The sequence below is a fragment of the Natrix helvetica genome, assembly GCF_964273705.1.
Source record: "Natrix helvetica genome assembly, chromosome: 1".
In the NCBI taxonomy this organism is placed as follows: Eukaryota; Metazoa; Chordata; class Lepidosauria; order Squamata; family Natricidae; genus Natrix; species Natrix helvetica.
The window spans coordinates 180230485-180497984 of NC_138548.1; the positions used below are offsets into that span (position 1 = coordinate 180230485).

Below are 267500 nucleotides of genomic sequence, written 5' to 3' on the forward strand. Positions count from 1 at the left end.
ATATTATAGTCAGAAGACATTATATAACAATAAAGCGAAGACAGACATTATTTTTGAATTTTCCTAACTTTTTCCATAATCCATCAAAAGTTAGCAGTCTAAGCATTGTCTCTCCTGACAAGATGTTCTTGTTTCATCCTTTGTCCAAGTTTAGATTTCAATGTCTTGAATATTATTTTGATAGCACGTGAGATACCTACAATTATTTAACAATTAGAGCACTGTCCTTTTCATACTAGAATTATGTAAATTCAATTTCTCCAGATCCTTGAACATGGGGGTTGGAAGAATCCAATTCAAGAAGATGGTTATCATCTATCTCACACATCACAGTTTGTGATTACAATATTTGAAGTGACATATTTTCCTATATGCTTCTACAAATATCTAATACCAATGTCAGAGGTGGTGGGGAAAATGTACTTTCAGACTTTCAAGATGCTTCTTGGATGAAAAAAGGATGTCTTCAAGGAAAAACAAAGGAAGTCCAGTTGTCTCTTGAAAAGCACCTTTGGTCATTCAGCTATAACCTGGATGACTAAGAATCTCCATAGACATTCTTATCTGACCATTTCCTAGGAAGCATCTCTTTGTCCCATCTCCCAAGGTCTTTCTCACCTACTGCCCCATACATCCCTACGACCAATCCGCTCACACAGAGAGGGACTTCTCCGGGTGCCGTCCGCTAAACAGTGTCGGGGGGCGACACCCAGGAGCAGGGCCTTCTCTGTGATGGGCCCAGCCCTGTGGAATGACCTCCCCCTTGATATCAGGATTATTTATTTATTTATGTATTTATGTATTTATTTATTATTTATTTATTTATTTATTTATTTATTTATTTATTTATTTATTTATTTATTTATTTATTTATTTATTTATTTATTTATTTATTTATTTATTTGCACTTCTAGACCGCCCCCTCTCCCAAAAGGGACTCGGGGCGGTGTACAGTCCACACAGCAAATACATCAACCACAGTAAAATTCATTAAATAGATAAACAGATGAATAAATAGATAAATATGGAGGAGGTTAAAAGAATTAAAAGAACTGTACAGCAAGAATATAAATATGGCTTTAAAACCCCTAAAATCAATTAAATTTAAAACAATACCCTTAAAATACCAGTTAAAAATATATTTCCAGGAGGTAACAGTTATAACAGTTATAATTATGCCAGGCCAGCTAATCGGAACAGGTGAGTCTTCAATTTTTGTCGGAAGGAGCGGAAGTCCGTGGTGGTTCTAATATCGGGGGGGAGGTCATTCCAGAGGGTTGGGCCCATCACAGAGAAGGCCCTACTCCTTGGTGCCGCCCGCTGGCATTGCCTAGTGGACGGCACCTGGAGAAGCCCCTCCCTGTGAGAGCGAATTGGCCGCAGGGATGTATGTGGGAGGATGCGATCCCGCAAGTAACTAGGTCCTGTGCCATGGAGCGCTTTAAAGATGGTGATCAGAACCTTGAAACGCACCCGAAAAACCACAGGCAGCCAGTGCAGCTCGTGCAGGAGTGGTGTTACGTGGGAGTATCTGGTACTCCCCATGACAACCCGCGCGGCCGCGTTCTGGACTAGCTGCAGTCTCCGGGCGCGTCCCAAGGAAAGCCCCATGTAGAGTGCATTACAGTAGTCTAGGCGAGACATCACCAGCGCATGAGTGACCGTGCGTAGGGCATCCCGGTCCAGTAGGGGGCGCAATTGGTGCACCAGGCGAACCTGGTGGAACGCCCCCCTTGCCACGGCTGCCACATGGTCATCCATTGACAGCCGGGCATCTAGGAGGACGCCCAAATTGCGCGCCCGTTCCACAGGGGGCAATTGCTCGTCCCCTATGGCCAGCGATGGAGTCAGCTGGCTGAACCGAGGTGCCGGTAGCCACAGCCACTCAGTCTTGGAAGGGTTGAGCTTGACTTCCGATCTCCGCTCCTTCCATGTAAAGCTCAAGACCCACCTCTTTCAACTGTCTGGCCTGGCTCAACCACAGTTTATCCTTTTCCTCCTGACAGTCCTTTTTAAAATTGTATTATTATTATTATTTTGGGGTATTTTAATGACTAATTTAATTTTTATTATTATTAATGTAATGTATTTTTAATTATTACCTCCTCCATGCATGTATGTATATGTATGTATATGTGTGTATTTTTATATTTATATGTATGTATGTATGTTTTATTGTACGCCGCCCCGAGTCCCTTGCGGAGAGGGTGCGGCTAACAAATTAAATTTCTATTCTATTCTATTCTGTTACAGTGATGTCCCCCATTCTGGAATGGCCTAATCAGATTGGCATACCTGGAACAACCTTTATGCTCTATTTCGCACTAGATCAAAATTAGTCTTCTCAGCTATTTAATGTATTCATATTACCATAGTCACGTATTTTTGTCTCTGAATTTATTATTGCTAAATTTTATGATTGGTGTGTTCTGTTGATACAAAAAATCTATCTATGGGGTTGCTAAGAGCTAACACCATCTTGCCAGCACATAATTTCAGTCGGTTGATCCATCCATCAATTAATCAATTTGTTGGTATCCATTTATAAGAACTGTTTTAATGTTTGTTTTTTAAAAAGATAACTTCAGCACTTTCAAGCTGCTATACGAAAACACTAATTTGAAGGGCAGCATACTGTATATATATTAAAAATGAATGAATGAGGGAATGAGAGTTATTTGGTGAAATAAAAAATCTTACCAAAGTAAAATGTCCATTTTAAATGTATAATGTCCCTTCAGCATCAAGGTTTCATTAGCCTCAGGTCACCTGAAATTTGTCTAGTTAAGGTATTGGGAAAGCAAATAGCCAATTAGCTGAATGGATTTTACTGTTCATAAGATTTTCTGTTTATTAAACATCCGAGAGAAGCAGGTTAATTTCTAAATCTACTCCCTAATATTTTCCCTGCCTTATTTCTTTTTTTATTATTATGATTATTTTGTTACTTTCCAGCCTATATAATATATTTATAAGAGAGAATGACCAAAAAGAAAGAAAGAAAGAAAGAATTGTAAATATATAACACTAATGTGGTAGAATAATGATAAGAAAATAAAAGTATGTTTTCATTTTATGGAAGCATATTCTGAGTGGCTTGGGTCCTAGCTTAGAATCCATCACAAAGTCCAAGATTTTAAAAACAATATATTTCCTAATTGTGAGAATAATATCCATAATGTTTACAGGCCATGGATTTCTGGAACACAGCTTGATTTTTCTGCATACATGAAATGTAATCTGGCAACACAACCAAATTTCTTTTCTGCCAATTGTCAATTACACTCAATCAGTGGCAAACAGCCCTTCGACTTGTGGTATGAAACTGAAGTGTGCAGTGGTTGTCTCTGCTTCACAGTTGCATTGTGTGGCTTGCTGTAATTATTTCCATTCCACAAAAAGAATTGAGATTGAGAAGCAGTAACTGCCCTGTGGCAGGTAGTAACTCCTAGCTGTTTATTGCTGGTTTCAATATTATATCATACAGGATTTCTATAATTTTTTTAAAGTTTATGGTGACATTTGTGAAAAATAGAAAAGAGAATGCTTAGATCCAATGAAATATGTGGCTTAGTACACATAGGGCATTTTCTCAACTATATATGGGTGATTTAAAAATGACTATTTTTAATCAAGTTAATTGACCTTCAGAAAATCTACAAACCAAACCATTTTATCACCGAGAAATTGTGGCAAATTGTGCAAAGCCACTTGGTTTTACTGTGCTTGAAATATTAAAAGTATGGAAAACACATTCAGTAAAGGCATCCACAAAATGATGAAAGCAGTGATCCATCATCACAGTGCAAGCATCCCCTTTTGGTATGAATTGATTGACACAATGTTGCTTTCATCATTACCTTCACCACCACCACCGTTACCCTGATACCATCACTCATATTCTGAGACCAAATCTGAATGGGTTTCTTCTCTGTGCCATAACCAGAACAAATTCCCCATCTCTAGGGTTACCCTATTTTCACATCAAAATAAACATCATGGCCACCCAGGAGCTAACAGCATTTTCAGTCTGCAGTCTTCATCTGTTACAACATGTTCACTCTCAAATCTATCAAGGAAACCTAGCATACCATTTTCTTCTTGAAATATAATTCAAACTGGCTTCAAAAGCACCTACTGTTATCTTAGTGTTACAGTTTTGTTTCTTCCATCCACTCCTGTGAAAGTAAAAAATGCTTTGCCAGCCTTCACTGGTGCTGGTGGTGAGAATCTAGGCATCTCTTATAAGAACTCAAACACTGGGTGTGAGATGGCATTTCACAAAAAGGACTCTTGCCTAACTGATATGGATTTGCAGTAAGCGGTTAGCACCTGGAATCATACAGGAATGAGGACCTCAAGGGTACCTTGGCTTATTGTAGAAGAGGATTTCATTTGGGGGAGGGAGAGTTTAGGCAGCCTTTTTGACATCAACTTCCTTGAGCAATCAAAAATATGAAAAAGAGTATAAAGTTTGGACTTTGCTCATGCCATGGGCCATACTGAATAGATACTGGTGGGCCACCTTCATGGCGTTCATGAAAGGTGAGTTCATCCTGTTCAGTGGAGATGAGAGGAAGCATCATTTCAGAGATCCTAGGGAAAGGATAGACTGGCCGTTGGCTATTAAGAAACACTTCCCTGCATAGATGCTTTTGCATTACGGAGACATCTTTACAATCTGGAGGTTTTGTCAAAAGGATGAAATGTGACATCATAATGCAAACTCAAGTCTATGCATTTTATCCCTGCAACATCACAATGCATGCACAAAGGGGGGGGGTTGCTTAGAAATGTTTCTTCCCATTTTGGGGTATCAATAGTGATTTCCTATACTGTGAGTTATGTATATGAACATAAACAAGAATGATGTCTACAGAGATTATTTCTATGCAGTTCTTCTTCAGGACTATTTTTCACCCTCTGTGTAATATTTTGACCTTTGAAACAGAAAAGGTTTTCTTTGCCACAAAATTTGGGAATACACAGCATTGATTTACCAACACAAATGACCACTCCATAAATACATTTTTAGTGGTACCGTACCTTTGAATTGGAAACCAGCACATTACACTGAAGCACAAAATGGTCACAGTTCTAAATGAGGATGGATAGTGGAAGTTCAGTCTCTCTTTACAGACGTAGGCAAATCAGAATACAACAGGCAAGGGTTTCATTGGATATAACACAAAACGCACCTAGTGAAACCATTAATGTGTAACTATAATAGAAGAGGGATACAAAAACAATGTTTTGAAAAAACAGAAGTAATATCCATGAATATAATTTCCTTTTCTTGGACTTTGCAGAAGTAAGAGAGTGAGAATACAGTACTGACATGTTGGAGAAGACTCCTGAGAATACCCCAGGAATACCACCAAGAAAATAAACAAACAACTTATCAAGCACATCAACCCAGGTTTCTCACTTGAGGCTCAAATCAACCTACTTTCAACATGTAAGCAAAGACCAAGTTCTCAAAAAAAAAAAAGGCTGAAAAGTGTGGAAGGAAGTAGAAGAAGAGGATAACTAGCAGCAAGGTGGGTGGACTCAATGACAGTGGTGATAATGAATGCACAAATGGAACACCTGAATGACAAAGTTAGGGAGCGATCACCATAGAGAAAATCTATCTATGTGTTAGCTAGAAGTCAAAAATGACATCACATGAGAGCAAATAATCAATCATTACTGTAATAATTTCCTTACTGAGAGTACTTTCTTCTGCTTTCCCAGGTCCTTCCTTGTTTCCCATTATCTTTTCCCAGCTTATCATTTATTTAGCGTATAGCATATCATACATGGACTAGCAATATAAATAAACATTTCAACTAGATTGGCAAAACCCAATAAAATATAAATGTTAAAAGATCTATGTTTAAATATCAATCTCTAGGCCATTTGAAACTCAGCATCATTTATATATATATTTTTAAAAATCAGATACTGTACTGTTATATGCCTTCATTTTACAGCCATTCATGATATAATCTAGTTTGATGTAGGACCCTGCAGTCACACAGAGGGGAAGATACTATGCCTTATTTATGCAGAGAGTCCCAGCAGATGCTGTGTGAGGTGCAAATCCGATTCAGGATTGTCCATTGCTGACATGGTAAGTTCAAAGCCTGGCATCTTTTTTGTGGGATCATTTTGTGGGGTCATTTATGTCTTCTTATAATTGGGCATTATGGGAAGATACATGGCAATGAAAATCAGCTTATTGTGATTCCTTGGCTTTCTAAATATTCTGATACTAAGCCGACAAGTTTACTTTCCTTGGGGAAGTATTTTTCGTAATGGGCAGTCCAGTTTGAATGCATACAGCTGAGTCAGTACTTAGTTTCCCTTGGGAAGATTTATTGGCTAAGGGCTTTTAGCATGCCACCCCACCATTTTATACAATACACATATCCATATTTGGAGCTATTTTGCCATTAAAATTAATCAATATCTACTTCAATTAATATTTAAGTACACATTACAGCAGGCATAAGAATCAGTCTATTCTTATTTGTTTATTACTGAGATTAAAAAGCAAGGAAAGCATGATTGAGGCGCTTACACTTCTTAACATTGTCTTTATCCTTAATCACGATTCATGTTGCTTCATTGGTCTTGAAAGCAATTATTCCTACTTAATTTTGGCTTGACCATACCAGCATGTGTGTAAGGGAGTGCAGGAACACCTAGAAAGAATAATTCACATATTTTATTAAAGTTGCTGGATATTTTGCATCAATCTTGTCTTCCTAGATCAGGGGTGTCCAAACTTGGGAATTTTAAGACTTGTGGACTTCAACTCCCAGAATTCCCCAGCCAGCCATGCTGAAGTCCACAAGTCTTAAAGTTCTCAAGTTTGGACACCCCTGTCCTAGATACAGGAAGTATTAGATTATTTTTCATCACATAGGTTAACATAAACTTGGTTTGTCTGGAAATAGTGGTTTTTTTTTACTGCTGTTGTATGCTTTGCATTATAAGGGGAAATTAGAAGATAATTTTGTATGGTTTTTTTTTTTTCCTACTCAAGGATCCAGTCAATTTACAACATTTGGCAAGTGTATATTAGATTTCCTAAAGTGATTATTCCAGAATGTTTCGATTCATTCTTCTTCGTATTTGCAAAAGTGGTACAAAACTAATAACGAATTAAAGGTTTGAGAATGGGGGGGGGGGAGACAGTATGTTCACAACCATAATTGAGGGGGAAAACACTTCTATGTTTATTTTTTCCACTCACGTTCAATTTAAAATTGAAATACATATGTCTGCGAGATTCAAATATGTTTGAAAAGAGACAACAGCAGCAGGTAAGTATAGTGAAAAAGCAGCATTAATAAAAATATTTCTGCCATAATAGCCTACCAAATGATCTTTTTCGAAAATGTGTAAGAAGGGCCCGTATGTTTTTTTAGAGTGCTTACCTAAATAATCTCCCTCCTCCCAAACTTTCTGAATTGATAAAATACATAGCAAGTGCTATTCAGTTGATTGTTTAGATTGTTTTGAATATTATAAACAGCACATTTCAGTGGATTATCTGTTCTTCAAAGAGACTTTACAACAGTGTTTCTCAACCTTGGCGACTTTAAGTCCTGTGGATTTCAACTCCCAGAATTCCCCAGCCAGCTGTGCTGGGGAAGGTTGAGAAACACAGCTTTACAACTTTCTGTTACTAGACAATTCAGCAAGGCTATACCACCAGACAATTTTACATGCTTATTGTGAAGCATGCTTGATAATTGTTCTGATATTGTGTACTATTTATTGAAAAGCTAAAAGATCTATTTGAAGTTCCATGCAATGGTGGCAGGAAGCAAAATAATGTGTTTAAGAAATACTTTCTAATACCCATGAAAGAAATAACCATGACTGGAATTTGTTCTTCCCAAATGAAATTCAGCTTTCAGAAGATGCCATCTTGGAACCAAGACAGTGTCAATGTAAGATGGAGTTCTGTGGAGAAATCGGATGCTACTGTTACTCTCTCTGAGGGCTTGCTGCAAAGGTGCCTATTTTATTCTAATGCTGTTTGTAAGGGGGAAACCCCAAATATCTTAGGCTTAATAACAGTGCTAGACAAGATATGCTAGCTCATAAACTGTTAACTTTCAGGAAAAAGTGGCTATGGATTTCTTCCATTGTCAGCAACAAGAGAGAATTAAGTCTGCCAACTCCTAAATTTGCATATTTTTTTCACCCATATTATAGAGCAGGGGTGGGGAATTATGGCCCTTTTATGACTTGTGGACTTCAACTCCCAGAATTCTTGGGCCAGCATGGCAGCCTCTGCTCCCAGAGACTCGTGGACCCGGAGACTTGTGGACTGCTGTGGACAGCCATAATTCCCCACATCTGTTCCCAGAGACTTGTGGACTTCAATTACTAGAATTTTGGCTAGCTCAGGAATTCTGGGAGTTGAAGTCCACAAGTCATAAAAGGGCCAGAGTTCCCCACCCATTATAGAAGAACAAAAGAATCTGGAATCCAAGTATCTAAGGCATTTTCCTGCCATATTATTTCCCTGCTTTTCATCATCTTAGCATCTGTAACAACGGTGTTGATGGTGAGGTACCTACGGAGACTTAAGCTTCTGAAAGTGAGTTTCCTTTTATATTCATGGATTCATAAGGAGGAGATGCATAAGATCCCCAGGAGCCATTTCCTGAGGTCACTGAAATTTAGTAGCAAAAGAAGATAAAAAAGGAGCTCGATTTGCTTGATATATAGGTCTGTTTGTTTGTTGTACTGTTTTTCTTTTGTTCCCATTTGAGGAGATGCAATCATTAAAGATGTTAATTGTAACTTCTGTTGCATGTGTTTATTTTTATAAAATGTAAGTTTGAATTTAACATTGGCCTTTGAGCCAAGTTTTGTTTCAATAATATTGAAAAGGTGGAGATTGTAAGTAGTTGAACAAGGCAAAAATTGCAGATAACTCTTGGACAAATTAGTTATACTGAAACTATTTTCTTTTATTTTCCCTTTTTGGGGGGATATCTTTTTGCTTCCAGAAACCAGCCATATTTCCAAATTCATCTCTTTATATATATATAAACTTTTTGAGAGCCAGTTTGGTAGAAAAGGCATCATGCTAGAAACTGTAAGACTATGAATTCTATTCCACCTTAGACACAAAGCCAGCTGGGTGCCCTTGAGCCAATCACTTTCCCTAGCTCTAGAAAGGAGACAATGGCAAACCATTTGGGGGGGGGGATTGCCAAGAAAACTGGAAGGATATGTCCAGGCAATCTCTGATAATTTGATACAATTGGGAGAAAACACTTCTAACCTTCAGTACCTGCAATTCTTATGGGGGGAAAAAACCACAGTTAAGATTATTGTATCTTGTACAATATTTGTAAAATAAAATTGGATTTTTTTTCATTCTTTAGATTTTGTATCAATTCAGGAAGATGGGAAGGAAAACTGATGTACCCCCAAAAATGATTTCACAAATTAAGTCATTTACTGAATGTGTTTAATTTTAACAACCAAAAAATTCTAACAGACTAACAATGCACATAAGTTAAAATTTAATTATCACTTAGTGATAACAAAGATCAAGTTGATTTACATGGAAAAAGAACATTTACAATATGGTAATCCTCATTCACATTGTTGATACCGCAATAACACCATTTTTTTTTAGTTTTCTTTTACTTCACAAAAAGGCGGAAAATTGTGCTTTGTTAAGAGGCACTACAAGAAAAAATTCTTTTTCCAAATAGATATAATATGATGAATATTGAATAAATAGACATATATGCATTGTAATTCGCTAAAGTTCTGGCAAGACCACAGGCGAAAATGCCCACAGATTCACTTAAAAGAATCACTGCAAAATTGACAGTGAAATTTAAAATAAAAAGGCAAGATTCAGCATTGAAAAAAATACCTACTAAATTTTTGGTTGAAGTGTTGTAGTTTTTTTAAAAAAAACACCAATGCTGATGCCATCAAAGAGATGAATAACCTTATGAGAGATTGACCAATATTACATATAAGTACTGATTTCAGCAAAAGTGTTTCAGAGAAGAAACTGAAAAGATAATTTGAAGGAAAACATAAACCAGCGCCTTCTGAAATGTTGATTAAAGCTGCAGCATACTACAGAAATAAAGTATGAAGAGTTAGCAAGCCAACATTTTTTAAGGATATAGAAAATGGGCACAGCTACAGATTTGTTGATGTCAAATACTGATTTTGGAGAAGCCCCTTTAAAAACTTTTAGAGGTTACTGAGCAGCTAAAATTAGCTTGTATTGCAACATGTCATCTCCCTGTTACATTGTTAATGCTTTGAGTAATATCTATACAGAGGTTTGTTTTAATGACTGCCTTTTATACCTTTCAAATATATAAATAGTATTAACAGTTATATATTACAATGCCTGTGCAAGAATATAAAATAGCTTTCCAAGTGATATTTGCATGAGGTCTTTGTTAAAAGTTACAAAGCACATGTCAAGAACGAAGTTAGAAGTCTGCAAAGCAACCTAGACCCATTAGAAAGTCATACTACCCTTTCAAAACTATAATGTGGACAAGGAACTGAAGACTGCTTGTATCAGAACCATGGCTTCAAAAATTGGTTGGAAACTATAGTAGATTGCAGCTTTAATGCTTATACTATTGAAGAGTCAGTCAGCATTAGTTCTGCTTTATGTAATGGAATTGCTATGCTAGGTCACTGGGAAAAGGTTTCAGTTAGAGTCAAGGAAATGACTAAACAAAAATTGCTTGGCTTTTTCTTACTGCCTAGAAGTGCAGCAAGTTTAGAACATTTGTTCCCACAAACTTTGCCACACACTACATGAAACGCATACCTTGGGAGACTGCTGGCTGAAAGTTTTGTCTTACTGAGATAATGAGCCTTATGCACAAAGCTCCAAATGTAGTACAGCAATAATAAAACAAAAACAAAGGAGGTATGAAAGGAAATTCAGCGCTGGAGAACTAACAGACTCTGACTGACTAATATGTCAAACATGCCCAAAATAACGGTGATTCGCTTTTTTAAAAAAATCATTCGTAAAATCTTTGTTGAAAAGCAACATCAACATATATAAACAACAATTTTCCTAACATCAATATCAGACAAAAACTAAAGGAGCAAGGGAGGAACTGCAGCTGCACAAGTCTCACTGAAATTAATAAAAAGTGGTGCAACAACAATGTAGATGATTTGCACATTTGAAAAACAATACCACTATAAACTGTGGCTCAATATAAAAATCCACACAATAAATCTTGTAAAGCAACTGCTCATGAAGACTTCATTAAGAGATAAGTCTACTGTGCATCGAACTTTCACTGATAAGTCCATGAAAATCCATCTGTTTGCTACAGAAATAATATAGAACAAAACATGCTCTGTGAATTTAAATGTGCATTGTGTACTAAAGTTTGTTTAGAAGTTACTTGGCTTAAAATTATTTTTAAGGTGCCCTGATTTTGTCCCTCATCTTCTCACTCCCTGTTTTATTATTTCTGGCAGTGTTGATTTAGGATTTTTTAAAATGCATACCTCAAAAAATTACCCCTCAAGCTGCCAAAGTGGAAGCCATACTAATAATTTAAAAAATCAGGGATAAACATAGAAAATAAATAGATATTCAAAACAGTAACCACACCCTGAGAGCAGGCAGCAATTTATCTAAAAGCCAAAGCGACTCATTGTGAAGTGGTTTATATAAACAAGACTCATCTTTTAACGAGCTGATTTCACAGTCTATACTTTCTGATTGTAAAGTTTCGTTACATCACATGCAGATTTCATATATGTATATATGTGTGTATGTGTGTATGTATGTACGTATGTATGTATGTAAGTGGATTATATATATATAATCCACTTACATATGGTGCATATTATATACACACCACACATCTGCACACTGTTATTGTTTCCTTCATAAGTTGTTTCTTCCTGTAACTTGCTTACTAGAGGATCCTTTCGTAAGTGCAAGATTAATAATGATGTAATCCTATGTGAATTACAATTAACTGTCTCAATAAAACATAAAAAAGTGTAACACTCAAGTGCCTGTTACAAGGGAATGTCTGATTGAGTTATGCAAAATAATTGTTCAATTTGCACATATTCTTTGCACACTGGAAAATTCCAAAACACTTTTTTTTCTGAAAGAAGCAAAAAAAAATTGGAACCATGTATTGCTTTGCCTGTGATATTTTCACATTATCTCTGCTCAGTCTCTAAAGTAGTTGCTTTGTTTTTTTCTGAATTCTCTTCTTCAGTTTCCACTTTGTACATTTCCTCAGAACCCTCCTCACTGTCATTCTCCTCTGACTCAGTCAGCAGCTCTTCATCTTTATACTCTGCCACATCCACCACTGTACCCAAGTGCTCTTTTAGTTTCCCATGATGCTTTACATGGTAACGCTGGTTCTGGAAGAATTTGATGATGGTATGCTTGGGCAGATCCAACTGGGCAGATAAAGTGTGGATGGCCTCCTGGTCTGGATATAGGCCAACGTCATGGATGAAACTCTGAAGGATACCCAAAGCCTCTAATGAAATCTTAGTACGGGATCTTGGCTTTTTTGTAGATGCATCTTCTGCAGATGGGGGTGGAGCCTCTTCTCTTGGTGGGGAGTTTTCCTTTGCTGGTTGAGATTGCTGTCTATGAAGCACCTGCAAAACAAATAGATTTATATATTTAATAAAAAAATATGTTCACATAAATCTAGCTCATTGTTAATCAAATTGGTATCTTCGTATTTATCCCTGGTAGTCAAATATTTATATAGGGCAATATGAGCAGAGAATTGAAAGAATTTTGTTAGGCTGATGAAATGAAGACTTACTACTTCTGATTTACAGATCAAATATATTCACTAAAACACATGGGATAAGAAAAATGAAACCTTGAGTCAGAAGCAAAAGCATATTCAAAAAATAAGAAATTATCCCAGCTCTGCTGGGTCAGAGGAGGCCATAATGTTTTTGAAAATTAAATCTAAAGCTAGATTTTGGTTCTAGAGAAGAAGGATCTTTGGCATTGAGCTTAAAATCCGAGGATAGTTTTGTTGTTGTATCATTTATACCACTAATGGTACAAGAACCACAATATAATTTTTGTTTTCATTTTTTTCCTTTTAACACTCAAACGTTTAGTTTAGGTGTATGTATGTATATGAATAAATGTACAAAAGAGCTGTGCTGAATCACAGAAAATGTCCATCTGTTCCAGAATACTATTCGTGCAACAGTTCCAATTTACAGAAAGCCCTCAAGCAAGATATAAGCAACCAGTATCCAGAGACAAACTGCCTCTCTCTGATCCTGGTGGTAATCAGGTTGACATGTTAGCTCTGAACATTCTAACTGCCGCATTCTATGATTTCTTTTTAATTCAATTGTTTCCCAAGTATATGGTGAAATTGTTCAATTGTACAGGATTTTTCATTACTTTTCACATTTTTCTTCTGCAGCACTTAAATTCACAAAGCAAATTATGGCAATATTTGCAATGATCACCAGTGCAGAAACAGGGAAAAATATGTTTTATAGAGCTTATGACCCATTATGTCAAGTAATACAACAGTAATAAGAATGGAATAAAATGTCACAACTGGAAATAAATGTCCCAGAAGTTTTGCACCATCACTTTTCACCAATGGGTGGTCCAGTGATGTATTAAGACAGAAAGAAAGGGAGTCAGGAAAGAAGGTAGACAGGCAGGCCGGAAGGCAGATTTCAATTCTAAAACTTAGTTGTTGCTACAAGGTAGGTCATACTCTCTTCAACTTTAAGGGCAACATAGTTAAGTATATTACAATTATTTTATTCAAAAATGGAATTGACGTCATGTGCTAAAATTAAGAGAACTTCCTGGGATGGCCTGACATTTATAATCTTTCTGAAGGCCTCAATGGGGTGTACTTATTTTTCACATGACTGCACTTACTTAAGATGTCTCACCATTTCCATTCAACTATATTTAAAGACCAAGTTAAGTGAAAATACTTCAACTGCAAGTAAAGCATGACTATCTATTTCGGTATTTTTCTCTATATTTGACCGGTAGAAACCCAAACCAAAGTTATACACATCTGCAGATGACAGTTCAGCCTATCGTGGTTATTGATGATAAAATAAATAGAATAAAATAGAATTTTTTATTGGCCAAGTGTGATTGGACACACAAGGAATTTGTCTTTGGTGCATATGCTCTCAGTGTACATAAAAAGACAAGATACATTCATCAAGAATCATAAGGTATAACACTTAATGATAGTCATAGGGTACAAATAAGCAATCAGGAAACAAAAAATATAAATCGTAAGGATACAAGCAACAAAGTTACAGCTAAAGAAACATCAGAACTGATTATCAATTGTTTCCTATGGCTATTTCAGGAATGAAAATTGATAAGCCTCCCAGCCAATGTATTTGATGACTTATACTGAAGCTTTATATTCTAAACAGTAGCACTAATAATTTGACATAAAATTATTTATCTAAGCATGTTGGGTTTCTCCCACCCCCATTTCTAGACTGTTAATTTCAAGCCCCCCCCCTCTCCCTGTTAAAAGAGAAGAAATATATATTAATATAATGCTGTGGAATAAAAGATGAGGGTTCAACTACCCATTTTGCTTCACAGACTGAAAAATGTCTGCTTTCCTCTTTTGGTATCAGTTACATATTTTTTGGTGGCTTGTATTAAATCAGAGTTACCAATTATTCTGAACTTCAGCATTGTTATCAAGGAAAGTAAGTCAAATTTCTTACAGCATGTATAAACAAGAAGCAAAAGTGACAGTTGTATCTGAGCTGAATCTTGCATCCACTACAAGTTGTCATTGATTGAGTATAAACAGCAAAGCCTGAAAGGACTGTATAAAAGCGGACTGTAACTTAAATACAATGTATTGTTTATAAATAGGTCAACTCTCTTCATTTATTTTTAAGTAATTTAGGATTATAATTCAAACATGGCTTTGATTTTAAGCTTTCTACTTTCACTCCTCCCTCTACCCCTTCATTAAGCACATGAGTTTTCTCTGCAATTGTGACCATCTGGAAATGACTTCCTATTTTTTCCTCAAATCATTTCCCATCTCCTTGCAAATCTGAACTGAAACATGTTTTCTACCCTAGCCACAGGTCTCAAATGTTTCTGTTTCCCTAATGCATTTCCACTTTAATGTTAAGGGAATACTGCAACCATACGTGTACATAAACAACAAGCACAAAACTGTTTTGTTTATTAAAAATTGACTTTTCTTAGGTTTTAATTTTCAGTTTTTAAGGTATTAACTTATTCAGATAGAAAATGTACCGATACCTAATATGATGAAAGCTGACTTTAAAAAGATAAGTGACTCCTATTAAATCATACAACACTGCAATATGTTTAGAAGGCCACAATGAAATCCAGCTGGGAACCATGTGTAAAAAATAACAGTACACGCCTGCAGGGAAGGAAGTATGATATGGAATGATTACATTTAGGAAAATATATAATGTTGTATATCATTATGGGAATGATCTGTATTAGTTGTAATAAACTAAGGCAGTGGTTTCAAACTATATTCCTGGAAAATCTGTAGTTCCTGGTAAAGATCTTTCAACTTCCTCAGTGAGAAGGTTGGCAAATAGCTGGAGTCATTGCCATTTATTTATCCACCATAACTGATTTTCTCTGCTATTGATAGCTAATAAAAAATATTTACTACAGAGTTGATATTTGCACAGCATAGCCTCTGCTTCCACTCTTAAAAAGCTATCTGTTGTGTGAAAAAGAAACAAATAGAATCTTCTCAATCACATTATTTTCTAATTAGTAAAATCTTTCTTACAATAAAATCTGTTCATATCTACCCAAAATTTTACCAACTCTAGGCTCAAGGCTAATTTTTAAAAAGATTAGCTTTGTTACATTTATGAACTTTCCTAGATGACTGGAGAAAGGAGTCACATTTTTACATTGTTTACATCACCAAATACCTCCATTCTTTGCTTTACCACATGGTTGCTTATTTCCTTTAAAAAAATAGTATTGTTTTGTACAAATGTTAAGTTCTCATATATCTTTATAAATACAAAAACTTATTAGCTGTGTTCATATTAATGCCTGTAATTTCTGTAACTATTATTTGTAATTATGACATGAAAGCTACTTGACTTAATCACAACTTTCATATTTCCATTTGTTGATGTATATTATGCTTCTTAAATGATTGTATAGACTATGAATCATTTATGAAGTAAGTCCCACTCTCATGGGATATAGTGAAGTCAGTCACTATTTAGCCAGACTTCTTAATAGATTAGATGGGAGAAAAGGAAACATACAGAAAGGAGTGCAGTAATGTTATTTTTAAAAATACTTGAAAAACCATCCTCCACTGCCTTACCTCCTTCTTTTCATAAAAGATTATGATTAATATATCATTATTTATATATTAATAAATACCCATATTTATTAATATATAGAACTATAATATTACACCCGAGAGCCAGTTTGGGGTAGTGGCTAAAGCATCAATCCAGAAACCAAGAGACTGAACAATGGCGGATTAGGGCTCACTGGTGCCCTAAGCACTGACAAATCTTGGTGCCCTCCTCCTTTGTACATACTGTTCAAATCTTCATTGGTTTTTTTTTTCTTTCTCAACTTTGTGGTGCCTCCTTTTGGCCTGGTGTCATAAGCATGCGCTTAGTCTGCTTAATGGTTAATACCACTGACCATGAGTTCTGTTCATCTCCTGAGTTACAAAGCCAGATAGGTGACCTTAGGCCAGTCACTTTTTCTGTCTTAGGAAGAAGGAAATGGCAAGTTACTTCTGAAAAACCTTGCCAAGAAAACTGCAGGGTCTTCAAGAATCAGATATGTTTGAACAGAAGGGGAAAAAATACACCCAGTTAAGACACATTAATATTCCAAGAAAAATCTCCCTTTCTCTCTCTCTCTCTCTCTCTCTCTCTCTCTCTCTCTCTCTCTCTCTCTCTCTCTCTCTCTCCCTCCCTCCCTCCCTCCCTCCCTCTCTCTCTCTCTCTCTCTCTCTCTCTCACACACACACACACTTTTCATTTCCAAAGTGGTTTCTTTTGCATTAGGAATGGATACTACTTTATTTGAAATACTGTGTTCAGTGGCCTTCAAAGGCATCAAGATGAACCACTTGGCCTTTTAAGTTTCATTATCTTTTAACAAACTGTCATAACCAGGTTAGCTTTTTTAAAACTGGGTTGCCTGAAATTTTTAGTTTTGCTTCTTACATGTCATGTCAGCATATTGCCACCAAATTTTGAAAGTAGAGAAAATTATTAACTTTTTCAATAAGCACAGTCCTCAATTACAAAAAAAGGTTGAAAGTAGCTTGAACGTTTTTTGAATGACTTCTACTTAAGGTTTCTTTTCTTAAGACTTTCAGGGTGAATAAGGTGGTGACTGGAATGAAAATGAAATGAAGGTCTATTTTCTGTGGCTGCTCCAGCTGCAGAAAGATCTTCATAGGAGGAACAGCATTCTTTCAGAAACATATGGCTTACTGGTTAAAGTTATTATTTTCCTATATCTAGTAATGAAGCTGTTGACTTAATTTTTTTGTTAAAAGCTTTTGCACTCTTAAAAACTCTGAGTGAAAATAAGTCATGATGGTATACAATAAAGCTATAGTGACTGAGGAAAACCTTTTGTGGAAGTAGATTTTACAAAAAAAAGGGAAACAGTATGTACATACAAGTGCACACACAGATACAACCATGTATCCAGTTCTTCCTATATTTCATAGTGGGCATGCTCTAGGTTGCTTGTTTTATCTCATTGTATTGCTTTAACATTTGATTGCTAAATCAGATTGAGATGTGTTATGAAAAAAGTATATGAATGTTTTAAATAGAAAAATAAATAAGAGAAGATCTTTTAAATGCTGCCATTTCCAACTTTCCCTTAGTGCTAGGGAAAGCTTTGCAGATTACAGATATTCTCAAAACAAAAATTTGCAAGCGCTATAAACATATCTTAGGAGAATTAGGAGAACAGTTTATCTGTAGCCAGCAATTTATAGAATGAAGATAATAATAACAATAATGTTTTGCTAGATATTCTACAACTTTTAATGCAATTGTAACTTGGCTCTATGGGCAATCAGATCAAAATTTGATTTATTAGATGGAGAGTCCTGCCAAGGCTCTAGAAATTGCTAGAAAGCTCTATTCCTGAATATTCCTAGAACATTGCACAGCATGATCACTTGCACCTGTGCTTGTTTTTCCTTTCAAGAAATGGCTAAAGTTGATTTTGCCCTTTGTCCTTTGACTTAATAATCAGGAACTTCATAAGGATATCAAGATTATTTTCTTGAAGTTGGAAGCAATGGTTTTACACAGTAATGCAATGAAACAAGATTAAATACAATGATTTAATTCTATCACTTTTTTGAACGACACAGTAACCTATGGTTACAGTCTCAGGAAAATTCAAATCATTATTAAACAACAACAGCAACTAAAACCTATCTATGAAGTGATGACAAATTACAGATAACAGATGTTAGATTACATTTTGACTTCAGGCAGGTTTAATATAACTTGGCTTCCTTTTACAATTGCTAGCAGCATGTACTGTTATGGGCAAGGGAGTTAAAGTACTCAATAAATGAAGACCGTGTCAAAAGAGATCAATATGAGCGTGTAAAATGGTAGGAAGTCTGATAGATAGATATAACTTTCCTTTAATATTGTAACTAAAATGCTACTGGCATTTTTCATGTATTGCCTTTTAAAAGATGGTTTAATAATTGCTTCAGAAAACAAACACTGGTATCATAGAAAATTGAACAACTAAGGTGTGACATACAATAAATTTAATTTCATCAATGAAGGATTTCTGTGTTGGGATTATTTATTTAAAATGCCCCTCCTCTTAAAATGTTGCTTTCTTTGAACAATATTTTTTTTAAAATCAACACTTTTCCTAGGTAATTTTATATACTAGAATGTTCAAGGGATTAAATTAATTTTCTGCAAATGTTACGTACTTGAATCACAACAAATAAAATCATTGTTCAATATCAAAAGGGAATCATAGCTTAGTGTAGGAGTATATACTTTGTATTCAGTTGATTTCAGATTTAATCTTAGCATTTGTTCTTAAACAATAAAATTGAAGATTAAGGAAAATGCTTTGCAGGAAACATAGTACTGGCCACAGTAGCATCCTTGGATCTTGATAGTTTCATTAAATGATGAAAGTTGTTTCAGATTGCAAGATCTACTCCTTTTGTACAAGTGTCTAATGTTGCAATGCACAAACAAAAGCAGCAGGGCTTATGATACCATATTTTTGCTCTCACCATTCTACAACCCTCCCTCAATCCTTCCTGAAGATGCTGATGAGTGTTCATAATTTTCTGGGTAAGTCATATCACTTGTAAGATAACATGTCAAAGGTAGAAATTACATGTACATTCGGACACCTAATCAAAGCCTGATTTTGGAGCAGTAAACAACCCTAAATTAATCAGGCCAACAATCTTAATTGGTAAAATAAATTAAAAAATAGATTGTTAAGTATCTAGGACCCTAACCCTAACTCTTGGAAGATTGCTCAGTTCATTTGCACATATCTCAAAATAAGACATGGATTTAATTTAATGCCCATCATCTATCCATGCTTACCATTTCAAAATCAAATCTTGAGAATCACCCACTTTTATTTTCCTTCTCTCCTTTTTGATTTGTTTAACCTTGTGATCTATTGAAGAGTTGTCAAGAAGAAGCAAAATGAACATTGTTACCTTTCATTGACCTAAAATGGGTTTTGGATTTTTTCTAATATCAAAATAGCTACCTTTTTCCTGGCACCTTTTATTTGCAAAAATAAAGCCTTTTAATCCTGAAGATAAAAAGATACCTTACCTTTGCTTTGGAAAATAAAGTCCAATTAAAACTTATTTTTATTTGAAAATGTTATATAGCATATATTATTGGTCCTGAACTTCAGGTGTAGTAAATATGGGTCTAATTCAATTCAAATGTAATTATCCAGGCTGCAATCCATACTTTAATGGGCTGAGAAACAAACTTCCCTGAATATTGGGCCATGGAAATTATTAACTTTTCTTTTTCACTGAGCAAAACTTGAAAGGCATAAGCAATTATGCCTATTGGGTCCAATTATCCTCCAACAGTTGACTCTTGATTTGCTCCTATTTCAGGTACCCTCTGTTGCTCTTGACACTTGCTACTTCCTTCCCCATGTCTGTTTCTTAATCTCTTGGAGACATTTAAGTATCCACATCATAATTAAAAAGGTAACATCATCTCAATGGAGAGGAGTTATTCATGCAATACTTACCTATATTATTAGAAAATATTGTTGGATAACATGTATTGATTCTTATATATAGGTGAACTTTAACTAAAACAATAATTACTAGTTTGTACAACTGATGAATGGAAATGTAGAAAAAAGCACCAATTAATTTTCCTTGATCCCACTGCACATGATAACCCAATTATATTAAGAGAAATCCATAATTAGTGTTTATTTAACTATATTGCTGTTCACACATTTTAATAATATGTCTATATATAAAACTTTGCAGAAAATACTGTTTAAAAGTTTTAAACATATTTCAGATACATTTTAATGCTTTAGTCTTCCTTCCAAAGTAAAATTCATATAATTCCAGTTGAATCATGCCCCTTCTGTTGGTTGGGCTTATCCATCAGGAAAAAATATTTTAGACTTGTACAAAAGCTGTGTTGTACCTAATATTAAAAGAAACATAAGGATGCAAAATAGTTGAGAGTCAACAATAATCATCAATGTTAAATCAAATGGCTGACCAGTCAAAAGTTCACTGAAATATAACCATTTTAAAGGTCTTGAAGGATACACGTATCTCCAGCATATTGCACCATGGGAGCTGTTACTCAGAAAAGCTTTTTAACCCATATCCCTCTTGAAATGTTCACACTGGACAGGCAGACTTATGCTTGGTAACCTGCTGTCTTATATATGCCAAGGCTGAGCCTTATACATAATAAACATCATTTCGAACTGGACCCAGAACCAATATATACAGTGACCTTAATATATGTCTAATTCTACAAGAATGGATGATTGCCCCAGCCCATAATCTGGCTGTTGTATTTTGCACCTGCTGCAGCTTCTCAAACTTTGTTTTACTTACAGCAACTAGACAAGTAAAATTAAATGATGAATAAATTATTGAAATAAAGTTATACACAGCATTTATATTTCCTATCAATGCTATAGGTTACATTCAGATTACTGATACTGTTTTTTTAAAAAATATAAATGCTATAATATTGTAAATTTGTTGGGATTTAAAGGTCTTGCCTTTGGATGATTAACTAATTTTCTCAATTTGCATCCTCTGTCCTATAAAATGTACTTCCCTGTTTTAAAACTTGACTTTCCTTTTACTGTTTCAAGAATTTCTAGTTGATAATATTTTATATATATTATCATTGTTCTAAGCATCCAACATATTGTAGACTTAACTCTGAAAAAGGTTTCATCCCATGTCTTTTTATAGTTTTGTTGTTCCTATTCTGCAACCTTCTTTAAAATACAAATCATACTGGATGCTTTTAGATTATTTTGGAATTAGTAGCAAAAGAAATTATCCCACTTTTTCCATAAGGAACTCTGCTAGGGACTATTATACAGCTAGAAATTGTTTTGCATGGATCCTCTGATTCTAAGAGAAGACTGTTTATATTTGCTCATTTTGGATTTTCTTTATAAATTAGTTTACTATCTTCTATTAAAATATGAATTTGTCTGATTAGCTCTAGCCACACTTATTTAAGTCTAATGTGTATCTTAAGAGAGCATCTTCTGAAATACAGAGGGAAGGATCATAGCATTTTGCCCTCTTGCTAAAAGTCAATTTGTCACACGGATATCAATACAACCCTGGCAGTACAGTACTAGGACTATTGGAATTTGATTCCTTTGGTAGAAATATAACATTTGATTATTTATTTATTCATTAATTTTTGTATTTATTTATTTTTTTTTGTATTATTTATTTATTTATTTATTTATTTATTTGATTCATTCCCAATTTGCCAAATTAGCCTTGCAAAAGCTAGAATTGTTTCTATAACAAAATAGTGCATAATTTCACACTCCCTCTAAAATGATAACTCCTTTATTACTTTTCAAAAATATTTAATTACTTCCATAGTATATGTACAATGCCAAAAGGAATTTGCATCAACTGTATAGAAGCTTTTGGACCAGAGAAGTAGGTCATCAAAAGGTTTTGAACTAAAAGCTGTTACATTCTACTGATATTGTATTGATTATCATAAATTTTTAGGTTTTTGTTGTGGACTCTTTTATATCTATATATTTATGGTTTATGCAGCTCATGTAAAAGTTTTACCGTTATAAAAATAAGCCAAGTTCCTATGCGCCCTACAGATTCTGCTTCTCCTATACACTTTCTTATTCAAGCCGGTCACATTATGCAGGTCACATTAAATTGCTAAAACAGCATTTAATTTCACCATTTTGCCATATATTAGCACAACACATAGTCCTCAGCCTTTTTGGATCATGAGCTAATTTGGAAACTGGAGAAACAGTTACAATATGTCTTCTTTTCAGGAGCTGCCTACTGTAGTTAGTTAGAACAAATAATTTGCTACAGAAATTGAGAAAGAGGTTGAACTTGGAACTCAGATATCAAATCACATACTTAATTTCCATAGCAGAAAAAAGTTAACATAGTTAACAAGAAAAACTGGTGTGGATCAGAGAAAAAGTATTTATTTATTTAATTTAGAAAATTTATTTGCTATATATCTCGTATCCAATGACTCTGGGTGGCTTACAGCATAAATCGCTTAAAACTAAGTCTGAAGTAAAGAAAAGCAAATACTCCCTAAAACGTGAAAAAATATTAACAACTATCAGCCAAATAAGAAGGCAAGTATTTTCAAAGAAAGAATTTAAATCTTAATTCTAAACATCTCTATAGTGACCAAAATAAGTTTCAGCCAGGCACAAATTGGGACCGATCCACAAATATCTTTACATAGCTTCATGAACATGGATTTTTTTTTCAAAAACCTTATGTTTTTAAATTTTTACTCATTTTCTAATTCCACTTCAACCTTCTCTGTCAAGGGATAGGTCTATGATGAAATGGAAAAGGAAATCACTGATGATATGAACTCTATTTTGTAATTCACAGTTTTTCCATACTAGGAAAGACTTACGCATACACTGTTGTTGTTCAGGAATGTATGCCAATTATTGCATTTTTGTGTTCAGCTGTAACTTGTATAGCTGACAGTGCCAACATACATAGTCCCTTTATTATACACTGAATTCTTGCTCATTTTTTTCTGCAGTTTGTCAAAAAAAAACAACAACCAAGAACTAGAGAAAAATATTAAGAGTTTATTTATTTAAATGTATATGTAGCATAGTGATGCTTGCTCAACTGAAAATAAGGCTTCACCAAATAGGGAGATTAATTCTTTGAATTTGTACATTATTCCTGGTGAACTGCTAGAGGGAACAAAGTATCAGCTCATATATATTTTCTTATGGGGTTCTGCAGGCTTCAGTTCTCTCATTCTGACTCTTCAACATCTATCTGAAATTGCTAAAAGAAACACTACTGATACCCATCAGCATGCCTCCTTCCCAGAGAAATTGTGGAACGTGTGGAGACCTTGTCCATAAACCATTTGGCTCCCTGTTTATTCCACTTTAGATAATAATAGGTTAATGATTTAGGAGATCTGTTGGATTCATGGTTATTGCAGGATTCACAGATGAAGACTGTGGCTAATGGATCCTTTACACAACTTCCATTGGTTCCTCAGCTGGCCTTGTCAGCAATAACTCAAGTCCTCATCATTACTATTCTAAACTATTTCAATGGCCATTACATGAGGCTGATTTTTGAAGATTATTCAGAAAATGCAGTTAGTTCTTCTTCTTCTTCAATTGTTGACATTATTGAAAACTGTGGCTTAGTTTGTTTCAACTCTTTTCTTTTATTATATTAGTACTAAAATAGATTTGGCTTCTGCTATGCTTCTTGTCCGCAAGTAACTTTGATTTTTTTTATTCTCACTTTTTTAGTAACCTTACTCAATAATTTTTTTCCCCAAAGGATGCAAAAATATGTGGTTGCTTGCATTTCCTCTACCCTACTTAAAGACAAGGAAGGCCTGAAGTCAGTCAAACCCACCACAAATTAAGTTATTGCTTCTGAAAGGCACCACAATGCCAGTTATTAATAATTGGAGAGAAATATATTTTGATTTTCTGCCCCAAGCAAAAAGAAATAAAATTTTGGACTACTATATAATTTATATAAAATATGAAGGTAACATACAGTCCTTGACTTATTATCAAAATTAGAACCAGAATTTCTGTCATTAGTTGGTCTGGTTGTAAAGGAAGTCATCATGAGACTAGATTTATGACCATTTTTACCATGATTGTTAAGCAAATCACTATTGTTAAGAGAATCACATGGTTGTTAAGTGAATCCAGCTTCCCCAATTGATTTGGCTTGCCAGAAGAAAGATGGGAAGGTTGTCAATCATATATATGACTGCAAGATGTTGTAACCATCATAAATGCAAGCTGGTTCCCAAACACTCAAATTGTGATCACATTATTGCGGGGCTGGTATGATACTCATAACTTGAGAATGGATCATATGCCAGTTTTTTCAAAACTGTCATAACACCAAACCATCATTAAATGAATGGTTAAACTAAAGGGCAACCTGCAATGCTCTTGGTACCTAGATTTGGCAATTCTATTCCCACTTAATTTTTTTGGTGATAAACATTCTCAAATCACCATTCCTTCTGCCAGAAAATACTTCCTTTGCACTATATATAAGGGTTTGTACTGTACTCTTACATCCAGTTTTCACATTTCAGCAATAATATCCTGAGTATTAAATGCCTTATTAGTTGTCCTTCATTTCAGGTAAGGGAAAATAGTTTCCTAAAGGAAATCTCTAAGGTCAACTAGCAATTAACTGCAGAGTCCTGATTGAATATACTATTGACAGCTCTCATATTAGGCAGTTTCCTGTTTATTAAGCTTTATAGGTTACCAGGTGCCAAGACATTAAAATGTCAATAATTTATTAATGCCAGATTATCCCTGTTCCCCCTCTTTCTCTCAACAAATGCTCATATACAGTATTAAGACACAATGAAATTACAGAAATCCACATGCTTATCTAAAATGCACACACCAATAAATATATCTGGGACTATCCTTTGAAATCTGTCTTTACCATCTACAATCTATGTACTAATTTTATATATTGATAACGCTCCACCTCACTTAAAGGAACAATAGGTGAACCCTTACTACAATCTAAGCATGGGCTCTTCAGAACACACATGCACTCTAGAGTTTATGTAAATTCAGGAACTATCTAATACAAAAAGAATAGTTTCTAACATTTTAGAAGTGAATCTTTAAATATGATTCAAAAGCTGTGGCTTAAAAGCAGCAGAGTCAACAAGATCTTGCTGGTTTCATCAGAATGATGAAAGAAGGATTGCAGGATCCCTCTGCAAGCTGTGTGCTGTTTGGGTGCATGGAATACTACAATGCAAATACAGGAGAAAAGTAAGCGTGCATCATGATATCACAGTTCTGTTTTTTTTCAGTTTTTCCCCCTCATTCCCACAGATGTGAAAAAGTAACCCATGGGAAGAAGGCTACAATTTAATTGTACATGGGATCCTGAAAGACAACACACTGATTTTAGTGTGTGTTATTTTAGTGATGTTTCCATCTTCTAAGAATCTTTAAATAATTCAGGATTTTTTAAAAAGACTGACACAATGCAATTGCATTGTTCTCCTTTAAAGTGAGCTATATTACATGCCACAGCTGCCACCTTTTTGTCTCTCTAAATTTAGAGGTGCTTAGATGAAAACACACCCATATTAGCTCTCACTGTCTGGGAATTAGCTCTTTTAATTTGATAAAGAGTTATCTATATCAAACATAAACATTTACTAAGAAAAAGCTGATTTTACTCCAGGGTATTAATTTTTCATTTCTCCCACCAACATTAAGCAGACACTAAGTTAGATTTAATTAACAATTTACAAGAGAGAATTATTTAAGGGGATGTTCACATATTTGGCATTGATGTCTCAAAAAATATAAAAAGAAAAGTATTTATGAATTTAATAGAAAAAGCATTTTAATTAAATGCTGTCAAAGACAATTGCATTAATGATTGTGCACCAAGGAATGCAAGGCTAGCCAAGTATATTTAGCAAACAGGAACTAGGCTTTGGAGGGCCATTATTTATGCTTCCGCAGCAGCAGCGAGTCTAGGTCACAGTGCCAAGTGAAATCAGTTATGTTATCAGAACTGGTTATATTTATTGATGATTATTACAAATTTTAAATCCCAGAAGGCAAATATTTGTTACTTTCAAAGTGACAGAAAATTACTTCCTGCTAGTATAAAGGAAAATACAAGAGAAAATAAAAAATAAATATTAATAAATATTTATCACTTATCTGTTGGAGGCTTTTCATGAACATATTTTAAAGAACAAATGGAAATATTACCATATCTCTTCTTAAGTGTTTTAATCAATTAAAGGCATTTATTGTTCAATAAACAGTTGTCATAAATAAGCAAATAATTATTCTGGTAAACTTTCCTTAATTATTACTGGGCGTTCAAGGGTAATCAAGTAGCATTTTAAAATCTGCACACCGCTGTAAGCTCATGCATTTCCTGAACAATTATGGAAGAGCACATGTTCTAAATTTCAGTTACTACCATTATGCATGCGATAGTAATAGAATGGGAGGGAATCCACAGTGTCCTCCACATACAAACACAAATAAAAGAAATATAACTTGATATTCTTATATAATCACATGCACACACACACCCTCAATAGTCTATCAACAGTTTGAAGTGAAACAAGATGACACAGTGAGTATGAATATTTCTAATATATCCAAGTAAAAGGTCTGTTCCTAGGCGCAGCTTCTAAACTGGGATGGAACTCAACTGAAGCAGGTAACTGTTATCCAATACATTTACAAAAGTAGTCATTACCTAAAATAACTAATACTTTTCTGCTGACAGAATAGTTGTAATTCTACAGTAAACAAAAGTAGTAGTTTCTCCATCTCAAATTATATACCCTATTTTTATGGCTTTCCACATTTATAATGAATGACTTGTACTGCCTTATATGAAATTCCACAAAATCATAGGTAACTAAAATATATGGGGAAAGCAATTTTGTTCTATGCAGTCTGCAACTTAGCTCTTGCTCATTTTATCAGTAACAGTTGAAAAAAAGCACAAAAGTCAATTATTTGTTCAGCTTCTTACAGCACTATAGCTATTAGAAAATGTAGCAATGAAAGCAAATACAATTATTTTACCTATTACAAGATTTTATATGGAAAATAGTGTATATGTCAATGTGTAAATTAGGCATTTTATAGAATGCCTATGAAATCTATAGAATGCCAAAAATGAGACATCAAACTATAAAATACTTAATATTTCACTCAATTTGTAGGCATTTTATGCAATGCCAAAAGACAAACCGGCAAAACATACAATACTCCTGCTAAAATGCCATGCTATCCTTCCTTGTTGTAACAAGTAGATTAATATTGGTCTTTTTTCTCTTGTTTTTTTTCCAATAAGAAAGTCCTGTACTTAATCAATCAAAGTTCAAAGTTTATCATTGAACAATGTATCCTCTACTCTGTGCACATTTAATTTTTTTTGTTCCATTCAATTAGATCCAAGATTCCCTGGAAAAGTTCTTGCAATTTTCTTTGCAAGGTTTTTTCCACCCCAGAAGTGGTTTGCCCTTGCCCACTTCCTAGAGTTGTGAGAGAGTGACTGACCCAAGGTCCCCCAGATCACTTTGAGCCTAAAATGGGACTAGAATTCCCAGTTTCCAGGATAATGCCTTAACCACTACCGTAACCTGACTTTCATGTTTAATATACTACCTGCATAAAAAGCCTAAGTAAGTAGAAGCAACTCTCTCATAGCCCATTTCAGACATGACTGTAGTATGCAATCTCTATCTGTGAGGAAATAGAAAAGGAATAAGTGCTCAAGACTATGCTTTTGAAAAACATAGTGATTGACAACTGAAAGGTTAGACTGCAATCTTGGGGGGCAAAAATCAAGATTAATTCTAAATTCAAAGCAGAATGCTATCCTATTGAAAAACATCTTGCGGAATATTTTTTCCAAGAGGTCCAAAGAGAAAATACAGAAATTTTAAAATTTTGTTTCGCAAAGTAAAATACCCTCTTTCTCCAAAAACTTTTATTGTACACATCAATTAAGAAGCAACTCCAATTAGTTTGGAGTTTTTTCCATTGACATATTGGAGAGAAAAATAGTGTTAATCAATAAAAATATAGCTGTTGAAAAGATCTAGCATTTTAAAATCATGTTTTATTAAAAGGAAATCTGGAAAAAATGTACTTTTCCTGTTTTATACTTTTAAAAGAAAGCAATAAACTTCCACTAGAAATTATAAATAACTATTCCAATATGTTATTGAATTATTAAGGCACTCAAACCATGCTAATTAAGAAAAATTAAGAAGTCTGATTTTATGTAAAATGTACACTTACAAAAACACCATTAACTACTAAGATAGTAAAATAATTATCATCTTATCGCAAAAACCTTTGCCACTTCGTGCTTTACACTGTGTCTGATTTTCCCCATCTACCTTGGGACATTGGGAAAATGTATGATTAATCTGTACTAGAGCTACATAATTCAGCTTCTGTTTTTTCATTCTGCTATGACTTCTACTTCATTTTTATTTGGACATGTTGATTCTTTACAACTTTTGCCTCTAGTAGTTTTCTAGAAACGAATGACTATGGATGTTGAGAAATTGAAACCAAATAAGTTACAGTTTTATGTTACATCTAGAAACAGATTTCCAGGATATGTTCATTCATATTTTTTCCATTTTGTATCAATCCAGTTTATTTAAAATTTGCGTGAATACATTATTTCAAACTTATTGTATTGTAAAATATTGATGTCTAAATATATTTTTCTTAAACTATATCTTACTATATTTTATAGTGAAAATTAAATTGTGATTTTATCCATACCTCAATTCATAATGCTCAGAGCTGTATTTCTAAAATGTACAAAAGGAAAACTGTATGTATACATTCTTTGAATGTACTTTCCTTGAATGCTCTTTGGTGTGAAAGGTGACATTTGTAAACCCTCTGACATATATTCAATCCACTAGGAAGAGGAAATTCTAGTAGAGCATGTCAGGTAACTTGGGGAACCTTAAGAGAAAATGCATTTTTTTCTATGCTACTTCCTCTGCCTTTAATTCGTAGCATGTATCACTTCACTAAGTGAATAAAAGAACAGCATGAGAGACAATCTTATGGCTATGTTGTTTCATTTGCATTGGTTAATAGTATCTGGTATAAACTTTAATATGATAGATTCTGCACTCAATATCTCTAATTGGAGAAAAATCATATTATTAAAATTTATCCTAAAACTTTCAGTTTTATTTAAAAATATCATAAAACTCTCGCAGAAACTGTATGTGAACTCTGTGAGATAACACAGAAAATATGCTACAATTTCAAAAATGACAAAATATTTCTTGCCTGGAAATATTTTATTTTTTCTGGCTATAATGAAATAATAAAAATATTAAAGATAATTAAGGATGTCTCCCTTCCATCTGGGTTATACTACAATTGTATCAATATTCTTAATAAAAATTTGCAACAACTGATATCCATATTAAGCAGAAACAGTTATGTTTCCTTTCAAGAATAAACTTCTGGCTTTCTACTGCAATTGTAATAACTATCAAAACAAACTCTACTGAGTGTGTTAAAGCCAAATATAGCCTTGGTGCTTGTGATTTGCAGCTTATTGTTTTTGTCAATATATGTACAAAGCTAGTAGGAACAAATATACTAAGCTTCTCTTCACTGTCTAAAATGAAACTAATACTTACTAAACATACTGTGGTCAAACATTCATTAAATGTGAACCATATAGGCACATATTTCTCTATAGTGAAGCAACAAATTGCAAAAGCTGGCAATTCAATTGTAGCAAAAAAACAATCACTTTGTTTGAGAGTTATATTTGACTTTATGCATTTCCTATATTAAAATTACTATAAACTTCTGAGGCCTAATAAACTCTCTCTCAAAATATTTAAACTAGGCCAGCCCATTAAAGACAAAAATACACTACATTATAATCAATATTTGACACAGTGGGGGAAGGTACATTAACAGTATTTGAGAAGGCATCTAATTTTTTTAAGGTAGGGATCAAATTAGCATGCAACTTATAACAGGATACTCCCAAAGACAGAGGATATTTGTATCTCCCTAACTCTCAAGAATGAGTCATACACACTGGAAAATATTAGACAATATTAAGCTAAATGTATAACTGTGGACTCTGCCTTTAATTAGCAATTTATTCTGTTGCCTAGTTCCCTCCCTCAGGTTTTAACTATGTAATAGTTTCCTGCACAGTATATTCTAAAACTGTTTTATAAATTGTAAGGCAAAGAGAGCATGCTGGGATTTCTGTAATGCTTTGGTTCTAAAGGGCAAATTTGGGTAGGTTTGAAAATAGTAAATCATGAATTTAAATATTGTATTTAAAGACACTGTGTGACTGATCATTGAATGATATACTGGAAGCTCAGGCATTTACATAATGTATCAATTCATTTGGAAAAAAGAAGAAGAAATGAATGCATTTTTGGCTTCATTTTAGATGATTTACTCCGGATCATACAGACTCATCTGTATATATCAGATAATTGTCAAAAGTCTTTTATCTAAAAATCTGTTTGCAAACTGATACATATTATACATGCTGATATGGTAAGATCTTTCAGCTGTTTTCACATCCCTTCTCATAGACTTGCTTAAAATATTTTGCACCCATGCCTAAACCTATCCAACATAAACCATATATTTCTAGGAGATTAAAAAATGTAAGACAAATTCTTTAATCTTTAGAATATCACCTAAACTGTTCAAAGAGGTAAAAGACATTGGAATCACCACACTTATCCTCACAATGCTCCTGGGATGAAAGTTGTTAAACCTTTATTATTTTTCTTTTTTGTTAAATTCATATGCCACTTTTCATTCAAAGTCCCCTCCTATTTATCCTCACAATAACAATCCTGTGACATAGATGGGATTGAGAGAGAATTATTGGTCAAGAGTCACACAGTGAACTTCTGTGCTTGAGATTAGACTAGAACCTTTCTTTGACCTCTCTTGAATGGAAGAAAGAGGCAAGCAGAACTAATCACATCATTCTTCATCACACACCTATTAAACAAAATGCAGATAAGAAGGAATGAGCACCATATAAACAAGACCGATGAAGAAACAATCCTCCACTCAAAAAGCAATAAAAAAAGAAAATATACCCCAATCAAGGCTAGTAGGCAAGCTACCACATATAAACAGCCAGCAACTGTACTTCCCTGTGGGCTGCTGATATTGCTGATGTTATCTAGCTTGATAATGAATTTCTCCGAAAACCAATAGTTTCAATTATAATTTATCCTTTTTGTCATAGAAATATCCTTTGTAATTGCCTTCCTCTTTAGGAATAATCTCTTTTTTATTTCTCTTCAGCAATTGATCATTCTTATTCTTGAATCCAAGAAAGCAAATAATTGTGTTTTTTTTAATTCAGGAAAACAAATATTAACAATTTTCATTTTTTTGTGATCAGCTGGTGTACTGACATTAAGCAACATAAACATTAAATATTGTATTAACCAATTTTTAACTTTTCAGTTGTGTGATTATCATGCTAAGTCTTCACTTTTGACTAAGTAGTTTCATCTGGATATCTCCAAATTATTATTGGTATTCTGATTCCAGCTTATCGTTTACCAGTCTTACATTTTCTATATAAGTTCAAAAGCTATGATGACAACATGCATCCTTTCTTTTTCTCTTCCTCTATTCTATAAACCATAGTGTTTTTCATATTTAGTTCTTTTAGAAACAGTGACACTCTTCTTTGCCTTTTTTTGCCTGGACAGGAAGTCTCTCTGTATATTCATCTTGCATCTTCTTTGTTATCCAAAGTTTTAATCTTTTGACTTTCTTGAGTAAAAAGCTTGCCTCAAAGCTTGCCTCAAAGCCACTCAGGTCTTTTCCTCTTTGAAAATTTGGGATTATTTTTTCCATGTCAATTTTTACAATGCCTCATGTTATGTTTCATATAAGTATACTGAATCTGTTCCTTCTGACTATATATCCTTGAAAGAGAAGTTCAGACTTCCTTGCAGATTTTGTCTGGCCACATCATCATTTCCAGATGTATTCATGAAAGTTGAAAAATCTGTCCCAGTAACTAGTGGGGCACTTTCTGACCTATGAGTCTCCTTATTTGGCACTTGTGTAAAAGCTTCAGCCTTGTCCAGACAGTTTTAGCAATAATAATAGCTTTTAAGGTTATATACCATTTCATAGTGCTTTACAGCACTCTCTGGGAGGTTCACAATGTAAGCATTTGCATATTGCCCCTCTACAATCTGGCTCCTCATTTTAGTGACCTTAGAAATGTGGAAGGCTGAGTCAACTTTGAGCTCAGTCAGGATCAAACTCCAGGCTGTGGGCAGTGTTTGCTTACAATACTGCAGTTTAACCACTGCACCACCAGGATTATTATGGTGTAACATTTTGATTTGATTTGGAGTTCCCTTTCATACAAGAATTGGCTTCTTTCATACCTGCAGAGTTCTCCTGCCTTTCAATACACTAGAGATAAATTCTAGCTTTAGTCTTCCCGTTCTGACTTATCAGAATAGGTGAGTTTATTCCAACTCTTGCTGTGTAACTGCTACTGGATATCTCCCAAATCAATCATTTTGTGGGGCTAATTCAATGGTTGGATTGAATTGTATCTTGAAACAAGTTGGTAACCAATGTCTGTCTTACAGGGGACATACAATGTGATATTGACAGTTTGGACCAATTTGAATCAATTTCAGTTTTAGAAAAAATTATCAAAAGTGATGCCAAACATAACACACTGCAGTACTCCAAACTAATAATAGCGAATACACGTGTCACTATGGCCAGATGGAACACTATGGTCTAAGGAACAACAGCAGAGGAACACCAATGAAGATAGCACTATTAGCCACTTCCTAAGGAAAAAGCAGCAAAATGAATCCCAAATTACTCAATTTCTCAGAAGGGAAGAGCTAGTTCACCCCAAATAGGTAGAACTGTAATTCCAGAATCTGACTTCTGGGAATTCAGGATTTTGCCTGACTTCTCAATTTATTAGCCCTCATCCAGTCCAGTATTGTCTTCAGACATAAATTCAGAAGATTATCAGTTATCCTTGTAATACATGAGATCAAACTACATGTCAAATTTATACTGGTAAGAAAAGTCCCAAATCTTAGATTATCTTTTCTCGTAGATGTTTCATGTATCATTTCATGTAGATATTAAATAATATTGAAGACATGAATAATATGAAGGAAGAAAATACACTGATGTTACTGATAAAATAGTTGTCTCACTTACAAACTCAGCCCTGAAACCAGACTTAAGTAAGTCTAGATAATCTGCTCTTTTGGAGGAATCCTGGAAATTAGTTCTGCATGACCAACTGAACTAATTTTGGTTGGCACTAGGCATACCCTATTAAGAGAAGTGCAGTGCTAATAGATATGCACACTGTTATGCATTCTCATACAAATACAATCATTGCTTCATTATTCGAAATGAGCATGTTTTTTTCTCTCTCTGCAATTATTTTACTGATTTTATTTATTTTTTATTAGCATCTTATTGCTGAGGGGTTTTGTACTATTATTATTCATCACGTAATGATTTTTAAAAGAACAAAATGCAAAAAGAATGCAAGAGATAGGGTTGCACAGGCCAGTGGACTAAAATAGAAATCAATAAGAACTTTGTTTCAGAAGAGACTACCAAACAAAATGTTGTGATGAAAGACAGAGAATAAGTATAATGAGGTTGTGAGATATACAGAAGATGTTGGTTTAGCACATATTTACTGACTCAGCATATCCACTCAAATTCATATTGTGTATTGTGCAAATAGATTCTACCACATTACACAGAGAAGCACGTACGGTATTAGCTAGCATCACTCAAGATTGTCAATATAGTTTTCCTGAGTCAAACAATATTGTATTGTATTTTGCAGGCAACCAATATAATTACATTATTTAAAGTATTTACATTCTTTAGCAAAAATCTACCATCCATTCAATATGTAACAAAAATTGTACAATACACTTTCATCATTAAATGAATTTGGTTATATTACATCATCCGAATGCTTTTGACATTCCCTGCATCTTAAGGTTTTATACTAATACCATTTTGAAAGGGAAGTAGCTATGATTCATGTTTAATGGTAACATCAGGAGGTTTTCCTTTCTATTCTGTATGTATATGCCCTAATATTTTTCATTAACTTTAAATATAAAATATTGGTAAGAATTCTTTCTGCAAAACTGGATGTCTCTATTTCCTCATTTAAAATAGTATTATACAAGGAAATAGAGACATCAATAGAAACTCCAGTTTTGCAGAAATATTTCTCACCTCCACTGCTTTATTTGGCCAATTTATGCATAGAATTAATTTTCTTTTCTTAAAATAAAAAGGTTTTTTAAAAGGTAGATAATGATAATGCATTTGAGAACAAGATTTTTTCTTCTTTGTGTTATTAATTTTGCAATAAATTCATATACAACAAAATTGTGGTAACTATTTTTATGATAGGAGGAGGCTGTATCCTTTTTTTTTATGCCAATGATCCCAAAGAGCATAGCAATAATTATTTGCGATTATTGGGGGGGGGGGGGGGGAGGCTAAAATGTTCAGCCACTTTTCCATATTTTTGCAAGGTTTGGGGAAGAATAAATAGCTTAGCAATGCTATTTTATTTTCTTTTAAATAGAAAATGACACTGCCATAATTTGCCATATGGCCACTGAATATTAGGTCTATAATTTGTAAATAAGGACCCACTAAATAGGACCGCATGTCACTTACAGCTTTTTCTTCCCTTCCTAGGACATTTGGGTCGATAGTGTAACAAAAAATGGAACCAAAGATTTCATGAGCTTTTCAAAATAGCCATTTCACTATAAAATGTATCTGGTTTAATCATACTCGACAGTCAAAGCCTTGATTCACCAAGTCCCGACAAAATTAAACTTTCCACTCAGTGGTAATTTTTTCCCTCTCAGCCTACATATTTATCTAAGTTATAGAGCCACTCATGTCATAAGCAAGTGACTCTGGGCAGAGCATTCCCTTCTCTCTTCCTTAATAGCTTTCGGGACAGTACAGTACGGTGTGTGTTGGTGTGAGCGTGTATGTGCATGCACACATGTGTGTACAGGCAGTCCTTGCTGACCATTTGTTCAGCAACCATTCGAAGTTGTGCTCATTGCAGTGTCCCCATGTCACATCTTCACAACGGGCATGCCAAGCCAAGAACATAACAGAACAATACAGTTAGAAGGGACCCTGGAGGTCTTCTAGTCCAACCCCCTGCTCAAGCAGAAGACCCTATACAAATGGTTGTCCAAATCTTTTCTTTAAAAGCTCCAGTTATGGAGCACCCACAACTTCTGTTCTAACTGTCAGGAAATTTCTCCTTAGTTCTAGGTTGGTGCTCTCCTTGATTAGTTTCTAATCATTCCTTCTTGTCCTGCCCTCAGAAGATTTAGAGAATAGGTTGATCCCCTCTTATTTGTGACAGCCCCTTAAATATTGGAACACTGCTATTATGTCACCCCTCGTTCGTCTTTTCATTAAAATGGACATACCCAATTCCTGCAACCATTCTTCAAATGCTTTAATGTCCAGTCCCCTAATCATCTTCTTGCTCTTCTCTGCACTCTTTCTAGAGTCTCAACATCTTTTTTATATCACAGTGAGCAAAACTGGATGCAATATCCCAAGTGTGGTCTTATCAAGGCATTGTAAAGGGGTACAAACACTTCACATGATTTTTATTCTATCCTACTGTCATTACATTGCATTGCAATCATTACAATGATCCCAGTCTCCTGCAGTCATATCATTGCTATCTGTGATCTTCCCAGCCAGAAGTTGCATGCCACGGTTATGTGATATTGTGCTTAATGACCCAAAGTAAGTCACTTAACAATCACAGCCAGAACCGCCATCATAAGACAGGCATAGTCATATGAGTTTTCATTTTATGATCACATCACTTAGCAATGGAGTGACAGTCCCAATTGCGGTTAGTTAGTGAGGACAGATTTTGATCCAATTTTTTAAGTTGGAAAAAAATAGCTGAAGACATGGAACATACCTAATGCTCCTGTCTCCATTCTTCCCCACAAAAACCACCTAGTGAAGTGGATTAGGCTCAGAAAGGTCCAAGGTCACTCAACTTCCTTTTTAAAGGGAGGCTGAGACTCAGAGTCTCCTTGTTTCTAGTTATTCATATCAGGATTTTAAAAAATGTGCTCCGAGGAACTCTAGGATTCATGAAAATGTGTTGGGGTTTTGTATAAAACAGAGGGTTTGAAAAAAACTGGTTCACTCAAACAAAGTCATTTTTCTGTCAATGGAGTTTTGCCTTTTAATCAGAGGGTCCAGGATTTTTTTAACTAACAAGGTTGCACAGTTTGAAAAACTTTGAAAACCACTTATTTCTTTGATAAAATCTAGAAGATAAAAAACAGTATTCATTTATTTCAACACCTTTATCTTTTTCATGCAAGTTGGAATAATTTATCACATTTATTTTACAACATACAAAATAAAACAATAAGGGGAATAATAATTATTTGGCTAACCCTGATATATTCAGATTAAATATTTTTAACAAAATTAGATTTGATTATTAATTTTGGTTAAGCTAATAAAATTTAATTATATTTAATATCTCTCCATGTAATGTACTAAATTAAATTTATCATTCACTGAGAATGCAATTGAAGAATAGAATTAGGATTTGGTTGCAAATGAGGCAATGATAAGATTATAATTTATCACTTGAAATGTTGCAAGATACTTGAAATCAAGCATTTTATTTTTATTATTTTAAGTGATCATTATGCAAATAGTTATTAATAGCCTTGTGGATCACCTCCAAATAAGATAATGGAAGGTGTAAGATCATGTTTGACGGGCATTATTTATGTTGCAGTGCAATTACAGTCTAGATATCATGGTTACATCTATATTTTAATTTATTGTTGCAGATAGAAGTGGGTTCCTACTGGTTCACACCGATTCAAGTGAACCGGTAGTGGATTTTGCGACTGGGTCGCCGAACTGGTAGAGATGGCTGGCCGGCCACGCCCCTGAACCGGTTCACCTGGGCGCCCATGCCATTGCTTTTTACTCCTTTTTAAATGTTTTGTGAATGCACAGAACAATTTTTTGGCAGTTGCGCACGTGCGCACGTGTGTGTAAGAGCAAAGCGAGCACACGTGCAAAACGGCCCGTACAGCATACCAGCAGTAATGCCAGCAGCAACCAACCCCTGTTGTAGATGATAGATAGATGATAGACAGACAGACAGACAGACAGACAGACAGACAGACAAATCACAGAAACATCCGTCTACAGTATATAGTCTTAAATATGTGTTGCTTAATGAATTCATTTAAGAATACTATTTACAAAATATTAGATTAGAAAAATATGGGAGACGTATTTTATTGAACAATATATAGATATCTATACAACCCTTTTAATACATATGCACCACTTACAATATTTAAAGTCAGTACATATTGATTGATGCAAGAGTACCATTATCGGGTGCGTTTCAAGGTCCTGATAACGATCTTTAAAGCGCTCCATGGCTCAGGACCTAGCTACTTGCGGGATCGTATCCTGCCCCATACATCCCTGCGACCCATTCGCTCGCACAGAGAGGGACTTCTCCAGGTGCCGTCCACCAGACAGTGCCGAGGGGCAGCGCCTAGGAGCAGAGCCTTCTCTGTGGTGGGCCCAGCCCTGTGGAATGACCTCCCTCCGGATATTAGGACTACCTCTGACCTCCGCTCCTTCCGTGTAAAGCTCAAGACACACCTATTCCAAGTAGCTGGCCTGGCTCAACCATAGTTTGATCATATCGCTCCTGACGGGTTTTTAATTTTGTAATTTTATTTAGGGGATTTTAAATTACGATTTTAATTGTTTTTATTCATCTGTCTACCTCCTCCATGTACACGTATACGTCTATATTTTTGTGTATGTATTGTCCATATTTGTATTCTATGTGTTTTTTACTGTACGCCGCCCCGAGTCCTTCGGGAGAGGGTGCGGCCAACAAATAAAATTTTATTTATTTATTTATTATTATTATTATAAATATATATATATATATATATATATATATATATATATATATATATATATACTATGACAAGGTAGTTGGAGAATGTCCAAAATTTTAAAAACTTACTCTAGATCCATGACGGCAAATCTATGGCACGTGTGTCATAGGGGGCATGCAGAGCCCTTTCTGCGGGCATGCAATCCATCATTCCAGCTCAGTTGCACCATACATGCACACGCGCACCCCCACCAGCCAGCTGGTTTTCGGGTCTCTGTTGCGCATGCATTGGGCATGTGGGAGACATGCACGCATGCACGGGGGAGCATGGGGGGTCACGGGGTCGAGCATGCATGTGCAGTGAGCAGGGCACAGGGGAAGGGGGTCACACGCACATTGCATTATGGGCGCACGCACGTGCTCTGTCACACATGCACGCTTTTGGCATTCAATGACAAAAAGGTTAGCCATCATTGTTCTAGATCCTTTTCTTCATATTTCATCAATCAATAAAAAGATATTTATTCAAAACTCTGTAACTGGCTAACAAATACAAGAATATCATTTTGCAAGAGCAATACATGAAACCAAGAGAAAATGCAGAAATGTTGTGCAGTTAAAGAGATTTCCAAGTGGACTAAATTATCCAGGTCATCTGCTAAACTGACTCTAGCTCTAAATATGGCTTCAGCTACAATTGGAGCCTATACACATTGAAGGTTGATAATTTTTTTCTAAACTAAAATTGTTATATAATTTTAATAACATGTGAAATTAAATCTAGGATAAGGAAACAGTTTCTCTGGTTTTAGAAATATTTATGATTTTATTATATTTTTATTGTTTTTATGGTTCTTTCTCAACACATTCTTTATTCTAATACTTAATTATTTCAGAACGTAATGTGGAATATGATGCACCAAATAGAAGGTTAGAATAAAAAGAAGGTAAAGTCAAGCTTAGATCCAGGCTCAGCTATGAAAATCTACTGAATAATTTCAGACCAATCACCTCCTTCAGTTCTATCTACATCATCAGATTAAACTACATTTGTTGGTGAAGGGGGAAACTGAAGAAAAGAATATTATGTTGACTTCTCTTGAGTTTCCAGGTGACAGATGGAATAGAAGTCAATTGACATACATAAAATAGAGCAAAACAAACATTTAAATTGGATAACCAAAGCACTGACCTGTACAGGCTCAGGAGTAAGTTGGACAACATGCTGCATACGTTCGCTGTGATGATGCCGAGATTCTTCTTCATAGATGAGATCCCTCTCATGTTGGGGAAGATTCAAGAATCGCCGAATGGTGCACAAATTTTCCCAAAGTGTTCGATTTTCAGGGCTTGGGTTTTCTTTCCAACGCAACAACTCACACAGCCAACCCTGCAAAAAAAGTAAATAAATACATATATCAGTACACATGCATTGTTAAGCAGTAATATAGTAGTTCAATAGTAGCCTTGACTGCTATTGAGAAACAGTTTTTTTTCCAGATTGTTTACTACAATGTACCGTATGTAGCTAATTTTAGTGTTCTGAGATGGGAGAAGGGGAAATTTAATCTCATATTTTTTACAGTAATTGTGAAGGAAAAGATATATGCTAACATAACAGAATTTGGAACCAAAGACCTTGAACAATGGGGTGGGGGGGGGGGGAAGAACAGTATATCTTACTGCTAATTACCAGGTATCCAATACCATAGATCCTCCTTATTGTTAGGGCTCTTTTATTTTTTATTTTTGTTTCTTCACATTCACAATAATGTAGCTTCCTTTAATATTACAGTACATTAATGGGCTATCAACCTATGCCCACCCTGGTACTAAGTGTGCGTGTGTGTGTGTGTGTGTGTGTGTATGTATGTATATATGTGTGTATATATGTGTGTGTGTGTGTATGTATGTGTGTGTATATATATGTGTGTGTGTATATATATATATATATATATATATATATATATATATATATATATATATATATATATATATATATATATATATATGCTGGTTTTGTTGTATTCGGGTCTTTTCTGCCATCTTACCTATATATATGGGAGGAAGGTCACTACTCCATACATACTCCATATGTATGTATGTATGTATGTATGTATGTATGTATTTATGTATGTCCTCCAGATCCATCCTTCCAGCCTCACTTACAAAATCTCTTGCTTTTAAATTCCCTCCCCATTCTGAAATACACAGTAAATTGGGAAGATGTACCTATTATCAGGCTTTGACTAATAGTTCTAATACATAATTGTCTTATCCAGACCTGCTGCAACCTGGAATAAAAATAGCTTAAATTAATTAAACAAATGCGACAACTTGGCAGGGCACAAGGGTGAGACACAGCATTCACCTAGTATTTTAGCATAGCATAAAACAAACAAACATGGAACCCATACAAGCTCTATATTCAAATATTTTAAAATATGATGTTGACTCATCATATCAGTCATAGGATCTGATCTAGAAAATAGGCTAATAAAGTAATAAAAAGAAGGAATATAAAGGTTGTTTATTTGATCATGGTTAAAATATGTATGTTGATATCTCTGATAACTCTTAATAGACTTTTTGCTGACCAGTACTGAACCAGGAGACATCAAGGATTTGTTTTTAGATAATATTTGAGATATGGAAAGAAAGAGATAATTAGTTGTATTTTAAGAGAATGTGATAAATTACTAAAATTGTTTATACTTATTGTGATAAAGAGAGAAATCACTTCTTCATATATTTCTTTTCTTTACTATATTTTTATATTTTTATTTCTTTTCTATTTTACTTCTATTTTTCCTGTACTTTCTATTTCTTCCTTTTATTCTTGTAGTTCTTAAAATTTGTATTAGTTTTTATATTTTTAATTATAATGTTAACAACTGCATAATATCATGTGATGATTTGCCTAACTCTCCACTGCATCTTCTGCCTTTACCTCCCTCTCCCAAAAAAGAAGAAAGAAAAGCAAGATTTGATTATCTCCGCTGCATCAGCCAAGACAGCCATACCAGCTGTTCTCATTGTACAGCCTCTTCCTCACGGCCTACATGTTAATAACCTGATCATTCCATTTTCTCCTTCAACTGCCGGCTGCAGCACAGTGAAGAGACAAAAAGCCAGGCCCATCTGCAGCAGCTGTAGGCACTGAACTGTGAAGCCACGGGGGATTTATAAACTAATCTGTAACACAACACTGCCTTGTTTTTACAAGTGAGAGGCCACAGTTGTGCAGACCTGATCTTTTCTTGCAATAAGCTAGGAGTGGTGGGAAATAAAAAGAGGATATCTAATCATTTACTTGGAATAAATATCTGCATTTACTATTCTGTATGGTACATGGCTAACCACAGAATCAGGTGATGGTTGACTCCCACATTCTCTTCTCCTCACTCAAAATCCCATGTCTCTTTAATAATAAAGCAACAAGCAAATAGACCTTTAACAGTCTCAGCTCTAAAGTGTTTTCTCAGGGGTCCTTCTATACAAAGGAATTTTTTTTTGAAATGTAAAATAGAACATGGAAGGGGGGAGTACTTCTTCCTGCATTCTTTTTACTTGAATACATTGAATACATACAAACTATTTGAACAAGTATGGCTTCAACACATTCCCTTGGAAAACTGAGGCCCCAGACTTGGTTTCCGTGTTTGTTCTCTTCTATATTCTGAGTGATCTTGAGATCTTCTGGCCTGGGGTTGCTGTTGCCTTTTCAGAATGTTTAGCTTGAAAAGAGAGATGTGACAGATGACATCTCTCCTCTTCCTTATGATCTTGGAATGTTTCATGCAACACTCAGCTGTATTTGATTGATAACTACTCCTATAATCTGCACTCATTACCAGCACTTAGCTTGACACTACAGGTCTCATTATGAATGGTGTGCTCTCTGTCATTATACTTTAGGCAGCATCATGTTCAATTTGCCTGGCACCTTGCAAGGTCCTGACCATGAAACTATTAAGGATGAACTAGACTGCCATGTGATCATGTGTGCAAGACATGAGCAAACCAAATTAATTTCTGGCACAGGAAGTTAGCAGGCAAAGGTCCCATCCTTAGGACACCAGAAAATGACTTGATTCCCCTGTGGAAATACGCTAATGGCATATTTAGCAAAGCTTCGTTTTGAAGGTGAAGCCCGTTCTTGTTATTTAGGGAAAGAGAAATCCAGTTTTCCCAGAAACTGTGTGCTTGACTGATCAGATTAAGGGATCTAGTCTTCTACAGCCTGGGCATGCATGTACACAAATCACAGCAGGACCCAAAAAATCAGTGATACTTCATAGCCTCAGACATATTGCACCATGTACACCCAGCTGCTACAATAATTAGTTTATGAATGTATCAGCTGGTTCTGCAATTTTTATAAATGATAACTAACCTACAGAGCAGAAAGATTTTCATAAGCCTAATATTAGCAAGAAATTGCTTAAACCCTCTTAACTCTAAATTGTTATTGTGCTAAATGTCCTCTTCATGCTTCCAATTTTATACCACTGTAGCACTCCCTCCCTAAATATTTATTTGGCATCAACAATGGCAATTCATTTATATCAACTTCTATTATCTACCTTCTTTTTCACAACCTATTAGGATATTTTTCTTCAACAGATCTATCTTTCACGTAAGCTCTTATTTATTCAAATAGTTTATCAACCACCCATTCAGGATCATATATTTATCAGCCAAAATTGTTTCAAGTGCCATGAGAGGCTACTATTGAAAACGTTATCTAATGGAACCACTAACCAAGACACACAATTCTGTACCAAGAAATTACTATCAGGAGGGAAGTTTAATGTGCACTGCAGAGCTTTTTATTATTATTGAAATAATCTTACTGTGCTATCTGAGAAAGTTTTTCAGTATGTTACAAAAAAAAGTGTAAATGTCAAATAAAACAGTGACAGATGATGACAGTATTCTCTATTGAATAGCACCGTTGCTTCGTGCATGTTCGATGAGAACTCATGAATTATTAATAAATAAACTCCTTTTTATGTTTAAAAAACCTCATGTAGTTGTGTGATTTATTCAGGGAGGTTATAGCAAAGAGAAACTGAAAATTCTAAAAGTGACTTCTGTGTTTAAAAAAGCTGATCCTAAATTTCGCATAGATAAAAGTATTGATATAAGACTGATACTAAAGACTACCTGGCGAATATCCATTCTTTTCCCCCCAGCTCATATTATTTGCATTGGGAATAAAAGTAGATTTAAAACAAGCTAGAAAGTGAAAAAGGTGGCCGAAAGAAAAAAAAGTTATTTAAAACCTGGTGCTAGTTCATTGTACCAGAATTTTTCAATAGTAAATAAAGAGAAGGGGTTACCCCATTCCTTTGCTAATGTAAACTACTCTGGTCCAGGTTCAATCCCAGATTTTTAATTTTAAAACAGTGCAGGAAATTGACGATTAGAAATCTCTCTTTTATAATCAAAATAAGATTGCAGTGTAGGCATTCCCTTCCACATATCCCTGTACACCAGGGGTGTCCAAACCTGGGAACTTTAAGACTTGTGGACTTCAACTCCCAGAATTTCCCAACCAGGATGGCTGGCTGGGGAATTCTGGGAGTTGGAGTCCACAAGTCTTAAAGTTCCCAAGTTTGGACACCCCTGCTGTACACTATCTCTTCAAGAATCCACCAGTATGTTTAAGGTAAAATCAGAATGCTTTCTAAAAACATTATACCACGAGTGAAGATGTTATTGGCATTTTTTTTTTGTGCCTCACTTTATCCATTTGCCACTGTTGGGAAAGCCTACCATCTGATTAAAAACAACCAAAAGCCTAACTGTATGTAGCAATGAATCTCACCAAGCTCAGTAGAATTTCCTCATACACAATTGTGTCTACAATGGCATATTGCTTCAAATCAGCTCCAATACAAAAGATACTGCAATGGATGGGAAAAGGAGAATGTGTCTTCTAAATCAAAATTTTAAAACTGAAATCTAAGAACCATTTTTAAAATTTTCAAGTCTCTGATTAATTTTGGTCTCTTTTTTGTATATATTATTGTTAATAAGTTAAATACTGAAGCTTTATTTTAAATCAGTATTGTTTCATATATTCTGCTTGTATATTAGTAGTTGTAACAATAAACTGATTAAGATAGGATGGAAAATTCATGGGAAGAAAATGTTGTCCATGCAATCAGAAAATATGTTAGGTTGGGTATACTAGTCCTAATATCAATCAAATTCAATCAGTTTCAATCTAATGCATTGTATATACTGCATTAAAGTACTGAGTTAATAATGCTGATGCCAGATTATCTGTTAAAATAAAATTTAAGCAAATGGCAAAATCTGTTTCTGTAACTTATGGAAACATTTCAATTTAAGAAGTACAGAAAATACATAAATAAAAGTCATGTTGCCTCTACAGTTATGAGTTTGAAAAAAAACTCAGCTTGTAATTTTTTGTACACAATTTTGTCAATATCCACAGAGAATCTCATTGTTTCTTATATTTAAAAACTTGGGCAATTAAGCTTTCCTGTCATATTTTATAAGAACTGTGACTCCTAATCAAATGTATCTGACAGTAAAATATAGCACTCATTTGTTAATCTTCCAATTTTCCTGTTTAATAAGCACAAGTACTCGAAGCATGGTGGATTGGGAACCCTGGAGGTAAAGAAAGGCAGATGAGAAAAGAAATAAACATTATATATCATATTTTTAACTATAACCTTTGTAATATTTAGGTCAGGAAAAACTAAAATCAAAATATTTAAGTTGTTACTGAAAGGGCTCATATGTTTAGAAGCTTTGTAAGATGCCCCATGTGAAGAGAATACAGCACTGAAATATAACCTTATTCATTCTGGTAGAAATACGGTCTAACTGGACACTCATTTTCTGAGTGTAAGAAATGATATGGTACATCATGTATAATTTGTATGTTCACACAGATTTATAGAATCCAAAGATAAGTCAAAGGATATGCTTACACAGGCTTTATCTAGTTTACAATTCCATTATAAATTTATGGAAGATTTCCTATTGTAATTGTGATAATTACATGGTGCAAAATAGACCTAGGTTTTCTACTTCTTTTGTTGGTTCTTCTTGTGTGAATCATTAGGTGTTTTTCCTTAATCTTTTTTGGCTGTGCACTATACCATGCCTTACTCAAGGGGAAAAAAATCAATATTTTGTATGTACAACTGGAGAAACACAATAATATTACTGAGGGAGGGAACATATTTTAGGACCAGTGCATATGTTTTAATTTCTGAGAACAAACTGTGACCTCATACATAAAAGTGCTTTTAAGGGCAGTTCTCTAACATTAAGGTACGGCTAGTCACAAATATGCATTTGCCCAATAGGTTATTGATGAGATTGTTGTCTGTCACTCTTTTTAATTCCTTAGCGTACTTTCTATCACTGCAGTTTAACTTGGTCTCTTTTTTTCAAGGGGGGAGGGAATGCATACAATTTCATGTACTGCATTAACCAACTACCATTTTTATTTTCTAAGAATGTGCTACTCCATCCATGAGAACAAGTGGCATACAAAAAGTCAAAATACTGTATGACGTTACAAGCTGGTAATTTGTTTTAAGGATCTTCATTTCTATGAACATTAAGCAGGGCAGAAAGTTTTTATATTTGAAAAAACCGCAAGTAGTTGTGTGATTTATTCAGGGAGGTTATATCGAGGAGAAGCTGGAAATTCTAAAACTGATTTCTGTGTTTAAAATGCTGACACAATTTTGCATAAATAAAAGTATTGAGATGGAACTGATACTAAGGACTACCTGGCTAATATCCATCCTCAGCCCTCCCCCCCCCCAGCCCATATTATCTGCATTGGGAATAAAAGTAGATTTAAAACAAGCTAGAAAATTAAAAAGGTGGCTGAAAGAAAAAAAAAGTTCTTTAAAACCTGGTGCTAGTTCACTGTACCAGAATTTTTCAATAGTAAATAAAAGTAAGGAGTTCCTCCATTCCTTTGCTAATGTAAGACAAACTTCTATCCAGGTACAATCCCAGATTTTTAATTTTAAAACGGTGCAGGAAATTGACAATTAGAAATATCTCTTTTATAATGAAAATAACAGAGAATGCAGTACAAGCATTCTCTTCCACATATCCCTGGACACTATCTCTTCAAGAATTCATCAGTATGTTTAAGATAAAATTGGAATACTTTCTAAAAATATAATGCCAAGAGTGAAGGTGTTATGGGGTAAGTCTGGTGCATGCCAAGAAAAGTATCCACAGGCATATTATTCTTCAGTGGCATTATGTAAGACATAACAAAAATATAGAAAATCAGAGAAGCATAAGACGAAGCAAGTAGTGCTGAGGAATTGATATGTTGAATACCATTGCTATGTTGTATTTCAATAGGTAGGGAGCATAAATACTGTATTTGATACAGGTTTTTCACCTGTACTGTATTTTTTTATAAATGTATTTTTTCCAGAAATACCAGCTTTTGATAGGCGCAAAGGTTTTGCCACGTAAAGGGCTTAAAACAGTTTTTAATTAAGACATCTGCAACACTTGTTATATACCAATACCAGTAGAATCAGAAACTACAACTTCCTTGACAATACCAATATATTTATACACTCATAATGTAAATTACCATTTTTTTGAGAATGACTAATGCAAAAAGGAAGAAATTTAAACTTGGTATTGGAAAGCACACAGAGACTGGAATTCTCTAAGTTTTCCAAGATACTAAGAAGCTGAAAGTAGTTCATTTTAAACAGAAAGTAATAGTAATCCATAATGATGCACTGCTGGTCACTCGACACTACTGCATGGAAATATATACCTTGAATGTTTAATTTTAATTTGATATTAATAATTTTTGAAGAATTTGAATGTTTCTGCATTGAAAGGAACATTCCAGCAAATATGTGAGAAGGCAAATTAAGAGATTTTAGTGAGAATGATTCAAAATAACTCTACTCAAAATATATGTTAAAGGATATTTCCTCACCCACATCTTCAGTGCAGAAAAATGTCAGCATCTGTGAGAAAAATTATAATGTGTGATAGATGTCTTAAGAGACTGGGAATCTGCTATTAGTCAAATTAGCCACAGAAAATTATTTTCTAATTGTACTCAAAGCAAAGGCTTCTAAAAGAAATGTTCAGCTTGGAAATCTACAGTAGCATGAAATTAGCCAGGTAGAAGCATGAACTGGTAATTCACTCACAGAGCTCTTCTTTTTACAAATTCAGTGCATCTCTATTAAAATAAAGCTCTTGCTGATTAAAAAAAAACCTAGTGAAGAAAGTGGAATGGATAAAAGAGTGGCTACACTGTAATACTGAATTCTGACATGCATATTATTGGAATCTTGACAGGTATATCTAATCTCTATAGTTTACAGTGACTACTTTTGAATTGCAATATGCTGAACTTTAATATTTGTGGAAATTTACTTGTTAGTTCTGCTAAACTACTCCTTCAAGTCTTTACTTGAACCATTTGCTCTAATTAAAGATTTCTTTGACAAGAATTATCACATGATCATAGTAAAACTTAGTAAATTATTTTTTGTTCACACAAAACTTAGCAAAAAGACGAAAGAAAGAAAAAGTATAGTGTGTGCTTCCTTAAGAACATTTTGTGCCTTTTTTTTTAAATGGGAAGTGGAGAAAGAAGAGAAACAAAAAATAAAGCTAAAAGTAAAGAAACATTTTAAATAATCGTGTTTATAATATTGATGACATATATTATTATTTAAATTAACAAGTTTATCAATACACAAAGCATGTACTTCTAGTATATTTAAGCCGTAGTTTTCACTTTCCATAATATACAGATCTTCATTTTAAAGGGCAGGAAACTAACTTTCCATAATATACAGATCTTCATTTTAAAGGGCAGGAAACTAACTATAATTCTTCCTGGTATGCTCCAAAATAAACAGCACTTTATAGACACTGTATTTGTAGCAATGCCTTTGCTACAAATTGTGACTTCAAAGATGGTAAAGAAAATTCTATGTATTATTAAATTCCAAATGTGATCCCAAGTAAAACTGGTAGCCTATCTATGGAGTTGTACAGACCAGGATACATGTGGCACAGCATCAGTGAGTCCTATGTTTGGTGCTGAGAAGAAGCTCAAATGCACTGGCTCTCTTCACATCTTTTCGGATAGTCTTTCTTTTTCTCAGATATTATTTAGAATCCTGGCTCAAAGTTGTTATCAGAAATGTTGACCATATGGGAGAACAGAATGGAGTTTGTCTCTGTGTATCCTTTTTATGAGTAAATCATTGCAAAAAAAACTTTCAATTTGCCAGACCAGAATTTTCTCCTAAAAAATTACCTTTTCCCTTATAAGTGAATCACATGAATCAATAAAGGTGAATTCAATTGTTCTCCAGAAGCAAGCAGTTACTATGATTCATGTTATTTCACATAACTTGAAAGCTCCCTTAATCTTTTTAACTGTTCAGCATAATGTTTCCTTTATTCTAGTTATCCTCATTTCAGATTTAGAACTATCAAACCTTTTGTGATTGTTGTAACTAACTCCTCCTGAATATGCCTGTTAGGGTATAACATCTGCCTATTGTGCCTATTCTACAAATTGCAAATTTTGAGATCACCCTTCCGAAACAGCTATTTAATATCTCAAATTTAAGTGCGATCATTTATAGTTTTAATATAATTTAAAACATTCAGGGCCGCTTTTAATGTTTTGTTTCTTATCACTAACATCATTGCCAGAGAATATTATTTAGAATGAGTCTTTTCTTGGCTAGTATTGGATTATGGTAATCTGGATTACATTTGAATTTGAATCTAAAATCTCTGATTGTAGAGAAAGGTTTTTTACAATATATGAGTTTAAATTGGCACTAACAGTTTTCTAAAGTAGAAATAGAAATAACAATTTTCCAAATCACTAAATAAACCTGTCATTTTTATACCACATTCTGTGCAAAGATTTCTTTCATGAACAGTGGCCTATCAAAATGAGACTTCAAGCAGTCAGAAGCACTTTTCATGTAATGAATACCTGTGCTTTACTGTTCTGAATAAATTACTCAAGATACCAGTCTGAAGAGTATAGATAATCACTTGATATTGGTAATATCACTCTCCATTTGTGAGTTTCTCCAGAGGCCTAGAGCTGCAGTTGGAAGCAAAGTATTACGCTATGTAACTAAGTCATATATGATCTAGCAGTAGTATTATTCGAAGAGCTGGATCTCAATAATAATTTAATTAGAATACTTGTGGTAGCAAGATATTTTTAAACAGGTCTAAGTGGTGGTTACTAATTTTCCAGAGATTCATACAAAGTAGGTCTCTTTGAGGTGTTTTTTAGGTTTTAAACTCTAAATAAGTAAATGGATCTTGACACTTAGTCTATAAACATTAAACGCATCAACAGTTCTCAAATTTTGCCCTAGCTTCCCCACAACTCAATATTATAAAATAATGATACCATGGCAACCAAGAATAGTTTGAAAACATATTCATAAATGAGCTTGATATGCAAACAGAAACTCCAAGCTCATAATATTAGGTTTTGATGTGGTTATCGGAGCTGAATACATTTCCTATTCCTAACATCAAATGTTGCAGTTACTGCAATATATCAAAAGAGTTAAAAGTATAAAATATTAGGGTTACTTGAGAGAACTGTGAAATGAAAAGCACATACTCAGATATACTCATGCAAGAAGTGTTTGCAAGGCACAACCACAGCAAATTTTATTTTCACACATTTGATCAACCTTGCTGCTCATTTTTTAAATTCTCTCTATTGATTCTACATGCTGCAAAACTGTTTTCTTTTTCAGATCATGAACAATTAAAATATTCTAGTTAAAGAGAATAACTCATGGGTGATTCCTCTGGAATTTCAGTATTCAAACTGGCACTAATTGAAGTTGTTGAGATACTCAAATTATTTTCAGTGACTTAGAACATTTCTGTTTCAGGACTTTTCTGCATAAAATGACAGCAAGATTCCAGGCATTTTCCAGCCAAACCCGGTTATTCAGTTTGTGCTAAATATTCTTTATTAAAAACGATCTTGTCGTATATGTGTGTGTTTGTGTACGAAAAAAAATGCAAAAAGAAGAGGCCGAAAGGCACGTTTGCAAAATCAATTGTGCAGTTTTTATTTTACTGCACTTTTATCACATATGTCATTTATTACACAGTGGAAAACCGTTAAATGCACAGTAGTTGTGCCAAGTGGCATTATGCTTTTAACAGCTTTATTCGTTTAACAGTTCCAGCTCTCATTATATTTTGCCATGTGGTACGTGAGATTTTTATTCTTTTAACAGTGTATAAAAGGGGTCCATGGCATTTTCCTTTTATGTATTCCATATTGCACTCTTTTTTTTTCTTTTCTGTGAATATTAAGCCTTAGACAAAACTAAAAGCAAAGGGTATATTAGAAAACATGAACTGTTAGAAGAAAATGGACATGAGGACGATTTTGATTCATTTTATAATTAAACCAACATTATTGATGTGTAGGTCCACAATATTTCTGTTAAAATCAGTATGTGAGTATTTTCACTTTCTATGTTTTATTATTGCTCCATTTCATCTTTTTTACTGAAAGGAAAAAACACTGTAAACCAAGAAATAGTGATTATCACTCTTTAAGATCTCTATCAAACATACAAAAACACCATCATTCAGAAATCCTCATTTTATAGTTTTGGATTTATTTATGTTTTACTTTTTCGTATAAGATCTGTGTGTTTTAGCTATTCAGTCTATTTAAATCCATAGAAAGAAATTATTCTGGAACAAAAGCACAAATAAGAAAAGATTGTACAGGTATATTTTTATCTGTAGAAGGGATGTGTCAACCTCAAAGTTATTCCTGCTCTTAAAAGAGAATCCCCTACTCACCTGACTTTTGTTGGCAGCTACTTTGGCGAACAGAGCCTGAGACACCTTGGCCCTTTTCATCTCCTGTTGGATCTCGTCATAAATGGCAGCTGTGATGTTGATGTTGGCTCCGTCCACCTTAATGGGGAGGTCTGTTGTCGGTGTTGAGGTTTTGGCCTATCGAGAGACCATGAAAATAATAATTAAAATAGTGCTGCTTTCAGCCCAGCCATCTGTGCAGAAATTATCAAAGGATTTCAGTCAGCTGATGCCAAACTGCATTAGCTACAGAGGGACACTTCCTGTCCATTATTCTAATCAGGTTAATTGTGATTGGAAATAATTGCAGGGCATTCCTACAGGACATACAAAGCATGTGTATGCACTCTCTTTCACTCTCTTTTTCTACAAACATACACACAGTATTCTTCAATTGCTCTGACTTTCAACACACACAAAAATATATACTAGAAAATTTAAAGGTTATGAATCAGATGAAGTAATGTTTAAACAATTATTTTATTCAGCTAGTCCTCAACTACAATATATTACCTATATGAATATTTGAATTTTTGCTCCCTCCTCCTCCTTACCCCCCCCCAAAAAAAATCATACCTTAGAGGAAGAGCCAATTCTTCCAGAAAAAAATGAGTAAATGCATAGAGGTCTCTAAATAATAAATTATTACTCAATTTAATGTACTCCCACAAGTATCTTTCATTCTTTATTAAAATTATACGTATGTCATTTGAGTATGTATGGTTTCCCATCATTATGCTGGCCAGACAGTCACCTAATTTCACCTAGGAAATCAGTGGGTATGAAAAAAAGATTAATAACACTATGCTTGCCAGTGTGCTTGATATGCTGCCATTGACTTCATAAACCCACATTGCAGCTGGGTACATTCCATTACATTCCTTTTAAATAAATGATTTCCTATCAATTTCTATGACAATTGAAGGAAACTAATGAGGGAATATCTCCTTCACAGATAAATCTACTAAAAGAACTGAGATGGGATTTTGCTGCACAAAAATCTACAAATCTACTGCACCTTACAGTGGCTACTAATTTTACTAGTAAAAGTCAAATCAGTTATTGCAAGAACTAATAAATCATGCTGAACAATCATTTCAATCAAGGACAGTTTAAAGAAACATGCAAAAGTAAAGTAATGACCAAGGACTCTACTTAAACTAGACTAGTAGACTTCCAAGATCCCTTCTAACTCGGTTATTCTGTTAAGCAAAGTTTTAGAATATTAAAATACATATTAAAGCAAGAAATTAGAAAAGGGTGAAAAAGACTGAAAGAAGTAATAGCATTTCCTCCATGCTGATTCATTACAACAGCATACAGAGTAAGCATTTTACATTGGTTGAAAGTTTAACAGGGCTAAATATTTTATCATCTTTAACAAAAAAAGAGATATCTTAACAAGGTATTATTAAAAAGGAAGGTTTTGGTCTTATATTTGAGAACCAGGTTTAGGGCCAATTTGGCTTGTATTCGAAAAACCCAGATTTAAAAGTTGCTGTAATATAAATGTCTCAAGAATATATTCAGTATATTAAAAAAATATAGGATTAGAACCATTTTGGAATATGTTTACCTGTGTTCTCTGGTCAATTTGGAGAAGCTCTGAATTATTCCACCATGATTTGTGGCCCGAAGAAGCAGAATCTTCTTTATTATGGCACTAAAATTACAAAATTAAAGGGGCCTGGTTCTAATTTCACTAACTTGTTATCAGACAATATAAAAAATTTATTTTAGTCAAATTTGTGATTAGAAATTGCATTATTAAAAGGGCTTGAAAATTCACTTTTTCTAGTGTGTTAACAAGATTGTTTAAAAGTTGCTGCTTTGTATTTTTATAATTATTACTTTATTTCAATGAAGTTTTATTTTTTCAAATAGACAAAATGGAGCAAACACAAAAGAATGGAGTATATAAATATATTTTACTAAAACCAGCTTCATATCTGGGTTTTTTTCTAATATCCCTTGACTTTTACCAAAGAACAAATTAAGAAGCAGAAGCCCATATTTAAATATTGCTATATTCATCTCAAAACATTTGGACTCTTTTTTTTTTCTGATCAGTTTGGCATTGATTATCTACTACCAAATACACATTCCAAAACAGAACTTGATCATCTTGAAAGCCACAAACAGAAAATTACAATTTTTAAAAAGCAATGTAATAGGGAGGAGAAAACGAACATTTACTATATTTCTTGATACTCTGAGATTATCTACTATACTGCAAAATTGTATCACAGATTGGTATCTATGGAAACAGTATTTTTTATATAGGATTAACTTCGACATCAGGGGGAAAAATTGTCTTTCATTTCAAATATGTTTTCTCCTGTCTGCCTATCATGGCTATTTCTTAAAGCATTCTTCTAGCATTAAATTATTCTTCTCAGTACTATGATTTAGGCAAAAAAATAAATCATATATGCATTGTAAAATAAGTTAACATATAGGAATTTTTCCCTGCTTCAGCAGCAGAAGGTAGCTTATACCGTTGCAGATTTTGTTTTTTCTAAAAGAAATCTATTCCATTCTCTAGATAATTTACTCACTTCTCTATCTTGGATGTAATTCCCTGCCAGTGTTCAAATGAACTGGCATAAATGTTATAGTTATCTTCTTGGACTCTTACCAGGGTGACCAAATGAGTTTTCATTTACAGGCATCTTATGTTTTCCATAGGGAGGCCAACCAAATATCAAATATTACATGGCTCCCAGAGTTATTGTTAGCTGCCCAGAGGCACTTATAAATTCTTTCAATCAATCAACATTTGTTATGTTTCCAACACAAAGAAAAGCCCCTCTTAAGTTATATTTTACCTTTGCTGTTCATTTTGTCCCTCTTCTATTTTTAGTAATGTTATACTTTTTTCTGTTAAATATTGTAACTTTTAGCTATATCCTGCTCTAGAAATTATTAGCCTAAGGCTGAGACATAAAAAAGAGGAAGAAAAATCATCACCATCAAAATCTAAGCGTAAAGCCTTGTGATTATAATCAAATGTTCTTAAAGACAGAAAAGAAACAAAGAACCCTGATAACTGGAGAGTAAGTACATGGAGTGAAGCAAAACAGTCATAAATGCCAATTTTCACATATTGCATATATTCAGTTCCACCAAAGGAGTTAGATCTGTACACCCAGCTTGCCCATTTTGGTAACCTCTCAAATTCTAAGTAAACATAAAGTAATCTCTAGAAACATCACCAAAAATTAGTAGAACAATATCCTCAGTAAAATGAGAGTGAGAGTTTTTCCTGAACTCATTTTTCCTATTTATAATTCAATTTTTTATCTGACTCCTATTTCTTCTCCACTTTAAAAATGAGTAGAAAACTAAGTATTAGGTAAAACGTATCTCAATATATAATATGCTTCAGAAGTTTGTGCATTGTTTAGGTAAAAAAACACTTGAACAAACATGTAAAATGCATACAAAATGTGTATATTTAGAGAAATATGTAGAAATATTTGTACATATTTACTCTTTTAAATTTTAATCTTTTTACAATATTATAAATAAATTAAATGGTAGTACAACTATATAATGTATATAGTATATAAAATACAATATATTGTACTTTGAAAAAGGAGTTTATTTTATTTTTAAAAAACTATATAGAATGGGAAAAACACCAAAGAAAAAAGAAAAAAAATATTATAACACTATATAAAATTATACTAAGCCAAATAAGGGGAGATAAAGAAAAAGAAGAGAAGGAAAATCTTTAGAAAGCAACCCTTTTAAAAACAAATATACTAAACAAAACTAGAAACTAAAAAAATTGCATATGTAAATTATGTATTATCATACACACATACACTATTTTAAATAAGATAATAGAAGAAGAATGGCATGGAATGGCATGGCATGGAACAGATTAAAATAGAATAGAATAAATCCAGCTATAAAAATCACTTAGCTTGTTCCAACTTCAGCATTACGATCCATTTTTTAAAAAATTATGATTTTTTAAAAATTTGCTAAAAGTAAAATGTTATAGTTTGCTAATCCATACACAGATCCCCTATCCTTGAAGCATTTATTTATGTTCTGTCAGCCATTTCATACCAGCTGAGTGCTCCCTGTCTTCTCTAATACAATAAATATTGTGTCAAAAGTTTGATTCAGACATTAATTTTCAGTGGTTCCTTTCTCCAACAATAATTGTGGGAGGAAACACAACATTAACCATCCTACCATGCTCTCTGCTAGTAGAGATTCTGGTTCATCCTTTTGGCAACAACTATTAGCAGTTTAATATAACCACACTCAACAGGCATGTGTGCCTTGCTGGATCGGTTCACTTAAACTTTCATGACTCAAAACCATTTGGAAGGTTAAAGATCAGCACTTACATGTTGAATTGTATCCTGAAACCAACTACAGACCTCTAAAATATCTTTAATGAAATCCGTTAAACATGTCCAAGTACTTATTTTGAAAGGTTTTATTCTATTAGTTGCAATCAACCTAACAACCTCTTAATTTTATTTCAGCACTTCTAGATGCACCCTGGAGGTCAATTTGCCAACCAGAAGATGAGCTACTGAAGCAACTGAAAACAACCATAGGATAAAATTAAAGGTACAATCCCTAAGTAAAATTATGAAAAAGTTCAGGCACATGTTGAGAATGAAGTGCACAATTGGTCCTGAAAGGAAATATCATACCTAGCTCTGACCAGGGGTACACCATTGATTTGAGGAGATTCAGATCACAGCCAAGGTATATAACCTTCCCTGTAGATATTTGAATTCTTTCATGTATTTAATTGAATGTTCATTCTTTATATTTGCAGCATTAATTTAAAAAATAGTATATCAGTTTCATCCCAGAAGTGTTATTAAAAGACCACATAATTTAAAACCCTAAGAATTTAAGAATGTATTTTCTTTTCTAATTAATATCAGTCCAGGTAAAACCTAACCAGCCATCTTGTATGATGCCTGACTTTAGGTTTTCTGTATGAGGGGACAACACTGAAAGCAATTATAATAGGGTTGAACCTTACCTGGGGGGTTCTGGAGGAACTTGGACTGCTGGCAGCTGAAGACACCATGCTCACATTGGGGTTCATACTCCTCTCTCTCTCATCCTGATATATACGATCTCGCTCTGTCTCAGGTAGGTTGAGGAAATTCTGCATTGCCCTCAGATTTACCAGGAGGGATTGGGAAGCTGTTCTAGGGTCTTCTTCTTTACGCAGTATCTCTGATAGCAATCCCTGGTTCAAAAAATTAAAAAAAAGTCCAAGTCTTTTAAAAAAAATGTGTTAGTTATAATTGGCCAGGCTGCAGGCTTGAGACCTTTCATCAGATGTCAAAGCACATGGAATGTTTTCTAGAAACAAACCTTGTTTTCTAGGGACCATGACTGATTTAAGAGCAATTATATTCTACCTTTCACTTAAGAACAACCCAACTACAAATCTGCCAAAGAGGCAAGTGAGTAGTAAGACACCATTATAAAACTACAATTATAGACAGGTGCCTAAAAACTATTAGAGTTCTCACTTTTTCTGCTTGAGGTTGCAAACACTTGGCAGTTCTGTTCAACTTCAGGAATCTGCCAAGTTTGGTAAATTTAGTTCAGACATTTAAACAGCTCAGGAGACTTATGAAGAAAAATGTTTGGCAAGGTTTGGATGTTACAGTTCGTTCACTGCAAACTGTCAATTCTTTCTAATGGGGAAAATGCTGCAAATATGAGAAATCCTTAAGATAATTCATCTTTAAAATTAATTAATTTGGAAATTGCTGCCTCGTTTAAAAAGTCGGGAGGTAGCAATGGTCAGATTCATCAAATACATCTAGATTGTTTGAGTCTTTTACATGAAAGAAGTCAGCAGTTCAATTCTACTACAGCTTATAAAGTCTTAGAAACCAAGTAAAGTCATAGAATATAAAAAGTTATGGAGCACTAGGACATAAAAATTACCGATTACTCTGACACTAAGACTTTAGTCTTTGAGTAACAGAATCTCTAATCATTTGCTGTACTTTTGTGCTCCTTTGTCCTAGAGAATTCTAACTAAAACTTCCTCTTTATAGCAGATTCATAACTAGAAAATAGCTCCTACTTGTGCTGCAAATAAATGGTACAACTGCCACCTAAATGTTACAGTACTTTGTCCATCCTCCTTCTCCTTCCTTCTATCTGCACTCTGCATAGAACTTCAACATATTGCCTACTCCTCCGAAATACCATTCTCGGAAGGGAAAATCATTTGCTGCATTGTTTCTAGGCAGGAAAGTTTATAGCAAATTAATGCGTCCCAATCTTATTTCAATATATAAAATTTCCCTGCATCAAGATATATTGGGGAAATGCTCACAATTACTTAAAATGAGAAATTCATACATACATGAAAAAGTGAAACTGATACTCTTTGAAGAAGCAGACCAGAATCATAAAGAGAAGACTACGTAAAAAAAATTGTTGGACCAATCACTCTCCCTCAGCCTAATCAACTTTCCAGGACTGTGGTTGAGAGGAAAAATAGGAGGGGACAGTATGTATGCCGCCTTGAGCTTCTGTATAAAAGGAGGATATGCTAAGATATATAGCAAATCAATGCAAAATATAAAATAATTATTCCAGGCACAGGTACTTATTATATGTTAAAAATATTTCCTCAAATCAGTTACATGCTTCTGCTTTTTTATTCATGAATAAAATGTACCTGACTGCTGATTAATGTTCTAAATCTGCATAAAATTAGATGCGTAAAAAAAGACAATATTTTAAAGTACAACCAAGCATAAGTATAGTATGCATATTGCCTTGGGGAAAAAGAAAGAACAAACCTGAAAAGGGGGCCAATCTGAGAGGTTCCTAAAAGGATAAGCCTTCAGAAAGCCTGAGAATCTTCTGGTAATAGGGAGCCTCTACATTGGTTGTCTTATGTGTAATAGCTACCCTCTTGTGGTCTTGTTTTATGTATTCTTATTGTTTTTAATGGGTTTGTAAAATGTTTCAATTCCTTGTCTACATGTATTGGGAGAATCCTGGAGTCGCTTCATGTGAGAAGGGTAGCTATATGAATTTGACAAAAATAAATAAATGAAATTGTTTATAACTCTGCTTTACAAAGGAACTGTAAGTCTAAGACCAATAAAATGAATAATTACATTTAATAACAGCTTTATGAAACAAAGGTCTGTCCTTTATAGTATAAGTATGGACACTGTAAGTATAAAGTACACAAATGCGGTGACTTGACAATATCGTTCTTTTGTAGTTTGGATTTTTTTAAAGTAAAAAATAATAGTCACTTAATTGACCATTACCTTAGACTTTTCACTTGGGCTGGAATTAGCACACTTCCTACTATGGGGGCCCTAGGCAAACATTTTAATCTCCTGCAAAACTATTGTTATGTGTTTCTGCTAAGAGGTAAAGACAGTAATCTGTGTATTGTAACATTGCCCATGGTATCACCTAAGGCAGGGGTGTAAAACCCGATTTCATTGAGGGCCGCATCAGGGTTCTGTTTGACCTCGGGGGCCGGAGTGGGCTTTGTTAGGGTAGGCATGGCCTGCTTGACGTCACTTATTTCGGGAGCGTCTATGGTAGCCTAAGCATTCTGCCAGGGAAAACGGGCTCCAGCGCTCCATTTTCAGCTGCAACGGCCTCCTGCCGCCCTCTGCCAATAAAAACAGAACTCAGGGGGGGGGCTGCATGTGGCTTCACTGAGCTCTGTTTTCACTGGCAGAGGGCAGCAGGAGGTCATTGCAGCCGAAAACAGAGTCTGGGAGGGCCACATGTGGCCCTCGCGAGTTACATTTTCGCTGCCAGAGGCACTGTGGGCCAGTTCCCACAGGGCAGATCTAAGCACCCCACGAGGCGGATCTGGCCAGGCGTTGAATTTGACATCCCTGACCTAAGGCATCTGGCATTCATAAATCCAAAGTTTACTTTACAATCTTCCTTCTGCAAGACCTAACTTGGAAAACATGTTAAAAACAGATAATTCAGATATACTTGGAAAGTATTATCATATCAGTTTTCTATGTTAAAAGACTCTCAAAAAGTGTGCTAATTTCTTACATATGATGAACAAGTTTTAAAAGTATTAATAATAAGAACCCAAAAACTTTACTGGTTGGGCTATGACTGGACCTACTCCAGGGCCTTATTTCTTACCAATCAGAAATGTTGGTAATGAACAAATAAAATAACATATAAAGATAAAGTAAATGTAAAGGTTCCCCCACACATGCATCCTAGTCATTTCCGGCTTTAGGGGCGGTGCTCATATCTGTTTCTAAGCTGAAGAGCCAGCACCATCCAAAGACGTCTCCAGGGTCATGTGGCCAGCATGTCTAAATGCCGAAGGCTCATGGAGCGCTGTTACCTTCCCATCAAAGTGATCCCTATTTTTCTACTTGCATTTTTACATGCTTTTGAATTGCTAGGTTGGCAGAAGCTGGGACAAGTAATGGGAGCTCACTCTGTTACGCGACACTAGGGATTTGCACTGCTGAACTTCCAACCTTCTGATCGTCAAGCTCAGCATCTTAGCCACTGAGCCACCGCATCCCTAACATATCAAGGTAGTAGCCCCTTAATACAGTAGTAACCCAGCAACTACCATTTCTCAAATATAAAAAGATCATTAATCAGATTTCTTTGATTCTTTCTTTCAGTTGTTGTGAGCTGAATGATAATGTACAATACAGAGTACAACTATTTCATTTCATTTTGGTCTACTATCCAGTAGTATGGAAGCCTACTGACTGGGTAATTTTTAATGTTTCCTTTCAGTAAATAAACATGTATAATAACAAACTAAAATCCTGTAGAGATCACTATGTTGACTGTATTTACCATTATCTTCTAGTCTTTGACTTATGATCAAAATTGAGACTGGAAATTCCATTGCTAAGTGATACAGTTGTAAAATACAACAGCATGTGACTGCACCATTTAGTGATGGCAATACCATCATTCCCCATTGCCCTATTAACCTAACTGACAATAACAATTCATTAAGCAAGTAACCTTTCCAAGCCAAGCTACCTGGTCTTGGTCTCTCCCAGTCCCAAGCCTTAGTAAGGTAAGAGACTGCTTCCAACTTCCCCTACTCACAGCACAAAGAGGATTTTGGCACTGAGGCTTAGAAGCTGCTTTTCACTTTTTTTTCCAGCACAAAGGGGCTTTTGGTATTGTGGCTCTGGGATGGCTTTTGTGGGGGGCGAATGGAGTGTGAAGCTCGGCCCCAGCTTAGCCCATGGAGGATCCATTTCCTTATGAAGTACAAGTGAAGCCACAATATTGAAATACCAGTGCAAAACTAATGAAGATGGTCATAATCTTATTGAAGCCAAATACTACTCTAAACCCATGGAAAACAGTTCAGTCTTATCAGTAGGGTTATGTAAAACCTCACTTTTGAAGCAATCTGAGCAGAATGGTTATATGCACATGCACTCCTCACTGTGTTAAGCTATCAAGGGAACAGTGCTTCAAATATCAGGTTCAAAGGTGTCCTGTGCAACTCTTTATATTTAAAGAATACAAAAAGTGAGGAAAAAAACTTGCAGCACACTACTGAAAATGGTAAAAAGTAGGTGGCAATGAAATGTGAAAAGTCTGTTCATGAGAAAATGCCTCAGGATGGAAATCTATTACAATGCAGTTCTGAATAGACTGCTCTGACAGACTGTGCTGATAATAAATGACAGAGCGATAACAAAGTCAATAAAACAAAGTATCATGAGAGCCCTCGTTTATATTCATATAGCTCTGAGTTGGTATACACAAAAATGAATCAACAATCAGCATTATGAAATAAAAATAAAAATAAAGTGATACTAAATAATCTGTTCATCTTTTTCTCACCTGCAACAAATTAGGCTTTCAATATGCAAAGCATCTTCTTCAAGAAAAACAAATGATCATGATTTCATTTAATTGTAATTTAATGAGGCATGATTTATTCTTAAAGTGATATATACCAGGTGCATGGCAAAGAAACCAGTCCAGCCAGACTAACTGTAGCATTACTGTTTTTAGGAAGTGCCTGAAGTTAGCTAAAGATTGTGTTCATTTCTGTGATATTCTGCCAAGGGTAGAAACAGAGAATGGAAACCCACATTTGCTTTAGAATCCCATAGGATATACACATATTTATCACATTTTTAAAAACCGGCTATCTATTATGATAATCTATGAATTTTGGAGCTCCAATTATGGATGCTGTAATCTATATCTAAAATTACAGTATCATAATTCATGGAAGTTAAGCATTCACAACTGGGCATTAGTGCATAGCCTGCAATTCTGGGTTAAAGAAGACCTATACCTATAAATGAATTTTTACTTATCAAATATTTGTCTTTGCTCACTGAGGAAAAAAATAATTTACATTTGTAAATTGGTTGTTTGAATAGGAATCATTTTCCAACTTCAACAACAGTATTTCAAAGAAGACTTTTACAAAATGATTATAAAAACAAACAGAAAAAGTACACTACTTAATACAGAATGTGACTGTAAATAAAGCAGTTAACATTAGGTATCTCATGAATCAATTTACCCTTGAGAGTTCTATTAACTACTGGGATTTTTTCTGAAATCATACCTCAGTTAAAAATAAGAGGCAATCTGTGCAAATTCTGTACTGACAAAGTACTGAAGTTTACAGGTGATACAACAGTCATTGGTCTCATTTGAGATGGTGAAGAGTCTGGATACAGAGGAGAAGTTGAACAACTGGCTCTGTGGTGCAGCCAGAACAATCTGAAACTGAACATGCTCAAAACTGTAGAGATGAAAGTGGATTTTAGAGGAGCCCTCTATTCTGCCACCTCTTACTATATTAGACAACACAGGAACAACAGTAGAGTCTTTCAAATTTTGGGATTCTACTGTATAATCCCCAGGATTTGAAATTGACTCCTAACATTAGAAAAGGCACAACAAAGAATGCTCTTCCTGTTTCAACTCAGCAAATTCAGACTGCCCAGGAGCTGTTGATACAGTTTTACAGAGGAATTTTTGAGTCTATCATTTGTACTTCTAGAACTGTCTGGTTTGGTACAGAAACCAAACAGGACAGGTACAGATTTCAACAGATTAGGACTGCAGAAAAAACTATTGCAACCAGCCTGCTTTCATTAAGAACCATGGATCAGAAAGAGGGCTGAGAAAATATCTACAGATCCCTCACATCCTGGACATAAATTGTTTCAACTCCTCCCTTTGGCATGCAGTTACAGGGCATTGCATGCCAAAACAACTAAACACAGAGACAGTTTTTTTCCCTTGTGCCATCACTCTGCTGAACACCTAATTCCCACAGTACTGTCTTATGTCTAAGTATAGTTACCCATGTAGTATGGCTGTATTATTATTATCTTTCTTATCTGTTCCACTATCTTCTCTCACTGGTATCATTATTATGATTATTATTACTTTGTTATTACAGTTATTATTATTTTGTCATTTGGCATTTACAATGAGAGTTTATGCACGGGAGACAAATTCCTTGTGTGTCTAATCACACTTGGCCAAATAAAGTAATTCTATTCTATTCTATTCTATCCCATTCCATTCCATTCTGTTTCTTTTTTTAAAAAAAATCTGCAGCCTGGAATTCCTAATGAGTACATTTTATAGATGAGTTATTATTTGTTATTGATAACAAATACACTAGATTCTTATTTATGATTTAGTACAAAAACACTCAAAATGTTACAGTAATAAATTTTGGCAGTCAATAGAACAAAGAGTGACAATTGTTTTGGTTTATTTCACTACGTGCATACAATATCTAAAGGGTCACAGTCATATGTATAAAGCCAATACATCAGCTTCTGCAACTGAGTGCTCTCCAGAGATTTCAGGACAACATGCTAGATGGGATTTTTTAAGAGATATATTTCCAATAAATCTGAAGGGCAATGACTTTGGAATTTTACAAACAGGCAATATTTTTTTTTATAATTATTCTTAGCATGCAAGGTCACTCTTTAAACATATCAGGACTATGCAATATAATGTGTCCCATTATACAAATATAGAATGTACCTTGAGAGGCCTTCCTTCCTAATTAATGCAAAACTTACAAGAAGGAAATACTTTTTACTGAAATCATTATAATTTATAATAAAACACAAATTATCTTTTAAATTCCAGTATATTAGGAGTTAAAACTAAAAAACCAAAAAGACTACCTTGGTTATTTTAGTTTTCTATGCTTCTTAGCTCCCAGCAAACATTGTGATATTTTATAGGGATTTAAACTATTTCAACATGTTGAATACAATAAAGATGTTATTATATTATGCAGTGTTATTTTTCACAACAGAAACAGTAAGGCTGCAATTCTGTATACATCTCCCTGGGAGAACATTCCAATAAAGTAAGCGGAGATTACTGCATAAGCATGCATAAAACTACAGTATTAATAATGGTTTCTGATCTTCTATAAACAGATTTGTAACTTTTATGAAATTATTCTGGGTGCACTTGTATGCCTATAGTTTAGATAATTATGTTTCATAACATGCCATTTCAATGTGGTATTATTTTAAATTTTAATTATCGTATATTGGTATGAGATAGAACCTAAAAACTAATTTAACTAATGCTTAACGTATGTATCTCTCATGAGATACCTACTTAGGCTTGGAATGACAGTATTCAAGCTGATTTAAATAAAATGTATATAATGTGTAATGATAGAAATTCAATTTTTAATATTAAAATGAAATGTTTTAGTCCTCAAAGAAAATGCTGCTATTACATTAGCTTAATAAACTGTCTTTATTAGGCTGTTAATTTTTAGAAAAGAAAATAATTGCTTGTATGACAGAGGGGAATTGTGAAGAAAATGCAAGATTAAACCACAACTCCAATCACTACATTATATTTAATTCATCTCTGGTGGGTTTTCTGAAGAACACCAGAAAAGAACATACAAACTCTATCTAGAAATCATGCTAAGCTTTTGTTAATCTTAATCAATCTAGCCATGTTTTATTGTTTTGGAATGTATTCTACAGTTTATTGTGATGGAAACAAATCTAGATTTCCTTAGGCTTATTTGTTTATTTGCTGATTTAAATAATTTATAAGCTGCCTTATAAATTGCAAATTGTGCTTTGGGCAGTGTACATACAGTAGACATTCAATTATATTTAACTCAATGCCAACAGATGACCCTAGAGGCTTCACCACTACAAATACTAACTGGAACCAGTTTAGAGCAAGGAAGTACGCCACTACAATACTGTGTTTCTGTCACTAGAAGGATACCATGGTTGATGGAATTAAAGACTGCTGAGAGACCAAGGGGGCCAAAATGGAAGCAGTCGCCCATCCAGAGCCCATCCAAAAGTGTAACCAATGCTGTTTCATTCCTATATCCCAGTTTGAAACCAGCCTGAAATAAATTTAAGGAATCTATTTCCTGCAGAACCTTTTGAAGGTGCAATCTTCCCTCCTCCAACATAACCATGAAATCAAAGCACTTCTTCCTATTTTTTATAAACTGTTGTAAAAATCCTTAGTATTGCAAGAATATTGCCTTATGTGCCAATCTGATTTGAAAAACTGATAACTAGGAGTGGAAGCTATACTGGTTAATGGCTGCTTTTCTTGCAAATCCTGTTTAATATGTCAGTCATGCTATGAAAGCATCTACAACTTTCTTTTTCTCTCAATATTCCAAATGTGTTCAACATTCCAAAAAAAAGTCCCTGCACTTGTTTAGAATTTTAACTTCAATTATTTTCACCTGACGCTATTAATTTTCATCCTATATAATCTTCTGTCTTATTTAAAGGATTACCATAGTGGGGTGGGGGTGTAAGAAGTGAAAATGTAGGAGAAATGCCCCATTTTCCCCCCACTGATACTTTGTGATGGATAAAAGGCAGAGTGTACCGGCCTGTCCTGGGCTCCGGAGGCCCTCTGGAGGCTGGAAACAGGCCCATTTTTGGACTTCTGGTAGGCCTGTTTTTCACCCTCCCCAGGCTCTGGAACCTTCAGGAGGGTGGAAACTGCCTCCCCCAGGCTCCCCCAGGCTCCAGAGGCCCTTTGGAGACTGGAAACAGGCTCGTTTTTGGATTTCCGGGAGCCCCATTTTCTTGTCCTCCCAGAGCCTCCGTGCGGGCCCTGCACTTACCTGGCATGATAGACAGGCTGCGTGGAGACTCCTGGGAAGGTGGGGTAGGCAGGGCCAGCTGGTCCTTTCAATAACTTGTTCAGTGAACTGGATGCAAAATTAACATCCCGTTCGCCCGAACTGATGCAAACTGGCAGAATCCCACCCCTGGATATAAATCTAATGAATAAATATAAATATATACAGGTAACCCTCAACCTATGACCAAAATTGAGCCTGACATTTCTGTTGTTAAGTGAGACATTTGTTAAGTGAATTTTGCCCCATTTTAAGACCTTTCTTGCCACAGTTGGTAAGTGAATCACTGCAGTTGATAAGTTAGTAACTCAGTTATTAAGTCTATCTAGCTTTCCCATTGACTTTGCTTGTCAGAAGATTGCAAAAGGTGATCACTGGTTCATATTTATGACCTTGGGACACAGCAACTGTCATAAATATGAACCAGTTGCCAAGCATCTGAATTTTGATCACATGATCATGGGGATGCTGCAAAGGTTGTAACTCTGAAAAATGGTCCTAAGTCACATTTTTCAATGTCATTGTAATTTTGAACCATCACTAATTGAACTAATTACACTAATTGTAAGTCGAGGACTACCTGTATAATAGAAAAGCTAATTTAAAAAGAAAAGGCATACAGCCATGATGGCAAACCTATGGCACACATAGAAAGAAAGCTTCTAAAGCCTCAGGAGGGCAAAAAACAGGCCCAGCAAGCCAACTGCAAGTTCATCCCAAACTTCCAGATGTTAGGGTTCTAAATACCATGCAGAAATAAATCATTGTCCAAGGCAAAACATCCTTAATGGTGCAATTTATTCCGCAGGCATGTTAGCACGGCTATGGAAATTTCAACTCTGAATTACATCCTGTAAGTTCACCTAGTTGAAAGTTCATGATCTCTCCCCACACCCACAAATCCATCACATGTTCCAATCATCATCTTCCACGCTGGCATGTACACCCATCTTCTTCTGGCCAGGTGTCGAGGTGCTGAGACAAAAGATGACCTTGGCTTCTACAAATGAATGTCAACAATCCATTCTACAATCCTACTCCTTTCTATTCCCCCCTCCCAACTACTACACTATTGAAACAGCATAGAAAATTATAAGAAAGTGTGGCAGGCCAAAGATCCTAAAAAGAACATAACTACAGGCCTGACAGGCGGCCTCTCCTCAAAAGAAAAACGTTTCCTGCAAAGAGAATAACATAAAAGTTAACATAACAAAATTAACCACCATTTCTCCACCCAGGGGAACCCCTTGACTTCTCGGGAAACTTCCCATTGACTTGCTTTCCTAACTTCTCCACTTTTAGGTTCCCACTGTTCACCCAATTAGCTTCAGACCAAGGGTAACCCTTCCAATGCACTAAGTACTGTAAGCAACCCCTATTCAGCCTGAAATCTACAATTTTTTCCACCTCAGATTGTGTTTCCCCTTCCATCACTACAGGAGGAGATTGAGCTTGGGTGGATGCTCTTCTGTTAGACCCAATTACTGGTTTCAACAAGCTACAATGAAATTCTGGGTCAATTTCCCCTAGACTTCTGGGTAGACCGAGTTGAACTGTAACTGAGTTAACTATCTTCACTATTGGGAATGGACCTAGAAATTTTGGACCCAATTCCTTGCTAAGCATTTCTAATCTTATGTATTTGGTAGATACAAAAACATTATCCCCCACACAGTAGGGGTTTAGGAGTGAGCGACGTTGATCATCTTGCTTCTGGTAGGCTTCTGCCGCAACTGCTAGAGCCTTCTTCGTATTCTCCCATCCTTTGTTTAGCATGTCCATCCATTCACTCAAAGACATGAAAGAAGGAGGTTCTCTAGGCAACTCAGGCATGGCAACAACTTCCATGCCACTGGTAATCTGGAAACCCGCTAATCCTCTGCTGCTGTGGACCGCATCGTTGTACGCCACTACGGCGAAGGGTAGCAAGTCCGACCAGTTGTCGTGCTGATAGTCCACAAAACACCTGATATATTGTTCCACCACCGGATTGGCTCCCTCTGCTGCACCGTTCATGCTGGGACGAACCTCTGAGCTCAGTTCTTGTGTGAACCCAATGGATCTCAGGACCTCTCTCCAGAACTTGGCTGTGAACTGGACTCCGCGGTCTGAAATGATCCTCTTGGGTACTCCGTGCAGGCGATAAATGTGTTTCACAAACATTTTCGCTAATTCGTTTGCGGATGGCAATCCTGAGCAAGCAATGAAGTGTGCCTGCTTAGAAAACAAATCAATAACAGTCCAAATTACTTTATGCCCACTGCTGTCTGGGAGTTCCATGATGAAGTCCATTGCGACCTCTTCCCATGGCTGTTTCGGGCTCTCTGCTGCAGGTGCTGTAGGTTCTGGGCTCTTGGATCCAATCATCCACGGCTGGCCTTGTTCCTCCTCCGAGGCCTCCCCCTTGGTAGGACTCTTCGTCACCTGAAGTTGGGGGTCCTCTTCCAGAGGTCGGTTGGGCATTTCCCCCTCCGAGGCCTCCCCCTTAGTTGGACTCTTTGTCACCTTCAGTTGGGGATCCTCCTCTAGAGATTGTTTGCCCTTTTCCTCTTCCGAGGCCTCCCCCTTGGTAGGACACTTTGTCACTTTAAGTTGGAGATCCTCTTCCAGAGGCTGTTGGCCCAGTTGACTTTTCTGTGTGGGCATCTGGGGCCCTCTCTTAACCACCGTGCCAATTGGTACACACGTTTGTTCTTCGGCAATTCCCTCCTCCGAGGCCTCCCCCTTGGTAGGACTCTTTGTCACCATAAGTTGGGGATCCTCTTCCAGAGGTCGTTTAGGCTTTTCCCCCTCCGAGGCCTCCCCCTTAGTTGGACTCTTTGTCACCTTAAGTTGGGGATCCTCCTCCGGAGAATGTCTGCCCTTTTCCTCTTCCGAGGCCTCCCCCTTGGTAGGACACTTCCTCACCTTAAGTTGGGGATCCTCTTCCAGAGGTTGTTGGCCCAGATGACTCTTCTGTGGTGGCATCTGGGACCCTCTCTTTACCGCCGTGGTGGTTGGTGCACACGTTTGTGGCATTGGGGCTGGAGCCAAGCACTCTGACGCTCTGTGGCCAAGTTGACAACAATGGTGGCATTTAATTGGGCCCCACGAGGAATGGAACCTAGTTACATCTCTAAACTCAGGAACCGTTTCATCACACTGCCTTGCTCTCCAACTTGCAGCTGCCCCCTTGGTAAACCCTTCTTCCATGGTGGAGATTGCTTCTCTGTAGGAAGGTGGAGTAAGAACCTTTTGGGGCATTGCAGATGCACCTTGTCCTGCTTCCCATCTTGCAGGCCTGGCTTTGGTAATCCCTTCTTCCATGGAGATTTCTTCTCTGTAGGAAGGTCTGGTAAGAACCTTTTTGGGCCTTGCAGGGGAGACTGGAACCGGTGGGGAGGTCAATCCCTTGGTTGGCCACTGCCCAGCTTTCTGCCATGGTGCCATCTGCTGAGGGAGGGCAGGTGCCCACTGGCATCCCTCCCATCCATGACCTGGGGTTAAGACCCATCCCGGGGTTGCCTGCTTCACAGGTTGCAGCTCAACCAATGATGGCTGGCTAGGGGGTTTTACTGCCAAGGACCCTCCTGCTGGCTTGGAGGAGTTATGGGCCAAGTAGGTGCCCTTTGCTGGCTTGAATGAGTTATGGGCCAAGTAGGTGCCCTCTGCTGGCTTGGAGCATTTCCCCATGCTGATGGCAAAGGAGTTGGTAAGTAGCATCTCTTCCATCCAAGTCCTGGGAGGAAAGCCCAATTTACTGCCCAATTTCTTCATTTACTGGTTGCAGCCCCATTTGTGGTGGCTTGCAAGTGACAGATGCTGGAAAATCCCTTCTTCCTGCCTCCCTTGAAATTCCCATTTTGAAAGGGAATCTTTCTCCCATCTAGTTGCAGGGTGATAAGTCATTTCATTTATTGCCGTCTGGAAGAAGCCCAAACCTCTGTTCTAGGTTTTTTTTTTCCCAAGCCTTGTTTCCAAGCTGGGGGGAAGGAGGGGGAGCATGCACTCACATTTTGATGAAGAAATATTTCTGCGACCTTCCTTCGTCTTGTCGTGTCTCCTCCTGCATTCCTCCTGATGCAATTAAACTGGAAGCAGCATTCCATTGCCTTTGAAGTTCCGCACTCAGCTTCTTATCACCAAAAGCTTCTCATGTATTCTTCGCTGATATTTACGCTGTCCCGGTCAGCATTGGGAATGCCGAGACCCCATCACCAGATCTTCCATCACCAGCCCTTCCCCCTTGATAGGGGGAGGGAGCTAGTGAATTATTTTAAAGTAGAGAGTTGAAATAATGTTAGGGTTCTAAATACCATGCAGAAATAAATCATTGTCCAAGGCAAAACATCCTTAATGGTGCAATTTATTCCACAGGCATGTTAGCACGGCTATGGAAATTTCAACTCTGAATTACATCCTGTAAGTTCACCTAGTTGAAAGTTCATGATCTCTCCCCACACCCACAAATCCATCACATGTTCCAATCATCATCTTCCACGCTGGCATGTACACCCATCTTCTTCTGGCCAGGTGTCGAGGTGCTGAGACAAAAGATGACCTTGGCTTCTACAAAAGAATGTCAACAATCCATTCTACAATCCTACTCCTTTCTATTCCCCCCTCCCAACTACTACACTATTGAAACAGCATAGAAAATTATAAGAAAGTGTGGCAGGCCAAAGATCCTAAAAAGAACATAACTACAGGCCTGACACCAGAGGCTTTCCTGAAGCCTGGGGAGGACAAAAAATGAGAACAATGGGCCAACCGGAAGTTTGTTAATGATCCATTTCTGGCCTCAGGAGGCCTCGGGGGGCGGGGGGGGCGGGGGGGCATTTTCACCCTCCCCAGGCTTCAGGAAAGCCCCCAGAGCCTGGGGAGGGCAAAAAACTGGCCCAAAGAGCCAATGGGAAGTTCAGAAATGATGCGTTTCCGACTTTCGGAGGGCCTCCTAGTTAAACTAGGCTAGAAATTTTCTCTTTCTGCTCTTTTTACTTTTTCCCCTTCCCTTTTGTATATGAGGCAGAGGATACAAAATAGAGGATGAAAGCTTTCTTTAAAGACAGTACTTTATGGTTGAGTAATGAGTACGTGTATCATTACAGAAAGAAAAAAGAACACTTTTACCCATTTTGGGAAATACTTTCTGAAGTGGTGCCAGCAGATCATTGTCATTTTTCAAAACAAAACAGCAGGAAGAGATAGTGTGTCAAACAGTGGCATCCCAAACAGTGGGACATTGGTATAGAGTATGTCCTTATACTTGGATATTAATAGAATGTATCAACTATATTGTTCAAGCATAGCCAAGAGGTTCTTTGCAGTTGTATTCCAAGTTGGCTTTATTTTATAAAATCACAATGCTTATTATTTGTAATGTATTTTGGAAGAGGGAATACTGTTGGATTCTTTGAATGCTTTGGATCCTTTTCATCATTTATTATGAAAATTCAGATTTTTATTTAGACATTGTTCTTTCTCTCTCTCTTCCTCTTTTTCATAACTTGCTGGGATAATATTACCCAAGTTTTTGTAAATCTCTGAAATATAATTTCAGAAAGAGGTATTACTTAATCATTAGCCACAATAATTTTGAAAGGAACATTTTCTTTTAAAGGGATTCATTACAAAAGACAAAAGATGTTTCAAATAGCTGAGTAGGTCAGTCACTTATCAAGAAAAAGCATTCTTCAAATCAAACATTAAAGAACAATATGCTATATGTTGAAAAATATGTCTATACGGATTTAGAAACTAAAACATATAAGGACTAATTTAATGACAATATTATAAGATCTACAAATGTAACTGCTTATCTTTTGGGTCAACTTCAAATATATTATTGTCTACATTTTGTCAACATTTATTATATTTGCTTTATAGAGGGTGAAATAGAACAATATCTATATACACAAAGAGATGCATGATCCAAGCGGATGAAATACTTTTTCAAACTAAAATCAACATAAACAAGGCTATACTCATGTATTCTGCTGTTAATTTTTACTGACACTCACAAGGCCAGCTTGAAAATATAATCATGTTGATTAAAAGGGACATTTGTTTTACTAGATACAGTCATCTTATAATTCTAATTGGAGAAATGAAATATTGAAAATATGCTGCTAGTTTATTTAATTGCCATACAATATGAAATTTCCAATGTAACAGTGTCTCAAAAATTCATTGTGAATTGTAGTACAAGATGAAATCTCCACCTTTGCTTCATTACTTTACTCTTATAATGGTCTGAGCTTCAAGAAAGAAGTTATGGCGCACTATTTTGTAAAGCTGAATTTCACATTCAATTGTGCTCCATTAATGCCAAAAGTGATATATATACATATATCAGAACAGAACTATGCATTTCATCAAACCTAAACAAACTTCCCACGCCCTTTCCTTGGAAAAATGTTGAAAGAGAAATGAAATGAAAGTACATCAAACTGTTTTCACATAAACACTTAATCACTTCCTGTCTGACCACTCTGCTCCACACTGGTCTCCTTGTTTCCTTCTTATGTTCAGACAATACTTCCTGGCATCTACCATTACCAAACAAAAGGTACTGTAGAACTCTTCATCATTTCCCTTTACAAAAAAATTTTGAGGAAAGAAAAAAATGAAAAAAGGAAGGAGGAAAATGCAGGAAGACTACAAAAAGAAGACAGTGATATCTCCCCCCCCCCCCCCAGCCCTGGTAAGCTCCCTTGTTTATAGTCAGGGCAATGATGGAATAACAGCTTCTTCTGAAAAAATACATATTTCCATGCACATTTTAATTATTAAATTATTATGTACAATAATTACAGAAAATATTTAAAACATTCAATCATGACAAAATAATTCAACATGAAATAATAAGTTCCCAAGGCCAAATTAAGTTCCAAAATCAGTGAACTGAGAAACTCATGATACTAAAAGGAGAGGATTTCAGCCAATTTTTTTTTTCTAATTTTCAGGTTTTATGGAATTAATTCATCAATGAGTGTATGAGTATTATGGCACTTATATACCATCTGGAAATTAACAAATATGGTTCTCAGTTCAGTTCAGTTTACTTTATTGATTAGCCCTTGGGCCATATCAAAGTGCAGAGTTCCAGACACAAATTATTACTAAAATCTGATAAAAACAATTTAAAATGGAATTGCTTCTTCTTATTGTCTATGTGGCAAACAATGTTACTGGCTGCCCAAAATGCTCCATAATTAAAAGGGTACTGCTAAGGAAGTAATCACAAAGGATTTGTAGTTCTTGCAATATTGTTTTAAAAATCCAAAGTTAAATATGCTTCTGTGCATAGTCAGAACAGTAGAAGTAAATTGCAGGATGTAATTTTCCTGCTTGTTTGTTTGCTTCCATCTCAAATATACTCAAGCAGACCTCTTTTCATCAAGCAGAAAAAAGGAGATATTTTATCTTTAAAACCATTACAAAGTTAATAGATCAATAAATTTCAAATGAAAATGAGGTCACCAGTGTCTGATTCTCTAATTTTAATAAGAATTTAATAGATTAAGTTCAAAAAGGGATAATTGGGATAATTGTTTTTCTACCAGTTTCTAAAAGGAGACGAAAGAATGAAATTTAAACTATTTCTTCCATCTTTCCACAATCATTTGGATTCAGTTTCTATCGCATAAAAATACAAGTTTTATTTTAAAAATATAAGGACAGAAGGCACTATATCATAGTCTTCTGAAATGTTATACAATAGTTGGGTTTTTTGTTAATGCATTGTTTCAATTTTGCAAGGTGGAGTGAAGAAATGCAATTAAATTGCTGAGAAGTGTCTTATTCCTTTACTTTTCATTTGTTTCATTTCATTTAAAGTGAAAAACCCAATGAGAGAGATTGTCTTTTTGATGTGCTTTTTAAAGAGCCTTTTTTAACAGAATAATTGAATAAAATACTTCAGTTAAATAAAAAAAAATATGATACCTGCGTGCGATTGAAAGCCACTCTTGCAAAGACTGCCTGGGAGACACTGGCCCTTTTCAGCTCATCCCTGACTTGCTGGTAGATATCTGGAGATACTTCCACTGATGAATTTGTTGGTTCTGGTTTGACTGTTCTAGGGATAGGTGGATGATTTAGAAACTGTTGATTAATTGCCTGTGGATGCTGATGAGCCAGGAGCCGACTTACTGCAATCTGTTGATTTATCAAATGGGCCATTGCTATTTGCTGCCTTACAAGCTGCGGGCTGAGTTGAGGTGTAAGAAGACCAGGGCTCATGATTGGCTGTAACGTTGGCACTTGGTTTCTGATTGGAGTACTGTGGTGAATTTGACCATGAGGAGATTGTTCATTTGTTTTGCCCAAAGTTGCCAGCTGGTTGATATTCGGTAAGTGCATGGGACGTTGACCAAGAACACAATATTCTGAAAGGTTGTCTCTTTCAACTCGTTCCACTGTTAAAATAAATAATAAATATATACTTTCATTTCAATTTGAAATGATATCAAGGATTACAAGTAAACAGATATAGAGTTGCATTAAGCTGTTTTCACTTTAATGCCAGCTCTATATTGGCACAATATTCTACACTAAATTAAATTAATAATGTTCATCCTTTGTAAATCTGACTTGTAGTAAGGTTTACATGAATTTCAAGAACCCAAGTCCAATATTTTGGGTCAGCCTTCCAATCCAAGCAACAAATAATTCAAGAACCCAAGTCCTTTACATTGGGTCAGCCTTCCAAACCAAGCAACAAATAATTGTGCTAATATTTTATTGTTGCACTGGTAAACTCAAATATTAAGTCCCCAAATATTTACATTCAATTAGGATTTATTTCATTTATTCATTCATTCAGAAATATGTACATTTATATCCTGCCCTTTTTCCACAAGTTTCAAGTGAGATACATAACAATTCTACTTCCAATCTTGGGAGTCAGGTTAGATTGCGAAAAGTGATCAGCTCAAAGTCTTCTATTAGTGACAGTGGATTTGAAGTTGGGTTTACTCAGTTCTACCCTAATATTTTAACTACTGACACATTGCTTATAAATCTCTAAATTTTCTAAATGTCATTGCACAGAAACAATCAAAATATTATATTGTATAATTTGCATGGCCATTTGCATACGCAGGGACCTTTAGTTCTTCTATCCCATAAACTCATGTTGTGTGTTTATCTATGTATGTGTAACTATATGCAGGAAAAAAATACATGGCTGATACTGTCTTGCCTTCTTATTTGCTGTTGATAATATCATCATTTCTCATACCATGTCTTCGTAAACACTTGAAACACTTGAAATCACTTGTATTCTTTCTCCCATGACATATGTACAGCCAAATCACTGCTGTGTAAACACTACATCCCTTCAGCAGACCACAGGGTCAAATTCATACCCCCAAATGAGTTATGGGATATACACCCTTTTTTTTTTTTAGAACTTCAATTCACTACTTCAGTGTACATTCAACTACTGTTTTTAACTGTAAGCCACTGAGAACATTAAAGAGTCAGGCAGACTTAAAATCAAATAAAAAATAAACAAACAAATATTGTAAGAGATTCTCTTAAATAAGCCCTTGATAGCATATACCATTCCTAAGTGGTTATGTAAATCTTAAATGTAGATACCTAGCTTTGAAATATTTATCGTATCAATAAAATACTACATAATATTTTAAATATTTTGGCTTCTTTCAACAGCAAATTCAAGAAGCAAACATTTGCATCTATTTATAAATTTTAAGCCAATTAAACTTTTCATTTATTGTTTTGCTTTATTTTGTTTCATTTTCACTTTGCATACCCTGGTCAACTCAAAACAGGGTATAACAGGACAAAATCATAAACTATGGTTCTTCTTGCCTTCTCCCCCATAATTTTATTATTTCAAAATAATAATAAGTAGCTATTCGAGTCATAATGGAAAAACTGTACCTAAAGGTTTGAAAAATTCTAAATAAATGTGGAATTATTGTTGCCAAGCTTCTATACCAACTGAACTCCTGATACAGTCTATATAATCCTACAAAAATATTAATATTATCGTTACTAACTAATGCAGAATAGCAGTACCAGGAAAAACATATATACATTGCATACTGTATAGCTGTAGCTAGTTTTCATTACATTTGGGAAAAACAAAATTACAATACCCTTACAAGCCTCTAGAAGACAGTCGATAAAGATACACAGTATGTTATTTTATTTATTATTAAATTTATATGCCGCCCCTCTCACTGTCAAGCGACTCTCTAATTACCAGTCTTGACTTCCTAGAACTATTCTAGAGCATGGGAGGTGCTTTTCATGTGGGTAATTTATTTAAAAACTGTGATTATCTTAATTACTTATTTCTTTTCATCAAAACCCACTTAACCCAATTATGAGCAAAGAGGTAATTTCAGAAATCTTATTTCCAGTCAACACTTAACTTCTTGTTTACCCCAACCATCTATCAATGTTATTTACTGTCTGGTCTCTGACCAGGAAAACTATTTGCACATCTGTGATTTGTGTGCCCAAGAGGGCAGTTCCAATATAGTATTTGGCTTCCTAAAATGAATTCCTGCAAATCTGCTGAAAATCTATTTTCAAAATAGTACATATCAGTCAACTAATTCTCCAGTAAATCTTATTATCTAGAGCTCATATGAAGATCACTGTAGCTCCTATACAACTTCTGTCAACTTTTCACATTAATATATTAATTGTTTAGAAAGTAGTTGTAATTTTTAAGAACAAGTTCGGAATCAGATCAAAGCCCTACCTTATCCATAATTCTATATCAAAAATGGCCAAGCAGATATTTATAAAAAGCTTACAAACACAGTAGGAAAATAACAGCCACCCACTAATGGGAACTCAAGAATCAGTTTCCATGACAAATAGAGTTGCCTCATAAAACATTGATCACCAATAATTCAGGATTACAATTAGTTTTTAAGCCTATTAATATTGCCACGGAGAACAAATTTGGTATAGTGGTTAAGACACCAGGGTAGGATCTGGGAGACCATGAGTTCTAGTTCTACCTATCACTAAATTTGCATCTTCTGCAAACTTCCATGGAAGCAAACCCTATTGCATTGTCTTTTGAAAGAAATATTGGCAGAATTGATTTTTTCTTCTTTTTCCCATATCCCAAAGGAATGTATAGCATAAGCTGCATTTCACAACATCGAATTTAGCCTACTGTATAGAACTTTATAAACAGATCACAATTAGAACTATTACCTTAGGACTATCAGATCTTTGTTTCAAAAATCCAGACAACCAGTGACAATAAAAGCTCTTTGCTGCTATCTTGTGGTCATCTGGCTTTTTACAGCCCATACCACATAAGTCCTTATTATATGCAATGGGTCTCATTTACACAAACTTTCAAAGTTATAAAATACAGAAAAGAGAAAAGTGATGCTGTTTGAAATTTCGGAAGGATTTGCTTACAGACTTGGATTATGTGTGGATGATTACAATGAAATATGCTTTACATTAGCTATGCCCATAATAAAGATTTTATTTGATTTGAGATAGTGTCATCCTTCATTGAAAATATTTTCTATAAAATTAATACAAAAGCCCTTGTATTGTTATTTTGTTTTTTCTTCTTTTCTCTTTCATTCTTTTTTTTTACTTTGTTCTTTTTTACTAAAAGAAAGGCAGAACAAAGGATACATAAATGACAAAATATTTTAGGTACTATATATAATAAAACAATGATTGCTATGCAGCACCCAAGTTTACTTTCCATGAGAGGGGTGGCCATATAATTTATTTAATAAATAATAAAAAATAAATAAATTATAGAAGACGTCAATGTCAGGGGTGGGTTATAGCTGCTGCTATTGCCGGTCTGCTCAGGGATGTGCTGCGTATCTCAGTGAGATATTACATTTGATCAGCTACATATTAAAATAAAGCGATATTTTCTGTATCCATAAATGGTAGCAAAAAAAATTATGGCACACCTCATACAAGTAATTTACAGAGCACATATTGATGGGTCTGATTTCACCCCTCAAAGTGCAGATTCAATTGGTTTATGGTTGTCAGGTACAAACAACATGCAGAATTCAAGGTAACTACTTTATTATGCTCTGCCTATAACACAGGAATCACCCCAGTCTTGAAGCCTACTCTTAGGAACAATTAGAAAAAACTCCAAGGAAATTGGGAGGGGGAAGGTTGATCCTAGCCCTTTTGCAGTTGCGTGGTGACTCCAGGCTAATTCCAGCCCTCCTTCTTGGCAGGCTGGGTGTTTCCCAACAATGGTAAAATTGATCTGTTATGAATGAAAGCCTAGATAACTAAGATTTCATATTTATTTTTTTCTATATACACTCCTCTGCCTTGCAAATTTCACTGCTATTATTCTTACTATGTTTATAATTCATAATTATTGTAATCATAATTATGATTACAAAGTTCTATTAATTGCTAAGATAAATCTTCCTTATAAATGTACAATATAAAATTTCAAACACAAATTATGAAAAGGCAAAGGAAAATGAAATGATAGGAGGATTACAAGGAAGCAAGTAATCCCAAAAATGATACAGTCTATATTATTTTTTCTAGTATCAATTTTAATGGACTGCAATCAAATTTTAGAAGCTTATATGTCAATAGATGTAGATCTCACCAATACAAAATGCAAGCCTGAATGATATAAAGACAAAAGTTGATATGAGCTAAGCATAATAGTAATGTTGAATATGTAATGGATTCCACAACTATAACCTGAGCATGTTTATTTCAAGTTCTCTTTGCATATAACTTTTACATCTGTTGCTAATGATATCAAATATTGATTGTTCAGTTTCTCATATTTGTTTAAACATTAAATATATGTTCTGCAACCTAATGCTTTTTTTTCTTTCAGAAAGTTTTTAAATTTTTTGCTATGCATTAGTCATATTTACTTTGATCTTTCTGTATGTATAATTATTTTACTGTTTGTTTAGTTCAACAGAACAGGAGGGGAAAGGATTGACCAAAGAGATCTGTATGTGGCAACTTGTAACAAAATCTCATAGCTTATGTTTAGGAATTCATGGTTTTGATTAAGAAGGAACCAGTTAGTTCCCACTGCTTTATTAAAAGAGACATTAGTGGATAAATCAGAAACACATTTCACAGAGCAGATTATGTTCAACTGAAATGCCAATAAAATGATTTTGAAGCTCTTCGTTATTTTCCATTTGCAATATTAAATTAGAATAGCTTTTTTACAATTAGTTTAATGTAACAAAAAATAAGATATATGTATACAACAGTGGTTGCTTCAACTGGATTGACCTTGAATGATGGCTGATCTTGCTGACCAGATTCATAACTTGACTCTTATTTTTAAATCCACAGGAATACACTAAAATAGTTTCCGAAATTGAAACTTTCATCTTACATATAAAGTCAATTCTCATTTATAACTACTATAAATGAGACAATATGTAAACAAAATGTATAACAAAAGCTCCTGGAGATGATGATGATGATAAAGTTGGGTTCTGTTTATTTTTCAGTAAGTATACCTATAGTGATTTTTTCATTGCTGTTTTCCTCCCATTTGTTGTAGCTAAAGAATCAACACTATATGAACCATGTTAAAGCAGCTTGTGTTTATTTCACACAGACTGTAATCTTTCATTGCCCCACATGCATACATATACATGCACACACATTCCCAATGAGTTTTAAATTCAAAATCTAATTAGCAGCATCACATAGTTATCCAGAACACTCTTTGGGCTTAGATCCTTGACCTCCTAATTCAAATCAAGGTCTTATTCTGCTTTTCTATATTTAACAATTAACTGTACACCTATTTTAAAAAATGGTGAGGGGTGGGAGAAAAAGAAAAGCTTTAAAAATTGAATGAAGAACGGAAGTAGAAAACCATAATTTGATAGAAATACTTGGTGGTTGCAATGGCAATTCTAGGACTACAGGAAGAGCTTTTTAATGTTTGAAGGTGCTTTTACACCACAGCTGAACATAGTAAGAATGCTCTCCCTTTTTGTCTTACAAGTAACAACAATCCATAAACGGCCTTGAAGCTATTTAGCTCCTTTGATTGTATTTTCACTGTATAAAGCACTTTTGAAATATTCCTTTCTTTACCTTGAGATACAATACTTATACAAATTGTTGAAGATCATAGAGAAACTGCTTCAACCAAAGTAGATCTTTGTATCTGGGAAAATATTGATGACACTCTATATAAACTAGCCTTTGTAAGCACATCTTGATCATTTTAGAATAACAAATTTCAAGTATTCATGATCTGTTAAAAGGTTTGGCATTGAATGATAATTACAATCAATTTACCTTTAATTTTCTTGTACTTTTTATACCATCTTCCAAATTCCTGGCACTTAGTAGCTGACACATTTGCATAATACGTGCTATTTACAATGGATGATATCATACTCTGAAACAAGAAAAAAGAGAAATAAATAAATTCTAAATAGAAAATAATCAAATTTCTTCCAAAAGAAAGTAATATTGTTGAAAATATATCATTCATTCATTCTTAAGTGACAAAAACAAACATTAAAATGTATTCATATACAAAAACTATTGGATAGATCCTAAGACTACCTTCATTTTTCCTTTTATATAACTGAAGAAATTTACTTTCCCTATTAATTTTGTGGCAAATCCATGTGTCTACAGTTTATTCCAGTTGTCACTTTAATTTATATTGGGTATTATCTAAAGAATCCTTATGCTTCAAGTATGTAAAAGCTGTGTCACGTTGGGGAATACAAAGGGTGAGAAGAACTGTGATTTAGGAACCGGATCCTAAAGGTAAGATTAGATACTATAGCATGTATAATCCAAATAATAGTTTTCAGATGTTTCTATTCTGCTTCCAACTGCAACAGGGACCACACAGCCAGGAATCTGGGAATATCTGTGCTACTTGCAAGAATCTGGGAATATCTGTTCTACTTGCAAGAACAACAGCTAAGCAAATACATTAAATAGATAATATTTATAGAAACATGTCTTTAATCTTTTTGTGAAAATCCATATAGGAAACAAATTGCTATACTATTCTGAGCAGAAGAAACTAAAAATATTACTTGTCAAATTAAGCAGAGCTATCTGAAAACTTATATTTAAGGGTTGTACTTTTATTTTTAATCCCTGAAAATAGACATTAGTGGCCGAAACTTTTTATCATCTAGCACAGAGTTTGAATTAAATTGCACAGGATATGCTATGGTAAATATAACTCTTCTTTTTGCTGCTGCACTGCTCAGATTCAGTGTATTTTTTATTATCTAAATTATTCCTTATTCTTTATGGAGTCTAGTTTCAGAAGGTAATGTATGCATTTTGGAGTAGGAAAGAGCATGCACAAAAAGGTTAACAAAACAAGTAGTTTAAAAGATTTAGTATCATATAAATATGCTATGAAAGTTCTGAAATTGAAGAACTGCAAAAAGCATCTGAGGGATGGGAAATCCCCAACTGTTCTTGCTTCTTGGGCTTGTAGTCATTTTTATTCATTTTTAATTAAATTTCACAAATCAAGAGAAATAACAGTTTGGGGTTATTTTCATTTGATTATTTATGTAGTATACTCTATATTGTTTCCTAACCTGCATCTCAACTAAGCTTAAATAATACAAGAGCATGAAAAAAATCCCTGACTTCTGTTCTCATGTACCATGGTCCTGATTCAAGTATTCATTTGTAAAAATTAAAAAAGATATTGAGATTTCCAGCCACTTCTCACTTATTTACCCTTAAAACAAGTTGAAATGGCACTTTTTAAAAGTTTTTTAATAGAATAGAATAGAATAGAATAGAATAGAATAGAATAGAATAGAATAGAACAGAACAGAACAGAACAGAACAGAACAGAATAGAATTCTTTATTGGCCAAATATGATTGGACACACAAGAAATTTGTCTTCGGTGCATAAGCTCTCAGTGTACATAAAAATATACATTCATCAAGAATCATAAGATACAACACTTAGTGATAGTCAGAAGATACTAAATATGCAATCAAAATCATACTAGGAACGAAATATAACAATATAATCGTACAGATACAAGCAACAAGGTTATAGTCATAAGTAGAAAGAGATAGGTAATAGGAAGGATGAGAAGAATAATAGTAATACAGTCTTAGTAAATAGTTTGACTGTTGTGGGAATTAATAATTAAGTACAGTGATGGCATGAAGGGGGAAACTGTCCTTGTATCTAGTTGTTCTAGTTTGCAAATGGATTTTATCCAGACTTAAGTAGGAGATGACTAGGCTGAGCCAGAGAGAGAGGTCAAACACATCCTCAGTCTCAAGTCCCTTTGTTGCCCACAGGAAATCTAAGTCCAGTCCACCATTGACTCTTATAAACCGCCAAATTTGCTTTAACCATTAGTGGTTCAGATTCTTGTAGGGAGCTTAAGCTTGCAATAAACCTTTATATTCATTTGAACTGCCTGGATTTCTTGATTTCCTTGATGCTCAGCACAACTGTGAACACTATCCTTTCAAAGCTTTACAAAGAGTAAAGAAAAAAAATCTTTACTCCATCCTGCATTTTACCATCTTCCAAGGAGCATTTCTGCAGCCATAGAGTGTGATCACAATAATTTAGTTTACTGTTTCTTTAGCGCTCTACACTGAAATCTTGATGGTATTCAAGATTTCAAAAATACTGTAACATAATTGTTGCACATTTAGCCAGGGAATCAAACCTATCTAGAGTTAAAAGTGAGAAAGACTGAGTCTTTATGCATAGCAGAGGATATAAATGGAAAAATATTCAGTTTATAACTAATGTTTATAGCTGGTGGTAAAATGTCCTATATCATTTCTAAACTATGTCAAATTTAAGATTTCCCAGTAATAACATGAGGTAGGTTTTTCTAAAACTGTGACATGTTCACAAACTCATCCAAGCTCGTATAATAAATATAGACATGGGGGGTGGGGGGTGGAATTGTGCCTGCTGACCCCGTTATTTATGGTACACACATTAACAGGATTTGGAGAAAAAGAGAATGGAAGAGAAGAAGAGTGTGCAAAGCTGGAGAAAGAAAGCATAATTACATTCCTTGAAAGGACAGTATGCATTCGATAGAGCAATCAAAAGATGCCCCTTCTAAACTGCTATTAGAATCTGTCTAAAGATATACTATATTCTATATACCATTTTTTCCAGGCACTCATTTTGCACTTTAGCCCTCTTCCCATAAATAAAAGACAATATGGACCAACTGAGGATGTTCAAGGTTTTAAGGATTGCTATGTCTGTCTTAAGCTTCTGTCTTAAGGCTTAATGGACCCATTTCACCCCTTCAGTTCCTCCAAATCACAAATTAACATGAAAAGAAACCCCTTACATTCAAAATTGCAGCATGGGAGAGTGCTGACTCTTGCCACACAGTTTACAAGTTGCCAACTCCTAACTTGACCAAGAGCAAGGAACTTAAGTATTATCCAGGGATTGCTGAACTACAATTCCCAGCAGTCCTGGAGGCATGGTCAGAGATGAGAGTAATGATAGTTGTAGTTCAATAGTATCTAGACAAGCATTTTATCAGTTTCAGTTTCATAAATTTCACTTCTGAAAGTTTAAACAAGAATCCTGCTAATTTACCCATACATTAGACTGAAAATCTGCCTAACTGGAGTAAAGTGGAAAAGTGGACTTTCCTGTGACCAAAACAATTATTTTCATTATTTATTGGTAAGCTATAATGGCTATGATGTTTGACTACAAGGTTAGCACTGTCACTATAACCTCATTATATAATAAGGCCATGATTCCATCAGACTCTATCGTTATCTCACTGATTTCTACATTCAGTTGTTTCCTATCTATTCTCCACTGTCAAGGCTTAATCAGTTCAGAGTGAACTTGAAATACAACATAATAACAGTGACATAAATATTTGTTATCCTATCTTCCTCTTTTCCCAGACGTAGCAGGTAATAAATAGTTTTAATAGTAAAATGAATATAATAGAATAACCAATCTTTTCATTCCCATTTCCTTGAACTGTGACCAGGTAACTACAATCTGATTGACTTCCGAACCAGGCCAAAAAAAAATAGTTTGGTTAATGAAGCTTATAAGGTTTATAAGGCTTATAATGTTTGCTGATATTATTTTATATTATTTAATTAAACAGTAAAATTTGACTCACCTGCTTTCTATTTTTTATGAGTCATTACATGGAATTTAGCCATAGCAAACTAGAAAAAAGTTATCTAACCTTCATGTCTTAATGTTGTTAAATTAATGCTATTTAATCATTGCCCTGTTACTTTACCTATGAACACCTTCTTAAAAACTTTTTAAAAATGTTCAATATATATAAACAGGGGAGAATTTATGTTTACAAATCTCTCAAATGTTTATACATTTACAGCTAGAAAGATATAGAGTATATCAGAAACTGATCCATATATATTCTGATTATGTACCTATAGTAGCTGAAATTAAAACGTGCATGAAACGTGCTAGAAGTGGAATAAATGTTATGAATTATAAAACATACCTAAATAATTTTCAAACCAAGCAAATAAAAGTACAAATTTCTCCAAAATGTAGAAAAACTATTAAAGGTCACTTGACATAGGAAACAAATATATCTAGAAGATCATATCAGTAATTTATAGAGTGCTTAGTTTAAAATATATATTTCATAATATCATTCTTCTGAAAAACCATTTTCAGCTATTTTTCCTTTATCAACAACATGTAAAAGGCAAATAAACCAAGGTAAATCAGTGAAATTTTAAATTAAACCATGTGATTACACTTCCTTTATAATGGCACCCTGAATCAGTACCTGTAAAGAAAATGAAATTATACATTTGAACAAAAGGTAGAGAAAAAAGTCCCTGTGATACTGCTTTTTATTCCTCTACAGAGGAATATTTGATGCACTGCAAGCACACTAATAAACAGCAGGATTTAATCTGCAGTTTCTTTTCGAGGAGACAATTTTGTAATTTGCTGCTGTCAATAATATATTAATCACAAGGGGACTGTAATGATATTTCACATTTGGCACAATATATTCTTAAAACTGATTTGGGAAAAGGGATTTTGTTAAAAAAAAAGTCAAGTGATGATAGGCAACTTATCTAAAACATTCAAATTTTTGCATGATGTGAACTACAACAAAGAAATTGGAAGTAAGTTGATATATAATTACTAAACTAAACCAAACTAAAACAGAACAATCAGTACTACTCTTAAACAGCTATTATTCTACCTATGGTCGGTCGGTCTGTCTGTCTGTCTGTCTGTCTGTCTGTCTGTCTGTCTGTCTGTCTGTCTATCTATCTATCTATCTATCATCTATCTATCTATTTTTCTTTCTCAATACTTGTCATAGGACCTTTTTCAAAATATTAAGAATTAATATAACAATGCTAGAGTCCTGAATGTTTAGAATATTACTGATTGCATCATTTGCTGAAAAGATTATGTCCTGTCTTGCTTCTCTTCTTTTTCTTCTTCCCTGTCATAAAGGTATATCATAGCCTCACCTTTATTGACACATTGTGCCTTGTGTATGACAAATTGAGAGAAGACATGTATCATTTTTATTGGGAACATGTTGATCCTACTGTTTTGATACACAGTTTTATTTAATAAAAATAAACTTTTATTTAAAACAGGGATGGACATTTTCAGAGACTATCAGATAAATGTAGTCTTTGCTTAACAATTGTAACTGAGACTGGTAACTCTGTTGTTAAGCAACATGGTTGTAAAGTATGTTGTCATAGGACCATGCTGACTTCCGACTGCAGTTGCAACAATTTAAATTGTGCCTTCATTAAACAAATCCCCCACAATAGTTAGGCATGACATCACACAATTACCAATGATCTACTGCCAGCTTCCCCATTGATTTTACTTGTCAGAAATTGGCAATGAAGGTAGCAGATCACATGACCATGGGACATTGCAACTATCATAATTATGAACTATGATCATGTGTGGGTACACTGTAACAGCCAAAATGATAAGAATTAGTCATTGGTTTCCTTGTTCAGTACCATCATAACTTTGAATTATGACTAAATGAGTGGTTGTTATAGTTACTGGATTACCTGTAACTATAATTTCCTCATTCTAGCCTTGAGACTGTAGAGGCTCTTCAACATAATTGTGCATGATCACAGTTGAAAAAGAATGTACTAAGTTTTTAAAAAGAAAGTATGTGACTATCATATATTCAGTAAAAAGTCAGGTTTGTATTAAAATGCAATATTTATTTAAGAATACACATATGTCTAATATCTGAAAATCTTTAGGCTATCACGATAAATCAAAATATTGTAAAACCAATCTCAGAGTTCAGGATAATCAAATTATCAAATGATTTTGCATTATATCTATTCGTGTACCTCAAAATTTATGATAGAACAAACCAGAACAAAACAAATTATTTTAAAAGTTATTATTTTAAAAATAAATTAATAAATTATAATCCCTTAAGAATACTAAAATAAGTTCCATACATGGCAGAATGACATTTTTAATATTATGTAACAAAATCCCAACCATGCTATTTAGGATATGTTTATCAGAGACATCCTCTAGAAGTATAGCACATTGGTGTGCTTTGCACATAGAGACAAAACCCCAATGGGTATGTCTAAATGCCAATTTTGCCTCCTGGATTGCTATCGTCATCCTGCTGTGCAGTTCTCTTCTAGATCTTCATCTACTTTTCAGCTTGCCAGCACTACCTCTGGGGAAGTAGCTAAGCAGTAACTGATCCTTTCCCAAATTCTTCTTGTATTACAATGGTGGAATGGCAGCTTACATATCACAGCATTTTATTTCAGCAGGGCAGGGAAATCCCAGAACTAAGATGAGGAGAGCCTTCCCACTAATGAGGAACTGCACACCCAGCAGATACAGAGCAGACACAGAAAATCTACCTTTGCTGTCTTAACTTCTGAACTGAGCTAATGAATCCTTATGCTTTTTAATAAATGTGATAGTCAGCAAACCTGCTACCTTACTGATTTTTTTCTCATTTACTTGCTGATTTTTTCTCATTTACTTTACTACTGTTAACATAGATGTACAATGACTTTTCTTCCTCTCCCCTACATATAGATGCTAGGATTAAACAGTGAATCTTTTGTATTTAAAGCATGAATTTGATAATTGACCAAATTATAAATTTTCCTTGAAGGTCTGCCTCTTTTTTGTTAAGGGAAAAATATTAAATACTATATTAAAACCCTTTTTTAGCAACAGTTTGCCTAAAAGAACATTAAGTTCTGTAAAAAAAAAAGGATAATAAAAAATAGCTATTATCTAAGATTTTGTAAAAAAAAAAAGAGAGAGAACTGCATGCTTTATAACAAGTAAATGATTACACATATAGTTATAACTGATGATTATATAACTACAGTTATTAACTGATGAGTAACATTTTTAAAGGTATCTTTGACTGTATTAACAATTGACATAAAAAATCTAATGATTCAGAAAGTTTTGATTGAAAAATATATAGCAAAAGTGTTCATGCAATCAAATATGAATTTTTATTAGTTGATAAAGCAAATTACTAGGTTGGTTCAAAGGTTTCAGTAGAACAATATATTTTTCAAATATTTTGTTGCTGGAGCAGAGTTGTTTGATAATCTTAATGAAGATAGCAAGAATGTACAAATTTAATGTGGGAATTAAAAAGCAGTCTCCAGATAGATATGAAGTTTCACACCATTTAAAATTCCAATTTTAACTTTTAATACTTCAACTTATTTCACTTTGCCAAATATAAACTTTTCTTTTTGGCAAGTGAAACTATTTTAATTCAATTTTTTAGCACAGAATAAAAACAATAAAATTAAGCCCAGATAAATTTATATTGTTCAAACTTCCCATTACAACTTTAAGAAACTGTGTTTTGCTTTTTGTATATTTTAAAAATTAAGAACAAATGGTTAATTTTGAAAATGGATGCCCAAAGTGCAACTGCCCAAAAATACCCCACACAATTTGAAATAATTCAGAGAGAAGAACTGGAGTTCTTCTAAAACTTAATCACATCTTTGTGTAATTTTTTGTGTGTGATCACATCTAAAATATCATGTCATGTTTTGATTAATCACAGCCACTGTAATCACTATACAAGGATATTGCACATTTAGTCAAACTAAAGAAAAGACCAACTGAAAGTATTGGTAGGTTGTAGCATTCTTGTGAGGGAGCTAATGTTTATCAGTATTTTTTTGACCTAAGCAACTTCCATATGCAGGAATCAATTCCCAGAATTTTTAGAACTAACCAAACTAATGCAGAAATTCTTGGAGTTGAGGTCCACAGATCTAGAAACCAACCAAATTGAGACTATGGTTTAGAGCAAAAGCAAGTAAGAGGAGAAACTACATAAAAGTACATAAAACTAAGCAAAGTATGGAAAATGCAAACAAGAAAAGTTTCTTTTTCCCCCAATAAAATAAAACCAAGGGATGAAGAATAAAAATGTACTTTTATTCAATGCACACTTAAATTACAGAATTTTGCTATTTTATGGGGTGGTGATATATACCAATTTATACAACTTTAGGGAGAGACTAGATAAATTAATGAAAGACCTGTAATCAATGGCTGCCAGTCTTGATGACTCTACATTAGTTACTGATTATCAGTTGTTACAGTGTTTACAGTGTAAAATGGATATTCCTCTGCTGTCTATATTTATATGCTGCCCAAATATCCCCAACTGAATACTATGTTATATAGAATGCTGGAGTTAAAGAAGTTTTGGAGAGATTCTACTGTGTTTTTATATTATTATCTATTGCTACTGCCAACAATATAGGGATGGATAGCCTAAATCTGTCCTCATATGTCCTCAGAAACACAATGTATATTTTTTGTTTGTTTGTAATTTTTCATGGACCATAGACAAATTGATTAAATAAATATGCACTTGAACTGAATATGTTAAATAGAAAGAGAATGTGTCTCTAGGATATGATGTGCTGTTAATCCAATGAAAGGAAAAAGCCCTTGGAAACAGAAAAAAATAAGTAAACATTTTATTCTGAAATACTCCCAAGGTCCATTGTTTGAGAAGAACCAGCCTAAGCAATCCTAAATTGTTTAACAATAGGATTGTGCAAAGCATTTGAAAGAAATATTTGAAAGCATACATTAGTGTGAAAGAAGCATTTCTGTCAGAATTCTTACAGAAGTTGTGTCTTTTACACAAATCACACAACTCCTAGAAAAGAATTCCTTGTCATCTCATATGCTTGTGTATGCATGCTCATTTCACTTTATAATGGGTTCTTTGGAAATGTTGTTTGTGCACACACAGATAATTGAGAACAGCTTTTGAAGCATAAGCCTTGCAAATTTGAAGAGTTGTGTTTCATTCATACTAATATGCATTGTGAAGCATCTCCTTCAAATGCTTTGCATGGTCTTATTCAAGAACATCTCCAATGTATTTTTCCTTTTTGAGTTTCACCATTCTAAAGAAAACATCAAAAATGTAAGAATATTGCTCAAACATTATGCACAATATTCAATACGACAGACATAAGATAAGGTGGGGGCATGGTGGCTCAGCGGCTAAGATGCTGAGCTTGTCAATCAGAAAGGTCAACAGTTCGGCGATTTGAATCCCTACCGCTGTGTAACAGAGTGAATGCTAACTTACCTGAACGATCATTTTCTGTGCGCTGCGGGAGAGTTCAAGCATGGGTTAGCTTTAGTCTATCTTCAATTTCTTTGGCCATTCCTCCTCCTCCTTACTGAGGCCAGTTTTTCAACAAGGGCATGGTCCTGCTGATCACATGTTGCTATGACGTACTCCTGGTGCTCCTGAACACTGGACCTACGAAGACCCTAGGCGGGGTTGGACTCTCCCGCAGCGCACAGAGAATGACCGTTCAGGTAAGCCAACATTCATTCTCCTATGTACTGATTAGAGAGTCCAAGCATGCGACATACTCAAGCTAAATGTCACCAGGGTGGGAAGAAGGTTGGTCCACAGTATCCGAAACAGAATAAACCATTTGTAAGACCCATCTCCTGAAAGATGCTTTGGCCAAAGCAATGGTGTCCAATTTATAGTCCCTGATGAAAGGCGAAGGGGTTGACCAAGTCGCCGCCCTGCAAATTTCTTCAATCATCACTTGCATTACCCAAGCAACTGTGGTAGCAGCACTCTTAGTGGAATGTGCTGTGATGCGGCCTGGGACAGGCATGGCCTGATGTTCATAGGCCAATGCGATGCAAACCTTCAACCAACACCCTAAGGTCGAAGAAGTCACCTTCCTTCCCATTGAGGCCAGCTAAAATGACATGAAGAGCGACTCAGATCGTCGAAAGGAAACTGTTCTCTTTAGATATATGCGTAGTGCCCTTCTAATATCTAAGGCAGCGATGGCGAACCTTTTTTGGCTCGCATGCCATAAGTGGGGGGAGCGCGGGGGGGTCGTGTGCGGGCGTGCCGCACCCATAATGCAACGCGCCCCCCAGTGTGCATGCGCACACAACGCGCCCATTTTTGCATGCTTTTTTCGCCCTCCCCAGGCTCCAGAGGCTTTATAGGAGCCTGGGGAGGGTGAAAAGAGCCTCCCCCGGCCCCCGGAGGCCCTCCGGAGGCTTCAGGGAACGTCCGGAGGCTTCCCTGAAGCCTTCAGAACACTTAAAACCACCCTCCGAGCAACCCGGAAGTGACGGTCCCTGAACAGGCACGAGACGTGCGTCTCCATCGCCGGCGTCCTTGAACCGCTCCGCCCAGCCTCTGCGCGCTCGCCAGGGCCCGGCCTTCACATCGCTGCCGCCACGCCCGCCCTGACGGAGGGCGGGCGCGGCCTGACGGACTTCCCTGAGGCCTGACGGACTTCCCTTCGGCCGAGCCCGTCCTGGCGATGGCGGTGGCAGCGGCGGCAGCGATGTGAAGGCCGGGCCCTGGTGAGCGCGCAGAGGCTGGGCGGAGCGGTGCAAGGGATCGAGGTGGCTGCGCGGCCGTCAGGCCTCGGCCGCGCTGCCCTCGCCTCCTCCTCCTCCTCCTCCTCTAGCCACACCACGCCAGGCAGGCCGCACAGCCGCCTCGATCCCGGCTTCAGGCGGCACCGCGCCACGCTCAATAGTCGCAACTCAGCTGCCTGCCGCCTTTCCCCTCCTGTGTCTCCCAGCCGGGGCGGCCCGCCGCTGAGTTGCAACTATTGCCGCCGCTGCTGCCGCCGTTCACAGGACCCGCCTCTCACCCTCTTCCTCCAGTCGGCAGGCTCCGATTCGTTTGCTGCCTGCCGGGCCCTGGCGCTGCGTTCGAGCCGGAGGGGGAAAGGAGGAGAAGGAGAAGGAGGACAACAAAGCCCCCTTCGCTTTCCCCATCCCCCCCCTTTCGGCTTAATCCTTGCGACGCCCACGCAAAGCCCCGAGGGGACGGATTCCTGTGCGGGACGCATGGCAGGAAGGCCATAGAGTCCCCCCTCCCTCCGCTGTCCAGACGGTCCCTGAAGCCTTCGGAACGCTTAAAATGACGCTCCGAGCAACCCGGAAGTCACTTCCGGTTTGCTCGGAGGGTGGTTTTAAGCGTTCCGAAGGCTTCAGGGACGGTCCCTGAAGCCTCCGGGGGCGGTGGAGGCTCTTATCGCCCTTCCCAGGCTCCTATAAAGCCTCTGGAGCCTGGGGAAGGCGAAAAATAGCTTTTAAAAAGGTGAACTCAGCTGGCCATAGGTTCGCCATCACGGATCTAAGGTATGCCAACTCCTTTCCCTAGGATGTCTGGGTTCTGGGGAAAAGTTTGGTAATATTACTGCCTGAGCCCTATGAAAATAGGAGTTTACTTTAGGTATAAAAGAAGGGTCCAAATGCAGGATGACTCTGGGTGTATGATGAATAAGTCCTCCCTGATTGACAGCGCCATCAGCTATGAAATTCTTCTGCCAGAGGTAATGGTGATGAGAAAGGCAGTTTTAAAGGTCAAATGCTGATGATCTCAACAGTTCAAACGTTGCAGATGTAAAAGCCTGTAGCACAATTGAAAGCTCCCATGTTGGGTAGCGATGAACCACCAGAGGTCGAAGATTGGCATATCCTTTCAGGAAACTACACCCCCTGGGATGTTGACTACGTGCCTGGGAGGAGTTGCCTGATAAAATGGTGGACAATTTGCCTCCAGAGAGTGTTGGGGGACAGTCCTCTATCGAGACCCTCCTGCAGGAAGGTCAAGATCTAAGGAACAGATGCTGCAATGGATTCAACGTGGTTTGTCACATATCATCTAGAGAAGGAATCCCAAGTCATGTTGTAGATTCTAATGGTCCAAGGTCACCTGGATGCTTGGATGATTTGGATGACCTTGCAGGGAAATTGTCCCTCCTCAGGAGGTCCCTCTCAAGTGCCAGACAGCCAGCTGGAGCCACTGAAGGTCCAGGTGGAGAATGGCTCCCTGGCTGAGAGAGACCTTGTCCTGAGGGATTCTCCAGGGCCTGGTCACCAAGAGGCTGACAAGGTCGGCGTACGAGGATCTCCTAGGACGGGATGGCGAATGTATGGCATGTGTTCCACAGGTGGCACGCGGAGCCATTTGTCAGGGCACGCAAGGCGTTGCCCTGTCAGCTGGCCAGCATGCATGCACGCGCTGGCCAGCTGGATTCAGCCTTTTTTAAAGCCATTTGTTGCCCTCCTCAAGCTCCAGAGGCTTTATAGCGCAAAAAAAACGGCCCTATGGGCAAACAGGAACGGACTTCCGGTTTGCTCGTAGGGTCAGTTTAAGCCCTCCGGAGGCTTCAGTGACCTTCAGGAGGCTTCCCTGAAGCCTCCGGAGGACTAAAAACGACCCTATGAGCAAACTGGAAGTCACTTCTGGTTTGCTCGTAGGGTCGATTTAAGCCTTCCAGAGGCTTCAGGGACCTCCAGGAGGCCTCCCTGAAGCCTCCAGAGGGCTTAAACCAATCCTACGAGCAAACCGAAAGTGACTTCCAGTTTGCTCGGGGGTCATTTTTTGCCCTCTGGAGACTTCAAGAAGGCCTCCTGGAGGGCCTCCGGGGGTCGTGGGAGGCTGTTTTGGCCCTCCCCAGGCTCCTATTAAAGCCTCTGGAGCCTGGGGAGGGTGAAAAAAGCATGCAAAAAATGGGGGGAGCGCCTCTCATGCACGCAGGTGCACTGGGGGTCACGTGTTGCATTATGGGTGCAGCATGCCCGTGCACAACCCCCCTGCGCTCCCCCCTTATGGCACACGAGCCAAAAAAGGTTCACCATCACTGGTGACCAGCAGGACCTCTGCCACCTCCGTCAATATCTTCCTGATTCTTCGGGTATGAGAGGAAGAGGCAGGAACACATATGGTAGCCCCAGAGGCCAGAGGCAATGAAGAACATTGACCCCTTTTGCCCGAGGAGACTGGAAGCGGGAGAAAAACCTGGGAAGGTGGGTGTTCTTCTGACTGACGAAGAGATCGACTATTGGGTGACCGAACCTCAGCGACAATTGGCAAAAGAGGTTCAGGTGCAGGGCGCCACTCTGAGTTGTCTATGGTGGTCCTGCTCAGCCACTCCGCTCGTACAGTGTCCACTCCCAAGATGTGTTTTGCTCGCGGGGACTCGACATGATTATTCGACTATTGACCCAGGATTTCTGCCTCTGCCATGAGCAATCTAGACCGAATACCACCTTGGTGGTTGACGTGCACCTTGGTCTCTACATTATCCGTCAACAATACATGTTGACCCTGTATGTCCTTTTTGAAGTGATGGCGGCAAGTCTCACAGCTCTTAGTTCCAACCAGTTGATGTTGTGAGTTAGCTCTTCCTGGGATGACCTGCCCTGCGTACTTGAGACTGCAGGTGAGTGCCCCACCCGAACAAACTGGCATCTGATGTGATGACAAGGTGGTCGGGCTCCTTGAAGAGGCAACCCTTTGTCATGGCCAGAGACTGCCACCATCGGAGCACTCGCAGTAACTTTGGCAGAACTCAAACCAACACTGTGGTACTGCTTGCGCCGACCTTCTGGAATGGCAGAAGAAACCATTGGAGCTCCCTCACTTGCAGCATGCCCAAGGAACTACAGCAATGCACAATATCATTTTTTCCCAGCAATTGGGAGAGGAACACTACAGTAACAGTTCTTGAGTCCTGAACTTGTTGCACGAGTGACCTGAGGCTGCCCAGATGGACTTGAGAAGGCTAAGCTGCAAGCTAAGGTGTCAATCACCTTAGTGAAGGTGAAGGAGTCTGGTAGTTGGGGTCAGGTGGCTTTTCTCCAGGTTCACTGAAAACCTGTGGTGTTGCAGTGTTCGCATAGTGATCTGGAGGTCGTGTGGTGTTGCAGTGTTCGCATAGTGATCTGGAGGTCGTGAAGAGCCTGTGGTCTGGATGATGACTGGATGAGTATGTCGCCCAGGTAACACTGGAGCCTCACTGGTCTCAACCTAAGGTGAGCTGCTACTGCGGATAGAAGTTTGGTAAAGATCCTGGGAGCCGATAACAGGCCAAACAGCAGAGGCTTGTATTGGTAATAACTCCCTGCATAGTAGAACCTCAGGAACCTTCTGTAGGATGACCGAATTGGAACATGAAGCTATGCTTCTTTTAAGTCTATTGATGTTAAGAGGTCGCCCTCCCGGATGCAACCCAAGATAAATTGAAGGGATTGCATCTTGAAGCGTTTGTACATAAGATGGACATTGAGTTTCTTCAAGTCTAATATTGCTCTCCACCCCTCTGAATTCTTTGGTACTAGAAAAAGGATGGAATAGAACCCTTTCCTCTCCTGACCTATGGGAACTGGTTATATGGCCTTTATGTCCAGTAAATGCTGAATCTCAGTTTGTATGAGATCCCTTTTGGAGGGGCAGGTGGGAATGGAACAAAGGATAAAGTTTCGGGGGGGGGGAGATGAACTCCAAGGCAAGACCTAGTCTTACAGTGTTCAAGACCCACATGTCCGTGGTGATCAACTCCCATTGGTTGGCGAAGAGCTGTAACTGCCCTCCAATGAGAGGAAACTTTTGGTGGTCACTTGTTCTATGAAATGGTCTGTTTGTTGATCTTCCACGAAAGGGCCAGAGATTGGCCGTTGTTGCCTACCCTTGTCCCGAAATGGCTGCCTGTCCTAGGAATGCTCATTTCCCTGGGGGTAGGACCTTTGGAATGATGGAGCATTGAAATTGGGTTCAGGTGCTCGAAAGGACTGCCTACGGAAATAGGGAAAATTCCTGCAATCTGTTCTCCTATTCATATAGGGAAGAATCTTCCACTTGTCCTTGGTCTCCACAAGAATGGGATCTAATGATTCCCCAAATAGTTTGCCTCCCTTGAAGGGAGCGGAAACAAGCTTCAATTTAGATCCCATGTCTACGTGCTACGTGCTACAGGCAAACCAAAGGAGATGCCGTGAGGTTACGTTGGATGCTAGGGAGCTAGATGTTAATTTTGCTGCATTGAGGGTAGCATCTGCTATCAACTTATTAACGTCCTCGCACAACCTAGTGTCCTCTGAGGGCAACCTGGTCTGCAACTGCCACAGCCAGAGGAGGGAGGCCCTATTGAAGAAGGAGGTGGAGGTGGCTGCCTTGATGGCCCAGGCCACTGCCTGATGAGTATTGTGACAAGCCTCCTCCGCCTTCTTGCCCTCTGCCTTGAGACCTTCCAAGAGGTCCATGGGAAGAACAGAATTTGAAGTCAGTGATGTTACAGGCACATCTACCAAAGGCAGCTTCAAAAGCTCCTCTAGTCTGGGATTGACAGAATACAGCCTCTTGTCGCTGCCGATAGGGCTACCTAGGGATCCAAGCTGCACCCGTTGGAGCTGGAGAATTACATCTACAAATAATTTAGGAGAGGGAACTATCTCCTGCACTGGAGCAGGTTTATTAAAGAGACTCTCACTGGGATCCTGAGATCCAGCAACCCCCTCCTCCACCGGTGTCGGAGTGCCCATATGAGTGGAGGCCTTGGCCTTATGTAAAATAGACTTAAAGACTGTTGGCTTAAAAAGGCCAGTGAAGGTTGACTTGTCAGGGACAAGATCCTCTTCTTCCAATAGGTTCTGTTCACCCTGTTCCTTCTCGCCCCAAATGGATTCTTCATTGGCTAAGGAGGTCTCTGGAGATGGAGGCCTCAAACTGCAATCCCTGTCCCTGGATCCCTGCGCTAAAGGCCAGAAAGGAGCTGACCTGGCAGAGCAATGATCTTTTTGCCGAAATCCCTCAGTGATCCCCTGAGAAATAGCTCAGGCGATAACCTCGTGCATTTCCACTGATAAGTATGGACCCTGATCTTCCAGAAAGGAGCATGCAAAGGGGCCAGGTTCTCTACGAGGGAGGGAGGTGGTGACCCAGGAAAACCTGTGGAATTATCAGGGGATAGATCCTGAGATTCCTCCTCTGCAATAGACGGAGGGGGATCTAAATGGGAGGCGGCCTGCAAAACTATCTCAACAGGTGGGCTAACCCACTGGTTTCGCGCCCTGGTCTGCCTTTGGGCCTTTTTGAATTGTTTCTCTAAGGCCCTTTGGCATCTGTCAGCCCCCCTATCAGAACTCTTGGAACCTTTCCTAGATCAGTGGGATTTTTTCCTTTTTCCAGCCTGCTTAGCAGATGCACCTGCCCATGTGGGACAAGGTCTGATGTGCTCTACGTCCCCAGCCAGGCCACAATTCGCCATCTTGACTTGGGCCAGGATGATGATGGTACCTCAGACAAGTCAACAGTTAATGAGGCTTGAGACAATGGAGGTGCTCTGCTCAACAAAGGGGTCAATTGTAGCTGGAAAGTTTTAGGCGCGAGCCAATCTGGCTCCACTGTGCCCGGGCTGGATTCAGGCTACAGCTGCAATTGGAAATGGCATGAACCAGGCTGCGCCAAGGCAGATCAAATCCAAAATTGGCAGAGTATGACCCTTTGCGGCCAAAAACTCTGAGGTTGTCCTTCAGGAAAAAGTCTTGGGGTGGAGAATTTGCCAGCAACCTGGACAAGGCCAGCCCACCACCCGGCGGTAGTCTGCAAGGGAATCATGTGGCAAAAACACAAATGGCCAAAAGCACGTGAAGCGGAGTCTTTAAAATGGCCGCCGTATGCATCAGGAGAAAAAAACGGAGCCATTGGCCACTGAAGGAGCCGATGGAAGGGTCTCCTGTCAGGCAGCCACTAAGGAGCTCTGACAGAAAATGGAGGAGGGAGAAAATCCTTTCTCCCTGTGTCCACCAACAGCCACTGGACAGACACCCGATCAACAGCCTCGCCCAAGCCGCGTGCGGTGCAAAAGGCAGCTTACCCCTGACAGCCTGCTCCTGGAAGCAAAGTGATTCACAAAAACCAGAAAGAAACTAAACTAACTGGAAAAAAAAATACACACCTATAAAGCAAAAGAAAATAACTTAATACAGTAATCTAATCTAAAGGTTGGAGAGTCCAAGTCTATCTCTCCAAAGACCGCTGAAACTCCCCTATTGCCTCCTTACCAGGCCAGACTGAGCTGAAAAACTGGCCTCAGTAAGGAGCAGAAGCATGGCAAAAGAAATTGAACTCGGTTCTTGGGCAGATAGAGTAAAGTTAACCCATGCTTCGACTCTCCAAGCAGCACACAGAAGAATGAGCTCCCATTACTTGCCCCAGCTTCTGCCATCCTAGCAGTTCGAAAGCATGTAAAAATGCAAGTAGAAAAATAGGGACCGCCTTTGTGGGAAGGTAACAGCGTTCCATGTGCCTTCGGTGTTTAGTCATGCTAGTCACATGACCATGGAATTATCATCAGACAGGCTGGCTCTTTAGCTTAGAAATGGAGATGAACACTGCCCTGTAGAGTTGGGAACGACTAGCACGTATGTGCGAGGGGAACCTTTACCTTTACCTAAGATAAGGTATCACAAAATACCTTATTTGCTAATCATTAAAATGCTGACAAATGAACAGTTTTATTTTTATTTTAACATTGAAATAATAGCGTTTTATGTACCCGCTTGCTAAATCAAGACATATAAGCAAAAATATACCTGGAATTGAATTTTGATTTATAAATGTGTAACAGAACTAACCTGCACTTTTTGTTCATTTTTGAATGCTTGGAACATTCGGGTTTCTGTAACTTGGAATATACTAAATATTTATAGGTTTATCTAATAGAGGCATGTGCATCCAGACTGAGTATAAAGTGTAATAATATAGAGAAAGAAAGGCAAAATGCAGAACAGGCATCGCAAAAACAATTGTATCTCTCTCCAATTTTCAGCTTCTTATCTTGTCATTCATTTATAATACTTGTCAATGATCTTGGACTCACTGGAAAACTATAATTGCAGGGATTTTTTTCTGTAATTATTCTTTCATACTATATTGTATTTTATGGGCTGTAGTTCCTCTGCTACCAAAAGAGGCACTGACCTGGGAGAGAGGGCATTCTTTGGCTAATGTGCTCTGATTCATCTCTTTGAGCAATTCCTTTAAGGCATTGCGGACTGTGGCATGGTTCCACTGTTCTGCTGGCAAATCTTCTAGCTTTGAACAACTGCAAAGACAGAGAACATGAGACTAGACAGATGAGGAAAGTGTTGCATGCAAACATAGCTGTTCTTTACATGCAAAAGCTATGTCACTCTTTAAGAACAGGACATTCATATTTTATATGTCATTCTTTTATGCAGTTTAGAAATTTCTTACAGCTACAATCTAGAATCTATGAAGATTTGAACATAAATACAGTAACTAAATACACAACTGAGCAAATATTTATGTTGCCTATCACTGGCTGAATAAGTTCTTGACAATTGTACCGTAACAGATTCTAACATAAGGACAAAAGCCTTTGAGCCCAACATTTATTCCTGAATTTCTGGTTAAAATCTCAAAACCTTTAAAAACTATAATGTGAAAACGTTTAGTCAGGCTGTATAGAATTATTGTACCTGTGGAAAATTCTCTTTTAAAGGCAGACCACCTTAGCCTGTGTTCTAATGTCTAGTTAAAATATCACCCAGCAAGAGCTGCCAGTTGTAATTCCCTTCTTATAACGTGCTTCCCACTTCAAAATGAGCTCAGAAATTAATGAAGATAGCATGAGTTAATCTCAGTAGTAATGGTGTGATTGACAGAACAACTCAGGATTTAAAAAGGGCAGATGTTCAGTAGTGCCCACCTTTGTAATTGAATTTTCAGTGTCACAACATGGTAGACGTCTTGTAACATGTCAGCTACTGTTGCATCAGGTGCATCTGTCATATAAGTTAATGGAAGAGGATTCCATTTCCCAAGTTTGATTATTCCTGCAAACAAATAAAACATGAAATAATCATAAACACATATTTCTATCCATATATTTATGTCAAAATCTATATCTATGAAGTTCACCAATTATTTTATATTTATTGCAGTAGCAGAATGTTCTCATGAAAATGTATTGTAAGTATGGAGAGTCTAAAGTTTGGCAGCTTGTAAATCTAATTTTATAACCTTGAAAATATATAAATATAAACATATACTTAAGGTTTTGAATGAGAAAAAACCTAAAAAGTACTGGCTCTTCATGTTTAATATAATATATAACATTGATTGACAGTGGCTCTCTGAGCTATTTGAGAATAACAACAGAATCTAGTTTAATGGATGTTGTTATATGCTAGGCTTATACTAGCCCTATGGAATCCTTCAGATTCATACTCCAAAAAAGCATGCTACTGTTCTTAGGTACAAAAATAGTACCTGTTTGCAAGACAGGTGTAAAATTTGTGCTTCAATTCATTCTGGAGCATCTTTATGGAAACAAATCAAAAGTGCTGCATAGCCCTACGTAACATAATCCTTTAGAACAGGTTACTAAACATTTGCTGGACCAGAACTGTTATGGAAAGGCTGCTAAAGAGAAGTATTTATTGCTTGATACAGAATGCCTAAAACATATCACAAAGAGAACAGAAACGTTAAAAACATGCCATTGTTTCGGTATTAAGAATTCACAATCTGGTACTAAACATGCTGCAGTATAAATAGAGCCTATACTCTTATCATGCATTGTAACGTACAAAGCTCATTCGCTGTACCATATGTCTTCAGAGCTGGCTCTTTATGTTGTATTCCCCTTGCCAACAAAAAAGTTGCTTCTCTTAAAGGGGATAATTTCTAGAGGTTATGTAATTACAGATCATGAAAGCAACAGGCCTACTTTTGATACTTACTTGGGAGTAAAAATAACTGGAGATGTAATCTGTACTATATTTACTATATATTTATTATAATTGATTGAATATAAAAGTTAGAAATGGATATCACTGAACCTTCTCTCAAGTCAAACCTAGGTTATGCTCAAACAATACTCTAGACTAGAGTATAATATAGGCGTATAGTTTGGTGTGGTGTGTGAATTCAGTGTGATTAGTTTATGGTTTTGTCATTAGATCTACCCATAAAAGCAAGTGGGACCTTAAATAGTTCAGATGAATTTTTACAATATTGCCTCAAGATTTCAAAATGCTAGAATGTTTCATCAGGCAAGGTAGCTAGTTCAGGAGTCAAAAATATGGTTGATAATGGAGACATGTCAACTAAGTTACACTGAAAATGAATGAAAAATCTTGAGACAAATAAATAGGATCTTGTAAAGCACAGTTTTGCCATTTTTTTCAAGTGACAGAATGGGTTAAAAAAATTCCTGGGATCTCTGTTCAACAGGCAAAACTCTAGCATTAGAAAATTGGCTGCATACAAGTTAATCCCCCCCCCCTTTTTTTTCCCTTTGGTCTCCCCCCGTTTTGAAATACAGTTTGAAAAATCCTATTATAAGAAACAAATAGTATTAGACTACAATTGTGCTACTACCATGGTTGTCTCTACTTTCTTAAAAATGAAGAAATTGTCCTGGCAAACAGTCCAGAAACACAGGTGTTACCATAACGCTCAGTGCTTTTGCACATAAACACCTGCTGCAAGTCCTTTTTGTTACAGTGCTGCAGACATGCACTTTTTTTAAAGCGTTATTAGTTATGGATGAACACTTCTTAGCTCTCTTTGATATTCAGTTTTGTTTAGTTCCAATATCCTGCTATTTTTGAAAATAATTATACCTGGAGAAAGACACCATATTCTATCTTAAGAAAATTCACGCAGAGCATGTTCAAGGTAAAAATTGATGTGTGAAATATCAAGTCATTACTCCTCTTGTTTGCCTACTGTCCCCAAACCTAACAACTGACCTTCCTGGATATTGCTTGCAAAATTGTACTGTAGGTATGCTTCATGTAATACTTTGAAAATATGGCCGGGAATTCTTTCTTAAAGTAGAAAGAGGAAAATAAAAGTATTGATACTTCTTAGGGCACAGCCAGATACCCACATTGAAGTGCAAACTACTAATGCTTGATCTGCCAGAAAAATAAGATGACGCAGAATTTGATTCTCCAACAACCTCTCAATAAAGCAGTTGTCAAGTGGTGTTGTCCTTATAATGCAGGAGAAGTTAAGGAATGTAATGTGTACATGTTTCCTTTTATAATGGAAAAAAGGAAAAGCTAATACAAAGACAACGTCAGATCAAGGAAACCTGAGTTTGGGACAAAACTGTAACCACACAAAGCTTCTCAGACAAGACCCTCCTTAGAACTCACAAATTGGTTTCCTAATCTGGTCTACTACAAAGGTCTGACACCTTCTCATACAGCATCAACTGCCAACAAGAAAATCAAATCCAAATCACTCTTATTGACTTAGGGTGAGTTGGTACTGGGCACGTGTAAACAAGTTTAGTCATCTGTCAAGTTGTTAAAATAGGCTATTTCTGAACATGGGTTCAGTGTTCAAAAGAATGTTAAACTCATGTCCAAAAAATAGGTAGGAAGGTTCAAAGCAGCATAAAGGAACATAGAATCAATTGGAAAACTCCCCCTACAACTTTATCTTGTGCCTTTCCTCTGCCTCTGACCAGCCAGAAAGGTAGACATTGGGTTCTGTCAAGTTTTCTTGACAAGTTAATTGGAAATAGACACCATAGGCATTCATGAAGACAAAAGCTTCTGACAGATAGAATTTGTAGAAAATCTAATGAAGCCATTATGTATGAAAGAATTGTAGTGACTGCTACAACTACCTGTCTACAAACATTTCTGCCCATCCAGTATATTCAGGCAGTGAGTGTACTCCAGGTCCCCTCAATTAAACGTGGCCATCTTGTGGAACTGAGGAAGCATGTTTTCTCTGTGTCCAGCCCACTGAAATAGCATCCCCCCATAGATAGAGGTTGCAGAAGCCCCAGGTGGATTAAGAAGTTTGTGCAGTCCCTGTCATGTTTTCAGATACTTTTTTACAGATAATCCTTGACTTACATTTAACAACCACTCAAAATTACAACACACTTTTAAAAAGCTACTTACAAACAAGTCCTTGAAGTTATGACTGCCACCCCCCTCCCATAGTCATGTGATTGAATTTCAAGTGCTTAGCAACAGGCTCACATTTAGGACTATTTGCAACATCATGCAATCACATGACTATGATTTGCAATGTTTTTTGCCAGTTTTAGCAAAAAAAATGCTTATTCAGAAGAATGCATTTGCATAACAAACATGTGATTGTACATGTTTACAGTTGTAAAATCAAATTGATCACATAACACAGGGGTGTCAAACTCACAGCCCACAAACCGGATGCATCACGCGCTGGCCACGCCCACCCACAGTTTATCGAAGGGGGGGAAAGTTGTGATACATCACAGGAGTTTGACATCGCTGACATAACACCTCAACTTATAACCACAACAACTTACAATTAAAATTCCTATTTTCATTGCGGTCATAGCTCAAGGGCTATGTGTACTGTTGTCTTTTTTCCCAATTTGTAGGCTGAAGCAATAGAAAATCTACCTGTTAAGGAGAATCATTTTCAATTAAGCAGAGAACATGTGTAACTTGCACACAGCAAAACTATGTGCCATGGCTCACATTATTCCAAAATAATTCATTTTGATTTAATTTTCATGTTAAAATTTTTTGATATCAGATAGAAAGACAATTGAAACATCAAGTCCTAATGCAAATAGTCCTGAAGAAAAATGATTTTTTTTAATAATGTGCATAAACTATACTTATATTAGAGAAACGTGCATTAAAAATACAAAAGTTACTCCTACCTTTAAAAAAAAGAAATCTCTCAACTTGGGATAGGAATGGAATAAAGCAGACTTAATTAATAGAAAACTTAAAAACCAAGCAATTTCAGAGTTGATGTACCTAACAGATATTTCTGAAAAGTAAAATACTTGGTTTATCAATTTAAAAATCAAAGGAAACCATGGCTAATGGAAGAGAGGGTACATGAATGTATAAGCACAACAGATGACATTGACTGACACTGCATTTGAGCTACATCACAGAGAATTTATAAATCAAAAGTATACATGTATTATTCTAAAAACAAACAAAGAAGTCAGAGTCAAGCCACAGTACAGACAGAATATGGTGAAACAAATTGGCTCCAGATAGACAAAGGAATGAGACAAAGCTGTATGTTCTCCCTTTATCGATTCAACCTACATGCTGAAAATACATTAAGAGAAGCTGGATTAGAAGAAGATGAGTGTAGTTTTAAAACTGAAGGAAGAAACACCAATAACCTGTACTCTGCTTATGACGCTAATGCTGAAAATGCAAAGGTACTACAAGGCCTTCTAATAAAAGTCAAGAAGCATAGTGAAAAAGTAATATTAAAATTTAAAAAAATAAAACAAATGACAATAAGTACAACAACCATCCTTAAAATTGACATTTCCTTGATTAAGACATTGAAATGGTAGTCAGCTTCTGCCTTTTAGGATCAATAATTAACAGTAAAAGAATAAGCAGTCAAGAAATATCTTGTAAACTAGCAGTTGGCATGGAGGCCATAAAGAAAATTAGAAAAGTGGTTCTGACAGCTTGATGTGTTTATGTCACCATGAAAGACCGAAATTGGTGAATGTCGACACATACCAATTTCGGTCTTTCACGGTGACATATATTTAATGAGTCAGCGTAACGCTTTACTTTTGCTTTTCCATTCGCGGTCCTGGAAACTACTCGTTCTAACCACGCAGGATCGCAGGTTTCAAAAAAAAAAAGTCCGCGAATAGAAGACGCTTCAAAGGAAGCGAGGAGCCGAGGTATTAGGGTAAGGGGATTAGGGTAAGGGTGTCGAGAGGATAAGGGTGTTTTCGGACATACACCAAGCGACTATGTGAATGTCAACATTCACCGGTGAATGTCGACATTCACCAGATTTCGGACTTTCACAGTAACATTTATACCTACAAATATCAAAATTGTGCAAATCACGGTATTCCTCAATCTATGGAAATGAACATTGAATGTTATAGAAGCAGGTTAAGCTTAAACAGTAAAACATTTTCGAACTTTTGGTTTTGGAGAAGACTCCTGAGAATATTGTGGCCAGACAAGAAATCAAATAAATTGTTCATCAAATAAACCAACCCACTTGAGTCACAAATAATTAATCTCAAATAATATCACCTCAGACATATTATGCAAAGACCTAGTCTGGAAAGGTGGAAGGAAAGAAAGAGGACAATCAGTAACAAGATGGATAAACTCAGTTACAGTGCAGATGAGTGCACCATTGGAACACCTGAAAGATGAAGTTAGAGACCAATCATCATAGAAAAAGAAATATATCTACCTAGTCACTAGAAGTTAGCAATAATGTGATGGCATCAATCAATACAAACTTTTATTCAAAAACCTATAACTAAGAGCATGAAAATTTGCTCAGGTGCAGAATTAATTTTGTTCCATGCATGATTTTCTTGTCTAGTTTTCTTTCTACTTTCAGAAAATATTGCATGGACAGAAATTTGATTCCTCCTGAAAAATGTGTCCAAAAAATAAACATTCTGACTGAAATAGCCTTAAGATTGAAATTCTAATTTTCAATCTTAGGCCTGAAAGAATATTCAAGAACAAATACATAGATTGATACTCAGCTGTGAAATGTTTGGTAATTCTACCATTTATCAATTAATAAAAATTATTTAGAGTGCATCACAAATCATTTCACATGAAAACATTTGCTTCAGCATTTGAAAACCTATAATGGGGCAGTTGAATAAGTTCTTGGCATTGTTCTATTATGTGTTTTATTACTACTTCATTGTTTATAATATTTTATATTATTTAAATCAGTGGTGGGGTCAAATTTTTTTTACTACTGGTTCACTCATGTGCGCACACGTGTGTGACACATCCGGCGAGTGGGCAGAACCACCTACCACCGCCACTACTGGTTTGCTGATTTGGGCCGAACCAGCAGAAGCCCACCTCTGATTTAAATGTATTTTTATTTCTATAGGCAATTTATAGATTCAATACAACACAGGTAGTTTTATATCAATATATTTTAAGTAGACTCCACAATACATTATTTATCAGCTCTAGCAGTTTGCTAAATGGCTTCAACTTTGGCAAAATTAGGTCTTAATCAGAAACAAACACCTACTTATAGTTCCCACATTGTTGTGTTCTCTTAATAAGGACAGTATTGTAATAAAAACATGCAAAATTATTACTTTCACTGATGAAAATGGAAGCCAATAAACATTATCTTGAGAATCTATTTTCCTTACTGCTTTCTATAAACCATATACAAAAGAACTTATTTAAATATACCAAACAGATTGCCTTGTAATTTTATATACTGTACGATTTTTGCGTTTTGTTGCAAGAACATTTGTCTTATGTAATAGATGCTGTTTCACATTTGGGAAATATTATGCCAAAGCCTAAACTTAGATTAGATTAGTTTAATATAAGCATTAAAGAAATAGCAAAATTAATTAAAAACAACTCTATGTAGAAAACACAATTAAATAACATTTTCTGGTTGATTATTTTAGAAGGAGTTATTTAATTTCAAAGCTTTTTTTTAAAGGATACAATATTGGCCTCGATATAAAGGCAATGCAACTGATATTTCATATATTGAGACTTTTCTAGACTTTAAACAAAGTACCAAAAGAAACTTCTCTTTTCCTCTTTTTAATAATAAACAGGATGGCCTTCATATATTAGCTTTCCAACAGAGTGATATTTTTGGTAAAAACATGCTTTGAAATTAAATTATTATTTTATATAGCATGTCTCAAAAGAAAGCATTGCCAAAATCTAGATCTGAAACAGAAAGAGGCAGGTCTGGTAAATGAGTTTCAAGAAGAGTTCAAAGCTATAATAAGCCTCCAACTTCCCTGATTTGATTAATCACTATTTAATGAATGAAGGGCAAAGAAGTCTAATTTATTTTATGTTTTCATGTCTCCATGACATCGGCAGACTTGAAAATAATCCTTTTAATTTATGCCCATATATGAAACCAATGTAAGGAGTAGAGTTCGGCCCTAATTATGGAAAAAAATTGGACACACTAGACAAACCTTACTCTGCTAATATGAACTATTGTACTTAGCCTTAATGGAACTCACAACATGTTTAAATGTTTAAAGCTAGACTACAGAAAAGCTCTAGTTTGCTGTTTTTAATAGTATGCCTCAAATTGTATTGATATCAATTTTGGACACACTTGACTGGTCTGCCACGAGAACTTCCAGGCATTTCACAGATAGTATTATTCATGATTATACAGAATACGTTAAGTCTGGAAAATATCAACTCCAAATGTTTTAGAACTCAAAACTGCATTTTCAAGCATCTTGTTCTCAAACAGAACACCTGCGTTTTGAGAGTTTGTTCTGAAAGAAATTCCAGCAGCTGTATTTTAGGTGTTACATGCCATTCCAGATACCTGTTGTTATTGGCTAAAGCTGAGTAGAGGTTGGAGAATAGAGGAGTAGAGCTCATCAGCACCAGTAGAGCTGTTCTGGGCCTAACTACTTTTTGTGAAAGACAAAAAAGGGACTCCTGGAAGGAATCTGAAATTGGGTTGGACTTACAATCTTCTATTGGGTACGCTGCTTTGCAGGCGATAGGAATGGGTAGGGGGATTGTCTTGGCTTTGAAGACAATAACCAATTGCTGATGACTGAGACTATTTCTTTGCTCCTCCTCCCCCCACCTGTTTCCCTTATTAAGTAGATCTTTTGACTAAAAACCACAAGAATTCTGTTGCAATCTTTTCCAACTAGCACATTATTTTAAAAGGCAAAATTGAGCTACACCTCACTTCATCAGTTTCAACAGTTCATCAACTGACTGTATCTGATGAAATGAACTCATCATTTTGGCTCATACCTTTTAATAGAATGTACTAATAGGAAAAAGTTCTACGAGACTCCTGATTTCTTTTGCCATAGACTAACAGTTCTCCTATAATATCCTTTGGTTGTAAATTTGCAAGCAGCACTCTAATACTACTGATCCTTATAAACTTCTTCTAAGAATCTTTTTGACAAAATATTACAACATAACATTTTTTAATCAATGAATAATTATGCCTGGAGCTAGTGAACATATATTTTTATGCATAAAACATTTGAGGAAGGAAACATTACGAAGGAAGCAGACACTATATATGTTACATTAGCCACACTTTATTCTATCTCCACACCCTAACTCACTTGATAATGTCTATTAATATAAAACATATGACATAATGTCACCACTCTTTCTGTTTCTATTAGCCACAGTCAGTGAAATAAAGCAGGGATACATACTGATATCATATGATGCATTTTAGATTTATTAGATGCTACAAAAGTGTAGCATATGTGCCACTCTCATAACATCCGATTCCAGAAAAGCCGATTGTGCTCTCAAAAAGCAAACAAATACAGGAGAGATAAAACCTCAGATAGGAGATCCAAAACAAAAATGTGTTGGATATCATACTTGCATGGGTGAAGGAATAGAATGGAGTGGAGTGGAGTGGAGTGGAATGGAATGGAATGGAATAGAATAGAATAGAATAGAATAGAATAGAATAGAATAGAATAGAATAGAATAGAATAGAATAGAATAGAATAGAATAGAATAGAATAGAATAGAAATAGTTGGAAGGGACTTTGGAGGTCTTCTAGTCCAACTCCCTACTCAGGCAGGAACCCTATACCATTTCAGACAAATGGTTGTCCAATCTCTTCTTAAAAACATCCACTGTTGGAGCATTCACAACTTCTGAAGGTAAATTGTTCAACTGATTAACTGTTCTGTCAGGAAATTTCTTCTTAGTTCTAGGATGCTTCTCTCCTTGATTAATTTCCATCCATTGCTTCTTGTCCTACCCTCAGGTGCTTTGGAGATATTGATTGTTATCAAAACTATGATGCACAGTTTAATCTTCAAGTGAGCTGGGCAGCATATAAATTTAATGAATCAATTAATCTGTTGATAATCTCAGATTATGCAACATATTTACTTGAAAAGTGTTTTGCTTATAGAATAAGCAAAATTGCTATCCTATCTTAGAATAATGTGAAATGAAACACAAAAAAATTACTAACTATAGATTTATTTATATAGAAAAATCTTAGGGCAACAAGATAAGTGGCATATGAATTTAATAAATAAATAAATTTCTATTTAAAACCTATTATATATTTCCATCCTTCTAAAAGCCTCTGACAGCAATTACACATGCAAAACAAGGATAATGCAGTCAATCTTACCAAAGAGGAAACTGTTCTCCTTTTGGCCAGATTTGTTACCTTCTCTTTAGCACTAATCTCTTCAATCCTCCTCCAAAATGCAATTTATTTTAATAGAAACTACCTTCTGATTTATAAAAGAATTTTACTTAAACAATAAATAGATTATGTGCCATCAGGTCAATTTGTTTTACTTTATTATTAGCTATCATAAAAAACATTATTATAAAAAGTATCTGAAGTCTTATATGTCTAGAAAGATAACATTTCTACAGAATGTTAGTTATTTGTACTCTAAAAATAAAGCCAATCCTTTCTAACTTTGTGATGCTTTTCAATGCTTATTTCTAAAATATTATGTTCTCCATTTTAGGATTTGTAAAATACTAGACAATCCATGACCTGTTGGTCATTCTTTCAGAGATATTTTCTTACCAAATTCCTGAATGCATTCAACAATGACAGAGTTTTAATGTACCACCTTCACTGGAAAAGCTGGGATGCATTCATAGATACAGTATATCTGTCTTGAAAATAGTTCACGTTGAACCATATATCATAGTCAAACATCTATTTTGCAATGTTTTGTAGTATGCTATAAACAGAAAAGGCTACATGTGAGTTCTTGTGCAAGGAATTGAACTATACCATCAAGCGTGGACTGCTATTGATGTGTCAACCACTTAGCTTCCTGGCAGCAGCCTGCTACAAACTCCAGGAATTGCTCAGAGCCAGTGTTAGAGTTTACAAATTTCAGTCTTCCATAACCTCAGTCTCCTTGTCTTGGAAAGGAAGTTCTGGGTAGCTCCTGGGTATCTTGAGTTCATAGCTTCCATCACAGCTATGGGTTTTGCCACAAATAATTGCAGCCCCAACACACATGGAAAAACATCTTGTCTTTATTTCAGAACACATGAGATGTGACCTGACAATTGAGCACATTAAGAAAAATCCTTTGTCGAGACGACTTCCGGTCCCCGAAGGCGACGGACGTTCGCATCCGCTGCTCGTCTTCTCGGTGGGCTCCCCCTTAGGGGGAGCACAGGAAGCCTTGGAGGGGCTCCCTGTCGTAGGGCAGCTTGTTGGGACCGCCTGGATCGGCGGCGGCCGCAGGGGGTCTCCAGCTTCGCCCCAGGAGCCGGGGAGCATGGGGGGTGCGCAGCAGCGCGCCTTCGCTGAGCAGAGCCTGGAAGGAAACAACTAATCGGACGTTACAGCTGAAAAGCGGTGAGGTGGGAAGCTTCCCTCAATCTTCTTTTTAACTACTTAATTGATGAACAGCAGCCTTTCTTAAACTGTGGTTTCAATCTTTTGAAGTGTTAAGACTGGAGGGGGGGTTCCCCCCCCCTCGGAAAAGCGGCAATTGGAAAATCCCTCTCTCTTGGAAGAGAGAGAGAGAGCTAAAAGTTACTTTCTCTTCCTTTAAGCAATGGGAGGATGATTTCTTGCTACAATTGCAAAGGAGGATTGCTGAGTTGATTCTTTTAAACTATTTTATGGAAACTTTGGACGTTGCTTTCTGATCTCCTGTGAAGGCGGAGCCAAGATGGCCAACTTCCTCCTTCTTTTTGCACTTATGAATGAAGTTTCCCTTTTGAAAGAATTTCTGGCTTTGTACTATATCACACCCTAGAGATCTCCAGGAGCCTTTCCTTGCACGTATCTCCCTTGGATTTGGAACACTTGATTTATATCACCTGGCTTGGACCTGTATAGAGACCAACGCTCTCCTCTGGACTTGCTTGCCTTATGACTTCTCCCGGTTGTGTCTTTCCACAGAGGCCATTTCTTTGTGCAGACTTATAGCTATCTCTGAACTTAATATGGGTCCTAAAAAACTACTGCCTGGTAAGCCATCTTCGGCCCCAACATCTTCTACGTCCAGCCCGGTAATCCAAAAGACACCATTGGCTTCATTTTTACAACCTAAAGTGCCTGAAGAGAGTTCAAAGGAACTATCTGTTGATCAAATGTTTCAAACTATTATAAAGGGACAGGACAAACTGAAAAAACAACTGGCAGATTTAAGTGATCAGCTCAGAGAAACGCAACAACAAACAACACAAAATAAACAGAGAATAGGTGTGCTGGAGGAGGGCGCGACTGGGCTGAGGAAAGAGGTTAAGACAATCCAGAAGGGGAATGTAGAATTTGAAAATCATATGATAAAGGTGGAATTTGAGAGAATGTCTTTTTTTCTTAGATTTCAAAACTTGCCAGAAACAGAAAATGAAGATCTCAAGATCATGACCACAATCTTAGCAGAATATATTAAAAGAGATAAACAACAGCTATGGTGGGATATTGATCTGATTTATAGGATTAATTCAGCATACGCTGGAACACACACCGTGCCAAGGGAAATACATGTTAAATTTCTTAGAAAGACTACAAGAGATGAGGTCTTAGGAGCTCAAAGGGTGGGACCACTGAAATATAAAGACAAAGAAATAACCATTCTTAAACAGATTCCAAAGAAAGTAAGAGATAAGAGGAAGAAATACTCCTCTTTAGCAAAGAAATTATATAATAATGGAATCTGGTTCAGATGGTTATTGCCAGAAGGAATGCTGATTTTCTGGGTGGGTAGTAGAATTAGAATCAACACAGTTGTGTAGGCGGAGGCCTTCATTAAAAAACATAGTGCCCTCCTAGATGAAACAGGGGGCAGTACATAAGATATGAAGGAGGGAGGGGCCACGGCTCTGCCAGCAGACAGGGGGGAGGATGCAACACTCAGAAGACTCAGGTCACAAAAATGAGTTGAAACATTATTGCAATTGTTGTTATAATGTAATTCTTGGAAGTGATACAAAAGATGATTGAATATATTGATGATTGAATGTAAAAACAAAAAGCTGCCAATGTTTATTCAAATTTTGATTTTTTTTTCTTCTTTTTTGTAAAAGTTGTGCGATTTGGGGGGATTTCTACCTTCCGCATGATGTAGCTGTCAAAATTTTCCATACCTATTTACCCTTTTCCTTAAAACATTTGTAAAAATCAATAAAAATTTTACAATATAAAAAAGAAAAAGAAAAATCCTTTGTCATAGTTAAACATCTCTTCCTTGTTAAACTGCAAAATCATAGATCTGGCCCTTTGCTAGGGCAGCAGGCTTATTAGAATGGGAAGCTAGTATTGTAGTGCAGCAGGCAAGAAACTGAGAGACTATGCATTTTAGTCCCACCTTAGAAGAGAAGCCAGCTGAGTGACTTTGGACCAGTCACTCTCTATCAACTCTAGGAAGGAGGCAAATTAAAGCCATGTCTGAATTCTTGGCGAGAAAGCTGCATTGACTTGTTCATGCAGCCACCAGAATCAATATTGACTTGAGACACCTCCCATCCAAAAAAGTGTATGTGTGTATTCATAAATATTTATTTTCATTTTAATAGTTTATTGAAAATATGAGGGTACCAAAAATGATAATATGCCAAAAATGCATATTAACACTGGCACAAAGTATATAGCAGCAAACAACGATTCATCAAATGTTAATCAGATTGTTATACTATAAATACAGTTGTCTATAACCAGTATGAAATCAATCTGCAATAATAGAAATACTACTAAATAATAGAAATACATCTTTTTCAGTTAACCACAAATAGTTTTCTACTGATCAACGACCTACCATTTGATCAATTGATTAGTTTTGGCTTCACCGCATAACCCATCTCAGTTTTACTGCATAAATCTATAGCACACAAATTATTTTGCAATAACATGCAACACACAAAAACAAATATTGAAATATCTGCTTTGTTTTTATCTAAAAGCTTTAGACTGATTTTTAAAAATGGAATGCGTTGGATAGATCTGGAAGTGATAGGGAATTTATAACCATTCATTTCACTTGATAAAGAATTTTTAAAAAGGAAGGAAATATTTCCTAAGTTAAAAAAGAGCTTGGTACTGTAGTACAATATTGATATGACAAAGAATTCATTCTAAGGCTGATATTTTAAAATTTATTATACCTATCCAAGCCAAAAGTGAGCATTTCAAATCATAGTAGATAGAAAAATATTTGTTTCCATTTCTGCTTTCAATTTAAATGCATTCAAAGTTCCCTGATCTTGCTGAAGATGATCAGGACAGTTTAATTTCATTAAAATATTTTTAAATTTTGTTTTCCCTTTTTATCAGAAACTTTTACACCTTGTATACTCTGTTTCCCTGAAAATAAGACCTCCCTGGATAATAAGCCCAGTCGGGCTTTTGAGTGCATGTGCTAAAATAAGCCCTTCACAAAAAATAAGCACTTCCCGAAAATATTGTAACACAGCAGCAGCCATGAGGTGACAACACATGCTGCCTCCTGCACCTCAAAAATAATAAGATCTCCACGAAAATAAGGCCAAGTGCTTATTTCGGGGGCCATAAGAAAATAAGATCCTGTCTTATATTGCGGGAAACATGGTACTTTCAAGAAGATGAAGCTATAATATTCTCCATAAGAATGCTACATAGAATGATATATTTTTCCAAAGTACTTGTGAATCAAAAGCTCTCCAAATATCAACATCAAAACAATATATATATACACAAACACACACTAAAAAGATATATGCATAGAGAACAGAAGCATGTGTTCATCAATTCCAATGACAATTAGCTGCAGCAATTAATTCCCTGATATTTTTTTTATCTGAAAAGTGTATGGTTTTATCGAATAGTTTCAAATATAAAATCTGCAATGTTGACAACTTTCTCTTTGAGGTAAACAACAGGCATAGAAATCTCATATGTGGACCTAATCTAGAGCACAGGAAGATAGGGAGGGAGATAGGGGAGAAGGAGAAAGAGAGAGGATCACTTTTAGAATCCCATTTTCCTGCTCTTCCCTGAATTCTGATCCCATTCTCCCCAGATGTACAGTATCAACCCATTAATTAGAAGCTGTCCCAAGCAAATTTTGAAATATCTTCCACTGATGTCAATATGGATAGTTTAAGATTTCCGCAATACAGGGATGAATAATTTTGAAGGGGAATACTGTTAGAAAATGAAACGCTAATACTTTCTTAAAAAACCCTCCCCTTGCCCTACGATACGGCTTTAAAATAGTATTTATTGAATTGGATGACAATCAAAAAGCTATTTTAAAAGTTTCAGTGCCAGACAGAAGATATTTTTTAAGAAAGAGTGCTGCTGGGGAGAGAGTTTCATATAGGATCCCTTCAAAACTGCCATCCGTTATTATCAGTAGCATGTGGCAGAGTATGTGAGAAAGTACACTGAGAACTTCATGTCAAGTGGAATGAGTATTGCCCAATATTACTACAAAATCTCAAACAGGGGATTTCAAAGTCAATTCAGTTCTCCAGCCCAAAAGAAATTTACTAACGCATTGTTCTTATAAAATGCCACATTGCTAGACTACCTAGTGGTTTATACAATGTTGTGTTTGTGTCTATGTAAAAATAATAATAGAATAGTATTAATGCTCTAACAATGATAAAGAATAGAATTTCAAGTTTAATACCATTGTGCAACAAAAATAATTACATGCATTTTAAGTATGTAATACACTTGAAACATAAATATTTAAATATATATTTAAATCTAATCAGAAATATGTACAACAAAGAAATGTGTGGGGAGAAAAAACAGCTAGATAACGTCTAAGCATTAGTAACTTTACAGATCTTCCTTAGTAATTAAGCAGCATATGAAAAATTCTTAAAGATAGAATCCAGATTAGAACGTGGCAAATTTGATCTTATTTTTGAATGTTTTTCAGAAAAATTCTATAAGCACATAAAAGCTTAAAATACAGATTCTGGACTATAAGAAAAATAAAAATCTGTAAGCCAGACACACCTACTTAATGTACTAGCAAACTACTATTTCCTAAGGATGAAAAAGCTGGTATCTATCTGATTGAATCTGTCTTTCCTTGTTGGAGGGCCCATATGTTTTCCCAAATGAAATGCTCAGCTAGCGTGGGTCAGTGAAGGAAGCTACATGCTTTCATAAAAATATTCTTTCTTGGGATCACCTTCTTTCTAGAGATGCCAAGAATGATGCCTTGGTTGCTTAATTCAGGATGTTCCACATGTTAATTCACAAGATGAATTAACCAAGATGAATAGTGCTGTCAGACTGAAAACTGGTTCACCATGACAGAAATAGTGAGATACAATGACCTTTATATTCAAAAGAACAATATTCCTATAATACCATGACATGATTTTTTGAAAATTTTCTCCAGATTTATGCAATAATAAAGATATATTTGTTTCATGGTTTTATTTCTTATTACACACTTTCTGATTAAAATTCTTTCATAAATTCACTATTAAGTAAAACATATTTTCATGGCCTAGCTTACTAATAGTTCATTTTACTTTCACTTTCTTTTTTATACTAATGTTTACATAAAATACAATATACATTATCTTTTTTGTACATTATTAACAAAATGACAGATGATGCGCATACACAGTTTTCCTAAAGCTACATTTTATTAGTTACAGTTTCATTCTATTCTATCAAAAAATCATGCTTTTTAAAGCTCTTATATTTTATGGATGAGTGTCCACCATCAGTCACTATGTTGAAAAAGTTGCTAAATTATATTTCTGAATGTCGTGATACAAACCCCACTCTTTTCATATTTGTATCCCAATATCTGACTCAAGTATATAAGTCACAGGGTTTGTACCATGATACACAGATCATATTTTCCTCATTCCCCTCATCCTGCACACACCAGTGCTTTCGTATATAGGTTGTCTGAACTTTGATTATACATTTGCTTGCACATATATGGATGTGAGTTTACATTAACTAAGTAAAAAAAGATTTTAGGCTCAACTAAAAAGGTGCCCTAAGTAATAATGCTTGACACACTTTTTAAAAATGTATTGTTTTTAATAGCAAGTAAACTTAGGGTAAGGAAATTTTATCTCTTCTCTCATTGATCTTAAGCAATTTTGGGTACTACATGTATATATCATCTAACAACTACAAATGTCTGCATTTAGCTATTATTTTTACTGAGGTTAATTTATACAAAGTTACAGAGTAATTCAGTAATTCAGAGTAATTCATATTTATTCAAAGGAGTCCCTTTCTTTCAAATCAGTATTTAAAAGTGACTTTTAATCAATAATCAAACCAGCTAATTAAAATGAAAGGTAGTTAATCAATTATCATTTCTTTAACTGGCTGTTAATCGTTGCTGTATATTGAAGATTCATCTAATAATGCAAGAAAAATCTTCAAATTCAGTGAAGACTTTATGGTCTCTAGGGAAAAAATGCATATATTTTAAAGAAAAAATGAATTTAGATAACTCAGAAGGTTGTAAACATCCATGCTACAGTTTACATTATCAGCTTTGGAGAGCATATTACAAAGTCAGATTTAAAAATATTTTCTTTGAACAGTTCATCAGACCTGGTATGAAATCCTCTAAATAAAATGAGATAATTTAACTTGATTCTGATTCCATTTGTAACAATACAATTATGAAAGTTTGTGTGTTTACATGCTACTTGAAGAATAAATAAATACTGCTGCATCGTCTGTTTCATATTTATCATGAACACGTTAATATATTTACTAGCAAAATAAATGTGGGTATGATGTCTGATATTCTTTGATTAAATACTAATACACATACAAAATTAGTTATTCATGATGTGCACTTTGATTTTATGTATATGTTCAATATCCAAAAGTAACTTTTAGTATATTAATAAAGGGGCAAGCTTAGAAATAATTTGCATGGGAGTGAAGTTTGTACAGGATTCCTCAATGATTATCCCTAGGCCATTATAAGCATATATACTACCAACTACCCTATCTGCGTTAGTACATGTTTAGGTACTATTAAAGAACTATTTTATATAGCCAATTGTTTTATTTATTTATTTATTAAATTTGTTTGCCACCCATCTCACTACAATTGTTAAAGATGTCGATGTAATACCTTGTGCCTGAGCTGCAGAGCTGTGAGAATAACCGAGAGCCAGGAGCGCAGTCTCCACTAGCTGACTAAAAAGCACATCTTTACGAACCAGAACAAACTCTGCATGTTCTTCTCGATTATCATATTCAAGAGAAGTATCCAGTTGTTCCACGACACAAAAGACGGGGATCATCAAACCTGGAGAAAGAAAAGTATTGAATCCAAATTAGAAACCGTAAGAAATGTTTCTGAATCAGTACAATAATGTATCTTGTTGCAAGTGCTATTACCAAGTTCAGGTAGTCCTTGACTAACAACCACAATGGAGCCCTAAATTTTGGTGGTTAAGTGAGATTTGTTAAGTGAGTTTTGTTCCATGTTATGACCTTTCTTGCCACAGTTGTTAAATGAATCACTGCAATTGTCAAGTCAGTAACAAGATTGTTAAGTGAATCTGGCTTCCCCATTGACTTTGCTTGTCAGAAGGTTGCAAAAAGTTATCATGTAACCCCAGGAAACTGCAACCATAATAAATGAGTCAGTTGCTAAGCATCTGAATTTTGATCACATGCCCATGGGGATGCCAAAATGATCATAAGTGTGAAAAGCAGTCATAAGTCAGCTTTTTCAGTGCTGTTGTAACTTCAACAGTCACTAAACAAAGTGTAGTAAGTCGAGGACTACCTGCATATTTAAAATCAGAAATAGGACATATATTTGTTAAGCTTATATCCCATCTGTTCTTCATATGCTAAAAGTGGAGTACTTAGTGTCTCTCTTCTGGTTTACCCCCACAAGAATAAACCCTGTGAGGTAGGTTAGCTTGAGATTTCCTCAGTGAGTTAAACTTGAGTTCTTGGTTCTACTCTAATATCATATCACTATCTCACACTGATAATGAAGCAAATAGTATTTAGGAGTATATTGACTCAGAAGATGGAGATTCCATTTAGGTTAGAAATGAACTCTTCCTAAACTTTCTTGATTGGGAATCGCCCAGAGTTTGGTATAAGATGGGCAGTTATAGAAATGTTTTAAATAAATAAACTTTTTACATGCATCTAAAGTAGTAGCCATCTCACTGTTTATTTTTCTGTAATAAATTGAATAATATCACTTTAAAGGCAGGCAGAAATATTTTATACAAAAATATGAAACAAATAGAAATAACAAAAAACAGTAATGTAATCCCTAATTATAGTGACATCAAAGCTCAAACTCTTGTGCCTTTTTCTCCCACTTGTGCACTGCCAAACTTTTCTCTTTTGGGTAGGAGAGATTCCTTCCAGTTTTTATGGTAACAGGTTGGGTTGTTCACTTCTGATTGTCCTAGAACTAATTCTCACAAGTCTATTTCAAAAGAGTTCTGAATAATGAAGTAGGTTCAAATGAAAGCATGTGGTAAGTAAGAATTAATAAAAATGTAGATTATACAATATTATCTAAAGAAAATAATATCATTGTGAATAATTTAAGATGAATCAAACACATAATAATAAATCATATTATGAACAATCAACTTGCTAGGTCCATTTCATCATATTCAAGTATGTTATTTATTATGCATATTTAATTATGTAAAGTGCTTTCCAAGCTGGAAAAATTCATCTTCAAAACAATCAATTTAAATGCTTCTTGTTTTTCTGTTACCTGTACAGCAAACTGACACTTTAAAATGAAACATGGCTGACACTCACAACCCTACTGTCAGAAATTGTAGTTGTCTTTCTGATCAAGAGTTTTCCTTCTTAACTTGGGCAACCATTAATAAGTTGCTTAATTTCTAGAATATCTATGGCTTGCGGAAGTCATTTGGCACCTTCTTTTCATTATACATTGTTCCAGGTTTGATTTTTCTACATTGTATATTTGTGTTTATTGATCTGGAACCATGAAAAAGTGAAGAAAGAAGATGACTAGAAGTCCTCAATGGAAGAACTGAGAATGTAGGCTAACAGAAAACATGAAAGGGAGGAGTATACAAGACAGAAGAGGAAAATATGTTTTGAGAATGGGTTGTTTTGAGGAAATATTGTGGGTGCTTTCATAAAACGACCATTAGTAGGTACCTGCCTTTTCATAAAAAGGCTAATAAAATGCACAGTTAAAATAGAATCAAGAATATTTTTCATAGAGTGTTTCCCCTAAGTTAATAAAAATGTAAAAGTTATCAGAATTTGAGTCAAATGTTTTAGCATTACCACCTATGCCCATAACATGAAATTTTAATTCCATTCTCCAATTTGCATTCCAACAAATGCCTGCAATTAAAGCCACCAGTAATTTTTCCCAAAGGAGAGATTTAAATAATGAGTAAGTTACATTTTACAGTTTCACCAACAATTGCTCAAACCAGAAAGAGAATATTACTGAGATATAATACTTTAGGAAAATAATTGCTTTGGGTATGCTTGATAGTTCTGATCTATTATTTTTAACAAAAAGGTAGTTATATAAATTAGGTGTATATGAAAACTTGCTGAATTAACCAAATAATATGAACCCAACATTCAAAACTTCTCTCCCAACTGATATACTGAAATATTTGCAAGTAAAATTATAGTGTCTGTTTTATAGTGCCTCTCCTCATTCTATCGTCACCACCACCAGTACATTCATACCATACCAACTCATAACTAATTTTTTACCGGTAGTATTTACTCCTTTGGAAGATGTTCATCCCCTCATAAAACAGGAAGAGAGAAAGGAAGCAAGGAAGACATTTATCTAGGATATAGAGTATTCCCTATTATAAACATGTTTTATATAAATGCTTTATATAACAAATGCTTCAAATACTAAGAATACCCACATTTTATTAAGTGTAATGAGAGCCAGCAAAGTACTTAATAGATTAAAAAAGAGTAGCAAGTGTATGTCTAGCTTTCTCATAAAAACACATAGAATTTATCTGAAAACTAATTATAAGAATTTAATAGAAATATACAACAATATACTTTTAAAATGAAGCAATGCTGAAGTTCTGTATTTTTCTGAGGGACAGTGGATCTCAAAAATTATTAACCTTTCTTCTCTTTTTGAATCTCTGCATATATTTATTGGAAATATTTAAAAGTAGAACCACTCCTAGTAATTCAATCATCACATAACACTACATAGTAACTAATCTCCAATAAGTGAAAATTTCAAATATCCACAAATTGTAGTCTACAACCAAAGAAAAATCTTCTGAATTTCTTTAAATCACCAGACTTGAGATTGGCAGACTCATATTTATAACACTACAATTAAAGTATAAATGAAGTATAAAATATAATAATACGTATTTGAGTATTACACTAAATGTTTTTTATTTAGTTAACACAATTATATATTTCTTCCAATTATATTAAATCTCAGACTGGTTTAGAATCAGTTAAACCTGCATATATTGACGTTACAAATATCAATAATTAAAACAACCTCAAACATATTTTATTTATTTATACTTATGACAATCAATCTTTAATCAATGATAATCAAAATTAATTAGCAGAATAATTTTCAGAATATAACATTCATTCTTCTCCAAGTGATAAATTTAAAACATTAATAGGTATCAAATAAATGTACAAGTAGTCCTCAACTTACAACAATTCATTTAGAGACCGTTCAAGCTTACAGTATCACTGAACAAAGTGACTTATAACTGTTTTTCACATTTACAACCATTCTAGCATCCCGATGATCATGTGATCAAAATTCAGACATTTGGCAACTAACTCATATTTATGACAATTACAGTGTCCTGGGATCACTTGACCCCTTTTTGCAACCTTCTGACATGCAAAGTCAATGGGAAAGTCAGGTTCACTTAACAATCTTGTTACTCACTTAACTATGATGATTCACTTAACAACCATCTCACTTAGGCACAGAAAGTTTGAGCTCAATTGTGGTCTTAAATTGAGAATTATTGGTATTTGTTCATGTTTCTTGATATTTTCTGATTCAAAATCAATCTTTGAACTAAATCAAGTCATTTTAAATGGAGTCAGAAAATATCAAGAAAGTTGTACAAAGATCAACACTGATGCTAAAGAGAGAACAAAAGTTTTATTTGTTTTATTTTTATAGGCCTATGGGGACTTTGACTCAAACCAATTTCCCAGCATGCAGAGTATTCATTTTTGCCAGTGGAAATTTCCCTCTCCCCCCCCCCCCCCCCACACACAAAAAACTCTGGAATTCTAACACAGTCTCCATCTTCCTTCTGATTTTTGGAAAAGTATATGTTAAATGCTGTTTTATTTGAATTAGGAGACTAGCAAAATAGAAAGCAAAATGTAAACTTTTAGTGCCTATTTGTATTCCCAAATTTATTTTCAGATTAAGAAACCCGTTGCTATAAACAAATATCCTATAAACATGCTGTCATCCAGGAAAAAAGGTGAGCATGGAGTTATCAGGAACAGGTTGAGGAGTATTAGAAACAAGGATCAAATATCAGGAGAAAGGTGAATGGGGTCTTTTAGTATGGTTGGGATACGTTGCTTCAGTGTAATGATTAAGAAATGTCCTGCATATAAATACACATAGTTTTCTGAAGAGCACTCTATTTTCTGGCATGGTAGGGTTAACTTTATTTAGTTAATTAATTTATATCTGCACAAAACAACATGAAATCTTAAAGAAAAAGATTTCGTTTAATAGTTAATAAAATGTGTGCAGTTACTAATGAATATGAATAATACAAGACTATTATACTACAAAATATTTGCAATGCTAATATACATATTGCTGCATCACCTTGAGTAACCTGTTGAGATGAGAAACCATATAAATTGAATGAATGAATGAATGATTATTAGAAAATATTGCCTGTTCAAAACAGATAAATCACACATTTTCAACAATCCTTCCTTAATATCTGGAATAATATCAGTTTTCCAATTTCTCAATATTATTCCTTTAGCCACCATCACCCCATGCTTAATATAATTTAATAATTTGTATCATAATTTGAGAGATACAGTCAAATTCTAAAGCTCTGGTATATAATTCAACATTACAATGTATTTAACATTTAAAAAATAATCTATAAATTTGTTTGTAAACATTTATGTACTTTTGCAAAAAGATACTAAATGATCACATAATGTGGGTTAGTGAACATTTAAAAATCTGATGTTTATCCTTTCAAATGCTTTTTATGGAGAGTCCAATATACATAAAGTATATTATTTTTGATGAACAGTTATCTCAAATCTATAGACAGCATTTTAACATTTTAAAGATATGAAGCCATTTATGGGGATTTATTGGCAAATCCAAGTTTTACTCCATGCTTAAATGTCCATTTTAATTATTTCCTTGAGCTTTCGATAGAGACATGTTACAGGTTTTAATTTTGTCATGGATTCCAGGCAGCTCAGGTCCTTCAAGGCAGCCAAAGGGCCTGATCTGTTACAATATGCTTCAGTTGAAGATACCTTCAGCCTTGAATATTGGGGGGACTACATTTTGTCATGAAAAATTCTTAAAATACTGTAATAGTTGATTTAAAGTCATGATCCCAGCATCTATTTAAACCTTCGATAGGACTCTGCTGCTATGCAATTCTTTTGTATTTTGTCAGGGAAAACATGTGACTTCATATTCTGGCTGAGACTTCATTTTTATCTTTATACTAAGTTACTTGTGTCTCATTGATTTCTTGTCCCTGAAATAAATGCTGGAACAGATCAGTGGTGGGTTGCAGACAGTACGCCCCGGTACGGGTGTACCGGAGCCTGCCCGGAGCACCCGATACCATTCCAGTACGATGCTCTGGAGGGCCCACCCGAGCTCCTTACCGGTCTTTTAAGTCTTCGGTGCTTCCGTGCATGCGCACGATGCATACAGCGCCTGCGCGACGCTCTACTGAGCAGCTGGAGCATCACGGAGGCTCGCGGAGGGGCTAAGACACATGCGTGCGCTACACGTGTCCATGTGGACACCGCCGGGCCCCTTCCAACCATACCGGTTGGAATGGGATCCGGAACCCACCACTGGAGCACATGTTCTTTATTCTGAGTCTTGGAGCACAACTTCTTGTTATTAGCATCCAAAAGAAGTGATTTACCTGTTTGTCTTCAAGGACATAGACGTTTTGTGGCTGTTCATTCCTCTACATCAGCCATTTAATAGATCTACAAGATACATTCACAGGAGATTGGACACTCCTTTTCTAAGTTTTATTAGTGCTATGAAGAAATGATTTGGAATAGAAGACTGCAGCTTTCCCCATGACCACCCTAAGTACATCATTTTCTAGAAAATTTTCACTTGATTAAATATTGGCGCAAGGAGAACTTCCATTATGCCAAGACTAGATTTCTTTTTAAGTTTAATTGCCATAGTGGAAAGCAGATTTCCACAGGAACGTAAGGTTGGGGAAAAAAGAATTAAACCTGTCTTTCTCACATGGCAATTATTTTAACAAAAGCATCCCTTGGTATCATATGCAGAATGATTATTATGACAGAAAATATATGGGTTCAGACTAAGTATGATTAATTGTAGAAGAAAAAAAACAAATGAACTTACATTTCTAGGCTTATGTTCACATGACATTAGAAAGTGATATATACAAATTCCAATTTAAGAAGTATCTAGTAAGCTACTGGGAAAATACAGGGGGCAAATACAAGCCACAATGATACTTATGATATAACTGCACTCACATAAAAAGGGTATCCAGCTAATGATATGTACAGAAGAAAAAATTCACTGCCGCAAGATATGCTAGCTATTGGATATATGGAATATCAGAATTATGATTGACAGTATCTTTGATATTATCAAGACAGAAATGTCAAGAGTGATTATTGACATTTTGGAAATCAGTGAACTGACATGGGCTACAGTCATGTCAGGAGCACCAACATGGACTAAAATAGGCCACTTCATACCAAGGGAGCATTAGATTTTCTACTATGCAAGATATTCAATAATCTTCTAATAAAATCATACAAGTAATAATCATTATTAGCAAAAAGTTATAGAATTTATGTTTGAACACAATCTAAAAATAACACAGTGATCTCAACTCAAACACAAACCAGGCCAATAAATATTATTATGATATGCTTTAAGCCTAGATGCATAGGAAGTAGAAGCTTAATTGCGCCAGGGTTATTTTCAAGACCTTGCTGACATACCCTGCTCCCCTATGACATATTAATTATACAAAAATTGGTATGCTGGAGTTAGAAGTAAATAGCATTCATAGAAGTAGATAGAAAAGCAAATAGGAAAATTTGGCCTTTATGTACAAAATGAGACAGTATTCTGCTGCCAAGAAAATTAAATGTTTATAGCAAATACTTTCTTCCAACAACTAAAAGACTATTCTATACACAGACATTATCTGAGGAACTAAGCAAAATTAAACTATGCAAGAAATGGATGGAACACTTTTTCAGTCCCACCACTACCACTACCCCGCCGCCAAAGATCTGGTGCTGATTACAGCTCTGATCACAAACCCCTTGAAAATGTACAACTTAAGCTAAAAGAAAGAAACAAATACATAGTTTTTAAAATACAGTGCTTAACTCTTTTACAGAAATTCATGACATTGTTAAAAACAAAACAAACAAGATATCACAAAATTCAAAAAACCAAAGAAGGTGAAATGGCTGCCTGCTGACATGTTGGAGGCAGAAAACAAAAGGCAACCGAGACAGAGCAAATTCTTCCCAATGAAGAGCTAAATTCCAGAAAAGAGCAAGAAGAGTCAAAGAGTTAAAATAAACAATGCAAACAAGATTAACGTTGAAAGGGAAGAATGGGAGTTTTTTAAGGAAATTACAGAAATCAAGGAAAACTTTTATGCAGGGGTGGGAAAGATAAAAGTCAAGGTAGACAACAATCTACTGCAGAAAGAAGATATTCAGAAGAGAGAGAGGATGAATTGTATAAAAAGATCCTTGTCAGGCACAAGTATCCACAAACAGAAGTTTAATTCAAAGCACTTCAAGTTTATTACATGCTACCTATACACAAGAATCTGATCTACTGGGAGACGACTTCCGGTCCCCGAAGGCGACGGACCTGTGTGTCCACTGCTCGTCTCTTCGGTGGGCTCCTATTAGGAGCACAGGGGGCCTTGGAGGGGCTCCCTGCCATAGGGCGGCTCGTTGAAACCCCCTGGATTGGCGACAGCCGCGGGGGGGTCTCCAACCTCGCCCCAGGAGCCGGGGAGCATGGGGGGTGCATGGCAGCGTTTGCTGTCGCTGTGCGCCTTCGCCGTATGGAGCCTGGAAGGAAACAATTAACCAGATGCTACAGCTGAAGTGCGGTGAGGTGGGAAGTTTCCCTCAATTTCTTTTAAATCTATCTAATTGATGAACAGCAGCCTTCCTAAATTGTGGATTTAATCTTTTGAAGTGTTAAAATTGGAGGGGGGGATTTTCCACCCCACCTCGGAAAAGCGGCACTCAGAATATCTCTCTCTCTCGGAGGAGAGAGAGAGAGTTAAAAGTTAACTTTCACTTCCACTAAGCAATGGGAGAATGACTTTTGCAACAATTGCAAGAGATGACTGCTGAGTTGATTCTTTTAAACTACTTTTTGGAAACTTTGGATATGTTGCTTTCTGATCCCCTGTGAAGGCGGAGCCAAGATGGCCAACTTCCTCCTTCTTCTTTGCTTTTACGAATGAAGTTTCCCCTTTGAAAGGATTTCTGGCTTCATATTACCCTACACCCTAGAGATCTCCAGGAGCCTCTCTTTTTATGTGGTCCCCTTGGATTTGGAACATTTGATTCTTATTTTTTGGCTTGGAGCTGTATAGGAAGACTAGCTTTCACTTCTGGGCTTGTTTGCCTCACGATCTCTCCCAGCTGTGCATTCCACAGACGCCATTTCTTCTGTGTAAGACTTACAGCTATCTCTGAACTTAACCTGGGTCCTAAAAAGCCACCGCCTGGCAAGGCATCCTCGGCCCCGACATCTTCCACGTCTAGCCCGATTACTCAACAGACACAAATGGCTTCATTTCTACAACCTAAAACAACTGAAGAGAGTTCAAAGGATTTATCTGTTGCCCAAATGTTTCAAACTATTATGAAGGGACAAGACAAACTGAAAAAACAACTGGCAGACTTAAATGATCAACTCAGAGAAATGCAACAACAAACAACACAAAATAAACAGAGAATAGGTGTACTGGAGGAAGACACGACTGGGCTGAGGGAGGAGGTTAAGATTGTCCAGAAGGGGAATAGAGAATTTGAAAATCATATGATAAAAATGGAATTTGAAAGAATGTCTTTTTTTCTTAGATTTCAAAACCTACCAGAGACAGAAAATGAAGAGCTTAAGGAGATCATGACCACAATACTAGCAGAATATATTAAAAGAGATAAACAACAGCTATGGTGGGATATTGATTTGATTTATAGGATCAATTCAGCATACGCTAGAACACACAATGTTCCAAGGGAAATACATGTTAAATTTCTTAGAAAGACTACAAGAGAATGAGGTCTTGGGAGCTCAAAGGGTGGGACCATTAAAATATAAAGACAAAGAAATAACCATTCTTAAACAAATTCCGAAGAAAGTAAGAGATAAGAGGAAGAAATATTCCTCTTTATCAAAGAAATTATATAATAAAGGAATTTGGTTCAGATGGTTATTGCCAGAAGGAATTGTGATTTTCTGGGAGGGCACTAGAATTAGAATTAATACAGTTGTGGAGGCAGAGGCTTTCATTGAAAAATACAGTGCCTTTCTAGATGGAACAGGGGACAGTACACAAGACATGGGGGGGAGGGGCCATGACTCTGCCAGAAGACAGGGGGGAGGAAGCAATAGTGAAAAGACTCAGGTCACAAAAATGAGTTTGAAACATTATTGCAATTGTTGTTATAATGTAATTGTTGGAAGTGACATAAAAGATGATTGAACATATTGTTGATATAATGCAAAACAAAAAGCTGCCAATGTTTATTTTTTAATTTTTGATTCCTTTTTTTCTGTAAAAGTTGTGAGATTCGGGGGGATCTCTACCTTTCGCATGATGTAGCTGTCAAAATTTTCTTGTACCTATTTACCCTTTCCTATAAATATTTGTAAAAACCAATAAAATTCTTTTTTTAAAAAAAGAATCTGATCTACTAATATTCAAGGCAAATTGGCACTAGATAAAAGTCAATGGAATTAATGACTTAGGTCTTTTGTGAGAGCGTAGCAACTCCATACTGATTGTTTGACTCCACCCTCAGACTAGCCTGGTCACCTTCTACAATCCCAAAATCAAAGATCCAGACAAAAAATTTATCACTGAGTTAGGCACATTCTATAAAGTAAAGATAATTTTGCTGTGAAAGTATTGCTACCAATTAAACTGCAGGAGAAAACCAGCAGAAAATATTAGAATTGTTTAAAAGATAGCAAGATTATGCAATCACATTGCTAAGTGCAGGTTGAAAGCAGATATGAGATACAGCAATGGCCAAGGAATTTAAAAAGATCAATTTATATTCCAATACCAAAGAGGGAAGTGCTAAGGAATGTTAAAACTACTAAATTGCACTTATCTCAGTAAGATAATGTTCATGTTTTGTCATTCAGATTTCAAAAATACATAAGAGTCAGTAAGAACTGCCACATGTAAAATCTGAATTCAGAAGAAAGAAGATCCATTGCTAATATCCAAAGACTATTAGAGGAGGCAAGGGACTTCCAAACAGATACTTATATCTGCACTATTGCTTATGTTAACTTTATTTAAAGACCATCACAAACTCTGGATAGCCTTAAAAACAAGAGAATATCACACTACTTTATCTACCTATTGAATGATTTGCATAATAATCAGAAAGCAACAGTTTGAAAAGAATAGTATATAGGGTAACTTATTGGTTCAAATTGGGAAAGTATGCCAAAGTTACATATTGTCACCTAATTTATAAATTATTTATCTACATAATATTTATTAAGAAATGCTAATCTAGAATAAATAGGATTGAATTAAAATTGCTGGGAGAAGCATCAATATCTTCAGACACCCTGATGTCTGGGAGTGGAAGATTTAAGGAATCTTGCTACAAGGGGGGAAAAGATAAAACATGGCCTGCTTATTATTAAGAAAAACCCTACAATGAAATCAACAAGTCATGCCAACTAATATAAACAAATGGAAAAACAGCTGAAGTAGAAACACATTTTATCCTCCTAGGCTCAAAAACTTACAGGAAAGGTGACTATAACTATGAAATTTCCTACTTGGTATTTCCTACTTGGGAGAAGGATTATGACAGATCTGGCAAAATATTAAAGATCAGAGATGTCAACCAACATTTATTTATTTATTTATTTATTTAAAAATTTACATTTCTATGACCAAGCACTTGCCAATGACTCTGGGCAACATTGAAGTACTAAGAACAGGGAGAAAAAATAAAAAATAGAAATAAAGAGTGGTCATTTTAAAAAAATGTATTGTGTGTGAAGTCAAGATATTCCCAATTGTAAATGTATATCTTAAAACTGGACCATCAGGAAGGACCAATGAAGAAATATCAATCCCTTGGAATTCCAGTGTTTGTAATGGATTGAAAATACCTTGGACTACAATAATAAATCATTGAATATTAGATGAAGTTAAACCAGAGTTCTCAAGAAAGCAGTCATAATAAAGGTTCTATATTCTGAACACAAATCAACAGGAGGGAAAACTGATTCATACAAATTAAAAGCAATCAAAGCAGGCCAACAGAAGACAAAGTAATTAGATGCTATTGCTGATGACATTAGCATGGTCTTATAAGAACTCAAAGAATGAATTGCTAAAAAATAATCTTTGTTAAATGTCCATCAAATTACAAAGCATTGACAGTGAATGAAACAAAATTTGCATATACAGTATATAAAGAAATTGCATTTTAGAGGTTGTTTGAGGGGACCCTCGTCCCTAATTATTTCTGCACATTCCACCAAATCTGGTAGGGTAGACATGCTCCAGGTCTTGTTTCTGAAACAGTGCCATCTAGTCCAGAAAGCATGTCTTCTCTGATGTAGCACCTGCTGGCCTATGGGAAAACCTTGAAGAACTATTTCCCGAGACACTGAGGCTAGACTGTTCCATTGTAATTTTTAGGGACTTTATTGTCCCTAAATTTATTTTATTAGTTCTTGTTTAATGTTTTGGGATTGTGAACTGCCTAGAGTCACAAGATGGCTAGCTAAACTCAATAAATAAATATTTTATAAATATGTTTTAGGAGGCTGGAGTCAGAGTCTTTGTAATACCCAACAAATACCTCAGCTGCAATTTGGAAAATTATTTCTTCTAAATTTTAGAATTATGCTTAATATAAGTGTCATTGCATGGATAGCGGAAGTACACCCTTCACTAGGAACAACAAACCTTTCTGATTTATTAGGTATATTCGCATATCCTGGGAGTAAGCAGAAGACAATTTAAAATCTATTGGTAACTCTTTGCATATTCTGCCATATATACACAAATTTTAGATTCCTGGATATCCTATAAGGAGCAAATAAAATTGAAACTTTAAAAAAAAAACCTGACTATGTTATTCTAATTGTTTATCTCTTGACTTCAGTATTTCCCACCTGTAAACTAGGAATAAGTTGGTTCTTTTAACCAATTTTTGTACACCAATACTGGCTTTTTAGAGTATTCATTGCAATCATTATTTGACACACACATACACATCCATATATACATACAGTATATGTACATACATATAAAGGTAAAAATAACAGTTTCCCTGTCTAGTAGTGTCTTACTGTAGTGGGTGGTGCTCATCTTCATTTTTCAGCTGAGGAGCCAGTGTTGTCTGAAGACCCTTTCTATAGTCATGTGGCCAGCATGACTTTATGCTGAGGCACATGGAACGCTGTTACCTTCCCACCAAAATGGTATCTATTTATCTACTTGCTTTTCCATGCTTTCTAACTAGTAAGTGGGCGGGAGCAGTGGCAGGTAACAGCAGCTCACCTCGTTGGGGTATGTTTAACTGCTGAGCCTTTGCGCATATGTGCATGTGTGCATGTGTGTGTGTGTGTGTGTGTGTCAGAGGTGGGTTGCTACTGGTTCGACCTGGTTCGGCCAAACCGATAGTGGAATGTTGGCCTGGGTCACAGAACCAGCAGTGACCCAGGCTGGCCACGCCTCCGAACCAGGTCCCCGGTCATCGCGGCATGGCTTTTTGGCATTTTTTAATGTTCTACACATGTGCAGACCTATTTACAGGCAACTGTGCATGCGCGCAAAGCGCGCATTAGGTGCACACACCAAACTGGAAATAACGCTGGCAGCAACCCACCCCTGGTATGTATGTATGCAAATATATATACACATACAGTACACCATACAACACACACACACACGTACAGCATTCACTAGATAATTTACTTCATGCTTTCTTTCCACTTATTTAAAGCTGACACATTAATAGATTTTGAAGTCTACTATAAATAAATATACATTTCACATGTTCCAAATGTGGTGATCCCTTTACTATACTACCATTCATTTTCAAAATAAAATTCTGATTTCCATTAATTATAGCCATTCCTTGACCAAAATATCTAACAATTACAATGTCTTGTAATGCTGCCTATTTTTAACAATTGTGTTTTAAATAGACATTTTTTGTAAAATTATTTTGGCCATTAATCCTTAGTAGGAAAAACTACTATCTAAACAGATTATTTCTTATCTTTCAAAACCAAAAACCTTTTATTTTCTGTCACAAGAGACACTAAACAAGTAGTTTGCATGAAACAATTTTGAACTGCATAAGCACAACACTATACACATTGGAAGTAAATTCAGGGAACATGGAACAGAAGGAATACCAACAGTAATTGTACACTAGGTTTAGTTCCCTGAAAGTAGTTGTCCTTCTCTTAACCAAAATATTTTAATAGTAACAATGAAATTGATACCTAAAAATGTATTATTCCTTTTTATAGAGATAATATAAAAGCTATGTTAATATAACTTTTTAATTTAGTCAGCTGTTGCTGACTAATATACAAGCATATTTATGAAAGCATTAAACACAGGTATTTTGAGCTTGTGATCATTCCAGATTCTATTTGCCACTTAGGGTGCTATATTCATGTATATATCAAGAAGGAAGAAGGCAGGCTCTGGAATAATTGAGGTGGGTAATACTTTTTCAAAATACAAATCTGTGAAACAACCATTTTGAAGCATAAATGCTGTCTTGTTATTTGTTAGAATCCACATAGGGGAGAGGTGAGGATGAAGGGAGAAAGTATGAGCTGTGGAATTTTCGATAAATGGATCTCCATCCATAGTAAGCTTTTCATGCCCAACTGTGTCTGGCAGAAAGTTATGGCTTCATGATGAAATAAAATCTGAATTGAATATATGGGCAATGCTACTCATTATATACTCAAAAGTAAAGCCCACTAATTGCTATCAACTGTACTCAAGGGAAATTGCATATAAGAATATATGTTTGTATATACTAGTGTTCATTCCTCTCTCTCTCTCTCTCTCTCTCTCTCTCTCTCTCTCTCTCTCTCTCTCTCTCTCTCTCCCTCCCTCCCTCCCTCCCTCCCTCTTTCTCTTTCCAATAGTGTTCATTATTTGTGATATTCTCATCCATTATTCTATATGTTCCAATTGATAATTAATAATAATTCATTAGACTTGTATGAGACCAGACTTTTGTTTTCACCTACTCTTTCTGCTTGCTCTTTCTCCTTCCTCTCTCCCTCCCTTCCCTTTCTTTTCTTTCTTTCCTGTTACTTTAAGTCAGTGCTTCTCAAATAGTGGGGCGGGCCCCCCAGGGGGGGGCGCGAGGCTCCGTAAAGGGGGGCTCAGCTCAAATTATTTTATATATTTTTGTTTTGCAGGTTAAAGTTTTTTTTAATATTGTGTTCCTTTAAATCCTGTGCTCCTTTAAATCTTTTCTGCTACAGTTAATAAAGCTATTCTTTGTTGTAAATTGATCCACATTTCTTTCTTTTTTTATTCTCTTATACGTTAATAAGGATACAGTGTTATGCAGAGGTGTACTTATAACAATTTTATAGACAAATGATACTATTTACAGTTGCGCAGGGGGCGCGAAATGTTTTCTTCTTCCTAGGGGGGGCATGACAGAAAATAATTGAGAAGCACTGCTTTAAGTAAAGGTAAAGTTTCCCCCTGTCTAATTGTATCCAATTCTAGGGGGCAGTGCTCATCTCTGTTTCTTAGACAAGGGGCCCAGCATTGTCCAAAGAAATTTCTGTGGTCATGTGACCAGCATGACTATACACTGAGGCATATGGTACACTGTTACCTTCCTACCAAAGTTCAACCTATTTATCTACTCATACTTGCATGCTTTTGAACTGCTAGGTGGGCAGAAGTTGGGGCAAGAAATGGGAGCTTGCCCTGTCATGTGGTGTTCGTGCCTCGAACCCAGCTATAAACTTTCCAGCTGACAAGCTCAGCATCTTTAACCGCTGAGCCATCACATCCCCTCTTGTTATTTTACACATGAGCAAAATACTTCCACTCGTGCAGAAAGTACATTTTGAAGGATCCACTTGGTCACTGTGGATCTAACTGAGTCAGCCTGATAGTGAGATTCTATGTGGCTTCCTTTCAGCTTCTGGGTCCTCTTCCTTGGAGCAACTTGCTTGCATAGTGATGAGAGAGTCACCCAACTTGTGAGAGTCACCCAAATGACTTGTGATTGTCTTTCCATTCTGCATAGCTATTTTCCCAATGAAGGAGACTCTTACGTACACTGTCAAACTATTTGTCGTTTCATTATTTATTTATTTATTTATTTAATTTGTTTGCCAACCATTCTGCCGAGACCCAGATGGCTAAAGCCATTGTCAGTGTCTTTACGTTAGAACAGACACTGCAAATAACAAGGGTCGCCTGCACCTTCACAAGTACCCTTTTTGTCCTTCCACAACTGACACACTAGGGCTCATCCTCACATCCTTTAAGCATGAACCTTTTTTCAATCACATATTTTCATGACACTGTCCACTGCTGAGGGTGCACGAAGTCATAGTTTTTCCCATTTAAAATAGCATTTTCTCTCCTCTCCCGACACATTTTTTACCACACCTTATCAAGGAAGCAGTTTATGACCTGCCCAGCTTCTACTGGTCACCTAGGCTACCACCTCAATTTCAGAAGTTCTGAGTCATACATAGAAGAAAACACCTCCATTTCATTCTGCACAGGGACCTAAATGCAGCTGCTCTGGGCAGAAGCAATTCAGGCACCAGCAATAGCTGATGGGAACATATTTGTGTGACATTGTTGTATGTGGCTGTGCAGTAAAGCAGTAAGAGCTAAAAAGGCAGACAGCAAGTTCTGGATTAACGAAGTGGGGAGGGGGGCTGCTTCATGTACTGAATGACATTGCTATCATGTGAGAGCAAACTGGCTGCCACATTTGAGAACATAAGGAAAATCCTGGGAAAAACTTGTCATGTGTTTGTTTAAAATTACTTTATAGAACCTGAAGAATTTGCTAAATTTAAAGAACACTACCTACATAGTACATTTATTATAAATATTAGTATTCATATATTTTTCTATAATATTTATATGAAATGATTTGTTATTAAATCTCCTTAATGCTCAGGATTATAATTTTAAAATTAATTTGTTATTATGTAATTTGTATTTCTGGCAAATATTGGTAATAGTCATTATAAATAGAAAGAATGACATAGCAATGTACATCTTAATTACTCTATGACATTGTTATCAAAGTAAAAACTCCTTGCCTCTTAGTATAAATACCCAAATTCAAATTCTTATTAAAGACAGTTTGCTCCTGACATACATTTTAAATAAAGAGCAAACCTATTGCAACCCTGGGGCTGCATTTAGTCCTTGAAATTATTTTTGTAATCCCTGGAGCCCCATCCAACTGTGATTACAGAAAAGTGCTATTTTACATCAGGAAATCCATGAAAATTGTACCATAAGCCCTAACAGGGTTTTGAATAGCAAAGAAAAAAGGAAAATCTCCACTGTACAACACTGCTGACTTTATGACATCGGGGTTCATTCATGCAACTCTCAGGTTCCCACAGAAAGCAGCTTACTCCTGGCAGCCTACGTTATTCATTGCCATTTTTATTTCATTGTTAGTGATAGATATAGAGATGGGAGCAACCATCCACTACAGAATAGCTTTATTTACTTGGCTGTCATCAGCCTTCTGGTTGCCCATTACTACTTGTATCAATTAATTGATCTCCATTAGCCAGTAAAGCTGCTTTAAATAATAGCACATATAAAAATGAATGTCTTATATAGCCATAAGGAAGTGTTTTTGTTTAATTTGAGTTGAAACAAACTTTTAATGTTTCAGCCCGGGTAAACAGCTACAGATTTCCAGCTATAGGTGTCCTTCAAGAAAAGAGGACTTTTGCAAACAATCAATGCATACTTATTGCAAGAATAATCTATTCCTATCTAACAATCTGCTGTTTGTTTATGGGGAGGGAGTATAAAGGAAAAAAGGCAAAGGATATCAAGAGAAGATCTTGATTGATAATTAATTTGAACCATTCAAATTGTAATGAACAGTTCATTACAATTCTTATAAATACTTGAATAATTCACTATATTTACCCAAATGATCCACTTTTCTGCTTTTTTTTATAGAAACCAAAAGTAGCATCTGATTAAAACACAAGTCATGATCAAGAAATGCCACTGGAGCCAGAGGGAGAGGGGGAGAACATGCCATAGATATAAAGCCAAACAAAAACTTAATAATTAGTAACTTAATTCTGTCTAAACACCTAAGATTTGTTCCAGTTCCTTTCCTAATTCTGATTTAGTGCCACTACTTTCAAACTAAGAAATGCAACACATTAACATATGCCATTAAAGATAGTCCTCAACTTACAACAGGCTACTTAACAACTGTTCAAAGTTATGACAGACTTAAAAAAGTTAATCATCCTCAAAGTTATGACTGCAGTTTTTCCCACCTCACGCTCACAATTGTATTTGGGGCATTTGGCAACTGGCTCACATTTAGAACTGGTTTCAGCATCTTGAGGTGATGTTTTACAACGTTTTCTTGCTGTTTTCCAGCAAAAAAGAAATGCCCATTACATAAGCTGGATTTGGACTTGTGCCCACGTAATTCATTTAACAACTTCAGTGAGTTAATTACAATGTCATATAAACAATGCAAAATCAAGTCCGCATGACTCATTCACTGAGTCACATGGTGACTCAGTTTATGACTGCAACAACTTACAACCAAAATTTCAGGTTCAATTAAGGTGGTAAATCAAGGACTGCAGTACCTGTAGTCTAGTACTACCCCTATTAATATTGGTGTACCCAACCACCAGTCTGGCTGTGGTGGCGATTTCGGTAGTTTCGCCAGGAGGGGAATGGTTTCACACATGCAACCTAAACCCCATGCATGCGCAAATGAAGCTTCACACACTCGCCCACTGCTTCAGCAGCCCAATTTCCAACAGGCCATGTAACTGGCCACTGCATAGGGATTGGGGATCTTTGTATTAGTATGTCCCATATATTAATCACTTTTCCTTGCTATCTCAGTCGTTCTAGCTTGAGCTGTAACTTTACTATCTCTTCTTTTCTCACATTATTGTTCTAAACCAATGATTGTCTCCAGAGAATTCAGCTAGATTATATTTGAGGAAGGAAGGAAAAAAATAAACAATCCTGGTACTTAGAAATGAAGCCCTGGCTTGAAGATAAACTTCTTTCACTTCTTCAGCAACCATCAAGCACAATCATCTTCAGAGTTTGGTATACATTATATATTGATTATGTCTAAGAATACATAGTAAACATATACAATAATTGTATATAAAAATATTTTATCTTTTCAAAATGTAGCAGCTCAAATAATCAGATTTCTATCTGCTTGCCTAGGAAGCATGAAATCCTCTGCCTTTTTTAAAAAAAAGAAAAGTCAAAATGTTTCAGCATAAAAAGGTACCCATGGTACTTAATCTCCTTTAGTATTTGTAAACATGTTGCTTGTTAATTTTCATTTTAAAAAACCCTAAAGTAGTTCTACAAATTTCAAATTAACTGCAACTTTGATTACTATGCATTTTTTTGCCTTAGGATCTGAACCATCAATCTAGTACACCAATAGTTATATAATATAACTAGGCTAGTTGCATAGAACACCTTCGTTCAGTAATTTATATTTATTATTCTCCTTATATGACCTGACTTCAAAAGATTATAGATTATAAGAAAAGTTATATTCTGAAAATTAACTAAGTAAACCATAAGCTTTTACATGTCTTCTTAGAAGGAAGTCTATTACACTATTAACTTGTATTCAACAATCTTTTGGTTGATGTACTCTCTAGCCTCCTCAGACTTCTTCTCCATGGTTAGTGAATACTCTTCAGAAGACTAAAGGGCACAATGAGAGCAGAATGAAGAAAGAAAAAGTTAACTGTCATTACCAAAGCAGCAAATCTTCATATATCATTAAATTTAACCCATTCTGCAGATATGTCATGTAACATCAGATTTAACTAACATGCCAATGACTCTGTACACATAGATATTTCTTCCATATAAGTACATTTACTTCCTGTGATGTTTATCATATGTATCTGAGACAAAAAACATATCAATATTAAATAACATGCTATTCTCTCAGGGTATTTCTGGGGACTATGTGGTTTATCAATGTTGAAAACTAAGATGACAGGTCTTTGTTCATATACAGGTATTCCACTTCTTGTATATGTGGTTATTCATTTACATCTCTCTATCTTTCATGTTCATTACAACTTTGAAAGATTCTATTCACTGACCGCATGTGAGTAGATTCTAAAATCATTCATTGGGGAGATGCCATTATAGCCTTGTATTACAATGGACTTTTATAAAGAATAGAAAAGGCTTTTTAGAAAATGCACATATTATATAAGTTCATTCTCAAAAAAGTGTTCAGTACTGTATGACCAAAGTTTGGAAGGGACATTATTATTGCAATGCTATTATATGTAACATTATTGCATCAATATTTATTATTTACTTCATTACTTTATTGATTTTATTAATGCATATACTATTAACTTTTACTACCATTCTGTATTCTTTTCTTTCAACTGAAATCTCTTCCAGACAGATTGAGCTCTGTTTCAGCAGTAGCAACGGCATATTATTGGGAACATTTTGACGGTCTAACTCAAGTAATTGTTTTCAGACATAAACTTTTCAGTAGGGGGAGGTAAATTATACAATGTGGCTGCAAAAATTAATCCAAATAGCTGGAAAAGATCTATTTAGTGTATTAGTTTAGAATCTTATTATTCCTCTGTTCATGTAGCTGAAGGCATATTTCCTAACTTCCCTCTACATATGCACATAAAATTTCTGATTACTCCTAAGAGTTCCTCACATAGCACAGCCCAATTTTCAGGGGCTTTAGAAATCTACAGAGAGAAAAGTTGAGGTATGGACATCTACTTCATTCATATGAATATTTCAGTCATAAAAGAAAAGTTGAGAATCAAACCAGAAATACAGTTTAGGAACATAATGTAATTTTGTATCCATTTTTTATAAAACAGCTGTGAATGCTCCAATTGCAAAGAACAAAGAAAAAACCAAAACTATACAGACAATAGGAAGCGTCTCAGTTCAGCACAAACCTGAATATTTCATTCTACTTTAACATCTGAAAAACAGCAATTCCTAAAACCTTGTCCACATCTGTGAATGCAAGTAATATATTTTCTACTATAAATAAAAATTTAGTTAACAAGATGAGGTAAAGTAAACCTACTTCAGTTTCTCTGCATTTTCTCAAGGTCTAAAAATTGGTAATGTGACAGATCCATCTCATTTTTCTTAGTGATGTTTTTATTATTCTTTCACTCAATTAAAGCAGAAATGGATATTGCATCTTCTGACTGTATAATTGTTATTGTAATCTGTTTTCTATCACTGCTTGGGCAATTGGTCCAAAACAACATAAACTATCGACAGCCTCAAAATACAAGTCACTTTCTTTTACTACAATACTTAAGGAGACATGTATCATGGTACTCAGCTCATATGCAAGGATTACAGTAAAAAAAATTATTTGTAAATTGGGAAAATGCATTATGAAAGGCACTTTTTACTGCATAGTAATGCATAACCCAGAAATGAAAAATGTATTCCTTTAGCAAATACCATATAAAATATCAAATCTTAGAAATAAGCATATTAAGTTGTGACATAACATGAACATATTACCTACTGGTAGGTTATTTACAGAGCATAAAACCAGCAATTGTTTTTTTAAAAATCTAAATACAAAAACCTAATCCAAAATATTTATACTGACTAAATTTCTACCTAGGAGCTATTGTCAAATACAGCATCTAGGCAGTGAATGAATTTTAGGACCTAAATCTATATTTAGTCTAGTAAATACTAGGCCTACAGCTAGGATGTTATTTTGTTGTGTCATAGTAGTCAACTAATAATAAAACTCTCACTGTCTTCTAAATTGTAATATTAAATTCCAGAACATTTATTCAGAGCTAAATACGCATATGATTGCTACCTAAACTACATACCCTTTATATATAAATCTCAAGCTCAGCTTTGCTTCATATAATAAATAGCTAATAATGAAATGACTGAAAATAAGCTTCATTTATCAATGAATCTGTTTAGTTAAAATGAAGGGGAAATGCCATGGTACTCCCCCCCCCCCGATATTAGAATTACTATTACTACCGACCTCCGCTCCTTCCAACAGAAACTTAAGACCCACCTGTTCCAATTAGCTGGCCTGGCTGATTTATAGTCCCACCTTCAACCTCCTGGCAAACACCTTATTTTGGGGTAATTTTTAAGGGTAATTTTAATTTATATTTGAATTTTAATCTATTGTACAGTGTATAACCTACCTCCTCTGTCTATTTATGTATATCTACCTATATTTTTGTATTTACATTGTTTTAATATGTCTGTACACCGCCCCGAGTCCTGTTTAGGAAAGAGTGCGGTCTATAAATTAAAGTTTATTATTATTATTATTAGAAAGATTAAAATAGCTTAAGCTAGAATTAAAATATTTCATTTTGGCTTAACACAATGTATTTCCATTGATTCACTCATAGACATCAAAGGTACTGGCTTTGGCTATAATCCTAAACAATTTTATTTGGAATCACATTTCTTTTCATAGTAACACAAAATTGCATGAATTATATTCCATTATTAGTTTGCACAGATTGGTCAATTTGCACTTCCAGCTATATTATATGTTGTCCCTGCAAGCAGTTTAAACTGTACATGGATATAGTTTCATATGGATGAATACACAAATAGGATAGCAAAAAATATAAAACAATAATTCCAAAAGGAATAAGTGTAAGTAGCAAATAAAAAGTTGGAGAAAATGCCAGAAAATGTTATACTACTTTAAGTATGACAAAGTGGCTGACATTCTACTTTCCATGAACAATTAATGCAAAAGAAAGAATCATAAATTAAGACATGAGTCCCCAAGCATTTTAAGGAGCCAACCAATTTTTGAAACTATGTTCTGGATGCTCCCTCAAAATGGCTATAGGAGTTGGCTATTCATGAAATGGTAACACTGAGGACATCTTCTGTTTCAAAATAGTTATTTAGCAAACAGCTATCTGTCAATCCTTCCAACAAGATAAAAGCCTATTGTTTCTGTTTAGTTTGGATCTTTACAGGGCAGATGAGTATACTTTCAAAACACTTGGCTGTAGCTGATAGTTATTAGTTTTTTAAAAAATGCAGGTGATCTAGTAAGCTTGACAAGCACCATTTGTAGAAATACTGGCAATACTAAGATAAAAGGCACTTGGTTGTTATTTTAAAATTCTATATGTTTAACCTTTAAATTAATTAATCCTGTGCTCAGATACAAAAATTATCAGATGGAGATTATGGTCTTATTACCATTAGAAATCAGTATGGATATATTAGAACATGTTCTAATGAAAGGTCAAACTGTCACCTAAAAATCACATAAAAAAGCAAGCCATGGAACAGTAATCATTTCTGTTCACTAAATGATTGGAAACTATTTGTAAATCACTTTATATCTTCCCTTTGCACACTCTACTCCATAGATGGTGTAGTAAATTTGACGTTGTGGCAAAGGAAGAACAAGAACTCGACAAATTCCTATGGCATGAACAAAAGTCTTACACTAAACACGGTCCCTGTTGTTAGCAAATAAACTTGTATTCAAGAGTTTTAATTTCTAACAATACAACATGCTTTAATCTTTTAGCGCTAAAAATGTCCCATTTTTACTGAGGCATATAAGCAATCCTTCCTGATCACAAGCAGTACTGTATTTCTATATTAACTGCATTTTTTTTCAGTGACTTCTACATCATTCAACATGGCTACATTCATTTGTTTCATAATATATTCAATGTTTCCTATATAACTGGATTTATCAAAACTATCTGTATTCTACTTTTATCAAAAATAGTTTTAAAAATACATATACAAAGAAAACATAAAGCATTCTCGTGATTTACAGGCTAATTATCAAAGGGATGTAGTCATTTCATAATACATCGCTGGTGAAATAACTTACATGTTGAAATCTTTGTTTTTACAATGTACAGATTTTCACTGAAGTCTTTACATTATGGTGAGACAGTGTTTGTTAAATTTCTACTATTTGTTCTTCTGTTGATGAGCAGTTAAAGAACTTAAATTTTAAAAAAGGATTCCAGAATAGAACATATTTGTAAAATAATTTACAAAGTACAAAGAAATAGAATAGCATTTATTTATAGTGAAACATGGTTGTGTTATTTTCACAATAATCACATAAAACAGATACAAATTTGTCAAAAAACAAAGCATTAAGTGCAATATCAAATATTTAAATCCCATAAATTTAAGCCTACCCAATTTCTTTAAATTATACTAAATACATTCCCACTTTACATTTTTCAGGATTCATACTGGAGCTCATGCTTATCAGTCACATATATAAAACTGATAAAATAGCTTAAGCTAGATTTTTCATATGATAAGCATTGCAAAATGCTTGAATACACTGCTATCAAATACCCTAATGCTACATTTTCTGTTGTTGCAGGAAATATATACATATCATTAGATAATAATGACAAATACTTATGTAAATAACTTAGACTTGCAGAAATCAAGTTTGCAAAGTATTTGTATGTATATACTTATTAATTTTATTTTGTATTAGAAATTATAACATACCAAAAATATGCATAAATTTTATATGCATTTAATATAGAAAAAGGAGCAGAATTGAGTGTAAAATTTTCTTTCCAATTTAATTAGAGTTACTTTCAAATAATATATTATTTCTCCCTAACTTCAAATAATTATATTGTTTGAAAAATACATGTATTAGTAATACAGTGAAAAAGAAACACCTCCTTTCTTAATGAAAACATCATTAATAGTAATCTTTTAGGAGGATAGTACATGCACATCAGTGATCTAGTTTTATGTGTTTTAAATAACTGAAATGTATGTGTGTGTATGTGTGTGTATGTGTGTGTGCGTGCGTGCGTGTGTATATATCTGTGTATGTATATGTGTGTGTGTGCGTGCGTGCGTGTGTGCGTGCGTGCGTGCGTGCATATATATATATATATATATATATATATATATATATATATATATATATATATATATATATATATATATATATATATTTAACACTATGATGAATGCTTAACTTAAGTATGGTGGGAAAATTCAGCGGGGCAAAGATAATTAAATATATTTCTCTGAAATCATCAGCTTCTCAAATGTTTGTCAGTTGTGGCTTTGGGTCTTAAAACAGAGTTTCACTTATAGAATGTCTTCGTATGAAAGTGCATCTGTTTCTGTGGAGTTTATACAGTAGGAACCAATTAAAATAAGATTGATTCATCATTATCTCAGAAGGGAAAAAAAGTTACATTTTGAAACAGACACTATGGTTCAAAGTCAATATTCTCCAGAAAGATAATGCTTTCAATTCTTCTTTCACTCAAACATATATACAAGAGTCAGACCAGAAACCTAATAAGGATTTTCAAACAGCGCACTTAGTTTTAATAGCAGAAGATGTTGAGGTTTAATATATAGAAGAACTACAAAACAATTACCAGCCTTTCTCCCAACAAATAACTCTTATCAACTTTAAGTCAGCTAATGTTATTTTACATGTAATTAAGTGATGTTGGATGAACTACCTACTCACATATAAGAGTAAAATTTTCCAAGTCTTAATTTACAAGTATTCCCAACTGTAGCATGTCTTTTAAAAAATGCATTGCTAATTATAACTATTCATTATTTATTATTAAATAATAATTTACTCATATATTGATTATTATACCCTGCTTATTTATTAAAGTTATTATATTGCATATTTATTTACCTTGGTTATTTATTATACTACAATCAGGAAAAGATTTTTTTGTTTTCAAAAAATTCCATTTTTATTTTTAGCTTTGGAAATAATAAATTAATTCATTATTAACTCAGAATATTTATTTATTTATTTTATTATTTTTATCCCACCTTTATTATTTATATAAATAACTCAAGGCGGCAAACATACCAATACTCCCTCTTCCTTCTATTTTCGCCACAACAATCCTATCAGGTGAGTTGAACTGACAGAGAGTGACAGGCCTAAAGTCACCCAACCAGCCTTGATTTTGCTTTTAAAACAACACTTCCCTGTCTCTGAACTTCTTCACATAAATGAACAAGATTGACTAAATAATACAACTAATACAAGACTATTTTCCCTCCTCTTAACTTCCAGCTGATATTATTTCCATTTCAACTCAAGGAATTTGCACTACTGAAACATGTCTTATACTATTACTAATATATCCATATTTACTCAAGTTAAATATTACATTAGACATACATGTTATAGAGAAATGCATATACTACCTACATCTACATAACAGGTTTTCAGCAAATAAACTCTCATAGCCACCATTTTAAAAAGTAATTGTCTTAAATGTGTGCCTTTCTGCAAGACTGTAGGACAAAGTTTTCATCTGTAACAAGTCTAACTGCATGTATTTCACTAGGGAACAAATCAGTGCAACATCCTACACCAAGTATTTAAATGCAAGAAAAGGGACTGAACAGAAATAAATTAGTATGGTGAATCTTATTACTTTAATGGAACTTACTTCCAAGTACATACACCTAGAACATATTTTCCTTCTTCACACTGTTTAAAAGAACTCTATCAATTACGCTAATTTCCCAATGAAACAATTGTGAAAAAGAAAGGGGGAAAAAGAAAGAAAGAATAGTATCACAAGTTTAAATACTATGTATCTATAATGCCTAAGTATACTTTTTCCCAATGAAGTCATCATTTTTAAGCAATTACAATACTGACATTCTGTATAAAATCGCATTCTATTTAGAATGCATTCTCACATCTACTTTTAGAGGTAAGGCTGGATTCCTTGTTTTTTCCTTCACTACACTGACTTTGTTATTAGTTTATATAATGGCATCAGCCATTCTCTTCTTCATCCAGCAAATCTTTTTGTCTTTGAAGCAAATAAACAAATTGCATTACAACTCATGTTGATGGATGTTTGAAATCCATCAAAGTTATGACTTTATGTAAAGTATTTCAGAAGATGTGTTCCAAAATTATGTAAAACACCAATCCCAGGTTCTTTATTGGATTATACAGTATGGTCATTCAGAATATATAACTGTATTTTGAAACCAAAAGACCAAATTCTGAAACCAACAAAAGAGCTATATGAGAAGACCAAATATGTTGCGATAGTTGACTCTAAAAGCACATCTCAATGATCAATTAAATTATAAATTCTGATTTCTTAAAATATTCAATTTCTAATTTAGTAAACAGCTTATTATTCCCCAATTATTTTGAAGATTTTAATTTTGACTATTAACACTCTAAAATAAACAGGTTTTACAATATTCTAAACTGGTATTATGTTTAAAAAGCACTACCATTTCAAGTTTATGTAAACCACCTATATTCCAAAATCAAGCAATAATAAGAATCTGTTACAATGGCTAAAACTAGATTACTTTTCTATCACGTTATACAGCACTTGCTACACATATAAAACAATACCAACAGGAGAAAAACTGAAAGCTTCAGCACTACAGTGTTATTGCCACTCAGTTGCAAAAGCAACTTATTTGCAAGAAAAATATATTAACAATTGTCATCAATACTATTCCATTAACACATTAGAACATCTTCATTACTATAGATTCCATCTTAATCTTTCAGCGAAAAGTTAACTGTGATTTTCCCCTCATGACCCTTGCAACTGTAATAAAAGATAATAACAACCCCCCCCCCCATGCCAAGTTCTATTAGATACAGCATTAATCTTTGTAACATAAAGATTTTAACAATGACATGCTAGGTCTTAAAACAAAAACTGAAATCCTATTTGGCACTATGCAGCACTGAATTCATTATTAAGTAAACTGTATAAGCTTGAGGCCCTGATCTGAAGTTTAAGGCCACAACCTAATGAGCATTTACTTCAATGGGATATATTTTTCAAACGCACAGTATATCATATTAGACCTCTACCTATTTTATTAAAAATTAAAAACAGAGCTTTATATTTTCCTGTTAAGCCAGTTTGAGAAATATATACATACACTGAATAGAAATAGGCTGGTTTCCAGCCTAGATATCCTTAGAATACAACTACTAAAAATAATGGCATTTAAATTAGTCATGATAAACTCACTGATTTCACTGGACTGATTTAATAAGTATCAAATGTGACTGGATCTGACCTTCAATAATTTTATCATCTTTTTAAAAATACCATATTTGACTGAACATGTGAACTATATGATATACTAAACTTTGAGATATATTGAGAAACTACAGAACTGTTACTACTTTTCATTCAAACATTCACCCATTAGATATCTCTTTAAGCAAAACCTATACTTTCTGAATCAGTCTAAAAATATATACAAGACCTGCTAATATGTGCATTTCAGCCTTATAATATAACTCAAGAAATGAACTGAATGGATCAAGTATGAAAACAGATAGTATAACATGTCAACTTCAGTTTTACGCACTGTGTTTCTTAGTTCTGATGTTGACGTGTTATACTGTTTTTCTGTATTTAACATAGGGACAAAATAAAAGACTTAATTTTAAGGCGTCTTAGCAATTTTTACGGACCTCATTTCTAAATTAATGAGGTAAGATCACAGTCTTATTAAGGGTCCAAAACACTAATAAAGATAAATGTACATAAAAACTGACGAGTCATGAAGACATAATTTTATTCAGCATTTTTAGAAATCTGAGTTTCCTGGCCATTAATCGTCCTTTTCTTTTCTTCAAAATCCTTATGGAGCAAATTAGTAACTGAGAGAAGACGCCAATTCTAGTAAGTGAATGTTACCCAGCAGGGATATAAAGCTGTCAACACCCAGAGCTCTTGCTTGCTTTAACCTCTCTCCCAGGCGTCATATGTATTTTAAAGAGATATTTGCTTTTTTCTCCCACAGACTTACTATAAATCCTGCCAATCATGAACATATCACAGCATTTCTGTTTTATTGCATAGATGGTTAAAACAGAGCATCTAGGAATTGCAGGAAGAGCTAGAATACCAGAAGAAGGGGAAGGCAGAAAGAAAAGCAGCAGCTAATCTTGACTAGTTCTACTGAAATTAATATTGTAAAAAATAAGAAGTGCTAACTCAAAAACAATAAAAATTTGAAAAAGGATATGCCACAAGTTCATGTTCAGAGATATGCATCTTAACATAATTAATGTTATAATCTTAGGTCTGCACAAATAATAATTGGAGGGATAAAGAAAAGAGTGTGCTTTAAAATCATATGGGAAGTATCAATGGGCTTTTTTGTTTTCCCCAACAAAAATAAGATAATTACAGTCTGGTGATCCTTAAAAAAACTACAGTACTATTTTAAGAACTTGTAACTTTCCTAAATTATGTATTATATTTAAAACTAAGTAATTATACTTGGACAATCTCAAGAGATCTTTTTATTGTTTTATATACCAAATATTTCTTCAATGTAGCTAGATTCCTTAATTTACTCCTTTCTCTAAACTGCTTCCCCTTTCTGTTATAATTTACTATCTTCAAATCTATAAAATTCAGATTAAGCATGTTGTAATGCACATGGCAGCATATATACTTGTAGCAATTTATTTTTAAAAATGGATTTCTTCACAAATATTGGGTTGTATTGTAATTAAAAGGATAAATTTATTCTATAAAAATGCACTATTTAAAGAAAGGCAATCTTTTACAGTAATTTATGCTTAATTCTATAAAGAGATTTGTTGATCATTTTTACAAAGTAAACTTTTGAAGCACAATAACATGAAGATTTTATAAGACAGAAAGTTTTACAGCAACTAAAATAAAATTTACATCAATTTTATCTCACCCGTTTCCTAAGATGGTCTAATTTAACTATTTTAATATTTATTTGCCTTAGTATTCAGTATAATAGAACAAAGAATTTTTTTTGAAATTATTCTAAGTGCCTTCCATTCAATTGATAAGCAGGTGCCACAATTACAAGAACCTGCATGAAGCAGAACAATACTATAATATAGTTTATTAATTTAAAACAATTAGCATTGCATGAAAAGATAAGTTCTTAGAAGACGACCCTGAGATATGAAAAACTTCACCAAAAAATGAATAAAATTCTGTCTCTTGTCACACTATTTATTGAGACTTTTTGTGGCTTTCAAAGCCCTGTAGTAGTAAGGCGAGACTTGCAAACCGCTGCATATTTTTAAAAAAATTAAAAACCTCTCATTCCGCAATGTATTTAACAGATCAACAGAAAGCAACAATGCAAACTTACAAACATTTCCTTAAAATAAATGTTCTCATCTTGACAAACTCCTCCATGGCTCATTTTGAAACAGTTGCAAAAAGTGTACCAAGCAACAAATCAATAACTGTTATTACTTTCATAGTTTTCAATAACTTATTTTTCTTAGCTCTAGGATTACATTGATAAGAATACTAAAAACAACCCAATACATTCATCAAAGCTCTGAAACCATTGAATACTTTTTATCCAGTATAAAAAACCATTTAAATTACCTAAGAATATATAAATAACAAAAATGGAGGCCAAGGGAGACAGAATGAAAGACAGATAAGATACAATTTTTCAGTAATCTTTAGCAATTACTAATCTCTACTGAACAGGAAAAACTAAGAATGCACACAAAATGGTTGAACTGTTAAAAAGGGTGCAATGGTGCTATACGGTACTTTTCTTATCAAAGAACCCAATATTTGTAAAGACACCCTTTTTTAATAAACTGCTGCACAGTACAAATGCTCCCATGTGCATTACAACATGCTTTATATTTAAGAGAACTATGTGTTTGCCATTATTATCTCCTTCTACTTTAGAAACTTCACATGAAGATGACCTTGTTATAATGCCCACTTCAAAACCTAAAGCGATTGAAGTGAAAGATGAAGGAAATATGCCATTCAAAAATGAAATATTTAAAGTAACTGCATATTGTAAAGGTTTTCAAATATTAATTACTGAACCGGCATTATTTAAAAATGTTAAATTATATAGGACACATGAAGTATCTGTAATTATAATATCCAAATAACATAAGTGTTAAAATAGATATATAATTCTACACAGAAAAATAGTTTTTCAAAAGAAAGTAAAGAAATGATTTGGCTTATATATTTATTTGGCATTATATTTTACTTAGTAATATCAAACTATTATTTCTAAATGGATTAAAATTAAGATTTAGAAGGCCACCTGAACTCCTAAACTACATCTCACAAATCTCAACTGAATTAAACTAAGAACAGATAAAGAAATAATACACCAATGCCTCTGAGTTTTTGTGACAAGACAGACACAAGGTAAAGGGTTATGATATTTATCCTCATACCCTTAATTAGTAAAATCTGTACACTCTTTTATTAAATTAATCTAAGATACTAGCCTGGAATGGATTTTGAAATGACATTTTTCTATATTTTAAAGATTTTGAAATCCTTTTAAGATAGAATGAAATATGATGAAAATTGTGAATTGTATTAACAAAAATAGAGAATTTTTGGGACTAAATTAAGAGCCCCTTTTAATATAGTTTTTTTAATGCAAGCCATTTCAGACTAAATAAAAAACTACATATGGGCTAAATACTTTGACATTGGTCCAAATATAGATATATAACTATTTAGAAGATAATAACAAATATCCTTAAATGAAAGACATGCTACATTTTATGTATTCTGTTAAGACAAAATGTTTAACAACTTTAAGCATTGGGGAGGGGGAGGTACTCTCTACTGCATCATAAAGAAGTTAACTCCAGATATAAAATGGCAAAGTGCCCAAAATATGCCACGTTCTACATAAGCCACTTTATTTAACCATAATAAGCCTATTGGTTACTGATGAGAGACATCAGTTAAAGTGGGCATTAACTGTCTGCCATTGACTTTCTTTCCGTAATCTTACACCAAGACACTCAAGCTACGCCAACCTGAACCCTGAGACCTTGTGCTATTATAACTCAGCCGCCAGACTGTTATGCATACATTAGTTCTGCTAGGTTTGTTACCTCCCACTGATTTGGTGACAGAACCATTGAGCCTCCCTCTGGCTCCCATAGGGCTGCCATTCTGTTCAAGCCTGGCCACCTTCACCGGGGGAGGACCTTTGACATCAGGGCTGCCGCTCCCTCTCTCTGGGCTATCCCTTAGGCAGGGACTCTCACTTCTCCGATCCATATTACTTTGAGTTGGAGACAACGTTCCCACAGGCAGGTCACAATAAAATGAGCAAGGACCTAAAAAGAGAAAGAGGGAGAAAGAAACAAACAAGAAATACCATTTCAGAAGCATCCAGATCCACCGTGTCAATTAGTTACATCTACATTTAACTAGGAGAGTGATTCAAGCAGAAATAACGGCAGCTGCTCAGCACAGTTTTGCACCTGATTTCTTAATATCTTCCTATGCTGCTTGGGGTACCATCAGCTAACAAGGAGAACTTGGTAGTTCATTTAACTTTTGCTTTATAAACATTACTATTATCAGAACTATTTACTTGTTCCAGTTTCTCTTTTGGAGAAAGAATGCAAGTTATAAAAGCTGTGGACTCGGCAAACCAATGTGTTAATAAGAAAGCCTAAGCTTTAAAAGAGATAATGCATTTCAGATACAATAACTCATGAACCAATATAGTCATCCAGTTAAATAGCTAAATATGCATTTCAGTAGAATAGAATAGAATTCTTTATTGGCTAAATGTGATTGGACATACAAGGAATTTGTCTTCGGTGCATAAGCTCTGTTTTATAAGATTGAATAAGAGTGATCTTATAATGGATAAAGTATGAAGAAATAAGCAGAAAACATATAATACCAGCTAAAAGTACTTAAGAATGCTGCCCCACTTTCAAACTATTAAACAAGCCTTTAAAAACAGTACATATTTGCTATCTTTGTAAACACTTCTTAAGTAATAGGGTTGTTAGGCTAAACTTTGATCCGTCTGTTGATTTGCTTTTCGTTTTGCAAAGGAAAAATAGTTTCGCTCAGAAGGAAAAAAGGCATTTTTCCTCCTCGAGTATTTCCCTTTATATGCCTATAATCCCAGCGCCGATTTAGAATTTTGTGCTGAAATGCTATCTCAAGCAGATTGCGTTTTCAAGCTTCACTACACAACGTAGGGTGGGGGAGACAGCATAAGAGCGATTTAGAGTTACACAGAAACAAATAAAATGGAGTGTAACATATCACATTGAAACTTCAACCTGAAGCAACTCAAGTCAGTTATTACATTTCTATTAAGTCAATTATTTTGTTTTGAGCAGGCGTCTTCCACCATCTTTCGGGACTATCGCGGCAAGTTCGGCTAAGCTTTCCAGTAGTACTTACTGCTTATACTCTGTCCGTAACTTGGCTGACTTGGGCTCTGTCCATGGATCAAAAGTAGAGAATCCAGGATGGAAAGTTTTCTTGGCTCCTCTTGCTACGTTATTTTCTTCTTTGCCTTTTTCGCTTCTCCCCAGTACACCACCCCACCGACGCCTTAAGTTTTTTTTTGGGGGGGGGGTATTATTTTTTCCCTTTTTTTTCGTTCCCGAGTTAGGATGCTGGTCGTCTTGCGCCTTAAATGGCTTGATGCTTTGAGGAAAGAGCTCTTCCTAAAAGGGCATCCGAGGTGGCAACTGGAAAAGAGAGGTGAGACTTCTGGGATCGGGAGGGAAGGAGGCGGGGGGGCGGGGGCGGTTTCTCAGCCCTTCGGCAAAAAGGGGGGAAAGAAATAAGAGGGGGAGGGGGAAGCAAAGGGGTGGAGAGGCTGTTTCCGAAGGGGGACACTCTATCGGACTAGCGGCGGCACTGGCAGCGGCAGCAGAAGCCGGTGCTCTGATCTCCGGTAAGCCGCAAGCTGCGCCCGATGTGTCACTTTCAATCTCTCCCTTTTCCAGCCAGCATAAGCAGTCGCGGCGGCGGCGGCGGCGGCAGCAGCAACGCGAGGGATTCGCCAGAGAGGAGACAAATGATTATTAGTTGCGTTGAGTCATCAGGCAAAGTGAGTCCTTTCTGGGGTTGTCCTTCTTTGCTTTGGGAATTTTGGGGGTGGTGGTGATGCCTTTTTCCCCCTCCCTCTCTCCCTCCCTCCCTCTACCTCCTCCCGATTCTTGGAGTCCAAAATAACAACAGCCCCGCTTCCTCCCTTCTCTATCCCTCCTACTTTCTCTCCCCCCCCCCTGCTTCCTCCTTCCTCTCTTCCTAGTTCCCCAAAATAGTATCTGCGTTTATCTTACGAGATCACTCTGACAGGATAGAACCCTTCCCGAGGCGGCCGGCTAGGATTTTACAAATTACTGCTTGCTGGGGCCAGCACCGCCGTTTCCACGCAGGCGAGAAAGACCGGGGGTGGAGAGAAGGGGAGGGGGATAAAAAAAGAGGAACCCGCCTGTCAGTGAATTAAAGCCCAATAAATATATAATAAATTGAAACACGCGGTTCACGCAAGCACCCAGGCAAACCCAAAGGGAGCAGGCGGGGGAGCTGGGAGAAGCGAGGAGGCGGCATTGCGAAGGGGAAGGATTAGCGGGAGGGGGGCTGGTGAAATTGGGGGCGGGAGGTGGGGGGGGAAGGCAGCGAGCGAACCAGGCTACAGCTGTAAAAGTGAAGCCGAGCAGCCACGCGGGAGGGCACTCGGGACGCGAGGGCGGGAGGGCTGGAGCAGCGCCAGCCCAGTATCCATTCCAGGCGCTTCCTTCCCGTCAGTCTCTTCCTCCGAGCGGCCTGGCGGCGACGGAGCATCAAAACAAACGCACATGGCCCTCCCCCGCAGCGCAGGGAGGGGGCCGGTGCGCGAGTCCCGCGGGGAGAGCGGGTGAGGGGAGTCAGCCCTCCTTGACCGCATTTTATTTTTTTTATTTATTTATTTTCCCTTCCTTCCCGAGGCGAAGGGTCGCTGGGTGGCCAACCGCTCCTCTCTGGGCGGGGAACAGTCCGCGTGGGAGCAAAGTCGCTCGTCCTAAGTGCGCGCGCGCGAGCCCTTCGGGAGCCGCAGGGTCCGGGGGCAGAAGGGTGAGTGAGTGGTCCCAGTTCGTCCGGTCGCCGCCGTTCCCTTAAACGGCGTTCAAGGAGAGCTGCCGAGAGGGGGGGTAGAGCGGAGGACAAGCGGTAAGCGCCCCGAGAAGGGAGCCCAGGTGAAGACGACGCCTTTGCCGAAACAGGGACCGAAGGCGCTACCCGTTGGGGAGAGTTAACGGACGCTGAGCGCGAGGCCGAACACCCCCACCCCCAGCACGAGAGCGCGCTTTCTCCTCCCGGAATCCTGGGTAAGGGGGAGGGGAGGAAATAACCGACCCTGTCTGCCTCTCTCCCTCCGCCGCCCCCAGCCACGGAGACCCTGAAGCCTGCCCTCAGCGTCGGCGGCAACTCCGCGCTTAAGGTGGTGCAGCAGGAATCATTTTCCGTCCGTCTGGCGGAGACGACTCGGCGAACTCCCCTCTCCTCCTCCTCTCGCCTTCGCCTTCCTCGGCGCTGCCATTGGGGGAAGCCCCGCGCGCGCCCGGCCGTTCGTCAGCCCAACTGCCAGAGAAGGACCAGCATTCCTGCTGCCGCTCAGTGAAACTCTTGGCCCCCTTAAGAGTGCTTGATTTTACGGTGGCGCTAGAGGGTCAAAAAAAATCCCCTCAGCCTGAATGGGTTTCGGGGTTGTGCGGTTTTTTATAATCGCGGCGACGGCAGAACGTTTTTATAAAGATTTGGGAGGCTGTGGGTTCCTTCGCCCCTGTTTAGAAGAGTAGCAGGACGAGGGGAATTAGTTTGAATGGGGGCCGTTGTGGAGATGGAGGCAATTCAGATACTGTATACCCTCGCTAAAGAAGAACGAAGAAAAAGTATTGCCCTGTCAACGCCTGCCTGGAGTCAAACTTGACTTCTGAGGAATTCGTGGCCACGTTCACGAAGCTATCCTGGCAACAGTAAAAAAAAAAGTGGTTCGCGTTAACTTCTTCCAGGATTGATTTTTTTTAAGACTTCATAAACAGCTTCATTAAGAATGTGAAATTTAGGAAAACAGATGAAGAAAAAAAATCGGGGGAGAAGAAGAGACTTTAAAAACACCCCACAGTTTCCTCTTCTTTCATAAGAGTTATTCGCCGATGTAATAGATCGAGGTGAGCATTCAGCCCACGCAAAATTAGGTTGTCTTAACCCACGCAGATCTACCGCCTTTGGGGCTCCCGAGAGGGTATTGTTTATGTTTAACCTTCCTCTGGCGGACCCCAGATATTTCACCATCCGAGGGGTGAAAGAAATGCAAGGGCTTGGTGTCTCCCCACCCCACCCCCACCAAACACCCTCCCTTGTCAGATACACATTTCTGACGTCCTGAAGCGAAAGTCTTCCCGCAACTGTCATGCACTGGTGAGCAGAAGCGGCGAACCCCAGTAGCTGCCGCAAAATTACAGCGAAGCGCCTGTACGCCGAGGCTGCCGAAGCCGGGTAACCTTTACAATCGGGGCCGAAGAGGGGGAAAAAACAGAAAAAAAGCACCAAGTAAGCTTCATGCAGTCTCGCTGGAGACTTTATCCGGATGAAAAGCAAAAGAAGAGTCTCGGCTCTCTTCTTCGTCATCTCCCCCCCCCCCCACCCCCAAGCAAAACTACAGCTCCTTCTTAAGTAGTTTTGCGAGCCGCTGCGGTAGACGCTTCCAAGCCTTCGGAAGAGGCAGAAAGCGAGGTGGTGACTTTGGACTTTGGGCTCCGCCGAGAAATTGGACCCCGAAGGGGAAAGGCGCGGTGTTTGCGCTCTTCTTTCATCTCACGAGAATGGACTTAGGCTAGACTGCTGTAGCCCGCCTCTCCGTCACCTTTCTGTGGCCATCTGGGGATAGAGACCCCTCCACCCCTGCTAGGAAGCGCTGCTGGTTGGCAGCCCTGGAACTTCGGAGAACCCCTGGCTAGGGTAAGAGATTAATTCCAAGTCATTTCCATTTTAAATGGGAGTAGGGTGAGGGTTTCAACCATCCCTGGTAAAGTCAAGGTTCTTCCTCAGAGAATTTACACTCCCACCCACCCCCCTCGTCCCTGCACAAATGGTACTTGTAGGACATGTCAATCTTTTCCTGAAAATCTGTAGAGAACCTTTTTTTCTTTTTGACGTTTCAAAAACATTCTGTCAGGAGAAAGTAAAAGGAGATGCAGTACCTACACTTGTTTCTCGAGCTCTTGCCCATGATGAATGCTTACCAGACTCATTTGAAAGAATTATAGTCGTAGTATTGAAAGAATCACGAAAGAACCACTCTTCAAATTAGCAGAATTACATTGTGCTTGTTTCAGAAAAGGAGGTTGGGAAAAATTGGAAGCAAAATTGCAGAAGGGAAAAAATCCTAAACTAAACGTGAGGGGATGATTTGCTAGAGGCATTTTCTAGAAAAAATTTAGTCTATGGTCCTAGCAGTAGAATAATAATTTTCCGTTTATCTTTGTGTAACCAGATTGGTCCTCAAAATAGAGGAAGTATTGCTAGTTTCAGAAGTTGAGATTTCTGGTGGGAAAATAACATTTGTTTCAGGCAGATCTTTTCTGCTCCTGCCTGGTTTATCACTGCTGATTATGTGCATGGCTAGAGAGAGTTCATCCAACCTCATTAAATGAGCTATTTTATGATATCTGAGAAGTGAAGTTTTGAGTATGTATTTGGTCATTGATCACATTTAACATCACAGTTCTGGGTGAATAACCTGATTACTGGATTTCCAGGTTCAGTCTTGAATGCAATTGGATTGTTCACTTGTTCATATTTTATAAAGTATTAATATTTTATAAAAGATTTTAGAAAACTGTTGTAAATTATTTAGCCACTCTGAGGGTTACTTTGAATAATGTATTCAGTTAAATACTGATATACAGTTGTTGCAGTGCTGTTGTTTTAAGAGTAATTTACATACTTTCACCATTTGCTGATGAATTAATTTTCTTGTAGTGGATTTAAAGTTTTGTGAAATTTCCTGCATGGCTTCTGAAAATAAACATGGATTATGAAAAAGTTTAAACCATTATAATTTACAAATTCAGCAAGTTATAATTTAAGCTCCACAAACTTAACTATACCTTTCAATATCACTATTCAATTTTGTGGGGTTGTCTGTTTTTTTTAAATAGTAACTTCTAACAGGAAATTATGGTTCTAAACGTATTTAGATTAAGTGGGATAAATATGTATCCAATATACTTATAAATTTCTATAATAAAACATTTGTTTCAAATTAAATATGCTTTGCTTATTTTTTTCCCTCTTCTTAATATAAAATCTGTTTGTACATTTCAATAATCATAAGTTTTCAGCATTTAAAAGGAGCATTCTTTCATCTTAAGATAGTTAAAAAACAAAAAATAATATTCAGAACTAACATAAACTGGCATTTAGTTAAGGTTTTTTTGGTGGTAAAATTTTGGATCAAAATGTTTTGTGCATTGATCTAAATTAGGAGGCTTTTTGTTATTACTATTAGCATTACTAATATTAAATAGATAAACCCACAATATAATTTATTTTAATGCTACAGTTATATAGCTTCCATAATAATTTAGTTTTCCCTTTGAAGTATTATTTTAATTCTAATGATATTCTCACTTATATGTTTATTTCATATCAGAACTCTGCCAGAAAGTCCTTTCCCTACCTTATCCAGTTCCATCTAGGCCCAGGTGCCTATGCACAAGACACTGATCTCAGCAACCATTCATAATCCAAAAGTCAGGTTTAGGTTTGGGTGAGTCTTTTTTCTTTACAAATCACTTTCCAACCAGCCTCTACATGTAGAGAAATGTAATTTCTCCCAGGGGTCCCAAGAGCCTGTATGTGGATTTAGCTAGACTAATACTGCCTTCTTCAGGCATACCACAACATCCAAGCCATTCAGGAGTTAGAACATCGCATTGACCACAGCAGAATTTAACATTGTCACAATGCTGGAAGCTAGCAGCCTGCCTATTGACTGCAAAATTAGTCCAAGAATAATAAAACAGGCAGCCACAACAACTTCTAAGGTTTTGCTCCTTATTTTATTGGAGTGAAGCTTTGCTCATTCCGTTCCACTCCTACCAGTGTCCAGTTCTGCCTGGAAGAAAATGAGGATTTCATATTTGCTTGGGTGGGCCCAGGATTCAACAATACAATTTAGCACTTAAGCAAGGTCATGTGTCATCTTCAGACTAGGAGGCTCACAAGGAAATCCCATTAGTTTTGGAAGGACAAGGGTCTCAGCGAACATGTGAGCATGATCCCCTTCTTGAGTCCTGGTCTTTCAAAACAATTTATCAAATATTAATTAACTGACAATTATATAGTCCAGGGATGTTTTAAGGATAATAGGGGAAGGGGAAGACTTGTGAAACAGTATTGGGATAGGAGCCAATTCTAATACTTGCACCCCACAAATTTCAGGAGATTTGTGGTGACTTTGGTTCCAACCCTTAGTATGAAAAAGGGGACACTAGAGCATATAAGGGTGAGGTTATAATTTCATTAATGAAAATGAGTATGCTGCCAGTGTGTGGTAGGACAATTCAGACAGAATAGCATTTCTAAAATTGCTAGAAACAATAAACATCCACCCAGTTGCATACTTTGGGATAAACCATGATTTACTGAATGAACTATATTTGATTGTAAATACCCAACTGGCTAAAATGTAAATCATGATTTACAAACCACAGTGCCTAGCTTGACAAAACACATATAGCCAGCACAGAACAAAACACATGGTTTTGCATATTATAGGCCATAACCAGCCAAATAAGAGGAATACTTATAACATCTGGAGAAAAAGATAGACCATAGTGAGTAAGTACAGTTCCCTATTACCTGTACACAAGTCTGGATACTGTACCAGTAACAAATGTCTCTAATGTTTATCAGTCATCTATAGAGTTGCAGGCTGAACTATATTCAATGTGTAGCCGAGGTCAGGGAACAAATGACTCTTCAGAAAGTGGCTACTGAGAATGAAGTAAAAAAGCTCTTCCATGACCTGGTGTGATATAATCATGTCTGACTAACTGGAGCTGACTCTGAAACAGATCCCCATGGAATTTCTGTGTTATGTGTGTGTGTGTGTGTGTTCATGCACACATTCATGCATGTACATATATCCCTTGAAACAAAGTGATGTCTAATTGCACCTCCCAGCTAAGAAAAGAGCCAGAAAGTACCATCGTGAATGACATGTCCACCTATTGAGAAAGATTTAAAATGTAAAATGCAAGTCAGCTTTAAAAGCTTGGGGGGGGGGGGGCACAAGAGACAATTTCTTGTAAGAGTTTAAATAAGCCAAGAAGAAAATCAAGCACGCTAACTCTAAGTTGACAACTCCTGACTTGAATTGTGGTCAAGAAAAGTCTGACTTAGCCTGGAAAAGGCCAACTAGCTTTGTTGCTGTGGATTTCCCAGCTTCAGAGTGTATCGGGAACAGGGGTGGGCTGTGGTCGTCCTGCTCTTCTTTATGGCGCAAAAACAAGTTTCCTTCTCAATAAGGATTGAGATGTTAACCCAAGACAGCAGATCAGCTCCTACTGCCTCTACCCTCAAATCAAGAAGAATGTTTTACACCAGCACTGGGGCAGGGATTGAGCTCTTAAAGTTGGTCACTTGCATCTTAGGCCTTTTTACAGTGGCAAAAACGGGGAAAGCTGGCTGCTTGCCTTCCCTCTCTTCTATCTCTCTCTCTAAGCAGAGAGCATTTGGCACTGTGAGCCAGGAGGACTGTTCTTTCTCAGGCTCTGGACCGCCTTTTCCAGAGTAAAACAGTTTCTATCAATGCAGGCATGTTGGCTCTGATCTTGCCCTTAATAAATCCCATCGGAAATAATCAGGAGGGAAAGAAGGACTTAGGGGCTTCAGCCAGAAAGGGCTGCTTAGCATATCCCAGCCTTGAGGAATGCTTGTCCTTCAGGCAGCGCCACCCTGTGTTCAGTCTGTTCAGCTGAACTTTAGATACAGCAAAAGTGAAAGATGCCTGGTTGTGCTGTAGAAGGGCCATTCTGTAAGTCTATTATGGGTGGGCTGAGGTAAGGAGTTCCCTCCAGGAGTTTTCCTCTAATTTGTTTGCCTCTAGCACATGCAATGCTACTGCCATTCAAGTCAGATAAATTTAGCTCTCTAAAGCCAGCAAGGCACATGTGCCCAAATCCAAAGGGGAAACTAAGCCATAGGACTCAGGGGAAAAAAAATCAAAAGCTGTAGGAGGAGGTGGGAAAAGAGACAAAGAGAGGCCGGAGAAGCCCCTCAGACTGGGGAGCAGTGCCTTGCTAGTTGCCCAGCAAGTTTTCAATGGAGCTGTCCTACTGTTAAAATGAACCAGTTATCCCTTCATTCTCCTTATGCTGAGGTCAGAGTAGTGCTGTGGCATACGTTGGTGACAAAAGGGTTTAGTCCTGGTTTAGCAAAGTCAGCCAGAAGCTGCTGGACTCTGTGTTGATTCTGCATACTCAGTCTTGAAGTTTGCACAACAACTACCACTTTTATGTAGCATAAAAATCCTTGATATTGGAATGGGGTGAGAAGTGGCAGAAAATATTTGCTAAAAGTCTCCATGAGGCAGGTGCAAAAGGTGTCTCCATGCTGTCTTGCTGCTTTAGCTACCCACTCAATCTGAGATCAGCATATTCAGAAAGGTTGCACAAGAAAAATTGTATGGATCATCTTGAATTGACACTGGCCGCATTTACATGCAGTCCTAGACCTTGGAAGAAGCTGGATGGTCTTTCCCCGCCTCTGGCTAGTAGCTTCAACAGTGACCACAGTGTGACATTAGATTACAGAAGCCAATCACTGGTCACAGAAGCATCCAGGAAAGAAAAAAATCTGTTACCTAGTTTCCCTTCTGTAACCAGATTTAAATGTCAGTCCTTAGCAAAATGAAACCAGCTAATTTCAGGGATTGATGGATGTGTTGCTGATGGGACAAATTAGGTCTCTCCCTCACCTACACTCCATCTCTGTAAGGTAGCTAATCCAGTTTCCTGAAACATTTGGATTTCATTCCCAACACAGCAGGATTTACTATTGACTGGGTTCAAAAATATCTGCTTCTTTCTTAAAAGACTTGAGCTCTCCAGGAAATTTCTATGTATATTTAAGCTCTCAGCCTTAAATTTAGAAAGCAAATCCTGAGGATTTTTGTAGCCTCTCTTTCGGAATGCAGCCCAGAGGAACAGACCAGACTTCTTTCTTGCATAAAAAGGGAACAATTCTCCTTCACTTCTCCCACTCCTCTCACTTGCAGGTCTATTTTGAACTGATGGCTCAAACCTAAACCCCCTTTGCATTGGTTCCACTATCCACTACTTGATGGCAATATGAACAATTTCTGTGGAATAGCAAAATGGTAGCAATGCATACTGTAATGGTATGTTTTGAGCATGATTTGAACCCTTCAGCAGGAAAGACCCTTTACCTGCAAAGTGGAACAGCTCAGTTTCCATTGTGAACATCATATATTATATGAGCACTTCTATCTCTGGGAAAGTGCACAAAGTTCCTAGAAAGCCAAAACATAGTTGTGCTCCGCAGAAAATTTCTTGAAACACTTTCAACAGTGTTTCGTTACCAACATGTGTTGATGTTGTTTTAGAGATAGACAGGCATACTGCCTGCTTGGCATTTGAACCCCAAGGTTCCTCACCTTTCTTTTATGCATGCCAAACAAGTTCTAAAGCACTGAGTCGCTACCAGAATCTGAATCTGAATCCAAGATTTGCCAGAAAAGCGTTTTTAATAACCAGAGTCCTTTACAAGCAACTGGAACACAACAGGAAAAAAAGGGTACCACGGATGCAACCTGAATGTATATTCTCCCAGATCGTTAGATTCAGTGAGATTTACTCAAAAGTGTAGCGTGTACAGAATTACAATAGACCTTAGTAGGAATCCTTTTTCGGTAACAAATTTCGTTTATTTGGAAATAAGATTGAATGATTTAATAAAAGAAAAAAAGTTTTTTATGAGGGAAAGTGTGTCACAGAACTTAGTCTTAAAGTTTAGGACACAACTGTGGAGATATAATTCTTACTAGAAAGAACATCCACATTTTGGAAATTTCTCCCAAGCTCAAAAACTGGGGATGAGGCGGGTCATCTTTCAGCATTATCTCTGACAGTAAGGCGTTCTGACGTGATTTAAAGTATGTTTGATGAAGTGAAAGGCTCACCCGCGTATCCACGTTACTTGAGATCAATCTGATTGCCTAACTCCAGCAGAAGGTTACAAGAGAAAATCATCTGAGGGACGAAGGGGGCCGTAGGATGGGGATCGGGGGGGACTAGATCGAAAGGGAATAATTCCTTCAAGCGGAGATCCCTCGTCGGAAGGCTGAGGGTCTCCTTTCTGCGCAATTTGCCATGCCGCAATCGAGCGATTTAAGGCCAGGTTTGTGTCTACTGGATGAAAACCTCATGGAATTTAACAAATTTCACAGCCAGAGAAAGAGGCCTAGGACTCCGGCCTTATTGGACTTTCAGCAGAAGGGTCCGCTTTGGGCGATTTGAAGCAGAGAGAATTCGGCTGTTTTTAATGGGTACAAAAGGAAAATTTCGATTGAAATCCATAGGCTGAATTGAAGAAGTAGTTCGGGAAATAGTTCGCCGCTCGGGTTCTTTTATTGTCACCCAGTTCGTTTTCAATGAACCGTTCCCCGTCAAAAGAGGTTGCTCTTAGCAGCAGGAAGAATTTTAGCGTCAGTTCCGAGGAAAAGAAACCAAGAACTTTTTAAAGGAAACGCGAGCAAAGCTTAAAGCCCTCATCCAATTACCTCTGGATGCCGCCTTCTTCATGCAGAAGCCCCTTTGAGGGTGTTGACACCCGTGGCTAATTCACGAAGGTTTATTTGGGTGCAGAAGAAGGGCACCTCCTTGGGGCCCAGCTGTGGCCACGGAGAGCAGCCTCTTAGGACAAAGAGCGTGGGCGCTTCCGATTTCAGAAAAGTCCAGGCTCCTTCAGGGCGCCCCGAACTCCAGTTGGGAAGTTGGCTCCTCAAACTGCGCGGAATCCAACTACCCAGAGCCACGCGCGGGCTTTGTCTCGCTCGAGGAGGCTCCTTAAGGCCACAGTGACGAACGAACAAAGCCATCACGCCTCGGCTGGTGACAAACTACAGGACCCGCAGCGCCGGGACAGCCTCGGAATTGGCTTTGGTGCTTTCAAGGCACCGCCGTCTGGACGCGATTAGCACCTTGCACGGAAAGTGGGGGGTTGTTGGGTGCGGCTGGCTCGGGAAACCTCGTGGTCTCCTCCGCTCCTTCACACCAAAGGCAGATTTGCCTCCGTGTTTTATCCTCCGCTAATTCCCGGGGACGCGGGGGTGTAACTGAAGACGAACCACGTTGGGTTCCCCTTCTCGGTTTCCTCGGAAAACCGCATTGTAGCCAACCACATTTTGACCCACCGGTTTTACAAGGCGCACACTCACGCGCAAATGGGCTTCAGCCCAGAAAAGAGAACTCGCGAAAGGCCATTGCCTTCACTGCTTCCAAGAAAACGTCGGTCGTTAATGGCGTCGGTTAATACATTCGCCGCCGGGTGGGTCTGCTTGATTTTCCTCCTTGTGGTTCTTAAGAAATCTCACTCAGTTCCCACCAGAAAACCCGAAAGAAGCCTTCCGGGATCCTTGACCTGCCGCCTCTCAAGAGCAGCTTGCTCCCAGTCTCCCCGAGCGATCACAGGAATTCGTATGAATGTAGACCTGAGCCAGGCCAGCCAGGCTTCGAAAGAGACGGAAGTGGCTCCCCACTCTTACCAGCCTGATCTGTCGGCCGCGGGACTCCGCTGGAAATTTCCCCAGCAGCACTTTCGTAGCCAGGCATACGAAAGCCTGTACCCCCACCCCCCCTTCCGAGAGCGAGAGATACAGAAAGAGAGTGAGTTTACTGCACAAATGTAGGAAAACTTTCACCGGGACAGCGGGGGGGGGGGAGGGCACCATCCCTGCAGGCCAGGAAGATAGAGGAGGAAAAGGAGGGTGAAACTTGGAGACTACGGTACATGGGTCCTTTGCGAGCCTCTCCCCGTTTCACAGCCTCCCCCCCCCCCCCAACGCCTCTCTCCATTAAGGCCCGCATTAGAGGAACTCCTCTAATGAAGAGGAGTTCCTGAACCCACTTCCCCCGTGGAAGAGCAGCGGCCAAGCTCTGCTCCCAGTGCCGGCCCCGCCCCAGCCCGCCCCGCGGGCCATATTTCAAAGCCCCTTCCCCGTTGTCCGGGCTACACTGGGGCGGGAGCTTCTCGCTTCTCCACCGCTTTAGTGCAGACCGGGCACTCTGCCCCAAAGCGCTTCCAGTCGCACAAATCCCAAAGCGGGGGTGGGGGGGGGGACCCTCCCATCGAAGCCCTTCAGTCTCCGCCTGAACGCCTGCACTGGGTCGCTCACCGCTCCAGCAGGCCTCCCGGAGGTACCGCGACGCCCTCCTGCCGATCCGGGGCACCGTCCGCACTCGCCTACTACGGGTCCTTTCCCCGCGACAGCGACGCCCGTTACTTCGCGTCGCCGCTTCCCATCGCGCTCGCCCGAGCGGACGGCGGGACGGTGCGGGAGCGAGAGAGCGAGCTTCCTTCCCTCCGAGCTTGGCGAGCAAACCTCGCCTTCTCCGCTTCCCATGGCAATTATTCTGCCTTTTAATGCCACTCGGGGAGAGGGACCAACCCCCACCCCCATCTTTATTGCCGCTGATTGAAGAAAGCGCCCTGATCGACAGGTGAGAACCGTCGCTCGCCCGGGGAAGACGGCGCGCCTGAGAGACGGTCGCTCCCCCGCTCGCCCGCCCGCCCTTGCTTTGCTTAGGAGGCTCGAAGCTTTCGCGGACTTACGTCCCAAGGTCTCCTCCGATCTTTGTAGAATCCAGTCGTCCATTCAGTTATCTCTTCGGGAATTTTCAATTTGTCCTGGTAAAATCAAATATTTCCAAGGCAATGTGGTTTATCTGGGCGTTTCTCTGGAATGGAGGCTATATAGTTCCCATTGTAATGGATTTCCAGGTACCTCCAAGTCCTAGTAACAAGGATGGCCCCTTGCTGAAAGTTCAGGGCCAGAACAAGGTCACGGTGCTCTGCAGGAATCTTTCTTTTGCTGGTCTTTGAAAAGCTCTTAAAGAATGACCCGTTTCGGAAAGTCATCCCCTCGTTTTATTTGATTTGATGTTGCCATCTCTTTTATTTTCTTTGCGTTGCTATAGTGCCATTGTATTTTTAGTTCTTTTATTAACTATATTTTATATTGTATTTTTTCTATGGATGTCACCAGGTGTCATTTCCATCGCCATGGCATGGAAATGTGTTAAATAAATAACCGCTCTCTATGACTATTTTCTCCAATCTGCTGCCTTCCAGACGCAAGTCCAGATAAGTTCTATTTCAGGCTCACTGGCTGTGCATTATGGGAGTTGTGGTCCATCCTTTTTGGAACGCTCTGATTTGAGGGAGGCAATCAATAGTGTCATCTGGAGTACTATCCCTTACTCAAGCTCTTTGAAGAAAAAAAAAACCATGGAAATCAATGGTGCTTCCTGCTGAGTAGGGAGAGCATCCCAGGATTGCTGTCTTGCCTTTGTGGCTTGTGCTGCACATTCTTTGGGAATACACATCTCCACAGTGATAGCGTCTCTATGCTATGTGTCCAAATGTGATTCTGTGACACTTTAAAAAAAAAAAGCTCCTGATTCCACAGCACTGCATGAGCATCCAGCTGGGATCCCAATAACAATATTGCCCACTTTTCATTAGAAAGAAGCATGAGAAAGAAGTCAGCAGGTGCTTAATAATGGCTAAGTAAAGTGAGAGACAACCTGTATTTTCTCAGAAGGCTTAGGTAGCAGCCTTGTACAAACTCAGGGAAGGGAGGGGGTGGAACCATTAATAGCTCAACTCCATCCGATTATGCTGTTCAAAACTCTGTCTCGCTGAGACTAGCAGTGCACATCAACCAAGTTTGGTATACCGACTTGCTGTATAACTTTTGAAAGAATTAATCTAAAGCTACTCTCTTTGGAATTCAAAACAGTCTGAAATTCAATTCTCACCTATACCCTCATTGATTTGCTCTTTTTTTCTAAATAAGCTCCATTTCCTAAGGCTCAAATTCCTTTCTACAACTTGCTCTGTAGTGGGAGAAGGGATAAAATATTTGTAGGAATAATGTCTCCAATACAAACACATGGGGAAGTGCTTTGAGACTTTTGCAGGTTGTCTCACGATAAATAATTGATCTCTCTCAATTTCAGACTGCAAAAAGCTGGACCATAAGTTGGATCTCTTGGTTGCAATGGAAATAGTTTGTGCCTGTTTTCTTGTATATTGTCCCTTCATGTTTAATTCATTTGCTTCCACAAGCAAGGCTCACTTCTGATCAAGAGACCTCCCTATGGATACTCCCTGGAAAAAGTCCCAGCAAACCAAGTTACTGGAAGCAACAACCTGCAGTTGTGCCTGCACTTTTCCTAATATTCAGGCCTATTTATAACAATCCTTAAGAGTGGTGCAGTGGTTAAAATGTAGTACTGCAGACTAATTGTGCTGACTGACTGGCAGTTCGATGCTCACCGGCTCAAGGTTGACTCAGACTTCCATCCTTCCGAGGTCGGTAAAATGAGGACCCAAATTGTTGGGGGCAATATGCTGACTCTGTAAACTGCATAGAGAGTGCTATAAAGCACTGCGAAGCAGTATATAAGTCTAAGTGCTATTGCTTTAAGATAAGGTATTTCATTTTACCATAGGGCAGAGCAAGAAGGAAAAAAAACAAGGAGGCTAGGAGGGAGGTCTGGCTATTTTTATACAACACTCACTATTGTATAGTAGCACATCACATTTTATTCTCGTTCTACAATTCATCCCTGCACTTCTGGGAGCAATGAGAACCTACAACCTTGGGTTAATCCAGTAAACCATAGCCTGGCAAGACAGTAAGAATGGTGTGAGTATACCATTAAGATGCACTTGCGTTTGGCTCTCCTTTATCTACCTCAGCCATTTATAAACCATGGATTAGGTCTTAGTGGGGTATATGAAATTCCCTATCTATTGTATCTCAATTCAGCAAAATCTTGATCTAGCTAGGACTGAGGAGTCTGCTTAGCAGGTGAACTTGTAGGATTCTTCCAGCTAGCACTTACTTCTCCCACTGCTCTATCCCAACTTCTCTCTGCCAAAAGAACAACCTTGGGGGGAAAGCGAGGAGACTGAATGTGTACTTAGCTAGGGGGTTCGGGGTAGGGGTGGGGATACCAACCAGCTAGATCCCTGGAGCCAGCGCCTTTGGAAAGCCCTGCCGGAAAGGGGGAATGCGTGAGGGGAATTGCTGCCTGGAAGTCAGCCAAAGGAAGCTCCAAGTGGGGACAGTTAAGAAAGAGGACTTGGAACAGGTGATGATTTTTGGATGCTAGCTTGCTACTGAGAGGACCAGACATTGGAGAAGAAAGTGGAAAGATACGCCTTGTCAGATGAGGAAACATCATTTTATTGCTGAGGCAAGGTACACGCCTCTTGGCACATGCCCACATTTCTGGGAAATGCAACCGGCTGGCCAGCCTGCCTCTGAAAATACATTTATACTCTCTGCGGGCAAGACTCTTAAGCTCCCCCACTTGTATTATCGTTATTACAGATGCCCTACATTTCATGTAGTTTTATTTTCCACAAAATTAAGCTGCAATTTTATACTTGAAGTACCTATGAGAAAAAAAAACCTAAGTCCAGATGGGCACACTTCAGGGTGCATCCAATTTGACCTTTCCTGGTTTTGACATCCAGTAAATTGACCCTTCTGCAAATAAAACACTATAGGAGAAACTCTCGCTGGGACCCAGTACCTTCTTTAGTGATCAACACAATTAAAAAAAAAACAAAAACAAATGTTGCAACCTCAAAAATATTACATTTAGATAATTTAACCACAAAATTAACCTGCAGACATATTTTTTAACTTGAAAACTCTTATTCGGAAATAAGAATGGACGGCGTCATTTAAAAAATATCACAAAACGATCTTCTAAATCTCATACAGAGCAAGATTAGGACAAAACTCGGGAAATGCAGCAGAAAACTGCAAGAACAAACCTTCTACCAGATCTGGGAGACGAAAGAGTCTTAGGTTGGGGTGGGAATGCGGGACTAGATCGAGAGGGAATAATTCCTTCAAGCGGAGATCCCTCGTCGGAAGGCTGAGGGTCTCTTTTCTGCGCAATTTGCCATGCCGCAATCGAGCGATTTAAGGGCAGGCTTGTGTCTACTGGATGAAAACCTCATGGAATTTAACAAATTTCACAGCCAGAGAAAGAGGCCTAGGACTCCGGCCTTATTGGACTTTCAGCAGAAGGGTCCGCTTTGGGCGATTTGAAGCAGAGAGAATTCGGCTGTTTTTAATGGGTACAAAAGGAAAATTTCGATTGAAATCCATAGGCTGAATTGAAGAAGTAGTTCGGGAAATAGTTCGCCGCTCGGGTTCTTTTATTGTCACCCAGTTCGTTTTCAATGAACCGTTCCCCGTCAAAAGAGGTTGCTCTTAGCAGCAGGAAGAATTTTAGCGTCAGTTCCGAGGAAAAGAAACCAAGAACTTTTTAAAGGAAACGCGAGCAAAGCTTAAAGCCCTCATCCAATTACCTCTGGATGCCGCCTTCTTCATGCAGAAGCCCCTTTGAGGGTGTTGACACCCGTGGCTAATTCACGAAGGTTTATTTGGGTGCAGAAGAAGGGCACCTCCTTGGGGTCCAGCTGTGGCCACGGAGAGCAGCCTCTTAGGGCAAAGAGCGTGGGCGCTTCCGATTTCAGAAAAGTCCAGGCTCCTTCAGGGCGCCCCGAACTCCAGTTGGGAAGTTGGCTCCTCAAACTGCGCGGAATCCAACTACCCAGAGCCACGCGCGGGCTTTGTCTCGCTCGAGGAGGCTCCTTAAGGCCACAGTGACGAACGAACAAAGCCATCACGCCTCGGCTGGTGACAAACTACAGGACCCGCAGCGCCGGGACAGCCTCGGAATTGGCTTTGGTGCTTTCAAGGCACCGCCGTCTGGACGCGATTAGCACCTTGCACGGAAAGTGGGGGGTTGTTGGGTGCGGCTGGCTCGGGAAACCTCGTGGTCTCCTCCGCTCCTTCACACCAAAGGCAGATTTGCCTCCGTGTTTTATCCTCCGCTAATTCCCGGGGGCGCGGGGGTGTAACTGAAGACGAACCACGTTGGGTTCCCCTTCTCGGTTTCCTCGGAAAACCGCATTGTAGCCAACCACATTTTGACCCACCGGTTTTACAAGGCGCACACTCACGCGCAAATGGGCTTCAGCCCAGAAAAGAGAACTCGCGAAAGGCCATTGCCTTCACTCCTCGCCTAGGTCCTAGGACAACGAGAACTCCTGCAAATGTAACCCAAAGCCAGATACAGCTGGGCTTTGAAACGTAGAACCTGCTCCCCTCTTTTACCGGGACCCTGATTTATATCCCAGGGGATCCATTAGCTGGAGATTTCCCCAGCAGCGCTTTTTAAGGCCAAGCAAACGAATGCCGGCCACGGCCGCCCCCTCTCAATAGAGAGGGAGGGAGAGGGAGGGGGGGAGGGAGAGGGGGAGAGAGAGAGAGAGAGAGCGCTATAAAAATGTAGGAAAACTTTCACAGCCCCTCCCCCACCGCCCCCTCTCCACTAAGGCCCGCCGCTGAAGAGGAGTTCCTGAACCTACTTCCCCCGTGGAAGAGCAGCGGCCAAGCTCTGCTCCCAACTCCGGCCCCGCCCCAGCCCGCCCAGCGGGCCATATTTCAAAGCCCCTTCTCCATTGTCCGCGCTACACTGGGGCGGGAGCTTCTCGCTTCTCCACCGCTTTAGTGCAGACCGGGCACTCTGCCCCAAAGCGCTTCCTGTCGCGCGAATCCCAAAGCAGGGGGAGGGGGAGGCTCCGGTCGCAGCCCTCCAGCTCTACCTAAAATGCTGCACTGGGTCTCTCACCGCTCCAGCAGGCCTCTCGGGGGTACCACGACGCCCTCCTGCCGATCCGGGGCACCGTCCGCACTCGCCTACTACGGGTCCTTTCCCCGCGGCAGCGACGCCCGCTACTTCGCGTCGCCGCTTCCCATCGCGCTCGCCCGAGCGGCCGTCGGGACGGTGCGGGAGCGAGCGAGCGAGCTTCCTTCCCTCCGAGCTTGACGAGCAAACCTCGCCTTCTCCGCTTCCCATGGCAATTATTCTGCCTTTTAATGCCACTCGGGGAGAGGGACCAACCCCCACCCCCACCTTTATTGCCGCTGATTGAAGAAAGCCCCCTGATCGACAGGTGAGAACCGTCGCTCGCTCGGGGAAGACGGCGCACGTGAGAGACAGATCGCTCCCCCGTTCGCTCCAGCCAGCCAGTCCGCCCGTCCGCCCTTGCTTTGCTTAGGAGGCTCGAAGCTTTCGCGGACTTACGTCCCAAGTCTCCTCCAACCTTTGAAGGCTGGCTGGGCCGCCGAAGCCCCGTGACTACTGTTATCCACTCAGTGACCTCCAAAACGGAGGTTCGGAACTGGTCACCAGAAATGGGTAACCCTCTCAACCGAGCCACTGCTTTGGGGAAATCTGAAGGCGCCTAGGAGTAGGTCCCGTGGAGATGCAGTGGCCAAGCCACCAGCTTTCTCTCCCAGGATCCGTCCACTTTAGAAAAGCACAGGTGAGGGGGGAGGTGCCAGGGACTGATTGTGTGGAGGCTAATCAAAGGGAACCACCCAAGCCACTCAGCTCCCCTGCAGTCAGCAGAGAAGACTTGAGTAGAGGATCCTTTCCATCTCATAGTCCAAAGAAGAGCGTACTATTGTGGGGGAGAGCAGGAGGAAACACTTTGCCAGGATGCCACAGCCTTCCTCTGGATAACCTTTCTTGGCCCATAATAGCTAATCGGCCTGTCCCTGACCAGAAGTTGTTGAACATTTCATTAGGTTTGATGTTACATTGCTTTTCTAAGAGCTGATGCCCAGTGTTGTATATCATCAGAAATAAAATTTATTTTATATTTTAAAGCCTCCTAAATGCCGTCCAAAGAATCTCTGCTAATTCGGGCTGGATCGTATCTAGTGCATTTCACATCAAGGGGTAAATATCATAGGTTAGAAATCTTCCAGGCTTCAGCCACCATTGCTTGCTCAAATGCAAGTCCACACCAAGGAAATCAGAAAGTTTTCAGAGCAGAATCCTTGGTTTTGTCCCCATGTATGCTTTTAATGGCTCTTATCAAGGCTATAGCAAATATTAGTATTTTTATTTCCAGTGGTAGCTGACAGCTAGTCTAGGTAAGTTTTCAACTGTGGTGTATGTCGTTCCTTATATCTTTCAAGTTTTCACCAAACTTACTTGGTGTGAAGAAGGCACGGGCCTGGATCTGCAGGAATTACCTGTCCAATCAGAGACCTTTCTCTAGGATTAGAGGCGATTAGGCAGGTGAATTTGGGAATGGGTATCTGGGTGAGAGAAGCCTGATTCCTGGGTTGTGAAATTTGTGTTTTCTCCTCTGTCCTGCTTTGCACGTAGGACTTTTGGCACGTCTGAAAGGAGCCCTTGGTCAATGAGACTGCTACACCGTCCACTGTTACTAGCCAATTTGTCCAAGCTAAAATCTACAGACAGCAGAGGCTCACAAACCTCTCCTTTCCTTTATTGGTCCCCCCACAAGATTTTTCTCCCCCTCTTTCCCTCCCAATGTTGCGCCTGTGCTTTGTCACTGCAGTGGAAGATTTGATGTTTTCAACAATCTGCAAATACTCCATTTTGTGGCATGTGTGAGGATGTGTGGGTTTAATTGCAGAGGGCGCTTGTTTTTGCTTAAACTTGAAAACCTGGTAAACTTCAGTGGTGAAGAAAGAAATTATAAACCCCCCTCTCTCCGCAACACATTCATAAAAGTAGGACTACAACTTCTTAGAACAGATGGGGGCAGGCTCCAGCATCATCTTTGATCCGTCACTTTCTTTTTAAGGAAAACGAACTCTCCGCTGACTTCCTACCTGGTGATGGGGGGGGCGGTGTTTCTGGGCTTTGTGCTGTGCTGAAAAGGCAGACGTTTGAGAGATTCTCTCTTAAAGCTTAAGAGCCCACTCGAGCCACAATTCAGGCAAGGAAGTCCTTGGTGGTCTTCACTTATCATTCTCCTAACAATGCAAGACTCCTCTAGGATCAGAAGAGGGTTGTAACTCTAGATAATCACAGTTTTAAATGTCCCATTATACCATCCAGATGCACTGAAGAAGCCCAAAGACATAAGGAGGAAGGGGTTGTAGCCATCAGCTTTTGTTCCCTAGGAGCTGTTATTAGGGGATTCCAGATTCAAGGCTAATAGGCATTTATAGGCCAATTTTCTAGAAATTTGTGCATCTAAACTGGGACTGTAACTATGCCTGATGGCAATGAGTTACAGTTTCAGTCATCGCCATAATACAAAAGTGCTGCCTTTTCTTGATCTTGCTTTCCCCAGCACTTAGTTTTAGTAGGCAATCTCAAATGTTTACATTGTTAAGAGGAAAAAAACTTTTATATCCACATTTTTGTGCCATATATAATTGTATTTACTTTTATAATGCAGACTCCCGCATAATCTAAATGCACTGATATGGCAGCCTTTCCTATTAAGGAACTATTTTAGCCTTTACTCATTTTTAGTTGCATCTTTCCCAAGGCTACAATAACTTTTAGGTGTGATGACCACATCTTTTAGAAGGAAATTGGCCTGTTATATTTCAAACAGTCTTTTTAATTGCAATAATAGACTCTCTGCGCAGCAGTCACATACATTGACATTTTTATTAAGCTATTAATAAACGATTTCTACCTTCACTGGAGTATAGGTCCCAGGGAACTCAGTGAGTAAACATATCTAGAATTGTATTGATAGTCCTTCTGATTCACTCAGAAGCTCAAGGTATGTGTTTAATCCTTCCTGTATTGACAAAATATATGGTTGGCTCTTCCAGCAAATCCTTTGCAAGTTTTCTCAAAAGTAAATTATTTTTCAATTCAGCAGGTTTTCTGACAATGTGCATCAGATTAATGTGGACTCAGCAATCCTATTTAGATTCCAAAGTGTATCTCTGTGATTTTCATGATAACACCTCTGCTTATCTCCTTCCCCCAATTAAATGTGCATAGAATTGTCCTGATCGTACTTATTCTGAGTTATTATTATAATTCTGTTTGGCAAATCTATACTATTGCAGGATAAGCAAGTATGTTTAAAAGACCGATGGTTCTGATCACACATGTGAATTTCGTGTTTACATAAACAGGGATTAGATTAGGTTACACAAAATACTAATCCTGAACTAAACTCTTTAGTTGGAGCGTTTTTAACCAGGTTAAAAATTCAGGAATGGCATTTGTATAGCTACTTAAACTTTAGTTAATTTTTTTCATCAGTTTTTAATCTTTAACTGTGTTGGGAAAATTCATTTGACTCAGGTAAGTAAATGGTTTACAGTTTAGCTGAAATCCAGAAAACGGGCTAATCCAAGGATCGAATTAAGCATGGTGTCTGAATTCAGTTACAAACGTAGCCATCCCCATTATAGCATAGTTTGGGGAAATCCCACTTCTTGCGTGCAGAATTCTTCCTGTTCGAAGCCTTCATATAAAGGCTGTTCTGTGAGATGGGAGCCAGATTCCGACGTCGGTTCACAAATTCCGCTAACCCGTGGTTTGCACAATTCTGGTTTTTGAAATACGGTGCAATGGTGACACGCGCCCATCGTTTTTGTGTTCACTTCTTGAAGTTAAGCTCAAAGTAGACGTGCCAAATGACAGGTGGGGTCAATCTATGCGACGTTGCTGTTCGGGTTGTTAGGTTTTGCCCGGCAGATAAATCCAATTGACTTCGTGCTTCAAAATGTCTTGTCCCATCCTTGGCCGATGCCGAGATTGTCTGGAGTGTATTGCCGCTGTTTCCTCTGCTTTTTCCAGTCGTCGCCTTTTCTCACTTCCCCCGCCGCCGCCGCCCAGGAACAGCAGCGTTTTGACCCATACTCCGAAACAGGCTTTTTTGTTCCGAGCACGGACTGATGAAGCGACAGTGGTTTGAGAAGAGCTATCCTGGGCGCGGAAGGTTCGGACAGAGCACGCTTTGTACATCCCTTAAATTAGCGGAGAATTCCATTTCTAATCCCCCTATGGGTAACGTCGCAAAAACCTGATATTTGAAATCCTTTCCTGACAGCCCAACGCGTCTTTTTCAAACCAGTGTGATTTCTGCTGTAGGAGCATATATCTGAGAGCAATATCTATTATTTGATGGACTTAAGCAGCTTTCTCAAACTCATGTCACCTGGATGGAAAGATTTGCACAACCTATGCCCTGTTTACTGTAGCACAACGGAGCCGAGGCACCTACCATGTTAGAAGTCCTAGAGATAATAGCAAAGAGGATATGGGTTGCATTTTAAGACAGTAGTGGGTAGACAAGTTAGAAGCTCAACATTTCAGACCATTGAGAAATGGAAACAGAAAAGGCTGGAAAACCCTGTGTCTCCTTTTCTTTTCCAGGTGGACCTACAGAATCCTGAAAGTTGCTATCTAATTAGGAAAAGCTCTAAGAACCAGCGCATGCTGGGGTTTGAGGAGTCCTTAGCTAACTTTAAAATCCAAAATGTGGAATGGGTGCGGTGCTTTATGGAATATATAAGTCCACTAGCTGTTTATGTTAAGACTGATTGTTCCTTGTGACTACACAAATTTGAGTCCCTGAATTGTAGTAGACAATCTAATGGGGATTTCTGCACTGGCTATAGTCAAATAATATGTTTGAACTAATATAGATCTTGCTGAAACTTTTCTCTTGGATCCTTATTTCAGTGCAGAATTCCCCATTAGATTGCCTACTACAATTCAGGGACTCAAATTTGTGTAGTCACAAGGAACAATCAGATTTAACATAAACAGCTAAGGGACTTATTTACATACCACAAAACACCGCACCCATTCCACATTTTGAATTTTAACCTTACGGGCAGCTGAGGACTCCTCAAACCCTGACATGTTCCACCTTATGCTTTTGTGTATTTTATTTCAACATACTTTAAGATATATTATTTAAGCAATGTGAATTAGGGCCCAAAAGCATCTTCAAAATGTAACCCAAATAATTTGTTTAAAAACCAGCAGAGGTCTATGAGGCAATTTCATCTAATCTAATCCTGATATTATATTGGCAGGAAATCAGGATTACTCATTACCAGACTATTAAATGTACAAATATGGACCTAGAAATGCTAAAGTTCCTTCAGTTCTTTTGTAATTGTTTGCAGGAAACTTGATTGAATGAAAGTCATAATGCCTTATTTACATAATTTGAGAAACTAATTTATTTTTTAAAATGTCATTATTACTTGGTTAAACAGGATGATTATGATGTATTAATAGGAGAAAGCTAAGTCTAATGGCTGGGTTTCCTTCAGTCAGAAATGTAATTCTGTTAAATAAAGAAATAATGATAGCAAGATGTAAGCTTTTTATGCTTTCTATAAATTCCACCTGAGGTTACAATTTTAGTCATCAAACACATCAAGAAAGAATTATCTAATTACATTATCTGGTTTGATTAAAGCATATAGAGAATCCATAGCAAAATCACGTGAAAAAATGGATCAGTAGAATTAATTCAAGAAAGTATATTACACAAACTTTTTTTTTAAAAGATAGACATTTTATTAACAAAAATACATGCACAATCATGTGGTTCAGCACTTACTGAAAAAAATTACCAGTCTTCTGGGAGATAATAATGCCAGAACCCATCAATCCTGTGAGAATGAAATTTGGGGAAGTTGTGGCCTCTTCAGCATCATTAGGTTGCCACAGTCAGTCATGGTCACATGATTATCATTCTAATGCTCCCTGACATTTTTCCACAAGTCAATGGGGAAGCCAGCAGGAAGTATAAATTTAATCATGATTGCCATACTTCTTTCTAGCTTCCCAGAAGCAAAGTCTTTGCAGGAAGCATTGGCAATGGGGAAGAAAGTTTCTCAGGTAAGTTTCCCCCACCTATGCCACCTCCCCAGCCCTTCTATGCTCACGTCATGTTGGCTATTCACACACCTCTGCACACTCTTTCTGACCTGTGCTACACTCTCATGTGCCCTTCCTGATCCATACCATATCTCTCACAGATACCACACACCATTTGCAATCCATACAACACCCTATTCACTTTCCCCAAATCATATTGCACCTTCATATCCTCTCAACAAATCATCTGGCACCTCTTGCACTTGTCCATGCATCCTCATCAACCTGTGTGGCACCTCTTGTACACCCCATATACACTTCCCGACTCAGATATGGTACCTATAGAAGTGTCTGAAGAGTTCAATTATTCTAGTTTATAAAAGTAAAATCAAAAGGACCAAACAATTGATTGGCTATTCACAGTTACTTTGCTGAACCTGTGAAGTGGAATCATGGAGAAAATAAACAGTAGCTGTACAAGTATCAGGAAAGCTTTCATAAAACAAGAAGCTGGTGTTTTATTCTACAGCATTCACTTACAATACAGGTAGTCCTCAACTTACAACAGTTCACTTGCTGAACTGTTAACTGAAAAAAAAGCACACTGAAAAAAGTGACCGATGACCATTTTTCATACTTATGACCGTTGCAACATCTCATGGTCACATTATTTACCTTTGGATGCTTGACAGTTGAGTCACATTTATGACGATAACAGTATCTCAGGGTCATGTGATCCCCTTTTGCAGTCTTCCGACAAGCAAAGTCAATGGGGAAACCTGATTCACTTAACAACCATGTTACTAATTTAACAACTGCAGTTCGTGTGACAAGAAAAGTTGCAAAATGGGGTTAAACTAACTTAACACCTTTCTCATTCAGCAACATAAATTCTGGGCTCACTTTTGGTCGTACGTTGAGGACTACCTGTATGTACGTACTGTTAGTTTTCATTTAGCAAATGGAATTGGGATTAGCAACTCCGCTCCTTAGCACCATGGTGATTAAGCAAAGCATCACAATATTGCAATGGGCTTACAACCTCTCTGGTCATTAAGTGAATCACCAAAGTTGTTAAACAAAACATCACGTGGTTTGCAATTTTACTTCCATGTTCTCTATTAACTCACCTTGTCACAACTAGTTGTAAAGCACACAAATGGCAACCACATGACCGCAGGATGCTGCAATGGTGATAAATGTGAGGAATAGTCTCAAAGCTACTTCTTACACCATTGTAACCTTGTCATTGAATGAGTCCTTGTGGATCTTTCATTTCCCTTTAAATCAGTTATAGAGCAAGATGCATTTGTGCTAGTGCTGATCAGAAACACCACAGACTGTAACATTATGCAGATAAGACTAGGATTCTCCTAAGCTTTAACAGACAGTGTACATATTGAAAGAGGCATGACACAGACTTACATTCCAGGTTTGTTCTGCTTTTAATTTCTATTTCAGCAATGCATAGACTTTAAACTTGAATTTTAATGTCATGTCTTTTTCTCTATCTATTGAGATGCGAACATGCCTCTTCTGGTATACACAGAATCAAGCTCTGTGGTGAGTCCTTTCCCTCATCTTATGAGGGGATTGACCAAGATGAATGATTTCTGCAAAACAAAATTTAGAAAAGGAATCCAAGACAATTAAGATCAATGTCGGCATAAGATCAGGAAAGCATGCCATGCATAGTGTAGGTGTCAAAGACAGCAGCCATATTATTAAATATGGGGAAGGATACTTTGGTAACTATCCTATATAGAGCGTCTATAAGCAAGCAGTCAAAAAGTTAAGACAATTCTATTACAATACAGTACAGGTAGTCCTCAAATTATGACTGTAATGGAGCCTGCCCATTATGGTTGCAAGTTGTAACTGTCATGAAAGGAGTCAGTTATGATTTTTTTTTTGTGGTGGTCATTAAGGGGATACTGTTGGCATTTAAGTACAAATGCCAGGATTGTTAACCAAATCCATTATTCCTATAGCACAGTTTTGCTAAAAACTGGAAATGCCAGTTTTTGACAAAACCATTGTAAGACATGCTCACATGATTACCAGACACTGCAAACGATCATAAATTCCATTTTGCTGAGTGCTCGAAGTGTGTCATGTGACCACGGGAGGGGCAACTGTCCGAACTTTAAATCTAAGTCAAAAATCTTCTTTTTTTCAGGTAAGTCATAATTTCAAATGGTCATTAAGCAGCCATCATAAGGGTACTTGTACTCTGATTTGTCTGTATGTACTCATAGTTATACTTTGATTTCTCTTCCACAGACAGTGATAGACATTTAGAAAACTAGTGGGACCTGCACAAAGTTTATGTAGAGAAAACTGGGTTTCAAGCATTAATGGTACAGAGATTTGGGGGTGGGAGGGCAAAACTAAGGCTGGAGATTTCACAAAACAAGGTTACCAGAAGAATTACACTCCTTTTTCTGAGATCCCAATAACATTTCTATTAATAGAAACAGACTAATGAATGTTTCAGCGTTGAGAAAAGTTTTTTTCAAATACCACAGGACTGCTGCTAGATGTTATCAAGAATCATTGAAACAGGAGACACTATTCAAGTTTATCACCCAACAGAACATCTGTATTATATAAGCTTTGCCCCAGATAGAGAGCACAGGGTGCATTTAAGAAGCTAGATTTGTTAATAGGACTCTGGGTTCAACTTGGAAATCATCAGCCACTGTCATTTTTTTCAAAGTGCATTATAAATGTAAAACAAATTCTGATAAAGCATGTTCTCTGTACACTAACTTTTCCCTCACTGAAGAAAGCTTCGTTGCACTAAGATTTTTAATTCCTGCCCCAACAGTCCTAGATGGGAGAAATTATCTCTTTCTCTTGGTTAATCATAAATGCATCTGTTTTAGCAGAGAATTGAAAACATATTGATGTTGTTTAGTTGTCAAATATAGATCAGTCCAAGAAAGAATCTCTTGTCATATGTTCCCTGGCCATGGAATAGCATTCACAGGTGTTAAATTGTGACAAAATCTATTAAGAAGTATTCTTATGTTTTTCTTTTAATATTTTTATTATAATAGTGAAATAGAAGGAACAAAATCTGTATTAGTGACAAATAAAACAATGAGAACAACTACTAAGCACAAATAAAAACACTGGGATAATATGCTAGTGACACATTCTCTTCATGTCTTCCACTTGTTTCTCTCACTATTGACTACAATTTAGATTTTTATCTTTTACATTGAACATTGAAGATCATTTCTAGTATGTATTAAAACCCTTTCATCCATTATTTTTAATTGGTCTTATAACCTTTTCCCTAGAAACCATATTCCATATGTCTAATTTGCCCTGTTGTGTAATAGGTAGTAAATAAAAGGAGTTGTTCTTGCTTAAATTTGCTTGAACTTCTATTATATATTGTCAATTTTGTCATTGCATATTCTCCTTTTATATTTTCCCAATCTTGTATTGTCAACAAAATTATTCTTTTTCATTGTGTTGCACCAAATTTGTTCTTGCAGCAACATATATCTTATTGTGCTACTTTTCATTTATGTTTTCTGACATCATAAGTAATAAAAATATGTGTGGTTTCTATTCAAATCTTGCTTTTAGGATTTTCTGAGCATCTTTTATGTATTTCTTTCTGGTACTTTTGAGATTTTCTTTTACATAACCACCACACATGATACAAATATTTCTTCTTTGTTACAACATGGTCAGCATTTATTGTTATACGATTTGTCTATCATCATAATTATTGGTGTGGTTATATACCATCTGTAACACATTTTATATTACTCTTAAATTAGATTTCTCTTAAGAAAACCACAGTATTGTACTATGATTATCCTTTGAGGTTTTGCATCCACTTTATCATGCATTTTTTTTTATTTGTTCCATCTCTTTGCCATATTTCAATATCTTCTCACATTACTGAGCAGGTTGCAAAGATTCCTACAGTGACCAGAAATTCCAACAACTCTTCTCTTTGAGATTAGAGTTGACAATAAAGGGGATGAATGGTCATAATGCTTTTGTGCTTTGATGTTTTATTCCATTTGGTTTTAAATATTTTTTTTAAAAAGTCCGTACATTTTATTCTACTTTTATTTGTGCATTTCCATTCTTGTATTGCAATGGCCACTGAATAAAATTACAATTTTCTTTCTTTTTCAGGGCAAAAAGAAAAAAGGAATACTGTTTCCTGATTCCTACTTACATCTTTCTTCATTCCCTTCTCTCTATGTAACCACAGAATATTTGAAGTAGTGCCTGTAAATAAACCTTCCTCCTTCAGCTTGTCCTGAGAAACTTTTACTCCTGATATTCAATACTGTTTTAACAGTAAATAATTATGATTCTATGTACAGTTGTCTAATGCAATTATTATTTAAGTATATTTATACATACCGGTAGTACATTAATAGAACTATAGAACACTTTCCCCTCTTTGTTGTATTTTTCTCATTTTCTTTTAAAAGAAATTTCTATTGTTTTTGACAATGTATGTATTTTCATCTTTGCATGTTTTTTTCCCATTTCCTTTTGTCACTGTTTTAAAAACAATAAAAGTATAAGTAAATGAATAAAAACCACCTGAAATCCAACACTGCCCCATTTTTTGGTTTATACAGGAGGAATTGATCATAAGGAAGTCATAGATGCTATGTGATTGTTATAATACATTAAAACTGCAATAATTAGATCGTAAATTATTAAACAATAGGCATGGCTTGCCTATGGAGTGATAGCATAACTTATTTAACTGTGAGCAAAAAATGCATCCGTGCTGGAGCATACCACTATTGTTCAAGAAAAAGGTAACAAGATTAATGCAAAATCGATAGAAGAGTCTTTAAGTGTGCCTAGGAAAATGCTCGGCAGAATTTTGATCATAAGGGCCCAAGAGATGACTATGAGCAAAACTTGTAAAATGTAGTGTAATATTTTATCAGTGTGTACACATCATCAGGCAGAAGGTGTGCAGGCCAAAATGTTGCTTTTTATTAAATGTTAAGAAACATATGAATGTCAGAAAGTAAGTTTATTGCATATTTGTTGAACTAGAAAAACTAACGATAATGAATAAGTTTGAATTATAAAACATGTTGCATGAATACTGAAGTTAGTTGCTGAATGCCATAGGAGTAAGTTACGGTGAAAATAACACATACATGAGAATAAATGGACTACTTAGCACAGGGCTGTGAAACTCTAAGCCTGCTAGACAGATGCGTCACGCACTGGCCATACCCATGCCCAGTTTAGCGAAGGGGGAAAAAGTCATGATACATCACATGATGATGCCGTGATGACACAACTTTGACACCCCTGACTTAGCAAATGGTTCAACATTGAGCATGACACAGGTGTGTGATCTCCCTTTGGTTATTCACTGTATTTATGCATAAATGTAAAATAAATGCTAATGGTGACATCAGAGTTGTGTCGATTTGCCTTGTGAATGTATATATATATATATATATATATATATATATATATATATATATATATATATATATATATATATATATATATATATATATATATATATATATATATATATATATATATATATATATATATATATATATATATATATGCAGATGATGCCACGTTATTAGCTGATAAGCTAAAATATATGCATTGAACTTTAGGTTGTAATAAGTATAGATCTGCACATTACTGATCAAAACCCAGGTAGATTATGCTTGACAAGGTAAATGTATTGAATAATGACAAGTTATATATAAATGGCAAAAAACTTGAATAAGTAGATGAATTTGTGGACTTTGGGTTCAAAAGTAAATGACAGATGCCCTGACATGTCATCTGTTATGAATGTAGACTGTAGTCTGTAGATTCAATCACACAATCTCCACTCCCATAAGTAGGTGTCTTAGTCACTTTACACAGAGTCAGAGGATCCCATCCCATTCCTCTGTTAGAAATAAAACAAAAACAATGAATTTGGGGGCAGAACACCAGAGAAGTGACAGGATAGAGATTGAAAAGAATGTGAGATACTATGGAAAAGCTTGGGATGAAGAAGTTGGTTTATCTGAAAAGTCCAGATGTAAGAGGTAAGGAAAGAAAGCATTTAAAAGAGATTCTGCTTTAATTTACTCACTAAACTGAGACTGGGAATTTACAGTTGTAACGTCTTTTCTATCCAAGACAATAATTAAAGATATCTTTCTGAAAATTATGTGTTTTTTGCTTCTTAGAGGTTACAAAAAGTATGGCCTACTATCTCCTCCACAATCCAAAGAGCAATAACTTTAGTACAGCGCTCTCTCCACAATGGTTTTGGAGGGTTAATATTAAAAAGTCCCCTATGAGTTGAGACTGTACCCCTCTAGATAAGGGGCTCTTGAAACTACTTTCATGTCCATTGGTGCCTTCTATCTGGACTCAAAAGACCCATCTTATAGCACCTTACCTGGTAAAACACCTGGGAAATTCCAGTCTTTTTAATGTACAAATGTTATTATCAGATCAATATGATTCAGTTTCCTCAAATGTAACTAAATTTTGTTAATTAGACAGACTTTTATTATCCACGGATGAACCCACTCCTAATTGAAATATTTTATTTTGCTTTGCTTTTACTTTGCTTTCATTTTTATGAGTTTTTGTTCGTAATGCTGGTCAACAACCATAATAAAAATCTGCCACTACACCCAAAGGTGCAAGGAGATGGAGGAGGAGGAGAACAGGAGGAGGAGGAGATGTGATCATTTCTACCAGTAAAAATATCCTTTGTACAGATCTTGAATCTCTTATTTATTTTTGCATGGGTAATTACAAGGGGAAAGAGTGTGTATTTCATCATGTTGATATCATCATGATTAAGATGGAGAACTAAGTACTCTTACTTTGAAATTGGTAAAGTCCTGGGCAGAGAATGCTTGTTTCATTTGTAGCAGACCAGCTGTCTTGTGGCCTGCTCATAACATTTACTAAGTTTCATTTAAGCTGTTGTTTTCTGTTTGTATGAGCAGTTGTTATTGTTTAGCCACATATCTTTATACTGTTTAGCCAAGAAATAGTATTATGAAAATTATTTCAAGTTTCTTATTTACTTTTTAATTGTCAGAAAGGCAACACAGGGTATGAGAGCTCTGGCATACATATCAGGAATAGGGTGAGTATGCCAGGCAAAGCATCCCCCGGGAAGATAGGTGGCAGCAGCATACTAAGCTAGTATCCCAAAATCTAGAGGCAGATCCAGGGTGTAAAGATCCACAAGGATTCTGGGAGGGGAACTCAAGAGCTCATATATCTGCTACTTTACCTTTAGCTTTAACGTCTTGGCGCCATTTGGCAAATATGTCATAGAAACAGCTTGTCTAAAGCAAGAATTTATTGCATATAAGAATAATATAGAATAGTTGATAGCTTGCTGTAGTGTGAGGAGTGAAGAGGTTTATATCCTCAGAGGTTGAAACTTGAGGTTTTTTCCTTCTTCCCTTGTAAATTGAATTACCTAGAACAACAGTTGTTGGCCTTGAAATTGGACAGTTGTGGTATACTTACTTTAGGGCCCTTTCTAGTGTGGGTACTGCTAGCTCTTGCCTCATGAGCTACAATTCTTATACCAGGTAGAACATTTACTGAAATGTTGGTTGAAGAGTAGTTATGTGCCATATTTCCCTAAAAAAGCAAAATGGCTATGTATAACACCATCCTTCTGTGAACTTTACTTTATGAAAGTGAGAGCTGAGTATCTCATGAAAAATAAAAATAAGTGAAGGGCAGTGGGAATTGTCTATCAAATAGGTATGTGTTAGATATTAGCATATATCGCTGTAAGTCTCCACTCAGGTCCGCCGCTAGGGCGGGAACTAGGGGTCGTTCTGATTGGACGGGAGGTGTACCCGATCCCTATAAAAGGGGGACTCTCAGACCACACGTTAAGCTGGATCACTACTACTACTAATAAAGAGCTGTTAAGTCACTGCTTGTCCGGGGTCTGTTCTCTCGTTGCCCGAATCTAACACTGGCGACGAAGGTGGGATCGAGAGACAGATAGGACGAAGAAGCTACCTCCAGAATCCAAGGATTCGATCCAGCCTAGGAATTCGGCGGAAATTCCGGCAGCCATCTCAGCGCGGCAAATTCAAACGCAGACAAGATGGCGATGCACACTCCTCCAGCTCCATTCGACCCAATCGCCGATCATTGGGAATCCTACATGCTCAGGTTCGAGTGTTTTCTCGAGGCAAACGATTACACAGGAGTACCGGACTCTTGAAAGAAGAATATATTCCTGAGCTACTGCAGCCGAGAAGTTTTCGAAACGGCCAGAGATCTCTCTGAGCCAACACCCATACAGGCGATATCATGGCCGGCGCTACAACAGACATTGCAAACACATTACGCGCCAAAACCTTCCCGCCATGTTCGCCGCCAGGAATTCAACACGAGGAACCAGAAGGCGGGAGAATCAATCAACAAATATGTTGCAGCACTTCGGAAAGCGGCAACGCATTGCGAGTTCAGGGATCTGGACGAGCAAATCCTGGCGCGCCTCATATGCGGGTTAAGAGACATTTCTCTACAGAAACGGTTGTTGGCCAAACCCAACTTAAGCCTACAGATTGCACTCGATGAGGCGAGAGCTTCCGAATCAGCGGACAGATCCTCCGAGACCATACAATGCGGATACAGCGCGATCCAGACCGGAGCCAGACACGCCAGAGTTCATTATGAAGCCGCTGATCAAGAGGTCGAGGACAGTGAGTTCGAAGACAGCCATCGAATGCGGAGCAGTCACGCAAGACCGGTGGGAAAACCCGAATACCGTTTGCCACCATGTGCAAGTTGCGGAGGGAACCACCCCCGGTCTACCTGTCATTTCAGAAACGTTGTTTGCTCGCATTGCGACAAACTGGGGCACATCGCACGAGTGTGCCGGAGCGAAGTCCCTGCCTCACAATGGCAGCCTCCGATGTACCGTCGACAGAAGCCCAACCCAGGAGCTTGGCGGAAAAACAAAGGGCGCCCAGAGAGAGAACCGAGGGAGTTAGCCGAGAGAGAATACACACAAAGAGCTGAAAGGGCGTATTACCAGAGAGCCGAGAGAGAGTATTCCCAGGATACCGATGCCGAGAGAGAGTTGACCCAGATAGAACCAATGCGAACCTATCTCACAACGATAGGTCAGGTCCGCACCAAGCGGCCTACAAAAGCTGAAAATCACTGTCCTCCTGGAGGACTCCCCTTGTGAGCTTGAAGTTGACACGGGATCGTCCCTGACGATCATTTCATGGTCCGCCATGAAAAAAGCAATCCCTAGCCTTAAGAAGCGCCAACTGCGAACACCAGACATCCTGTTACGAGACTACCAGGGGAACAGGGTCCCCATCATGGGTCAAGGCACGTTTCGGGTGCAGTTCAAGGACATCGTAGCCCAGCTGCCTGTGACCGTCGCCAGCGCGCCATTACAGAGCCTCCTGGGATTGGATTGGTTTGATGCCCTGGGGCTAGAAGTCACCGGAATCAACGCCGTGGAGAACAGCAGCGCTGAACAGATTTTTAAGGAGTTCGAGGATGTGTTCAGCCCTGGTCTTGGTAAGTATGTGGGTAAACCAATATCATTCAATCTAGACCCAAACGTGGCGCCAATCCGACTCAAACCAAGAAGAGTGCCTTTCGCGCTCCGTCCCAAAATTGATAAGGAGATAGATAAGCTCGTAGAACAGGGGATCCTTGAACCGGTGGATCACGCGCGCTGGGAAACCCCCATCGTGACCCCAGTTAAACCAGATGGGTCAGTCCGCATCTGCGCGGATTATAAATGCACAATTAATGTCGCCCTACAACAAAGCGCGTATCCTGTGCTAGTAGTCCAACACCTATTGCACTCGTTGGGGCCAGGAAAAATATTTGCAAAATTAGATATGGCACAAGCATATCAGCAGCTGCCTGTGGATAGCGCCACGGCGGAGGCCCAAACTATAGTGACGCACAGGGGTGCTTTCAAATGCAACTGGTTGCAATTCGGTGTAAGCATCGCTCCCGGTCTGTTCCAGAGCGTCATGGAACGGCTTTTGCAGGGAATACCAGGAGTCGTCCCTTATTTTGACGACATCTTGGTGTCAGCTGCAAACGAGGAGCAACTATTAAAAAGAGTTAGAACTGTTCTGGCCAGAATCAGAGAGAAGGGTCTCCGCCTTAAAAAGGAAAAATGCCAAATTAACGTTCCTAGCGTAGAATTCCTGGGATATAGAATCGATAGATTGGGCATACACCCAACATCGAAGAAAATTAAGGCGATCCAGGACGCCCCCACACCATGAAATCAGACCGAGTTGCAGGCATTCCTCGGACTTCTCAACTTCTACAGCGTTTTTCTAAGTTCTGGAAGACAGAAAGCTACCGTTGCTGAGCCGCTACATCGACTCCTCGCCAAGAACGCGAAATGGACATGGGGACGCTCCGAGGCAGCAGCTTTCGCCGCAGTCAAGCGCCTGCTCACAACCGACTTGTTACTCGTCCAATACAGCCAAACTCTACCACTGGTGTTGACCTGCGATGCATCACCTTTCGGCGTCGGCGCGGTTCTCAGCCACAGAATGCCAAACGGAAATGAAGCACCCATAGCATTCTACTCAAGGACTTTATCATCGGCCGAAAGAAACTACAGCCAGATGGACAGGGAAGCGTTAGCCGCTGTAGCAGGAGTCAAACGTTTCCACGAGTATCTCTACGGCTGCGATTTCGAACTCATCACAGACCACAAACCACTGCTGGGTCTTTTGGCGGGAAACCGCCCCACACCGGTCTCACTCTCTCCGCGCATGACCAGGTGGACTGTTTTCCTGGCTGCGTACTCCTACAAACTGATACATCGACCGGGCTCCACACTAGGGCACGCAGACGCACTCAGCCGTTGCCCACTTCCAGAACTATTAACAGACCCCACGCCCGAGGTACCGGTTTTATTAATTGACTGTTTGGACTCAGGACCTGTTTCTTCTTTGGACGTTGCCAGATTTTCTGCTAAGGACAATGTAATCAGACAAGTACAAACTTGAGTATGGAGGGGGTGGCCCAAGGGAAATGTGGGACCCAAATTCAAACTGTTTTGGTCAAAACGCGATGAACTGTCGGTTTTACAAGGTTGTTTATTGTGGGGGGATCAAGTTGTTGTTCCATACGCGTTGCGGAGAAATGTTTTAGAAGCATTACATGTGGGGCATCCGGGGATCGTAAGGATGAAAGCGTTAGCTAGGAGTTACGTTTGGTGGCCAAACATGGACAAAGAGATAGAGGAATGGGTAGCCACTTGTGATCCGTGCCAAGAGTCTAGACCAGCACCCCCTGAAGCGCCCGCCACAGAATGGGACAAACCAAAAGCACCCTGGTCGCGAATACACATTGATTTCGCAGACCAGTCCAGGGGCAAACGTTTCTAATACTTGTGGATGCATACTCCAAATGGTTGGAAGTAGTCCTAATGACTTCAATCATGGCAGAGGCAGTCATTAAGGTACTACGGCGACTTTTCGCCACTCACGGCCTGCCCGACCTCCTGGTCTCCGATAATGGGCCCCAATTCACGGGCATGCAATTCGAAACGTACCTAGCAAGTCAGGGAATTCGGCATGCCCTTGTCGCGCCATTCCATCTGGCCTCAAACGGACAGGCAGAAAGAATGGTGCGAGCTGCAAAAGAGGCCCTCGCTAGGATGGGCCCAGGTGATTGGCAAACATGAATTGACCATTACCTACTAATCCAGCATATTACCCCTAGCGCCACGACGGGCAGGAGCCCCGCTGAACTCCTCATGGGCCGCCGTCTACGGTCTCACCTGGACCGACTTCACACAGATTACTCTGCCACATCGCCCCCAGACTCTACAAGCAAAATTCGGAATTTTAGAATAGGGGATTCAGTATATGCCCACAACTATGCAGGGGGAACACTGTGGATGCCGGCAAGGGTAATTGGTATCACGGGTCCACGATCATACTTGCTGGAACTAGAGGATGGTAGAAATTGGAAAAGGCACATAGACCAACTCCGGGGTCGCCTGACGCACTCCAACCTGCGATCCGCTAACGAGGACTATATCCCGTCGGAAAGTCAGCAACCCGAGAGCCCGAACACAGAGGACTACAGCACCATGGAGCCTAGAGTGGAACCGGAGATCAATGACGGATCGGAACAGCATCCGAGCGAGGAAAGCCTTCCACCCCCCGACTGCGAAACGGAACAAGCAGAACAAGCCAATCTCATGCCCACTCCAACTCAACCCGAACTACGATGATCCACCCGTGTAAGACAGAAACCGACATATTTAAAGGACTTTGTTACTAACCGGAACACTCCATCTAAGAAGGGAGGGGTGTTAGATATTAGCATATATCGCTATAAGTCTCCACTCAGGTCCGCCGCTAGGGCGGGAATTAGGGGTCATTCTGATTGGACGGGAGGTGTACCCGATCCCTATAAAAGGGGGACTCTCAGACCACACGTTAAGCTGGATCACTACTACTACTAATAAAGAGCTGTTAAGTCACTGCTTGTCCGGAGTCTGTTCTCTCGTTGCCCGAATCTAACAGTATGCATAGTGAAACAAGGTAACATCAGATTAAGAATGAATGGATGCTGAATGAATTTGGATTGAATGCAAACATGAGCTAATAGTATGAAAAAATAATATTGAGGTGGTTTGGCAGGGAGAATGAAAGAGGATCAGATTGAAAACAGTTATATGTAAGAAGAATGAATGATTGCAGGTGTACATTACACACTCTATCCCACTTTGTCTGCAAAAGGATTACTTTGCCATTTCTAAACTTAGATGCCCCCATAATGTTAATTTAACATAATTACAGGGGTCAACATGAATTGGTGTTCTGTTGCATGCTTATATTTGGAGATCTTTTTCTGTAGGAACCGTTTGCTCAAATCACTTCCACAGCATTCCCAGGACTCCTTGTAAACCTGAGTGTAGTTTAAATGAAACTTGTTCCTGCTCTTCTTGTCTTGAGTGCTTCCAATTGTTCTCTCCCCATTGCCTAATCAATGACCAGACTAGATCAGAAGATTGGGGGAAAAATGAAGAAAGACAGAATGTTAAGAGTAATCACTCCTTATGGGAATATGTCCTGTTCCAATTATCGAGAAACATTTAGAGATAGTGCTGGAAGGCTCTGTGTCTTTGACTAAAAAGTATTTAAAAGTTGCACAAAGAAAAATATAGGCCTCAAAAATGGCCTTTTTTGGATTTTATTGGGGAAGAACATAGTGAACACATGCAGTGGTGGGATTCAAATTTTTTTACTACTGGTTCTGTGGGCTTGGCATGGCTTGGTGGGTGTGGCTGAATACTGCAAAATCCCCATTTCCTTTCCACCCAACCCCAGGGCAAAGATACTGTAAAAATCCCCATTTCCTCCCCACCCCACTAACCTGCTTTCCAGTTCCCTTCTCCTGTGCAGGGCAACAGAAGAAGACTCAGTTAATCAACTGGGACTCGGGAGGTAGCAAATAGATGGGGGCAGAGCCAGCCAGAGGTGGTATTTGCAAATTCTCTGAACTACTCAAAATTTCCGCTACCAGTTCGCCAGAACCGGTCAGAACTGGCTGAATAGCACCTCTGAACACATGTGAATGGGAAACACACACATTTCTCTGATTTAAATAAATGAAATTGCTTGATATTTTTTCTTATGTTTTTTTGTTTTTTTAAAAACTTACTCCAATGGTTCAAACTCTTGATGAAGTTCACTCCTGTTTTTGCATTTAGTGCTGGGAAATTTTCTCCTACGCTGCAAAATGTTCTGTCCAGTTTTTGTTGTAGCATAATTTAAAGTAGGCTGGAAGCAAGGACGTTTGCTTGAACTCACCCTAACCCTAACCACAGTTCCTAATGGAGTTGCTAGATGTATTTTCTAATGTGGCATTCCTAGAATTCCTTCCCTCTTTTCAATCAGTGCTACAATATTTTGATTCCTGCTTTGCCTACTTGACAATGTTGGCCCCAGGAGTCTAATGTTCCACCTTCATCGTGTGATATTGCCTTGACCTTGTGCCCAACCCAGTTTTATGCCAGTTTCCCCCATTCTTAAAAACAACAATTTCTCCTCATTTACACTAACAAGAGATAAAAACAACAATAACAAATGCTAGACAGCTTCCAGTACTCTTTTAGGGAGGCAATCTGAAGTACATCTTGGGCATGAGAGAAGATATATTTAGATATATTTAGACCCCTTCTTTGGATCAGTAGATGATGGGTTATTCCACCATGATAGTGACCAATTTCTAATATGAAAATATTCACTCTCAGTCCAAGAGGGCAAAGGACCAGCTTAGAAAAGTGCATGAAAAGAAAGCAGAGAGCATACTTCAGAAATGCTATTTAAGAAAGGAGTTATTTTCAACATCACAGCAAGGGGGTGAGGGATGAATTAAAACACTAATGAGGAATAGATCTTTAACTTACATACTTTACACTTTTGCCTTTGTTTGCATTAAAATCCTCATTCTGCTTTCCATCTCTAAGCAAGACATCACTTTTATGGATATTTCTGAATGTAACAGGAAGTTAAAGTCTTCACAATTTATTTTCCAATTTTCCTTTTTCCACTCTCTCACCTCATACCTGCCCCCCCCCTCAACAGCTATCTGCCCAAATGTCCTATTTCCTGCCATCCATACCACAGGAATGGAAGTTGGGTTCAAGAACCCAGCCTTGTCATGCTCTAGCACATATAAATAAATTGTAATCCAGATGCAAGCATATAAAAACAGACCACAAACTTCCTCTTCTTTCTTCTCCCAACTCTTCCATCAGTTTGGCTGAACCACAGGAGTGAAAGTATCTTTAAAACTCTCTGTTGTAGCTTGATGTTATTTAGTAGCTGTTGTCTGCAGAAGCACAACTGCTCTATTTGATGGGGTAACTCGGGGTAATTGGAAGCTTATTGCAAGGGAGTTTTGGTAAGTACTTTGTACATCCGTTTTTGTCCCAATCCCTTCCTTTTTGGTGAGTACCACTCTTTTGATTAAGAGATTACATCACAAGAATTATTTACATACAGAGAAAAATGACATTTTTTCAGGCTTGACTAGAGATTAACATAGTTAGCCACAATTAATATAAATAGCATTTTTTCAGTCTGGTTGCCTGGGACTGCACATTCCAGAGAACAATAAACAGGTTAAGTTACTTAAAATGGCAGCCAAAATGTTTTTGGTTAGTTTGTGGTTCAACATGTCATGAAAATAATATTTATATGCTATTAAAATGCTTGTTGCCATGACCTTGAACTGAGTGAAATGGTGCATCAGAGGGCAACAATTTTGGAAGACATCTCAAATGAGCTAACTTAGTAAATGTATCCAGAATCTAGGACCTATGGCTTCAAATGAATTGAAATTTGGGGAAGTGTGGCTCCTTCTCTGCTACTACTGCTGCTATGCTGCAGGACTGCTGTGGGCTCATGTGATCTTCATTTTCAATGTCCCATGATAGTTTCCCAGCCAGTCCCCCAATCCCCCCCCCCAAATCAGGCAGTAGCCACTTACCTGCTTGAAGGAAAGGAAAGGGAATGGAAGGGGAGAGGAGGAGAGATTTCCAATGCTCCCTACCAGATTCACACAAGGAAACTCAATGGGGAAAGCCAGCAGGATGTTGGAAGTCACTCGTAAACCCATTATTTTTACATCTTTGGTTGTTCTGTTTTTCTCCTTAGGTAAAGAAATATTTCTAACAACAAAAACCCTATGCATAAATTGCCAGGTTGATTTTGTGGGCCTACTTTTATGAGTTGGTCTATATTGTGTCTGTGTAATACATCTTTACTGACAATGCATCTGAAGCATTCACACAGTAAAATTTCCATGAACTTCCAAACCTCATTCGCTCCCATAAACATATCAAGTAGTTGCTTCTGTTTGAAACAATGCTATTTTCAGAGCAATCACATTCAGAGGAGTCTAGAAAAATAGTAACCTTGGGGCAGAGAGTGCCATTGTTGTAGACTGCATGAATGAATATTATTATAATTATAATCTAGCAAAAGGAATGCAGAAATCCTCAAATAATAAGTTACCCACCAGCCCTTCTTCCCTTTCTTCTCCCTATATAAAACATCAATTGGTTTTATTATAGCCTTGGATGTTTTTTTAGTTAAGGGGAAAACGGAAGGAAAGGAAAGGAAGTCTGAGGTCTATTTTTGTTCATCTATTTTCAATTAAGAAAATTAAGTAACCCACACAATGTGGCAGCTACTCCTGTCTAACAGTTTCCTTATTTCTTGCAAAGACAGTTTACTTACTGCAGCCAAACTAGGCTTCCTGATCCATTTAAAAGAAATTAGAAACAACAGCTAATGAAGAAACTGAAGGCAAAGCAGGGGGAAATTAAGGCATGGAACATCATCAGGAAAATTCCAGGCCACAGGTTGCTTTCATTTATGGGAGAAAACAAATCTCAAAGAAATGTAACTTCAAGGGGAAATGGGCTAGCTACCCATAGGAAAGCCTGTTATTGGCTAGGGAGCCCAACAGAATTTCTGAGGTTGGTCACACATACACCTTGTCCATAGAAGGCAAACCATGGTGCTGCTGCAAACAGTTCCTCCAATCCTGCTGTGGGAGTTGGTCAGACCAGGCCTCTGAAGATGGCTGCTTCTGGCTTCCTCTTGCTGCTCATCTTCTCTCTCTCCTCTTCTCTTCCCTTATGTTTATGAAAAGGGCTTAGCAGATGAGAGGAAAAGAGAAGGAGCAGGACTCATGTTGGGCATCTCTTTCAGAGAAGATCTGTCTGCCTTAGCTTCCCCAGTCCATAATCTTTCAATGGGCGTTTTGGTTGAAATGCCTAAGAGTTGTAATCCCAACGCATTTGAAAGGTTCAAGGTTGGAGGAGTCTGTTATGACAGAGTTGCAGCCTAGAACTCTCTACTCTGAGTACCATAGGAAGATCCTTTGGAACCTCTAATAAACAGTTCAACAAAAATTTAGATTTGAAATTACCTCTGTGCATCATAATCAAATAATAGCAAATCCAAGGTCTTTTTCGCTCTTCTTTTGGTTGATCATGAACTAATCTATGTAGGTAATTTATGCACTCATTGTGTGTGGCAAAACAAGGCCCTGCTGGATGACAGTCTAGCTAACTTTCAGTTTTCAACTGCGAGCACCGAGATGGCCACCATCCATTTACAGCACACTGGCTCTGAATATGAACTGCCTCTTAGCAGTCATTCCAGGATCTGCCTACCAAGAACATGTTGAGCCCTTTTTAAAGCTAACCTCTTATCCCTGTATCAGTGAATTCTGTAATTTTGGACTGAAATATTTCCTGGGTTTACAGTACTAATATTTGGTGAATATCTTTATTTTAGCAATGGGAATGAAAAAGAAAGCCTTTTCTCCTCACTACTTTCATACCACTCAAGTGAATGATTGTCTGATACTCTAGTCTAAGGCTTTGTGTCTGAGTCTGGTACTAACCATGGCTAAGATACTTATGAATTAGACAACACAGTAAACTGTAATCAGATGTAACTCATCAATCAACCCTTCAAGCCAACGAGACTTTCTTCCTGCAGGCATCCCTCCTGAATTTATGGATGTCTGTGGATGTTTAATGTTATTTGAATGACTGGGAAATGGGGTCAATCAAAAGTGCTTACATAATGAATACTTACCTGTCTATAATTTTTAAAGCCTACAGAGAACACTACAGACCAGCCCAAGTCAGCTTCTGAGCTTCCATGATTGTGTGTGGATCTCCTTAATTCTAATCCTAGGACCATAACTGCACTAGCACACGCCTTTCTATTGTGAATTTCTACTATGTCTCCCTTCAGACATCAACTTTCTAGACCTGGGAAAAATGGCTTAAATACTTAATGCTTTCTAATAGGAAAGGCATTACATTTTGATAATTCTTAATATTTTTTAAAATATATTTTCCAAATGAACAGAATAAAATGGAAAATGCAAGGGAAAAAATAAAAGAAAAATGGAAAAGAAAGAAAAAAGAAAGAAAAAAGGTACAAAAAATGGCTTCCAAACTTTGCAGATTTCTTTCTTTCCCCCTCTTTTTTATATTAGTTTTCAATATAATCTTCCTTTTATTTAAAAAAATAAATAAAAATTACACACATAACGTGAGAGAGAATGTGAGAGAGAAAAAATGAAAAATACAAGCTAAAATTAAATAGAAAAGTAATACTAACCTGCATGCTAGGCATTTTAACAACGAAGAAGCAAAATTATAGTTTTGTTTCCTTGAGCTACAAAGAGTTAAAAATAAACAGCATTCTGGAGATGTAAAGAAGCAGGAAGTGAATGAAAATATGGGCAAGATCATAAATAAAAAGACTGTACTGACAACAAAGGTTGGAGTAATTAAATAATGGTTTTGGTTAATGTAGGGCTATAAAAGTGGGATACTGAGAAACATTGAGAGGAAGTATACAGATGCCTCCAAATTATGACTTTGGAGATAAGTTTATGAAAGTGCTCTGGTCTATAAGAAAAACCATTCAATCAGTCTTAGGCCAAATAAAGATTGATTGCTCCCCTGAGGATATTATTAGCAAGTATAAATTCACATGCTTTGGGTAAATTTTGCCAAGGTAGATGAAGTGGAAAACAGCAGAGAAGAGAAATGGGGGAAAAAATCAAAGAGATGATTGAATGTTCTTGAAAGAGCAATGCGTTAATAATACTACAGGTACAGACAGATGAAGAAACTGAGCATTCATCCTTTCGATCCCCAGGTGTTGAGCCAAACCTGATATTATATATGTGACTAACTACTTCCTGGCCTTAAATGCTGACCAGATGCCTGAAATGGACAATGTGCATTTACTGATACAATATGAGCTTGCCCAAAAGGGGCTGATTGTCTCAAAGAGGGCTGTATCCAGGCTGGCCTTCTCTGTGCCTTAACAACAGCCATGACAAGCCTGCACCTGTACGTAATTATTAAACTTTCCACTGTGTCCTTTCCTTTAGCTACTTTTTTGAATTAAAAAAAGGGGGGTTGGTTTTGCTTCTGGAAGATAGTCTTAAGTTTCTTGTTAAACTGTAGAGACTTTTTAAAATGCAGTTTTATTTAAAGGGGTGGACGGAGGGAGGGAGGGAGGGAAGGACTTTTTCTTAAATTCCCTAAGCAGCACAGTGGCAAAAACTGTGAATGGAGGCAGGAAGGAGAAAGCAGAGGAAAGGCAAACATCTTAAGCAGAACTTTGCATTTCAAAGACTGCCTCTGTTTACAGCTGACTGACAAAATGCCTCTCAGATGCCTTCAAAGAAGTAATTACATAGTCAATGGGTAGAAACACATTTCCCATAGTGTTATTATTCTGAGTTCATATAAAGCTTTCCTTCTCTGTCTGCAATTCTAATTTCCAGCCTGTTCATCTTCTGGCTTTGAGAGTAGGCTAATTTCTCATAATATCTGTCTTTTTTGCAGCATTCTGTACAATCCTTTCTAGCCTCTGTAAGTACAGCATAATGAATAATAAGAGGTGGATGAGTGGTGGATAAGACCATATCAGGTACAGTGATGATCCCCAGCTCTGGAAGTCAATGCCCACCTCCACTTACAACAATGCATCTGATAATTTGATCAGGGCCAAACAGTTCACCAGGCCTTTTTGAACCACTGTCTGAGGACCTACGGTTGACTGAGCACATGAGGGAGCATCTCAGTTGTAGCAAAATATGGTATTGTGGTTGCACACCTCTTCGTTTTTAGTGACTAGATTTAATCACTAAAATTTAATCACTGCAGAGCATGTTTTGTTTTCTATATTGGACAACACACATTGAATCTTTCTCTAAAAAGGCAATTCTAGAAAGAAGCCCAGAAATTATGTTGATAAAAAAAAACAAAGCCCAGTTTGCTAACTGAAATGGCAGGAAGTGAGGTGAAGCTGGATGTACAGTGGAATTCCTGATACCATTAGTAAACATTCACTAGAAGACTGTATATAAGGTGCCTGATACCCCTGCTGTTACCCCATTTAAAATCCAAACCTTTCACATAACCTGCTTTGGGGCAACTAAGTTGACTGGTTGCAGAAAGAAATCAGAACATTTCTTCTCCCTTTCTCAATTCAACTGCTTGAGTAACATGCAGCCACAACCGCAAAATAGTCAGAATGCTATCAATTCATCTTTACAGCTCACAGGCTATTGTAAATGCAACAAGGCATCTGGGAAGCCTCGGGAGGCTTTCAATGCTTTTGTTTACATTTTTTGCAGTCTGTCTTCCTTGATAATTGTATAGCTTTTCATCATAGAATAAACTCCAAACAAATATATAGAACTAAATGTACCAAAAACATTGGCAACTGAGCGTCCTTATGTGTAGTAGAAATAAGAAGATTTTGGTTTGATTTGATGACATTTTTTGCACTTTCTTATTGATCAGCAGAAAAGAAGGGACAATTGGCTCTTGGTGTTCTCTGCATGTTGAGGTTGGAAGAACTAAAGATGTTGATGGGTTTTTTTTAAAACTGGAGGATTGGAAGATGGAAATACTGGTAGTGTGGAACTGTTTTCAGTCTCATCCTTCTGACTTCAGCAAAATCTGAGATTCATTAATTGCTTTATAATATGTAAGATAACATATGTGCAATGTGAACCAGGAAATCCAGGAGATAAAATATTATCTGTGCCATAAACTTATAAAGGGGCTCAACATGTTCTATCTTTATAGTAAAATAATCTCCAGCCAGAAATTTCATTTTTTTTTCTTCTTATGGCACCACAATAGAAAGAATATGGGAAGTAGAAAAAAAATTGAAAATACTACAAGTATTTATTGGTTTTCTATCTATGCCTGATCCATTTACTGAAGGGTAAATTTTATCTCATCTGCAGTTATGTTGAAACTTCCATTTCTGTTATCTGTATGGGAGTTCATATGTTAATATTCCTGTTCAAGCCAGAGGTTATTTGCCTATCTGCATCACATAAGCAGATACCATCAATATTTGACTAATGTCCTTGGAAGAGCACATGCAAGGAGGACAAGCATTTAAACTGGACTGCTCATATGGACCAAAGGGCTAGGGAGAAGTTCAGCCAGAAGTTGTGTCCATATTTCTTTTTATATGGCCCTGATTCCAAAAGGCTATAGGATACTTGCATTTTTGAAAAATTAAGAACAGGATGCACTTCATGCATAGGTGAATGTGTTTGGCAACTTCTAGAAGAATCAGCCTGCCCACGCTGCAGTATTTTTGCTATAATATTGAGATGGTCAAAACTAGCAATATTGCAAGTGCCCCTGAAAAAAAAATCAATACTGCTTCATGAATGTACAAAATGCAGGCTAGCCTTTAAAGGCAAACCTCTTTTCCATAAATAATGAAAGCAGTTATATAGAGGCTATAACAATATCAACATTGTCGTGATTGGTAAAGGCGAGAAAATATATGCTTTAGGGCAGACATGATCAGATTCGTATCAGAATCAGTTTAGTTTCATTTGCTCATATAAAGAAAGAAGGTAGGGAGGGCGGGAGGTGCTTGTGCTCCTATTCAGTTTCTGTAAATAGAAAACATACCGTATTTCTGGTCCTTGCAGCCCTGCAGGTATTCCAAGCATTGTTTAGAAGAAAAGTGAAGCAAGTGCCGATCTTTTATACTCAAGCAGTGGGCATATAAGAATCTCTACAAGGGAGAGACAATTATTTTTTCACTTCGGCCAACAGAAGGGGGGAGCTATAGCTAAGTGCCAAACCTCTTGCTTTTGCATGCCAAAGGCCCCAGATTCAATATCTGATATCTCCAGATAAAGCAGGAAACACTGCACATTTAAAACCAGTTGGTAACACAGATCTAGATAAATCATTAGACTGACTCACGTTCATTGAAGTTGGGCAGGTAAAAACACAATAAATAATAGAATATTCTGCTCCTCCCTAATTTCCTATTCAGTTACTTTAAAAACCCAAACAAACTTATTTATTTTATTTTATTAGTAAATGTATTTGCCACCCATATAATTTCGCCTCTATTTGTGCAGGCATTTAAAAGATGCCTCATATTCTGCCCTGGGGCCAATTTAGGAAATAGCAGTTTCAAAGAAGGGGGGAAAACTTGTGCCAATTTCTTTTCTCCTTCTCCATCAGAGGGTTTGGATAGCCTTGCCAGCAACTAAGGGCAAAATATTTCTCCTAATAGCACACACAAATTATATAACTTTATTGCAGCCAGTAACTAGCACAGCAGTACACACAAAACAAGATCCTAGTATTCTTCCCACAGAAACCAGAATCCAGTATTTATATTCAGATTTGCTTACCTGGAAAGAAAAAAAGAATCCACATACTGAAAAATCTTCCAGCTTTGTGCTGTTGGTAATCAGCTTTGGATTTTAAGTTGTTCATATTTTTGAAGTTTGCAGGTTTTTAACATCCAGGGAGTACACCATGAGAATCTGCCTTTTACCCTTTTAATATAAAAACATAATTTTATTTATGCATAGGAATCCAACCAGATGTTCCTGGGTTTATAATGGACTTCCAATGTGCCTCTCAAGCATTTTTCTCCCAATTAGGCAACCGGTGTCAAACTCCCCTTCATATTGGACCCTGTACCTATGAGTCATACTGGTCAGTTACCAAGCAGCATCTGCTGGCACCAAGTTCTTATAGCCGTGGGACAATTCCTTCCAGTCTCAGGCTCCATGGATCAGTGTCAACAGCACTGTAACCAAAACAGAGTCTGTAAGCAACGGTGTGGACGGATCAGATGAGAAGAATCACCTGTTTTGCATTAGTAGCAGATAGGTTTAAGAAAACATTGTTAAACAAGTAAAAATATCCTCAAACTCAGACTCAGCTGTGAGGACTAAACAGATTCAGTGATCCTAAAGTGATGACTGTTAACAGAAGGTAAAACACAGAAAGGAAGCAGGGAGCAGCAGGAGGAATGAAATGAAGCAGCCCTGCAAAGAAACCCAGAACTATTCTCAGATTTTTACTTTGGCAATTTCTCAATTGATAGGCTTTTTAATGGTTTGTAGTGAAGCCGCAGCAGCAGCAAGAAAGAATGAGATTGGCAAACAGGAAGATGCTTCTGCAATAATTGAGGACATAAGATCAGGGCCTTTGCCAGTGTCCTCGAGGGTAGAAATGGAAGAAAATCTTCAGGTATGGAAATAAAAAAATGGAGATCCAGGCACCATGCCGCCGTTGCTACCTGAACTTCAATCACAGAGCCCTCTTTCCTGGCTATCAGGAGCTTCTGTGAAACAGCAAATGCCACTCTTTCAAGAAGCCGGTGCATCAGAGATTAACTTCAGGTTTCAATCACTTCTACAATTTGATTAAAGTAGAAGGAGCTACAGGCCCTCAGATTGAACTCAGTCAGTTTGTTCTGGCCTGGGTGAGGTCTTTCTGTCGTGTGTGTGTGTGTGTGTGTGTGTGTGTGTGTACGCACAAAACTTGCTGCAGCTTTTGGTCAAGAGAAGGAAGCTCCAGGAGCAGAGATGATATTCAGCCGGTTCTGACCAGGTTTGGCGAACCAGTAGCAAAAATTTTGAGTAGTTCGGAGAACCGGCAAATACCCCCTCTGACTGGCCCCACCCCCAATCTATTCACTGACTCCCAAGTCCCAGCTGATCAGCTGGGTCTTCTTTTGTTGCCCTGCACAGGAGAACAGAACTGGAAAGCAAGTTAGTGGGGTGGGGAGAGAATGGGGATTTTGCAGTATCCTTCCCCTGCCATGCCCACCAAGTCACACCACACTCACCAAGCCACGCCAAAGAACCAGTAGTAATTTTTTTTGAATCCCACCACTGTCCAGGAGGAATGGATTTGGTCAGTGCTTTGTTGTCTTCTCAGTGTGATGTTTCCCCCACCTTCACACCCAGAAAGTTTTGCTTATCTGCTACATTTTTGTGTGTCCTGCTGTGTTAAAGACTTAGGAGCAGAAGTAATGAAAGCCTAGACCCAGACCTCCCTTTTCCTGGCTGTGGATGCTGTCATAAGCAGAACTATTTCAGGGGAAAGATGACTGTACTCGAGGGACATTTATGAAAACAGCCTGAAAAATTCACATATTTTGGGATAAGAAGAAAGACAGCTGGGATTATTCTCAAGAAAAGGCAGCTTCTCACATCCTGATGCTGGACTTTGGCTCTCATTATTTTTACTCACCTCAGCCCTCAGCCATGCTGACTGGGGATGATGGAAGTGCAACTGTTTGCATGGCACCAGAGAGCAGAAGGCTACAGAGATGCTCATCAATTGCACTGGGGGAGGAAGTGTGTTGGAAACCCGTTCATTCTAAACCAAATTTTGTATTAGAAGCCCAAGAACTCTGCCACTGCAGGGTGTGGTATGAGTTTAAAGCACGTGGCTAGCAGCACTATTCAAAAGTGGCAATAACGGGATTTAAAATAGATTGGAAACCGGAAATTTTCTTATTAGGATTACTGCCTACAAAATACAAAAAAGAAATCCAGTACTTAATATTGCATATAATAGAAAGAAATGGAAAAACAAGCTAACCCCAAGTGAAGAGGAAATAATAAGAAAGGTGATGGACTGTGCTGAAATGGACAAATTAACTAAAGAAATCCAGGGAAAAGAAGAATCAGAATTCTATCAGATATGGGATAAATGGTATAGATGGATGGAGGAAAGAAATAGGAATCCTAGGCGATAAATAAACAGAATGTGGTAGCTCTCATAGATGGTTGTCGGTGTTAAAATGTTTATCCATTGAATAATATAAATACGAATGATTTTTGATAAAAGTACTTTCAAACAAATGTAGCTAAAAGAGAATGTGGGTATTGTCTTTGATTTAAAATGCACAATTTAATGTGAATGAAGTATAAAGAATGATTGTAGTAATGCACGGAGCTCAAATGTAACCAATTGACATGCTAGCTGGCAGTTGTATTGAAGAGTGTTTTGTGTGTGTGTTATTCGTCTAATTAAAACAATAAAAAAATAAAAAATAAAAAAATAAAAAAGGTATTTTCCAGGGGTTTATTTAGTTATGTATGTGCATTTGACAGTCCAAACGAGTAATTTTTATTGCATACAAATAGAGCAAGTGCATTATTTAAAAATATGGCCTCAAATCAGCATGGGCTGGGCTTTCTTTTCAAAACTGGGATTTGATCTTTAGCTGGGATAGACTCAAAACGTGACTTCAGCTGACAGAAATTTACACCAAAAAGTGATAAAGATATTAAAAACATATTTGGTTTCCATTGCATGTCAAGATGAGAATTCCTCTATCGCACATCTTTCATTTGGCCACTTTCCATAGCCTAGAAAGCTCTAGATGCATGGGACTAATATTTTCCCTGTCCCTGGTCAGCCTGCAAGTCCCTGGTCTGGGGAAAGCTGTACAAGGACACACGCACTGAAGTAGTCTAAGTAGTAATTTTCCTTGTATTTGAAGATTTTTTAAAAACATTACAAATCTAGAAGTGTGCCAGAAAATGGGGTAGCAGCTTCAGGATTCAGATGTCTGAAACAGTTGTATTAGAAATCCTACCAGAGCAGAAATTCCAGGACATAAGACAGCATCAGTAAAAGTGGGAGCTTTTGGAAGTCACAGGAATCTTGGATTGATTCCTATTGGAGACCTTGGGGATGTCCTTCTGGGCAGGTGTTCCTGCCCAATAATCCATATGAAATTTCTCAGCCAGGCTGCCTTTTGAGCCAAAGGCACCAAATGTTATTTCAAGCAGAACAAACATCTTATACATTTTATACAAAATTATTTCAATTGTACATGTGCAGTTACATTACATTAAGCTATACATTATGTTAGATTGGTTTGGTTTGGTTTGGTTTGGTTTATTTGGATTTATATGCCGCCCTTCTCCAAAAGGACTCAGGGCGGCGTACAACATTAAAAAACACACATCCCAAAAGTTAAAAAAGATTAAATCCATATCCCAAAAAACAAACCGAATTAAAAAAAAACAATACATTTAAAATAAGTTAAAATTAACAGGCCAGGCCGGCTTGCTGGAAAAGCCAACTTTTTAGGGCATGTCGGAAGGACCGGAGGTCGGGGATTATGCGAAGCTCTGGGGGCAGCTCATTTCAGAGGGAAGGCGCTCCCACAGAGAAGGCTCTCCCCCTGGGGGTCACCAGCCGACACTGCCTGGCCGACGGCACCCTGAGGAGGCCAACTCTGTGGGATCGTACTGGACGGTGAGAGGCTACTGGTGGCAGTAGGTGGTCTTGCAGGTACCCTGGGCCTAAGCCATGGAGTGCTTTAAAGGTCATAATTAATACCTTGAATCGCACCCGGAAAACAACCGGCAACCAGTGCAGGCCGCCTAAAAGGGGTGTAACATGGGAGCACCTAGGTACCCCCATGACAACCCGCACGGCCGCATTCTGGACCAGCTGAAGCCTCCGGGTGCTCTTCAAGGGCAGCCCCATGTAGAGAGCATTGCAGTAGTCCAGGCGAGAAAGGACGAGGGCATGAGTGACTGTGCAACTGACGGACCAGGCGCACCTGGTAAAAGGCCCCCCTGGTAAAAGGCCCCCCTGGTCATGGCCGTCAGGTGTTCTTCTAAACTAAGCCGCATATCCAGGAGGACTCCCAGATTGCGAGCCTTCTCTGAGGGGGCTAAAATTTCTCCCCCTATCGTCAAAGATAGAACAAGATGTACAAATCGGGATGACAGAAACCACAGCCACTCAGTCTTGGAGGGATTGAGCTTGAGCCTGTTCCTCCCCATCCAGATCCGCACAGCCTCCAGGCATCGGGACATAACGTCGAGGGCATCGTTTGGCTGGTTTGGGGTAGAGATGAAAAGTTGGGTATCATCAGCATATTGATGATACCGTACCCCAAAACCACGGATGATCTTGCCCAGCGGTTTCATGCATATGTTGAACAGGAGGGGTGAGAGAACCGAACCCTGGGGCACCCACAGGTGACGCGCCTGGGGGTCGATCTCTGCCCTCCAGTCAACACAAACTGCGACCGATCCGACAGGTAGGAAGAGGACCACCGTAAAATGGTGCCCCGCACTCCCAACCCCCCGAGTCGTCGCAGTAGGATACCATGGTCGATAGTATCGAAAGCCGCCGAGAGGTCTAATAGGACCAGGACAGAGGAACAGCCCCTGTCCCGGGCCCGCCAGAGATCATCGACCAATGCGACCAATGCCGTCTCCGTGCTGTACCCGGGCCTGAAACCCGACTGAAACGGATCCAGATAGACAGCTTCATCCAGGTACTGGGGAAGCTGACGTGCTACAAAGCGAAGGTTGGAGACCGGACAATAGTTGGCTAAAGAAGCTGGGTCCAGGGAAGGCTTCTTGAGGAGGGGCCTCACCACCGCCTCCTTCAAGACGGTGGGAAAGAACCCCTCTCTCAATGAAGCGTTGGTAATTGCCTGGAGCCAGCCTCGTGTCACCTCCCGGGAAGCCGAAACTAACCAAGAGGGACACGGGTCCAGCACACAAGTGGCAGCACTGAGTCTCCCCATAATCCTGTCCATGCCTTCGGGGGTCACAGGGTCAAACCCATCCCAGATTGTCTCCTCAAGATTCATCCCTGTCGGCTTGCCCGAATCTACCCAGTCAGAGTCCAAGCCTGTCCGGATCTGAGCGATTTTATCCTGCAGATACTGAACAAATTCTTCAGCCCTACCCTGCAAGGGGTCTTCCCCAGTTCCTTGGTTAAGTAAGGAGCGGGTCACCCTAAACAGGGCGGCTGGGCGGTTATCTGCGGACGCGATAAGAGCGGAAAAATATTGAGATAGAGATATAGAGAGCCAGTTTGGTGTGGTGGTGAAGGCATTAGGCTAGAAACTACAAGACCATGAGTGCTAGCCCTTCCTTGGAGATAAAACCATCTGGGTGACCCTGATCTCCTTCTCTTAGTCCTTAGAAGCCTGCATATGAATATAATTTAAAGCATATGAATATAATTTAAAGCATAATTATAAAAAAATCTCCCAGCATTAGTTGTACCCACTTCTACCTTCTTTTAGAGAGGATTGACGAACATTATATTTTGCTTCATTATATTTTGCAAATGCAGTTGCATTTGTAGGGATTTGATTGTAAGCTCACATTATCATTTTATAAGATAGACATGTGACATGTCCAGGGAAGTCATGAAATGGGATCCAAACATAATAAATGCATGGTGCTTCAAAAGTCCTTCCTGGCTGCACCAAGGGAGACAGGCGAGGCTCTGTTGTCATGAGTAGAAGAAACTAGGATACAGTATATTTTCATGGATGAAACACCTGCAAATTGTCCCCAATGTTTTCTTGCTGTCCTTGCCAACATTAAAAGTCCAGGGCTGGGGCAAGGAGGGGTTGTGGGAGTAAAGTCTTCCTGTCCGGGAAAGTGAAAAGGAAGTGAATTAGAAATGTGTTCTGGGAAGTCACAAAATGCAACGTATTTGCTGGAACTAACAGATCAGAGTAGAGACCCCACCATCAACCAGGACCATGAGCCTTTCCCTCTTCCAAATCTGGTCAAATCTGGAGGACTTATTTTCAGGATGGAGTAAAAGAAAGAAGTAAGCATATTCATCCTGAAATTGAAAGGACAAGACAAAAAGAGATTTGGAAAGATTATCCAATAGACTTGCTGGACCAATTTGTTGATGGCTTGCCAGTTCTTCCTTTCTTCATTCTCTCAGGGTTTCCTATGCATTTAATCACTAGACCAGAAGCAGATACTCAAAGGGTGATTTCCTACGTGCACAGACCAAGATGAACACCCTGCATTTTGATCCTATGTACAGCTTTCGTTAATTGCATTTGGCAGGTGTTTGGGTCATAGGTTCTTGTCTATTGAGGAAGGTTAAGGCAAACAAACATATCTTAATGATTCAGAGGGAAAACAGACTGGGAATGAGGTCAATTCCATTTCCTCCACCTTACTCACCCTCCCACTGAAGTCTACTTTTATTCTCTCTCTGGAGAGGGGGATCAATAAAAAGCTAGCCTATCCTTAAATCGATTGAACACTTTATTGCCTCTTTTAAACCTATTAAAGCATACACTCAATTCTTTAGCTTATAGTTACTACTTTATTTTGCCTTGTTTTACACAGGCCATGTGAGCCAAAGGTAATCCTTTGGGTTTTATTCTGCTTACTTTGTAAGCTGCAATGATGACCTCTAATGAACAAACACAAGGCTCCATCATGTAACAGAAAAGGAATGGCACCCACTGGTGTAACTCTTAAGAATTGCAGGATAAAATGAGAGTGAAATGACTTCCTTCTCTAGTATGACTAATTTTGAACAGGATTTTCGGGCTATGCTGCTGTTAGATTGGGTAATGGATAGGCACACACAGGCTTAATGGTAACAACAGCTCTTTATTAAGTACAACAAGTGATAAGGTTGAGTCTGACAGCAGCCCTTTTATAGGGAGCTGTCAGACCCTTCGACCAATAGGATTAAACCTTTGTTCCCACTAGAACAGAGGACCTTGATGGAAACCACTGTAGTTAGAGTAAGTATCTAACAGCTGCAGTGACAGTTTCTAGGATTTCCAAGTTGTTGGCCCAAAAGACTATATTAGGGCTACCAAATCTATGTGGCAACAATCCCGATGACCACTAGAACTTGGCAAGAATTAGAGTTCTGCATCTTTAGGCTACCATCTTGATTTTTGTACCATAATTTTGGTATTGCTGCACTGGTTTAATTTCCCTCCTCACTACTTCCAAATCCTGGGTTAAAAATAGAATTTGGAAAGAAGGTAGGGAAAGGGAAGATTATACTAGCTGAGATTTCTGGGAGCTGCAATTCAAACACATTTGGTTAGAAAGTCAAGTTCGAACTATAAAATAGTTCTCAGTTTTCTTTCATCTCCAGCTTAGACAACTAGAGCTCAACACTTTATTTCTGTTATTAAAATCAAATAAAGCCCAAATTAAATTGATGTTGTATTCCATGTATTGTAACTCTTGTCTTCCTTTTGAACTGAATATATCAGCATTTTGTAATAAAAGTTTTTTTAAAAAGTGCTATGTTACAATTTGATCTTTTTTTTGTATTTGCACTGGAGGGAGGTAAAAGTGGAAAATCTTGCACCACTAGGAATGAGAAAGGGGGGAAAAACCTTCAGTTTCCAAATTGCCATCAAAACTAATACTGAAATATGAACAATATATTTGTTTGACCAGCATGATTTCTCTACTCCCATCTGCATTGAATCCTTGGCATTACCCAAGTGTGAACTGAAAGACTACCATGTTTTCCCGAAAATAAGATACAGTCTTATTTTCTTTTGGCCCCCAAAATAAGTGCTTGGCCTTATTTTTGGGGAGATCTTATTATTTTTGAGGTGCAGGAGGTGGCGAGAATGGTCACCTCATGGCTGCTGCTGTGTTGCAATATTTTCGGGGGAGAGCTTATTTTAGCGCATTCGCTGAAAAGTCCAATTATCTAGGGAGCTTATTTTCTAGGGAGGTCTTATTTTCAGGGAAACAAGGTAACTAAGATGGGTATGTGTGTCTTTAGAAGGTAAAGCTGTGGGGAGCAGCCCAGATGCTGGTGAACTCCTTTGCTTTCCCTTTGCTCTCAGTGAAGTTCAATATTTAACTCTCAGCCCTTCCAACAGCAAATAAAATCATAATTGCTACTCATTTATTATCATTGTCAACACAGAATCAGACTGAAATTAAAGATGGCTGGCAGTGAACAAGCCCTTTGTTTAAACACTAGTAGCCTGGGAAAATTAGTAATTGTATGAAAGAATATTATGAAAAACTATATGAAAGGTAAATGATGCAGCAAAAGATTAAATCATTCGCGCTTTTAAAGTCTGTCAGAACAGGTGACTTCTTCCCACCATGCCAACCAACTGAACACTGCTTTTCCCTAAAGAGAGCAATACAATACAGTAGCAGCCTTTCTGAACTATAGCTTCCTTTATCCTGAGACAGCATGCCTTGCTGTTTGGGATATGAGTGTATATTCTAAAGCAGTGATGGCGAACCTATGGCACGCGTGCCACAGGTGGCATGTGAAGCTGTTTGTCAGGGCACGCGAGGCGCTGCTGTCAGGCCTCTAATTATATTCTTTTTAGGATCTTTGGCCTGCCACACTTTTTAATAATTCTCTATGTTGTTTCATTAGTGTAGTAGTTGGGAGGGGGGAATAGAAAGGAGTAGGATTGTAGAATGGATTGTTGACATTCTTTTGTAGAAGCCAAGGTCATCTTTTGTCTCAGCACCTCGACACCTGGCCGGAAGAAGATGGGTGTACATGCCAGCGTGGAAGATGATGATTGGAACATGTGATGGATTTGTGGGTGTGGGGAGAGATCATGAACTTTCAACTGGGGGAACTTACAGGATGTAAATTAGAGTTGAAATTTCCATAGCCGTACTAACATGCCTGCAGAATAAATTGCACCTTAAAGGATGTTTTGCCTTGGACAATGATTTATTTCTGCATGGTATTTAGAACCCTAACATTATTTCAACTCTCTACTTTAAAAATATTTCACTAGCTCCCTCCCCCTATCAAGGGGGAAGGGCTGGTGATGGAAGATCTGGTGATGAGGTCTCGGCATTCCCAATGCTGACCGGGACAGCGTAAATATCAGCGAAGAATAAATGAGAAGCTTTTGGTGATAAGAAGCTGAGTGCGGAACTTCAAAGGCAATGGAATGCTGCCACCAGTTTAGGAGGAATGCAGGAGGAGACGCGACAAGACGAAGGAAATCTCAGACGGACTTCTTCAGCAAAATTGTGAGTGCATGCTCCCCCTCCTTCCCCCCAGCTTGGAAACAAGGCTTGGGAAAAAAAACCTAGAACAGAGGTTTGGGTTCCTTCCAGACGGCAATAAATGAAATGGCATATCACCCTGCAACTAGATGGGAGAGAGATTCCCTTTCAAAATGGGAATTTCAAAGGAGGCAGGAAGAAGGAATTTTTCCAGCATCTGTCACTTGCAAGCCACCACAAATGGGGCTGCAACCAGTAAATGAAGCAAATTGGGCAGTAAATTGGGCTTTCCTCCCAGGACTTGGATGGAAGAGATGCTACTTACAAACTCCTTTGCCATCAGCATGGGGAAATGCTCCAAGCCAGCAGAGGGCACCTACTTGGCCCATAACTCATCCAAGCCAGCAAAGGGCACCTACTTGGCCCATAACTCCTCCAAGCCAGCAGGAGGGTCCTTGGCACGTAAAACCCCCTAGCCAGCCATCATTGGTTGAGCTGCAACCTGTGAAGCAGGCAACCCCGGGATGGGTCTTAACCCCAGGTCATGGATGGGAGGGATGCCAGTGGGCACCTGCCCTCCCTCAGCAGATGGCACCATGGCAGAAAGCTGGGCAGTGGCCAACCGAGGGATTGACCTCCCCACCGGTTCCAGTCTCCCCTGCAAGGCCCCAAAAGGTTCTTACCAGACCTTCCTACAGAGAAGAAATCTCCATGGAAGAAGGTATTATCAAAGGGAGGCCTGCGGGATGGATGGCGGGAAAATGTGCGCCTGCAAGGCCCCAAGTGGTTTTTACCCCACCTTCCTACAGAGTAGCAATCACCAACATGGAAGAAGGGATTACCAAAGCCAGGCCTGCAAGGGAAGCAGGACAAGGTGCATCTGCAATGCCCCAAAAGGTTCTTACTCCCCCTTCCTACAGAGAAGCAATCTCCACCATGGAAGAAGGGTTTACCAAGGGGGCAGCTGCAAGTTGGAGAGCAGGGCAGTGTGATGAAACGGTTCCTGAGTTTAGAGATGTAACTAGGTTCCATTCCTCGTGGGGCCCAATTAAATGCCACCATTGTTGTCAACTTGGCCACAGAGCGTCAGAGTGCTTGGCTCCAGCCCCAATGCCACAAACGTGCGCACCAACCACCACGGCGGTAAAGAGAGGGTCCCAGATGCCACCACAGAAGAGTCATCTGGGCCAACAACCTCTGGAAGAGGATCCCCAACTTAAGGTGAGGAAGTGTCCTACCAAGGGGGAGGCCTCGGAAGAGGAAAAGGGCAGACATTCTCCGGAGGAGGATCCCCAACTTAAGGTGACAAAGAGTCCAACTAAGGGGGAGGCCTCGGAGGGGGGAAAGCCTAAACGACCTCTGGAAGAGGATCCCCAACTTATGGTGACGAAGAGTCCTACCAAGGGGGAGGCCTCGGAGGAGGGAATTGCCGAAGAACAAATGTGTGTACCAGTCACCATGGTGGTAAAGAGAGGGCCCCAGATGCCAACACAGAAAAGTCATCTGGGCAAACGACCTTTGGAAGAGGATCCCCAGCTTAAGGTGACAAAGAGTCCTACCAAGGGGGAGGCCTCGGAGGAGGGAATTGCCGAAGAACAAACGTGTGTACCAATTGCCACAGTGGTTAAGAGAGGGCCCCAGATGCCCGCACAGAAAAGTCATCTGGGCCAACAGCCTCTGGAAGAGGATCTCCAACTTAAGGTGACGAAGTGTCCTACCAAGGGGGAGGCCTCGGAAGAGGAAAAGGGCAAACAATCTCCGGAGGAGGATCCCCAACTGAAGGTGACAAAGAGTCCAACTAAGGGGGAGGCCTCGGAGGGGGAAATGCCCAACCGACCTCTGGAAGAGGACCCCCAACTTCAGGTAACGAAGAGTCCTACCAAAGGGGAGGCCTCGGAGGAGGAACAAGGCCAGCCATGGATGATTGCATCCAAGAGCCCAGAACCTACAGCACCTGCAGCAGAGAGCCTGAAACGGCCATGGGAAGAGGTCGCAATGGACTTCATCATGGAACTCCCAGACAGCAGTGGGCATAAAGTAATTTGGACTGTTATTGATTTGTTTTCTAAGCAGGCACACTTCATTGCTTGCTCAGGATTGCCATCCACAAACGAATTAGCGAAAATGCTTGTGAAACACATTTATCGCCTGCATGGAGTACCCAAGAGGATCATTTCAGACCGCGGAGTCCAGTTCACAGCCAAGTTCTGGAGAGAGGTCCTGAGATCTATTGGGTCCACACAAGAACTGAGCTCAGAGGTTCATCCCAGCATGAACGGCGCAGCAGAGGGAGTCAATGCGGTGGTGGAACAATACATCAGGTGTTTTGTGGACTATCAGCATGACAACTGGTCGGACTTGCTACCTTTCGCCGAAGTGGCGTACAACGATGCGGTCCACAGCAGCAGAGGATTAGCGGGTTTCCAGATTACCAGTGGCATGGAAGTTGTTGCCATGCCTGAGTTGCCTAGAGAACCTCCTTCTTTCATGTCTTTGAGTGAATGGATGGACATGCTAAAGAAAGGATGGGAGAATACGAAGAAGGCTCTAGCAGTTGCGGCAGAAGCCTACCAGAAGCAAGATGATCAACATCGCTCGCTCCAAAACCCCTACCGTGTGGGGGACAATGTTTTTGTATCTACCAAATACATAAGATTAGAAATGCTTAGTAAGGAATTGGGTCCAAAATTTCTAGGTCCATTCCCGATAGTGAAGATAGTTAACCCAGTTACAGTTCAACTCAGTCTACCCAGAAGTCTAGGGGAAATTGACCCAGAATTTCATTGTAGCTTGTTGAAACCAGTAATTGGGTCTAACAGAAGAGCATCCACCCAAGCTCAATCTCCTCCTTTAGTGATGGAAGGGGAAACACAATCTGAGGTGGAAAAAATTGTAGATTTCAGGCTGAATAGGGGTTGCTTACAGTACTTAGTGCATTGGAAGGGTTACCCTTGGTCTGAAGCTAATTGGGTAAACAGTGGGAACCTAAAAGTGGAGAAGTTAGTAAAGCAATTCAATGGGAAGTTTCCCGAGAAGTCAAGGGGTTCCCCTGGGTGGAGAAGAGGTGGTTAATTTTGTTATGTTAACTTTTATGTTATTCTCTTTGCAAGAAACGTTTTTCTTTTGAGGAGAGGCCGCCTGTCAGGCCTGTAATTATATTCTTTTTAGGATCTTTGGCCTGCCACACTTTTTAATAATTCTCTATGTTGTTTCATTAGTGTAGTAGTTGGGAGGGGGGAATAGAAAGGAGTAGGATTGTAGAATGGATTGTTGACATTCTTTTGTAGAAGCCAAGGTCATCTTTTGTCTCAGCACCTCGACACCTGGCCGGAAGAAGATGGGTGTACATGCCAGCGTGGAAGATGATGATTGGAACATGTGATGGATTTGTGGGTGTGGGGAGAGATCATGAACTTTCAACTGGGGGAACTTACAGGATGTAAATTAGAGTTGAAATTTCCATAGCCGTACTAACATGCCTGCGGAATAAATTGCACCTTAAAAGATGTTTTGCCTTGGACAATGATTTATTTCTGCATGGTATTTAGAACCCTAACAGCTGCCCTGTTAGCTGGCCAGTGTGCGTATGCGCCCTAGCCAGCTGAGATCACCCTTTTTTAAAGCCATTTTTCGCCCTCCCCAGGCTCCAGAGGCTTTATAGGAGCCTGGGGAGGGCGAAAAGAGCCTCCCCCCCCCAGAGGCCCTCCGGAAGCTTCATGAGCTTCCATGAAGCCTCCGGAGCTCAAAAAACCAGCCCTATGGGCAAACCGGAGGTTCAGGAACAGACTTCCTGTTTGTTCGGAGGGTCGTTTTGACTGCTCCCGAGGCTTCAGGGAAGCCTCCTGAAGGTCCCTGAAGCCTTCGGAGCGCTCAAAACGACCCTCCGAGCAAACCGGAAGTGACTTTGCTTCATTTTGACTGCTTCGGAGGTTTCAGGGAAGCCTCCAGAGGGCTTCGGGGGGGGGAGGCTTTTTTTGCCCTCCCCATGCTCCTATAAAGCCTCTGGAGCCTGGGGAGGGTGAAAAAAGCATGCAAAAATGGGGGGGTCGCGCCTGTAGTGCGCACATGCGCACTGGGGGGTGTCACACATTGTATTATGGGTGCGGCACGCCTGCACACGACCCCCTGCGCTCCCTCCACTTATGGCACGCGAGCCAAAAAAGGTTTGCCATCGCTGTTCTAAAGTATCAACAGAAGTCCACAGTGGGGGAATCAGGCCAGTAGGATGGCATAATTCTCTCAAGATACATAAAGAGCTTTAGCAAAACAAAACAAAAAAGTTACAATGCCTTTAACTCTTAATGATGCTTATGAGGAAGTAAAACTACAATGAGATGACTTCTGAGCAAATGTTGGTAGGATTGGGTTGAATGTGCCTTATTGTCATTAGAAGATATAATCAGGAGTGAATTAAATGTTTTTCAGTGACATCAATGGGAGCTCAGCATTTATACTGCTATCTGTTAGCAGTAAATCTTAAACATAAATCTTGTTGTAATCTGAAACTGCAGTTCCTTACCTGGAAGTCCCTTTCAACTCTTGGGCACACAGATATAAAATGGTAAAGTTGTGCCACTTATTTGAAAGGGTGCTTCAGAACTAGTAGGGGCATACAGAAGGCACTGCTTTTCAACTTGCTGAAGCTGCTATATTTTTGTATAGATGTATGCAGCTGCTTTACAAATAGCACACGTTCTGAAGATGCGCAACACACCCCTATAAGCATACAGTATATAATTAGCTTTCTTTACTTGGATTTACAATGCCTGTGTTGTGTGTGATATGGAAACACAAAATAACCAACTATGACTATCTTAATATGTTGCCAAAATCCAAGCTAGGAAATTAGTCTATGTATCGTGCAAATCCAGAAAGTTAACAGAGAAAACTGCTATGACATTAATATGTAACTATATTGTTGGTTTGAGCTCCAAACTTGGCGATAAGGTTGCAAAGTTACGTCCCCATTCGAGGAGACATCTTCATTGCACGGAAGAATAGCTGCTTGTGTGTGTAAGCTTCTCTGCAGGCGAAGGTCTCCCAGCAACGAGTGGTGTTCAGTGTTGGACACCCAAAGTTGGTTGAAATGTCTTTGAATATTAGTAGCTCAGGTTGGTAGTTATGTTGTTGGTAGTTATAATGTTTGCAATCAAATCAGCAAGCTCGGAGCTTAAACCAACGACATAACTACCAACCCGAGCTACTAATATTCAAAGACATTTCAAATATATTTTATAATATATAATTTTACATAAATAATTATATATGTTTCAATAAAATTGCATTAGTAGCCATGGTTACCTTAATACAGGGGTGTCCATGTCAGGGGAAAAAACACCCTGGAGAAAAATGAGGTCTATGGACCGGGCTGATTCCCTTGAGCATATCATTTGAGATATTAAGAAAAATAAAATGAAAGTCTTTGAGAAGTATATTCTAATTAATAAACAAACTTTAATATGAAAATAATAAAAGTAAATAAAACAGAAAGTTAACTAATGGTTACATTTTGATAATAAAAGCTCCGGTTGCCAGCTCCCTGGCAATCGGACAAAGAACAAAGGAATGCTCTGGAATGTGTGAAGCATGCGCAATAAATCACTTTCAGATAACATTTATGACCTGTGCAATAAAGCTTTCTTAGTTTAACTCTTGAGTGTAAGTTTCAGTCAGTTCATGTCTAGCAAACTTTTTAACATCGTGACACCCCTTCTTTTGCTAGTCTGGGCTGACGTCATCAAATCATCAATTAAGGCACATCTTCTTTCGCAGATACTCGTGTTGATTTGCGGCGAGTGGTTTGTTCAGCATATCTGCAATCTGATCATGTGTAGAAACATATTGCAATTTAACAAAACCTTGCTTAACTAATTGTTTTGTGTTTTGATAACGAATATCAATGTGTCTGGACCTAGAACCTGTGAAATGTGACTCAGAAATATAAACAACAGATACATTATCTTCCATCACGGTGATTGGTCGAATCGGACGTGTCCAGATATCTGTGATCAAAGCATCAAACCACGTTAGAGAATTACAAGCATCTGAAACACAAGCATATTCAGCTTCAGTAGATGAACATGAAACAAAACTCTGTTTTCTCACTTGCCAATAAACAGGACATCCATTCAGGAACATCATGTAACCAGAAGTGCTTTTGCGTGACTTCTTGTCACTCGCCCAGTCGGAATCAGAAAAACAAATCAACTTTGGTTGATCAGTGTGTGTTGGTTCTAGCAATAACTTCATGTGTTTAGTGTGTTTCAGGTATTTCAACAACTTCTTAATGCATGACCAATGAAATTGTGTTGCCTTACCTACGTGTCGTGATAAAAGATTAACACTAAGTGCAATGTCAGGTCTGGTCCAACTACTGATGTATAATAGTGAACCAATGACTGAACGATAAAGTGTTTGGTCCTCGAACTCGGGACTTGGTTCATGTGTTAAGTTGTGAAAATCTGTTTGCATGGGTGTCTTTGTTGTGCTAGCATCTTTCATGTTGCAATGATGTAGAATGTGGTCAATTTTCTCTTCTTGTGAAAGACTAAACCCCTTCTGTGTCTTTTCAATTTGAACACCTAAATAAGTGCTAATGTGTCCTAAAGATTTCAGTGTGAAGTATCTCTGCAAACTTTTGGCAAAAATTTCACTCATTTTCTTATTTGGACCAATATAAACAATATCATCAACATAAACAAGAATTATCTCATATGCATTGTTAGATCTTTTTGTGAACACGCATTCATCAGTTTTGGACTTAATAAAGCCCATTGAATTTAGTTTGTCACTAAGACATAAATACCACATTAAACCTGACTGTTTCAGACCATAAAGACTTTTGTTCAGGAACCAGGTATCCCCTTCTTGCTTTCGGAATCCTGGAGGGCTTCTCACGTAGATCTCTTCATCTAGGTCTGCATGTAGATAAGCTGTGTCCACATCAAATTGGAAAACTTCTAAACCAAGAATAGTTGCAGTGGTTAAAGCAATTTTTACACTTTCAGTTCTGACTGTTGGTGAGTAAGTGTTTGTGTAGTCCTCAGGATAACGTTGAGCGAAACCCTGAGCTACAAGTCTGGCTTTGTATAAAGACTCACCATTCAATTTCTTCTTGATTCTGTAGACCCATCGAGTGCCAATGACTTTCTTGTTTGCTGGAGGTTTTGCAGGTGTGAATACATTAAGTTTCTTTAAACTGTCCATTTCATCCTGCATTGCATCATACCATTTGTCTTGCTCTGAATCAGGAAGCTGTTTGATTTGTGTGAATGTCTCTGGAGGAAGAGTAACGTTGCAAATCAAAGGTAATGGTGTTTTTGTCAGTTGCTATGAATAACGTTGTGGAGGGATTCCTTTTGTGGCCCTCTTGGAACGTCTAGGAGCAACAGACCAGTCTTCTTCTTCTTCATCATCATCATCCTCGTCCTCACGTTCGTCGCTAGCATCAGCATCCGCGGCTTGCGAAGACGGAACATCAGGTTGTGAAGAACTGGTAGAAGGAATATCTGCCTGCAAATTGTTATCAGGCTGCGTGGCATCTGGAACACCATCTCTAGGAAAATAAACTTCAGGATCATTGGAATGAATCCTGGACCAGTCAATATCTTCCTCAAAATTAGCAGATTGTGAAATGACAATCACATGTTTAGTATCAATGAATTTGTACCATTTTGAATTATCATCAATACCCATAAATCTCAGTCTCTTTGCTATTGTACCTCCCTTTCTTCTTTGACTTAAGGGAGTGTTCACCATAGCATATGAACCAAAAATGTGGAGGTTCTTGAGATCAGGCTTGTAGCCATACAGCATGTAGAAAGGAGTTTGATTGATTACACTGCTCCAAGTACGGTTGACAATGTAATTTGCATATTTGATTGCTTCACCCCAGTATGTGTTACTGAGATTGGCATCTTCTAGAAGACAACGCATCATGGTTTGTAGAACCCCTTGTCTTCTTTCTACGACTCCGTTATGAGCCGGTGTATATGGAGCAGATGTCTGATGAAGAATTCCATTCTTACGCATCCAGTCCTGGAAACGCTGAGACATGAATTCTGCACCACGGTCACTCTGGATTCTGGCGATGCGAACTTGGTATTGTGTAGAAACAAAAGCTGCAAAGTCTTTAAAGATCTGAAAGGTCTCAGATTTCTCTCTCATAGGATATACAAATCCATATCTAGAATGATTATCTACTATTGTTAAAAGATACTTTCTGCCACCAAGTGTTGGTGGGAAAGGACCCACTATGTCTGTGTGTACCAAATCAAAAATGCATGTTGACCGGCGTGTAGCGTGTTTTGGAATTGCAGCCGCCTTAGATTTAGCCTTTTTGCAAACCGCACAATCCAAAAACACCTTACACCCCTTTAGATCCAAACCTTTTGCGAACTCCGGCATCTTTCTAAGAACACGAAAACTGGCATGTCCCAATCTTCTGTGCCACTTGTGAATACACCTGGAATGCAAAGGTTTACCAGTTAGTGAATTCTCAACATTAACAGTTTCATGAGGACCCTCAGGCTTGCTCTGAGCAACCTGTTTTTGTTTTCTCTGTTTGTTGGCTTTAGGAGCCTTTGGCACAGTAACGTTTTCTCTCTCTGGGGCAACTCTCTCTGGGTCTGCGTTGTGCCTTTTTGGAGTTTGCATACTTGCCTGTGCTTGCCCTTTAGGCTTTGGCTTTAAGTAATAAACACCACCAATCAGCATGGTTTCAGCAACAATATCTCCATCTTTAACTAAGTAACTTGCTTTTTCGAGGTGGTGAACCTGGAACTTTAAATCTCTAGACAAGTGACTTTGACTAAGCAAATTACTGGTTGCTGAAGGTATGTAATAAACATCAGGGATGTGTGTATCGAGCTCTTCAATGTAAACAGTTCCTTTTCCCATAACCTTGCAAGTGTGGTTGGTGAAGGAATACAGTTCTCGATACTGGTTCGCCCATCTCTGTGAAAAGTTCCCTTCTGTGGGTAACGTGCCCAGCTGCTCCACTATCTAAAGTCCACAAAAGACATCTGTCGAACTTTGGATCAGGTTGTGGAACGTTGGTTATGGCCAGTGTTACAAGTGGAGCTTGTGGATCACGCCTTGGACCACGACGACCTTGTCTTCCGCCTCTACCTCTGCCTCTGGAGTCTGTTCCTCTGGGCTAGTACGTGGCGGGAGCTGGAACTCGTTGGGGACAATCCCGGGTGTCATGTCCCACACGGTTGCAGGTGTAGCATTTTGGCATCCTTGGAGCGTAGCCTCTTCCTCGGAAGGGACGTCTGGCTGGAGCCTTTGATGCTGGGGGCTGTTGCAGATGTGGTGTAGCTAACTTGATAGCTTCCTCTTCCACTAAAAGTCTGCAAACGTGGTTAACTGTGCGTTGAGCAATAGGCACGTAGTTAATCTTTGCAACAGCATCTTTCCATTCATAATTCAATGAGTTAATGATGATGCTAATTCAATTGAAACGGGCCTGTAGCAATCTTCCAAAATAGCCCAAATTTGTTGGGCAGTTGCATCAGGCGGAAAGATACCCTGGATCTCAATTTCCATTGACATGAGCAAAGTCGTGATTGCTCTGTTTTCCAGGTCTCTCATTGCAGGTTACCATGGCTGAGGAGGAGGATTAAAAATCATGGAGTATGTGCCTTCTCTTTGAAGCAAGAGCGCAATTTCACTGACCCAGGCTTTATAATTCTCTCCTGACTCCTTTAATTTGGACTCACCAGTCAGAGGAGTGACTGGAAGTACCTGCTGAGGAATGTGCATCGGAACAATTTGTTGCGCAGGTTGCAAAGCTGGTTGTTGAACCAGGGGATGCTGGAGTTGCACCATTGGCCTTTGCGTGGCAACATCAAATTGACTTCCTTGCATTCGCCTTTGGCTTTGCCTTTTTCCATCTAGGGAGGATTCAGCACCACCAGGGGGTGTTGAAGACTTAACCTTTGGAGGCAAAGCTTGGGCTTCTGTAATACTCATAGACAGATCTTTAAAACTCTGGTGCAGCTGCTTCATCTTTTGCTCTAATGATTTTTCTCCGCCAGCAGATGGCAGTGCAGCCTCACTTTTTGGCTGCCTCACCTTTCTATACGTGGGCGGAAGTTCAGTTGACTCAAAGGGACCACTTGACCTCGGTGACGTGTACATGTCTCTTTGTTCTGATTGACCTAAGAACTCCTCTTTGGGGTGTGTCTTAGGCTGTTGTTTTAAAGAAAAGATGGCGTCCTCAGACATTTTGGGAGTGGGGGAGCTCCTCCTACTTCGCTTTACTTCATTAAAGCACTCTCTCGCCTCCCTAGCATATTTTTCAAACAGCTCTAATTGATCAAGATAGCTTTGCATTTCTTGCTCATCATCTGGGGAGGATTCATAAAATTTGCTTTCTGCGTGGGAGTGTTTTTTTTCTGCCGGCAGTTGCCATTCATCAAGTGTTTGATAATCTCCGAGGGTCTGGGAATGGAGTGGCTTTGGCAAAGTGGGAAGTTTTGGCTTGGCCCCAAATAAATCATAATCTCCTGGAGGTGTTTTAGAAGGGGGGACCACTGACCTCTTTTCGTAGATCTCGCCTTCTGTAGCTCCTTCCCCCACATCTGGCTCGGCACTTTGTTGCTCCTGGAATACGTTCGAAGGTCCTTGTTTCTCTGTGTCTGAGGAAGCCTCCTTGTCAGAAGAAACGGAACCATCTGTGCTTGTTCCATTTTTCTTCTTCTGTTTCTTTTTCTCCGACATTGCTAATTAGCGTAGTCGGTTATCTTAAGATAGCACGAAGGGAAAATACAGCCAAAAGTTGTAGCCATCTCAGCTTGTATCATCGACCAACCTCTGCATACCAAGTTGTTAGGGGAAAAAACACCCTGGAGAAAAATGAGGTCTATGGACCGGGCTGATTCCCTTGAGCATATCATTTGAGATATTAAGAAAAATAAAATGAAAGTCTTTGAGAAGTATATTCTAATTAATAAACAAACTTTAATACGAAAATAATAAAAGTAAATAAAACAGAAAGTTAACTAATGGTTACATTTTGATAATAAAAGCTCCGGTTGCCAGCTCCCTGGCAATCGGACAAAGAACAAAGGAATGCTCTGGAATGTGTGAAGCATGCGCAATAAATCACTTTCAGATAACATTTATGACCTGCGCAATAAAGCTTTCTTAGTTTAACTCTTGAGTGTAAGTTTCAGTCAGTTCATGTCTAGCAAACTTTTTAACATCGTGACAGTCCAAACTTGGGAACTTTAAGACTTGTGGACTTCAACTCCCAGAATTCCCCAGCCAGGCTGGCTGGGGAATTCTGGGAGTTGAAGTCCACAAGTCTTAAAGTTCCCAAGTTTGGACACCCCTGCCTTAATAACATAAAAAGTGTACTGTGCCAACATAGCCAATCAGTATTAACTGAATTTGGAAAAAAATATACAAAGTGTAGCCTGTGGGAGAGGAATTGAAAGCAACGTTCAGCATTAAGTTGAAAAGTGGGTGTAAATCACCTCTGGACGAGATGGGCGCATATGAGTCAAACAAACAAACAAATAAATAACTTTGTCTTTCTCCTATTTTTTTCAATAGGAAGAGAAGCACATTTTATTAATGGTTTGTTTGTATCCCTGCCTTCTTATACTAGTCTATGACTGTCTATGACTGATTTGATTGATTCCATTTGAAGGTATTAAAAAGGCCCAGAAGTATGTGGGTGTCAGTTTGAACACAACATAAAAGAAAAAGAAAAAACGAAATGACGTCTCTTCTGTGTATCTTTCCCCTTATGACTGAAGTAATTTAAAGCAACTCAGATTATTAGCAGAAAGTAACGTAACAGGTGCTTAATGAGGTGAGGGCCTTCTCAGTGGCAACACCCACCTTTGGAACACATTCTCTAGAGAAGGTCATCTGAGATATTTCTTTTTTCATACTTTCACAACTTTAAAAAATCTGAATGACCAGAATTATTTTGATGATATTTTCATACTTTTTATTAGTTTTACTGTATTGTTTATCAGCTATAGAAACAAGAATTAGTTATTTAAGGTGTTGAATGAGTGAAACTGAAGGCTATTCTGACAATATATTAGAAGCAAAAAGCAGGAATAATGTGTGCCACATAGATGTAGTTGAATTAGGTCATTTTCATTTAAATTTTGCCCAAAATTTGATCAGATCTGAATCAGATCAGAACAACCACCAAATTGCAGCAAGGGATTACGAGTTTTCTATATCTCCTTGCTGCTGTCTAGCAGTGTTTCAGATCTGGTAGCCCTGGACTGCATCTTCAAGGGAACAGATTATATTTTCATACAAGTAGGCTTTGCAACAGAATCATTCAATTTGAAAAGCTCCTTTTCAGAATTCTAGGCAACCAGCCACACTCTCTAAATTCTTTCTTCTGTTCTGCCTTCTATTATTGTCTGTTTTTCACTACTAATAGTCACTCAACATTCCCTAGCTGCTCAGTATGTTTGGGTCTCATAGGCTTGGGTTATTTTGGAGCGGGTGATGAGGGAGTGATTCTTGGAGATGCTTTCCTCCTTCATTGTATTTTGCTTTTTTGAAATCCTCAGGATTCCTCTTGTCTGCCAATACCAATTACTTTGTGCATGAACAATGTCAATTTGGCCACATCAGGGTTTATTCTCAGAAAATGGAGATTTTTTTTGTTAGGATATAAGTGTATGAAAGTGTGTATGTGTATAAATACCCATGTTTAGGCCCTTATCTAACTGAAATCCAATGGAAAATCTTGAGTTTATACTTGGAGCCAAGTTCAGTGTCTAACTGGTTATTCTCCTTTGATATTGAGTTCTGACTTGAATAATTATAACTTTCTAAAATTTTACTTTAATTGTTTTAAGGAAAATAATTATCACAGATCAGCTAGAATACCAGTCTGGAGGTCTGGTACCAATCTATGTCCCTTTCAGACAGATATCTAAGATACAGACAAACTGAATTATTGTTTATTCAGATAAGTAAATGGCAAGAATAGAACAGAATAACAGGATTGGAAGGGACCTTGGAGGTCTTCTAGTTCAATCCCCTGCTTAGGCAGGAAACCTTACACCACTTCAAACAAATGGTTATCCAACATCTTCTTAAATCTTCCAGTGCTGGAACATTCACAACTTCTGGAGGCAAGTTTTTCTATCTGTCAAAGATACTGTATCTATTTTCTTCCATCGATCTCTATTACAGTTTAGGAAAACCACAAAGCCAGAAAGATATTCTGAGGTCTAAAGCTCCCTTCTTCCACTCCAGGTCTGGTCTTACAATTAATTTGAGGATGCAGTCAATTTAGTAGACAGCTCTTGTTTGAACTCTGGGAACAAAGCATATGAACACGTTCAGCTCCAACAAGCACAAACCACAGTTTTGCTGTGCTATGGGGTCACTGCAGTGCATATTCTTTTCCATTAGTGATGTCAGGAAAATTCTTTTATTTCTAAAGACGCAAGTCAGTTGCTAAATCCAAGCTCAACTTCATCCATCCAATGATTTAATCCAACCAGAATTGGCACACAAGTTTGAGATTTTAACGAATGCACCATGATAAAGTTTAGTAATTCTTTTTCAAAAATTCAAGAAGATATCAGGGCAAAGAGAAGCTCCTTATCTCAGTCTCTTTTTCTCCAATGGTCACTTCTGCAAAAATATTATTTTTTTTTGTTTTTGCAAGTACTAAAGCTTATCTGAAAAAGTAAAATGGTTTAACTATTAATACAATGTTTACATAGTTCCAGTCAAACATACATTATCATTCCACCAAATATATGAATAAGTTCTTCCACAATTAAGTTCTTGTTTTTCATAATGTCGCATTATCATTCTCCTCACTTAGTGCTATGGAATTTTCTGCTTTGTCTTGGCTTGCTCTTAAATAATAATAATTAAGATAACCAGGACTGGCATCTTTAGTCTTCAAACAATGTGCAAATCATATCATATTTACAATGTTTGCTAGTTTGGCCATTCTTCCTAGATTATGATACAATAGTATAACATTTAAAATATTGTGTAGTTGTAGTATTTTTTAAATTAAACTTCTGAATTCTTACCTGGAAAACTGCAGGGACTTCTCCAGGTAGTTGTCAAGAGCCAAACTGAATTGAAGGCACAAAAAAAGAAAGGAAAAAACCCTTTTGTGATTAAAGGGATTATCCTAAAGTGTGATCTTTTCCTGCATAAACATTTCAAAGGGCTTTATTCTGACCACTTCAGAATTAACTATGGCATAGGCGTTTCAGAGGTTCTCAAAGGGGCATCTCTTTTTTACATTGTTAAATTCAGTCATTACAAGGAACAGTCTATAGTGTGTGTGTGAGAGAGAGAGGGGGGGGAGGGAGGGAGATGGGGGAAAGGGTGTTAGCACAGTCGGTCTACATATTCTTGCAAACTTTAGCTTGAGCAATGGCAACCCTGAGTGGGAAAAAAGCAAGCAGATTGAAACCCAAAGTGTTTTAGACTACAAAATCAGATATACAACTAAGTGTAATCAGCTATGTCTGGCAGAAAAGAATGAACTGGACAGAAACATGAATTGTTAGCAGAAATTTATCCATACATTTCAAAGAATACCAGGTTAGTTGGCATTAAAGATACGGTAGATCTTGCTAGGAAGTATGACTACTATTCAGTCAGTGGGCACTGGACACTATATAGAAGTATGCCCTTTTTTTTAGTAAAATATATTTTTCCATGGAATTTCCCAGTCCACACTGCTAGAGTTTCCAGCACACAATTCTTGCTAGTTTCTGCTATTTGGATCAACAAATGATGGCTGATTCAACCAACAAAGCTGAAATCCAGATGTTGGATATTGTGGACTGGAATATCTATCCTCCCCTCACCTCTCCAGAGGTACTATTTCAATCCCAAAATGGACCATCCCAACACGATACTTCAAAGGCATAGTCAATCAAGAATAAAGGGCTTGGTTAGCTCTTATTCAAAACACCCTTCTGATTTGCCATGTGCCTTTGAGATGGAGAACTTTGTTTGTGTTTATTAGCTCCACCTGAAATCGAGATTCAGACTAATGTGAACGCCATTTTGTGGGCAACAATTTCTATAGGCTAACATCTGCATTCATCCCTTGTATTCATCTTCCAGCAAGCAGAATGGCTCACTGTGTAGTAATAGAAAATAGACAGAAGCTGGAAATAATGGGCACAGGCAATCAAACTATCGTTATAGGTACATTATGCACAAGGTGCTAAATTGGCAGGAATCCTTTATTGTTAACTTCTCTTTGGCATTATTAAATGAGCTCTGAAACCAGAGGAAATTTACAAGTGACAAAGGGTAATTATATACTTTAGAAGAAGATATTTTTCATTGTGAAGATAGAACTGCACCAAGATAACAGCCCATTCAAAAGACAGTCAAAGGAGAATCTGCATATTTCAGGAGAATCATGCTGTCATACTTGGTGAGCATTTTTGATACCACCCCCCACCTCCCCATAAAAAAGAAAAAGAATATTTCTATCTACTTTATGGGCAAATTTCTTGTGAAAGTATGTTGTGCAATGCTTTCCATAGGAAAAAGGCCATGAAGCAAACAAGATGTGCATTATCTAGATCAGATAGTTATATATTTTTATTTAATTTGCTTCAAGCTTTTCCACACTCCTATTCAAAGATACCCTCTGTCAATATAGCTCTCTTGCCACAACTGAGATCTAAAATATTAATACTAAAGAAAATTCTTAGTCAAGATTTAACAATCTTATGCTTGCCAAATATTTTGAATTTCCACATCAGTTTTTCCTTGACAGTAGTCACCCTTGCCGAGGCTGATAGGAATATAGCTCACTATCACTTCCGGTTCCGGCGGCTGACGGCGATGGGCAACTCGTTTGCTCGCTCCGGCTCCCCGGTGGGCTTCCGCACTCCTTGGGGGGCACAGGACGCCCCAAAGCGGCATCCTGCTGGAGGGGCGGCATCGCGGGGGATCCCTGCATCGGCGGCGGCCAGCGGGAGGTCCCCTGCGTGCTCAAGGCACCGGGGAGCAGTATCGGAGGGCGCGTAAAGCGTCTTCGCGTACAGGCTGCACGGAGAATGAAAAAGTAGAAGGAAGCAGTGGCGGTGTGGTGAGGCGCATACCCCCCTTCACTCCCTTTGTTGATTTGAAGAACTTTTCAGCAGCTTAAAACTTTCTCTTTCGGCTAACTTGGAGGCGCGGCTGGAGGGAGGGGGATTCCCCCCCCCCCTCGGACAGGCGGCTTGGAACAATTTTGCTCTCAGCCCCAGGGGAAGGAGGAGGGGGGAGAGCCAACCAATGATGCCACACCCTTGCTTAAAGTGACTTTCATTGAACTTAACTCCATAATTTACTGATGATCTGAGGACTTTGGGAACTTTGAAAACATTGTTATGCCTCTAAACCCGAAACTGGCAGGGCAAGATGGCACACTTCCGTTGTCTTCATGAACTGTGAAACCTGACTCCACCTTTAAAAATTCAGGCTTCCGGTCTTTGTCTCCGTGCTACCCAGATGAATCTCTTGTGGATTGCTACTTTTTGAACTCTCTGGGGTGAAAAACTTTACTCTATTGCCAGTCTGACTAGAGAAATTCTCTCCTGCTTGGATCCTCTGCCTCCTGGACTCATCTGGCTGCTCTGCCGCTCTATCTGTCCATTCTCTACACTGACTGAACTCTTTATTCTATAAACAATGTCTCCTAAAAGACCACTCCCTGGAAAGCCTGGCTTTGCTACCTCTGCCCCGACATCAGCAACTTCCAGTCCTGCTACACAATCAAAGATAACAGACCTGATGCAACCTAAAAGTACAGAGATGGATTTGCAACAAATGCTCCAGCAACTCTTACAGGGACAAGAGGAAATTAAGAAACAATTAAAGGAAATGAAAGAAGAAATTAAAGAGAACCAAGCCCAAATTCATAAGAACTCACAGAGACTGGACATTGTGGAGGGTGGGGTGGCGGAGATGAGGAGGGGTAGAGGCGGTGCAGAAGGGAAACAAAGAACTTGATACCCAACAAATGAAAACAGAATTTGAGAGAATGTCCTTTTATCTTAGATTTCAAAACGTGATGGAAGCAGATGACGAAAACATAAGGGACATCATGATAAACATCTTGGCTGAATATATCCACAAAGAAAAACAACAGATGGAATGGGAGATCTGGTTTATAGAGTGAATTCAGCCTATGCCAGAACACACAATGTACCCAGGGAGGTACATATTAAATTTCTTATAAAAAAGCACAAGAGAGGAGATTCTGGGTGTACAAAGGGGGCAAGCCCTGACATACCATGATAGGGAAATAAGTATCTTGAAACAGATCCCCAAGAAAATTAGAGAAAAAAGGAAAAATTATTCGCAATTAGCAAATAAATTATACCAGAAGGGGGTGTGGTTTAGAGGGTTGATGCCTGAAGGTATGTTGATATTCTGGGAGGATTAGAATATCCTCCCAGAATTAGAATTAACACACCCATAGAGGCACAGGCCTTTATGGAAAAAAACAAAATACACCTAGAAAAAACAGAAGATCCTACAACGGATATGCAGGACACGGGAGGGGCCGGAGCTCTGCCGGCGGGGGGAGAAGGGGCAATACCAAGAAAGCACAGATCACAAAAATGAATAAGAAAATCTCGTTGATATAAACTGACCGAAAGTAATAATGGAATTAACATATGGATTATATATTACTATGTATTAAATTGATTGAAAGTACCAATAGAATTAATATGCTGATTATATATGACTATGTATTAATGACTTATACTCAGATGTATACTATGAGTTTGGAGGGAGGGGGCGCCTACCACACTTTGCAACTGCCAAAATTTGTATACCTTTCCACTACCTTTTTCCTTGTAAATTTTAAAAAAAACCAATAAAACTTTGTTTTTTTAAAAAAGGAATATAGCTCACTACCAACATTGGAAATAATCTGTGCTCAGTTTAGTAAACAGATCACTATTTTTTGCCCAAGTGGATGAAATTACTTCTTCCAAGAATTCACCATGATTCCCTAAATAGTTAGTTTTGCACGTGTTCATAGGTTTGTACAAAGCATGAATACATGGATATTTAACTAGAGTATCTATCATAAACTATTCAAATAACTTTTATTTTATTATTTTATTGTATTAATTGATTAAATTTGTATGCTCCCAAGGTGTCTTATCTAACATCCTCATCTAAGCTCTTTACATAGGGCTTGCCTTATGACTAAACTGGCGCTCTATACCCATCTTTGAATTGGCAAAAACAATCCAATATGAGATTGTCTCTATTGCCTTACTGTAACTTTCAATCACTGACACTCAACTTGAGGCTGTCCTTAGACACTGCCAAAACAAGAGCAGGAACCTAATGTAACTGCAGTACATCCAAGGATGGCTTCAACCTGTCTTGGATATGAAAGGAATAGAATGGAGATGCGGCAAAAAAAATGAAATAGCCAGAGCATGTTTTTGTCATCGTTAATGCAGATAAGGAAAGATCTTAGAAGACTTCCATGGAAATAAGGGCCATTGACTTTTATCTGTGCAGGGAATTATAGGCTTAATGCCAGAATCAGGACTTTATGTTAAGTTGCTGTTCAAAAGATTCATTGCTCAAGCCTAGTATCTAGTCAACTAAAGTTCAATACTGAATTGGCACCAAATAAGGGTCAACAGAATTCAAGAGGGGTTGGGCATGGACTGTTGATGAGAACATGATTCTAAGCTGATGATGCACTTAACCCTGCCTTTCAGCTCTGCCTGTTCGTCTATACTTAGAGCTCAAAGCATCTGTGGAATAGTAACTCATCTCTCCTCTTAGAAAAGATAATTTCTATTTACTTCCCCTAGAAAATCGCTATATGACATCATGCTCTGCTAGTTACAACTGTAGGTATCAGTAAACACACTTTTCTATACAACTGTCAGGTGCAAAGAATCAGGACCTTTCATAAAATGGCAGCATAGAAGATTTATTCAAGCCTATACACAAGAATCTAGTCAATTAAAGTTTAACACTATATTGGGGCTAAATAAAGGTCAATGGAATTCAAAGGGACAGCTGGACTTTGATCTTTTGTGGCAATGCATGTATTCTAAACTGATAATGCATTTAACCCCTCCCCCCCCCCAGTTCTGCCTGCTTTTCTCTTACAGGAACAATATTTGTGAATTCTTGTCAGTCTTGTGAGGTAGTCCAGAGAGAAAGCGCACCCAGAACTATTGTAATTCTACTTTATTGTAAGGTTAAATTAAGAAAATTTTGCAAGTCTGAATGTACATTTCTTCTCTGTCGCCTTTACTCCCAAAACTAGGGAGAGTCCCTCCTAAGATATTTGCCACATCCACATTTCTGCTGTGGGTTCGGATATTTCTGGTCTGACCATTCCTCTGTCTGCATTTCTTTCCCTGTTTCCCAAGGCCATTCGTACCTACCGTTCTCTACCATTCAAAAAGGCAAAGAAGCTAATAGCAAATTGCAGCAGCCTAATATTGTAGATATTGAGTTCATTTTTCTAGGATTAAGACGGTCTAAGTTTTTTCCAACATGTTTTCTGTTTAGGAAAGACTTTTTTTCTAATTTCTTCCAGGAATTTGTTCAGGACCAGCCACTTTCTCCTACTAAAGATGGAAGGGCAGATACCATCTCTACCCCAGCAAAGTGCAAAATATCAGGACTGATCCAGCTGTTGAAACATCTAAAAAAGAAAAGAAAATCCTCATAGGAAGTCTCCGTCTTTATAGAAGACCTCCCTCCAATAATAATCTGCTGTTTTTTCAACCATCAAAATCGTCTTCCTAAGGCAGAGGTCTCTTTCTGCCTAATGCTAGAGATGAAATCAGCATGCATGCCTTACTGTATCTTGTTCTTTGACCACAGTGATATATTGCAGTACAATCAACTATATATTCTTCATTATACCAATTCTTCTCCAAAAATCTGAGATGTTGGCATGCATGTCATTTAATCAAAACCACTCCACATTTGTTACATTTTTCATCATCAAGATTATTGTTCTTTTAAAATATTGTCTATTGGTTGTGTTCATCTGATATTGTTAAACTGATGTTATTGTTTTTCATTAATACAAAAGATGGAGGGGATTTGGAAGGAAACAGTTGTCTTTATATGCTGCTTCTTACGATAAATAGTATTTATTGTTGAATGTCAAGAGACTCCAGGAGGCAATGGACCCCCATCGAGTTCACTGAGCCATTCTTCCCTTTACATTAGCTAGAGGGGCCATCTATGCACCTCACCCAAGAAGACGAAATTACTCAGGCTGAAACAGAACACCAATGTGCCCAAATTTGGCACATAAAATACTTTATGCAATTCAGAAATAATGTCTAACATTTAAGTAAAAACACTGTACATTTTGGCCTAGAACTCCATCCAGTATTACAGGAACTGATCATTCATTAATGCAATAAGATATCTCACTCTGCCTTCCAGTATGTTTGCACACTCATTAAGATTGCTCCTATTCAGAGCAAATCTGAGGATGCGGAAGAGATTGGAAAATGGAGACATATGTCGTATTGACGGATGAGGTCCTTTCAGTGGCTCAGTATGATTTGTTGGAAAATTATGATAACATAATCTCAACTCAGTCTATTGCATAATGGTAACTTCTGAACTAATTTTCCCTTGTAAAGTAAAACATATATCTCTCCTAACTTCTATCCAGAGAAAAAAAGGGGGACTATTTAAAATCAATATCCCAGAGAAGCAAGCAACATGTAAAAGTATGACACCTAGGCAATATTTCAGAATTTGAATTATTTCTTTTTAAAATATTTCAAATTTAATTTTCACTCTGATATCAAACAGGAAAAACAAGCTTAATTCTTTTTTGCTAGTTTTAAGACATTGATGTAAGTAAAGCTTACAGTTTTTTTATTTAAAAAATAGTTTTATTGAATTTCAAAGATTTAGAAAGCAAATCTGAATTAAGACAACTCACTTGGGGGGGGGGGACATTTCTGTCAATTATATTCAGAATTTTGGATGGATAAAGGGTTTAAGTAACCACCACTGGGTTCTCCAGGGACACTCTCCTGTGAACAGGTGACTGGCAATACTAATGAGAATCCTTACCTATTGGAAAAGAAAGCAAAAGCCGGCCAATCAAAATAGGGCAGGGTGTCCAAACTTGGGAACTTTAAGACTTGTGGACTTCAACTCCCTGAATTCCCCAGCCAGCATGGCTGGCTGGGGAATTCTGGGAGTTGAAGTCCACAAGTCTTAAAGTTCCCAAGTTTGGACACCCCTGAAATAGGGTAATCATATTGCCATGAAAAGAACACTGTCCTGAAATTAAGAAAACCCCCAGTCTAAAACAGAGCCAAATTGGTGCAGTGGTAAAGATGCTGACCTAGAAACTGTGAACAATGAAAGCTGGCTGGTCACTTTTTCTCTTGTCCAACCACTCTCACAGGGTTCTTGTTGTGGGGAAAATAGGAGGAGGAGGAAGTATTACAGTATGTATGTTTGTTGCCTTGGATTCTTTATATATAACTCAAGGCAAGATATATATATAATGTTCCCGTCTCCTATTTTCCCACGACAACAACCCTAAAGCAATGGTGAAATTCAATTTTTTTTACTACCGATTCTTTGGGCATGGCTTGGTGGGCATAGCAGGGGAAGGATATTGCAAAATCTCCATTCCCATTCCACTCCAGGGGGAAGGATATTGCAAAATCTCCATTCCCACCCCACTTTGGGGCCAGCCAGAGGTGGTATTTGCAGGTTCTCTGAACTACTCAAAATTTCCGCTACCAGTTCTCCAGAACCTGTCAGAATCTGCTGATTTTCACCCCTGATTGTACTTTATGCACAGTAGGGTTAAAAAAAACATTTAATACATTTGCAAGATGAACTACCTTTCAGTTGAAGGCTCTCTTAACATCGTTAAAAATCTGCGTTACGTTTTTCTGATAGAGTCTTGGTTAAAGTCTAGTGTTCCTGCTTCTATTTTTTTTTCTCAGTAGCAACAATGTCGAAATACATAGGGCTGAGAGAGAGAAATTGGCCCAGATATCACAGTGAGCTTCTATGACCAAGAGCAGACCAGTATTTTATTGAAACTGATTTTAAGAATTTTTTTTTAAAAAGAGCCACAGTATCAAAATGTTTTAAGAAAACAAATGTTGGTGTCCCAGCTCAGCCAACTAAATTGCTGTATCTGTTTGGGAATGACTAATCACTTAGATTACTCTGGAGAAGTAGAAGTGTCCTTAATACAGTATATATTTCTCCCTTAATGAGATGGCAGCACAGTACAGGTAGTCTTTGATTTATGAATGGTTGCTTAGCAACAAAGTTGCACCAACCCCAAAAAGCAGCTTACAACCCAAATTCAAAGTTCCGACACTCAGGAAACCCCCCCCCCCCTTTGCAGCTACATGACTGAACTTTCGGCACCTGGCAACACATATGACCTTTACAGCATCCCACCATCATATGACTGTGTTTTATAAGTTTTGCTGAAAACTGGCATTTTTGGTTTTTAACAAAACCATGCCCATAGCAAACCATTGGTTTGTTGGTTTGTTTAATGACCATCACAAAAAATATTATAAAATTGGGTCAATCACACAACTGACATTTTATGGCATTTACAACATATGACCATAATGGGCATTACAGTCATATGTCGAGGAAAAGCAGCAATTAAGGAGTGTTGAGACTTTTTTTTCCCCTCAAAGGAAAGCTGTACTTAAATACTATCTTTCTTATATCAACATATGGAAGTAATTATCAGTACTTCTTTCCAAACTCACCATTTCACAGTTTATTTTTTAAAACTTCCTTAAATATTAAGGGTTAGTTGATATCATCCACTTCCAATAAAGCTAAGTATGCATTTAAAAAGTAATTCCAGCTTCATCCTTAGCGTAGTTTCTCATTCCTTTTTTCCTGACATGTTCCTTCATTTTTTTCACAGACATGATAAATCTTAGAACTTAAAAATTTAGAAAAGTAAACACCTAATAAGATATCAAATTATTTTTGTTGTAATTTGTTTCCGTTGAACATCTTTGTATGTTTCAGATACATTCCCAAAGAGCCTTCCCCTTGACTTCCAATTCATCTTTAGGTGAAATGTTCTTTTGTGAATCGCAGGCAGCCTAAAGGATTACTCCTTTAGTTACTTCACTGGAATAGTCCAAATAAACAAGTGTTCTTCCTTGTAATCATAAAACAAAAAAACGATTCCGAGAACTGCCCATTGTGGACAATGAAAGGCAAAGACAGACCAGGTGGTAATGATACTTTTCCCTCTTATACTGAAGCACTGCAGGAAATTACTTCCCAAGACAACAAGAAGAAAGAAATAGAAAGGCAAGAGAAAGGACTACCTAAGAAAGTAATTCTATAGCAGGGTGGATAAAACCAGATTACTTGCTGGCACATTTTATAACACTAGCCCAGCGACGTGCAGTCAGGGGAGGCAGGGGAGGCAGAGCCTCACCGCTCTCATCATGAAAATAAAAAAAAAATACTCCAGGAAGCCGTGAAAGTGGCTGGGAGAGGTGCGCGGCTTGGTTTAGCCTCCCTGGACATTGCAGCAGCAGCCCCAAGTGCGCCGATCTCACAATTTTTTGCATCGGGCGAGCCCGGGATCCTTGCAAGGGGAATGGGACCACGTGTGCAGGAGGCTCCTCAGCGCCAGCCTCAGATCAGTGCAGCCGTGGTCCCCTTCATGTTGGCTCAGGAAGGAGGAGAATGGGACCACGTGTGCAGGGGAAGGGGACCACAGCTCACGCTGATCTTAGGATGGCGCTGAGGAGCCTCCTGCACACGTGGTCCCATTCCCCTTGCAAGGATCCCGGGCTCGCCCGATGCAAAAAATGCCTAGGTAACATCATCAGTGCTAGACGGGGGGGGGGGGAAGGAGGAGAAAGGAGAAGTTTATCTTCTCAGAAATGTCTTCTCAGTGGAGCTGTGGCAGCCTGCCTGTCCCTTTCTGACATTTCTGAGAAGAGAAACTTCTCCGGTCGGGCTGCGCCCATGCGATCGGAGTCACCATGCGGTTTGATGATCTTACCAGCCTCACCAGCCATAAACCTCACCGCACGTCACTGCACTAGCCTAAAAGTTGTTCACAGTTACTTTTTCCTCTTTGAACAATCCAGTATGTGGAACTATATAGATGAGCTGAACTGAACAATGCAGGCCATTTCTCTGATATTGTTTCCAATGAAATTACAACTGGAGCTATATATTTATTATCATACTAATTGACCATACTTCACAGTATGTTTTCACTGTTGCATAAAATTAATAGGAAGTCAGCCAGTTCCTCAAGCGTACCCCTGCTCATTTTTGTCATTCTGCCTGTTAACAAGAGAGATCCTTTGCAACCCAAAATCTTGTAAATTATGAATAGGCAACTTGCAAGGTCGAAGATGCTCATGGCTCCATACTTTTTCTGGTATAAATTATTGCTGAAAATTGATGGCATGATTTCTACTACTTTAAATTGGGAGTTTGAAATATATGCATCTAAAAAGTAAGGAAACTCTCAAAAACTCTCATCATGGTCATCCCTGTCTTTTTGCAGTGCCCACCTTCCAAAAATAACATGGCATTACAACCTTGGCATTACAAAGATGTCCATTGCTGCTTTAGATAAATAATCAACCAACAAGTCACCTAACTGACTAGGAAATGGAAAAGATCACATCTAGCACCATGCAACCAGAGAGCAGCTATTAATTCTCTTTGTCCCTGGAAAGATATCTTGGCAATATGATACAACTCTCCCCCACATGTGCACACACACAAACACACACATATATCAGAACTCTGAACTCCAAAAGTACATTGCAATTGTTAATATAATGAAATGGTTAGAAGTGATGTAAAGTAAATGATTGAAGATGTTAAAGAATTTGAAACCTAAACTGCTAATGTGTAAGTAATAATGATATTTTGATATGTATAAAATAAGAGAGAGATGTAAGATCCCGGGGAAGCACCACCTTCCGTATGATGTAGCTGTCAAAATTTTTCTCCATACTTATGCACCCTTTTCCCCAAAATATTTGTAAAAACCAATAAAATCTTTTTTTTAAAAAAAGACTCTGAACTCCACTTCTGTCTTTCTCTGTCATAAAGAAGTCAATAGATGGCTCCAACGTATCTTGCACTGGAAAGGATATGGATGAGAAAGAGGTCAACTTGACCCTTACAGTGTTCAGAGGAAGAGTAACCAATAATACAATAATACAATAGCAGAGTTGGAAGGGACCTTGGAGGTCTTCTAGTCCAACCCCCTGCCTAGGCAGGAAACCCTATACCATTTCAAACAAATGGCTATCCAACATCTTCTTAAAGACTTCCAGTGTTGGGGCATTCACAACTTTTAGGGGCATGTTGTTCCACTGATTAATATAGGTACCACCTATACTGTACCTTTGCATTTTGTTTTTCCTGCCTAAATGTAGAACCTTACTTTTTTCACCCTTGAATTTCATTTTGTTAGATAATGCCCAATGTTCAAGTTTGTCAAGATCCTTCTGTATCTTAAGCCTATCTTCTGGAGTGTTGGCTATTCCTGCCAGCTTGGTGTCATCTGCAAATTTGATGAGTTCCTCATTTATTCCCTCATCCAAATCATTGATGAAGATGTTGAAGAGTACTGGGCCTAAAACAGAGCCTTGGGGTACTCCACTGCATACTTCCCTCCATGTAGATGCAATTCCATTGAGGACTACACGTTGAGTGTGGTTCGTCAGCCAGTTACGAATCCACCTGGTGGTGATGCTGTCTAAACCACATTCTTCTACTTTATCTAGTAGTAGGTTATGGTCTACTTTATCAAATGCCTTACTGAAGTCCAAGTAAATTATATCGACAGCATTCCTCTGTTCCACTAATTTTGTCACTTTGTCAAAGAATGCAGTAAAGATTAGTCTGGCATGATCTGTTTTTGACAAACCTATGTTGGCTTTTGGATATTACTTTGTTTACTTCTAGGTGTTTGCTAATTTGTTGCTTGATTATCTTTTCCAGAATCTTCCCTGGTATTGAGATCAGGCTGATAGATCTGCAGTTTCCTGGATCTATTTTTTTCCTTTTTTGAAGATGGGAACCACATCAGCTCTTTTCAAGTCCTCTGGCAGTTGCCTGGTGCTCCAGGATCTCTGAAAGATATAGTTCGGTGGTTCTGAGATCTCATCTGACAGTTCCTTCAGAACCCTGGGGTGTAATCCTTCCAGTCCTGGTGATTTGAACTCATCTAGGGTAGACAAGTGTTCACCTACCATTTTCTTCCCTAACCACTGAGAAGCTACTTTGCCTTTCCCTGCAGAACATTTCTAACACTTCCAAAGACTAGGCCTGCAGAGCCAAAGAGCAGTAGAGAGGAAACCAAGAGCAAATTGGCTCCTTAACAAGAGTTGATGAAGGAGAAGCTGCCAGGGATCCAGTTCTTTTGCTCTCCCCTAATAAATCTTGGACTGCAAGACAATCAAACCGGTCAGTCCTAGAGGAGATCAACCCTGACTGCTCTTTAAGAGGCCAGATTCCGAAGATGAAACTTAAATACTTTGGCCACCTACCATATTTTCGGAGTATAAGACGCACCTTTTTTCCTCAAAAAAGAGGCTGAAAATCTGGGTGCGTCTTATATATCGAATACAGCATTTTTTTTGCGTCCTGAAGCCCCACCAACTTTGCAAAAAGGGCCGTGCATAGCCTTATGGAGGCTTTCAGAGAGCTCCTGGGGGCTGGGGAGGGGAGAAATGAGCAAAAATGGGCCATTTTTGCCCCCCCCCAGCACTCTATAAGCCTCCATAAGGCTATGCATGCATTTTTTTGGACAAAAAACGGGCCCATTTTTGCAAAAAATGGGCCGTTTTTTGCTCGTTTTTGCCCCCCCCAACCCCTCCAGAAGCACTCTGCAAGCCCCCCAAAGCTATTCATGCTTTTTATTTGAAAAAAGGGGGGGCATTTTCGCAAAAAAACGGGCTGTTCTGGGGAGGTTTGCAGAGTGCAAAAACTTTTTTTTCCATTCGGAAAGCTCTTTAGTTAGAGTGATTGATGAGAATCACTTTGATCAAGTGCTCTGCCAGCAAAAACAAAGTCTTAGGTGTTGCAGGTTGTCAGTGATTTCCTTCTCCAGCACATGGATAAATACACCTGAAAACATCTAGCTACCTACCTACCTACCTACTCTCTCTCTCTTCCTACCTACTATATTTCTCTCTCTCTCTCTATCCCTCTATCTGCCTGCCTACCTACCTACTCTCTCCCTACCTACCTACTGTATTTCTCTCTCTCTCTCTCTCCCTCTATCTACCTACCTATCTACTCTATCTCTCTCCCTACCTACTGTATTTCTCTCTCTCCCTCTCTCTCTCCCTCTATCTACCTAGCTATCTACTCTCAGTCTCTCCCTACCTACCTACTGCATTTCTTTCTCTCTATCCCTCTACCTACCTACCTACTCACTCTCTCTCTCTTTCTCTCTCTCTCTCTCCCTATCTACTGTATTTCTCTCTCTCTCTCTCTCCCTTTATCTACCTACCTACCTACCTACCTACCTACCTACCTACCTACCTACCTACTCTCTCTCCCTACCTACCTACTGTATTTCTCTCTCTTTCTCTCCCTTTCTATCCCTCTATCTACCTACCTACTTTTTTTTAATTTGCTTCTTCAAAACCTTGGTGCATCTTATACTCCGGTGCGTCTTATACTCTGAAAAATACGGTAATGAGAATGAAGGACTCACTGGAGAAGAGCCTAATGCTGGGAAACATTGAGGACAAAAGAAGAACGGGACAACAGAGAATGAGGTGGCTGGATGGAGTCACTGAAGCTTTCGTCATGAGCTTAAACGGACTCTAGAGGATGGTAGAGGACAGGAGACCTGGAGGAACATTGTCCATGGTGTTGCAATGGGTTGGACACAACTTCACACCTAACAACAACAATATATCTGGTGTGATTGACAGCAGCCTGAGAAGACTCATCCATTGCTGTAGCACTAAGGGCTACTACATTGAGTAGATATATTATGTTTGAAAGTGACCTGAGTTTATCTTTAAAGAGATTAGAATATTAAAACTAAAGCAATAAAACAACTCTTATACAATTCACATTTTTCTTCTCTTTCTCTTCCTCTTTCTTGATGTCTTAAGCAATGGCCAAAGACTTAGTGATGTTTTACAAGGTTACATTTCTCATTTTCTCCACCTATTTTAATGGAAAATGGTGTATATATCAATAACGGTAGTCTGCATATACCTCTCATTCATGGCTTAGATTCATGAGTCCCAATCTGTATGCCCCAATATCCCACAGCAAATTCACAGGGGTGCTTGAAATATTTTAAATTTTCAAGATAAATTCAGCGATACTTGACATCTGTCAAACCCTATGCAAACTACTAGTCTATTATCAGTATTTCTTTTGAAAATGTAAAATCTTACACTGTGGCCATGAGTTTGTTCTTTTGTTAAGTCCATAGTTCTAAAACTGCTCTATTTCTACTATTCTTGCTTGCTTGATGTGACTCACATTTGCATGTATTTAAATACATAAGCTATAATTTCAAGTACTAGGCAAATCAAATCAATTGCACAGCAGAATTTAATGGGTTGTTATATTTAACTTCAATTAACTTAAGTTTGATTATAGATTTAACATCATATTGTCCATAGAATGTTGGATTTGAGATATTTTACAGGCATTTTTCCTTTAGGATGCTTTAAATGAGAACTGCCACTTTTGATTCTCTGCGGAAGGTAATTCAAGACTCTTATATTGTTAAAAACTCTAGTTACATATACATTTACGGCAGTCCATGCAGTGCACCTTAAAGGCTGGTGGCTCTTCTCAGGCAGACTAACCCTGGATTATGTTATAAATAATAAATAAAATGTCTTGTATTCCTGAAAACTAGCTGAAAACTGCCCATGTTTGGTTCTTGAAGGAAGCAGAGTAAAGACTAATGCACAACTAATGCACAATATTGGACGACTTGCTCTATATAGACATGATGCTGAATAAGTTGTAAACTCTTAAAGTAACAAAGACAGGGGAATGAAGAAAAGCATATAAGATGGGACCACATATACCTCATGTGAAATCAGTTGTATCAAGATGGATTTAAACCCTGAATGTGTACACTTTTAAAAATCTTTCCATTCAGGATGTGATATGTGAATTATGAATTGGGGAAAAAGTTATTCAACATCAGGAAACCACAGACTACCACAGTGGTTAGCAGACAGGTGACCGCTTCACAGAGGTGGCTCTTGCGTTGGATCTTTGAAGGTCTGTTGCAGTTTCTCGTGGTGCCTTTTTGAGACTGCTTTGCACTCTGTTCCTCTGTCCACTTTCTTCATCTTCTTTCCTTTCCTTGCATTTTGTCCTAATGGTTTGTCTTCTTTTCACTCCCATACTCTTGTGGCGGATTCACATCAACTGGCTACTCCTTACTATTCCCCCTCCCAATTACTACACTAATGAAGCAGCATAGTAAAATAATAGAGCGTGTGGCAGGCCAAAGATCCTAAAAGGAATATAACTGCAGGCCTGACACGCTAATTCTTTTTCCACATATTGAACATAGTACTTTTCTTTCACAACCCTCTGATTCATGGTCCATCTCTTTTTCCTTTTTGCCTCTCCTTTCCATTTGGTTGTTAATGGGTTATGGTCCGCCCACATGTTCTGTGTTATATCTACTTCCTCTACATCCTTCTCCATTTCTGGGTCCATCCACACCATGTCAATCCTGGACCATGAATTATGGGGGTTTGAAAAGATTGTGTATTGACTCTTCTGTGGGTTGATTTCTCTCCAGACATCTTTTAGATTTAATTCTCGGGCCATTTCAAAGAATGCATTTGGTAGCGTTCTGCTTTCATAATTTTTTTTATTATCTGTTTTATAGTCTTTCTTTGGGTCTACCACCGCATTGAAATCCCATAATAAACATATGTTGTCCAGTTCCAGTTCTGCAATCCGCTTATGTAATTTACTGTAGTATTCTTTCTGGTTCGTGTTTGGTGCATATATGACTGCAATTAGTACTCTTTTTTATTTTATTGATACTTCAATTAGTAATGTTCTTCCCCCTTCATCTACGTATACCTGTTTAGGTTTTAGCCAATCCTTTACATATACTGCAATTCCATTTTTCTTTGTTTCGGCCAAGGCCAGATGTAATTTCCCTAACTTTGGAGATTCCAGGATACTACCATTTCCTTTTTTAATATGAACTTCCTGTAGGCATGTGATGTCCATGTTTTGTTTTTGGAGTTTATAAATTGCTTGTCTTCTTTTATAGGTGAATTTAGTCCATTTATATTGACCGACATTAATTTCACTTCTTCCTCCATCCTGTTACTTGTTTGTTGCCTTTGTTCCTCTACTTGGTTTTGTTTCCCTTTGGTTTATTGTCCTCACTCCTTCTCTTTCTTGAAATTCTGTATCAGTCTTCTCTCTCACTTCTTGGTCTAATCCTTTTTCCTCCGTCTGCTGCTCCTCTTGACTTTTGGTTTCCAACTCCTCTCTGCTATCTGATTCTCCCTCTATGTAATGTTCATAGAATTCCTGGGCTTTTTCCATGGTGTCAATCCTTATTTTCTTATCTTGCCAGGATGTTAACATGCCTTCCGGCATCAGTCAGCGGAACATTATTTTATATTTTATCAGTTGTGCGGAGAGAAATTGTTAGTTCCTTCTTTGCTCTCTGATTCTCTTTGGTATCTGTTTGAGGGTTATGACTTCTTTTCCTTTATAGACCAACAGTTCATCCCTCGTTCTTTTATAGATTTCATCTTTGACAGCTTTTTTTGCAAATCTTATATGTATTTCATGGGGCAACCTATGTTTTTGTGCATAATCAGTATGCATTCTGTAGATTTCATCAATATTATTCCTCAGTTCATCTTTGTCCATTTGCAATTGGTCAGCTAGAAGATCCCTCATGAGTTTTGGTAGGTCCTCATCTTTTGTCTCTACTATGTTCTGAAATCTTAAATAGAAAGAGAATCTTTCCAACTCTAAATGGACTATTGCCTCTCCAAGCTCTCTGTTGGCTGCTGTCAGTCATTCTTCTGTTGCTTCCAATTTCTTTTCAGTTTGTTCTGTCCTTGCTTCTACCAGTTTTATTTTCTGCTCATTTTTGGCTATTGTTTCCTCTATCTTCTCCATTCTAACATCCAACTTCTTTATATCATCTTTCACTTCCTCTAGTTCACCTTTCATTTCCTCGTGATTTTTGGTTATTGATTCTTGTGTTTTTATCATAAATACCTGAATCATGTTTAATGAAGCTTGTAGGATTTGTACGGTTGGTGCAGATCCTGGTTTTTGACTGCTCGACATGTCTGTTGTTAACTTCTGTCCTGCTGGAGAAGCAATCATTGGCATTTTCTTTACAGTTTTGGTAGCTGTGGATATGTTTGCCATCTTTAGCTTTTGGAAAAAATTATTCCACAATATCATACGTTTTCAATCTTTCATTTTGGGTAATGTAGTGAAGGTCACTGATTAAATCCAATCCTTAATATCAATTTTCTATAGACAATTATATAAACAGTTATATATGTAAATCACAATTATAAATTATATTTGTAGTTAATTATTATAGATTGTCCCAACTTAACCTAACTGTATTAAAGGAAGAGAGGGAGTGGAGGAGAGAGATAAATAAATATTTTAATATCTATAAGTAGTTAAATAGTCTATTACACTTTTTAACTATATAATAAATCTACTAAAATTAACAAATACATAAATCAGTATGTGCAATCAATTAATTAATTAAAGGTTACTATTAATCAACAGTTCCTACTTTAAGGCTAGATAAATTTTCTAATATGCAGTAATAAAGGAAGTGGCTATAAATTCTATCCTATTTTAAATATACTTGAATCTATATTAAATATATGTAGAGTTTATACTCTACATATATTTAATATAGATTCAAGTATATTTAAAATATAAAATATATAAAATATAAAAATATATAAAATGGATAGCTTATAAAATATTAAATTCTTTGATCTAAAGATCACCATGGTAGATATATAACAATATTTGAATACCATAAATAGTGTAAAGATATCTGAAGTGTACAAAGCTGGTTGTAATGAGTCCAATCCAAAATCCTCCGTTGGGAATACCACAGTTCTTATTCCTCAATCTCTCTACTTCCTTGCAACTTCTCTGTTCCCTGTTCTCTGTGCTCAAAATGACTGCTGCCCTTAAATTGCACAGTCACTGACCTCTCTCTTCATTTTCTTCCTCTTCTTTTTTTTTTAAACAAAATTTTTATTGGTTTTACAAAAAATAATCAGGAAAAGGGATGGTGGATAAAGTTACAAATTTTGACAGCTACATTATGCAGGAAATGGCCCTCCCCCCATTCTCATAACTTTCATTTATTATTACATTAAATTGTTACTACTTAATAGTATTTTGTCAGCATATAACCTTTTATCTTCAAATAATTTCAATCATTTTATATCAAACAGATTTTCTAGTTCATTTTTGTGATCTGAGTTTTCTCGATGTTGCCTCTTCTCCCCCCTCCAGCAGGGCTCCGGCACCTCCCGTGTCCTGTATGTCCATTGTAGTGTCATCAGATTTATCTAGAAGGACTTTGTTTTTTTCCATGAAGGCCTCAGCCTCCATGGTTGTGTTGATTCTAACTCTCGTGTCCTCCCAGAATATTAGCATACCTTCTGGCATAAGCCATCTGAACCACACCCCTTTCTGGTATAATTTCTTCACTAGAAGCGAATAATTTTTTCTTTTATCTCTAACTTTCTTTGGGATTTGTTTCAGAATGGCTATTTCTCTAGCCTTGTATTTTAATACTTGCCCCCTTTGTGCACTCAGAATCTCATCTCTTGTGGTCTTTCTGAGAAATTTAATGTGGACCTCCCTTGGAATGTTATGTGTTCTGGCATATGCTGAGTTTACTCTATAGACCAGGTCAATATCCCACCCCAGCTGTTGTCTGTCTTTTTTAATGTATTCAGCCAGTAGATAATATCCCTCAGGTCTTCGTCATCAGCCTCAATTACATTTTGAAATCTAAGGAAAAAAGACATCTTTCAAATTCCATTTTTATCTGATGGTTCTCAAGTTCTTGATTTCCTCTCTGAACCCCCTTCACCTCCCCCCTCATCTCAGCCATCCCCTCCTCCAAAAGTTCCAGTCTCTGTGAATTTTGGATCGTTCGGTTTTGGTTCTCTCTGAGCTGTTCGTTCATTTCTTTCAATTGATTTTTCAAGTCCTCCTGCCCCTTTAAGAGTTGTTGAAACATCAGCTGGAAGTCCACCTCCAAGGGCTTAGGCTGGAGCAAAGATGCTAGTGTCTGTTGTCCACTGGGGCTGGACATTGAAGATGCTGGGGCAGAACCAGCAAAACCCGGTTTTCCCGGTGGTGGTCTTTTGGGTGGCATTGTAGTAAGAAGAGCTCAGCAGTGACTGTGTCAATACAGGGAAGAAACAGTTGTAAAGGTGGATAGCCGAGAGAGATCGCGAGGCAGGCAGTCCAGACAAATAAAGACCTTTTCTAAATTCTAAGTCCAGGCAATAAAATCCATTGTTCCAAGTCCAGGATAAAGTGTAACGAGAGATATCTCTGAGTGTCACGGAGACAAAGACAAAGTGCCAGCAGTTTCTGTGGGTGGAGTCAAATTTCAGAGTACATGAAGACAACGGAAGTATGCCATCTTGCCTTGCCAGCTCCGGGATCAGAAGGCAACAAACGAAAAGTTTTCAAAGTTTTTTTTTAAAAAAAAAAACAGATCATCACCTCATTTTCACAATTGCAGTAAAATAAATCTGCTGTTTGCTATGAGCGTGACTTCAATCCAGAGCTCACCCCCTCCTCTCCTCTGGGGGCAGAGAGCAGTTTAGAGCCACTTATCCAAGGGGGGGGGGAACTCCCCCTCCCTCCAGTCACACTTCCCAGGAACAGGTTGAAAGTTTTTTCTAAAGAGCTGACAGTCTTTTTGTTTTTCCTTCAGTCACAAGAGGGAACGGGGGGGGGGAATTTCCATCTCACCGCATTGTAGCTGTATCCTTCAAATCGTCAGTCTCGCCCAGCTGCCTCAACGCGAAGACGCAGAGAAGCTCCTCCCCTTTTGCCTCCCGGTGCCTAGGGCGATGCAGGGAGCCCCCCCTGGCCACCACCGATACAGGGGGTCCCCCGCTAAGCCACCCCCTCGGCAGGAGCCTCTACAGGGCTTCCTGTGCCCCCCCGATCAAGGGGGAGCCCACCAAGATCGCGCGGGGCGAGCAAAGCATGCCCGTCGCGATCCGCAGCTGGAACCGGAAGCCGTTTTCTTCCTCTTCTGTCTCTCCTGTTGCACAGGGAATCTGTTTTTCCTTCTTTCTCAATCCGTTTACCACCCACACAAAGCTCTCAATTTATATCACCGGAGGTCCAGTCTCAGAAATCAGTAGAAATTCTGCACTCTGCAACCACAATCACTTTCACTCTCTACAGATTCTGGAATTCATCTTCTTCATCTTTCTGCTCCCCAACTCAGGCACTGCTTTTCCCTCTTTGGAGACTCACCTAATTGTTCTATCGTAAATTCCACCAACTTGGAAAAATGTCTCAGAGTTTCAGATTATTTAAAACTGTCCTTTGATACTTCTGCCGCTTCTCACTTTTTTGCTTCCTCCACCATTAATCAGGCTGTCACATCTCAGGACCAGGCCATAACAGCTGGTCTCTTCTGTGTCGGATTTCAGGGATCCAACCTTTGCAACGATGAGATTGTTTTTCTCCTCGTCACCTCTGGGTATTACCCTCACTATCACTGCCCTCTCCAAGGCTCGGCTTTGCTGCTGACAGCCTCCAGACATGAAAAATCAGACAGGGAGAGCAGAGACTCGCTCCCCTGCAACTGCTCCAATGTGACATCACCCAGGAAATCTTCTGATACTGTACGTAATGCTGTTAAGTACTTGGCTCTGTTCTTTCATAAATTCTGGTACAAAGACAGTAAGACCCTAAATTCTCAGCTTTTGTATTTAAAACAAAATTTGGGAATTTGGGCAGTCAAAAGCAATTTGATCCAGCCCTCTAACTGAGATATGATTTGGCTCTAGGCTCCAGGTATGGTCTTTATAATTTGGACTTTGATTTGGCTCTAGGTATCGTCTTTATAATTAAACTCAGGGTAGATACAGCCCCAGAGAGACACACTTGATCTGGGTACTTCTCTTCCTTCCCTATAACATGGCCCAGAATCATTTCCTTTGGAGGCCCATAATCCTTTGAAGGCCAGGTAGTTCTAAGGGGAGTTTCCTAGCAACAGAACGCCTGAGTAAACTTGCCTTGGCTAAGCCATGGCTCTTGGCTCTTGGCAAATTCAAAGATGACACAAGTTACATTCGTTGTAAGCAGGGAAAACCAGTGGTGGGTTCGGATCCCATTGCAACTGATACGGTTGCAACAGGGCCCGGCGTCCTCTACATGAACGCGTGCAGTGTGCACGCACACACGCGCAGCGTGCGCAGGCATCCTAGCATCCAGTGACGCTTCTGCAATGCTCCAGCTGTTCAGCAGAGCATCGTGCAGGCCCTGTATGTGCTGTGAAGATCTAGAAAACAGCCTCCTCTCCAGCCTCCTGTGCCCCGTTTGGGCCTCCAGAGGCCTCCCCTGGCTTGTTGCGGGCTGAAATGGAGCCTCTGGGGGAAATCTGCCCCTGAGAACCTCCATTTCAGTCATCCATCTGCAGGACGAATGTTGCAGAACTTCTGCAGTTGTTTGTAAGGGCGAACAATTGCCATGGTGCTGCAAGATTTGTAGTTTGGGGCCTTGTTCAGAAACACTAGCGGACGCTGATCGCATAACTTCAAACGTTCGCTAAGGGAACGGTCATAACCTGGGGATTACCAGTATTATGCAGGCAATGTGTATGTAATCAAACAGAACTGCCTGGGCATTTTTAGAAAGAGGCATAAAACACTATCAAATTCTACTTAATGAAATGAGATTATTGTCCTAGAAATGAATAAGTGGTATCCTGAGTTTATTATTTATATTTGCAACTTGGTTACAAATTGATTGAGTACTGTATTTGATTCTTCATCATTTGCAGCAATGCCATTTAATTTGGGAGGAAAATTTAGTAAGGTTATTCAAATCAGAAGCTCTTATAAAATGAAAATACCAGAATATTCCCAGCTTAATCATATTTTTGGGTCTACAAAACAGAATGAAACTTACGATACTCAGGGGAAGCTAAAGGCATCCACTTTGCCATTTAAATGCCAAAAGTGCTCAAAAGATTTTGCCCCTTTCACTCCATTTGCCAGACACATAATAAAAGTTTTTTTAAAAAAAAAACTTTGCATATTTGGATATTTGCAAATTTTGTTCTTAGGAAACCTTCTAAATATGACAAAATAAGAAGCAACAGGAGGAGAGAAGTTCAAGCTATGTGCTTATTTGTGAACTGTCCAAATCAGAAATTGGGAATACACTGAACTGATGTTAGGCTAAAAGCTAAAAGGTACCAGCTTAGGGGTGTCAAATTTTAAGAAGTGCCAACATTGAAAATACTTTAGAAAAACACAATTAAAATTGTTACTCTCTATGATCCAGTATACCTCCTTGAGGATTAAATATAATTTTTCAGTAGAAATAGAGTCAAAATACCCAAGAAAATAAGAATGGTTTAGGACTGACAATCATAAGTGTAAAGCTTTGGGGGGGGGGCGAACAAAAACCCCACCATGAGGTGCCTTTTTGAGATTTCTAACAAAATCAGGAAATAAACCAAACCAATACGTTGGCCTAGGTGCAGGCTGGGGGTGGGTCTCTTTTAGCTCAGCTCATGCCATGTAAGCTGAGATGGAAATTAGGGAAGACATGAGTATGCTTTTAGGGTGCTTTTTCTTCTTCCCTTTTTGCAACAAAGAAAAGAGTTGATAAATATTTTTATGACAGCCTGAAAACTCAAGGAAACCTATGATGCTTACTAGATAATAAGTTCCATTGTGTTTAGTGGTTCTCATACTTAAGTAAAAATATTTAGAACTTTTATTCCTATTCAGTCATATTGTTACCTTCCTTTCTCCTAAGTTCCCATTTGTGTATAAATGATGAGTGTCTAAAATGGATAGTTTCTGTTTCCACAAAGGTTTTGACTGAGTGAGGAATATGTCCTCTTTTGCTTGTAAACCTCTATGTTGGATGGTTGTTACGAAGCTCTCAATTGTTGATACCAACTTCTACATGTGGAAGCTGAGAAGAGCAGAAGGCACGAAGTTCCTAGAAATGTCATGTTCCACTCTGGAATTTCCGAACTTCACTATTGCAATATATGTCTAAAACTGCCTTTCTAGCTTAGGTTGTTTTAAAGATTTTAACTGCTTGAGTTTATTGCAAATTAAGCTGATATATATAATTTTCTGAGAGCTGTGGTGAGTGATAGAATTCCACCATCCCCTCCCCAACCTTTCTTCCCCCACCTAGATGGGATGAAAAGGGCAGGCCAAGCAGCTTTGTGCTTTTAATGATCCGGGCAGGCCATTCCATTCTGAGCACCAGTGCTACCCCCACCCCACCCCACCCACTTTCCCCCACATTTTCCCACTTCATCAGCTATTATTGCTCTATTAACTTATTACACAGGAAGTCAGGCATAGAGAGATGGTAGGTGGCAATGACTTTGCAAGTCACCCAGGAAGAAATCATACTGGAATTCATTATTTTTTGCAGGTTTGGTGATATTGAGCAATCTCTTCTCCCAAATGTTCTTTTAAAAAAATCCCAAAATGGTAAGAGTCTACTGATTGTAAAGACAGGTGTTGATTTCCACAGCACAAATAGTTTAATCCCTGCAAAACTGCTCAGATTAAAAGAAAAGCCCTTCCATTTCTGGATATATCAGTAAAAAGTGAAATATTACAGTATGTAATCCTCAGGCATTTAGCAAATTGCTTTCATTTATGAAGAACAGGAAAGGGGGGAAATCTTACTTGCCTATTATAGGAAAGTAAGTTTTATATGAAAAACTCAGTAATCATTTATGCTGGAGATTTCTGTAATGTTTGATAGAGAACAACGAAAGGGGAACCGTACCAAACATACTGTAATGACAATGGTAGAATAATTTGTAGGGATCACCTTCCACTTATAGATTAGGAGTTCAATGGAGGGAAGTTACTGCCAGCACAGAAAGCATTTCTGATAAGCAGTTGCTTAACTGAAGAGAAAAAAATGCATGGGATTTGCCTAGAATACCCAAATAGGGTTTGCTGTTGTTATCTTGGTAGTAAGTTTTCCTCAACCAGATGTTCTCCAGATGTTTTGGGACCATAAACCTCAAAAATTCTCAATCTATATATATATAATCACTGCTATAGGCGGTGGCTCAGTGGCTAAGACACTGAGTTGTCGATCAGAAAGGTCGGCAGTTCAGCGGTTCGAATCCCTAGCGTTGGGTAACAGAGTGAGCTCCCATTACTTGTCCCAGCTTCTGCCAACCTAGCAGTTTGAAAGCATGTAAAAAATGCAAGTAGAAAAGTAGGAACTACCTAGGTAACAGCGTTCCGTGCGCCTTCAGCATTCAGTCATGCCGGCCACATGACGATGGAGATGTCAGCACTGGCTCTTTGAAACAGAGATGAGCACCGCCCCCTAGAGTTAGGAATGACTAGCACATATATGTGAGAGGAACCTTTACCTTTATATTCATCCATGATTACTGAAAGTGTCTGATTCTATCTTTAGCTATGCCTACTGCTCTATCCCTTCCATGGGTTCTCTAACTAAAATTTGACACTGAACACCTTTTCATCTACATTCCTTAAGATGTTTTGCTTCTCATCCAAGAAGCTTCCTCAGTTCTGTTTCTCTGAGTAGCACAGAACTGAAGAAGCTTCTTGGATGAGAAGCAAAACGACTCCTAGCAAAACAAGAAAATCCAGTTGCCTTTTGAAAGAAAGCACCTCTGGAACAACCATGACTTGGATGACTGAGACTCTCCTTAGACATTAAGAGGCTGTTATTTTCTCAGTATAACAGAAAATTTATCTTCCAAAACCTGTCCTGGAATCCTACTTTGCTAAGGGGAAAATCTTTCTATTTTAAAAATATGGTGCTGAAGACATAATGTAGCTCAATGATGGAGGAACCCCAACATTTCTTGAAGTCTCAGTGAAATAAAAATGTAGTATCTAATCATACACTGGGGATTGTCAAATTGTAATGAGCCAGCACTCTATGTATCCTCAAATCCTCATAAGATGAGACTGTTGAAATTTGGACGCCAATGCACACTGGTTCAGTGTCATGCCCTCCCCTCAGCTGTCCTTGAAGGCAGATACAGGGAAATTCTCACCGAGAAAGCTGATGGCTCTGTGACTCTGGATACACAGACAACAGAACGGTTGCAGGAACTGGGTATGTCTAGTTTAATAGAAAGAAGGACTAGGAGAGACATGATAGCATTGTTCCAATATCTCAGGAGTTGCCACAAAGAAGAGGGAGTCAAACTATTCTCCAAGGCACCTGAGGGTAGGACAAGAAGCAATGGGTGGAAACTAATCAAAGAGAGAAGCAACTTAGAACTGAGGAGAAATTTCCTGACAGTTAGAACAATTAATCAGTGGAACAGCTTGCCTCCAGAGGTTGTAAATGCCCCAACACTGGAAGTCTTTAAGAAGATGTTGGATAGCCATTTGTCTGAAATGGTATAGGGTTTCCTGCCTTGGCAGCGGGTTGGACTAGAAGACCTCCAAGGTCCCTTCCAACTCTGCTATTGTATTATTGTATTAGAAGGTAAAGGAGGGAATTAGAGGGATAGCTATACTGGACTTAATTCTTACTAATAGAGACAAAAGGGTTGAAGGAATTTAAGCTATAGGAGGGAGTCAGGAAAGCTAAGGCCCAGAATGACCTAAAAGTAGCAACCAATGCCAAAATTAATTTTAAAAAAGTTTCTTTTTTAAAGAAAATGATAGATCCACTAATGGGAGAAAGCAGAACTGCTTAATACCTTCTTTGCATCTGCTTTCACGCAAAAGGAAGAAAGAGTGCAACCTATCAAAAGTGGCACCAAGGGAGCTAGAACAGGCATAGAAGTCAAAACAGGCAAGGAGTTAATAAGACAATACTTACCCACCCTAGATGAGTACAAATCACCTGGGCCAGAATTTTTAGAGTGTTGAAAGATGTAATTTCGGAAATAGTGAATGTAATCTTTCAAAGCTCATGTAGTACAGGGGGAAAAACCAAAGAAAATAGCTTATGTCGTTCCAATCTATAAAAGGATTTGGATTCAGGAAATTATAGGCCAATCAGTTTGACATCAATATCCTGGAAAAGATCATCAAGCAGAGGATTTGTGAGCACCTAGAAACAAATATGGTGATTATTAGAAGCCAGCATGGGTTTGTTAAAAAAAATAGATCATGCCAGACAATCTTTAATGCCTATTTTTGATATAGTAACTAAATTAGTGGATCAGCGAAATGCTGTGGACATGGTATATTTGGATTTCAGTATGGCATTTGACAAAGTAGATGACAACCTACTTTTTGGTAAGATGCAACGTGGAATAAATAGTACCACCACCAGAAGGATTCACAATTGGCTGATCAGCCACATTCAGAGGGTAGTCCTCAATGCAAACTACATCTACATGGAGGGAACCATGCAGTGGAGAACTTCAAGGTTTGCTCCTGGGCCCAGTACTCGTCAACATCTTTATAAATGATACAGATGAAATAGAATGGGAAATCATTAAATTTGAAGATGACACCAAGCTGGGAGCAGGGATTGCTACCATTTTGGAAGGCTCTAGATTCAGAAGGCTCTTGACATATTTGAGCACTGGGCCCTATTCAACAAAAATGCAGTTCAGTGGTGAAAAGTGATCCTGTACTTAGGCAGGAAAAACAAAATGTATAGAATAGGCAGTACCTAGCTCAACAATAGTAACCGTGAGAGGGCTGTAGGTGTCCTAATGAACCACCAGTTAAGTATGAGCCAGCAGTGTGTTGCAGCTGCCCCCAAAAACTAATGCAGTCATAGACTACATCAATAGAGAGATAGTATCAATATGAAATTCAGGTACCAATTATGTTCATAAATCAAAGACTACCTGTAACTGAGATATGAAACCCCACATATAGAAGTAGACCTCAAGTGTTGTGTGATCATGAGTTCTATGCACCAGAAGCAGGTTACCTGGACTGGAGTTCCTGGAATTGGCTTTTCAATCTAGGATGCTGACTGTGAAGAAAGCTATTTTCACCCCTTATGGTTTTACATAGCAACATAATTGAGAATCTGTGGTAGTCTTCATTTATGCTGACCTTGAAATACTGAGGACACACAAGGAATACCATGATTCAATGAATGCTCAATTTTCAACTGATTAGTCAGAAAGTATAAAGATTCCAATGTCTCACTCCGTTGCAGGTTCTGCAACAACAAAATTTTCTTCAATCCCATTCCACACCAAAATCAAACAGAAGAAATGGCTGACAACCCTACCCATTCATCATCTGTGTATTTCTTTGGTCCATTGTAAAAATATAAATTAAAAAAAAACTTCCTGTAAGAGGAAGCTGGCAGCAAAGGCATCATTCCTGCTGTGTTTAAAAACCTCTTGTGAAAAGAAAAATATGTCACACATGAGCATTCCTGGCAAGCAGAGTTTGTCAAAATGATAGAATGTAGTTCAGAATGTCACAAAGCAGTTCTGACCCTTACAGAATTGTGTACTGTTGTGACATAAGTTCAAAAGGGGATGGGGTTTGCATCATGCAAGCCTTGCTGCTTGCAGATGTCTGTGATGTTATTTATTTTTTTGAACCTGTCTTTTCCCCCTAGTATGTTTAACCATGGTTGCATGTTACTGCAGAGATACATTCCAAGTAGTGCTTCCAAACAACCTAAGGGAGGGAGGGCTCAGAGGAACGATTGCCCTGAGTCAGAAAGCAGAGCAAGGCAAACATTTTCACCAGAGGAGAAAAAGTTTGCAAGCTCAACAAAGCCTTGGCACTACAGAAGGGAAAAACCAGCTTTGCTCTGGCTCCACAGTAACCACAGCAAGAGACAGAAGAGTGCAGCTCATCTCTCAAGATCAGCAGATGTCATGCAGTCACCATAGCCTAGAGCTGCTTTTTAACTGTTGCAAAACTTTTCCATAGTGATGCCCTTACAGAATTTGCAATACCACCACTGTGCTGAATTTAACCGTAGTAATCCTGGGGAGTAATTGTTACCTTCTTGGTCTCTGACATAGGTCCATTTCGAATGAAGGTTCAGTCTATTGAGTTCAAGTGCTACTAACCAGTTCTTGATCTATTAGAAAGCTATGCCATGTTCAGATGGCTAGTTCCAGAAGGCTTGTTGATTTTCTGGGAGGGTGGTAGAGTGAGAATTAATACAGTGGTGGAGGCAGAAGCCTTCATGGAAAAACACAAGAACCTTCTAGATGAAACAAGAGACAGTGCACAAGATATGAAGGGGGGAGGAGCCATGGCTCAGCCAACAGACAGGGGAGAGGAGGCAGCAATGAGACTTAGGTCACAGAAATGAATTTAAAGTACATTGCAATTGTTAATATAATGAAATGGTTAGAAGTGATATAAAGTATGATTGAAGATGTTAAAGAATTTGAAGTAAACTTGGACTGCTAATGTGTAAGTAATAATGATATTTTGATATGTATAAAATAAGAGAGAGATGTAAGATCCCGGGGGAGCACCACCTTCCGTATGATGTAGCTGTCAAAATTTTTCTCCACACTTATGTACCCTTTTCCCCAAAATATTTGTAAAAACCAATAAAACTTAAAAAAAGAAAGAAAAAGAAAGCTATGCCAGCATGAAATGGGCTGTTTCCATTGCTGCCGCCTCGGTTGCTTCTGTCTTGCCTGTTCCAAGCAACTGAATGGAGTTATGCTGGATATGCAAGTGCTGAATAGCAGAGGTCATCAACTGGTGGTTCGTGGACCACTGGTGGTCCACAAGAAAATTTTGGTGGTCCTTAGAAAAATTGTTTGCATTTTTTTATATTGCACTAAATCAGAGGTCCTCAAACTACGGCCCCTGGGCCAGATGCAAACAATGGATGCTTGTGTTGCTGCAGAGAGTCTCCCCTTTCGGGGTCTTTTTGTGTGGGTTGGAGAGGGCAGAAATTCCAACTTGGGGTCTGCTTCAGCCTCCTGGTGTAGGGTTTTGGGTGAAGGCTGGATGGAAGCGCCGCTGGTAGCAAAGAGCCAGAGGGCCTTGTTCCAGTGGGACTGCATCATGGCCTGGAACTGGCTGACCAACTCTGCCCGCTGAGCCTCCAGGTGCCAGTACCTGCCCTTGCACTCCTGCAGGTCTTCCCTTTGCTTGGAAAACCTACGCTCGTAGTCCTCAGTAAGGTGCTTCTACTGAACCTCCTTCTCGGTCAGATCCAATTTCAACTGAGCCAGCTGTTTTGCCAACTCTTTCTCATGGTGGCTGCTTAGTTCCAACAACTGTTTCCTGTTGGGGCCCTAAGGAGCCCAGGTGGGCAGGCGAGGAGTGGCTGGGAGGGGAGGGGCAAGTAGAGGCTGGTGAGGCACCCCTTGACATGAGTGACATCAAGTTGGCCATGCCCACCCGGTCACCTGACCACCTAGCCAGTCATTAGGCAGATCATATTAGTGGTCCACGGGATTTAAAATTATGAATTTAGTGGTCCCTGAGGTTTGAAAGGTTGGTGACCCCTGCTGTATAGGATAGGCCAAGCGGTTGTTGCAACCTCTGGCTTTACTTCTCTCTCTCTCTCTCTTCAGCAGATTTACCAATCATGGCACTACAGCAGGAACAGGATGGCTGTCTCCAAAGAGCTTTGTGCACCATGCTGTCTTATCCTATACTGTCATTATTGTCATAATATATTTGCTAAGTGTTTGATAAGTATAACAAAAACAGGTGTGTGTGTGTGTGTGTGTGTGTGTCCCTTAGTTACTTAGAAGTTTTCTGGCTGTAGAAGAATCTTAATTTTATTAAACTTCAGAAACATTGCAATTAACTTTTTTTTAAAAAAAATGCTGTCTCTCTTCTATCTATCTATCTATCTATCTATCTATCTATCTATCTATCTATCTATCTATTTATCTATCTATCTATCATCTCAGGCTAATACATTATATAATTTCCTTATAAAAGCTCTGATATATTTTGTAAACAATGAATTGAAGCTAAATCATATGGAACCATATTGCCTGGTCTTGACTCTCTTTTAAAAGCTGACAGTTGGGAAATTTGTTAAGCCAACATTTATAGGCTTGGTAACCAGCATTCTCTCATGAACACATGCTCCTTTTTAAAAAAAAGATAGTCAAAGTTCAATACACTCAATGTCCTTCATAGATTGTAGGATTCCAGATTTTTCAGCTATAACTAAACAAAATATTAAAATCTTTTGCCACCTTTAATAACCCGATCCATCATTGTAATAATATCATTGATTAGGTATCATATCAAAGTTCCTTTAAATTTATTACATCCCCCAACATAAAAAAGACAAAAACTAACCAAGGTTTTTTAATCATATCTAACTATTCTTAAAATTTGAAACTATTAATTGGGCAACCTCAGTTAAATAAATCCCTTTGATTTGTTAGGAAATCCAGACATGCTGGGGTTCTGCATTAAATTAAAAACAAAAGGCAGTAAGGGACATATTTGACAAGTTCCATGTTGCAGCTTAATTACTGGTATAATAAGCCCTTTAATAATTACATAAGCAAAAGGTTTAAAATAATAAATTATAATCCAAGAAATAAATTCCATAAGCAGCATATGAACTGAACACTTAATTTGAACCATACTGACTGCTTTTTTTCACATTCAATGATACCCATACTGAAAATGCATGTGTATAAGTCTATCATTCAGGAGTCCAATTCTCCTGGGATTCTAAGCTTCTAAAATATGCTTTACAATATCTTCTAAAAACCAGGTACAATGTATATTTTCTTGTTTTTCAGCTAAGAGAAATGCTCTTAGAACAAGTGATGAGGGGATGATACTTAGACTTAGTTGGTAATTTTTAAAATCTGTTCAGAATGCATGGTTCCTCACACAGTCATCCAGATGTTTAGACTGGATTTGGTATTTTTATCCACCTATTGGGTCCTTCCGAAGGACCTGGGATAGGCAGATGTTCTTGTTTGATGGTGTTAAATATATTGCCATGTGATGGAAGCTGTTCCAAGTAAAGCTGCCTTTTTATTAACTGATGGTGATTTTGTTAATGCCATTGGTGTTCAAGTGGTGCTCCAATTGTTTTGGGATTGCACCCAAGGTGTCTATTACTATTGGTAGGAACTTTGCTTTCTTTCACCACAGTCATTCTATTTCTATTTGAAGGTCTTTGTAGTTTGTGATTTTCCCAGGTTTTTCTCTTCTCTTCTGCTGTCTCCAGATACTGCCACAGCCGCTATCCAGACTTTTTTTGTCTTTCTTATTGACAATTGAGGTGGTGTATCGATTGTCAGCCCAGATTTGCAATATGTATTCTATGAGAAAGAAGGAAGCTGTCATGGTGATGAGGTTCCAAGGGCCATTTTCTCAGTAGATATGTACAATCTTATGGCATCACCCAACTGTTTTTGAGGCCATATCAAAACCTGTTCTCATTTCGGTATTTTTCGCACAACAATGGTTGTGTAACGTTAGAAGTTGTGTAACTCACCAGAACAAAATGGCACTCAGTTCCAAATATGAAGGTAAGAGAGAGGGGGGGAGGGAGGGGGAGAGAGTGAGAGTGAGAGTGAGAGTGAGAGTGAGAGAGAGAGAGAGAGAGAGAGAGAGAGAGAGAGAGAGAGAGAGAGAACTGGCTCGCTCGATGGCAGGGTGGAAATACAGCAGTTAAGACCTTCATGAAGCAATGTAAAAAATGTAAAACAACAACAACAAGAATGTAGTATCCTTGTCAGACACAGTTGGGAACTCTGCTAAAGTACCCTTTGTCTAGGATTTATTGTGGACTAGTTTATTTTCATAAAATAGACCATTTCATCATATCAGAAGTCAGAATTAGATGGTGACTTCCAATCTGGAAGTGTCACCTACTCTACACACTTCAACAGATTACAATTCAGTACCTTTCCCAGGCTGACAGCAGCAAACTGTCAGTGGCTACTTACTAGAAATACAACTTTTTAGATCTCCTTTTTAGATTTGCTGTTGAAGCCATGAACCCATTCACTAGCTTCTTTTATTACACATTGGCCACAACAATGCAGTGGCACTAAGCATCCCAAACTACAGTATTCTTGGATTTTGGAGCTAATCCTGCCTGGAACAACACTCACAGCAAAATCATGCCACCCACTGACTGGACAAAAATACCCCATGACATGGCTGTGTTTGGATATCATTACTTAAAAGAATAAGTATTTGGTGAGCTACTTCTTTTAACCTGCTTTTTATCTTTGGGAAGGAAGGATACAGCTTTTACAGATTGTTGCAGTTTTAGCCTTATTTTGTATTGAAACTAGCTTATGGGTGCATTTTACAGGGGTTTCATTTCTTTAGTACAAGTGCATCCTCTTGTTCTTCCATCATTAATCTCAAAGCAGGTTGTCTAAAATCCTAAACACTCCCTCTGTGGGAACCCTAAAGTATGTTCCCACAGAGGGAGTGACCAAACTCTGTTTTGCTTAATTTCAGCCTTTAATGCCTTAACACCATTCTCCAGCATTTATTATTTTTGATCCCGGGTAACCCAATTGCTTTCCACCTAATGATTATCTACCTGTATGAAACACCAGATGTAAGTACTACTGAGCAACTAGACAGAGGATGAAAAGATGAAATGTCGTGGTTCTCCAGAACGCCACTGCACTGCATTTTGGAGGATTTTCTTCCATGCTTTTGGGTGGTGCTAGTAAACCAAAGCAAAACCAAGAGTAAATGCAATTTATTCTAAAAAGATGTAATTTGATTAGTACTAAAACCGATATGGGTGGTATACACATTCCATTCTTCTTTTTAAAGAAAATATTGTAATTAACATAATTCAAATAGAATTAGAATCTAAAATTTGCAAAAAACATGATGGCCACGAACCCCAGCTGATGGAAAATCTTATGCGTTTGTACAATTTCAAATATACATAGAAGGGTCTGTTTGTAATGCATATTTACAGATTATGTTCACAAATTTGTCTGCTGATTAACATGAATACAATGCGTGTGGGTGGCATTTGTCGATGATAATTGGTGAATGGAAGTGATAGTGAAACCTTCCCAAATGCCTCCTAGTGCTCTGACTGAGACTGGAGTTCTCATATGCATTTCTCAATCTCCATTTAGAAGAAATGACCAGTTTTATGGTGGCTGTTATGCGAATCACATAGTTATTAAGCCAATCCAGATTCCCCAATGGGAATTTTTTTGTTAGAAATCAACAAAAAAGGTCACAAATTGCAATCACATGTCAGCAGAATGCTGTGACCAGTTGTAAATGTGAGCCAGTTCCTAAGCATGATCAAATATCAATTGTGATCATATGACTGCAAGGGTGGTACATCAATCAAAAGTGTGAGTACAAGCCATGTCACTTTTTTTGAGGCAACTGTAACTTAGAGTATTATAGCAGTATTATAGTATATAGTATATATATATATAGCATATATAGTATTATATATATCAGTACTAGCTGGATACCCATGATTCACTATGAAACTATGTGATCGGGCTTGATAAATTGACATTTAAAGCTTGAAAATTATTGAGCAGTTAAGTTTGAGGATGCTGTACATTACCCTGTCGAGTTGAGTGTGCTCTACCTCAAAGTTGGCGCTCCAATCATGCTGTTACATGATCTACACCCTCCAAAACTGTGCAATGGCACCAGGCTTCAGGTGAAGACTCCATACAATCACGTTATCAAAGCCACAATTTTCACAGGCGTCAATCAGGGAGAAACCATTTCCATCTCCTGAATTCCTCTGATCCCATCAGACTACCACTTCGAGTTCAAACGTCTACAATTTCCTGTTAAGGTGTGCTATGCCATCACCATCAATAAGGCACAGGGACAGACTTTGAAAGTGGCCGGAGTGCATCTGAGGAGTGATTGTTTCTCCCATGGCTAGTTGTACTTGGCATGCTCCAGAGTCAGTTCACCTGACAGCCTGGTCGTCCTCCAGCCAAAGAGCAAAACCAGGAATGTTGTTTACAGGGATGTCCTGAGCAATTCATCTGAGGGAGGAAATGAAAGTCTATGCTATGCAAGTTATTAGCCTGGCTATGTAGACCAAAAAGCCAAGGGTGCTGGTGACATTTCCCCCTCTTTTCCCTTTAACTGGTCTTACAGTAGAAGGGACAGATTCATCTGAACTGAGGAGATCAGTGGAAGAAGGGAGTTGGGGCTGAGACACTATGCAGGAGAAATTCAGTTCACAATCTGTTGCCTCAGTGGTGGTCGGTGATTGAAACTCTTAAGGGAATATCTCTCCTGCCACCTTGAGTTTGGATGCAGTTCCATAGGTGGAAAGCGTAGACATTTTGGTGAGGTACCAAATATCTATATATATATTCGTAGATTTTCACAGGTACAGATATGCAGGTCTTGGCGTATTAGGGTCTTTTCCCGTGTAAGATTGAGAGTACCTTGGTGATGTTTCGACGAGGTCCCACTCGCCATCTTCAGGCTGGTGCCTTCGGCTTCGTGCTTGTGCGAGCAAAGCATGATCGGAGCTGCCATCTTTCTATAAATATTGGTGGACGGGTGTGGAGTGCTGGCTTTGTTTTGCTGTAAGCAGATTGGTTGGCTGTGTTGTAACATCTTGATTAGTTAATAGAGTTGATGTTTGCAGATTAGTCGGCTGTTTCGTAACATCCTGTGTGGCTGAGGTACTGGCTGTGTGCCTATTGTTCTTTTGTGTTGTAATGACCTGGGTAATGGGCTGTGTAATGACATCCTGAGCTCTATTGTAGTGATATCCTGAGTCCTAGGCTGCAATCTCCTGGGGGGTTGGCTGCGTTGTAACATCCTGAGCCTTTGTGTTGTAACCTCCTGAGTTCTGTGATGTAATGTCCTGAGCAGATGGCTATGGTGTAACATCCCGGGCTTTGGTTTGGCTCCGAGTTTGCGGTCTGGCCATGTGTTCATGATGTATGTCAGTTTGCTTTGTGTGGAGGTCAGAGGGGGGTGCAGCAGTTGGTGTTGCTGCTATGGTTTGGCTTCTGGATGGTGGTTGCATTTGGTCTATGGGATGGGTTTGGGTTTGAGTCTGGTGAGGGTGATTGGTGGTTACCATATATATATGCACACACACACACACAGAGCAGTATTCCAGTATTTGAGAGGTTGCCACAAAGAGGAGGGGATCAACTTATTTTCCAGGACAAGAAACAATGGATGGAAACTAATCAAGGAGGGAAGCAACATGGAATTAAGGAGAAACCTCCTAACAGTGCGGACAATTAAGCAGTGGGAAAAGCTTGCCTTCAGAAGTTGTGGGTACTTCATCACTGAAGGTTTTTAAGAAGAGACTGGACAGTCACTTTTCTGCAATGGTATAGGGTCTCCTGCTTGAGCAGGGAGTTGGACTATAAGACTTCGAAGGCCCCTTCCAGCTCTATTCTGATGGATGGATTGATTAAACCATTGTTAAACAGCCTTAAATCATGGACTACCTGTAAAAAATCATTGCACCAGTTTCCCTTTGTTGGATATCTCCATAGAATAAACATGGTTTTTCTATAACTCATAGAGAGGGAGGGAACATATAAGGTTTCCAAACTTGTTGAACATTAATGATATTTTTACTGAAAATTCAATTGGTTTCCCCTCATGGTACGGGAATAAAGATAGAAAATCTGCAACGCAAGTCCTACAATAATACTTTTTTTAAAAAAGAGTGAGACAAACTAGTCTCCTCCCTCAACCTTTTTTAAAAATCTGAGTCTTATTGTTGAGCATGATATACCTGAATCCATTTTACATTATAGATCCACCAACTCCAGACTTCAACAAATGAAATCTGATGTGATCATCAGCCATTGGATGTTGCCTGCATTTGCTATACATGGAGTGGATTAGATTTTCCTATAGAATCTCACACTTTGCAGAATTTTGCAAAGCTTCATAAGAACAAAATGGCTTATAAAACTATTTATTAAAGGAACATATTTGGGGAAAGCACATAAAGCACCTCATCGTAGTACTGAAACGTGGGGAAGGCCTTTGATTCAGAGGAGATATTCAGCCAGTTCTGACAGATTCTGGAGAACCAGTAGCGGAAATTTTGAGTAGTTCGGAGAACCGGCAAATAGGCTGGCCCCACCCCTGCTGCCTCCCGACCTCCCAACTGATCTTTTGTTGCCCTGAACAGGAGAACGTAGCTGGAAAGCAGGTTAGTGGAGCGGGAAGGGAATAGGGATTTTGCAGTAGTCTTCGCCTGTCATGCCCACAAAGCCATGCCCACAAAGCTACGGCCACAGAACCGGTAGTAAAAAAAATTTGAATCCCACCACTGCTTTGATTGTGCTGATTACATCAAGCTGTGGAAAGTGGTCAGAAAAATGGGAACCCTAGAACTTCTCATTATCTTCATGAGAAACTTCACGAGGCATTTAGGAGTCATGGTTCAGGCAGAACATGGTGAAACAGACTGGCTCCAGGTTGCCAAAGAAGTGGGATAAGTTTGTATATACTCTCTGTATTTATTCAGTCCATATGCTGAATTAATGGAAGCTGGATTAGAAGAAGATGAGTGTGGTTTTAAAACTAGAGGTACATACATCAGCAACTTGCACTAGGCTGATCTCAGAACCCTGATAGCTGAAATGCAAATGAGCTCAAGGCCAAATAATAAAAGTCAAGGAGCACAGTGAAATAAATGGGACTAAAATTAAATATAAAACAGACAACATTATTGACAACATTAGAATTGACAAGGAAGTTATCAAAATGGTGGATAGCTCCTACCTTTTAGGATTTAGGACAGTAAAGGCACGAACAGTCAGGAAATGTGCCATAGACTAGCACCTGTAGAGCAGCCACCGGGGCCTTGGAAAAGATTCAAATGCTGTTTTGTATCTACACTTACAAAGATCAGAATTGTGCAAGTCATGATATTCTTTGTGACTGTGGAAGCAAAAGTTGAACTCTGAAGAAGCAAGCTAGGAGGAGCTTTATGCTTTTGAACTTTGGTGTTTGTAGAAGATATTCTCAGTCTTGGATTATCATGAACAGCCAAGGAAAACAAACAATTTCAGTTGATTTGTTCAACGGGTCATTGAAGAAATCAACCTAAAATTCTCACTTGAGTCACAAATGAATAGGCTCAGATTATCCTACTTCAGAGACATAATAGGAAGACCCGCCTTTGTGGAGAAGGCTCTAATGCTGGGAAAGGTGGAAGGAAAGAGAAAAGGTTGACCGCAAGGTGAAATGGCAGTTACAGTAACCAGGGGTGCAGCTTTGGAAGAGCTAAGGGATCAGATTAGGGAAAGATTATCATGGAGAATATATATATATATGGGGTTGCTAAAAAATCAAGAATGATTGGTGGTACATAATCAATCAATTAATCAAATGAATATAGGGATTTGAGAGGAACTAAATTACAGACACACATGATAACACCACAAAACAGACATCTAACTGTGAACCATAGCAAAACCAACATGGATAGATCTAGTCATCTCTAGAATTTTGCAACAGGATATTCCAGATCTGAATCTGGGACTTTTTATTTATAAAATACATTCAACTGGTTCCCCCCCCCCCCAGTTTAGGGGCTAGAAGTAGAGACTGAGCAAAGGCACCCGAGTAGCTCTTACTGTCTTGAGATCAGTTCAACCTGGTTCTTCATTAGATTGTCCCTGTCTATCTCCTACTCTTATCTATTCCTTCTCGACTTCTAAGTGATCAATTAACGCAATTTGCACAAAGAAACTATAAAACCTCAGGGCTGCTCCTCATGTTGTGGGGGGGGGGGAATAGCCATAGAAAGCCTTTCGAGCACACCCCATTGCTTTCAGAAGAGAAGGAACTCCGTATCGTTTATTAACACCACAGGGTAGATAGCAGTCCAGGGTCTTCTCAAATTGCCTCAAGTGCCTCAGTAGATCAAATTTAAGTGGGCCAGTGCACAGCAGGGGGAAAATTGAATTTACTTTTAAGCATTAACTAAAGGATGTAGCCTCTCTTTTCACTGCCCCTTCTACCTTGCTAATGCTCGTGCAAAAGTCATGCTGTTAATGAAATAGCTGATTTAAACAAAGCCAATGTATTTTTAGCACAATAACAAAACCATCCATGATCTCTAATTAGGCAGACTGTGAGAAAGAAGATGCTAGTCTTGCATTAGCTGGGGCTTGACTCCAATTCTAATAGGCTCTTATTCTGCAGCAGAAAGCATTTCTTTTTGTACTTTTATCTCTTTGGTCTGGCTTAGAGCCTTAGGTAAATAACAGTCCAGGTCACAGAGGAGTAGTTCTGCTGGGGTGGTACACTGCAGTTAGGTAGTGCAGTGGGATAATGCATTGTAATGTCAATTACTGTGATTTGCTGCTCTGTGATTCACAGATATGATTGCATCTAATTTCAGGAATAAGTGGAGCCGTCTGCTCTTTTCTATTCATTCAGAATCCCTTCACTGGCATTCAAATGACTCCCGCCTTTGCCACCTTAAAGGGGGGGGGGATTCAAAGGACCCATTTGGTGGCATAGCAGGACTTTCTCCAGTGTACTTTCCTGCTATGAATTATCTTTTGGGGGGGAGGCGTTCTGGTGTAAACAGCAGCCCCTAATCGGTTAATATGAAATAAAATAGCTGAAATTCCCCCAATATTATTTTCAGCAAATTAGTCCATTCTACAGTGAGCCACTGACTCTAAATGGTCACACTTTCTAACAGCAAACTTCCTAACTCCCCCTGGAAACAGATCACAAGATTAGCTTAGCTATCCCCCAGAAGAGGCTACTTTCAGAGTAATACAGAAGAATACCTATGGTCTTTAACTGCTTTCAAACTTTGGCCAAAACTGAAATAAAGACATTTTAATTGAATTAGAATTTTGTAATATAAAGTCTGTCTATATTTTCTCTCTGTTTTTTACTTTCCACAAAGGATGGACGCAAGTCGTAAAAATAGTTGGATTTTATATTTCCAAAAGAGAAAAACTTATTTTTCATTGCTGTGGGTGGGTGGGTGCTAGGAATGCTGCACAAAATAGGGTTCTCCTTATTTTATCATCACAATTCTGTGGGACAAGTGGTATCAAAAGCAGTGGCTGATCCAGTATGGCCTCATTTGTGGAATAGGAAGTTAAACTGATTTCTCTCTGTCAATCCTGTATCTTAAGCATGACAACAATACAAATCTTTGAGGGAATGCCTGCTACAACCTATTTTCAGGGATGGATCTGACAAAACCCTGTGTTCATAATGTCCACTTTCTATCTACTGTAGACAGCAACAGATAATAGATAAAGTTTAAATAGCAGACCATATTTTTTGTTTGTCCATTTATATGATGAACAGGTTGCCTTTCTGCTTTAAACTACTGAAGATGGACATCTAACATTGTTATTAAGGCAACCAGAAAAAATGGAGGAAGCATTTCCATCAAAGAGATAACAGTTTGGTTTGTCTTCCTTCCTTCCTTCCTTCCTTCCTTCCTTCCTTCCTTCCTTCCTTCCTTTCTTTCTTTCTTTCTTCCTTTACTTACTTACTTACTTACTTTCAAAAGATGGGAAGAGATAATTCTATAATTGCAAATTATTCACCATTTGCCTACATTTGTCTTGTACTTACTTTTGATCACCTTTTTCATACAGGAAATTATGCTTTCCTCTGAAAAGTCGCAGCAACTATGGCAAAAGTTCAAAATAGCCAGAACGGTTCAAATGTTGCATTAGGACCATGGAGACCTAAGGTCCATCCTCAACAGTGGACATTCACCCATTGGATGAAGTTAAACCAAGCCTTCATTCTTAGCCCAATCTGCTTCACAGGCTGTTGTTGGGGAAAATAGGAAGAGGCCACCTTGTGCTGTAGAAGGAAGAAAAAAACAGAGTATGAATCCAAATAAACAAACAGGCACATAAATCTCATTATTTGTGGCCATTAAAAAAAGCCCAAAGAAAAAGGATTTTTATCAAACTAAGTCCAATGTCCTGAATCTTAATTTGTCAAACAAGTTTACTTTTGACACCACTTTCCTAACCTTATTCTGACTTAACTCCCCACAGCCCTTTTTCCCAAACACTTAAAATGTTGCCGCTGAACAGTTAGAAGGGATTTGCTGTGGAGAGCCAGACGGGTAGGGGTCAGGGATAAAGCATGAATTGCACCCAGCTCAAAAAGTTGTAAGGAAATAAGAGAAAGGAAATCATTTCAAGACGAGGCTTCCAATTGCTTCACCATCTGAATGCCTCTTTGTACTGAATAGCAATGAATCCAGCCATTTGTCTGGGTGTCTGTCCTGGCCTCCGTAGGCTTTGCAACATGGCAACAAAATCACGTGCATGAACTTGAAGTGAGCTGTCGTGAACATTTAATCTGAAGCTGGACATGCTTCCCTAGGAGGAAAGAGATGTGTTCTAGGTATGGCAATATGTACATGTGTGTACATGGCAGCCTGATACCAAGGGGGAAAGTCGGGAGTGACAGAGAGACTTCAGTTCTAAATCGATTTTCCAAAACACTTAAAGATTTAGAAGACAGATAACAATGATTGTTCGATACCATGCCTGCATTGCTCTGGGAGGAGCAGCTAACAGGGCAACTGAACTGAAATGAAAATTTTTCCAGTTCTTCACCCCAGCTCTTTATTTCTTTTAGCTTCCCAGACTCCCTCTGGTGTCCGTTTGGAAGCATGTCTGTCTTTCTGCCCCTGTAGGGAACGTCCGACATCCATGTGTACTGGCGGCAACATCTCTACATGAGTCAGACATTTGAATACATCATCCCTGAAGCAGATGTGTTGAAGTAGAGAGAGAGACAGAGACAGAGGAGGAGAGAATAACAGTAAGAGACAGCTATCACCAGATGAGAGACCATTCTGGGAGGAAGTTGGCAAATAACTCATTACTATTCATAGGAGATGCTGGGATCTATTTGAACGTTGGGCTTTTTATGGCAGTCTGAGGCCTGTTCCTTTCTGGCTATGCCTCAAGAATTTATAATTACTCTTCAGAGTCCTCATTCTTTGTTTGAAAGATTAGAGGCATCAATGAGTTGAATTCTCTGGGAAAGTCTGTATTGGGAAGCAAGTAGCCAGGTGTGGGCTTCAAAAATTTCAACAACAGGTTCTCTGCCCAGTTGCTGGGTGGGTGTGGCCATGGTGGGCTTGGCCTAGTTGGCCTCCTGCACTCCTGGGGCGTTTTCACCTTCCCCAGGCTTCTCCCGAACCCGGATGAACCAGTACCTGCCCACCCCTGCAAGTAGCCCATCTATGACTTTCTAGAAGTTACTGAGGGTATTCAGGAAAAAGTGGTGGGGAACATTTTCAGTGCTATAACATCATTCCTTGGCTTCTGCCTTCTGAGTGTAATAATAATGGTGGAATTAATTTGCCCCAAAGTAGAATCCACCAAATATTTTTATAAAAGCATGCAAAGGTTGGACCTGTCTTGAAAAAAGAGAGCAAAACTTTTTTAAAAAAATATACAGCATAACCTGGATATACACACACTTACTATCAATTCTATGAGGCCCTTCAATAGTGCACCTACAAGGTATCAGCTGAGAGCTTTGGTGATCTCAAATGTGCATGTATTCCAACAGAAAGCAAAGAGTTGGAAGGAGGTAATTTGTACAACTTCATGCTTAGTGTAGAAATCCATCTTAAAATATTCCCCAAAGATAGCATATCCAGCACAGAGGAGGTTACCCCTGGCCAGGATTGATCTGCTTCCACCATCAAGTTTTTTTTCCTCCTATTATTTTATCTGGTTTGCCATCCCTTTAATTTAAAATCAGCCTGAACTCTGATTGTTCACAAAAATGCTTTGAATAAGCAAACTAAGAGTTTCTTAATTCAATTCTTACTGCAGGTTATTAAACCAGAAATCAGTAATAGTGATTTGTTTCTCAGATATTAGATACTTAGGAATTTTTTGGTAATAAATGGTGGGCATTTTCTGAAACATGTAATCATGTATTTTTTCTCAATCATATTTTTGTCTCATTTTACTTGTGCTACCATGAACTAAATTACCAACAAAAACACATAAACACCTAGAAAACATACAGAAAATAACAGAAAATATCCTGAATATGCTCATAGTTATTTTTAATTTACATTTCCTTAAATTTTCTCTTGAGATAAAGTAGTAGTAAATAAGAGGGCAAAAAGGAGAACTCTTAAAGCAGTTTCAAATCAAACCAGCCACACATGGTAAAGTCTAGCATCTGGAGCTTCTAATAATGGGTTAAGCATAATCATTTCATAATGATTATATGCCAATCCTGATCCATTTATGCAAGTATGTAGCCTCTGCTCAGCTCGCCACCAGTATTGTTAATATGTCTTTAGGGAGGAGAAGGGAGTATGTAGGTTGGTGGGGAGGAGGTGAAAATAACTTCTGAACCAGGATTCTTTCTGACCAACAAATAAAGGCTAGGCTGGATATATTTTAAATCAATGAACTCTTATAATGTTGTTAAAAATGGTACTTTTTTGGAGCCGGAATAAAATTGTAAAAGGAGGAGAGGTAACCATTACCAGACAATGTAAGCAAAATGTTTGTGTTAATATCTCAAAACTGCCTTTCAGGCTTGTGCTCGCCTGTCTAGAAAGCCATTAACTCACTCTCACTTTCAGATGGCCTGATCTTTTGATGTGTGTAGATGTGTCTAATTGGCTATGGGGAGGAGGGGGGATAAAAGTCTCCGCTTGTCTTTCAACAGAGAAATGATGAAATATCCAGGCAGCGATAGTACCAAAGTACCAAAGATTTGCATTGCTGTTGCTGTTGTTGTTTAAATAGGTATTATTAAAACAATGCACTATAAAATTCAGAACTAGAATGATTTTTTCGTGATTAATCTGAATACGATGGATCTTCCAAGTACCAGAGTAAAATATTTCTTTAATCAAAAGCTGATAAGAAATACATTTTCAATGTCTTGCAATGAAATGCAAGTTTTTGTTTGTTTCTTAAAAATCTATTTGGACTGGGATTAAAACAGTGATAGTGGACCTTTTACTTACTATTTGAAGTAAGACCTATTTACATATTGCCAAAAAAAATGGATACATTCAAAGTTAACACTGAGAAGCAGATCTTTGCCAATCAGCAGGTGGCAGTACCTGCCTGATCTCCTTGGGTTCTGCAGCTGAAGCAAATTAGCTTGCTTAGTTAGACCTAGCAGAACTTGGACCTAATCCTTGACCTAAAATTTGGCTCCCCATGAAAGCCAGTTGAGACTGAGAAGTTGAAGAAACAATGTCAGAGAAAAACAATGGGGAACCACTCCCATGTAGCTGCCAAGAAAACCACATAGATGTTTCCGTAAAGTTTCACAAAATGGAGATAATTTGAATTGCATTTCATTGCAGTATAAACCATCTTAAGAAAACTATTATCTTAATAAGGCAGCTAAGAAATATCATTCTTATACAACCAATCTTTGGAGCAAAACCGAATCTTTTTCCCCCCACAATTTTCCAAACTATTTGGAGTTCTAAAATAATGACACGTTGGAATGCATTGTTCCCCTGCAGTGAAGAGAACTGAGCTTAGGGTCATCAGTTCGGATATTTTTTTCAAGTCAAAGACTGATCTATTAAGAGTTGGTCTCAGGAGCTGTATCTCAATGTGAGCTGAAGTCGGGGGGACGGGGACACATATTCAAAATAAAGAAAGGAAGCCCAAATAAACATCTCCAATATGATTGTGAGAGTAATCTCCCTTTCCAGTGGCCTTGGGAGACCAAAGATAAAGTAAATTTTGGCTATCAAACTGAGTTATCCTCTTGTCAGCTGAGAAGTCAATGGCTCTTAGCAAATTTGTAAAGAACAGCACTAGATAATTCCAAGCAGAATTATCTACATCTCTGAAATTCTTCCTCATTTGCAAACTGTGGAGCTCTAAAATTATCACTGTTTTGTATTTTGCCTTCAGTTCAGTATTATTTTTGAATCAAGTTTTTTTTTAGGTACAACCTCCATTTTACACTAAAAAGCACTAAAAAAGAACTACATCTATTTCTTGCACAGATTGCCTTGTCAAGTTGCTGAATCAGAGCTGAACAGCCCATTCGCTTAGGTTCCTGTTATTGCTGAAGGTAAGGGAAACAGGAAATATCCCCATTTGCCAATTGTGTTGCCACGATCATAACTTTGTTTCAAATATTCTTCCATTTGAAAGCATCAAGGAAAATCTCCAAGGCTAACCTTGCAGCACAGATTTTGCTATAAAGATAGCTCATGCTTTCTACTAGGAATAGATGATTATGCAACAGGTTTGTGAGCTCAGGTTTTACCCTATTTCATTCACTGTCTCCAGGAATATTTGTACTTCTTTCCCTGATGATACCTGGCCTCAGAAGCAGCCCCAGAAATCATAAGGATGTATCACTGCAAATAGACTGCCATGATAAATGCTGCTCTAGATGATGTTTCAAAATCCTCAAGCTGTTGGGCAAACCACTGGGAGACAGTCATTATCCTCTTCTGTGTGGCAAATTTCATTGGAAATAGTATATGTGTGTCAGCAAGTGTATAGGAGTACAGGTGTACATAGAAGGTTCTACAGCCCTCTATTCCAAGATCTACTGGTCCTGGCTGTGTGCCCTCAATATCAGGACTGGGCCCTGATTTCCTTGTAGATGCTTCCCTTGCCCTCTTGGCTTTTCTACTCTGTTACTTAGGCTCTTTCAAGTGTTGTGTTGTAAATGAATTCCTTTCTCCCTTCATTAAAGTTTTGGTTTCTTTGCAAGAAGTGTGAGAAAACATTTTCTTCACATAGACTTCTTGGGAATGTTGAACTGGTGGTTGAGGGAGGTGGGCTCCTTAATGTTACTGGAAGCTTATTTTCTGCCCTTGGCTGCCCAGGAAGAGATGTCAGACAACAATAAACAATGTGGATGGTGTGTAGAAGAAACAGGGCAAAGGGCGACTGAGGAAAAGGAGGATGTAAGGTGTAAGTTTTCATATCAATGACTCTCGCAGCAATGCCACTTCATTTCTTTTTTCTGATGAATGTCATTTTGTGCATTTTTCCCCTTTTCCTATGTTATTCATAATGACAGAGGGAGGGAGGGAGGGAGGGAGGGAAGTGATGGATGGATGGATATCAACGATAGATAGATAGATATCACAGACAGACAGACAGACAGACAGACAGACAGACAGACAGACAGACATGATTATGTATTATACTGACTAATACTTCACACTCTCCAGAGTTGTATTCAACACTGTAATCTTGTGACACCTAGAATTTTCACCAGGACTTTTTTCATGATAGGAACATCTACCTTTACAGTAATTTCTTCAAGGGAGAGAAATCAAGCTGGTAGGTATTGTGATCAGCCTAGAAAAAGAGTGAACGGCCTACTGACCCAACAGGTTTCTTCTACAATAGTCTATTTCCATGTACAATTTTGTCCATCTCACTAGTACAAAAACTCCTGGGAAAAAGGAAGGGAAGGCAGATGCTACAAGCATTTATGGATTCCTGATTATTTTCACATAAACCAGGTGTTCTGCAAATTGTAGTTCCAATCTCTTCTTTTGTCTGCTGACTGTCTACCACATAGGACAGTAGCAAATAACAAGCAATCAGGTAGTCTCTCTTGAATGCTAGGGTCAGCAAACACACCCAGCCCATAATCAGTTCAGCTCCTCAAAGAAAATACACATTAATTAGAAGGGTTTCAGAAAGTAAACCATGAGTGTTCCCAACATTATGTAAACATAAACTTAGTGGTTCCAGATGGTGTGGATGTGGGTTCAAAGCTTAAATTAGATGGAATTGTTAAGTTACTCCATCACTGCATAAGACGCATCACTTCAGCACATCTAACAGAGTTATTGCTCGTCGTCTTGCTTATACAATAGCTTTCCAAAAAAGGCAATGTTCAGGTTTACCAAAACTATGAAAATTCCATAACTGTATTCTTATAGTTGTTTGTATGGGAGTTCTGAGAACAGTGTTACCTCTCATTGTGCATCTGGGAGATGTATTTTGATAGAATGGACAATAAAGTAGGAACCCAGAAGATCCTGGCTATAGATACAGTGGCTTATTTGCGCACGACACTTTTCCATGTTTATCTTAATCTGCTTTACCAAGTTAACCCAATTTTCTGAGCTATAAATTACCCACACAGGTTGGATTTGCACAACAGGCTGAACTAAAATGAAGTTGATAGATTTATGGTCCAGTGTATCATGTAAAGGCAGTCAGTTACCAATAGTAATAGAGTTGTACTTGCAAATTCAATCTTTATTAAAACTTAAGTTTCTGCCTTCAATTATTTGTCACTTTGGGACAATTCACCCAACTCCAGATCCTGCCTACTGTATATATTAAGTGTTTTAAAGTTCTATTGTGCCTCAAACCACTGAACGAGAACAGAACTATTTTCAGTGGAAATGGCCATCTGTTATTATCTTAATGGAGTGCGCTGCAGTATTTTAAGATCATAATGCTCAAACTGACCAAATGTTTGCCCGACATGTTGAGTGATCTTTCAGTTTTGGAGTGGGGTTCTGGGGTGAGGATGGTAGTGGTTTACCTCCCAGAGGACACCTGCCACACTTCCTTAATACCCCTACTCAAAAGCATAAAGCAGTCAGGCATTTCAGCTGACCCCTTCTGGTGTGACTGGGTGTTTGTACTGGTGAGAGGCATCCTGACACACATTACATCAAGTAGCTGAATAGCATATCTCCCTCCCTCTAACCAACCTGTATAATAACTAAGAAAAGTTATTGCTGAAAGGCAAATGATACTAAAATTGGATGCTTTCGGTATCAATTCAGTGCCTGAGTATTAGCCCAACTCTTTCTCAACTAGCATTCTACAGCTTAAGCATCCCTCTTTCTTTCCAAGTGATCTTGGAACACAGGCATTTACATCTGATTTTAATGAAACTTGAAACGCTGTTGTTTTCAGTCTGTTAATGAAGAAGCTGAACCTTTCCAGGACTTGGTTACAATTAGTGTGTTTGTGTGTATGTGTATGAATGTGTTTGTACTGAAACAGTGCTCATTATCTTGAGCATTGCTAATCTAGTTACCAGCTGTAAAATTAATCCTTCACCGTTTGCACATCATTTTATGCCTGAATGTATAAACTTAGAAAAGAGGAACCTGCTGGAATCTGGTCCTTTTTTCACAAAAGGCTTCGCAGAGAAAGACACGGCCAAGGCAGCCGCTTATGTCGATCATTATGTTTACTGAAAAGCCACTTGAAAGCCTTGTTGGCTTCTTGATGTCTCAAGCGCACAAAGTGTAATCACATTTGGAGTATCAGTTTTAAAGCTTTTTTTTTTTAAAGCAGCAAGGTAAAGAGCTGAGCAAGAGGCATTAGCAAAAGGGCCTTCGTTCCCTCCTTTGGCATTTCAGCATTGATATTTGTGTAAATTTCCCTGAGGCATTCTGGCAAGCCCAGCTTTTCAGGATGGACAGGTCACTTCCATTGGCTGTGGCACTGGCTGGCCTGAAGCAATTTCATATACTGTTTGTTTATATCCTTACTGATTTTGTACATATACAGCTTACATATATACAAAATTAAACCTCTCCGTACATGCATCAGGAATTGGCTACTATTCTTTGTGAAATGTGTGTGCATGAGAGAATGGATATCTACCTTTCCCTCTCTATCCCACTTTCTCTGTCACACACACCCCTCTCTCTATGTATGTATGTATGTATGTATGTATGTATGTATGTATGTATGTGTGTTACAACCCCTGGTATGCCCAAATATGGGAGGGAGCTCACTACTCCCCCTTTCTGTCCTTCGGCTCATTACAGAGGACCATCCAGGCAGAAAACCATATTTTTATTTTTAATGTTGCCTTTTTATATTTGTGTTGCATTTGTCTCCCTTTATTTATTTATAGCACAAATACAACACACACACACACACACACACACACACACATATATATATTCGAATCCCAGTAAGGGTATGGCTAGCTGATGAGAGCTAAATAGCTCGAAATGGATCTATACTAGTCTCCCTTTATTTTATCAGCACAAATACAACACAAATATAAAAAGGCAACATTAAAAATAAAAATATGGGTTTCTGCCTGGATGGTTTTCTGTGATGAGCCGAAAGGACAGAAAGAGGGAGGAGTGAGCTCCCTCCCATATTAGGTCATACCAGGGGTTGTAACACAAACACATATATATATATATATATATACACACACACACACAGTATATATATTATATGGTCTTGTTGTATTCGGGTGTTAACCAGCATACCTACACCCGTGAAAATCTACGAAAACATACATACATACATACATCTGTGCAAAAGTTGTAGGCAGGTGTGAAAAAATGCTGTAAACAAAGAATGCTTTCAGAAATATAAATAATGATTGTTTATTTTTGTCAATTTTCAAAATGCAAAGTGAGCGAACAAAAGAAAAAGCTAAATCAATATTTGGGGTGACCACCCTTTGCCTTCAAAACAGCAGCAATTCTTCTAGGTACACTTACACACAGTTTTGAAGGAACTTGGCTGGTAGGTTGTTCCAAACATCTTGGAGAACTAACCACAGATCTTCTGTGGGTGTAGGCTTTCCCACATCCTTCTGTCTCTCTCATGTAATCCCAGACACACTCGATGATGTTGAGATCAGGGCTCTGTGGGGGCCATGCCATCACTTCCAGTACTTCTTGTTCTTCTTTACACTGAAGATAGTTCTTAATGACTTTGGCTGTATGCTCGGGGGTCGTTGTCCTGCTGCAGAATAAATTTGGGGCCAATCATACACCTCCCTGATGGTATTGCATGATGGATAAGTATGTTCCTGTATTTCTCAACATTGAGAACACCATTAATCCTGACCAAATCTCCAACTCCATTTGCAGAAAATGCAGCCCCAAAATGTTCAAGGAACCTCCACCATGCTTCACTGTTGCCTACAGACACTCATTATTGTACTGCTCTTCAATGAACAAACTGCCTTCTGCTACAGCCAAATATTTCAAATTTTGACTCATCAGTCCAGAGCACCTGCTGCCATTTTTCTGCACCCCAGTTCCTATGTTTTCGTGCATACTTTAGTCGCTTGGCTTTGTTCCCACGTCGGAGGTATGGCTTTTTGGCTACAACTCTTCCATGAAGACCACTTCTGGCCAAGCTTCTCCGGACAGTAGATGGGTGTACCTGGGTCCCACTGGTTTCTGCCAGTTCTGAGCTGATGGCACTGCTGGACATCTTTCGATTTCGAAGGGTAATAAGCTTGATATGTCTTTC

At 38.2% G+C, this 267500-nt stretch overlaps 1 protein-coding gene across 4 annotated transcripts; it reads right to left on the reverse strand.

Moving 5' to 3' along the window:
- Window positions 1–9485: 9485 nt before the first annotated feature.
- Window positions 9486–149234, reverse strand: SATB2 (SATB homeobox 2). Of its 4 annotated transcripts, XM_081934812.1 has the most exons (12): window positions 148854–148987; window positions 147533–147760; window positions 115923–116099; window positions 98546–98672; window positions 97795–97918; window positions 79765–79867; window positions 73408–73880; window positions 56341–56553; window positions 52894–52980; window positions 51300–51455; window positions 39604–39801; window positions 9486–12660 (listed from the first exon to the last, which is right to left on the reverse strand). In XM_081934812.1, exons 2-12 carry the CDS (start codon window positions 147699–147701, stop codon window positions 12205–12207), a joined length of 2283 nt encoding a protein of 760 aa, XP_081790938.1. In that variant the 5' UTR covers window positions 147702–147760; window positions 148854–148987; the 3' UTR covers window positions 9486–12204. The 4 variants fall into 4 exon arrangements, with proteins under 4 accessions (XP_081790938.1, XP_081790940.1, XP_081790939.1 ...); XM_081934814.1 differs by lacking the exon at window positions 56341–56553 and having other exon boundaries at window positions 148854–149234; XM_081934813.1 differs by lacking the exon at window positions 52894–52980 and having other exon boundaries at window positions 148854–149228.
- Window positions 149235–267500: the final 118266 nt, after the last annotated feature.

Bases quoted from the DNA above. Each gene is read 5' to 3' on its own strand.
- SATB2 (XM_081934812.1), bottom strand. From the start codon at position 147,701: ATGGATCGGAGAAGTGAGAGTCCCTGCCTAAGGGATAGCCCAGAGAGA. The intron at 73,881-79,764 runs GTAAATTGATTG...TTATTTTAACAG, and splicing joins AAAGTACAAGAAAATTAAAG to TGGAACGAGTTGAAAGAGAC. The intron at 39,802-51,299 runs GTGAGTAGGGGA...CTTTTTTTGCAG, and splicing joins TAGCTGCCAACAAAAGTCAG to GGTTGGCTGTGTGAGTTGTT.